The sequence below is a fragment of the Neopelma chrysocephalum genome, unplaced genomic scaffold, assembly GCF_003984885.1.
Source record: "Neopelma chrysocephalum unplaced genomic scaffold, ASM398488v2 Primary Assembly neopelma1_98, whole genome shotgun sequence".
NCBI classification, from domain to species: domain Eukaryota; kingdom Metazoa; phylum Chordata; class Aves; order Passeriformes; family Pipridae; genus Neopelma; species Neopelma chrysocephalum.
Window position 1 is genome coordinate 874620 of NW_020897761.1, and position 283795 is coordinate 1158414.

Here is a 283795-nt window from a genome sequence, read left to right on the forward strand (position 1 = left end):
TGGAACACGTTCAGAAAGCAAATGATTGATTCATCATCATCAGCGGTGGAGAACTGATTCCAGGAATTGCGTGTGCCAAGCTGAAGCCTGTCGAAGCCAGGGAAAAGGCATCCTTGAATTCAGGTCATCAGTCAGCGCTGGGAAATGCACGGAGGCCCTGGTGCAGGAACACTTAACTTCCAGTGCGTGCTCGAGCCCAACTAACCTCCGCTAACGTCAACTGTGATAAAATTAAACATGAGGTCAAGATTTTGGATAAGAGCGGTTTATGGCCTGGAGGCTTACGTGGAGAGAAGGTCAGGCCAATGAGCCAGGGCGTTTGATATTGAGGAATCTAATCAAGGAGCTCCTGCGTAAGCTGCGGCGTGAATCAGGGAATAATTCGGGATAACAGACACCTCTGAGTAATCCGTGACCTATTGGCAGACGATCCAGGCAGACAGGCATCATCCATCAGCGGCATTATTCCTCGCAGAGGTCTTCTTGGAAGGCTTATGATGTCTGTGGGTGGCTCCACCTGAGGGGGGGCTCACCAAGGGAGAAGCTGGGAGCAGCTGGGATTGTGGGGATGCCCCAGCCCCACATTGCTGCCCAGGGGCAGAGCTGGTCCTTCACCCACCAGTGGCCCAAGAGCTGTGGTGCTTTAGGCAAAGACGGACCTTCAGGTTTTTCAGCTTTCCTTGGGAAGAAAGGGATCAATGTCAGGTGTGTGGGGGGTTACTGTAGACCCCATATCCTGTCCTTGCTCTGCCACACCACTCCCATGTAACCTTGTTTAGGTGTGCTTTACAACCTACTTTCCCACCTGAAACGTTGGTGTGTATATATCTGCTTTCAGCTCCCAGCATAGTCTGTGAGATTCATCAACTATATTCTGATGTTCACCAGGAGTCAGAGTGTCAGTCAACATCCCAGATACTGGAAAATACCTAGCTTGGACCTCTAAAACTGGGAGCTAAAGTATAAGACTCAAAACCTGGAGAAAACCTGGCTTTATCATCTCTGTTCATCACAAAACAACTACTCTAAGAGTAAGTACCTGCCTCCAGTGATGTGTCACCAAGTATAGCTGGAACCAGAATCTGTAAAACATCAACAAAAAGAGAGTGTCTCCACTGTTTGAATCATCAGCATCAGGCCTTTAGATGCTAGAATAAGGAAGAGAGAAAGAAATCTTTTTTTTTTCTTGCCATGGAAAGGGAGGCAGCATGTCAGGTTCCTGCTGGAGTTTGGCCAGGGCCTTGCTAGTGCCAGGCTCTTGCAGAAGGTGTGAAAGGACTTGCAGGCTTCCTGCTCGCTTTCTCCTTCTGTGGGATGCACCAGCACAGCCCCCAGTCCAGGGTGATGGCACCAACAGGATGGAGCATTTTGCTTTTCCCTGAAGGGCTCTCACCTTGCCTTGGAGATGGGAAGCAGCTCAGAGCAGTACAGAGCTCTCCACAGTCACCCCAGCATGTGACCATGGACCCAATTTTTGTGCATTGTTTGTGCATCACTGGTGCTTTGAAGGCTCCTTCATGGGGACTGTGCCCTGTCCCTGCTATCTGGCATCTGCCCCCATGCCCCAGCGTGGCAGGTAGCCATTGAGCAGCTTCCACTTAGCTTTGAGAGTGGCTGTAAAAAACAGCCTGACAAGATCAAATGCTAATAGAGAGGTTTTCTGAAGGTTGAAAGTGATCTGCTTGAGGGCATTCGTGACTGGGAGATGCCAGAAGAAACCAAATAACCAGTGCATTGTGGAGTAAATAATTGGATTTTAAATACTCTCCGGGAAAGAATCCTATGGGGGGGCAAACACTCTGCTAAGTGTTTGGAAAGCTGTTGCTCTTTTAAATCTTCACTTTGCTGCAACACATATAGAGCATCATCATCCAAAGCTACAGATGGCAAGTGGGGGACTTTCTTCCCTGAATTTTTCTGTGAAGCTTCAGCACCCACACCATCCAGCCCCATGCTGTCCATGGATGGTGTGGAAAACCACCATGGGGGTGCTGCTTGTAATCCTTTGGTGGCCCCCATTTTTGTGTTTGGAGAGGCAGCAAACAATCCTCTGGACGCTCAGTTCACATCCCTGAGTGTTGTCCCTCCCCACAGTGGGCAGGAAGGCCCTGCCAGCAGAGCTACAGCTGCAGCATGAAGCAGTGCCCATCTCCTGGCATGGGGTAGCTGCGTGTCAGTATTGGCTTCTGAGGGTTAGCTCAGTGCAATTCCACATGAAACATGACCTCTGGGAAGAGGTCTGCAGGTTGGCCTTGCTCTTTCTGAAATGGGGAGGAGAATATCTGTCAGTAATGCTGTACCAGGTCAGGGAGTGAGAGTTGTGACATCAACAGGGCAAGCTGGGAGCATCAAATGGCTGATTCAAACCCTGTCAGCACCCGTGTCCTCACCCTGGGTGAAGATGATTGCCCACATGAACACCACCCATGTCATTGGAGCTACAGGGCTTTACTCCTCGAGAGCATCTGAGCCCAACCGTCCCAATTTTCAGTCCTTGCTGGTGGACAAAGGCTCTATCTCCACTGTTTTCTTTTTGCAGGAGAGATGCTGAGCCAAAAATGGCTTCAGCCCTGCTGGCATCCACTGCAGCTGAGCCAGGCAGCCTGTTTCTCTGTGAGTCTGTCAGTGGGAACATGGACCACACATCTGTGGTTACACAGCTCTTGGACCAGAACTGATTCCAAACCTGCTGAGTCTCAGCACAAGTGTGGGTCTGGCCCTGAAAAAGCCATGCAGACATATCTTTGGGAAGAGCTGTCTCAGATCATCCAGCCAAGCATCACCAGGCAGCTTGGGGACCAGAAATCCCCGGCTGTCCTGTATGTGGTCGCCATCCTTGCCATTCCCATTCTTTCTCCCTCCCCATTTCTCCTCTCCACTAATGCATCCAGCACATAAAAGTGAGGTTTCCGAAAAGGTCTCTGAACCCGAAGAGACATTGGGGAGATGGAGAAAGGGAAAAGGAAAGAGGCTTTTTGAATATTGAATTAAGGCTGTCTCCAGTATTATTGGATTCCCATAAGAAGGCAGCCAGGGAGCCCACTGCTTTAGTGTCCTATGAATATTTCATTGCTTGACTTAAGCTTGGTGAAAATAGTTTTACTGCACAAAAACACCTCTTTGGCCTGTGGGTTTCTCTCCAAGCACGTGGTTATTGTCTCTGCTCTCACACCAGCTACAAAATCAACCTGGCTTGTGGACAGAATCATCCAACACTACAGCAAGCTAAATTTGTCAAATTTGCGTCATCTTTTGGCCAAATCTACCCAGGAATTTCCAGAAGACAACAAGTCATGGCTCAAAACATCTTGGTGGCTTGCTGGGTCAGAGTGTATGAGTGCTGCAGCAGTGATGCTCAGTACCTGTGCCTCCTTCCACCCAGGGCAGTGGTGAGAAGGTGTGGGGCTGGAGAGGGATTTCACCTCACCTTGACCTACCACGTTGGCTGCAGAACTGGGGGCACAAGCTGTGCATCCTGGTAACCAGTTGTGGGCACTTGCGTTGAGGGTCTGGATCTGCTTTGATTCCCCCAGTTTTAGATGCTTGCTTGGAACTTCTCTGGGTAATCCAAACCATGAACTTCTCAGGCTGGAAAACTTTCCAAAATGAATAGTCACAAAACTTTGGTGTGTCCTGATTTCAGACAGGTTATAAACCACATTCACCAATGCTATGGAGAATCCCCATGCAAGAGCATTCCTTGCCCACTCTGCACAGATGGAAACAGCCTCAAATACCATGAAAGAACCTGCTTTTCCCTTTCCAGCACTGTTTTTTGGAAGTGCTGGTACCTGCTCCTACCACTCCCTGCTTTTTCTCTGTGGCCCAGGAGATACCTCTGATATTACTCAACTGTTGAAGGTCCTCAGAGATGGCAGCAGCAGAATCCTTTTTCTTCTTTATTAGATGAGCTTGGAGGTCTCCAAACCACAGCCCTTCACACCTCTCCTTGCTCTGCCAGGTGCCATCACACAGATCTGGAGTGATTGAAGTGTGGAGGGGGTTGCCTAATTCCATTGCTTTCTCCTCTTTTTTTTCTTTCTTTTTTTTTTGGTACTTTTTTTCTCCCAGTCTAGAAATCCTCTTCCAAGGCAAAGAGTGTGAATTAATGAGAATTAATTGTTTTATTGTAGACAGAGTAGATAACACTGCTTGTTACCGAGATTGCCCAATACTTCCCCTTATGGGGCTGTGTTTCCCATTGCTTAGAACAACGCCAAAACACACACACATTTAGGCAGAAATTGTCTCCCAGGGATTTGCCTCAACCTGAATTTCTGTAGAAAATTTCAGCCAAACTGGGTCAGTATTTTTCCAAGAGGAAGGCCATTTGGTTTGCCTGTGGCCACATTCCCTTCCCGAACCTCCTTGGGAAAGTTGTCACAGCCTGTGCTTCACCTGGAAGGTGAAATTTGGCAAGAGAGGACCTTCTTGATGGGGAGCTGCCAAACCCTCCCAGTTTCCTTAGAGGGACATGGTGTCCTTTGCAGCTTATTTAAGCTTGTAGGATTGTTTTTCTAAGTTACAGTTTCAGCAGTGGTCACTCAGCTTGCTGACCAAGAGGTGCTCACTGCATGGTAGGCAGCTCCAGTGCCATCCTCCCTAAGCCAGGTCTTCTGCAGGGTGGAAACCCTCCACATCTCCTGCATGACTGAGCCTCATCACTCTCCCATCTATGGCTGTGGGATTGAACAGTCCCCAGAGAGCCCAGGATGGGGACAAACAGTGGGACAGAGAGTGGGATCCTGCTCTTCCTTGCTGGGCATCTCTCTGCTGCAGACAAGGGGTTTCAGCTTGTCACAACTGCTTGTCCCCTATGAAAGATGAGAAGGTAGGTGGCAACATGTTTTCTGAGCTAATTTCTGGTGGTCATAGATCATAGAATCATGGAATGTTTTGGGCTGGAAGGGACCTTAAAGATCATCTCATTCCAACTACCCTGTCGTGGGCAGGGACACCTTCCACTAGACCAGGTTGTTCAAAGCCCTGTCCAACCTGGCCTTGGACGCTTTCGGGGTTGAAACATCCTCATGGTGCTGCATTTTTGACAAGCTGTGGAACCTTTCATTCCCAGGAGGCAGGAGGGCAGTACCCTGCTATCACCTGTGACACACCCTGAGACCCTCTAACACATCCCAGGCAGGGACAGCAGGGACTCAGGGTGCAGCTGCCACTGCTGGTTACCCACGTGGCACAGGAGTAACATGGTCTTTTCATCACAGATGAGAAGATGATGCCCCAGGACCACACCACTGGTCCCTTTTTGCAACTTACTCAGGGGAATCAAGAATTTCCCTGGATTACCGGTGCCGGTGGCGCAGGGTCCGTGCGTTCCGCGGTGGGCTGGGCGGCAGCTCCAGTCCTGGTTACAACCGCAGATCCCTGCAGTGCCCACCTGGCTCTGCCCATCCTGGGCTTCAGTTTTCTCGGAGGGTGACGACGGGCGGCTCCAGTTGACGTCAATGGAATTGTGTTAGCGCCGTCTGCTCCGGCAGAGCCCTCCCGGAGCACGGCGGTGTGCGTTCGGCAAGATGGATTGCTCGGCTCCTAACCAGGACAGATAGATAAGGATAATGGATGGATGGTCAAAGAGCAACCCTGCTTTAGGCAGATGAATAAATCACTTTGATTGTTCATGTATAAACAGGAGGTGCCAGTGGGACTCAGCTTTCTGAGCGGGGTGTATCCAATTTAAACCCCACGATTGTGTTTAAGGATCTAAAAGCCATTTGAAATGGGCTTCGTTGATTGAGGAAACCCCACTCATAGTGTTCCTGCGACAGAGCTGGGGTTGCTCGAGGCCTCTGGTCCCTTGGGAACCTCCATCCTGAGATACCATGTCCCTGTGACACTTTTCCTGGGGAATAAGAGTTGCCTAGGAAAGGGAGAGTGTTCTCCTACTGAGGGAGGCTGACTGCAAGACCTACCTTCCATCTGCCTACCTGTCTGCACCAACCACAGACCCCTAGTTGTCCTGGCTTGCATCCTGGGAATTGGAAGGGTCTTCAAGGGGTTTTGCAGTGCATGCAGTGCCTTTAATTTCAAAGGATGCTTGGCTCTGGCATCTCCAGCATCTGGGGATGGTATGATGGGGTGATTCAGGGTTGGTATGAGGGACACACTCCAGCATCTGGAGATGGGGTGGTGGAGTGATACAGGGCCACCACTGGGGACACCTCTCCAGCCTGGCCTCCTCCTGCTGCAGAGCGCTGCATTTACAGCAGCCCATGAGCTCAGCAGGATGGCACCCACCAGGCTCTCACCCTTTGATGTGGGAACATCTTTCTCACCCAAAGTGGTGGACAGCACATGCCTGGTTTCAGCATTTTTGGTAAAGGAGTTGTGGTTCTTCCGATGGGTGTCTGATCCTGTTGGGATCCATGCTGAGCACTTGTGGAAATGCCACAGCAGCTGCAGATCAGAGGGAAGGAGACCTCCAGCCTGTGCAGGTGTGGGACAAGCTCTCACCTGCTTTAACTGGAGCATCTGCTGTGTTGTCACTGCGAAGGCTGTGCCCACCCAAAGAAATTGGCCACATTGTCCTCACAGATGTCCCCTCATGACCTGCACTGGGCTGGGGAAAGTTGTTGGTGTCTGTTACCACTCTGTACTCTGTGCCCTCCTTACGTATGCCCAGGTGAGCACTGCTTCATCCGAAACTCCCTCTGAGCCTCCACCCCCAAATAACTCTGCTGGTAGGTCTGGTTCATGGTGCTGGGCTGCCATGGCTGCTCCCTCAGGCCAAACCACAAGGGTCAGCAATTAGCCTCATTTCAATTAGGCTAATTAGTTCACACCACCAGCTTGTCCTCAGCATCCAGCTCCAGAGATGCTCCTCATCTTCCTTTCAGTGCTGAAGCAAGCCCTGGGAGACTTCAGGAGCCAACCAATGGTGTCTGTCTCTTGATCCATCATTCTCACCATCCCTTTAATTTCCCCTCGGCAATGGAGAAAGCCAGGATGAAAGCCATTCCCTCCCAGAGCAGTTGGGGTCCTGGATACAGTCCTACTCCTTTACCAAAAGCTGATCCAACCCCTTCCCACCAGCCACCCGCCTCCTTCTCTGTCTGCTTGTTGCCTTAATAACCCTCTGATCAATCTCAGAAGGAACCAGCAACGTGGGAATGGCAGATGGGGAACAGAGCATGAATATTAATTAACAACGAATTCCAAACAGAGGACTTTAATTACATTAAGAGCGCAGGCTCGGAGGCAGTGACTTACTTCCTGCTGTAAATCTGTTGACAGGTCATTTGCCACAGCGGTGTCGGTGCTCCTTAATGAATGAATATATACATTTCAAGCGCTGGCATATGGAAGAAAGAGGGTCTCGCTTCCAAAAATTGCAACGCAAGCCGGCACGCCAGCGAGAGGGCTTTCACTCGTGGGGAGGATTCGGGGAAATAATGATTAGTGTAATTACCTGGTAATCATACACCCCGCTCTGGGAGCCAGGAGCTCCGCTCGCGGGGCTGGAAACCTCCCGAGCACGAGTCCCAGACCTGCTGCTTTGTTATATGTGGTCTGGTCACTGGGGGGAGACCAAGAACCGCAGCGCCTTGGCCGGGTGCGGTGGGTGCCAGGTCCCGCCGCGCTGGCGCGGGAGGGTGCGGGCGCCGTGCCCGGAGCGCTGCCCGCATCGCACCCACGGTCCCCTCGGCGCAGCGTGTCACCAGCTCCCACGGGGCTCGCCGTGCCCTCGGGGTGGGGTGGGGACGCCTCCAGGTTGCTGGCGGTGCTTTGACAGCCCGGCAGGGGAAATCCGTGCTGCGAGGGCACGGGGTGACCCGAAAAACCCATCCAGCCAGGATCCCCTCTCAGCCCAGGGCAGCAGCAGGTGGTAAAGCACGCTTTCCCCAGCGTGGTTTAACCCCAGGAAAAAGACAGCCAGTGCAGGGGACCTTCTATACCAGCAAAAGGGTCTTTCTGTTTTAATCCCTCAAACTGGCGTGGGACAGCCAATGCTGCCAAATAGCCCCTTATGGAGACAACTCCTTGTATACTCAGGGATTTTGCTGGATGAGTTTGGCCTGAGGTTTTGGGCACAGCTAACCAGCTTGAACTAAGAGGGTTACGTGAGTGCCAGCACGCTGATATTCCAGTAAAATGAAGCTTTAGCTTTATCTTTCTTCATCCCAGCTGCCTTCAGCCTGTGGAGCAGCACTTTCCTCCACAGTCCTGTGGTAATGCTGGAGAGCTGTGCTCCAGCTGGGATCAGCACCCAGCCACAGACCCACTAGGCAATGGGCGATGCTCCAGGGAATCCTGCATCCTTGGACCTCCTGACCAAGGAACAAATCTTAAAACAGTTAATTAGGTCTGACTGAGCTGAGATAAACACTACAAGAGCAGGGTACAAAGCTGCAGTGGGTTTTAGCACCCAGGAAGGCACTGATTTGGAAGGTCCTTTGCCAGCAAGGACTTGTCCAGACCAAGGCTTTCATATCCATGCCTTGCCCTCTTCTTCTCAACAGCCACGATGACTGCTCTGGATTGAGATGGATTTGAGGTGGCACCAGGGTTAGGATCAGGCAGAAAACGCCACAAACATCTCAGAAGCAAAGGTGCCAAACATCCTCAGAAGATGTGTCTGTGCTTTGAGGCGGGCCACAGGGGTGGACCATCATCATGACACCATTGATAGAGACACTGAACGCTAAGGGCTCAGGGGTGTGAAACCAAAGATTCAAGGGCTTCAGTGAACCAGCACAGAAAGCACAATGTGGCAGGACACACCCCAGTGCCACTCCTACAGGAAATGGAGATACCACTCTGGTTGCAAAGCCTGGAGGGAGCCAATGCTCTTGGTGCCTCCAGCTCTTGTTACTCGTGTAAACTCACAGGTATCAGGATGTTACTGGCCTGGGGGGGCACAACTGGGGCTGCCGCCACCTCCTGCAGTGCAGGTGCAAAACCACCCTGGTTACAGAGTCATGTGGGCAATGTCCAACAACCAAACTAAGACGCAACTGGAAACTTGCTGGATAACAGATAGTGCCAGAGTTCATCTCTTGGTCTCCTTCTTGGTCTAGTGAGAACCAGGAAGGGTCTTTTCCCCAGCCTGGGATAAGTGCTTCTTCCTCTTGCATGAGAAGAGCATGTGTGTGCGGGTGCTCTTCCTTTCTTCCACCTTTTCACCAGGGCTCTGACCTGCCCCAAGGTGGGACACGAATGGCCTGGGGGGCACAGGTCCACAGCACAGTTGTGAGCTGGAGGCTGTGAGCTTCATTGGCAGCTGGCATGTGGCTCCTTTGCCCTCTCTCCTCTGGCAAGTCTATTTTTATTTGTCTCTTCTAAAAATGAATAGGGAGGGCAGAGGTGTTTCCTTGTTGAGATGAACTTGTCCAAACCCCAAATACTTAAAACCCTGCTGGCCAGCTTTTAAGAGCTGAGTCTGACTCTTTCACGCTTCTCTTTATTGCTCGCTGCCAAATGACGAAGCAGGTTCTCCCCAGGACAGAGGATGTCCCAATGACAGTGAGTTTTGGACCAGCAATCAGGAGGCTCCTCTAATTCACAGTGCCAGAAATCCTGCTTTACCTTGAGAGCAGGGATAGAGAGCAGGCAAAGCTAGACATAGCCCCTTTGCCTCCCCCCAGCCACCGTGCTCGTTTGCTCCTGCTCCATCTCTTCTTGCTGCAGCTGTTCCTTGGCTGGGGTCAGATGGAGAGATCTTAAAATGGGAATTTTGAGGAGCTGCTCAGCTTTGCACGTGCAAAGCCGCGCGCTGGGGTGGCATGAGCCCTTCCTCCCTCCCCTTGTCCTTCAGATACCTGTGGCAGATTAAATGTTCGCTCCGTGTCTTATCGACTGGCTTTAGTAAATGACTTTTCTGCCCGGGCAACACATGGGAAGTGTCTAAAAACGCAGGAGCAGAGCGAAGGCTATCGGGAGATGGCGAGGGCTGCTTGTACAAGTAATTGCTCTGACTCTCCTGCAAGGGAAGTTGTGCTCGACTAGGGAAGAGATTCTATCGTGTGAGTGGCACAGCCAACCAGGACTAACAAGCAGATCTTGGTGTGGGCACAGGGACAATGAAAATGCAGCAAGGTTGTGTAATTATTCCACCTGGATTTACTGCCGGAGCTGCCGTGAGTGTGGTGCTCTCCTGGAGCTCCTGCCAGCAGACTTGGCTCTGCTGGGGTGGGATTTTGAAGCCTGAGCTGGTTCCTGCTGTGTTTGTACCAATATACCCCTCCTGTGGGTGTCTGCAGAGCTCACATCCCATCTTTGGGATCCTGCCTCTGCTGCTGACACAGGAGCTGTGTGGCATCATGCCTCTCCCTTGGCATACGCTTCCCACCCAGCTGGGATATGGAGCTGCACTTGAACAATCCTCACTTAATGGGGCTGAAACTCCCAAATGACAGTGGCAGAATGGAAGTGAGATGCTGATTCCATTTCCTCTCCTGCTTTTTCATGTGTGCTTTTCCTCCGTGGCTGCTGGAAGAGCTACATTACGTAAAGGCAGATAAGTCCCTGCCTTTTGTCAGCAGTTGGAATAATTTTCAGTATCTGAGGCACCCCGTCTGGCAAAGGTCATGCCCTGTTCTCTAAATGGTCTTAATTTAGCACCTGCAAGTTCTTGGTGAAGTGCAAAACTTTGGGATGCAGGAAGACCCTTGGAGGCTGCTGTGTATGGAATGTCTTCCCTATGCAGAGCGAGCTGATAAGCACCCGCATCATCCTCACCTCCCAGCTGGAAGCCAATGGTTTATACTGGAGGCTTGCAAGAACCATTCAAAGCACAGCTCTGTTCTAGCTCCAGGCTCTAGTGTGACATCCAAGGCTGCTCCGAAATTGCCACATCTGATGGTGATGCACCAAACCGGCTTCAAAGCATCTCAGTTGAAGCCCTGATCAGTGCCTGGCTACTTGGCTTCCTCCATGGGCTCCCTGCATCCCTGCTGCCCTAGGGGTGCCACCTGCTGTCTGCAGGCTGTGTGTCTCAGAGCACAGGCGAGGAGGCAGCTGTGAGGTGTGAGGATGATGGGTCAGACATATCCTTGGCTGGATGTTCTTCACTGTTACTTAAAATTCCTTCCTTGTCTCCACTGCCAGAGGAGTTGAGGTTGTGTACGTGGCTCATTGAATTCTGGAGGCTGGTACAGCTGAATGCAGCAGAGAAACTGTTGTCACCAAACTCGTGAGACTGAGCAGCACAGGGAAACCCTACTGGGTGCTTCAGGGTGGGGGGAGCTCAGCCTTCCTATTAGGCCTTGGAGAATCCAGGGGAGTGCCTCTGGGAGGTCTCCCTGATTATCTCTCACCCCTTACAAGATGTGCTCAACTGCAAGGCACAAACACACAAGGGACAGGGCTTTTGACAGGGGCATGTAGTGATAGGACAAGGGAGGATGGCTTTAAACTGCAAGAGAATAGGTTTAGGTTAGGTATTAGGAAGAAATTCTTCCCTGTGAGGGTGGGGAGGCCTGGCACAGGTTGCCCAGAGAGCTGTGGCTGCCCCATCCCTGGAAGTGTTCAAGGCCAGGTTGGATGGGGCTTGGAACAACCTGGGCTAGTGGAAGGTGTCCCTGCCCATGGCAGGAGGGGTGGAACTAAACGATCTTTAAGGACTCTTCCAACACAAATCATTCTGTGGTTCTGTGATTCCATGGCTCTGGAGCTTTTGCTGCTGCATTTTCGGTGTGCAACTGTGGACTCCTGCTGGCGCTGGCACCGACAGCGGCCGCACACCAGGGCTTATCTCCAGACCTACCAGGAGCAGGAAACTCAGCGAGTTCCCAAGCAAACCTCTGGTGCAGGAGGCCAGCGTCTCTGACCTCCGGGGGTCCTGAGCGTTTGAACAGGCTCCTAATCTGCTTGGGAAAAGCAGGAGGGCTGGGGAGGGAGAGGAGGGAGGGCTGGGGCTGTGCCCTTGAGCGGGGTCGGCTGTCGCTCGTGGCTTTGATTGCTGAGGCTTGCTGTCTCGGGCTTGCGGGATTTGGCTGCCTGGCCACGAACAAAAAAGCTGGATTCTCCCAGAGCCTTTATTCCCATGTCAAGATCGCTGGTGGTTTCCCGAGGAGGAGTGGAGGGAGAGGAAGGCTTTTGTTGATGGCTTTTGACAGGCGTGGGGAAAAGCTCTGCTCCAGCTAAAATCCTGGAATCATAGAATAGTTTGGGTTGGAAGGGACCTTTAAAGGTCATCTTGTCCAACCCCCCTATAGTGCTCCCCAGAGCTGCTCTTCACCTTTGCCCAGTGTGGGCTCACCTGGCACTGGGAACCCCAATTCTGTGCTGGGGTCACCCCAGAGCCCCCACTCAACATCTCACTTCGATGGGGCCACCCCCTTCCCTCTGCCTCCTTCCAGAGGCTCCTGGCCCTCTGCTCCTGTCCAGTACTGGCAACCTGTCTCATTCAATCTCAACCCCAAATAGCCCTGTCTGCAGGGACTGACAGCCCAGAGGGTCCAAATAGCAGGGATGTGCCAGGAAGGACAACACAGGGGGAAGGGATGAAGAATATCCAGCCAAACCTACCCGCTGACACCGCTCTGCCCTCCTCCTTCCTCCGACCCAGCATCCTTTCTCTTGCTCTTGAGCATCAGCAGCAGGTTTGAACTGCAGCTAGACTCTGCCTGAGAGGAGCATCTCCACCCAGATGCTGCATGTAGGGATCCCTGGAAGATGCAGGGCTCTTGCATTCCTCAGCCAAGACAGCCTGGATCTGACCTGGGATCTCTAACAGATGCCCACCCTGCTTTCCTGAGAGACAGAAAACATGCTGAGGGCTCATTGCCATTGCTTTGCCATCCTGGAATCCCTTGCCTTAACCACAGGACTGGTCTTTGCTTCACAGGCAGCAAAATCATCACACAGGGCAAGTTAATTGCCTTTTTTTTTTTTTTGGAAAGCAAAGAAAAACTACCCAAATTACAGGATTTACTCTGTAGTCCCTAGTGGTGCTGGGATTCCCCAGATGCTGAGCCAACCCAGTGAGGTGCCCTCATGGTCCTGCCCTCCTCACCCTCACCACTCTCCTCCAAGTGCCACCTTGGCAGAAGCTGCCAGGGCAACCTGCCTGGGTGGGGATGGAGAGTGTGCTGGAGCCAGCACAGGGTAATGATTCATGATCTCAGCTGCCTGCTCCAGTGGTTCCTAAATCCAGATTCAGGCTTGGGCAGGTAGAGCAGGGGGAGCCAGGGGCTTCGTGTGGCAGGGAGCCTTCTGCTGCTGTCACCCATCTTCACTCCAAAAAGTGGGTTCCTTGGTGGGCTTTGCAGCTCCTGCTGCATCCCAACCCTGCAGACATCAGAGCTACTTGTTTGAGGGTGTCATTTTGTCAAGAGAGTGGCCTAGCCCAGGCCAGAGCCTATATATAGAGTCCTTGCCTGGGTGCATTTTTGGAGGGTTTTATTGCGCTGATGTTGGATTCATCCCAGTCAGGCTGTCCCTGAGGAGGCAGAGCTGCTGAACTGCTCGGGTGGCTGCCTACACTGCTGAGGGTCTTGTGGCCTTGCTTCTCTGGAGTACCTGGGGCAGGGTGTTGTGTGACAAGATGATTAATAACCACTTAATAGGGTCACCACCATTCAAAATTAGCCATCCCATGGGATCCTCTCTTATCAGGCCCTGGTAGACAGGGCTATCAGGAGCTTGGTTCATTCCTGAATGAATACGCACTGTGAGCAGCTCTTGCTGGTGTTGGCCCCAGGACAACCCTTGCTGGGCCACCTTGCCAGTGCCAAGCTGTGAGTCAGGTTGTCTCTATCCCCCCACTGCCCCTGGATGGGCACCGGTGCAGTCGGAGAAGGCAGGAGAGCTGCAGACCTCTTCTCACCACCTCCCCGTGAGCGATAGGTGTTGGTGTTGTGCTTGGATGTGGTTCACGCCCCAAATGTCCTTGGGAGCTGCTTGAACAACTTTGCATGAGCCATCCCTGCTCTGCCTGGCCTTGTTCGCTCCCGGCGTGTCCTCCCTTCCTCTCCACACGCCGCCAGCCCAGCCCAGCCCTGCCATGCCCTCACCTCTCTGGGTGCTCACACCCACCTCCCTCCTTCCTGAGGGGCTGGAGGAGCACTGTGCTCACCCCTCCTAACCCTCAACTTTTTCCAGCACTCTATTTTTCTATCTCCCCCCACTAAGAGCATCAGGCCCCCCCACCTCCTCCCATCACCCTCCCACCTTGAGAAGACAAAAAAAACCCCTGACCCCAACCCCACACAGCCAGCTCCTGCCGTTTGTTCTTAAATCCCTTCCCTCCTGCCTCGCTGGTTTGAAAGCCTGTACCCTGGAAGGGGCCTCCCAGCTTTCGCTGGCAACCCTGCTTCAGACTGACCGCCACAGATAGTGTTTGGGAGAGAAAAAAAATAATATATAAAACAATAATAATTTAAAGAAAGAATAAAAAAAAGTTCTCTTCTCGCTGGATCTCCTTGCTGAAGTTTTCCTAGTCTCCCATGTTGCGAGGGATTCTTGGGAACCAAGAGGAAACAAGAGGGGGCTTGTTTTCTCACCCGAGTACTTTGAGAAGTGTCTCCCCAGCAGCATCGGTGCCATCCCCTCTGACAGGGAGGTGGGAGATGCTTTCTCACACCGCTGCCCACTCCCTTGGTGCATTCATAGAGGGGTTTTTTTGGCTTTTGGATGTGGCTTGCTCAGATAAGGCACCTCCAGCCCACCTTTCTGCACGTGTCAAACAGATGGGATCATTGTTTGGGAAAGAAATAATAAAAGGGAGAAAAAGCAGAAAAATCTCCGCCTGAGGAGGGACCCTGAGCCCAAGACCACCTCTCCCCTCGCCCGGGGGAGGGCTGGGGGAGGGCTGAGGGAGGGCATCCCCTCCTTTCACCTTCCTTTCTTCCCCTCTAGGTGATGGAGATGGAGGATGTAGGCGAGGTGGGAGCTACAACAGGAGAAAACACGGGCAGGGACAGCACAGGTGCTGTCCCAAAACGCCGGCGGGGAGAAGGGGATGCGGAGGGGACCCAACGCCCTCCGGGCATTGAGTCCCCTCCGCATCCCCTCCCCGCCAGCATCCTGGGCAGCGCCCGGGAGGGCGGAGGGAAGGGAGGGCGATGCTCCGCTCGGGGTTTATTAGATTGGACATAATCATCTTTAAATAAGGGCAGCCCCCCCCCTCCACACCCCTCCTTAGGGTGGGGGGGGAGCGGAGCGCCTCGGGGCTTTCTAGATAAGGGCGACAAACGCATCCCCCGCTCCCGCAGGCAGAGCCGGCCGGCGCCGAGAGCCGCGCAGGGTCCGCCGTGCCCCGGGAGCCCCGGCTGCAGGCAGAAGGGGGGTCCCCGCCGCGGTGCTCTCGCCCTCCTTCTCCTCCTCCTCCTCCTCTTCCTCCTCCTCCTCCTCCCGCAGGAGCAGAGGGGAGGAGAGCGGTGCCGGGGAAAAGTTGGGGGCAGCGGCAGCGGCGGGGGCCGGGGGACTATGCCCCGGCGCTGCCGCCCGCCGCCCCCCTGAGCGCCCCCATCTCCCCCGAGGCCACTCGCCCGCCACCTCCCGCCCCCCAAACTTCGTGCCCAAGGAGGATGCTGCGCGGCGGGGCCCCCCTGGCCGCGCTGCTGCTGGCGGCGCTCAGCCTGGCCCGCGGGGACCCCCCGGCGGCCCCGGGGTGCAGGATGGAGGCTCCGAGCCGCCGCGCCGCGCCCCCGCATCACCCCCTGGGGCTGTACCCGCAGGGTCCCGCCGCGCTCGGCGCTGCTCCCCCGCGGGGCCGGAGACCGCGGGGAGCCGGGGCAGGCGGAGACGAGCCGGGGGGCGAGGCGGGCGGCCGGGGCCGGGGGGAGAGGCGGCGCGGGCGGGAGCCGCAGGTGCCGGGCTCCCCCCGGGAGCTGCCCGCGCTGTACTTCTCGGGCGGCCGGGAGCAGCTGGCGGCGCGGGCGGAGGCGCTGCCCGCCGTCCCGCGGGAGGAGTTCACCCTGGAGCTCTGGGTGAAGGCGGAGGGCGGACAGAGCAACCCGGCCATCATCGCAGGTAAACCCCGGCAGGGAGGGATGGGGGACCCGACAATCCCGCGACACCCCCCCTCTTCCTCCAACCTCCCCACGCGGGGCTCCCTGCCTTCCCCGCTCCGGCAGGTGACACCCCGCGCCCACACCCGCGTCCTCAGCACCGCGGGCGTGGAATATTCCTCCTTCCCTTGAGACCAAACCCTAAACCATCCCCTCCCCTCTGTTCCCACCCGCCCCGTCCTCCCAGCCCGCCCCCCCCACCCCCCGCCCCGCCGTCCCAGCTCCCATCTAGTTTCTCCCTCTCGCCTCGACTGGAGTTGGAAGGTCCCTCTGGGTGACACGCTCACCCTGGTCCCCCTTCATTCCCCCGGTGTGCCCTGCCGGGGTTCCGGGCAGGCCGGGGCTGTGCGGGGCTCCGGCGGGTCCCGGGGCGGTGGCCGCACGGTGGCAGCCGCGCCGCACGCACGGACCGGCCCGGTCCCCCCGGGCGGCGGCCCCGAGGGCTCCGCGGGGCGGGGGGCGGCCCCAGGGGCTCGTTCTGCCGGGGATTGCCCCCTCACCCCCACAAGCTAAGAAGCAGGCAAGTGATGAGCGAGCCCTGTGAGGAGCGCCTGAGGGAGCTGTGGGTGTTCAGCCTGGAGAAAACGAGGCTCGGGGGGACCTTATCGCTCTCCACCACTACCTGACAGGAGGTTGTAGAGGTTGGAGCGGTCTCTTCTCCCAAGTAACAAGCTATGGGACAAGAGGAAATTACTTCAAGTTGTGCCAGGGGACGTTTAGATTGGATATTAGGAAAAATTTCTTCACTGAAAGGGTTGTCAGGCACTGGAACAAGCTGCCCAGGGAAGTGGTGGAATTGCCATCCCTGGAAGTGTTCAAAAAATGTATGGATGTGGTGCTTAGGGACATGGTTTAGTTGCAGGCTTGGCAGTGCTGGGCTAACTGTTGGACTTGATCTTAAAGGCCTTTTCCAACCTAAACGATCCTTTGGGGGGCCTGACTGGCACACAGGCACGGAGCGCCTCCTGCACTGGTGCTCCGTGCGGCTGTGCCAGGACGGGTGTTTGTGGCTGGGTACAGGCACGGCAGGGCAGTGCAGGGATGCTGGGAAGGGCTGAGAACAGATGGCAGCACCAAGATGTACCGGTCCCACGGGATGTCTGAGGTCCCCACAGTGGGGGCTGCTGTGTTTCTGTGCTGCCCCAGCCAAGCTGGCTGGTTGGGGAATCCCCCTCTCTATGCTAACTCCACCTTGGCTTGTGATCACTGCACCGAACCTCACTCTGCTTTGCCTGGCCCCTTTCACTGATTTATCTCCCCAGTATTAGGGTGATAATGGCACCTGTGCTGCAGAAGAGGTAGGAGGGATGGGCTGGAGGCTGGTGGCAGAGAGTAAAAGCTGCTGTGTACAAGGAAATGACCAAACTACCTAGCGTGCACATCACTGCCTGCCTTCCCACCTGGGTCCCTGCTGCCTCTCTGCCAGCAGGCAGCAGCTTGTGATGCAGAGAATGCACTTCCCAGCCATCGCATCAGCAGCACAGCTGTTTGCATCTGGAGGTCTGGCCTGCAGGTGTTGGGTTTTATGTTTCCAATTTTTTATGATTATTATTTTTTATTCTTTCTTTTTTTTTTTCTTTTAATTTCCTTGTGGAGGGTGGGACAGTTGTTAGCGTTGAAAGCACCACCCGTGAGCCCTGGCATTCACTTGGGTAATATCCCCCGGCTTCCTCGCTCCAGGGTTTGAGTCAGCCCCAGGCACCTCCGGCTGTCTGAGTCACTCTCTGCTTCCCACCGTCTCCCTGCAGCTGGGACCGGGTGCGGTGGCCAAGGGGGACAGGCCAGCGCTGCTGGCATTTCGTGTGAGCAGGTGATGCAAGCAGCTGCCAGCCCTTCGGCAGGTGTGAGTCTGCTTCTGATCTGCTGCTCCTGCTCTGTCGGGAGAGAGGGGACCGAGTGTGAGGTGGTCCAATGCTGTGGAGGAGCTGGAGATGCTCCAGGTGTCTGTGTGTGAGGGAAGGCGGGAGGAAAGCAGGGCAGAGCTGAGCACATCTCAGCATCAGTGCTTGGGAAGTGAGGCCAGGCTGAGCAGCTCTGACCATGGAAAGCAAGCTGTCCTGTCAGCTGGTGTGGCTGCTGCTTCGATTGAAGGCTCAGGGTTGGCGTTTTTTTTCCTGTAGATGCCACATTTTGCCTCAGAGCCACCCTGGATGGGGCTGTTCATCCCTCATAGCCCCTCCTGCATGGCGGGATTTCTGCTGGGGTATAACACCAGCACCCTGCCACAGACACTGTCAGGGAAGGAGAGTGGTCCTTCTTCCATGTCCTTCTCATTTTGGGCAGCAGAAGAGAGTCCTCTCATGTGATGCCATTTCTTTTCCCACCTTTTTTGTCTTCCCTCCATTCACACCTGCTCTGCTTCTGGTGAACCCCAAGGGATTCCCCTTTGTGCCAGGCTGATGTTTGTCTTTTGCTTCTGGTCTGTGTCAGACCCTCCAGAGCTTTAGCAGATGATTTCCCTCATTATCTGTCTCAAAGCATGGCTGAAAGCTGTTCCTTGTGCCACAAATCTCCTGGCCCCAGTGGGAGAAGCTGCTTGGAGCGTGGTCCTTACAAAGCAGCACACTTGATCTCTTTATAGGCTTTTTCTCCATGGGACATATTCCCTGACAGATATCCTTCTCTTCAACTTTTTTTGTGCTGTTGCAAACAACTCTTGTTTCAAACCCCAAAGTCATCACCCTAAGGCACTGGTGAACAGCACGAACCAGGTTAGAGCTCCCCTTTCCCACCTGAGGGTTAGGAGGCAGAGCTGCATTTACAGGTGCTGAGGAGGTACCTCACACCTCTTCTACAAACAGCTCTTTCCCGTCCTGGTGGTTTGCCCCAGGACAAAATACCAAGCTCCTTGGCAAATTCTGGGGTCTTGAAACTGCTCCCCTGATGATTTCTCACGGAAGCCCTCAGGGGATGTCAGAACCTGCTGCTGGACCTTTTTGCTTCACCATTCTGCTGTGGCTCCCAGCTGTGGGATGTGCTGCTCTGCCTCACGCTCCTTTAACAGCGGAGATGCCATCCCCGGCCATGTCTAGGAAGCACCAGCTGCTGCTTTACTGCCTTTCCACCCTTGTTGTAGAGCTGACTTTGGCCTTACTTACATCACTTGGATGAAGTCCCTTTGAGGACTTTGATGGAGTCCTCATACTTTGTTTTAGGCTCACTGAAATTTCTTTTGGGCAGTGTTGAAATCACCAGGCACTGCCAGGTGTGGCTTGGCTCCAGCACTGGTTTGGGAGGATGATAGCTCATGTTCACCCCAGAGGCTGTTCCACCCCTGACACTGTTTGTCCCATATTTTCCTCAGTGTTTAATCAAATTTGAAGCATTCTGAATCATTTCAAGGTGAAATGCATGAGTTTTCCTAAGAGAAGAGGTACCAACAGGTACCCTGTTTCCCCAACCCCAGTGAGGACCAAAAGTTGGCTTTCGAGCATGCAGGCCTTGGCACCTTTCAACCAGCACCCAGCCCAGAAGTACTCTCCAGCTCTGCCTTCTCACTCCTGCAAGGCTCCTCTACTTGCCTCCCTGTCTCAGCTTCCCCTGGTCTTTCTGCTTCCCTTTCACAATCCACAGGAAAACAAGAGTTGGCCAAAGCCCATCCGCCCACGGAGGCTTTGTGCGTGGCTGCCTTTGTAGTGAGCAGTGGCAGGGATCCGTGCCCGGGGTGGTTACGAGACCGTGGGATGGTTTAGAGGCCACCACCCATCTCGCCCTCAGTGAAAGTGATGGATGGAGGGAGGGGTGCAGCTTCCTGGGGTGCAGCGGGGCTTGACGTGACCTTTGCCGGCCACGTTTATGAGGGCTGGCAGGGGAGACGTGGGGTCATGGTAACCTGGCTTCAGTCACATCACCTGGATGAGAGCCAGGAGCTCCTGCTCCTCCTGGAGCTCCTGCTCCTCTACACCTCTGCCTCTCTCTGCTGGCCTCTTTGTAACCCTGGCAGCAGGTACAGTTTCCCCTCGGTGTCGTGTTGAGCATCCTCTGGGAAAGGTGAGACAGCGGGGCAGGACAGGAGTGCTTTGTTTTGGCCCATGATGCCCTGATGCCACAGAGATGGGCAGGCAGTGCCTGCAATGGGAATGGTACAGTGAGGGACTGGAGAACCCAGGCAGCAAGGAAAAGCAGGATGGAGAATAAGAAATACCACAGTGGGAGTATAAAAAGGGTCTCTGGGCATGGAAGCAGGATTCACCAGCATGGGGACACTTTGTTGGAGTGATGAATGGGAGAGCAGGGGGCTCCCAGAAGATGCTGCTGGTGGGGCTCAAAGAGTGACTTCAAGCTCATTCATCTTAGCCAATGATGTGCATGAACATCCTGGCTGTGGTGGTTTAGGAACCCAGAGGCATTTATTTCAAGCAATGAGTGCTCCATTTGCCCTTGCCAGTATTTAAGTGTCTTACGGCCACCAATCCCCAAGGGCACTCAGTGCCTGCAAGCCTCTGGTTCTTGGCTGAGGTTCTTCAGCAGCCTGAGTTTGGGGGAAAGTCAGCACAGCTCCAGGTCTTGCCCAGCCTAAAAGAGGTTTGCAACACACCTGGGCACACAGCGAGAGGCTGAGCCTGAAGCTGTTTCTGGGGATGGGTTTATATGCTCAGGTGACCTCAGGGGCTGAGGAGTGTACCTGCCAGGCAGTGCATCCCCTTCAGACCCTCTCCCGCCTGCGCTGGATGCATGACTGGGAGGGAAACTGGAGCGTAAAGGAGAGCTGTAAATCTGCCTGGAAGCTGTTGGGGAAGCAGTCCCTGGAGGAGGCTGTTTTGCTTTGGGTTGCTGTGCTCTAATTCTTAAAAGCTTTGGCCCGCAGATAAAAAGCTTAGCCTCTAATCCCATCCTGCCAGAGCACTCCTACAGAGAGCAGCTCAGAAACACCTTGCTCTTCGGCCTCTCGTCCCATCCATGCTCTTCCTCCCCTCTCCATCCCGACTCCCTGGCTCTGCCATCCCTCCTGGCTACTCCACCTACTCATCCAAATGATTTTGAATGGGGGCTGTGGTGTCCCCCTGATGCAGCACCCACTGCTCAGCCTCTGCCCACCTTCATTTACCCACCACCAAGGACTCAGCTCGTGCTCCAGGGAGGAGTGGCGATGCTCTCGGGTCCTCACCAGCTCTCCTCTCTCTCCACCCCTATCCCCGACCCGCTACAGGCGTCTTCGACAACTGCTCGCACACGGCCAGCGACAGGGGCTGGGCACTGGGCATCCGTGCCCTGCAGCTCGGTGGGAAGAAGGACGCCCGCTTCTTCTTCTCCCTCCGCACGGACCGGGCGGCCACCGCCACCGAGGTGACCTCCTACCACCGCTACCGCCCCGAGGCGTGGACACACCTGGCCGCCAGCTATGACGGGCGCTGGATGGCCCTCTACGTGGACGGGGTGCGGGTCGGCCGTGCCAGCGGGCAGGAGGGGCCCCTGCACAGCGCCTTCATGTCCTCCTGCCGCACGCTGCTGCTGGGGGGGGATGCCTGGGGCACCGCACGCACTTTCCGGGGACACCTGGCCGGGCTGGCCCTGTGGCGTGGTGCCCTGCCCCAATCCCACCTCCAGCGTCCCTTCCTAGAGGAGGTGGCCGAGGGGGTGGCAGGGCTGGCTCTGGCCGCGGGCTTCGCCACCCCGGAGGAACGCTGGGTGCCCTTTCGGGAGGGCGCCTTCCCCCAGCAGTGGGTGCTGCTGTCCCCGCCACCGCCCGTCCTGCGGCCGCTGGGCCCCCCCGTGTGCGGGCAGACCGCCTGCGACAACGTGGAGCTGGTCTCCCACTACAACCGGCACTGGCCGCTGCGGAGCTGGAAGGTGGTGCGGTACCGGGTGGTGAACCTGGCGGAGGACGACGGCGGGCGGCCGACGGTCAGCTGGGAGCAGATCAGGCGGCAACACCGGGCACTGAGCGAGGCTTTCCGGCCCTACAACATCTCCTGGCAGCTCAGCTTGCTGGAGGTGCACAACTCCTCCCTGCGCCGCCGCGCCGTCCTCCTGGGCTGCGAGCCCAGCAAGGTGGGCAACGAGCGCTGCGACCCCGAGTGCGAGCACCCCCTCACCGGCTACGACGGCGGGGACTGCCGGCGGCCCGGCCGCTGCTTCTCCTGGAAGCGCCGCGACGGCATCTGCCACATGGAGTGCAACAACGTGCTGGACGACTTCGATGACGGCGACTGCTGCGACCCCTGGGCCACCGACGTGGCCAGGACCTGCTTCGACCCTGACTCGCCCCATCGGTAGGTGTGGGGCTTATGGGGGGTGGCAGGTCAAGGGATGGGGTGAACCCTCTCCCCAGCACCCGCTCTGCACCTGGGTGTCGCTTCTAACCAGTGGCTTCCCAGTGTGGGAAGGCTCAGGGGTGTTTTCCTGTGGGATAGGTGTGCTTGTCATCAAAGGAAGCAAATCCTACAATGTGACGTAGCAGCCCCTCTGTAAAGCCCTGTCATTAAGTGTTTCCCCCTGCCCTAAAATGAATGAGGGGTCATGGGGAAAACCCCTGCAGGGAGATTCCCAGTGCAGGGCTGCCGGCCTCTGGCTACATGCCAGAGGGACTGTGGGCATCCCCGGGGTGGGCAGAGTGGCCCCGAGCAAAGGATACTGCTTACCCTGATCCCACAGACAGGATGCAGCAGGGGGATTGCTGCCCCTTCCCCAGCTTCCCTGGATGTGCCTAAAGCCTGATTTCTTAATTTGTATTCAAAATACCTTTCCCCGAGTGCTGGAGAGGGGAGAAGGAGGTCATGGTATAGATGTGAGGTGCTGTGGGTGGGTGCACATGAGCCTTCCCAAATCCTGCCCCGGGGAGTGATGCCCGTAGGGAGATTCCCTTGGTCGGAGTAGGAAGTAGTGCCTTTACTCTGTGCTGCAGGTGCAAAGTACTTCGTAAAATCCACATGGAACAAAACCCATGGAGCATCAACACATGGTGCTAGGGGACCCTTGCTCTCCTCAGGGCCCTTTGGAGGCAGCAGCTGGGGCGGGATGGAGAGGGGTACCCCCGCCCCTCAAGCTGGGGGACCCCGGGGTGTTGGGGACAGTGTCCTCGGTGCGGTCGGTGACCTGCGCACACCTGCCCTCCTCACCAGAGCCTCTGAAGTGCTGACAGCCCCGCTGATGGCTTCCAGCACTCGGGGCTCTGCCAAGTGTACTTTCTGGCCGGAGACGGGGAAAGGAAAAAAAAGTCATGGCTTTTCCTTTTCGTTGTTTTTTTGTTTTTTCGGTTGTTGTTTAAAGCCGTTTCTGTCTCGGTGTCAGAGAAAATTGCTCATTCCCTGCTGCCGGCTCCCGGTGCCGGGCGGAGGTGCCCACCGGAGCGGGAGCGGTGCGGTGCAGATGGCAGCATCCGTGGAGAAATGCTGCAAGGGAGGGTTTTAGGGACCTTTGATCTTTCTCCTTCAGTTTTTTTTCCCTGTGCTGTGTGAGCAGGTAGGCTGCGGCCATAAATCCTTTTTTTCCAAACCTGCTTCTTCGCTCTGCTTCCTCCCAGGCGGGACATGGAGGGAGGAGGGGAGCAGGTGTCTCTGGGTGGTGGTGATAGAGAGGAGCAGGGCTTCCCCTCCTCCCTTCCTGAGCCTTTTTCACCCATCCTTCAGTTGCCTGAGAAAACATAGGAGGAGGATGGGGATCCTTTCTTCCAATGCATCTCAGCCACAGAGGGAGGCATCACATTGTGTCTCTGCCTGAGTAACACCCCCAGAAGATGTTTTCTCACCTCTGGAATTCTCTGTGGTGACAGCCACCATTGCCACTCTGTGCCTGCCTGTCCTCTTGTTTCCCATTCTGTGAGCCAGCACAGAGCTGCTTTCCTGAGCGTGGAGGAGATGAACAACCCTCCTGGCTGCACAACAACTCTCCCCTCGTGGTGGCCATCAGCACCCAACACCACTTGGCCTTGGCTCTGGCAGGACCAAGGCTCAGTCCTTGCCCTCCGTGTGCATTTAGAGAAATGTTTTCATCCTCAGACAAGAAGGGCTCCACCTTAAATTAAAAAAGGCCAAATTTTTGCTGGTATGAATCAGGGCTTCCATTTGTCAGGATTTTCCCCTGAAAGTTGGGAAAGAAAACAAAACAAAACAAAACAAAAACCTTGCTTCTGTGGGAAAGGAATGGGAAAATGGGAACACTAGGGAAATAACAAATCTTTTGCAATTTTCTTTCCGCAGACCTCATTGGTCTGCTCAGAAGACAAGATTGATTGTTTGTAGGCTAAGCTCTGAAAAAACGAAATCTGAAGTGCCTGGCATTTGGGAAATGTGGGGGCATGAGTAGAATCCTGCTGCCACTGAGCTCTTCTGAGCTGCCTTGGGCCGGCTTCTTCAGAGATCACAGAATAAAGGAGTCATGGAGCGGTTTGGGTGGGAAGGGACCCTAAAGACCATCTTTTTCCACCCCTCCCACCATGGGCAGAGACACCTCCCGCTAGACCAGGTTGCTCAAAGCACCGTCCAAACTGGTGACGCTGGTGGACACCCACCCTCCCTGGGCTCATCTCTGCTGAGGGTACTCTTCTTATTCTCTTCCTGGGGAAGAATACATATGTTTGTGGGAAAACCACTGGGAAACTGGGTTTGGGAAAAACCAAGCTGAAATTGAGCTTGCCCGAGAGCACGGCCAGGTTAGTGGTGTTCCCCCAAAGCTGGAGGATGAATCCCAAGATACAGGAGCAGGAGACCTCAGCCTGAGGGGTTTTGTTCAGGCAGAGCTCCTGCCGAGCGAGTGCAAGGTATTATACTTAAATGAACATTTATGAGGAGCGGGGCAGCTGGCGAAGTTGCAGAAGGATTTTTAGGGTGGAAGCCAAAACGGGAGGAATAACGCGAAATAAAATTTAACAAACTGCGGAAAGGCGGCACAATGGGAGCCAGGTGCTTTGATGGGAACAACAGCTCCGGGTCTGTAACTGGAGGAGAGCAAGCAAGCGAGCGAGCTGGCTGCTGCTCCCCGAGATGTCTCTGCTTTTTCATCCCTGTGCCAGAGCCCAGGAGGGAGCTGAGGCTTCGGGAGAGCTGGGGGAGAGGGAACCCCCGCTGCGGACGGTGCTCTCTGCATCTCCTTTCAGATCAAGGTGGCAAGGCAAAAATCTTAGGATCTTTTTTCATGAACTTAATCATCTCTGCTTTATTTCATTTCAAGGCTCTCACAAAGAGTGGTTTGGATTTGAGTGTTTCTCAGTATGGCCAAAAATAATCAAAATGAGAAAGTCAGAGTGAGACACCGGGCAATTTCTTGCCAGCACTGTAGACAGATTGAGTCCATTTTTGTGAAGGGGCTCAATACCTTGTCTTGACTTGAATGACCTTAAGCACTCATGCAAAAGCTTTTACCATCCTAACACATCCCTCATTTAAAATCCCCTTCCCCTGGGCTGCAGCTTAGACAGAGGCAAACCAGAGGGAAAAGCCTGAGGAACAGTAATGGCTCCAGTGCTTCTTAACTGTTGGACATCTCAGAATACTTCCAGGTCCACACCTGGTGCTGGCATATACCCTCACCCATGCTTAGCAGGGGAGAGAAATGAGTTTTGGAAAGAAGATTATTATTATTATTATTATTTTTTTAATTAAAAGGCCATGTAGTGACAGGACAAGGGGAAATGGGTTTAAGCTGAAGGAGGGCAGGTTTAGATTAGCTATTAAGGAGAAATCCTTCCTTGTGAGGGTGGTGAGGCCCTGGCACAGGTTGCCCAGAGAATCTCTGACTGCCCCATCCCTGGAAGTGTTCAAGGCCAGACTGGATGGGGCTTTGAGTAGTGGAAGGTGTCCCTTCCCATGGCACAGGAGTGGAACAAAATGAATTTTAAGGTCCTTTCCAACCCAAACCATTCTAAGATTCCATAAAAACTCTGGTGGGGATGGAGCCAACTGTGGCTGAGGCAGGAGCTGCCCCCAGCTCTGGGGTAGGGGATGATGGTGAAATGATGGCAGTGGCCATTCAGGCATCTTGTCGGGTCTTTCCTGCACCCCCTCTGGTAGCACATGGGACAAGACAAGTCCTGCTGTGCTCCGAGCCAGCTGGGCCACCACCCACGTGCAAAACCCACCAGTGAGACTGTGCACTTGTGGCTGGAGGGAGACTTGAGCAAGAACTCAGGTGAAGAGCTGTGTGTTGACATCCCTGCAAGGGACCCCAACAGGACCCATGGGAAGCAAGTCAGGGACTTGTCATTCACCCTGACCCACCACATAAGGAACGAGGGGACAGGAAACAGGAGAGCTGCTGACTGTTATCCTTCACCCAGTCTCATCCTGATTGAAAGCATATTCTAGGAGTTTCTGGTGGTGTAAAGTCAGGGCCTGGAGTAGAATTTGCCTCGATTTTCTGCAGACTCCCATCTTCTTGCAGAGCCCGAGTGCTGCTGTAATTTTCTTGGAAGGAAGGCAGCAACAGCTCATTAACAGCAATTAACACTCAGCGAGGGTCCCCCTCGGGCAGTTAGTCAATGAGAGTCTGGTGTGTGACACAGTTAATGTGAAAAGAAAAACCAGAGGGGAGTCTGGAGAGCAGAGTGGGTAAGGGCTGAGCTGCTGGGCCTTTCATCTCGCTGCCCAAAGTAATGGCAGAAATAACCAAAGTGACAAAAGGAGGTGAAAAATGACGAGGTGTCTCCAGCCTTGGTGGCCTCTGCTGGGATGACCACGGCTGTGATGTTAAAGTGTACCTGATTAACAGGACACTTGATGGGTTTTAATGCAAGCTTAGCTGGCCTCCAGTCCTAAGGGAAGGGTGCTTAATTGGGTTAAGGCTGCTTGGGAACCTCCTGCTGTTTAAGCCTTGTCTTCAAAAGCTGATCCAGATTAACCTCACTAAATGTCTCTGGTGGACAACCCCTGAAGATGAAAGAATCACTCCCAGCTATTCCCTGGCACTTGAGCAGCCCGATGTTCAGCTGAAAGTGGATGGAACTGAGGGCATAAACGGTGTCAAATTGAGAGCAGGTGGGGCAATGATGGCATTTATGGGGCTGACCTGCTCAGACCTCAATCCCAACCAGATGGTAAAACAACATTCAAATTAGCTGCTCACTTCCCTTTCTTTTTCCCTTGCGACAGGAAACCTTTCTCACTGTGAAAGAGGGCTGGTATGTGTAATGTTATTTTAAAATTACAAGATTTGGGTACAACCTGAGGTCACTAACAATTTGCAGAGCATAGATTCAACTGGAGGTGGCAGGTGGCTGCTGCTTGTGGTGGTTGGTCACTTGAAGGATGGATGGAGAAGGTGTTTGCAGTGATTTTTACTGCCTGTCAAGTGTGGAGGGGAAGAGACTATGATGTTCCCATGAGGAAAGCAGGGCTGGGAGGTCCCCTGCTCAGGACCTGAGCTCTGGCTGCCTCTGAGCTCCCTCTGGCACCTCTTGGAGTTCTGTTGGCCTGTACCCAAATATTGTCCTGGTGTTCCCAAAGAACCAAGCCTCAAGTGCTGGACTCAGGGCTTGTAAGTGGTGAGGAGATGGGTGCTTTGGGAGCACCAAAGGTGGCAGTGATGGGTTCAGTGGCTTCTGAGCTTGTTGCTTCTCCTCTCTAGCAGATCTGCTGGGTCTGGGGGGATGCAGAAGTAAACAGGATTTTTGCTGGAGCCTGATGGTTTGTTAGTGGATGCTTTAAAATTTCATGAGAGTGAATTTGGGCTCACTGGAAAACTTATTCTTTCCTTGTAGGAAAGTCCTCACTCTCTGAGCTTTCCCATGGATAAATGATTTCAAAAATTGTCGAAGACAGGGGGGAATGTCCTTGGTGGACCTCATAGCAGATAGGAAGGATGTCCATCAAGCTGCTTGCTCATGATGGGACTTGGAGGCTCATGAATGTTCCTCGGGGTGGCTGAGCCAGTGACACAAGCCCAGCAGTGGGATTTTGCTCCCGAGGGAGGATTTGGGATGGTGAGACACTGCGTTGCTATGGCAGAGGAGGTGGTGATGGGGGCTCCAGCATGGAGATTCAGTCTAAGGGCACACGTGGCAAGATTAAAGTCTGACTCAGCCCCTCCCTCAGGCCAGCAGGACTGTGGGAGTGACTTCTTTCTAGGAGTAAAGAACTAAGCACTAAGGTGCTGCTGTCCAAGGGACCATGTCAGGTGTTGGGAACACTGTTCAGAAGCAGAGGGCTCCATTTCACACTGGCTTCTGGTGGGGACAGGGCTCTGTTAGCTCAGGGAGCAGAGCAGTGGGGCTGGAAGAGGAGCACAAGAGTGTAGAGGTGGCCAGGTCCGAGGGGTTCCTCCCAGTCTTTGGCTTCAGCTCTAACCAAAGCAGCTTGTTCATGTGCCCAAATCTTCTTCCCTGCTTTTTTTTTTGGGTGCTAAAATAGGAAATAAAGTCACAGTAACACACTCCCTTTCTTGCCAAGGTAGAAGGCTCAGGAGTTAATTTCCAACAAGCCTCTGCTGGAGGATGTGTCTCTGCTCAGCCCCACAAGCCTTCCTGTGAGCATGGAGCTGTCTGGCAGTGTGTTCCTGGAGGAACCTGCCAGGTCCCCCCAGGGGTGACCACATCTCCACGGGAGAGGGAGAACACGATCTGCGTGTGAGCGAGGGCGCAGGACCCCTGCCCAGTGGCTGTAGGCAGCCTGGGTGCTTTCGGGGAAAACAGCTGTCCCAGATGTGAGCTATTGTTCTAGCAAACACCACTGACTTGGGGGCTCACTTGAGGGGGGCCGATTGTATCGGGACGGCAATTGTGAAGGAACAGCGTGTGTCCGATGGCTGGGAGGGGTCACTCTTTGTCAGCCCTCCCCAGGACTCCTCCTCATCCCACTGTACCCACCCTGTGGGTGGAGGACGCTGGCTGAGCCCCTGGCCAGGCTGGCAAGACCACAGGAACCGAAATGGCAGGAGCTCAGCAGCCACCCTGGCCGGGATGTCTGGTGGGACAGCGTTGGCCGGGCGCTGGTGGGGTCTCTGGGATGATTAAATCCATGTTGGGTTGGCAGGCGGAGCTGCGGCCACCGGAGTCCTTAAGTGAACACAGTGCTTTTAGTTTTCCTTGGCCCAGCCACCACTGTTATTTAGGAAATCAAGTTGCCCCTTTGCAGAGGGTGACGGGGCGAGAGGGAATGAGTCCAGCATCGCCCAAACCCGCCGGGACGGTGTGGGGCAGAGGACTTGTTTTGGAGGTTTTTAGGAAGGATGAGGGTGCTGAATCTTTGTGACTGTCGCCTCCCAAGGGCTGTGCTGGGGACCAGAGGCAGCCTTGGATTTTCTTCGTTTGTTTTGTTTGCCGTCAGTGTATGATCGTTACGTTACAGAATTTCCCCAATAAATTATCTTGTGTCCTTTTTATATCTGCGAGGGAGGCATTTTTAGAATGCTGGCTTGTGCTCTCCGGCTGGGACACCCAATTGCCTGGATCTAAAAATAAGTTGGAGGCTTGAGACTTGGTTTTACCCTTAAAAAAATAAATACATACATATATAAAGCAAGGAGGAGATATTCAGCTTTGATAGATTTATTTTTTTTTTTCTGCGTCTCAGTCCCTTTACTGACAAATATAAAGGCTGCAAGTTTTGCCCTTCAGTGAGCAGTTTAGGGTGAATGTAGCAAAGTTTTGGATCCCTTGGGAAGACTGAACATGGTGAAGAGTGCCTGAGGAGGGGGTTATTGACCACAGGGCTGTGTGGTTCCACTTGCAGAGGAAATAGGAGCTGTTGGCTCAATTCCCTGGGAGCATCATCCCTGCTCAGCAAGTTTATCCACTGCTGTCAGCCCTGTTAAAGGGTCTTTCTTCTCCCACTGGTATGGGAGATGGGTGGGAGAGGAGGAAGCCCCTGGTGAAGAGTTGGACACTTGCTTTCCATTGAACAGCAGTGGCATGTGGGAGCTCAACTTTCCTGAGCTCCTTGGAAAGCCTTGCACAGCAGAGATCACACGTTCTAAGATGTCTGCAAGCTCCTGCTTGTGCTGTGGGCAAGGGAAACTGAGGCACAGAAGCCTTGGATGTCTTCCCCCTGGTTGTGGAGCAGTGAGGTGCTGCCACTGATGTTGCCATGGGGCCTCCTGCCTCCCAGTCCCTGGGTGGGGATGGGAGGCGTTTAGTGAAGGGGGATGGAGCCGCTCTGCCCTGGCTAAATGCAAGGCAAAAAATTACACTGTTTCCCTTTGTCTGGAGTGCTTTGCTGAGCCTCCTGGCCCTGAGAGTCTGCTCGGCCATGAGAAGCCCATGCAGTGCTGTGGGAGACCGGGAGCATCGCACCCACTGGTGTTATCCTCTCCGCCTTCCCTCAGCAGGTTGTGAACTGCTCTGTAAAAACTGGCAGTGAAATTTGGGCTCCTGGGGAACCCTGACTTGTGTTCAGAGACCCTAAGACCTCCCTAAACCTGGAATGTTGCTTCATATTTTTGTTTCAGGCAAAAAGTAAGAGAAAACTTATTTACAGGTCTGTTCTTGTGGGTTAGGTGGGACAGGGCTGGTCTGTGTGCAGCCTAAGACGGGCAAAAAGTGCTGTAAAACTTGGTCCTGGCCTGAGGACCAAGTTTTTATTTTGCTGTGAAACAAACAATCCAGGCAGAAAGGGAACCATACCTGGCTTTGTTTAGCTTGGAACCTGCTCTAGAATAACTTGCCACTGTTGAGTTCTGCCTCCCAAAACCGCAAGGGGCTGCAAACATATTTCTCCATTTCCCCTGGCGCTTCTCACTCGCCCTCTCTCACACATGTTCTGTGTAACGCCAGCCAGCATCAACATTGTCAAAAAAAGGCGAGTGCTTACCCTGGGCTGTGGATAGTGAGCCTTCCTGGAGTGTTTTGGTGGGTGCTGGAGCTGGGATTTCTCCTGGGCTGGGCTTCAGAGGGCAACACTGGGCTCCCTTCCCTCCCCGAGCTGCTGCTTCACTGCCTTTCTGCCTGGCAGGATTCTTTTCCATCTCCTAAATGGTTCCAAACTGGATTTTTAACTCTTTCTTTTGAAATCTTTTGACTAACTCCACACAAATACTGCTCTTTCCCTGTTTTCATGGATGATGTCTCAGAGAAGTTGTGGATGTCCCATCCTTGGAAGTTTTTAGGCCAGGTCGGACAGTGCTTGGAGCAACCTGGTCTAGTGGAAGGTATCCCTGCCCATGGCAGGGGGGTTGGAACGAGATGATCTTTAAGGTCTCTCCCAACCCAAACCAATCCATTATACTTGGGCATGGAAGTGGCAGACCCATTACTGGGGTGGAAGCAGATGGTAACCTGCAATATTCTTCTCCTTTGCTTCTCCTTCTCATGGGTGGAATAAGCAACAGGCTGTGACTCAGAATTCTCTAATTCCTGCTATGTTGGGTTTTTGAAGGGGAAGGTAAGAGAGAGCAGGAGGACTGATATCCCTTTGAAATCTGGGAGTTTTCAAGTCTTTGCTTTTTTTTCTTTTGTCTTATTCTGTGGCCATGACACTCACTCAGCTTTGCTGCCCTGCACACACGTGGTTTGAACCTCCTCTTGGCAGTGGCTTAACCCACTATTTGTTTTCAAACAGGTAAAAATCTTGGGCATCTGTGCCCCTGCAGGTTCCTGAAAAAGGCAGACAGGAGAGGACGGGTGGGAAAAGTGAGGAATAGCTCAGCCTTGTACTGAGCCTTGGTAGGCCTTGGAGAGCTGGTGGGGGGGATAACCCTAAATACCTTCCCTAGTTGGGGCAGGGGGGCTTCAGTCAGGAATAAATATCAGGGCTTAGCCTGTCCATTGCTCCCAGGATTACTGCTCAGTAATTAGCACATTCCTTTGGAGTTCACTCCTATTGATGTTTTTGGTGTGTGTTAACCCCAGACAATCCAAGACTTTTGTCTGAGACGCTTCCCTGTAGGATCATCAGCTGGGAGCCCGCAGGTTGAGTTCAAACCCAGGAGTCCCGAGGCACACGTGTCTTTTCAGCTCCCTGTGAGCAGCGGGGGTTGCATCACCCACGAGAGACGTTCCACGTGTGCCACGCTGGGAGCGTCTGGCTCTGCATCACCGCCCCGACGTCTAATGAGAGACATCCCTGCGCCCTGATGGGGCTCAGATGGGCCGCGTGTGTGTCGGGATGATCTCAGCCCTGGGGAAACGGTGGAGCCTCTCCGAGGAAGAGAGCGGCCGTGATTCACTCGGATAGAAATAGAAAAAGCCGAACGAGCAAATGGAAACTCCTTATTGACCAGGTCCCGGCAGTTTAAATGGGTTTTTACTACCTATTCCAGTATTCATTTGAAAATCAGGCGCATTTACTCACACGCGCTCCAATCGGATGGTTTTTAAGCCATTAAGGCCCATTGGGTCAATAACCACCGTTTTCAAAAATCTATTAAATTCCCATTTCCGTGGAAATAGAGCTTTTACAATTGATCATGGCTACCGACTCCCATTAAAGTAAACCCCAAATGCTATCAACTCCCCCAAGATGTAGAGCACTAAAAGACGGTTTGCCAGGACAGATTTGTCCCAGGGGAAAGTTGATGGCCCATTATGCTTAAGCAGCATGAGGATTGTCACATAAGGCAGGAAGTTTATGGGACTTGCATGGATTTGTCCTCCCTGAGGGGGGTGAAAAGGAAGGCTCATGGGTAGAGTCACCACTGCTATCACAAGCTCAAAGCCAGGCTCCTGCAGGAGCCTTTTGGGAAACATTTGCCTTATTTTGTATTAAATTTCAAGTGTGTACAGGCTTTGGTTGTTTGGCAGAACCAAATGGTGCTTTAGGGCTGAAAGGCTGTAAGAAATGCTGAATTTGTGGGTGGATTCTTGGTGGCACAGGGTTTCCTATGTTGCATAGGTCTCCACAGCAGAGGTGTTCCAGCCCTCTCATCATCTCTGTGGCCTCCTCTAGGTTTGCTCCAAGAGGTCCAGGTTTTTCTTATGCTGGCAGCCCCAGAGCTGGATGCAGCGCTGCAGGTGGGGTCTCATGAGACTGGAGTAGAGGGGAAGAATCCAATTCCTTGTCCTGCTGGTCACATGTCTTTCCACGCATGTCCCAATCCTAAAACTGAAGCAGAGAGAGGCTGTGTGTCCCTGCTGAGCACTGGAGATGGAAAGTTACAGCTCTGGCAGGTCCACGCCAGGAGGTGCCCCAAAGGGCTGGGAGCCATCAGCGTGGCTGTTGTCCCCTCTGAGAGCAGACTCCAGTTTTCAGGACTTGCACCGAGGATGGGAGAAGAGCAGTGCAGAAGAAAGGGGTCCCAGCCCCGGGTCCCACATCTTGGCTTGGCAGAGCAGCACCCAGGGAGCTCTGCAGTCCAGCTGTCCTCCTCGATTAGGGCTTTGCCGTTCCCATCCCTGCCAGACAGCAGCAGCTCTGGGGACACGGGCAGGCTGCCGGCGTCAGCCCAGAGTTGCCGTGCCCCCGCGCAGGAGGGGTCAGGTGGTCCCTGCCGAGCCAGAGGCCACGCTCCCCTTGTTTGTCTGCCTTCATGCCTCCTTCAATCAGCCTCACCGCAGCCCTCTGCTCCCTCCCACAGCCCTGCGTTTCTCTGCTGTGTGTGTCTGATCCCAAACCAGCACTCCTCTTCCTGCTGCCCTCGCCTCTCCGAGCCCTTTCTGCTGCAGGGTCAGGTCTAGGTGCCTCCTCCATAAGGCCACTGTGAAAAGATGCCTCTTCCCCTCCAGAACGTGGTGATGTTGGGTGGTGTTTGTGATGGGAGTGGAGGAGGCACTGTGGTGAATTAGTCCCCTCCTCCTTAAGGGAATTTAACCTGGGGCAGGTGGAGAGGAACAAGTGGGTTCTTGTTCCTTAGGGAGAGGGTAGACGACTGTCCCTAGAACAAGTGTTGTAGGACTTTATCTTGGGATTGTAGGGTAATGGATTCTGTGTTAGGCATCACAACCACTTGACCATTTGGGGTCATTGGTGGTCGGCCTTGGTGCTTCCTGCAGTGCAGGATTGGCTCCTCCAGGAGCTCAGGAGAGACTGTAGGGCTACTGAATACCCACAGCCATCAGGGTTTTGGGTTTTTTTTGAAACTGAAATGCAAATGGTCAAGTGTTTCTGCTGGTGCCTGGGTCCAAATGAGTGTTTCTCAAAACCTCACCTCCTCCTGAGGTGTCCTAGGGCTGGTGGTACCTCAGTTGTAGCCAGGAAGCCTACACAGGCACATGGAGATGTGCTGGGATTCCCAGCAGAGCCATCCCAGGAGGCCCTCAGACAGACTGTGGTGCCCACCACATGCATGGCAGCCAGTAGCTGAGTGAGACAGCGAGCCAGCCGTGTCCTCAGGGTGCAGACATCCCAAACCCAGTGTTTTTCCATGATCCAATCATCTGATGCACATGTGCCCCCCGCTGGCGTGGGTGTCCCGAGGGTGCCCACCGTGCTGTGAGGGCACAGCTGGGGGTAAACCTCTCTTGAGACTTATTCTCATGGATTCAATACAAGTGGGGACCGTCCTCAGTTCAACCCCAAAAACATGAGTACCAGTGTGCCACATGGAGCCAGCCTTAAAATATGCAACCAGCCTTAAAACTGGTCCCTGCCCCCTTGCCCTGCACGTAGGCTGTCAACAGAGCTGTAACAAGATCCAGAGAGGAAAGCAGCATGTGGCAGAAAAGCAAACAGTCTCTGAGCAGGCTGATGGGGAGGAATTAATGTGGCTTTCCTGAAGTCAGGTGCCCTGTCGTAGATCCAGAGGCAAAGACAAGTCCTTGATGCCCAACTGTGGCTTTGCTCCATGTTTAGGAGAACCTGGAATGTAAAGAAGCCAGCTGTGGTGATTGTGGAAGTCCTGTCAAGTGCCTCTGGGTCATGACCAGGGGGGTCAGCTGCAAGGGAGATCTTACAGTAGGGATCTGCTATTGACCTCCAAACTAACATGATAAGGCCAGCAAAGCAATGTTTGAGTCATTTAAGCTCTGCGTCAACAGAGTCTGGTTCTTGAGGGTCACTTCAACCACCCAGACATTGGTTGGAAGAATGATGTAGTGGCTCACAGGTCATCCGTGAAGTTCTTGGAATGTGTAGAGGAGTGCTTCCTCATACAAGTGTGGGATGTGCCAACCAGGAATGAGGCACTGCAGGACTTGCTACTCGCAAGCCAAGCAAGCCTGGTTTATAATATCTTGGCCAGTGGTAGCCTTGATTTGGGATCTTGCTGAGATGCTGGTGGTTGGTTCTAAGACAAGTATTTCGGATTTTAGAAGAGTGAATTTCAGCTTGCTCAGACCTCAGTTGTGAGGGATTTGCTTCCATGGAGGATAAAGGAGCTAGCGAGTGCTGGGAATTTTTCAAGAACGCTCTCCTGGAAGGCCAAAGCCAGTTCTTCCCGTTTAAAGGTAAGGGAACCAAGCAGAGAAAGAGATACCCTTAGCTTAATGTGAGCTTCTGAGTCTGCTCTAAGCCGAAAGAGAAGCATATCAGAGATGGAAAAGTGGACAAATACCTGTTGAGAACTGCAAGGACATTGCCAAGGTGTGCAGAGGTGCATTTAGAAAAGGAAAAGCTCAGCTTGAATTGAAACTGGCCACAGATATAAAAAACTAGAAGAAAGGGTAAAATTTTTTGCAATAACAATCAGCCATTGGAATAATCTCCCCAGGGAAGTGGTGGATTCCCTGACAGTGAACACTTCCAAGATTCAGCTGGACAGGTTGCTGGGCTCTCTTGTCTAGGCTGCTTTTGCCAAAAAAAGTTGGACCAGATGTTCCTTTAGGTCCATTTCAACCCGATACTCTGATTCTATGATTCCCAGGAGAAAGGCCAGCAAGTGCAGCACACCTTTGCCTGCTTTCCCACTGGCAGAATTTGGGATCTCTCAGTGCAGGTGGCTGGTTAAAAATTTGGCATCCTTGGCAGAGTTATTCAGAGCTTGCCCAGAGAGGGCATTGAGTGTCCTTCACTGACTTTCAGGTGATCACATCTGCATCAGTCCCTTTGTTTAAGCATTTCCATTATTTATTTTTTTTGAAAGACGAGGCAGGAAGGTGAAAGTAATAACATGGAGACCTTTATATCTGAAAGTCTGCAGAAATTTTCATATGGATTTAAGGTCTGTCAGAGAGAGAACAACCAGATCAGCCTGTCTTGTTGAGATCTTTGTTCACCCCTTTAGACACCACTGCATGTACCATATCAGCTGTTCTCCAGTCATGTCCTGAGGTCAGTCCTTCTGGATCTGAGGTGGCATTTCCCCTGCCAATGTATTACACCCACTGAGTTTTGTTTATCTACGAGGGTTTCTATTTCTGCACTCTTCCCTCTTGCGGTTTGCCCCCTGTTCTGTATCCCTACGTCCCACACCTTCAGAGTTGGGATGTGCCACCTCCCCAGAGGTTCATCTTCCCTCCCACCCAGTCCAGATGGCACTTCAACCCCCATCCAGCTGCTGCCACCTTTTTATTTCCTTTCCTTTATCTTGAGCTCTGCTTCCCTACCATGTGTTTAATCTCGGATAAAGGTGAAGACCATACTGTAATTGTCCAGGGATGCATCTTAATTATGGTGAGCTTCAGCTTCACCTTCCCTGCTCAGCAGATTTGATTCTTCCTTCTTTTGCCCTTTTTATTTCTGAAAAGGTCTTTTTTTCTTTGTTTTCACTGGAGTCAGCTTGATTTCAGGGAATTCCCGTTTCACCCCATTCTCCCTGTCATTTCGGATGCAGCAGTATCTGCTGATCAGTCCTGGTTCTCAATTCTTCATTCAAAACCTGTGTTCATCCCTCAATTTAAGTTGATCTGAATCAACTCATTATTAGTTCAGGCCAAGTTTTCTTTCTCTCATCTGCCCCTCCATAATTTCTACAACGCTTACCAAAACCAGGTCTAAAATAGCACTGCCTTTGGCTGATTCACTGATGATTTAGTGAATAACTTTTTAGCCAACACTTCCAGGAATATCTGGGCCATGCCATTGTTAGCAGCACTTATTCTTCAGCCTATCTCAGGGCAAAATGCCCTGCAGGCTTTCTAGTCTGACACTAGTCTTATTGTCTTTCTTTCCCAAATCTGACCTCAAGAAGTTGCGTACTACCCTCTGCTGTAACTGGGAGCTTGCCTGCTGTGTGATCCACAGCCTTCTTGCTCCCTTTCCCCAGTAAATCTATATGGAAGGGTCACAGGCTTGAACAACAGTGTGTCTTTTTGATTCCATCTGCAGCTTTGCCAGGGCAGCTCTCTGACCCTGCAGCATCTGCTACTGCTTTGGTCCCCAGGCCGGGTCCTGCTCACACGTGGAGACTGAGGGTTAACTCTGAATCCAACTGGAGTTGCTCATGCATAAGGAAACCTCCTGATCCCGAGGGATCCTGTTTTGCCCTGTTGCCCTCTTTGACACCTTGATACTCAGTCACTCATGCAAAGTTTAAACAGTGCTGCCAGTGAGGGCTGCTTCCTAGGCCGCTGTTCTCCTTGTGCTGCCTGTGCCTCAGAGGTGGGTTTTTCCAGGCATGCCCAAGAGCTGTGATGTCCTCATCCCCTGTGGACTCAAATGCTCTTTGGCCAGAGTCCAACACACAGTGAGGCTGATGAAAGACTCCTGAGCACTACAGAGGGTATTATTCCAGCAGTGTTGTGCTTCCTGTGATCCCAGGGGAATGTCTGGCTGTTTCTCAGCCTTCCCTTCACATCTTGCATGTGTTTTGTATCTGGCTGTGTTACCAAAGCCTGTCCAGATGAGAGTCATTTGGATGTTGCTGCCTTGTCAAGTTGTCATGATGCTGGCAACGATGTTTGTGGCGTACCAGCATAGTGCTGGACTGGAGTCAGAGCTCCTAGACCGTGGTCATGGGGATGCAAGGAGTCTTAGTAAGTGCAGGACTTAAAAATACAGCATTCCCCGGGCTGAATTAACACCAGAAATTCCAGGGCAGGTAAACCTGGTGTGTGAGGCAGCTTCAGTTACAAAGGACCACCATCAGCCTGGCCTGGAGGCAGCCCAAGTTACCCATCTGGGCCTGTGTGCTGTGCCGGGGTGGTGCCGTGTTTACGCTGTGGTGGTGGGCTCTGTCTGCCTGTGCCAGGGGAGAAGGGAGGCAAGGCTGAGATGGGATGGGAACAGGGATGAGGGTTGACAAATTCTAGCAAGGAAGATTCACTTACACAGGTGGAGAGCGCAGGACTGGAGGATTATCTCCTTAGACCTCCCTGCTAAAGAGCCACCATGGAAGGGAGCCCTTTGGTGACGTGAACTGGGAGATAATCACTTCGGCTCCCCATCTGGAGGAGCATCTCCCTTCGTGGAGGATATGGAGAATTCAGAGTCTGTTCTCCAAAAATGTTCGTGCCACTGGAATCAGCCACCTGTCTTCATGGATTGAGCTGTGGCTCTTGGGCTTGTGTCTGCTGCCTCAGGGACGAGGTTGCTGTGTGTTGCATTAACCCTTTGCAGCTTCGGAGAAATGTGTTATCCCCACGCTGAAAGTGTTATTGGCTGACTGGTGCTCATTTCTGGGAAGTCTGAGGGATTCCTCATTTGTCAAGCAGAGGTTTGGGGGAAAAGGGAGCCTCTCTGCTTGCGGGGAGTAGGAAGAGGAATTTCCTTGCGGTGGTTGAAGGACATGAAAGCAGAGCCAGGAATCCCCTGTGACTTCATTAGGCTGTGTGGTTAGCTGGAGCTGGCTGGCTCTCAAGTATTTTCCAGTTGTCCATGGAGGGCACTTGGACAGCTTCCACCCAGCCCCACTCCCACATCCCCTCTGAAATGTCTACAGGGAAAAGACTCCTATTTTTGAGTCGCAGTGGAATTCCTGTGGCATTACACACTGCATCCTTTGCAGTGGCCAGAGAATTCAGTTTAATTTATGGTACTGCACAGGATACACGCTGGCCTTGCTTTTCATTTGGAGGTGCCATCTTTTGCTTCTTGGTGGTCATGGCTCCTTTGTGGCCCTGAGGCTTCCTGGTATGATACGGCTGTCACTAAAAAGTGCCACTCTTGCTCCTCATCTCCCACCTCAAACCACGTCAGGCTTGTGTTACAGCTTGATTGTACATTCTGCTGCCCCACAGATCAGCAGATCCTCTCCTCTCGCCCACCTCTGCACCAGCAGTGGTCCTGTTGTTGCTGCCAGGAATTCCTGCTGGAAAAGCAGCAACAGCTCTGCCTCCCCAGGGTATGTCAAGCCTTCTCCTGTGGCCAAGCCAGCGCAGAGCCTGACTTACAGTCACGATTGGGAAGGTGCTGCTATCCCCCTTATGGGTTAGGATAAAATTGTCCAAGGAAAAGCATGAGAAAAGGATGTGAGGGTTCTCCAGGGAGGTTTGGCATCGTGGATGAGAGTGATGCTTTTACTGCTCAGAAAGGAAGTTTTGGGTCTTTAGACTTTAATAAGGTAAGATCTAGTGCAGTATAAGTTTACCATGCAAAGCTGGAGTCATTTGATGACTTTCCCGTTTGATATGATGGGGTGACATGGAGAAGATGGAGCAGGACTCCAAGAAGACAGAAGACAGAAAGCAATGGGCACAACTGGGAATGTGAGAAATTTGGATTAGGATTTTTTTTTTTACTTGAGGATGGTTAAATACCAGAATAAGTTGCCCAGGGAAGTTGGGAAACCTCTGTTCTTGTAGCTGGACCTGATCTTGAACAACCAGATCTAATTAGACCTGTTTTGAGATCCTCTCCACCTACCAGTTGAGTCTGATTCCACTATTCTATGGTGACACAGTCACTGAAACTACTGGACTTCATCTTCCTTTCCTTTTTTTGACAGCAAGAAGAGCCCCACACTGACAGCTGTCCCACACAAGTAAAGCAGGATGCAGTGTGGTGCTGAAGCCTGCCTTAGAGTCAGGTCATCGACTAGTGTCATTCATCTGATGTCCCTATTCCATCTCTCTTCTATCCTCTGCCCTATTCTTTGGGGTTGGTTTGGGTTTTACTCCTCAGCTGGTATCTGTGCCTTCATGTATCCTTCTCTCCTTCCTTGTGTTTCCATGTTGGCTTGCAGTGCCCACCCTGCTGTAAATGCCATCTAATTTGGAATACTCTGGTCTTGTAGGCATTGGAAAGCTATTTGGGGAGCAGAGGAGAGGGCTGTCACTTAGGCTGTTTGTGGAGACCAAAGGCTGCTCTGCCTTCTCCCCAGGGAAAATCACAGAAGCACTGGACAAGAGGAGAGCTTAACCTTTGGCAGTAAGCAAAAGGCTCAGACGCCATTTGGGTGCTCCTTGTCTAACCTAAGGATGCCAGTGGGAAATGTGGACTGGGGGGAATTGGAGTTGCCCATTCTAGAGTTGTTTTGGTCTTGCTCGTGTCTTTGGGGATGTCAGCGGGATATCTGTGCTTTCTGTGCCATAGTGGGTGAAACTGGGGTCCTTTGCTCTCCTCTCCTCTTCCAACTCCTCTGAGCATCTCCATGCTGGAACTGCTCCCCCTAACCCTGACACATCTCTCAACCATCCAAATCTCTCAATGGAGGAAACTACAGTTATTTATAATTAAGGCTTGACAAAAAATGCTGCTAATGTCAAGGGACCAGCAGGCGACAGCCAGAAAAACATCATGTCTCCAGAAGAGGGGCAGCAGGAATATCCCTCTGAATAGGGCTGACGTCGGCTCCTGGAATTTGGACAGCCTGGAAGAGTTTGGGGCTATTTTTCCGAGATATCATAGGTCAGGAATTGATGTTATTTTTAAGTCTGTGTCCCCCGAGCAGCTCTGATGAGTGAAGGAGACTTTCTCTCCCCCTCCCCGCTCCTTGTGCTCTATTTCTATGAAATTTTTGCTTCTCTTTCTTCCGAGTCATGCCACAAATATGTCCTTCAGGTTTGTTTATTCCTCTCCCTATCTATTCCTCCCGGCCTGCTCCCGTCTTGGTTGGGTTGGAGGGATGGCGTCAGCGTGGCGCGTGTCTGGGATGCTCAGGCGAGACATCACAGGCAAGAGATCATGTTCTCCTAATTTGTCCTTTCCGGTTGGGAGAGTTTTCTCTCCGCAAGCTGATGTGGCTGGGGAAAGTGTTCTGGGAATGCTGCTTTGTGGTGGGAGATCTCGGGGCCTGTTGAAGACAAGCTGGTCATCTCATCTCGCCACATAGTCCAGCCAAGATTTTTCTGAAGTAGCTGAAGTTTCAGAGCTGATGGGAAGGTGGGTGAGATGCCTCCAGCTCGGGATGGTCTTTTGGGGCGGACTGGTAGGGGAGAGGCAGTCAGCAGATCCTGATTATCTGACACCTCCCAAGTCAGCAATGGCTTCTGAAAGTCTCTGCTGTTTCAGGTCCAGGGAAGAGGCCCTTGGGTTTATCCAACTCTGTTCCACATGCCATCCTGCTCTAGTTTATTTCTGGAATCCTCTGTTTTTTCAACTTTTCCTCCTTCTCTTCAATTTGCTGTAGCAACCTCTCTCTCTCTCTAAACAAGCCTGTTGGTGTAATAACCTGACTCGGGATCCTGCCATTTCAAACAGCGTATTTGCACATTTTGTTGGTTTTCTTTCTCAAGTCACATCTCAGATGAGAACACACCTTTTCCCCCTTAGCCCACACTCAGCTTTTTGTCCTTCCTTCCTTCCTTGCCCTGATGGACACCACTTCTACAGAAGCTGCTTGTTCAAATAGAGCTGCTGTGCCTTCATGGCGAGTCCAGTGTGAAGCACTGACCGTGCTCCCTTCATAATCTCTCCATGCAGCTCAAAGATGCCAACTGCTCCTGGAAGCATGGGAATAAGTGAAATGCTTTCCACCACCTTAATGTTGCTGTTGGCCTTATGCTGCAGGTTTAGTCATTCTTATGACATATTTCCACAATGGTGCATTTCCATCATCATTCCACAGTGATGTATTTGAAGCCTTTCCATGAGTTGTTTTTTTTCCCTGTCTAGAATCTCTTAAATTGATGGCTTCACACAAGCCTTGGGGCAGGGTCTTCAGGTTTTGAAGACAGAAACAAGTTGTAGAAATAGAGGGACAATGTCTGCTACCTGTCCTAATCCTATCTCAGCCTGTGAGGTTAGTGGCAGTGATGAAAATGTAGTACTTGATTTATAGAATATAAAATCATAGAATGTCCTGAGATGGAAGGGACACACAAGGATCATTAAAGTCCATTTAAAAGAGTACCTGGCATTTGCAGCACAGCCCAAGGCCCTATAATTCCACTGCTATTATTACTGGAATTATTATTGTTGTTATTAGGTTAGAGTCTCATTGTTTTTCATAGCTGAGGACATGAACTCCCTGAAGACCAACGCTGGGACTGTTGGTGTACTGGTGAATGTGATACAGACTTTTCATCTGCGCAGGAACAGCCACACAGAGGGAAGAATGAATTTCCTGGTGGCTGCAATTAGCAAACTTATTCACAATTGCATGACTGCCTCCCACCCAAAACCCTCACTGGCAGAATTTGCTCCCCACAGAGCAGACTTAGTAGTGCCATGGAATATCCTGTTGAAATGCTGAATTTTGCCACACTTTACCAAACACTGCTTGTTTTGGAGCATTGAGGATGGGGGTCTCCAGGTCTGCTGCACCCTTTGTAGGATATCTGTGGGTGGCTCCCGCTTTTCCTCTTTGCTCTGTTGGAGTCTGTGCTGACTGTCTCCTCTCCCTCGTCCTTGCAGGGCGTACATGAGCGTGAAGGAGCTGAAGGAGGCACTGCAGCTCAACAGCACCCACTTCCTCAACGTTTACTTCGCCAGCTCCGTGAGGGAAGAGTTGGCTGGTGCTGCCACTTGGCCATGGGATAAAGAGGCCCTTAGTCACCTGGGTAAGTAAGTTATCCCACTCATGGGGTCTCAGGATTGTTGGTTGTCCTCTTTCTTTGTTGACTTGGCAGAGAGGTGTGTGTGATGTGGCTCAACATTGAGGATGCTTAATAAGAAGGTCGTAATAAGAGGGTCTGAGTGTACCAATAGCTGCTGCTGTAAGGAAAGGAGCTGCTGTTCCATGTTCATATGGATAAGATGGTGAGATTATACACTGAAAAGGTACTTCCAGGTTATGAGAAACTTCTAACAGTGAAGGCAGTGAGGCAGTGGGACAGAGACAGTAGAACTGCAGGTTCACCATCAGTGCAGGCTCTGCAGAGAGCTTTAAACTCGTATTTGGCTTCTCTGGGACCTTCCAGGTCTATCTTCTAGGATTCTGGAAACAGTGAAGTTGGCTTTTGCAGCATGTAATAACGAACAGATAAACCAGGAGTGTCAGTGTTTTGAAAGCTGAGACTCCAGATTTGAGCTACTCCAGGGCTGACCAGGCAGCCAGCACTGGCCACTTCCAAATCCAGCTGCAAGTGTGAGGATACCTATCAAATTTTACCATGTTTTTATAACTTGGCTGACTACCTGCTGGAGGCAAGGTTCTCCTTGGCTTCAGTGGATTCAAGGCAGACCCTTAAGGTCACCAGTCCTCGTAGGCTACAAAATAGCCAGAATGACATCTGGTTGCCTAGAATGTGGCTGTATTGTGTGTTTTCTGCTGTTTCGTTTTCCTGCCTCTCCCTTCACCTCTTCAGTGTCGGAGTTTTCTGGCAAAGCCCTTTACACTTTGCAGTCAAAACGTCTGAAGTGTTTCTCAATAAGTAACTGGAAATAATTACTCCTGACACCTGCACAGCAGATCTAGACCTTCTGCTTTTACAAGTGCGTGATGTTCAACCCTTAAAAGTTTTACACTGCTGTTAAAGACCTGTTTTAAAGTTCCTTTTTGCCAGTTTCCCTCCCTCAATGAGTTTCAGGGCTGTTTTTTCGATAGTGCATTGCTGCAGCCGCTTGTTGAGGAAGGCAGATCTCCATGAAATTTATTCCTTCGGCTTCCAGAAATCACTTCCAAGGCTCAGCTTGACAATCATCTGACTGCAGCAAGTGCTTCAGCCACACATGTTCTCTTCAGACCCCTCCCAATGGCTCTCAAGAAGTTGTACAGAGGGGTAGCTGGGGTGACTGGTCTCATCAAAAGGTTGCATTCAGCTCCAGTCTCAGAGCTTGTGTCCAGCCAGGGACACGAGAGGTGGTACCATGGTGGAAATGTTGGATCAGGGAGGTTCAGGGGAAAAGGAGTGTTGTCTTGGCTCTGGTGCCAGAGCTGTGAAGTATGAAGCTGGATCTGAACCTCTTTGGGGCTCTGGCACAGACTGAAGACTTTGCTTCGAGGCTGTCCTTGGTTTTAGCTTTAATGAGCTGGGGAGGGTGGGTGGTGGACTCTGTCCTCCGTAAACAGTGAGCTCCACCACATCATCATGTATTTTGTACCATGCACAATGTATATTATTGTCCAACAAAACAAAACTTAGGGCTGAGGAGGCCATGAATGTGTGCCTGCTGACAAAACCTCTCACAAAAGGCTACTGGACAATCTGAGTAGATGTGAAAGCACAGCAGTGAGGAAAAAGCAGGGAAAACTTTGGTAGCAGTGAATGGCAGTTTGAGAAAAATTCCTGAGCTTTAAGGACCTAAGAGTGGCCAGGGGTGGAGACAGATCCATACACAAGAGAGGGCTCTGTCTCCAAAAGGACATACTCCTTCCCTTGCACTGAATCTTGCTAATCTCCTGTCTATCCTGACCTTAAGATATTAAGGTCAGCACACAAGCCCTGCTTCCCCCTTGCCAGTGGCTGCTCCCATGCAGCAGAAATGCCACGCTGATTTTTCCCTCCACACATACAGACTCTTTCATGCTTTGGTTCCCTGCATGAATCAAATTGGTTCCTCGACTTTGACTTGACTTCTCCAAGAAGACAGACTGCCTCTTGACTCCAGAGAGCTTTGGTCAGATTTTGCTCTCTTTGTTTCCCTGAACTGGACTTTCTTAGATGTTTTCAAGAGAAGCTCCATGAGACTTTTTGCTCTCTGATTGCCTTCCCTTCTTCTATTTTAACACTTTGCTTCGGGCCAAAGATCATTAAACTTACTGTTTCCAAACTGTTCTCCATCAGTTCTTCTCAAGAAGTTGTTTAATATGGAATCTGGGCTTTGACCTCCTTAGAAAATATTCTTTCATTACCTTTGAGTGTGTTTTTCAAGAGGGTCCTCCTCACCTTCCTGTTGGTGTCCTCACCTTCAGTGAACTTTGTTTTTCATCCCCTTCTCTTCATGATGCTCATTTGGGGCTACCAGAAGTTATGTGACCATTCCTGTGCTGATGACTTACAGTTCTATTGCTCTCCTCCAGATTTTTTTTCCTGAGTAAATTTGATTTTCAGGCAGCCTTTTTGAAGGCTTAGGGCTGGTTTACCAATAATACAGCCAACAGCAACTACTTTCATTGAAGCATAAAAGATAATTACTGACTTGGAGAGGGTGAAATGGTCTATGAAATTTCTATAGACAGCGTTTCAGCTGCTGTGGAAGAGCTCCTAGACAGAGACAGCTTGCAGCCAGCCAGCAGCAGAGGTAGAAAGTCTCAGGTCTATTTGCACCACTCCCTGTGACCATACTGTCTGTCTCAGTCTTTCCACCATAATCACAGTGAGTTCCTCTCAAATTCAGAGTTCTTGGAGTCTGGAGTGAGTTTTCTGAGAACTTAGAAGTAAATCTTTTTTAACTACAAAACAGAAGAAATCAAAGAACTTCCCTTAAAACACCCCGAGCTTTCCGTGGTGGAAAGCCTTGTTCAGGAGCCCCAGCAACATAATAATGCAGATGCTTTAAACTTCATGTGTAGCTGCATGTGAACTGCATAAACATGGTCGAAGGGCAGGGGAATTGTGAACGGTCGATGTTATAAATACTTTCTGGTGTTATATAAGCTGGGGCCAGCTCATATATCTGGCAGAGGTCGGTGGATCCTGAAGGAGGGCCAGCCCTTCCATCAAAGGTACCTCAGGCAATGGCCATCTTCCTGTCTGACTAACTGTCATGCGCTCCTTCCATCCGTGGCTGTGACTCAGTGTTTGGGGAACACTGGCCCCGCCACACAGGTTCAGCTTTGTGGTTTGCTGTTTAAAGGTCCCGTGGTTGCTTGGGAATGTCCTCTGGGACAGCCCTGACACGGGAACAGGTTGGCTTCTTGGGAGCCAGAGTCCTTCATCATTGCCACTGGTCATGGCTGGAGGCAGAGCCTGCCCTGGCAGTGTGAGCCTCCAGGGGTGTGTGAGGAGAAGTGGGGTCCACACCAGTGCTAATCACTCATTGGACTGGTGGACTGGGCATCTTTTGTTCCTCGATCAGAGTGGGGGCTTGGCCTTGGGGATGTTACCAGCTCTGCAGCTGGTAGGTCTGGTCTGGAGGGACGAGGTGTTGCGAGGTCAGAACTGAGGTTTTCCAGCTGTCTGGACTTGTTTGGGTGAGCAAGTCCAAAGAAATCTCTGGTTCACTTGCCTTGGAGTGCTGGACCCCCTTTATATCACAGGGATATTGAAGATTTTAGCTTTGTTGTGTAAATGCTGACCTTGGGAACCTCCTTGAGCTGGTTCTCAGGCACCTAAAGCCCAGTTTAGCCCATCTCCCGGGGCAGGAGGAGGCAGAGGTGAGAAGGAATGCCTGATCCACAGAGGAGAGAGAGGGGAGGCTTGTCCTGTCAGGATGTTATGAACTCTTCCACATCTTGCCCTCACAGCCAGGATCCTGCAGAGGGGAAATAGAACTTCCTGGTCCAAAGCTGGGAGCTCTCCCAACTCATCAGGAAGCTGTGGGGACAGGGAATGAAGGGATAGGGATGTTCTGGAAGGCAGGCAGGGTTCTCATGCTGTTTCTAATCCTGCCATTTAATTAGCTGTTAAAAAAAGTACTAAAAATATGATCATCCTTGTGGAGCGTGGGGGAGGAATGGAATAGGGGAAGCCAGCAGAGAGGAGGGGAGGGACAGGGTATCCCAGCCTTGGCATCCCTCCCCTGTGAGAGTTTTCTCCCTCCCTGTACCGGAATCCCACTTATTCCACGCCTGGGAAGAGTGTTGGGTTTCTGCTGGGAGGAGGCTGCTTGGTCACAAGGCCCCCCGTGCCCTGGTGCTCAGCCCCTTTCCCTGTGGTTAGAGCTGCAGGATGTGTGCGGGGCTTTCACATCCCATTTACTTGTTTATGAACACTGTTTTCTTTCTGCGTGCACATTCCTCTTTTCAGACCTTTGGGCAGGCAGCCCCCTGCCTTGCTCAGGCTTGGGTTTGGCTGCAGAGATGCCTTTTCTTTCTATTCTCTCTTCTCTCATGCCCTGGTTTAATTCAAATGAGAAGCAGCTTTCTTTTTTTTATGTGCCCACTGGGCTCTCCATCAGTGGGATGCCCTTTGCTATCTATAGCCTTAACCAGGGTGGTGATTGAGAGGGGGATGGCTTCCAAAACCTGATGGTTGACAGGCCAAAACATGAAGGTCCCAAAAGGATTTTTCAATCTCTCTACCTTCTTGTAGCCCATCTCCAGGCAGCTAAAGGGTCAAGGGCTGACCGATGGGATGCAAAGTCCTTTGCTCTGTTGTCTTACAACTAGAGAGAAAGGGAATGCAGCTACTTTGTGACCCATCCTTTGCCTCAAGCCCTGGGCAGAAGATCCTCGCTGTGGGAAGGAAGAGCAATAAACATGAATTTTGAGCTAAGAAGCGGTGCCTCTTGACAGGTCAGTGGTGTCTCTCAGCCCTGCCATGGGCCACACACACAGGATGCTCCATTGAAGATGCCACCCTTATTTCTTCACCCTCTCACGACCCTGCTGCAAGGGCTCGAGAGAATTGCTGATGGGCGTCTCTGAAGGTCCCTTTCCAGCCCCAAATGCAGTGTTCACCCAGCGTGGCTCCCCTAGAGGAGTCACAGACCTGCTGGTGTCCTGCCAGGGACACAGTGCTCCGAAGAAAACCCTCTCTGGGAAGGAATGCCCTGTACTCGAGGACGTGAGGTATTCCGGCAGCGCACGGAGCTGATTTCAGGCAGCCTCTGTGGCTGGAGACAGGATCACGCCGTGGCCCCCTGCCAGCTCTAGCTTTGCTGGCAGGGGCAGTGATCATCAGCAGAGATGCAGTGGCAGAGGCTCTGCCGTGAGGTAGCTGGCACAGTAAATCCCCCAGGGCCCTGCAAAGGAGGGAGCAAGCTGTGCCAGAGCCAACTATTCGCCACGCTGCCATCCAAGCTGTCTGGGTTAAAAGTGGTTGTGTAAAAACAGCCTCCCAAGCCACGGAGGTGTTGCCTGGAGTCAGCCTGGGCACATGCTGGGGTCTGCTCTTAGCCCACTTGTCTTGCTGATGCTCCCCAGCCCTTGCTCCTCCGCTGTAAGGCAGCATGGAAAAGTGGATGGAGCATGAAAATGAGAGGAGAAAAAGGGAGGAAAGGGAGAGCGAAAAGCCTCAAAGCAGGGAGAAAAATGCAGAGATTCCAAAGATATTTTAATCTGGACGAAAGAAAGGAGGCAAATAAAAGGAGGCCAGAGAAGTAAATTTTTTTGTTCTTGAGCATCTTCCGTGGACAGTTTCCCGGCAGATGTGGCACAGAGCTGTCAGTGCAGAGTGTGCATGCCAGATCAGGAGCTGGAGAGGCTGGCAGTGAGCAAAGGGAAGGCTCTGCTCCTAATGGCTTTCATCAGCATCCTTCATCCTTGCTCTTCCCATCAGACAGACCCACAGGAGAGGAAAAGCAACTTGTCCTGCAGCCGCGGGGAGATTTAGGGGAGTCGTCATGGGTCCTGCCCAGCTCTGTGCTGTTGCTGTCAGTATGAGGTGGAAGTGCTGGGCAGTTTCTGGGGGACTTTGTCTATGCCCATGCCCCAATATCTTTGACAGCTGAACCTGCATCAGGCTGGCTTGGAGAAGAACTGCCCCTTTGTGCCCCCTGGAGTCAGGGGCTGGGGTGCCCCAGTGAAGAGGAGTGTGTTTGTGAGGGATGGAGGGATCCTGCCTGCTTCATTTGGTCTGCCTCGCCACACACAGATCCCTCTGAAGGGGATGATGGCATCTTCACAATCTGTGTTTTGGGAAACCCCACTCTGAAACACACTACATTTGTGTCAGGTTTGTGGTAGAGGCTTAGTGGATTGCAACAGAACCTCATGAGAGATTTAGTTTACTCCTCAGGGTCTGGTTTGGAGGTTGAAGCAATAGATCACGGATGATTTCTCAGCCTGGGCCAGAGGCAGTTCATTGGAATCTCCATATGGACTTGTGCTGAGGGTGGCTTCCAGTTGGCGCAGCCAAGTGTGTCAGGACTTCAGCACCTCATTGTTCTCACTTGCCAAGGGGGCTGGCATGCCAAAGCCACCTGTCTAGGCCAGGGAAAAACTTCTGGCCTCTGGTTCAAAAGATGATCCTTTTAAAGCTGCATCATGGCTCGTTTTGGTGCCCTGGCTCCAAACCTCATTTGGAGTTGTGTCATCCAAAGCAGACACTGAATTATAAATATGCAGAAAGACACAGAGGGAAATGGTAGCTGAAATGACGGAAGGTGTGGAGGGGGAAATAATGTGGTCAGAAGGGGAAGAAAAACCACCTACCCCATTCCAAGAGGGCAAATGAGCCTCATCCCATCCTACAAGAGGCTGAATATGTCCATCTTCAGGTCTACATCTGGCACCTTGTCTGTGACCTGGACACATAATGAGAGGAGTTTTGCCTCTCACGGGTGAGTAATGGCAGCTGATGGTCTCTGTACTTGCAATTCCAGGTGGAGTTGTCCTCAACCCTGCCTACTACGGCATGCATGGCCACACCAACACCATGATCCACGAGGTGGGACACGTCCTGGGGCTGTACCACGTCTTTAAGGGAGTGAGCGAGCGGGAATCCTGCGATGATCCCTGCAGGGAGACAACTCCGTCTATGGAGACGGGAGACCTCTGTGCTGACACTGCCCCCACCCCAAAGAGCAAACTCTGCCGGGATCCAGACCCTGCCAACGACACCTGCGGCCAGACACACTTCACAGGGACACCCTTCAACAACTACATGAGTTACACAGGTAACGAGTAATCATCGGGAGGGCTTGTGAGGGGTCACCTTCCTTCAAACTTGGGTTTTCCTCCCTTCCACCTCCATCAGGAGTCCCTTTCCCTATTCCCTAACCTATGTAGCCCCTCCTGGTGCACTGGGATGTGGCAGGCAGTGCTTGCAGTGGCTTCTTAACCCCTTTCTTGCTTCAGGCTATTTCCATCCGTCCCTCGCTGATGCAGCCATGCATCAAGGCTGTTCTTGTCTGCGTGGTGTTGTACCTTTATTCTCCAGTCCTGAAGCTGCCCCTACTATTATTATTATTATTATTATTATTATTATTATTATTATTATCCTTCTGAACCCTTTTGGCTTGGTTCCCAAGGGCACGCTGCAGAGAGCGCTGCTGTTCCTCCCGGCATCCCAGGAGGACCGCAGCCTGAGGAGCAATTCCATGTCCCCTTGCTCCACCCACGGCCAGCCCCGGGCGGGCGGCGGCCCTTCCCAGGTGTCGGAGCCGACCGAGCCGGTGCTGGGCAGGTGCAGGGATGTGGAGCTGCTGAGGCAGTGCCATCTTGTGGCTTTGGGGACACACGACACCGGAGAGCCCCGGCGGGAGAGACACCACGCGCTGGTGCCTCCCAGCTCTCCCTAGAAATCCCCCGAACGGTTTGGCGGTGAAGAAGGTGCCTCTCGCCGCGTCCCACAGGCTGATCCCCACCACCCTCAGCCTGGGCTGTCTTTCCCCCCAGATGATGACTGCACCAACTCCTTCACCCCCAACCAAGTGGCCCGGATGCACTGCTACCTGGACCTGGTGTACCAGCGCTGGGGGCACGGCAAGAAGCCGGCGCCCATCCCGATCCCTCCCATGGTCACGGGGCAGACACAGGACTCCCTCAGCATCTACTGGCTGCCTCCCATCAGTGGTGTCATCCACGAGAGGTGAGGGATCTGCTGTCACAGTGGTCTTGGGATTGCACAGGAGCCTGCTGGAAGGGACAGGGGACCCTCTCTGGTGTGGACCCCCCATCCCTCTCCCCCTCGGCCGTCTCCAGCAGAGCCCTCAGACACAGGAGCCAGGCTGCTGCCGCGGCCCCGCTGGCAGATGGGCTCTCCCGCAAGCTTTCCGCTGTCGGGGTGCCGGGAGGGGAAGCCAAAGAGCATCAGGAGGCAAAGCCAGCTCTTAAACCCCAGAGTGCAATCGGGGAATGAAAAATGAGCTTCATTTAGCACTTATTGTATAAAGTAGCTATTTACCAGGAGGAAATGCAGCCCTGTGGTTAAGGCAGGGAGCTCGAACCGCAAGAGCTGGGTTTGGTTCCCAGCGCTGTCACGGACTCGCAGTGCAGCGAACTGGGGGTAAGGCAGGAAACTTTTCAAACCAGAGAAACGGTGCCAAGGAACTAGAGTTGTTTGGCCGCTGAGCAGTGCGTGGCCACGAGTGTTGGGTGGCTGTCTGTCTTCTCCCCAGTACCTGGGAGCCACCAAGACCTGGATACACCGCCAGTGCCTCTGTTCAGCAGCCCCTCTTACTAAAACATTTTGGTTTTCACCAGGCTTTAGGTGGTGGGACCACTTTTTTTTTTTTCTTATAGGACAATTAGCACATACTAAAAGAGCTCTTGAATTTGTTTTGAAGCTGTTTCACAAAGCTGTCTCTTGTAATTAAGAGGCAAGTGCTGTTTGATGGCAGCTGGGACACTCCTGGGTCAGCGTTTGCTGCCTTTTCAAAGAGCTGATGCTCTCCACAATGGGCCTTTTGCTCACATGCATATCACCCCAGGCATGAGAGGCTCTGAGTCCAGTGATCCAAACAAATTGCTTTGGTGGGGAATTTGGTTTGGAAGCAGGATAACATGGCTCTAGAAGGGAGGCACTGGGTCCTTCCAACTGTCCTGAGTTCTCGTTTATAACTGGTTCAGCAGCTGATCTATGGTGGGGGTTCTGCATCCCCTGAGATGAACTGGTCAAGGAAAGAGGCTGAGGCTGACCCTCATCACAGAAAAATGCCTTTTTCTTTCCTGGAGAGCACAGTGGGACAACCTTTAATTGACATATTTGTGACTGGTTTGTATTACAGTAGTGCTGAAAACCTGACTCTGGGTTTAGCAGAGACAGCCCCAAGAGCACCCACCCAACTCCAGAGGCACTGCCCTGGGAAGTGTGGGGTCTCTTAGTTCTGATTGGTGGGTGGGGGACAGGTTATTCATCCCAGACTACACCGTGAGCACGGAGAAGAGGAGGGATTAAATCCACTATGGCCACTCTTATTTCCCTGTCTTCGAAGAAGCTTCTTGCAAGCCAGGATGACATGCCCAGGGGTTCTCTGAGAGCTTAGCTTTGCTTTTCCAAGTTCCCACCCAGACAAAGGTGGATGGAAAATTGACTGGTCACGGTTAGACATGCCAGTGTGTGTCTCCTGGCAGCAGGGAGCAGGACACGCTCTGTGACAGCTGTGCAGAGGATGGCACCTTCCGGCAGTACGTGCACGAGGCCTCCTCCCCTCGGGTCTGCGACTCCTCCGGCTACTGGACCCCAGAAGAAGCAGAAGGTAATTTTCTCCCCTCTTTTCCTCTCTGTGAATCCCCAGACCTAGGTGAGATCTTGTTGGGACAAGAAAAAGAAATCTCTTTTTGTTTTAGAGAATCAGTTGTCTTCCCTCTGTGGAGGCTCTGTAGTGTGGGAAGGACACCTTGGTGCCCAGGAGATACCTGGAAATGGCCAGCTGGCTTTGGACAAACCAGCTGACACCCCAATATCAACCCAAATCATTGTTTAGACAGGTGTTCTTGAGAGATACTGGCCAAAAAGAGGGGCATTTCACTGAAATAAGTCTTAAAACATAGATCTTGGGACCTCATCCGAAACCTCAGGGGCTTTGGTGCAGCCTTGTCCAGGGAGAGCAAGAGAAGCTTTGTGCTGACCCCACTGAGTCTGTGCTGAGCCCTGAGCAGTCTGGGTTGGATGCCATTCCTCCCTGGCAAGGTGAACAGCAGCAGGGTGTTACAACTTGTGCTGAGATCCAGATATTGGTTTAGAGACCCACCTTGTGGGCATGGTGGTGACTGTCAAGGTCACACAGCTGTCAGAGGAGCTGTTGGGCTTTTCGTGCTGCCTGAACTCCTCCAAGAGCCAGGCAGAGGAGGCAGGAGACCAGGTGAAATGATCCCGTGGGCTGTGTGTGGTGCACGTGCTGCTGTTGATCCTCTGGCTCCCCGTGCTTCTGGTTGTTCTGTGCATCTACAGTAAGCTTGTGTTTGTTCTGGTGAAAAAGAGAGGTTTTATGGTTTCTTAGAAATTTTTAGACTTGTATTAAATGGATGCAGGCTTGGAATTGGTGCTGGGCCCTAAGAAATGCTTCCAATGGTTAATGAAGACCAGGGTATTTTTACTACGGGAGAATATGATGCTTTCTGAGTCTGAAAGCCCAACACTGCATATCTTTTGCTGAGTGCTAATCCACCATCAGAGGAGGCAGGCTGGGGGGTCTGAGATCAGCCTGGGCACTGTCCTGAAGGTTTTGGTGGGAGAAAGCCTTCAAGACCTGCTTCCCTGCTTTGGACCTGGTCTGTCTCTGTCTGTGACTTGTTTCCAGCATGTGCCTGTGGAAAGCTTCAGTCTCTGCTCTGCCTGGAGCATTCAGGTAGCCTTGGCAAGCCATGAGACCACAGGAGGCAAGAAGCCTCATGTCCCCCAGCTGTGTCCAGGCTGTCCCTAGAGCCCGACACTGCATCCAGCTGCAGCTTGGATACCACTGTCCCTGTTTGAGAGGGCTGTGAGACACCAGATGCACCAAGCCTTGTGCTTGTAAGCACATACCCAGGAGCTGGGAGACCAGTGGTGCTTATTGCTTTCCAGGATGTTAGGGCAGATGCCACCAGCTCTGGGACATGACCATAATGGGTGTGAAGAGATGTGTAAGCACCTACACAGAGGATTGTGCCTCTGGGTCCCCTGTGAGGTCAGCTATCCCCTGGTTCTTACCAGCCTCCTTCTTGTTCCTTCTGCCCAGGCCCCCCGGATGTGGATCAGCCCTGCGGGCCCAGCCTGCAGGCCTGGAGTCCGGAGCTCCACCTGTCTGACATGAACATGACGGTGCCGTGCCCCCAGCCCGACGGCTGCATCCTGGAGCTGCGCTTCCTGCACCCCGTCTACCCCGACTCCCTCACCCTCTGGACCACGTACCTCTCCACGGGCTCTCCCAAGGCACTGTCTGACATTGAGATCCTGACAGAGCAGGGGGAGTCCATCCACCTGGGCCCCCTGGACACCTTCTGCGACGTCCCCTTTACCGTGAAGCTCAACATCCCCAAGAAGATGTCCGGAGTCAAAATCTACACCTTTGACGAGAGGATGGAGATTGACACAGCCCTGCTGACCTCCATGCCCCACAGCTCCCTCTGCTCCTCCTGCAGGCTGGTGCAGTACCGGCTCCTGCGGGACCCCCCGTTTGCAGACGGGTCCCCCGCTGCTCCCGTGCAGCTGCATCGCCAGTTCATCGACAGGTGAGTGATGGGGCTGCTCCATCCTGGGCTCAGGGCGTGGCTGGGACGGGTTTGATGGCCTCAGGTCCCACCTCTTTAAATCCCTGGAGGGTTTTGCTTGTGTTTTGGGGTTTTTTTTCCCCTTCTCTGGGAATTACCACATCCAGTGCTATTGAGGAAGCCCTTGCCCATGAGCCCAGGCTAACTAGAAGCAGCTTGTTCAACCCAGAAACATTTTCCCCAACAATACAATCACTAAAATTACATTTTCCCCATCAATACAACCAGTAAAATGACCTTTTCCACAACAATACAACCAATAAAATGATTGCTCGAGATAATGTCACTTCTCCCCAGCTCAGACCCCTGGGAAACAAGCAGCAGACCCCTCTGCATGACCTGGAAGAGACCCTCTTCCCACAGTCTCTGCCTCTGGCAGAGTATGAAGACACGTGTCCTGCTGCGATGCTGCATGGACACACACGTGGTATCTGCAGTTGTGGTGAGCAAATCTGTTGCAGATGCTGCTGTTCCCTCAAGCTGTCTCTGTCCCTGCAGGGAAGTCACACCTGGGCACGTGTACCACTACCAGGTGCAGGTAGTCTCCGGGACAACCTTAGGAGAAGCCTCCCCGCCGCTCGTCCATGTCCACGGAGCACCCTACTGTGGGGACGGGAAGGTGACCACGTAAGTCAAGCTCTCAGTGGAGGTTCTTTAAAGCTGCCAGGTTGTCCTGCCCCGGAGGGAAGCAGCGGGTTGGTCCTCCACCCGTGGGTCCTTGGCTGAAGGTGCTGCAGTGAATCCCTGCAGCAGACTGGGCTGTAGAGCTTGTGTTTCGTAAAATGCTGCGTGCACAGGGGATGGTGTTTTTGAGGGCAGGGTCTGGATGAGGGGTCCAACCTGAACATCCTCTGTGCTTGACTGCAGTGCTTGAATTTTGGCCCAGTGAACTGTCACAGAGGATCTGCCTTTGGAACTGGGCAGTATAACTTTCTACACAGGGCACAGGGTGATGGCCCTGCAGAAGTAGGTTCTGCAACAAGCACAGTCCCATGCAGTGTGGGGTCTTTAGAGAGCTGTCTGCTCACTGCTCAGAGACCCCAAATGATGAGGGATGCACCATTTCTACATTGAGAGACTCCAGTCCTCTGCCTGGGAGTTAATTATGCCAAATTTCCATATTTAGCTTTTTCAGACTTCAACTTCCAGGTTATTCAGAATCACTTTCCTTTGAAAACAGTTTTCTTAGCAGTGTGAGAAAAGGGAGAGGAACCTTCTCTCCTTTCTCCTGCCTCTCCTTCTCCAGCTCCCACTGAAACACCAGTTCTGCCTCAGAACCTCCCACCGTCTCCAACACTTGCTTACTCCAGCAACAAGCCTTCCTGATGCTTGGTTCTCTACTTCTGTTCTCCCATACTTCTTGCCTCAAGTGCTATAGGAAAGTCACAGTATGGTCATGGCTTCTCCCATATGCTGTGATTCAGCCTATCTTTATCACCTGGCAAGACGTTTTCTTTTTTCTACCTTATTCCACATATATACCTTATTCCACATTCCTCTTTTCCCTGCTTCTGCAGAATTGGAACCAATATATGGGATCCTCACTCATGACTGGGCAGAAGCACAGGAGTGTTGAGTGAAAGAGGGTGTTAATACATCTGTTGTCCCCTTAGGAACCTGGGGGAGGAATGTGATGATGGGGACTTGCTGGATGGAGATGGCTGTTCCAGGAAGTGTAAAAAGGAAAAAGGCTTCAACTGTGTTGGTGAGTCCAAGTGGATTGAGACAGAGTTCCAAATGGATTGACTCCTTTTGAGGCAGGAGTCAAACCTGTACATTATTCACACTGCTTCTTAGAGCAGAGGGTGATGCACCTCATCTCAACAAAGCCCGGGTTTGCAGTTGGACTGATCCACGGATCTTGTCAGGTCCTTGTGGTGGGAAAACCCCAGGCTAAACAGCAGCAAAACTCCTGTAACAGGAGGAGGTGTGTGTGCCTGGAGCCTGGTTTGTGAACAGCTCCTCCCTGTTCTTCCTGCAGGGGAACCAAGCCTGTGCTACGTGCATGACGGGGACGGTGTGTGTGAGCCTTTCGAGAGGACAAGCAGCATCCTGGACTGTGGTCCCTACACTCCTGATGGATACGTGGATCTGTGGGCAGTGAGAGCCTATGCCTCCCATCAGGATGTGAAGTCCTGCCCTGCTTCCTTGGTCACTGGAGAGCCTGTTGTGAAGGTGAGTGAAGGCATGGTCAAAAAAAGTGTTTTCTAGCAAAGCCCATGCTGAGGAGGTCACTGCTGCAAGAGCACAAACAAAAACTTCAAAGCGGCTCTGGAAGCTTTAGTTGATTGCAATATTCCCACACAGGGAGCCAGTGGATGACCTGGGCATTTCTCACACCCCTCTTTCATCAGTCCCTAAGCCCAGGAACTGCAATTCGTGGAGGGGTGTTTCATCAAGGCAGGGAGCACCTCCCCTGTAACCACCCCCATCCCACCAGCCAAGTGCACAACGTGGAGCATGTGACTCGTCCCACTGGTGGCTTTAAAAAAAAAATCCTGTAAGTCTGATACCTTATAAGGTCAGGGCCTGAAAGGATGAAATCACGCACACATCAGCATCTGTACCGCTCTCGAGCCCTCTGATCTGAAGCCAAGGAAAAATCAATGGGAGAGTTCCCATCTTTCATATGGGCTTTGGAGCAGAGCCTGGAGGGGATTTCGCCTGATTGGCGTTAACGTGGTGTGTAATGTTCTTTCCTAGCAGGCTGAAGAAGGGCAAGAAATATGTAAAGAGATGGTATTTAGTCCTTTGTACATGTGTTTCTACTGACGTGATGTAAGGAACAGTGATGAGAACCTGCAGTGTGATTAAGTTGCCCAGATGTACACGTCTAATGAGATGCTTTGGGCTCAAATGTCTGCTCCTCTACACTGACACATGTGTCTCCAAGGCTTTGTCTGCCAGGCCTATGGGAATGTCTGGAATACCCTGGTATTCAGGCATATGAATCACAGCATTGTATCTCATGAGCACAGCCCAAATCAGGATGCTCTGGTCCTACCTACCAGTTCACAGCTTGGCTCATTATTTCTTACTCGGTCCCACAGACACCATGAGGTGCTTAAACAGCATGTTTACAGCACTCCAAAATGTCAAGGGCCTCCTGTGCACACGTGTGGGCAGTGAGCTGTCCCTTAGGAAATCACGTCCTAACTCTCTTCGTGCTGGAAACCGCCTTGGGATCCTTCTCAATGGTTGTTGAGTCTTCCTTGGGGTTTTGTTGGTGCTGTTTTTCTCTCTCTTTCTTTGCAACTTTCTGAGTTGAAATAAATCTCTCATTTCAGGTATGTAAATCCCACCTTCACGATGTGCCAAAGGACCTTTTGCAGGCTGCTTGGTTCCCATGTGCTCCCAGCCAAGAGAATGCTCAGGATCCAGATGAGGAGAAGACGGCCTTGGGTGATGAGGGAGTTTGGCTCAAGGTAAGTGAGGATGTGTGATCAGGCACAGAGGATTTGTTTGTCTTTATCCAGCACTTTGGTGACAAACCCCATCCTTTTCTGTCCTGTAGGAGCTACAGCAACCTTAAAAAATACTCAGATAGGCCTCTTTGCAAAAACCAAATGCCTGTGCATGGGTTTTTTGTAGTTGCCTCATTCTCACTGTGAACAGCAGACCCATCCTGGGGCAGATTGCCAGGAGAAGGACAGTGCATGAAACCAAAATCCCACAGAAATGCCTCAAGGCTGAGAAACAACTTGCTCCTGTCTCTCTCCCCTGCATTCAAGCAGTGCTTTAACACCTGCAAAAGGAGGGCACAGGCTGCGTTTCAAGTCCTTGTTGCCTTTGTCCCCCATGTCTATGAAGAGCAGCAGAGGGTATGTGGATATGCTCTGTCATCCTGAGGGGTCCAGCTGTGGCACACAGGTCCTTCTGATAACTCCAGACCAAAGGTGACACTTCTGTGCCCCAAGGTGCTGGTCCTGCAGCCCAACAGGGGCTCAGGGGCTGCCTGGGGAGCTGGGAGCTGCCTCTGGGAGGATCAAACCTCTCTGTCCCAACAAGCAAAGGAGCAGGACAGAGGAGAACGGAAGGTTAGGCCAACAGCACTTTTACAGCATTGGGTTTCTGACCACAGGCACAGCTTAGAGGTTTTGTGGCTGCTGCCTGGTGTTTCTGAAAAGCCAGGCTCTGGCATGGTGCTCCCTCTGCAGTCTGAGACACATCTTGCCCTGCTTTGTTCGAGGTTCTCTAGAGAGGACTCTTCCCAAAACTCTCAGATGACTTGGCGAATCATCAGACCTGAGTCAGTAAACATGGGTATCGCTCTGAGGTCCTCTGTCTCTCCAAAAAAACTTCCTTTAACCTTTCTTTTACTTTTCCCTCTCTTCCTTGTCTGTGTGTTCACAACCCACTTTCTGGCTTCGGTGTCTGGCCATGACAAATGTGCCTCCTTTCTTCCTTTGCTAGTGAGGAAGCAGCAATCCTCCCCCTCTGCCCTACCTAGATGAAAGCTTGCTTTCCACTTCTCACCAGGGGTTAAAGCGTGTTCCAGTTTTATTGGAGCTTGTGGTCAGTTCTCTTCCTCTATGGATGTTTATATTAAAGACTTTCATTACTGGTTCTCCGTGCTCTCTCTAGGAGTGCTATTATTTTCCGCCCATAAAATTATTTATGGACTAGTAATAAATATGCCCTTTTTCTCTTTATTTTTTTTTTTCTTTTTAATGGAGTTGGCCTGATTGGTAACATATTGGGTTAGGAAAGACAGCTTTTTGTTGACAATTTGCCTAGCACAGCTGCCTGCCCGGGCAGGAATGGTGCTGTTGTTGCACATGTGTACCCACGTGCACGTGGTGTTTTGTGGCCACCGACTCCCATGGCCATTTTAAAGCTGTTGCACCTGTGTCACCCAGGTCAGAGCTGCACCACAAAACTCACTGGACGGTAGGAATTGCTTCCTGCAGTGTTCCTCAAGAGGTGGCACCAATGAGCAAGGGAAAGGCTGGGTCCAACAATCATAGAATGGTTCGGGTTGGAAGGGAACTTAAAGGCCCTCTGGTTCAAACCCCACCTTCCGCTGGACTGGGTTGCTCAGAGCCCCATCCAGCCTGACCTTGAATATTTCCAGGGATCCACAACTGCTTTGGGCAACCTGTACCAGTGTTTTACCATGCCCACTACCATGCTGGGAACAAGTGGTGTGTGTGTCTGTGCCACCTAACGAAGCATCTGCCAGGCCCTGTGGGTTTGTCTGCAGGTGGGAATTGTTATGATTCACAGATATCCAGCCATGCTTTGTTCTCAGTTTTTAATACATCTGATGAGGAGATACATCAAAATCACTTGTAAGCAAGTCAGGATGTGTAACATGCAGGAAATGAAACAGAAGGGGGGAGAGGGAGGGAGGAAAATGAAGAAGATAGCCTGCTGTGGCCAAGCACATAATAGGTATTGAAAAGGATTGGGATGATAATCAAGTCAGCTACTGTTGGTCTAACTTGGGGCCAGCGTCCTTCACTCTCATGTAGAAGCACTGTAGGAAGAGAAAGACTAAACTCTCCACCTTAAGGTGTGTAGTCCAGGGAAGGCCTCACCTGACCTCTCCAACCATCTCTCCTCCCCTGAGGAACCACACTTGGAGGAGGAGGTGGTTGGGTTAAAACAGGATGGCTCCTTGGGTCTTTCCAGCTGTGGCTCTGTCCTGGGGCGCTCCTTGGAGCTGGTTGTGAGCACTACTGGCTCTTCCTGCTTTCTTTTCCTCCCTTCTTCCATTCCTGTTTCTTTTCCTTCCTTCCTTTGCTTGTCTCACTGAGGTAGGCAGTGGGGATGTACCAAATAAAAATGTTTGAGCCCTCAGGTCCACTCCGTGCAGCCAGGCCAGGTCTACAGGAGAGCAAGCCCTGGCTCAGGGAGCAAGCAGACAGCAGTGGGGACTCACTCATGGGGCGTTTGCTGCCGAGCACCTCCCTGCAGGGCGGGACCCCTGGGCTGAAGCCCAAGGTTTTCTCCTGTTCCCGTGAGTGAACAATGCCTGACGTGGCACAAAGCCCCCAAGGCTGGGCTGCCACCACAAACGGCGTGGTTGTCCCCTCCGCTCCCACAGCCGGCTCCTTGGGCTGTGCCCGGCCAGCCAGGACTTGTCCTCTTCCCAAATACACCTTTGCCTGGGATTTCTGAGCTCCCTCCATGCCAGTGCTCAACACAAACACTCTATCGGGCGGATCTCGATCGAAACACATCTCTGCACTGGGTGGGGGGGTACCAGGGTGGGGGAGGAAAACATTTCTGTCTTCTTACTCCCAAAGAACGCCTGCCCTGCCATGATTGATGCCATGAGTCTCCCAGCTGCCTCCTGTAGCCTTCGGGGCTGCAGGCAAGTGGCGAGTTGTCGGCTCTCCTCGCAGGCAGGGCTTCTCCCCACAAATCTTTCCGCGTGTTGGCTGGCGGACAGTTTGCAGTCGCTGTGGGTACTGGGGACATTCTTTGGGCTTGTTTTGGGGTTTTTTGTTTTTTTTTTACCGGAAACGTTTTGGAGGCAGGGCTGGTAGCTGTGTGCTCTGGGTGCCTCACTGGCCTGGCCTGCACTGTGTGGGGTGGGAGTTGAAGCCTGGTGAAGAAAGGGCAGAAAAAGGGTCACCCAGGTGTTGCTCAATTTTAAGAGCAGCAAATGTGGGTGTTGTGAAGATGCTATAAATTTATGGCGAGGTGGGACTGATGGATGTGGAGAACACTAGTAAAAGGGAGAAGGGGAATTAGGAGGGAAAGGGCCATGTTCCTGCTCCCTTCCTTCCTTTCTCTCTCTTCCCACCCACTTACAGCCCTGCACCTCTGCCAGTCTCTGACCCCTTGCTCCTGCTCTCTCACCATGTTCCCTCTTTCTCTCTCTCTTGCACATAAGGGATCAGAAAAGCTGTGTTTGTGCCTGCTCTCAGGGTCTCTCCTGCCCTCCTTCCCAGGTTTGCTTTGAGAGACCTGCAGTGCCCACCTCCCTCCTGCTCTTCCTGGCCTCCTCCGGCACTGTCCCGAGCCGGCAGCGCAAGCCGATGGTCACTGTCCAGCTGATGGACACGGACGGATGGAACCGCTCTCTGGGTGAGCAACCTGTGGGCTGTGACACCGAGAGGGACACCTGGAGCCCCCACTACAGCTGTGGTCTCTCACTGAGTTCGGTGCTGCCGTCCCCTGTCCCCACCTGTGGCATTTTCTGCCTCCCACGCCGGTCCGTGGGGATGTGGGGCGGGAGCACATGAGGCAAATCAAAAGCAAAGCCCTGTGACTGAGCCAGTAGCTTCTTTCTTTGCCCCTCTCGCAGGGATGTACGAGCTGTCGTGCCAGCACAACCCCCTCATCGTCAACTTGTCCCGTGGCCAGGAGGACCCGTCCCGCCCGGTGGCTTCGGTGCTTCTCAACTTCTCCTCCCCTCTCGTGGGCGTCACGGGCGTGGCCCTGCGGACCCCAGCTCAGCCTGGCTCCTCTGGCCCCAGCACCTGCCTCCTGCAGCACGAGGAGGGCTGTGGCCAGCAGTGCTACAGGTATGGCCTCCTCAGGGCACATCCCAGTGGGCACCCAGGGTTACCTCTCTCCTCTGGGTATTTGTGCTTGAGTTCTGGGGGTTTTTATCTTCTCATTGACAATTTTGTGACTATTCTCAGGTGGCTTTTGAGGGTTTTTTGGAAGTTCCAATGTAACGAGTCTTGATTTGCTTATCTCTCTGGGGGGAAAGGCACAAAAACAGATTTTGTGCATGGCTTGCGCATCTGCACAAAAGTGTATTAAAGGACTGTTTCCTGGAGGGAACAGCAGGCTCCCTCAGCTAAGAAGTTATCACTGAGGGTTGTTGCTAAAGCTGAAGTGTTGACTTCTTCAGCATGTGTTTTACAAGCTCCATCTCCATCCATCCCAAGCTTCCCCACGCTGTGGAAGGTGGAGATGAAGCTCTCCTCCTCCTCCTCCTCTGTGCTCACTCCCGGCCCATCCCAGGCTCCTCACCAAGTCTCACGCTGTCCCCGTCATAGCTCGGCGATAACACTAACAGTGGCAATCAGCACTTGAATTTATTGATTTATTATTATGTCTGCCTTCATAAGGCAGCAAGTGAGAGTCAGTGTTTGCAGAAGGGGCACCGCTCTCCTAGCGGGTTGTGCTGGTGAAAGGATGGGGAAGGACTGGTGTCCAAAATAGACTAAATAAACAAGGCAGTAGGATCGTGCCGAGCGGAGGCACAGACCCAAGGAGGAGCAAAGGGCTGGTGCTCAGCCTGTGTCCTAGAGGGGTGGCAGGGCTGACGACAGCCAGACCTGCCAAGTCTGGCTTTGCTTTCGGATCCCAGGCTCCCTGAAGTTACACGCGTGTGCTGATCCCGGGCTCCAGCTCAGCCAGTTACTCAACCCGCACCGCTGGGAATACCGATCTTTGAGTCGAGCTTTGCTGGAATCGTGGGGGTGTTAGGCATGGAAGGGGTTTGACCAGGGTCATCACATCACTGCTACTGTTGTATTTCTCCTGCTGATGGCCCTGGATGGACGAACATCCCTGATAACAAATCAGTGTGCGTGTGTTTGTCTAAAAGCCTGTGGGATTGTGGTACAAGTGATTTATGTAGAGTTCTGGAAGCCATGAAGTTGCTTTTTACTTTCTCTGTCTCTTTTTTTTTTTTTTCTATTTTTTCTTTTTTAAGTGCATGTGTGATTTATACAGAAACATAAATCTTAGTGAGTCAGCATGTAAATATTATTCTCAGCTTTACATTAAAGGATCAGCGTCCACCTGAAATGCAGTACGTTTCCTCCTGGTAGCTGTTACAGCTATGTACCCACATGCTTCTAAGACCCCAGCCAACTGATGTGGTTTTTCAATTACATTTTCTCATCCCTTAAAATAATTCTGCATTCTCGTTGCTTGAGAGCCTCCCCCTCCCCCTCAGAAGTGACTGCAAGGAGGAACAAACTGACTGGACCCAGCTGAGCCTTGACTAGGGATGGGGAGATGCCCATATAGGGGCAAATAGAGTGAAAAATAGATGTTTTTCTCTTAAAAGTCTCATTATATCTGAAGCACAAGCCAGTCACCGTATCACCAAGGCACAACAAGTGGTGTGCTGTCCCCTTTGCATGGGCACAGCAGGATCCTCATGTCTCCCCTTCCCTGCAATCCCACGGGCTCCCCATGGCCTTGGCTTAGCAGCAATATGCTGAATTGCAGGATACACATGTGCCCTTAGCAAATACTCAGAGTAAATCAGATTAGTAGAGTTTTCAGAGTAGGAAATGCTATTCATGGTATTGATTTTCTGGACTTAAAGGCTTGAATATTTAGAGATTTTAGGCTTACAGCATCCAGTAGCCACAGTAATAATAAGGGATCTTCCTCTGTTAAGTCAGGAAACATCCAAGTATCCCCCCCTTATTATATTTTTTAAATCTGTTACATCTCCAAAATAGCATAGCAGTATTTTTACTTTTAAGGGCTAACAATTCATTTCATATAAAGCAGAGGGGCTCTGGGAGAGAAGAAAATCCTCTATAAAAATCCAGGGATAGAAAATCTTCAGAGGTTGAGAGACATTCAACTGCAAAAGATCACAGAAGGTCCGTGTTCCTCCTGCACAGAGTCGGACTGGCCGTTTGCACGTGCCCAGCCTCACACACACAGTACGTGCGTGTGAGTGCTTTCCTAAAATAACCCGGGAAAGGGACAGTAACAGAAGCAACAAAGAAATGAGGTTTCCTGACTTCAGCCTAGAGATGCTCTCGTTGCCAAAATAATAAATACACGACAGCTTGGTATTCCTGTAGCATCTCTCATCTTGAAGGATCTCGCAGTGCTTCGCAGGCTGGGGAAAACGTCGAGGTTGTGTTTGTGCTGATGAAACGCAGCCCTCTCCAGGTCAGGGTGCAGCAGGCGCTTGGTGCTGGAAAAGTGCATCCTTGTTTTGAAGCAAGAGTTGCCTTCTGCTTTTGTAGCCACTCAAGATGCTGAAGGTTGGAAGAGAATTTGCAGACCAGAGCAGTGGTGTCCGCCCATCCCACCTCGCTGCTATCACCAGGAAACCCTCTCTGCTGTCTCTGTCAGCAGATCAGGGGTCGTCTTTGCTTTCTGTTCCCAACCTTAAAAAGTCAGGCAGAAATCAGACTTTTAACAAGTTTCCACCCAGAAGACTCAAACTCTCTCAGCTTTCATCTTTTTCTTTGCATTTTCAAACTGAGCCACAGGCCCTCCTGTTTTCCTTGGTACAGGCTATACCCTGAACCAGGGGAACATATTTCGTTTCCTCTATTATGTTTATTTTTAACTTGGTTTTATTTTTAATGTGTTTTATTTTTTGTTAGCATATGTTGGGAAGTGCCTGGGTGAGTTCACAAGGAAGGGTGCTACAGGCAGTGATCTGTGTTTGTATTTCCTGTGTAGTGCCACCCCCCAAAAGTGGCTGTAAGGTGTCAAGAGGAGTCTGATTTGGATTCCTTTTGTACAGAAAGTGGATGTCAGGGAGAGAAAATCAGATGGAGGAGGAGGTTGTTTACTTACTGTCAATTTGTAAACTTTACTCAGCAAAGAGGGCTGTTTCCCAAACAGGTTTTATTTGCTTTGTTTTCTTTCTTCCAGGCACCAAATTATGCTGGGTCAGTTTACAAACTGGGTCTGTGCTGTTGTGAAGATTTATGGGGAACCTGGGTAGAGATGCTGGGATATTATTTTGTAGAACTGTAAAATGGTTTGGGTTGGAAGGGACCTTAAAGGTCACGATTCTTTGCCTCTGGCCTAGAGTGCCCCATGGATGGAGTAACCATCCCTGGAGGGATTTAAAAGACATGTAAATGTGGCACTTGGGGACATAGCTTTGTGGTGGCCTTGGCAGTGCTGGGTTAATGGTTAGACTTGACCTTCGAGGGCTTCTCCAACCTAAATGATTGTGTGATTCTAGGGTCCTGCTGATCTCCTTTCCTGGGGCATGGAATCACCTCAACCTTTGCCTCTGCCACTGGGACCTCTAAAGGTGCTTCTCCTTCAGCATCAAAGCCTGTTGATCTCTGGCACTTCTCTGGTGGGTCCCTGGCTGGCTGATGGGCAGCAGTGCCCTAGGCTCTACTGTAGGACTTGATCATTCACTTCAATTGGTGGCTTCAGTGTCCAGATGGAAGGTGTCAGGGATGACCCTTGGAGGAACAGAGACCGTTTTCATGGAGCTGCTCACTCCATTTGCTCTCTGCAGCCTATTCAGTTAATTGAGTTTAATGCTTTGTATATGGGCTTTTTTTATGATGCTCAAGATATCTTCTGCCCTTCCCTGAGACCAGCCAGTCTCACCTAGGAAAAAATATCTCCCAACACAAGTTTTTCACCAATTTGATCTCGAGTCAAATACAGGACCAGTGAAACAGGGTGCTTGGTGTCACCTCATGGAAAGGGTCACCCAGTCCCATAAACTTGTTCCAAGCAGGACCAACCCCTGATACATCGAGGGAAGGTGGATTACAACACAGAGCATTTGTGTGAGGTGCAGGGCAGCTTTCCTTTCTGGCTTTGGCTCCTGGTGATACCCTGGAGCTTGATCTTGATTCCTTATTGTCTTACCAATATGGATCTTACGTGAATCATGCAAAGCCCTCTGTCCTTCCCGTGTCCCATGAAGAAGGAACAAGAACTGGGAACCCCTGAGGTTTGCCTGCAGAGCCCTTGGTGTACCACTGCAGGGAGCCTCCCCTGTTCTGCCCTGCCTTTCCTAATGTCATACAGGCGCAGGGATTTTTCACAGGAACTGGATTAAACTCATCCTTCAGAAGGTTCTCTTATCTCCTGTCACAAGCTGCAGGAGGTCATGAGTCCACCATTTCCCCTGCTGAGCTGTTCTCACACCCAGTAACCCTCTCTGCTGAGAGGGTGCCTCTGATTTCAAGATGAAAGGTGTTGCTTTTGCTCCATCCTTGTCAGAAAGGTTTCAATGCCTCCTGCCACAGATGACTCTTCTGTGTGTATGTGTCTGTACAGAGCCGTCAGATCCTCTCACTATCTTCTCTCTGTCGTGATAAATATTTTTTCCTCCTTAAATCTTACAGCATAAGTCTTGCAGCTTAGCTATGGCTTCTGCTCGCAGCTCCCCTTTTGAAATCTTTCTGCTGTTTCTATGTCTTTCATGGTGGTGGATGTGGATTAGAAGTGAATTCCTCTGGGCAAGCTGAGAAAATGAGGTGCAGTGTGTTCCTGTGGGGATTGGATATGGATAAAGGTGTTCTTTAGGTACAGTCTGTCCTGGATCACATTGGGAAGCTGACTAGACCAAACCTGACATCTCATTCAACCTCCCTTTCTATTCTTCTATACATCTATTTTGGTGTAGCAAACAACAACAACAAAAAAAGATGGAAACGAACTCTCTGGAAATATATTAAGCTGGTTTACTCTCGCTTCTTTTTCTTCCCCTGTGGCTGCAGGGGGGCCAGCAGGTCATTTGATGTGTCCCTGATGCCTTTTCCCTGTCTCTGAGGCCGATGACAGTGGATGACTCACGGGGATGTTATTTTTTTGCCAAGTTTCTTTGGGAGTCACGTACAGAAGCAAACACCTTTTCTTGGGATGGCAACCTCAGTGCAGATTGTAATCAAGAGGCATCAGCACCGTTGGGTCTGTACACGTAGCCTGCTCCCACAAGGGTGGTTGCCATCAGATTTACTGGAAAAGTGAGACCTTTCACCTCCACGGGAAACACGCCTGAAGGAAGACATTCCCAAGTATTTCCAAAACACCTTTCCTCATTTCCTAGCTATTCTCTTTTGCTAGACCACATTGGGGTAAACATCTTTTATCTCGCTGATGTTGAGTGCTACAATCCAGGCTCCACCAGCGTACGTGCAGTGACGACTTTTAACTTCAGGAGATTTGGCTGGAGCCTTTACCTTTCTGTCAACATCTCCTATAACCCCCTCTACCCAAAAATTCGCACCATGGGAAGAACTTAAAAGTTTCCCCTGTTAGGAGTTGGAGCTTGATGATAAGGGATGTTTTAGCAGCAATCTCTGGGTCGAAAGCTTGGGTAGATGCTACAGCAATGTACAGATGATTTATTATACTTCAGGCAGCTGTACTGCACTTGACTTGGCTTAGCTTGACGTGGGTAAATCTATCAGTATTTTCTGTGTTTTGTGAAATAAGTGCTGTAAAACATGAAATTTCAGCTTTTCAGAGTTTGGGATCTGTCACAACAAAAGCAATGTTTCCCTACCAGCCTTGCCACCACTGGCTCAACGTGCTCCGTGGCTGACAATGGCTTTTGTTCTAGAAGGATGAAGGATTCCGAAGGAAAAATTTTGCTCTAATTTTTAGAATTGTTCCCATTTCAGGACAAGGCTCTTACCATTTTGGAGCAGTTAGGGCCATTGCTAGGCAGAATTTCACAGCCTTCCAGATCTGAAACCTCCTTTGATGTATAAGTTATGGGACTTGGTGAGCCCAGAAAATCGTGCAGGCTTGTGCTGACATGGAATAAGTTAGAAGAAAAATCTTGGTATTTTGTAAAAATGTTGTTGACAAATCATTAGTTTGAGCTTCAAAAGATGCTGGGGTAGAAGTGGAAATTTTTTTTGATGTTTCAGGCAGAAAAAAAATAAAAGAAATATTGGCTCATCCCACATCTTATATGGCCTGAATCAGAAATGGGCAGGAGTCAGGAGTTTGCAGCTGCGATACAGGAATTTCATTTATCATCAAAAGCAGAAAGAGCTCCTTCATGCTGAGATCAGAACTGGGCTAACTGCACCATTTCCTTGTCCAGCCTTCGCTGGGGTGTTCCAGGGGCTGGGAGCTGCGAGTTATTCCATCACTTTACCCAAGTCTGGTGAAGCGTGTGGATCATGATGGGGCCAGGCCACAGGGCTTTTTTTGGTTTTTTTGACCTGCACTTGTACACCACCAGGCTCAAGAGTGCCCTGGCCTGGAGTAAAGCAGTGACAGCAATGATGATGCTGATGATGGCAAAGGAAGTCACAGAATCATGGAGTGTTCTGAGTTGGAAGGGACCCACAAGTAATCAAGTCAAAGTTTGTAGGTAGAATTGATGTATATTTTTTTAAGCTTAGGGATATATTTGAGAAAATCAGACAGCTTTCAGTGACGTGAGCCCCTCTTTAGGTCTGGAATAGCAACACCAGACTTCAAAGCTACGTGTAGGATGAGAACAGCTTCTCGGAACTTGACCTGATTGCTCTCAGATCATTTCCAAAATAAAATCTAGTGGGTATTTGTGGGATTAGGGGTGTAGTTAATCAGAGAGAAAACAGTGATAGATTAGTCATTTTCTGGGACAAAGAAAAAGGTAATTATTTCAACCCAAACCTTTCTCTGATTTCAAAAATATATCTACTTGCACATACAGAACCTGTGCATAAGTATATATGTGATAAATATAAAAAGAAATATTTTGATATTTTGATTTATGACCTGTAATTATCAGTCTCTTATGTATAACTACCCTACATAACACTTTGTATTTATAATACAGTAAGAAAGTTGCTGATCTCTCAATCTACTTTATACCCCATTGCCAGTTATGCTTCTGAGCTGGTGGAAAACCATGATGTGCCCAGCATTGCTGAAAAGGATCAGTTCTTGGTTTATTGTTATTTAATAACAGCATTGTCCCAGCTGCTGAGGCTGCCCCAGATGATGTGCTGTCCCTCCACCAGCACCAGCAGAGCTGCTCCAACCAAGCTCTTGGCCTTGGATGTGTCTGGGGGATGCCACCACCCCCCCCGATCCAGTGCTGCGATGAGCAAATGCTCCATAACTCAACGTTGTGACCATCAACCTTTACTGTGAGGGTGGGGAGGCCCAGGTTGCCCAGAGAAGCTGTGGATGCCCCCTCCCTGGAAGTGTCCAAGGCCAGGTTGGATGGGGCTTGGAGCAACCTGGGCTAGCGGAAAGGTGCATCTTCATGAGTACCCGTGACTGGCGTGGAAGGGGATGGGATGCAGAAGCAAGGCTGGAAAGAGAAGTTCCTCTGCTCCTGCAGAGACATGCACACAAGGAAGTTTAGGAGAGCAGCTCCATCACAGGGAGGTGGAGTTAGGGATGGGAGGATGTGTGTGCCGGGGGCACAGGCAGGGAGCAAAGCAACTGCCCGGAGAAGGTGACTGCAGGAGGGGAGGGAGGGGAGAGGGCTACAATTGGTACCAGATGCCCTCAGAAGCTAATGACCTGACAAACGCTGTTGCTCATAAAACAAATTCTTTAAAAAGGAAGCAAATGGAAATATAAGCTAGTGAAAGAATTTGCAGCAGCTGCCCTGAAACCATTTCTCACTTCATAAACAGGTCTGCATTGAAAAAACAGCCCCTTTCTTCTTGTTCTCCTTTGTGGTCCCCTCCTGTGCCCACCGGCTCTTTCAGGGCTGTGGCCTGCAGGTTTCCACCGTGTCTTTGGCTCGGTGGACTGGTCCAGAGTCAACAGCACATTGTGTTCCCTCAACGTCTGTGTCGGCAACGATTTCTTCTATTTTTTTTTTTTTTGGTGTCATTTGTGGTATTTCTAGCTGTGCATCCTTGGCTGGAGAGGGTGAGTGAAGGCAAGAGGCAGAGGCTTGCCTCTGCCTCGCTGGGAGAAAGGCATCTCATGGCAATGGCCAGGAGCCCTGTGCAAAGCAGGGAGCAGAGGGAAGTGAGGTGTTCGGGTACAACTCCTTCCCTTCTCTCCCCACTTAATGCATGAAGCTGCAGCAGCTTTGCCCCTGATTGAGGAGGACTGAGGTCAGCTTTTGCACCTATACCACTTGGTATCAGATAAAGCCAGGCTGATGGATAACCAGAGCATGTTGTGTCAACCCCATATCTTGTGCCCATTCCATCCCAAGTAATTAACCTACTGGCTGCATTTCACTGATGGAGATCATAACCCTTTGGCCAACGCTACTCTTCACTGTGGGATTGTTTGTGACGCTTAAATAATCAGTACCTAACAACTGGTCCTCAGTGGGAAGCTGCTGCAGTGAGGAGGAGGAGGATGTTTATTTCCAAGGAACTGGTGATGCATTGGAAACTTTCCTGTGACCTCTTGTAGCTTGCAGTGGTGCCCAGGGGAGGTTATTCCTCCTTTTAGCTATGTCTCACCTTAGTGGCCCCAGGTGAGTCTGTAGTGCTGGACCAGGTGCATGCTGGGATGGTCTTAATCCCAAAAAGTCTGACATCAGCACGCACAGGCTTGAAATGCTGTGTGGGCCTGTGGAAAGAGCAGAGGTGCTGAAGACCATCACAGCAGAGTGGAAAGGTGACAAGAGTGGGGTGGAGGGGCCAATTGCATGTCCAGCTTCTCCCTTCCATCACAAGCTGTGGTTGTAGCTGTGTGGACATGAAGGGGGACTGCACATCATATGAAGAGTCTCCCATGGATGGTTCCCTAATATCTGCAAGAGTTTCTTCTCCAGCTAAACTTTTCCTCACAGTTGGAGAATCCTCTGTGGATTCTCTGATGTCTAATACAGAGTTTGACATACCCGACACCCTTCTATTAGCAAAGAGTTTAAAAAGGCCTCTTCATCTTTTTCTTCCTGACCATCCATTTCTGCAAGTTCTGTCTTATCCTGTACTAAGGCTGACTGAAATTGAGGTGTGGATTCAAAACTCATACAAAAATATACCTCCTGCTTCCCCTCTCTTTGTCACCTCCCTCTTTTTGTTCTCTTGGTCCTCCTGCAACGAGGCCCTTTGGTGCCAGGCTGTGTGCAGGCTCTGTCCCATGCAGCCTGCACACCCTGGGGCAGAGGAGCTGGAGTAGCCTCACCAGGCAGCATGGATTTTGGAATGTTTTTGAGCTGTGCCTCTTTTCATCCACTCAAAAGGACACAATGGTTGCTGGAAAGGTGTGAGATGGGGTTGGGATCAGGTCCAGCCAAGGCAGAGCTGGAAAAAAGTACCCTCCTGGCACCATTATAAGGAGCCTTCAAGCCTGGAAGAAGCTGGGGCTGAGGGATAGGTGTGCATCTCCAGGCATCTGCGGCCTGCTGGGTGTTCCATGCAGGGGCCACCTGGAGAGAGCCCTTCCTTGCCGAAGACCCACTCGTTGATTCCTTCTCTCTTCTCCCCCACAGCTGTGCCCACGGTGCCTGTGTGGGGTCAGGAAGCTGCACACAGCCACTGCTGGCTCACGCTGCCACCCTGAACTGCACGTCGGATGGCCCGGGGCACATGGTGTGCGCTGTCACCTGCCAGAGGGGCTTTGTCCCCCGCTCCAGCAACGGGAAGAGCCTGGGCCCCACCCAGGTGAGTGAACCCTCAGGTAGGGGTGCCCCCATGGCCTGTTGGACCTAGTTAAGAAAGATTTAACCACCCTGCAGTGGTAGGAGTGACCCCAGAACACCTTGTTCCTCCAGCTCCAACCTCCTCGCTGCTTTTCCGATAAATCCCAGCCCAGTGTTGCTCCGGTGCTGGACCTCTGGGCTCATGGCTGGTGGTCCTGCTCTGGAGATCCATCTCCTTCCCTTGCAGCGGTCCTACTTCTCCCAGCCCAGTGCTACCTGCAGACCACAGCCCTACCAGGCTGAAAGGCACTGCAGGAGATGTCTCAAGCCAGGGTGATGCACTCCCTGCAGAGGGAGAGGTAGGCACTCCTGTTCTCCATTGGGCATCGCTGGGAGGGTTAAACATCCCTGGGATGTTTTCTCTCTTAAAGCTGAAGTTAATGGCTGAGGAAAAAATGAAGTCATTGCAGAGCAACTATATTTAGCGGCAGCTGAGAGCACGGAGAGCTTTTCTTCCTTTGTGTTGCGTTGCAGGAACGCTGCCCACGCCAGCAGGGCAGCACAGAGGTCACCATGAAAGAGTTTGTCCCACTTTCCAGAGGGCTGGGGGATGCCTTGTAAAAGCCACACGCCCGCACAACTCTTAGCTGTTGACAGAGGAGACCTGGGACTGGTGTGTCCTTGGGAGCTGAGCTGCCTTGGATCCGGGCAGTCACCTTGGCAGGGCTGTAGGCACAGCATGTCCCATCCTTAGGATGTTCCAGGAGGAGAACTCGAGTCTCCAGGCCTGAGGTGGTTCCCATGCCAGACTGAGTGAGAGCGTGAACTCGTGTGGGGTGTGGACAGATGGAGGTGAGTTGGGCCATCTTAGCAGGGAGGACCTTTCCTGTCCGTGGAGATCTGCAAGTGCTTGTGACTCCTGGTAGGCATGTTCCCCATGCTGCAGCCATCGGCGTTGGCCAGAGGAGAGGTGGGCACTGGAAAGTGCAGTAGGGCAGCTGGGGATGCCCTGCTCAGCCCCTGGTCACTGGGAGGTTATTAATTACATGACCACACGGCTCTGTGGGCCGAGGCATGCCCAGGGAAAACAAAATGTTCCCGTTCTCTGAAACGAAACCGCACAAAATAAATCTGCCTCGGGTGACAGTTTTCCTATGTTTGGCAACGAGATGGGAAACTTCTGAACAGAGCTTCACCATGTGGCTGTCACAGCAGATGGCAGCTTGCAAATGCCTTGCCCTGAGCCCTCCGGTGATGTTACTGGTCTGGCTGTAACCTTACTCATCTCGAGGCATTTTGGGAAAATGCACGCAGCTATTCTTCTGAGCATCCTCTTCCACCTCATTCAGCTACACTATTATCCTGCTGCACAATCCAGAGGACCAGACTCAAGTTTGGTGATGTCCTTGAGAGCCACCACATCCAGGTTCAATAAAAACATGCTGAGAGGGAGGACAGGTCACACGTTTGACTGTACGAGCAGCGTGGTTGTGCTCAGCAAGTGAAGGGACATCAGGAACAGCTGAAACACACCTCTTTGATCCTTAGCCCCTGGCTGAGGGCTGGTGGATTGGGGTGAGCAGTCTGGGAGTGGAAATCAATAGGTGTGGTTGGAAGGGACCTAGTCCAACCCTCTCCTCATGGCTAGGGACACCTTCCACTAGACCAGGTTGCTCAAGACAAACCATCATCCACCACCCAGTTTTGACGAAGTTGGTAGCACATTTTGACCATGTTTAGTGGTGAGGCCACGGGGGTTTATGTTCTCATGCAGTCCCCCATCTGTGTAAGGGCTGTTTAATTAGGATTGGTAAATGAGGTTTTACGATTTCAGTGAGGTCTGTGGGCTGAGGCACGAGGGAATTGGTGCATTTAGGGAAAAACAATCAACAGAAGAGCTGCCTGACAACAGCTGAAGTAAGACTTGATCTTTTAGGGGAGAAAATTGCAGCGCACAGAGCTGGGAATAACTTAGCTCAGGAAGTTGGAGTGTATCTTGAAGGGACTTTCTTTTTTCCCTTACTGTGCTCTGGCACTGCTCAGACTGCACAGTGGCTGGAGGGTTACCCCAAAGGCCATTTGCTGCTTTCACACCCCACGTGCCACCCTGTGAACAGGTAAGGGCTTTGTGACTCAGTGTCCAGAGCGGGGAGAAAGGGCACAATGGTGGAGGAAAAATGCTAGAGAGCTCTCTTTGTCCTGAAACCTGTGTTGCACCTTTCTGCTGTGGTGGCACACCAGTAGAATAAAGTTCCCTTGCAGGAGTCTAATGGAGCTTTGCTTTTCCTGCAGCAGGAGGTGGTGCTGGTGTGCAGCTCGGGACGGTGGGACAGATCTGTGACTTGTGACCCCATCGACTGCGGCGTCCCTGACCAGTCCCACGTGTACTATGCCGAGTTCTCCTGCCCCATGGGGACCACCTACCTGCAGAGATGCTCCTTCTCCTGCATCCACCCAGCCAAGCTTCAAGGTACGGTCTGGAGTGCTGAGAGATTTAACCACCCTTTTTGATGCCACCTTTCCATGCCTGTCCCAAGTTGTTCAAACCGTTGGAGTTTCCCATTTATCCTGGCTTCTGCCAGCCAGGTGGGCTCTTACTTCCCGAAATGGTGGGTGTCCATCCCCCTTGAGCAGAGACACCACAGTGTGGGGATAATTCCCTCTGACTCCCATCCCCTGGCTGGCAGCCCTTATCCATCCACCTCAGGGTGTAGCAATGCCTTCTCCTGATAGCTGGTGAGCCCCAAGTATTACTGGGATGAGGGAGACAAGAAACATGCAGGCAGCCAAGTGTGGACAGACAGAGAGGACTTCAGAGAGCCAGAAGTGGCTGGGTGCCTGGTGGCTGTGGGGAAGCCTGTGGTTCAAGGGGCCTGGGGCTGTATAAAGCCATAGAGACTGATGCCCACAGCTGCAGAGCAGTCTGGGAGATGTTCACCGCCCAGACACACAGCAGTGCCCCAGACACACCATGGCCTGGCTTTCATTCTGCCGACTCCATCGATAGCCGCAGGAATGTTTTTAAGCCAGGCTGGAGAAAGAGAGCTACTGTTCCTGTCTGTGCAAGGGCTGAGCTGGATGGGATTTCGGGGGTAATTGCCTTGACAGCTTCAAGCATTGGGACTTTGTGAGTTTCCACCAACGCCTTTGCTCTGAACAATCACATACAACAAATCATTTTAATGGGTGCCCTATTTTATGGAGACATTTATAGCCGAAACGTATGAGAATCATTTACTAAAAAAAAAAAAAAAGTTAAATCTAAGGAGCAAAAACTGCAGGGAATTAAGGTCTCATTTCATGACAGGGAGGATGGTGGCAGATCCCCAGAGTGAGCTGATCAAAGGGTAGCATCAGCATCTAAACAAGCCAAATTCTGCATGAACCGATGCCTGCTGCCTTGGGTGGGTCAGCTGAGGGCAGAGCTTTAATCTGATCTTTCACTCACAGCTGCCTCTTGTTCCCACTGAAGTCACTGGGAGGTTTTCCATGGGCTCCCTCGGTGGGAAGGCATCCCCTCAGTGGAGCACCCTTCCAGCAGGATGGCTGGAGGTGCTTGGCCAAGGCTGCTGAGCCATGTGGGTAAACTCTTAGAGGTCCAACTGATCCAGCTGAGCTGCCCAGGCAGGGACGTGCTCGATGCTTGTTCTCCCCGAAGGCTCATGTCCTTATGGGCTCTCAAGGCTAATAAATGCTAATAATAGGAAAGGAAAGGATGACATGGCTGTGTGGCACTGGGAGGTGGGGGACGACCCTTGGCAGCCCCGACCTGTCAGGAATGAAAGCACTGAGTGGAGATATGGTCTTGCTTCCAGTCCAAAAGCAGTGATCCTGTGAAAAGAAAGTGATGTTTGAAGGGACTATGGAGCAGCCTGGCTGCACCAGGAACTTGCTGATCCAAATCTCTCAGTAGGAAGAGTCCCATTCACTCCAGTCCAGCTTTTCCTCTTGCTCAGCAGTTCCCAGGGAGCCATCCATCATCCACACCACGTGGGTAATGCAGTCCTGGACACTTCCTGCAGGCATCTGTGCATTTTTGGCCACCCATCTAGCCGGATCTACCAGCAACAACAAAGAGTTGGTCTGTAACACTCAACCCAAATCTTTAATAATGGATGGTTTGAATTCCCAGTCACACCAGTGAAGCCTGTGAATGCCTGTTCTCCTGGAACTTTCCATCTTCCTGACTCTCAGGTTGCCGAGACAGGTGGTGGATGCCCCATCCATGGAAGCATTCAAAGTGAGGTTGGATGGGGCTCTGAGCTACCTGATCTAGTAGAGGGTATCCCTGCCCATGGCAGGGGGTGTTGGACTAGATGGCCTTTAAAGGTCCTTTCCAACACAAACTGTTCTGTGACCTTGCACTGCATATGTTACAGCTTGATAAGGAAGGACAAGCTGCAAAAAGCACTTGGGGAGAATGAAGTTGGGGAGAATGAAGTTGGGGAGAATGAAGGTGGGCTGAAGTAAGTATGACAGATAGGTGTCCTGCACAAAAGTCCCTGGCCCACTGAAGGCTACCTAAGGCAGAGAGGGGAAGTTTAAGGGAAAGTTTTCAGGAGGTTTGCAGAACCAAGATCCTTTCTCTGTCCCCTAGACGTTGGCCCTTCCCTACTTCTGTCTGCATTCAAGTATTTTCTGCCACAACCAGACCGAGCAGACAATGAAGTCCGTGGCCTTCATGTTTGTTGCCTCCTTTGGTGCCAGTTTACGCTCTAACGAGGACTTCTGCTGGTTGCTCTGAGCTCTCCTCAGCAGGATCCATCCCTGGCTCAGCTGTAACCTTCTTCTCTTTCGGGGTCAGGAACCAACGAGTGGCTGACCTGCCTGGAGGACGGTCTCTGGTCGCTGCCCGAGGCCTACTGCAAGCTGGAGTGCGACGCGCCGCCCGCCGTGGCCAACGCCAAGCTCCTGGTCCCTCGCTGCCTGCAGGGCAACCACGACGTGGGCTCGGTCTGTCGCTACAAGTGCAAGCCTGGATACCACGTGGCTGAGAACGCGGTGGACAAGCCCAAGAGGTAAGTCTGTGGCAGGTCTGTTACCGCTCTCTCCTTCCTCCTCTTCTCCCAGCGTGAGTGAGGAGCAGAGGTGATGCTGCACTGGCAGTCCTGAAGAGCTGAATTACTCTTCAAACGGAGCATCTTGCTCTGGTCACACAGATTTTTTGAAATACAAGAGGCATTCCTTGGCTTAGGTGAACAAGGTGTAATATTGTTGTGTATGTTAAGTGCTTTAACCCAAAACATGCAAATTTTCCTGTGCACCTCCTACGTATTTGTCACTTGGTGAAAATCAAGCACCAAATTAAGTGTTTGCAGACTCCCAGGTAATTAGATGTAACAAGGTGCGAGAAGATTCCTGGAGCTTCTGTCTTTCCTAAAAGTGATGAAATATAGAACAAGGCACTGTAAGAATGAATGGCTGCCTTTTGTCAGGGTTAACATTTTACCCCCTTGCGCCTCTTGGCTAAATTTAATCTCTAGCACTGGCATTTCAATGGGAGAAGATTCTTCCCGATGCTTTGGGGGAAAATTCCTGGTGGTTCACTAGCCCTGCTCAGCCAATATCACGACACTGGGGGGTAAAGCAGCATTTTGTCTGCAGCGCCTCCAGCCGAAGTCCCCACTGGGTTTGGTCACTAAAGATTCCCTGGCACTGGCTGGGTCCTCCCCAGAGTCTTGATTCTAGCCCAGATCAGGTAATTATGTGCTAATTGTTTAATGCCCCCTTCCAGTTTTAATTGGATGCAGACTTCATCTCTACTTTGCTCTGGGGTAGGGTTGTTGTGCAGTGGGAAGCAATTGCCAAATTTCTTGCCTTGTAATGAAGGAAGTGGTTTCTGTAAACAGCTTTTCACAGTGTTAGGAGCATTTCTCGGGCCAAGGGGAGCTGAGCAAATGATGGTTATGGCTGTGATCACATGGACTGCTTTGCAAACTGCAGAGCAGCTTGCATGCCTGTGGCACTTCAGGCACTGGACGTGCAAACAGATTGACTGAGCTTGCAAAGTTAGGCCACCTCCGTCCTGCTGCAGCAACTGCTGGTAAAAAGGATGTCCTCTGGGAGATCCCGAGGCTCCTCTGATGTGTGACTAAGCTCCCTATGGGTCTGAGCAGCATGTGAGACAAGTCAGGGAAAACCATGTGAAGTGGTTTGCATTTTCATAGCATTGCTTGTTGACATCGCATTTTCACGTTTGCTGTTATTATTATTATTGTTGCTGCTATTTCATCTGACATCTCTGATGGCGGAATACAAAAACCACATAGACAGAAAATGCATTGCTTTCTTATCGTGCAGACTAAGTCCTGTGTGAGTGGCCTGATCCTAAGCAAAAACCTTTTCTTGGAAGTGTAAATGTCGTTGTATGGTCTCATCTGGAGCTCTGCATGTACACTCAGCACGAGTACAAACCCCTTGGCATGGTGTAGTAGCTACTAGCCAGTAACCAGGCCAGTCAGCTGCTGGATTGCTGGAAATCCTTCTGGTGTCTCAGCCCTGGCAGGGAGAGGATGGAAGCTGCCAGAGTGAGAAGTTTCTTTCTTTGATCAGGCCAGTTTTGCAAAACGTGAGGTGACGGAAAGCTCTGCGAGTGACTGCCACTGGTGGGGTGCAGGTTCCCGGTGTGCAACCAGGGGCTGAGCTGATGAGTGGGACATCAGGTTTTAGGGACTTCTGCTGTCCTGCTGGGTTCAGAAAACTGAATTCTTGATCTATTGACTCCCTGTTGTCCATCAACCCAGCAAGCATGAGCCGTGGTAAAGGATTTAGTGCCATACAGGTGTTGATGGGCACAGGGAAGCCAGACTCTGTGTACTGTAAATTGAACAAAAGTCAGGCATGATCCATGACTGATACTGAAGATGCCTCATGCCCACTTTCATGCCCTCAGCCTTGGAAATATAGTCAAACTGCCTTTGAATTATTCTTCTCTCTCTAGCTTTGCTCCTCATGTGGTAGCACTACAGTGCCCACCTTATGCAGGCCTGAATCATGGGTGGGATCCAGCTATCTCTGTCCAAGCCAAGATGATCTTGGACACAGATGTTCATGCAATTCCCTCACTTCTGTTTTGTTAGTTGAATTTTACTGCAGAAGCAGTAGGGATGCTTAGAAGGTGATGAGATCATAGTTGAAATTCACTTCCCATAGCATAAGTGGAAGAGCAAGGGGATGGAGAAATATCCGTTGTCTCAGAGAATATGCTTTTCTCTATTAACCTGGGTGAGGAAAGGCCCCCGGGAAATCACTGCTTGTCAACAAGGGATCCTTGAGGAAATACTGATTGTGTAATGAAGATCCTGCCAGAGATTTGCTGCCTTTCTGCTGGCAGCATCATCTGACTGGCAATGCTGACATGAAGGGTAAAGATTCTTTGACTGAAGGAAATCTGTTTTCAGCCTGGAGAAGCCACATGACAGGCAGGTTTCCAGCTGCCAAGGTATTTCACTTCTAATCCCAAAGTAAGGGTAACAAGGGGAACTTAACGTATGCATTTGTGCTTTGTGATGGGAGCTCTCTGGATTTAGGCAGGATCTGTTCAAAGGCAGCACCAACCCACCTCATGGATCACACAAAGACATGAACTGTCAAGGAGAAATGTTTGGCATCACCCACAGCTGCAGCATTGAAAAGTGTTGACCTGAAAGTCAGGGCTCAGGTACTTTGGGGAAAATGGGCATCACTCCCTCAGTGCTCCTCGCTGTTTCTTCCACCATGAAGTGCCACGAGAAGCAGATCTCTGACAGGAATAGACAAAGCCAGGTTGGATGGGGTTTGGAGTAACCTGGCCCAGTGGAAGGTGTCCCTGTCCATGGCAGGAGGGTTGGAATAAGATGATCTTTAAGGTTCCTTCCATCCCACAAGAATTCCATGATTCTGTGATAATATCTAGGAGATCCTTTAGAGGAGCACTTTAATGCTGAGAGCATAGTCTCGATTTGGGGACCAAAAAGGTCAGACCCTGCAGAGGGCTTATTTCACTTGCCCATTGTGGGATAATTCCCTGCAGAGAAGAGATCTGGGGATCTCAAAGCTGCCTTTGTGAGGGGTTGAGCCTCTTCTTCCAGCTTGAGGGAATGAGGCAAAGAAGAATCTGGCACCCAGGTCTTTTCAGGCAGCTTTTAAAGTCTCAGCCTGCATTTTGACCAGAGATCAATGGAGCACAGCACAGCCCCCTGATGAGCTTTCATGGAGGTGTCAGCCTCTTTGCCTTCTCTCCCTTTTCAAAGACTACAGAGACCAGGAAAGAGGAAGAAGAGGCGGGAGAACGTGGAGGAGAAAATGGGACTGGAAGGAGTTAGCACAAAACAAAGTTCAGAGCAGGCCAAGCAGGACTCTGACCCAAGAGCATCCCAGTTTAGCAGGGCACCAGGCACATCTGTGGGGGGCACAAAGGCACGGGGCGCTCACTGTCTCTGCCCACGTCTGGCCCCTTCCAAATGGAAGGCAAACACCTGCACAGGTGTGGGAGCCAAACAGCCAGGTAAAGAAAACACAGGCTGTCATCTGGGCTCCTCTGTTACTTCCACCTCTAAGGTCTCTGATGAAGATTTACAGTCCAGGTTGCCCAGGCTGTTTGAAGCACAGCACTGGAGGGTCCTACGACCTGGTGTATCTTTCTTTCAATTTACAAACAAATCTCCCTCCGTCCCCTCTATTCTTTTTGAAGATGTCAGTCTCCTGCCATGGGAGAGGAGGTTTTAGGCTCATTTATCACCACTCCTGTACAGAAAATCTAGTCCCCCCAAAGCTGGCTGCCTCAGGAGATGGCTGGATCCCTGCCAGGCTCCTGCATGCTCAGCTCCTGGAGCTGGGTGAGCACTCATGCCTTCACCTCAGATACAGCCCTCACTGGCCTCAGATGCCTCCCCTGCCTCCTCTACCCAGTAGGTGTCTGGTTCAAGGGTGAAGCCTTGACTCCAATTTTCCTGCTTCCTTGTTAATCCTCAAGAAATGCCGCTAACCCAGATCAGAAGAAGCTGGGGGGGGGGGGGGAGAGGCTGGAAATTTCAAGCTCCTATGAAGTTGTGTGTATTTACGTACACACTTTTTTTAAAAGCCTCTGCCTTCCCTCTTTCTGTGAACTGCTCACTTCATAGGTGTGGCAGTGCCCACACGCCGCCGTCTGCCCCGGGGTCAGCCCAGGCCAGCCGTGTTTGAAGTCCCTGCACGGGTGCTGGGGGTGGGGTGAGCCTCCCCAGCAAGGTGGTCTAGGGGGGTGCAGGTCATGGAGAGGTGTGAGAGGCCGTGCTCAGTGCTGGGTCACTCCAGCCCCACATCAAAACGAGGGGCCAGGGTGAGGATGACGGGGCTGCAAACCACGGCCTGCACCTGTGCAAACTGCAGGTCCCACCGCGTGTCCTCCCGTGCTCAGCCCTTCTGCTCAGGTCTGCCCGGGCAAAGAGCCTCTGCCACGATTTGGAGAGCAACAGGGAGATGCAGCGGCTTCATCAGTTATGCCCCAGTGGCCAGTGGGAGAGGGAGAAATAGTGTGTGGCTGGGATGCTCCTGGTTTGTCAAGGAGTTTGCTTAGTGCCCAAGGCATCACTTGTTGCAGTGAGACTTCACACCACCTGTTTGCTCCTATCTCCATAACCCCCCGTGATTTACCCCTTGGAAGTCATACAGCTGGATAACACCCTGAGTGCCAGGAAGTTCAAGAAGGAGAAAATGCTACTTAAAGGCCTGGACATCCCACATGGATTAGTACCTCCTGGCATGTGCTTTTGCTCATGTTTCAAGTTGGGCAGAGCAAAGCATTCAGTCAGGTTTGGGAGGAGGTAAGGTCTGATGGGGACATCTTTGAAAGGCAGTGACTATGATCCCCATGGAAAGGACGAGCAGAGAAGAAAGTTAAATTAGGAATGGAGTAAAACCACAGATGCCTGCACTGGGATCCAGACTCACTCCTCCTCACCAGCCTTCCAAAACACTACGTAGTTGCAGTTTCCTTAGTCAATTCAAGGCTTCTGCTGTCAGGGTGATATTGCAGCACCCCTCCCTGCTCAGATGCTCAAACCACCGCCATCCTTGTTTCTGGCATGGGCTGGTGGGAGGATTTGTGCAGAGCTCTGCCAGTGGACTTGCTGCATCCCATTCCCCACCTTCCCTGCCTCTATGTTACCTGCTGGACCCCACATTCACCTCGGCAGGAACCCACCATCACTTTATATACTCTTCAGGAAAAACAGATCCCTAATTCCTGCAGGGAGAAGGGAGCTGCAAATATTTTAAAACAGGAGAGTGCTTCAAAAAGCTCGAAAATTTCACATCCAGGAATTCCCAGCAGAAGTGTGATGGGGATGGGTACCAGCTCCTGTCCCAGGCCTGGCAGAGGGGTGCAGGTGCTGCTCCAGGCTGTGTGACCCTGCAGCGTGTGTTGGGAGGCACATGGGTGGCCCCACACACTGTCTGCTGCCTCTTGAAACAAGGGGCAATTTAATTCCTCCCCCCAGGTGTTTCTCTAACCCAGTTACCCCGCTCCACATACCTGTGGCACTCTATAAACTCCGTAACAAGGCGCCTGGAGCCCAGCCCGCTGGCACCCAGGGTGAGAGAGGGCAGGGGCAGGCAGCTGGAGCAGGCTGTCTAGTAAAGAAGGACAGGAGTGGGGGAAAAGCCTCGTTAAGGATGGAGCAATGGGCTCTGGCTCAGGTAAAGCCCATCAGGGCTCTGCTGGGAGAGCAGTCCCTGGCCAGCCCAATGCCTCACCGGTTTTGATGCCTCTGTGTAAAAGATGTGGTGTCTCTATGGCTGCCAAGGACAGGAGGCTGGAAAGCGGGTGGGCTCCACTCCTGGACTTTTTCTTTCTTTCTTGTCTTGGCAAGCAGTTCGTGCCTGGGCTGGTTTAGCAGCACGGGATGGTATTGGTCTGCTGCGGCACGGCAGCCCCTCGGTGAGAGCAGGATTGACAGATCTGGCTGGAGTACAAAGAAGAGCCTCAGGAGTAGCTGGGCACAGGCCAGAGGATTTACTGGTGGAGGCAAACTCCATCCAGCAAAGTATGTAGCTACTGGCTGTGGGACAAAGCAGCCCAGGACCCACAGGGGCTGCCAGGCAGAGAGGAATGGTTCAGGGGCACCACGAGAAGCAGGAGCAATGGGGTGGTGAGTGCAAGGGAAAAGCATCCAGTGCTCTTAGATCAGTGCAATCCCCTCAGTAAGGAGAAGAAAAGGTCCTTGTCAAGCGTGGGCTGCCCCTTTGGAAGGACTTGCCTGTGGTGAGGTGTGGTTTGGTGAGGGAAAGCCCCACACGTGGCAGGTCTGATCATTATCCAGGAACAAAGTCTTCAGGCTGCTCCTGACATCTGTGGATGCCTGGTCCAGCCCGGGTGGCGTGTGTTTGTGGTGCTGCAGCCCAGCCTCGTGTTTGTGTTTCCCCAGGAAGTTCCTGAAGGTCCAGTGCCTGGAGAGTGGGCAGTGGGAAGAGGGTCGCTGCGTCCCCGTGGTGTGTGAGCCCCCGCCTCCTGTCTTTGAGGGCATGTACAACTGCACCCAGGGCTTCGAGCTGGACAGCCAGTGTGTGCTCAGCTGTGAGCCACAGGGACAGCAGGTGAGTGTCTGGGGGGGAGGCAGAGATCAGCCACACCTTGTGTTACAGAGCACCTGGAAAACACAGGGCTCCCCGGGCCCTGTGGCTGCTTGACCATCCCAAAGGCCAAATTCCCTTGTACCAGCCATGAGTAGGTGCCCTGTGAGCCCAAAGCTTTTCTTGCTGGCCACCAGCCATGGCACAGGGTGCACCACTTCCTGGGAATGCTCTTCTGCTCCCTGGGGACCTATCTGGAAAGCAGTGGTCCTAAGAAAGTTGGCTTGTCTTGGGTGATAAGGGTCAGAAAGCCTAAGTAGAGGGTCTCTAGTGGGTCTTGGGAGCCGCTGTGAGTGCTTTCAGCTGGGATGGTGGGCAACCTTGCTGCCACAGATGTGCTCACCAAGGAGCTTCCCTGAGGATGGAGGCTGCTGCCTGCCAGCTCTTCCACCCTAGTGCCTCATCCAATGCACAGAAAGAGTCTTGTCAAAAGAAGTGTGGTCGAATCCCTCTGCTGGGATCTGGCAGCAGCTGGAAAACAATTGGCTTTCTGGTCAGTACACACAGGCTGGATCAGATGGCTGCAATCCAGCTGCTCTGGGGAGCTTCCCTCTGGACTGCCCTGGCAGGAGGGGTGTCCTTGCATTGTGCCCCCCTGGAGCTGGGCAGTGCCCAGGCAGGCCGAGCCCAGCCGCTGCGGGCAGTAACCCTGCCTGCTCTCCCTCTGCTTTCCAGGTTCCCATCGTCTGCACCAAGGAAGGCTCGTGGACAGAGGAGTTCAAACTGTGTGAGAGCTTGCGGGGCACCTGCCCACCACCCCCGGAGCTGAACTTTGTGGAGTACAAGTGTGAGCAGGGGCACGGAATAGGTGAGGGCCAAACAGGGCCAAACCAAGCTTTATGTTGACTCAGGGCTCCCAGAGAGCTGAAGGTCATGGTGACTCTTCTTCTTTTACCAATCCCCATTAAATCTGTGACAAATATCCTGTTTTCTCTCCAATCCTCTTTCTAAATGGGGATTGCTTTAGCCTTGTTCATGCCCTGATTGTACTCATGGCCAAGACACAAAGTTAGAGCTCCAGCATAAGCCCTCTCCTTTCAGAAGCAGCAGGGACTTGTCTCTTGGGCAAACCCAGCCCTTTACAGTAATTTTCCTGATCTGTAGCCCTCCATCCCAGCTGAGGTCTCTCCGCTTGCTACTGCTGCTGATGTTTGCAGGGTTAGTGTGACAGGTCCTAGATAAAAGCCACAAACGCTGCAGTGACAATTGTGTGTAACAGGGCACTTTCACCAGATGAGGGACCACATCATCCATTTCTTTCTGCGGGACTCAGTCGCTTTGTGCTTTCAAGGAAAGCTGTAGTGCTCAGGCACAGTTGTTGCATCTTGTCTGGCATCCCCTTGGACAGGGTGCTCGAGCAAAGCCTGCATCACTCTGAACCAAACACAGCAGTCATCCCAGTCTGATCGAACCAGGCTGAGGTGAGTCTATCTCATGGCAGGGACTGCTAAGGTTAAGCTTTGGACAGATCTGATGTCAGGCTGGGGTTAAGGCTGAGATCTACCTGGTTTTCCAAGATGGTTTTTGCAGCTTTTATTCATCATGGGAAGGCAGTGGGAATCCTGCATGGCAGAGAAACTATGAAAGATGCTTCCTAATATGTCAACAAACATCCCATAGCATCCAGGCCAGACTTATTTTCATGCTGGGCCCCATGACCAGCCATCAAGGTGTGAATCTGTCTCTTAGGTTGTGTTCAGTTTTCCTCTCATCTGGGAGAAGGGAATTGAGCACAAGTCCTGCAGTAGTTCAGGATTTGGAGAAGGAATTGCTATTCCAGGCTGGGAGGAAAAGGGTCCCCCCTACATCTGTCAGTACCCTCAGTGAGGAGCCTGAAATTTGGGTTGGTGCCCTCCTGTAAAGCATCACTTCCTGGTTCCTGGTCTGGTCCTCAAGGCTCTCTCCTCCCCTAGGTGCTGTGTGCACACCTTCCTGTGTCATCCCTCCCAGTGACCCCGTCATACTGCCCAAAAATGTCACTGCTGAGACAATGGATCACCGGCTGCAACCCACCAGAGTCCAGGTAAGAGGGGAGATGGATTCTTCTAGCAAGGGGGTTCCTGGCAGTGTAGAGAGCAGCCCCCCTCCTCTCTATCTGGTATTTTAAACCAAAAATATTTTTGCCTTGGGTGAAGAAGGGTAAGACTTGGAAAAACAAGCAGTGGATGCTACTGCACAGCCTCCTGCTCTCCCGTACCAAAGTTCAGCATAAGTTACCAGCTCCCAAGCCAGCTTTCAAGGACTTGTAGGATACCACAATAAATGAATTTTACTGCAAGAATCCCGCTGATTTTTCAGGACGTGCTGTGTGCCTAAACCTGCTAAGCTGCTGTTTATTGTCAGCCAGTGTGCTGGGAGAGCAAAAGCTGCCCCTGGCACGGTGTGAGGAGCCTGGGTCCCCAGTCACCTGGCAGCAGAGATGCAAGCCCAGGCAGGCATCTCCCTGCCAAGGAGGAGGCAGGGCACTGTCAGCTGAAAGGTATCCCTGGCTGCCAGGACCCGCTGGCCAGCCGCTTGCCTCTGCTGCTGGAACGGGGGGAGCCTTTCCCTCCCCATCTCTTACTCACTTTGTAGGCAAAGCAGCTCAAATAGCTCAAATAGTTTGGATCCTCATGGCACGACTTTCCCAAAAAGCTGCTGTGCCGGGGTAATATTTCTTAAAATAAAAACGAGATGCATAAGGAAGGAGGTGGAACAAAGAAAAGCAAACAACCTTCACAGGAGCCAGTGCTCCCATCCAAACGCTCTCCCCTCCTCCTGGGAACCCACAGGAGGCCCAGCATCGTGCCTGTGGATACTACTGAATCAGACCCACGGCGCACGGCTGCCAGGGGGGCGAGGATGCCTGGGCTCTGTGGGATGGTTAAGCACGAGCCTTGGAAGGAGTCCTTGCCTTTGAGGGATCGGATGGCTTGGCCCATGGAGGCAGTGGCGCTCGGCTTCCCTTTCACCACCGCTGTGGGCTTTCGTGCAAGGGAGGCATTTTGCAGAGAGGAGGGGGAGGGAGAGGAGACGTTATTTTAAGAAGCAGTGCTGCCCCTTGCCAGGAGCTCTCTCTCCCTGGACCGTCTTGTTTTCCTCTCTTGCCCTGGCTTCTGTCTCTGCTCCCCACTTTGTCCCCCAAGTATCCAACAGTTTGCTGTCCTGGGAGCTGCAGTGCTCCCGAGGATGATGGAGAAGATGGGGAGAACAACACATGGAACTCCAGAGGCCACTCAGGGAGGGCACAGTCCTGTTTTGCATTCAGGTCTGATTCATTGCATCCCACATCCGAGCAGGTTTGTCCCTCTGCCCTTGTTTCCCAGCCTGGAATATGAGTATACTAGTATGAGTATGCTAAAATGGCATCCAAGTTGCACAACGACCACATACAAACCACCCCAATGAGGTTGGGATGCACAGATCCTCTGGGCTGAGTGGGAATTGGTGAGCTCAGCCAACATCCTCAGCCTCTGCCCCATCAGGGTGGCTCTCTCTGGGTCTGCCCTCCCTGCACTACCTGAGCATGACCAGGATCTCATCCTGCTCCAGCCCCATCATGGTCCTGACCAAAGACACAGCAGAAGACCCTGCAGCAGCTCTGTGTGGGCACAGCTGCCCCATCCCTGGCTGCTGTGCCACCTGGGAATGCTGGAGCTGGTCTGCCTGCCACTGCAGATGTCAAACAGGAGGCTGGGAGAGAACATACCTACCCCTCTGTGTGACTCCCGTGCTGCGAAGGGCATCCTAGGACACTTTCACAGGCCAGACGCTGTTTTATGGGGCCTCAGATTTCAAAGCCTGCCTGAGCTTTACAAGGAGGAAATTGCATGTGCGGTGGGGCTTTTCTTCCCCCTGTGTAATCATGAGTGTTCCCCACAAACCCCAGCTGAACGAGCGGGACGGCGCGTTCCAGGGCCGTGAAACCGAGCCCTTCACATCTCGCTCTTGTGTCCATCTGGCTGCAACAGCTGAGTTCGTGCCTCGTAAATACCAGAGAGAACCTCAGAGTGACCGTGAGTCTGGTGTATCTGCTCCAGGTCAGGTCTGGGGAGATGAGTCCTTCCAGGACGCAGTTTTTGGAGCCTGAGCAGGCATCAATGGGTCAATTGATGCAGGCACCGAGCGATGACTGGCTGAGCCCCCATCCTGTATGGACAAGAAGCTGGTGAATCCAGCATCACACGGGGAGATGCTGGCAGACTCCAGCCTGTCATTGTTTCCGCAGCAGCAGCACCTGGACAAGTCAGACACCGTGTGGTGGCAGTGCCATCTAAACCAACTTCTCTGGTGGTCCCTGCCATCTCCCTTGGTCTTTTTCTAGTTTTGTATCACTACAGAAACATAGAATCATTAAGGTTGGAGAAGACCTCCAAGACCAAGTCAAACCAACATACATCTGCATATCCACACACGTGTGTGTGTGTGGCCTCTGCCTTGAGCAACACACCCTTGTTAGTGGGTGACCCAGCTGCAGGTGCCCCGGGTTTGTTGAGCCTCAAAGGGTGCAGCGACAGTCCTGGGGGGTGTAACTGCTGTTCTGCCCCACAGAACAGTGAACAATGCAGTGTTGTAGGAGACCCTCTCGCTCCAGGAAGCACTGGTGGCTGTTTCCCTCCCTTTGCCAACTCGCCTAACAGCTCTCTTCTCCTTCCCTCCCAGAACATTGTGTGCACGGGCAGGCTGCGGTGGTACCCGGACCCCTCCGTCATCCACTGCATCCAGTCGTGCGAGGTAAGCCCTCCCTGTCCCCAGCATGAGCTGCCTGCTCCTTGCAGGAGAGCTCCTGCCAATGAAGACTTGCTCCAGCACACAGCCAGATGGCTTTGCCCTCGTGTTTGCTCTGAGCTGGGCTAGGGCTTGCTGGATGAGTGGAGATAAAAGAGGAAGTGTCCTTGGGTACGGTCCCCCCACAGCCAAGGGCAATGCTGGGGAGCAAGAGCTGCACAATAACCCATTTCCTTGCCTGCCTGCTTCTTGGCCAGCCTGGGAAGAATATTCTAGCAGAAGGATTTCACTGGCAAGGGGTATCCCCCAAAAGCCCGAGCTGACTCCAAGCTGGAATATTTCCTTAACCAGAACCGCAGTTCTAGAGTAACATGGGTCCAGAAAAGCCCTGTGTGACTCACGCGTCCAACCCAAACAACCAGGATTTCCAGCCTTGTACATGCAAAACAAACTGCTCCTGAAGAATCTGCAGACAAAGAATTCCTTGCAGAAATTGGTTAGCCACTCATTTCGCTTTGAATAATGACCAGGCAGGAGAAAATCATAGGCAGCCTGGAGTCAGTTCGCAAAGGAAATTAAAAATAGGCAGTCTTTGTCAAGCACTAGTTGTTATTATGATTGAGGATAAAAGGAAAAAGTGGGGGAATTTTGGAATGTTGTATGCTGAAAATTTGGGATTTTTACCAGAAAGGAAAATGTAAATGGAGTTTGCACACCAAAAATAGCTTTGGGTTTTGCTGATTATATTTTTTTATGTGCTCATTTTAATGCGAATGATTGCTTTTGCTCCCCGGTTCTGCCTAGCTCAGCTCTTCGTCGACTGAAGTGTGGGAGAAAGGGCGATGCTGCAGGGGGCACGTCCCCAGGAAGGAAACCTCAAGGTCTACAGAAGGTGCAGCAGTTATTTCCCGAACTCATAGCTGTGTTGTGCGTGTCTGCTGCAAGACACAGGCAGAAAGAGCAGGGGAATGAGGTGCTGTGTGCTAGGGAGGTGTTTGGTGATTGAGTACCAGAGGTTAGTGATGGATCCTCCGGCGTTTTGGGAGCTCCAGGTCTTCTAAACCACTTCTTTTAGCTCAGATCTGGGGTAACGTGTTTGAAGTGGGATGGCTTATGTGGAAGAGCAGTCTGGATGGTTGTGGTGATCATCTCTGTGGTGGTTCTGCGAGCAAGGGAGAACTTTGCCTTGTGCTCTCTGGGAGTTGGTCCTTCCAAAAAACAAGCAGGTGGGGTGTGAGGTGCTCCTTCTTCCCTTCCTATGTGTCTCAGGGGACAGAAAGCTGGTGCTCCCTTACGGCCAGGTACACCAGATTGACCCGTGTTTCCTCCTCTGTGGTCCCTGCACCTCACCTTGGGTCTGTGTCTTCAGTGAGAGTTCCTGTAGGGAGTGATGAAAAATGCTGGCTTATTTGTGTGTGTGAGAGAAAGGCACTGACTGCTTGAAGTCCCAACATCTCACCATAACAATTACTGTCTTCTCATCAGCCACCCAAACATGGTCATGGCCAACATGACCTCTTTCTGTTCCTGTTTGCTGGTCACCCCCTATTCTTAGAAAGCAGTTCTAGGCAGCACTCTTGGCATACAGGAGGTTAAGCAAGACAAAATCTGTCCCACCAGAAGATGGAGAGAGTCCATGCTCTCCATCACCCCTGTGGACTTTTTAATGCTTTTTCTGCTTTCAATTAATGTTTCATCAGGAATGACCAAGCAGTCAGTACATGCTCTTCCATCTGAGGTCTCACCAAAGCCCTGTACAAAGCTTCCTTGTGCTGGAAACATCTCTTTTGATGGGACACAGGACTATATCTGTTGTTCCTGCAGTTGCATCAGTCTGGCAGCTCAGATATCCTGAGGTCAGCAAGTACACCCAGATCTTTCTCTACCTCCTTTGTTTCCAACTGATGAGTGCCAAGCTCACAGCAGATGTTTTGCCATCAGTACAAGAGGTTGCCCTTCAGTTTTATATGAGCAAATGTCATCTTGTTTCTCTCTCTAGTCCTTCAGGTCATCTAGCTATTTGTTAGACATCCTGATCCCCCTCTGTGGAACAGTGCCTTCTTCCTTGTTAGCAGTTTCATCAGTGCAGGCCTGTTTTTAAGGTCACAGTCACTCGCTGTAACACTAATGAAGATTCATCCTCAGATAGTTTCTTTCACCCTGATGCTCCCCTTTTTGATGCAGCTTGCAGCCTCCTCCTCATCCCTGTTCTCCTCCTCCTCACCTCTCCCATACGTGTCTTTGATTATTCTTTTCATTGTGTTTCCTCCTACAGTGCTGCAAATTGTTAAGGTTGAACCAATAACACAAATCTTCCTAGACAACTTTTTTTTTTTAACTTGTTTTACAGTAGTCATTGTCTTGCCAAAAAGAATAACTCTTACCAAAAGTGTCTCGTTCGAAGTATTGCTCTGGGAGCTGCTGTTTGGCACTGGGAAGAAAGGAGCTGTTACCAGTCTCCCCATTTGACCACAGAAAATGCCCTGAATGTTGTTTCCACCTCATCTGTGCTGGCTTCCATCCTCATTCCTATTCCTCTCCTGCCCCCATCCTTGTGACCAAAAGCACTGCAGTTCTCAGGGGCCATTTCACTTGGGGGATATGGAGGGGGATATGGAGGCAGACATATATCAGACAGAGGGAGCAGAGTAGAGATGGAACATAACCTGTAATCTGTCCTCACTGCATGGTGCCCCCCCACCTCACATGGTTCAGCTTCACTGGCCATGTCCATGGGACATCTCAGTCCCAAGTCCCTCCTCGTTTCACAGGAATCCCTCAGTGGAGACACCTCCTTTAAGAGCTCAGACTCTGCCATCCACTGGGCAGTGAAAATGCTATTCCAGTGGACTGTCCATGTCACCTCAGGTCTGAGTCACCCCTTGGAGATTCCGTTGTCTCCCCATTGACTGCCAAGCTTTCTCCTCTGGATGCCTCAGCGAGGGGAACAACCCTACATAAGAGAAATCCAGGCCACCTGGCAGCTTGTACCGTCTGTCCCTGGTGGAGTCACTTCAGGCCGGGGCATGGGAGCAGTAGCCAAGGCTCAACCTTCCCAGCCCCAGCTGGAGCTCTGCCTCACATTGGAAAGTCCAGGTCACCATGCAATGGCATTAGAAGGACTCTCACTCATCGTTATCCTACGCTGGCGGTGGATCAGCCTGCCGGCTCATCCCTCTCGCTCCTCTCCCCACCTCCCTTCTCTTTCCATTAATCTGGTCGTCCATCTGCCTCCCTGTCTCTCGCTGTGCCTTGCCAAGTTCCCCAGTGCAGGAGCAGCAAGGCACATATTTTGGCGAGGGAGGGAGGGAGGGATGCAAACCCTTCCAGGAGCCCGTCAGGAATACGAGTTAGTGCCGAGCGCGCTTCGCCTCTCGAGGGCCAGCGGAACATCTCGTCCCCTGCCATCAGTAGAAAAACAGATGGCGGCACCAAGGGAGGGGGCTTGGGGCTGTGGGGAGAGGGGAGTGGAGGAGGAGAGAAACCCCTCCTCCCCGCCATGGGTTGGGAGGAGGTGGTTTTGGTCCTGGTGGTGTGTTCGGCCGCCGTGAGGGAGGGGTTTGTGGTATCTGGGGCACATTCTCCTAAGCCATTCCGAGGCGACCACCTCTGATAAATCCTCTTCCTGTACCCTAAAGCAATTGAGGCCATTGACTTCAGAGGAGAAGTCAACAATCAGTCAGTACAGCAATCCAGGTTGCTCCCTTGGACTATTCCTGCCATGGTCCAAAATAGTCTGCCTGGCCATGGCTGTTATAGAGCACCTCCTACTCCGTGCAACGCCCTATCCCTGCACCCCTCTACCTCCCACCACAGGGACTCCTGTGGTTCACACTGTGGCTGTGGTTTAGGTGCAAAAGTTCACTTACTTTATCATCATCGTGCCTACCCAGTGTTATTCACAGGGTGGGGTAACCACTGCTGTGCTGCTCTAATGCACTCAGAGGAAGGCAGGCTGCTCTTGCAGGGATCGGAGACAATGCTGGGCAGGGGTTTTGGGCAGCCAACAAATTGTGCAACGTGCTAACCTCATCCCCACCTCCAGCTTCGTGTAATCATTACATACACGTAGCAAAGGGTTAATTGGAAGGGACCTTGGCTTGAGCTCTCTGCCTCACACCCTGGGTGAAGATGGGCCATGCCAGAATGCTGGTGGGAGCATGAGCTGCTGGGAATTTCTCAGGTCTTCCCTGCATGAGGACAAGGTCTCACTGCCCTCGTGTGTGCTGCTGGTCATGTTATCATGGTCGTAAAACACTAATCTGTTCCCTGTTTTGTGGTTTTCCTGAGGTATTACAATGGAAATGATGAAATAGGGATTGAAGTGCGTTTGTGGTTGCAAGTTGTTCTGAGTCTGTCGATCCAACAGGTAGTCAAGGACCCCGATGGATCCTTGGCTCTTCCCACCGGCACGTTGGAAACCCTCACTTGGCACGTTTGTAGCTTGTGTCCAGCAATTGTCAGTCAGAATTAAACCCTTTGAAGGCGTATGAAATAGGGACAGTGGGAAACCTGACATAAAATCTCACTGCTGTGCTTTGATGTGATGGGAGACAGGGTGCAACTCACTCCCTGGGCAAAGCACTGCAGCCAGTCCAGCTGCCTCTGCTCCTCGACATCAGTGGGGTTGGAGACCCTTGGTTCATCCCAGACTTGGGGGTCTCTGATTCTGTACCGTGGCAAAGGTCAGCACAAGAAACTGGTTAGAAACTTGATGTTGGTGGAATGCTGTGCTCTGGAAAAGATTCTGTTTTGTGTTTCTGGGGCTTAAGGCAATAAGGACTACAGGCACCCCAGCTTCTCCAAGGAGACTTTCTGGAGCAACCAGGTATTGCAGCATGGCCAGAATTTAGTCACCCTCTCATGATTCTCACATCATCACTCTCTCACCTCTTGGACCAGGCAGTGCTGTATCTTCCACCAGGCTTAATGCAGATGGTGGGGGAGCACGAGGAGCATGTACTGCAGGTAGTGGTCACTTCTGGGTCAGGTCTGGCCCCTGGCTGGTGAAAACAAAACCCTTCATGCTGGGGAGGTGAAAGGCAAGATGGGGAGCTCTCTACATACCTGCTGGGTACATTTTCATGCTGCTCTTGGTATAAGAAGTCATAGAATCATAGAATCAACTGGGTTGGAAAAGACCCCTGAGATCATCAAGTCCAACCCTTGATTCAACCCCACCGTGGTTCCCAGACCATGGCACTGATGCCACATCCAGTCTCATCTTAAAAACCTCCAGGGAGGGTGAATCCACCACCTCCCTGGACAGCCCATTCCAATGTCTGATTACCCTCTCTGTAAAGAATTTCTTCCTAATATCCAACCTAAACCTCCCCTGGCGCAGTTTAAGACCGTGCCCAGTCAGGCTGCTTACTGTAGGATGTAGCTATAAGGTGGGATATAGCCTTCCAGGATGAGCCCAAAGAAATCTATTCCTCTTCCAAAAATCTCAGTTGAGTAATACTTTTCCTAAACAGTGAGAAGATCTCTGTCCCCTGCATACCCATAGAGTGTGATTGTAGAAGCCTCATTTTCTTAAGAGACAAAGCAGAGGGAAATAAAATGATCACACAGCAGCATAGTGTAAGGATGAGGGACAGGCATCCTTCCCCTACCTGCAAGGACAGGGGAAGAAAAGATGGGGGTCTTTTGGCACGGGTAGGACTACAGCATCCAGGCACACCACCAGTGGTGGTGCAGCCCCAGAGAGGTGGGAGCAGCCTCAACTTCCCTGAGCCACGTTGTGCCAGCAGCCCTGCACTTGGGATGCCCTGACCCTGACCTACAGCTGCTTCTCTGCCCTCTCCAGCTCAGGTGCCACCCCTCCATCCCCATCCATGTCCCGCTTTCCCCTCTCCCAGCAGTCACAGTTGTGCAGCCAGTGATACTGAGGGAGTGGAAAACCACTGAAATAAAAATCAATGAGTCGTTTCTGATAATAAACAAACATCCCTGAGCACAGCCCAGCCAACTGCTCTTCCAACACGAATATTCATTCCCCTTCAGCTCCTTCATCCCTCGTACATTGTTTTTCTTTCTGTTTAAGATCTGTAACAAGAACTTGGCAGAAACCAGATACAAGTGGGTCAGGAGGCCCTTGTGGTTTTCAGGGCTTGTTTTCCATAACCCGTTCTATCCTGCAACATATTTTGCACAAATGGCTTGGCAGGAGATCTGATCCATGCAGCAGGCGAGCTGCTGAGGGCAGGATGGCAGGCTGGTGCTCGTGGTCTCTTGTGTGTGCAGCAGTGTCCTTGGGAATGGTGAGTGCTGGGGACTGTCTCTGGGAGCCACCATGCTTGCCAGGAGCACTGTTGACACACGGCGTCTTCCTCTGCTTCCCCATGCCTGTTCTTTCCTGCTTCTGCTTTTTTTCTCCAGTTAGCACTGAGATCAGGGTGTAAAAAAGACAAGGCTGTGAATACCTCATGGACATGGACGGTTTTTTGGAAGCAAAGGCGTGCTCTGATGTGGTGTTTATCTACCCCAGCTTTCCGTCCCCTTCTTCCCTCTTGTCCCCAGGGACTGTGCAAAGCCCTTTCCACGTGGCTGTCTGCTGAGACAGGAGGTCCCTGAGGAACATGGTGCAGAGCAGGACTGGGCTAAAGAAGTGCATCCCCATTCAGTAGCCCAAAGTGTCACATGTTCACTTCTGTAGCAGAAATGTGTCTGAGCCAAATGCTGGCCTGGGACACAGAAGCACTTTCAGACACCATACTGCTCTCCCAGTATGGCCATCTACAGCAGCATTCAGGCTGCAGACCAAGCAGCAGCCTCATCTCTGCTCTCCATCCCTCTTCAGACACCAGTCCTGTCCAACCTCAACTCACACTGATTCAAGCAGGGCCCAGCTGTTGTCAGGAATCCTGAGTGTGAGGGACCCCTGAAGAACACCTAGACCTCCACAGCAGAACTCTTGGGAGCTGGGCACAGCAGTACCAGTGAGGGCACATGGGCTGAAACCAAACAGCAGGATGCTGCCTTCCAGCCCATCAGCCCTTCTTTGAAGTGTTCCTTCAGGTACATGGAGTATGTCCTCAAGCAACAAGCCTCTGTTTCCTTAGTGAGGCTTGGGGGGAAGGATGCTGGAGCTGGAGCAGGTGTTTCTAGAGACCCAAGGTGTGATGAAAGCCACCTGCATGCTAAGCTGGTGAATGGCTCAGGGACACCAGCAAACATAGAAGCAATTGGAATTTCTCCATTTTGCTTTCTGGCTGTGTCTGAGGTGGTGGGGCAGGTTCATGATGTCTCCAACAAACCAACCTACAGGCATGTGCCTCTAAGGGACAGCTGCCACGGTTCAAAAGGAGTGGAGGGACGGCTCAGGGGACAGAAACTGGAAGACACAAAAATGGGGAATGAAGCTCTAGGTCTGTAGGATTTTGGGCCACTTGGTCCCAGGTGTGTCTTCCAAATTTCTAGAGTTCTCCTCCTCTGAGCGATGCTCACTCTGCCTCCCTCTCTGCAATGGGCCAGGTAGAGCTTGCTCACTGCTCAGGGTGGCACAGGGCAGAGAGGTATCCCAGAAAACTTTCTGAGCAGAAGCCAGCCCTGTTCCCTCTCTGTCCCTCCCTGTGTTTTTCAGAGCTGATTTCCTCCTTGCATGCTGGAGAGCCTCAGGAAGGAGAGAGGGAAAGTGAATGTGCTTGGGGTGTCGGGGGGGGGGGAGAAAAAATAAAATAAAAGACACACTGCAACAGAGAGAGGGCCAAGAAAAATATTTAATCCAAACAATGAACATTGTCATTTCCTCCCACAGTCTGCATTCCCAGTCAACTTCCCTGGGCAAGCAGGGGGAGCCAAGAATGGCCGGGCTCTCTGCCTCACCAGCGTGAGTGTGTGTAAGGAAAGGGATGTGTCCTGGGGACACGGTGCTAATGGCATCACTTTAACTGGCTCCTGTCACAGCAGTGGCCTTAGGGACTGACACTAGCCCCAGTTTTCTGTAGAGGAACAGTGGTTGGGAAGGATGTTGGGCCAGGGATGGGAGGGGAGATTTCCAGGGACCCAGGCTGGGGTGGTGGATGTGTTGGTGCTTTAAGCGAACCAGACGTTTAACAAGGCTTTGGGCACTCTTCAAGTCCTCCCAGGGACCTCCCAGAGCTTTTGGAAGTATCTTGGCTAGTGGCTGAGGTGGGGAGGAAGGGAAGGCATCCGGCTGGGAGAAGCTGCCCTCTGTCTCTCCCTGGCCAAGGCTGCAGCCTCTCCATGCTTTCCTTTCCCCACACATCCCTGCCTGCTCCTCCCTGCCACGGGCATCACCCTGCACCTGGGATGTCGCTTCTCTTGCACATCTTAGACCCGTGAAGCTGCAGCCCTCTCCAGCCTTGGGGCAGCTCAGGTTCGTGTCCCATGGTTCTGTGAGCCCTGGTTTGGGCTGACAACCCCTGCCACCAAAGGGTTGGGGTTTCCAATTGATCTTCCCACCACTAATGACTCATCCATCACAAGAGAGGAATTAACAGCAGTGAAGCTGATGCACAAGGCGTGGGTCTGAGGGCAGCAGCAGCTCTTCCAGGGCTGATCCCTGCCTGTTTTCCCTGTGAAATGGTGGTTTCCCTGTTTCTCTGGGGTGGCCTTGACAGGGGCAGCTGAGGAAGATGAAAACACTTGCACCTCCTCAGCTGCAGGGACACACATGGTTGTGTCAGCATGCAAAGGGTCTGAGCTTGATGCCCAAAGTGCCAATTCCCAAAGAGAAAAATGAAAGGACAGCAGAATCCAAGCTGACTTAGAAGCTGCATGAAAGCAAATGGATGGATCAGCACAGTCACAAAGCCCAGGACCAGGCTGGGAGAAAACATTTTGCTTCTTAAGGCTAGACTTGATTCCCTGAAACTAGGATCTAGGATTTCAATGGCTGTGGGCAGATAGAAATGACAAGCACTTTCCATCTCAGTGGCAGAGCAGGAGAGTCTTTCAACTCTTTGGTTACACATTTGGCCAGGTGAATGCTGGTTGGTTGGTTTTTTTCTATTTTCCACCTTCCTCTGAAGCACCTGGAAGGGGTAGTGGCCAAAAGCAAGGTGCTGAGCCTTCAGGTCTGCTCAGCCAGAGCAAAACCTGCATTCCTGGGAAATAGTGTTAATCAAACACCTGTGATGCAGCACTGAAATATGCATGACTCTGATGGAGTCTGTGATTTATTCTTCATCTTTCCCTCACCTGTTGCACCCTTTCATGCTCTTTTACACTGAATCAACCTACTTATAATGTGGGTTTGAAGAAAAGTGCCTGGACCCTGCCTGCCTTGCCAATGGCACTGGGGACTCCCCTCTGGGCAGAATGAAAGCCCTGGGGAGGGAGCCAGCCCAGGCACTCTGCAAGGGCTGTGGAAAAATACTGGGCACAGACACTGCTCCCTGCATGGCATCTCCTAGCAGCCTTCAGAGAAACAGCACCACTGAGCCCTCGGAGATGCTTCTGCCCAGGATGCATCGGGATCTAACCAGTCCTCTCTCACACCCCTCCTTTGCCTGCAATATTTTTCCCTCTTTTATTTTTTTCCCCTTTAATTGTTTCTCTTTTCGTTCGTGCCTGCTCCCGGCTTTGAGAGCCTGTGTTTTTTTAGCCTGTTTAAATTGCCAAGCACTTGATTCGTGGTTACTATTTTTGTGCCGGCAGCGCAGGGCTCGGGGCCCGGCGGTGCCAGAGGCTGCACCTCCACGTGCTGACACTTGCCCCGCTGAAGCTCCTGTCTGAACAAACAAGGAGGATGGATGGTGGGAGCCGGGAGAGTCGCTGACGCAGCCCTGCTGCCTCGGTGGCACTCGGCCTGGCCGAGCAGTCCCATCACTTAATGCGCCGTGGAGCGGTCGCAGCAATTACCTTATTCATTTTTTCCCCATTTATAAGAGATATTTCAACCAGCCCTTTCCCCCCCCCCATCCCCCGTGCTGGATGATGCATATCCACCTCCCTGGATCACATCCACAGCTGGGCATCGGTGTTTTCCTTTTTCCTGCCAGCGTTCCTGCGAGTCGCCAGCCTGGGCAAACCTCCCTTCTCCCACCACTGGCACTGATTTCTGCAGAGCCACATGTCTGAAGCACAGGGTCTGTATGGGTTTTCCTCTCTCGCATCACCTGCTCTTAGTCCATTGCATTGCCCATGTCCTACCTGGCAGTAACTTTTGCAAGCCCAAAATGAGACTGATGTATGTCTCCTGTGCCCTCGAGGGTGACCCACCAGCACCTTACTTTGCTCTGTCTGCTTGCTAAGATGAAACCAGCTGGAGATTCTCAACAAGGCAAAGGCACAGGAGTCACTGTGTTCTCCAAACACAAGGCAAGGAGCAGGGACAGCAGTCCCCAAACCCTGTGCCTGGCTCTCTTGAGCCTCGAGTCCAATTAGTCATTTTCTATTTTCCCCTCATATGTTTTTCCAATGTAATTTGGAGCATGAGTTGTTAAGTTTCCCCAACGAGTGTTGCCATAGGAGCCTGTATTTGTTTAGGGTGGGGTACGGGCTCCAGTGGGTTGAGAGGAGGGGGCAGTTAGCCCTAATAGGTGTAGAGAGAGACTGAGAGCCTCTCCTTCCTCATGCTGTCCCTGTGTCTGTCCTCCCCCCACCTTGCACACAGGATCTGGAAATCATTTCAGACCTGTGCAGCCGGGATGGGCAAACCTTCCCATAATTGTATGGAAACTGCCGAAGCGACGGGTGTTGTTTTGCCAGTGAGTCATGACATATGGAGCAAAGCTCAAGGAAAAACTCCACCGTGTGGAAGGCTGCAAAAGCAAATCACACCCAGAAGAGCTCTCCCCTGCCAGTGGCCCTGGCTGGTCCCCTGACTGCATCCCTGCACCCCCCAGCCCTGGCATCCCTGCCCTGGCCCTCCCGGTGCTCGAAGCTGCTTGGAGGCTCAGAGACCTTCTTTGATCACCATCATTTAAGACCTACCTGATGCTTTTCAGTGAAAGAGGGTTGTTAACACTGTTGCCTTGATGAAATTGCACCCTGGTCTCCTGGACATGATTTGTGACAGCAATGGTGGGAGTAAAACACCTTCTTGTTTCTGAGTGAGCTACCTAATCTGGCTGTGCCTCAATACCCAGCTGCAGGAAGGTGTGTTCCTCCTTCTTCAGAGATCTTCCAGGCAAATGCAATCTCTGTGGATGCCTGGATTTGGCCTGTGGTACCAATAGCAGAGAGCAGGCTCGGTGGTTTGCCGTAATCTCTGCTGCTACTTCCTAAAGTTCAGCCTAGTCTGCATTGAGCCCATTTCTGTTCCTTGTGAGTCATGAGGACAAAAAGCCACATCAGTTCCCTGGTTTTGGCATGGCCTTTTTGTGTGAATTATTGGCATAATCACCAGTCCCACAAGTTGGCTTTGGCACAGTGGATGCAGGGCAATCACGGCGCAGTGACATTTTTCAGCTGTCATTCGGTTTAGGGGTGCTGCAGGTGGGTGTCCATCATCAAAGGCTGAGTCTGGGTATTTTCTGAAGCTTGTTGTTGTTTGGGGCCACCAGATCCAATGAAATGGGTCAGCCCATTGCACCTCATGAACAATGGGGCACCAAGGTTTCCACCAAGAGTTCTCTTCAGTCTAGAGAAGAGAAGACTCTGGGGAAAGCTTAAAGCACCTTCCACTACCTAAAGGGGCTCCAAGAGAGCTGGAGAGGGACTTTTGGCAAGGGCGTAGAATGATAGGACAAGGAGCAATGGCTTTAAACCAGTAGAGGGCAGGTTTAGACTAGAAATTAGGAAGAAATTCTTGGCTATGAGGGTGGTGAGGCCCTGGTACAGGTTGCCCAGAGAAGCTGTGGCTGCCCCATCCTTGGAAGTGTTCAAGTCCAGGGTGGACGGGGCTTTGAGCAACCTGGTCTAGTGGAAGGTGTCCCTTCCCATGGCAGGGGGTGGGAAAGAGATGGTCTTTAAGGTCCCTTCCGACCCAAACCATTCTATGACTCTGATGACAGCAGTCCTCCTGGAGGAGGTTGCTGGGCCAGGAGCTGCCAATCCCAGAGCCTGAAGCAGAAGAAGCATTTCATTACTAATCACCCAGTTACTGAATGGCTTCTCCATTCAGCTACTTAGTTCAACTGTTGCTTGGCAGTGCTGGTGTGTATCTGTGACAAATAAAGCTCAGCTGCTGACCATTCCTGACAGTTCACTGCAAGTGAACAGTTCATTCCCATGCACGTCGCTGTTGCACCCATGGCACAGCGTTGCTCCTCGGCCATCCTTGGCTGCTTCTCAGCCCCAGATGCTTCTTTCTCTTCTCTCATCAGATGACTCATGCAACTAAAGAACAAGTAAAATGGGTTTCTGAATGGCTGCTTGTGCCATTTAACATTTCTGACACAATTCTCTGATCCTCCAGCTGCTGGCCTGGGAACACCCACTGCTCCATCCACAGCAGCCGGGACAACTGGTGCCCTTTGGCTTTGAAGAGGGGGTTGTGTACTGTGGAAGGGGCCTTGCTGAGTACCTGGGATCTCTACTTTTGGGGGCAACCTTCTGCTTTTGCCTAACCCTTTCACAAATCCTCGTTTCCCTGCCTAGCCCTTCCAAGCAGATGGCTGGTGTGACACCATCAACAACCGGGCGTACTGCCAGTATGACGGTGGGGACTGCTGCGCCTCCACACTGTCCTCCAGGAAGGTAAGAGAGCACCCTCTGTAGCGTTGGCCAGGATTTGGGATTGAGAGGTGACTGCTGGCTCTGCTCTTTAGCTTTACTGGCTGTGGAACCGAGCCTGCAGTGCAATTCTCCCATGAACGGAGAACAAACCCATGATTTTAAACCAAAGCCAGCTGAAGCTGATAGACATCATCCCACTGATTAGGAGCGGGGTTTGGACTTGGGCCAGCGTGATTGAAACCTCAGCCCAGCTCCCACTGAGGTTCACGGGATTCCCTCTCGTTTTGGGAAATGAGTCCCAAAGAAATGACTTCCATAGGACATAGTGCTAGACACGGTGAGGCTGAAGTCACCTTGTTGTGCAACTGAGCTGTCTCAGGGGATTTTTGGTATGGTCCACTGGCCTCTGCTGTGGGCTATGTTTCCCTCCCTCTTCTGGGGAAGGAAGGAGGGAGGAATAGTGTAGAGGGAGCAACTTGGCGTTGGGGTTGTACAGACCCTTCTTTGTCTCCCATCACAACCTTCCCTCCCACCTAACTCACTATCCAGCATTCACAGCCCATCCTTCCTAATCATATCCAACAGCAAAACAAATCATAGGGCATGAGATAATTTCTCACTGCGAAAATATGTGAATTTGGATCTTCTCATCTTTGTTGTGGAGCTTGAATCATTTTTCCTTTCATCACGCATACATACACAGAGAAAAGGAAAAATAAAATCCTGGGAAGATCCGCTTGAGATAGGAAAGAAAAGGCTTTACACCCAAGTGATGAGTGAAATCCCCACAACGATATCATGACATCTTGGAGCAAGGCATGGCCAAAATAAAGGATGGGTTCACTGTGGAAGGTGGGGGGATTTGGTCCCATGGCTCTCAGGAGACTCAGACCCAGCTTGCATCCCCCACAGGTCCCAGATCTTCCACTCAACAAGCCTCCAGCACATCTCTGTTAAGGCAGATGCAGGAATACAGAGTTTAATCATCAAAAAAAAAAACCCCACTCCATCTCATGACTGATCCAGGCTGTGAAAAATCAAATGTGTTTCCATATTTGGCTCTGAGCCTGGTGTGTATAAAACCTCTGGAGGAAACTGTTTTCTCAGCTCCCATAGCCCATGACCAGGCAACTGGCAACCAGGAGTCAGATGCCTGGTGGGTGCCCTCCTTCCTCTCTCTGCTGCCACCAGCTAAGGTGACATAGTCTTGCTTTGCCACATACAGTTGTTGCAGAGAAAGCAACGTGCAGTGAGCCTCCCAACCTGCATGGGATGTCTCAAAGCAGCACAGCTGGTGGGTAGCCCTGCATAAACACACTGCCTGCCCCACTGAAGGCTGTTCCTGCTCACAGAGCCTCCATCCTGCCTGGCTTTTCTTAATCCACAATGCACAAGGACTATATGCACCTATCTTGGCTACTGTATTGGGTAGTGTAGAGCTCAGCTTTGCAGATGGGAGCCTGGTTGAGTTCCTCCAAGAGCTGCAGAAGGCAAGGTTATGGTATTTTCATGCTTTGCTGAGCCAGGAAGAGCCAGGAGTAGCTTGAAAGACAGGTCCACGGGTTCAGATATGGACAGAGGGGGCTTTCTAACAGGGACCAAAGTAAAACTTAAATCTGGAGGTGCTTTACCACTGCCTGCCTTAGTCCAAATGTCTTATATCCACCAGGGGAGACTTCTTCCCAAGGTCTGACATTTGGGGCACAAGATTCAAGCTGACCCTTGGCTCCAAATTTTAAACACCAGTGACCAGTGACAGGACTAGAGGAAATGGCATGAACCTGAGACAGGGGGGTTGGTTAGATATCAGGAAAAGGTTTTTCACCCAGAAGGTGGTTGAGCACTGGAACAGGCTCCCCAGGGAAGAGGTCACAGCACCAAGCCTGACAGACTTCAAGAAGTATTTGCACAACCCTCTCAGGCACAGAGTGGGATTGCCGGGGTGTCCTGTGCGGGGTCAGGAGTTGGATTTGACGATCCTGATGGGTTCTTTCCAACTCAGCATATTCTATGATTCTATGAAACACAAGCTAACAAAAAGGAAAAGGCTATGAATAAAACTGAGCTGGGGACAGGTTGTGCCCCTTTCTCAGTGAGCCCGGAGCCTGGCAATGGGGCACAGCCCAAAGTGTCTGTCTGTCCACACATCGTTATTGTCCATACTGGGGTGGAGAGGGCTTGCAGGGGCATAGGGGCACCAGGAGATGGGTGTCTCAGGGCAGAGGCTGAGCTCTCCCTTTGTCCCCCCCAGGTGATCCCGTTTGCTGCTGACTGCGACCAGGACGAGTGCACGTGCCGTGACCCGGCGGCCGAGGAGAACCAGTAGCGGCACCAGGAAGGGCCTCTCTCGGTCAGGCGAGCGCCGGAGGAGCGAAGGGGCAGCACCGGGGGCCACTGGGGAGCGGCGGGATGTGAGGGGGCAGGAGGCCACGGAAGAGCCGGGCGGGGATGTGGCGGCTGCACACGGAGGGGAAGGATCAAGGCCACCGAGGAGCCCAGGAGGGCAGAGCGGTCCCCTCCCCAAAGCTGCTCCCTCCCGAGCCCCCTCGAGGGGCTCAGCCAGGGGTCCGGTGCTGCTTCAGCCACACGCTGGGCTGGGGTCCACACCGAGAGCCCAGGTGCTGCCATGGGTGTTTGTCCTGGTCCAGCACCTGGGTGTCTGTCTTTGCTCTGGATTTTGTCACTATTCACCCCCCTCTGCTGTACAGGCTTCTTTTAGCAAGGTCGAGGTAGTTGTGATCTCTCTGCAAATATTTAAACTTAATTATATCTATATACATATATATAATATATATAAATATATATTATATTTTCTTTGCTCTTGATGAAGCTGAGAAAGGATATCCTTTGTCACACACCCATGCTGCTGTGAAGTACAAACCATTGGGAAAAGCGCAGGTCAGGGCAGGAGGAGCAGGCAATTCCCCCTTCCTTGCTGAGGGGGAGCTGGAAGGAGGACACGGAGAGAAGCCAAACACCCAGGCCATGCCAGGAGAGAGCTCCCCAGGCATGAAGGCTCCCACCTGAAGGTGGTTTGGGCATCTTGCAGGCACCAAGTTTTGCCCTTGGGATTTGCCAGTGCTTTGCCTTGCTCTGCTTAGAGCCCTGGACCAGGATTCTGGGGTTGAGAAAAACACTGCTGTGCCATTGAATCATCCCAGTGAGCACAATGGACTCCAAGGGCACCACAGGCATCCACCACACATTATTTCAGAGCCCTCTGGGAAGGGTTATGTGTCCATGGGGTCACTGCATGGTCAGTAGGAGCAGACTCACCACAGTCTTCTGCCTCGCTGCCCTGGCCACTGTTCACCCAACTAAACAAGGGTTGTAGTGGGCAACCCAGAGTAGCTGTGTGGTGCTCAAATGAAGAATGATGAGGTGGTCCTTCTTCTCTTTCCCCACATCTGAGTTTCAACAGTGTTGTCAGCAGTTCTCAGAGGAGATCAGACCCTGTCATGCAAGGAGAGACAAGACTCAAAAAACCTGTCAGGAGACTTTGAGCATCATCTTTTCCCACTGAGATTTTCCTTAGTAGTATCATTATTACCTCTGTGTCCAAGCCCATCACACTGGACATACAGTCACTGATTGAAACTAGTCTCTTGCTCTTGTAGGCACCAAGAGAAAAATCTTCAGATTCACTTCAAGCCCCAAAGAAGCCCAGCAAGAAACTTTGCCCCCATAATCGATTCCCAGAAGCTCAGCTTGGCAGCTGGGACCCAGCTCTGTAGAGGCAGCAATAGGGAAGGTGCCTGGCTCCTGCTGGGATTATCCCTGATGGTTTTGTGCTGTAAAGAGGCAGAGAAAAGGGACAGAAAGAGGAGAAGACAGCAGAGAAGGGACCACAGAGTAGGAGCACAGACTGTGGTGTCCCCCAGGTTCAGCTGCAGGCTGGGACCAAGAGACTCCAGGCTGCCCTGCTGCCTTCTCCCTGCACAGCCTGTGCTGCTGGAGACAGGCTCCAAGCCAGGGTTTGTCTGGTGAAGGAGTGATGGAGAGAGGGTGACACGGTGTGGAGAGACCGGGGATTTTCAAGGCGTCGTTTGGCTTCTGCTCGATCTCCCCCATCCTTTTTTTGTCAGGCATTTCCTCCAGTTGTGCTTTACTGGAAGACAGGAGTAGGGGGCAGAGGTGCCTGGACATCCCACAGCATCCAGGCTGTCCTTCTCCAAGCCCTTTCCTGATCACACATGTTCCTGATCTCTGGTCTAAGCAGAGACTGGAGGAGAGGTGGGGGACACTCAGTCCCATCTCCTTTTGCAGCAGGGGCACACTGACATTTCTGTTCCCATCATACACGAGTGACCCCAGGGTTTTCACCCAAAATGCACTGTCAATTGGGCGATTTTTTGTCAGACAATCCACTTTTCAATAACCCCCCCCCCCAGATAAGCCAAGGAAATTTAAATAAAAGTTGGCCCAACATCCCCAGGGGGTGCAGCTTGGGCAGCCTGCACTGCTCCACCAGTGCAGGGAAGGGGAGATCCAGGGGTCCTAACAGAGATGGATTGGGGGTCCCAGTGGGGATGGTGGGGACGTGGTATGAGGGTGACACACACAGAGAGAGAATTTCAAGTCCCAGCATCTTGCCATGCCAAACCCTTCCCTGCCTGGCGGCAGCGTTACCTGGATGCCTGTGTGTTTAGATGACAAATTATTACCCTTTTGGCACAAAAATCCTGGTCTTGTCCCTGCTCACCTGTGTGTGCAGGGAAGGGACTGTGACCCATGGACAGGGGAGCCAGGGAGGGTGGGACTGGAGGCACTGGCTTGGCTGGTAGATATTTGTGCTTCTCATGACCGGACAGCTTCTACGTACCGAAATATTGTTCTTCTATAGCGACACTGAGCGGTTTTTGTCCCCTTTAGGGTTTTATTCACAACGGAGGCTGCTGCTATTTTTATTTTTTTGTATTTGATAATTATTTTTTATAAAAATCTATGAAAAATAAATAATCTTCTCATCCTCCATCTCTTCTGTCTCCTTGATTCACCCGAAAGGGGGCCAGGGAGGTGGTTTGGCTGCTCCCAGCACCTTCGGTCCCACATGCTTTTCCTCTGCCCCAAACTATGGACTAACCCAGAGCTGTCCCAGCCCAGTGGAAGATCACCTTTGGGTTTTTGGTTGGAGGGGGACACTCACCTCCAATGTCCCCCACAGTTCAAGGCTGCCACCCAGGCAGCTTTTGCTGTGCCACCAGGTGCAAGAACACTTTTGCAGAAGGTCTTCTGCTGGTTGTGCTACAAACTGGTCCAAGGCTGATCAGCTTTTGTAATTAATCCACTTTAAATGTAGGGAAAAGGGTGTGTGTGTATGTTCACACACCACCTCCCTGGGGATGGGGAGTAGAGGGTGGCTCACACTGGAGCCAGAGGGCCATGCCCTGTGACATCCTGGCAAGAGAGTTAAAACCAAAGATAATCAAAAAAGTTACTTAAAGATTTGGGGATTTTTTTTTTTTGTAAGTAAGCAGATAAACTTTGTACCTATTGACTGGGAAACTCCAAAAAGCCCTTGTCCTGTGTTTTAACCTTGCTCTTCTTCCATCCATCTCTGATGGTCATGTGCGTCCCTTCGCTCCTCACCAGCCTCCCCTTCATGTCTGGTCTTTCCATGGACTTTCTCACCACTCTCAAAGGAGGAAAAGCATCTCCTGGTGACACTGAATGTCCTCTCTAGGGCAAAGCTCCCCAAATCATGCGTTTTGAGGAGCCAGATTTGCTGCCATGAAGGAGAGAGCGCATTAAGGGGTCCCCCACAGCCCCAAGCAACAAGGACCCCACTTGTGTGTCTTGCATATAAACCGTAAAGAGCAGCTGTCTGTGGCAGTAGCCAAGTGAAGAGCTGCTTTCCCATCCTGTCCCTCCTTTCTTTTCCTCCTCCTCCTTCTCCTCCTTATGTCTCATTCCACAGCCACAGGTTGTTGACGAGACGGTGGCAGTCACAGCACTTAACTGCAGGGAAATTAGCAGAAGGAAAGTATTGGGTGTATTTTTAGCTTATTTTCCTGCATTTTAGCAGCAGGAAGAGAAAAAAAATATAAAAATCAAGTTGTTCCATGAGACTTAATGAAGTCTGGTTTCCTATGGGTTTGTGTGCTATAGCCCCTAAATTCCCACTCTCCTGTGTCCTCCCAGGCATCCTGTCTGCCTGCCTGCAGTAATCCCTGGCTCTCCCCAGGTCTCCCACCCATCTGGCAGGGCAGGTGGGAATACACATTGGGCTTGGCCAAGGGACCAGCCCTTTTAAGTCCTGATGGCCTGAGCATTAGACTCAACACTGAGTGGCTTTTAAGGCATCCTTTGCAGCTCTCACCTCTGTTCAGACACTGGTTTTCACATCATTTGAAGGATGTTAATATCCATGATGCTCCTAGTCCTCTGTCAAAAGTCTGCCAGGTGGACCAGGATGTTCTTGAGGGGGTGGTTGACCACCAGACAGCACCATCCCATCCACCTTCTGTACAAAAAAAACAGCTGAAAGAAGCTTCTTTGGACTCTGCTTCCAAATTCCCAGCCCCTGTGGAGGTTTGCAGACTAAGACACCCTTGCCAAGGATGTGTAAATGCATTTTTCCCCCCCAAAACCCAAAGGTGCTGCAGACATCCACACCTTCCCATGCCCGGCAGAGCAGGTGGGCAAGGCGAGGAGCAGGACACGGCTCCATCTGTGTGTGCTGAGTGCTTTGGGACTTGGCTAACCCAGTGGGCAGACAGGCTAATGCTAAACTTGTGTGAAGACTCACCCAAGTTCAAAGGCTGGGAGTGTTTCATCCGTGACCAAAAGATGACATCAACAGGACCAAAACTATAAACAAACACTCCAGTTTGCCAGAGCCAGGGATTACTAATAGCTCCATTTAATAGTCAGTTAAATTATCATCTGGAGTTTTACATAGTGTTACAATGATTTTTATTTTTTTTGTTGCTGTTGTTTAAAATCTTTTTCTTCTTTTCTTTTTTTTTTTTTAAGGTAATCTGGAAGGGTTTTGTGTTTCTTGCCACGTGGCTATCTCACCCTAAAGCACCCTACTTTCAATCTACAGTAGTAAAACGTCACATCAGAGTTTTAATAGAACATCAAGGAACATGAACTGTAGCCATCTTTGTAAAGAAAAGGACCAAACCATCTTTATATGTTAAATAACTCCACGACAAGTAAAAGGTAGTAATGCTATTACAGGGGTACGGACGTAGCAAAGAAAAGGAAACAACCCAGAGGTTCATCTCAGGTGAATGATCGCTCATTAATTCAGAAATAAAACATAAAGGGAGGGCAGGGGGCCAAAGGAGGTTGCAGAAATGGATGGAAAACAGTGTCTTATCCAGTTTTCATGTTGCTGGCAGCATAGGAAGAATCAGGAGTCCAAGAGAGAAAATATAGTGCAGACCCAACCGTAGGACCCTGTGCCAGATGTGGACAGTGTCAGCTCTGCAGGGAATCATAGAATGGTTTGGTTTGGAAGGGACCTTAAAAATCACGTACTTCCAACCCCACTGCAATGGGCAGGGACACCTTCCTCTAGACCAGGGCACACCTGTTTTGGGTGAGCAAGCCCCATACAACTCATCTCACCAAGGCCAGGTCTACAGCCATGGTGCAACCCCCTGCTCTGGTCTGGGCCCCCGTGGCAGGCTGTTGGCATTTGTCTGAGATGGACTGGTGTGTCAGTGGAGAGATTTTGGCAAGAAAATCCAAGTTTGGGCAAAATTCTGACTGGCAAAGCCAGAGTGAGGAAACCAAGAGGGAAGCCTTCCCAAAGCCAGGGTCATGGTGCGAGTGGCCCCACAGATGTGCCACCCTGGCAGGCCCTGCCGGCACAGCGGCTGCGGGGACACCACGGCGGTCCAGGCAGAGCACAGCCCTACCAGCAGACTGTGCTGTCCACAATGGGATGGGGATGCTGAGCCCCGTCCAGCCGTGCCAGGGGTGATGCCAAAGAATCTCAGAGGGGTGGCTTTCCCCTCGCCCTCCATATCCCAGCCCACGGGGAACTGGGGCCGAGGGAGCAGAGTCCAACCCAGCCAGCTGATGATGCTGCAGGGTGTCGGTCGCCCATGCAAGGGCTTTGAAGTGTCAGCACAGGAGCAGAACAGAAATCTCTGCAGAGCCTCGGTGCAAATCTTGGGGCCAGATGAAAAAGTAACCTAGGCAGGTGTGAACACATGGGATGTCCAGGGTTTTCCTGGCAGCGTCGCAGCGAATGGCTGGCACATGGCACTGCTCCCATCCCTGCTGCTGCACCTAGTAAGCAATAAAAGAGAGGAGTCTGCTACCCAAAGGAAAACAGTCTGTGTTTCATATAAAGGCCGTGTGCACGGTATTACTTGGCGAGAAACCAACTGGCACCTGGGCCAGAGCAGCCTTCGTTCAAGCATCCCACCGAGGCCTTGGGTGGAGGTTCCCTTTGCCCAACCCTGGACAGCTGCCTGGCTGGAAGTTAAAAGTTGTCCCAGCATATGCTGGGATAAGCAAAAGGATGAACTGAAGTGTCTGGGCCAAGAGTCTCGGCGGCTGAAAGGAAAAGGAGCGGCGGCTCAGTACGGATCACCTGCCTGTATATATCTGTGCATGGAGGTGGTGCTGGTCTTGCTCTGAGCCCCAAGTCCTTGGCAGCATCAGGCACATCAAAATATAAGGACAAACATGAGAAAAAGCCAAAAGGATCCAGCAGACTTCTTCCTTGCACACAGCAGGTGCTTGTCTGACGACCCCTGCTAGACACACTCATTACAACAACACAGGGATGCCCAGGTAATACTGACTGCTGGTGGCTGCTCCCAGCAGCTCCCCAGTCCAGGCCAGCTGCCCCTGGAGAGAGGTCTGTCCATTAAAAGGGAAGAGAAAAGCACGGTGTGGTCCTGCAGGGAGATTCTGCTGTTGAGAAAGTGCTGTGATACAGCGCTGTGGGCTGTGACCGGCGGCACAGCACAGCCGCCTCCCTCTCAGCACCACGCAAATATTCGAACCATGTCCTTGGCAGGTAGGAGGAGGAATGAGGCAGAAAATTGTATGAGACAGGCTGAAGACTGCTCCTGCCAAGACTGAAAAAAATTAAAAGGAAATTTCTCTCTGAAGAGGTATCGTAAAAATCCCACTGTAGGGCTCCGGGCTTGTCCAGATCAAAGGTGCGCAGCTGGCAAGTCCAGAGACGCCTCCTCTGCAAACCAGGCTGGAAGCTGAAGCTGAAAGGAAGCTGTTTTCTGCCTCCAACACCATCAGCAGTGACAGGGTTTTGGAGAACAGTTTGCTCCGAACCAAGCCCAGTGTCCCAGTACAACCCTAGCTCTCTGGTTTTAAAAAAAAAGCCACTGCGAGCTGCAGATGTGAGCCTGAACACAGGCAAGCAATACCCCCAGAAGCCTGCCCTCCATGCCCTCCAGGACCATCCTGCACCACTGTGTTGGGGTACCCTGCACTCCTCTCCCTTCCCCATGCAGAGCCTGGGCTACACCACAGCTCCATTGGCTGGTGCAGATGGCCACCCCGTCCATACCATCTGGCTGCTGCTCTCCTGGCTGGGCCTCTCCACAGCAGCAGTTTGACATTGCTTTGAAGTCTTTATTATGGTGGGTAAAAAAAGAAAAAAAAATTAACAGAAGGGATTTTAAAGTTCACTTCCTAGGAATGTGGTCCCACAAGAAGAAAGCTCGTGATGTCCAGCTGACCACTGGCCCTGAGGCCAAGCTGCCTTTGTTCTGGAGGACTCTGCATCTTGGAGCACACATGGGCTTTGACCATGGCACAGGACCTGAGGAGATGGGCTCACCAATGCCCCTCTCTCCTCACCCCAGACGGTGACACCGTGCCAACCCTGCCCGCCAATGGCACCATCACTTGGCTGTGCCTCATCCAGACCTCATGCTTCACAGCTGCAAAGAAACACATCCCAGCCCTGTTGGCCATCCAGTGGCTGTTTAGCTCAGCCATAACCATAAGCATCTCCACCTGACCTGCATGCCCTGCTTCCATTTTCCCAACCCTGCATCACCTGCTCTCCCATCCTGGTTGTGTCACCGTGTTTCTCCCGTGACTGGTGTCCCCCACCCTTGGGGACAGTCCCCACAGCCAGGGCAGGGATGGGGCAGGAGGAGAGGGCTGTGCCCTCCCAACCTGCCCTCTCCACCAGTGCTGAGGAACCTCTTGGCAAAATGAATAAAACAAAACCAAGAAAACTGGGTCCCACAAGACTTCTAACTAGAAAGGCTTTTGCCCAAGTCGAAGAAGAAACTAATACTGAGTCAGTCCTGCACAGAGCAGTCGGTTTTGCTCCCCAGTCCAAATTTTTGCCTCCAGAAACATCAGTGACACCCTCCCCCTCCATGGGTCCGCGTATAAAACCCTCACAAACGCCCATGGGAAGGCCAGCGTGAGAGCGGGCGCCCGCAACCCTCAGTAGTCCTTGTCCCCATAGTCATTGTAAAGGACACTCAGCGTCTGCTCCTCGCACGTCTTCTTGAGGTCCCGGCTGAGCTCCGACCAGTCGAGCCCATAGGGCTTGATCTCGCTGTAGCGGCAGGAGAGGTACTTGAGGGACGAGCGCTGGAGGCTGATCTTGGGCTCCTGCAGGAGGCCATTGCACCAGCTGCTGAGGTCCCCCAGCTGAGAGAGGATGAGGCCGGCCTTCCTGCAGCGAGGGCGGGCAAGGGGAGATGCCAGGGGGACGATGGACAGCGAGGGGGTGGCGGGGGGGATGGAGACACCACGGAGGGGGATGGCGGGATGGGCAGCAGGAGTGTGTGAGGAGAGAAAAGTAAAGACAGTTAAGGACACGATGGGAGCTTCTTGAGAGAGAAGAGATAACTCCAGAGCAGGTGAGTGGAGGCTGACGCTGCCAGGATGAGGAGGGGTGGCGGGGCTGGAGGAACACACCATCCCCAAGGCAGCAGTGCAAACTAAATGCATGTGAGAACAGCCTCTACCCAGGGCAGAGATGCCCATGTCACCACGGTGGTGCTGGACCTACTGCACTGGGACTCCCCTCACATTTCTCTGTCCTGTCCCCTCTTCTTGTTTCACCTGCACAACAAGGCCGGGTTTGCTGAGGGTTGAGTGAGGAGACAGTCACAGGTGTGAAACCCCCTCTGGGGTGGACATCACCAATGACTCAAATGGCAACACCTGTCCCTGCTGCAGCTACTGGACCCTAGACACAACAGGATGGAAAACTGGGAGCCAACAGCACTGCAGGCAGTGGGGACAAAGGCTAAAAAGTGTCAGGCATGACACGTGGAGCCAGCCCAGACCAGAGTCACCACGTGTGTCCTCTCCATGAAGTACATGTGTTGCATGTTTGAGAACCATGCTGGTCACTCATGGCTTGGTGTAGCACATAGAATCACAGAAAGGTTTGGGCTGGAAGGAACCTAAAAGATTATCTCATTCCACTCCCCCTGCCATGGGGGCAGGGACACCTTCCACTAGACCAGGTTACTCCAAGCCCCATCCAACCTGGCCTTAAGTATTTCCAGGAGTGGGGCATCTACAACTTCTTCAGTGCCAGAAATGAGCAGTCCCAACTGGACCACTGAGGATGAAGGAGATTTAAGAAATAAAAAAAAACCCAAATCACAATGTCATGCCTGGCTTGTGGGGATCTGTATGGAAGCTGAAAGTGAGATAAAAACTGTGATCCTCGTAAGATGCAATATCACAAGGCATAAGTGCAGTGAACAGCACTCCTAGTACATGACTTGTAAATGTTTAGTAACATTTTGGGAAACATGTCCCACAGGACAGTGTGCAAACTAGAAGGGATATACTGAGGTATACATCAAACACAGGTTTGATCCAAAAAGCTCTGAGAGAGCAGAGGATGTGGCAGAACTCCTCAGTTCTTTGTATATGCGTTTTGCATCTTCCAATTGCAGAGAGCAAATCAAGGAAAGACAAGTCACAGCAGTAGCACTTCCTGAAAAGCTGCAACCCAGCCAGGAGACAAGGTCGGATGACAGAGGGAGAGTAGGTCCAAGATGAATCCATCTTCTGCAGCAGACATACAGCACCCCCAGGGCAACACGGCCTCAGTGCAGGCTTGTTCTGGTGGTGAGAAAGTGCTAAACTACCAACCTCTCGTGTTAGATGAGATATTGGAAGAGCTCAGGGGATCCCGGCCAAATATGACCTAAACTGTGTTCTCTTCAAATTTTTCCTCTTAAAATTGTGCTTCTAATGGTTTTATCAAGAAAATCAGTTTGTACAGATAAAACACATCATGTTCATTTTAAACTTGTCTCGCACTTTGGGTGATCTCCAGGGATTCTGGCAAATGTGGAGGTAATGGATTCAAATGAAGTGTCTTGACGGTGAGTATCTTGTGCCTGGAAACCCAGACAAAAGTTTAAGTGTCTGAAGAGCTGGGATAAGTTTCCTACACAGCTTCAAGGTCAGTTGGTGGGTTGGTACAGTCAGAGAAGGAGGATACATCCCCTTGGTAGCTTTAACTCAGCATATGCTCAGCACAGAACAGGCAGTGGAGGCACAAATCATGATGCTGGAGAAAAGAATCCCTCCTCGTCACATTCTTACTTGGATAAGCAGGGGTGGTGTGTGGAGCACACAGCTGTGTTGTGCCTGGTTTGACAGCTCAAGGGCAGGTTTACCAACCATGAAGGAATATCCACAGCCCCTCCACACCTTCCTCCAGGCAGGATACACTCTGGGAGAGCTGCTTAGAGAGGATTTAATTTACCTCAAGTCCAGCCAGAGCCAACCTCGGCTTTCCTGGAGAGAAAACTCTCAAGAGGTCCCTCACTGATGTGGCTGCAGCTCCAAGGGGCCAGTCTGGAGCCACCGAGAGGTTTTCCAGCTCTGTAGTCACCTGACAGTTGCCACCCCAGGGCTCACAACCAGAGCATGGCAGAGAGGCAGAGGTGCTCAGCATAGTGCTGACTCTGGAGACAGCCACCCAAGCTGGCCAGGTCTTCCAGCCAGGAGAAGGTAGCTGAGGTCTCACTTGCCTTGGTCCCTGCATCTGGACACCCAGGCAAGGTGCCACAACTGCCTCTCTTCCTCCAGCACTGCAGGTACCCTCACAGGAATGCCAAATACGATCCCACAGATTTTGGCTTGAAGCCCATAGACACCAGATTTCACCAGACTTTGCTTCAAATCCAACTTCCACTTATTACTCATTTTTCTCTCCATTTCCTTTCCTTATGCAAAGTCCAGGGCTCTCTGCAGCCCTTCTCAGACCAGGAGGGAGTGACTCGCTTTCATAACCCCAGACGAGTTATCTGCACTCAGACAAGTTATCTTCCTTCAGTCCAGCAGCCAGCACTGCCAGGAGGGGAGGCGAGCGCACCCCAAATGAGCAAAGCAGGAGGTGGCACGGAGGCGCGGAGGAGGGACACGGTAGAGTCAGTCGCGTGGGTCCACATCCAGGACTTCAAAGGAGCATCAGTAACAGTCAAACAAACGCTGTCTGCTGGCTAAATAATGTCATCTGCAAGTGATTTGTCCTGTCACCACCAGTCTGGGTGCTTTGCCTTCGCAGACGATCAAACAGGAGGTCTGCTTTCCAAGATTTGTCATCACCAGAACCCGCTGCAGCTGCCTGAATGTCTCTTTCCAAGTAGTGCGAGCTGCAAACACTTCATCAGCAACTTGCGTCATCCCATCCTCGGCGCTCCAGCATTTCCAGAGGGTGGAATTAACCCTCTTGGCTCGCAGGTTCATGCAGCAAATGGTGTCCCTTGGGTAATTCAGTGGCATTTCTGGCTGCTCCATGCCAATGCAGCTCTGCCTCTCGGGGCTCGAGGAGGTGGCTTCCATGCCATGTTCTGGCTGGTGCTCGCTCTCCTCGCTGGGGCAGGGAGCAGTGACGGCAAAGCTCAGCCCCAGTGATGGCAGTGGCTGTGTGACAACTCCAGTGTGTCACGTAAGGAATGCTATGTACTCCTTTTGCAAATCATCACAACAGATGTCGGATGGTCTGTGCAAACCAGGGCTGGATTTCACATCTGGAAGTGGAGACAGAGCGGCATCACTGCAGCTGGGCTCGAGACAAAGGTGAGACGTAAGTCCAAGCCTGCTGATCCTACTTGGTGTCGTGGGAATGAGGCAACCCTGGGCAGAGGAGCTGGTGGGAGCCTCTGCCTTAACAAGACTCCATGTACTGGGATGTCACTACTGAGCTTTGAGGCTGAGCTCACATTTCTTAGGACATAAACCGGAAGAGGGGAAAGAGAGAGCCCCCAGCTTTGCTCCAGGGCATGGAGAATCTATCAGGAGTCCCCCACCAAAGCTGAACTAGGAGACATGTCGAAGACATTAAGTGCAAGACAGCCACCAGCTATTTGCTGAGTCTTTCTGACTGGTTAGCAGAGGTGTGGAGGACAAAGAAGGCACTTGGAGGATCTCCAATCCTCTGCTAGAAATCCTGAAGTGATCACCTGGAGAAGCAGGGCTGGAAGACATCTAGTGGTGAGACCAGCAAAAGGAGGTGTGGGGCATAGGGCAAGGTGGAGGCCATGGATTTCATACACAGGAGCTGTCGCTGACGTACATCCGAAGTAACTCTGCAGATGAGCTCAAGGCTCTGGTTCTTTGGAGGCCAGATGCTGTGAAACACCCCTGCAGCACACGCAATCTCCCAGTCCAGCTTGCTAAACTGACTGGAAACATCTACGTTACTGGGAAACCGCGCAGACTAAAGCAGATGTTGGAGGATGTGGGGAGAAGGGAACATCTGGCTGCCTCCACAAGCCTGGGACATGAGGTGTCCCATTCCCAGGCAGCTGGAGGGCCTTTAGTGACCTGGAGGAGCCCTAGGAGAAGACATGGTGCTCACTCAGGCACAAAAGGACTGTTCCAGCCAGGAAGAGCTCAGGACAATCTCTTCCAAAACCTGCCGTGGCAGCTCAGCACTGCCTGGGCACCAAAAACACTTGTGGTCACCCTGTACAACCGCAGACAGGAATCAAAAGGGAGGGAACATGTGCAATTCAGACGTAAGGTCAGTCCACTGCCTGCTTTGGACCACAACTGACAGTGAGTTCAGCACACAGAGATGGATGCAACTCAAGCCAAAGCCCAGGAAAAGGGGGAAAGCAGAGTCTCCATCCCTCAAAGGTCCATTATTTTTCCAAGACCCTCTGCCTTTTTGCCTGTGGCATCAGCTACCAAGGAGAAAAGAGAATCCCATCTCCTCCCCACTCTGCATAGCATGAACGTATCAGGAAAAACCCCAGAGGCAGGAAAGGGCTGATGGGATGAACAAGGATGTTGGGTTGACGGTGGTCAACCACTTTGTCCTACGTTTATGGTCCTTCAGGGGAGATGACTGGTCTCTGAACACGCGCACAGCATCCAGCAAAACAGAAACCCCACTGTGAGGCTGTAAGCCCTATCATCTGTCATTAACTCATGAGATTTTTAGAGAGCTGGTCGTGGTGACCATCATCTACAAGGGACAAGCGTGTTGGTGGGCAGACCTGCCTGCCTAGTCAACCCAGCTCCTGAGCCTACCTGGGCCCCAGCTCATCTTCACAGCGCCAGGTGAACTCCCCAAAGCTCTCGTAGTGCTGGTTGTAGTGGTAGAGGACTCGGTGGAGGCTGGGGGAGCCCAGGTCCAGCAGAGTGTTGTAGGCTGTCTGCTGCTCCTTGCCGCTCGTGTAGCCGTTGAACAGGTTGTAGATCTTGTCTGCTATTTCTGGGCAGAAAGACAGGGGCTATTCAGTGGGGTGCCAGGAAAGGTGTGAATAAAGCCCACCAGGCTGAAGCTCAGCTCTAGGGAAACCAAGACCAGAACCAAGATTTGTCCCCTGAATTATGATTTACGTCGTATCAAGGCAAGGTCCCAGCGGAGGAGCAACAGAATAGATGGCATTCCCTGGACTCAGTCCAGGTTAGCTTCCCACAATTTGGGCTAATTAGGAAAAGAAATGGGTGGTGCCATCAGGTACTGTTAGTGAAATATCATTCATCCATGTCTGTTTTCAGAGAGGACATGTGCCTACTGCAGCCCTCCACCCCAACTCTCCACAGCACATGGCAGCTCCTGGGCCACCACGGGTGAAGGAGATGTTACAGCCAAGACACGAGACAAGTGCAGGGATGTACTGGAAGGGGGAAATCCCTGTTGCTGGTCCCAAGGACCACAGTTCAGCAGCTCCCTCCCTCTCACCTTGAGCTTTCACATCATCTACCACAGGGCAGGGGGTCTTGACTGTCACGTCACTGGACCTGGAACGCCTTCCTGTGTTGTCAACTCCCCAGAGTGTGAACCTGTATTGGAAGGAAAAAAATGAAGCTCTGGACTCCCAGGACCTCATGGAAATACAGGCAGCATCAGGCAGGATCACCACAGTGAGGGTGACGGCACTGCCATGGGCATGGCATGGGGGAGGAGACTCACATGTAGGTGGTGTCGGGCTCCAGGCAGCGAATGATGAGGGAGATGGTGGAGGAGAGTCTGTCAGGCACTTGGGCTGGCATGGCACAGGGTGACTTGGCACCAGAGATGATGTCATCCACGAAGCTCAGCACCGTCTCTAGGGAGAGAGGGGAGGATGTGCCACAGGCAATGACACAGGTGTCCCTGGGACTGTGGAGAGCCACTGAGGTCTGTGCCCACTGACACGCTGTCTGGTGCCCAGGGGGACCAAGGCTTATGCCTTGGTTGGTGTAGGGATGGACCCATTGCTTTTCCAGCAAGGCTCATCACCACAGAGACGTGGAGATGCCACTCCTGCAGCAGGGTGGGCAGGAGGGGCTGCTGTCTCTTCCACAGGATACTGGATACGTTGCAGCATCCCCTTGCTAAAAGGGAGACTCCTCCAACATCTCCATCCCACTCTCCCCAGAGGGAGCCAGTGGAGTCCCCACTCACCTGTCTCCACCTTGGAGTGGTCCATTCTGTCGGTGACTTTCTCCTGACGGAGGAGGTAGTCAACAATCTGCACCCCGATGGGGGGCTCTGAGTGCCCCCACTCCAGAACCACCAGTGTGCTGCTGGGCTCGTGAACCATGGAGAGATGCAGGCTGGGGGAAAATTTTTGTGTTACTCTCTCACAACAAAAGGGATTCAAAGCCATTAACACATGGCAGACAGCAACTTCAGGAGGGAAGTGACTGCCCCTGCCCTACCCCTCCTGGCTCTGGGAATGCTGGTCCAAAGGATTCCTTCCCTAGGGTTGCTCTACCAGGATGGATCCACAACCAGTTCGCCAGTCCTCAGCTGAATTTAGAAAAGACACTACAGTTCTGTACTCTCTGCTTGTTTTCCAGGTCAACCACCAGTTTGCAAACCCGTCCCATAAAACCACCCAGCCCCACCACCTCCTGCCACCATGCTGTTGGCCATCACCACCTCCTCACAGACCCACCATACCAAAAGGCCAGGCTGGGCACACGTGGAGACCTACATGGGGTGGGGGAGAGGCGCACAGGTGGGCAGCCCGTCAGCCCCGAAGGCACTGGAGTCACAGCGGCACCAGTCCTCGATGACGTCCCCGCTGCCCGAGCACCACAGCATGCTCATGGTGGCCTCCTGCAGGAGCTGGGATAGAGAGGAGGGGGTTGAGCATTGGGCAGGTGACCTGGTCACCTCCCATCCCACTTGAGCCAGCATTCATCCATCCCCCCCAGTGGGTTCAGCACAGTCCATCCACCCTGAGAGCAGGGCAGGCCAACGGGCAAGAGCTCCCTTGGCTTGACGTGGTGCTATCAGGGCAAGATGCCTTCAAAGACCATCACAATGCTGTCCTGCCACCCCCCATGCCCACCCCAACACCCCCAGCACGTGGCTCCTCACCCGCTGGGTCTGGTTGTTGGTGACCAGCTCGTAGAGGGGGGCCGCCTTGGTGACCTCCAGCAGGATGGGCTCGGCCGGCGCGTCGGGGCTGGCGGCGCCGTGGCAGAGCGGGCAGGACGAGGGGCAGCGCCCGCGGCTCTGGCACTCCATCCGCACGCCGGCTGCCATGCGCTTGGTGCCCGACTCGGAGAGGCTGGCGATGTACTCGGGGAAGGTGAGCACCTTGGGGTCCCGCTCGCGCTCCTCCGACTCGTCCGAGGGCGAGTTGCCTGAGGAAGGGGGAAAAGAGAGGCACCGGTGTGGGATCCGAGCCACTGATAAGGGAATGTGAGGGGGCCAGAGCTCTGCCTTCCACCCTGCAGAGAGGCAGCACTGCCCGCAGGTCCCTGTATCCTTGAGAGCTGTTTGCTCTGTAGGGATGAAATGCTCACTGGTCTTCAGAGGAGGAATCACAGCTGAAAAGCCCACCCCGGCCTCTGCCATCGCAGGTCTTTTGGTCTCCCCGTGCCTCAGTTCCCCCAGCCCCATCCCTCCACCTGGCACTGGGAAGGTGGTGGGAGAGACCACCCTTGCAGCAGGTGCCCACGAGAGGGAGCCTCCTTCATGTGGCTGGAGACTTGTGAAGAACCTGCCTGGGCACCTTCACCCCACGCTGACACCCCGCCAAAGCCCTCTGCCAAACCACTCTCTCTCAAAAGCCCTCCTGGCCCAACAGCTGATTTCTCCGTTGGATCCCAAGGATCCCCACCACAGCTGATGTGACAGGGTGTGTTGGAGGCCAGAGAGGATGAGTGTCAGACCAGGATGCACAGTAACGATGCTGACTTGATTCAACCCCCCCGGCAAAGGCTGGCAGCACCGAAGAGCTCAGAGTGAGGAGGGAAGACATGCCAGTACCTTGTGATGTCCAGAAAGCTCCCAAGGTGGCTACAGACCCACCAAGCCCCTCTCCAGACCCTCCACTTCTCCTACACTTGGTCCCCACACAGGGAAATGGAGATGGGAAGCAGATGCTGCCAACCCTCAGGTTACTGTGAAATGCAACCGGCTCGGAAAAAAAGTTGCAGCAGGAAAGCAGTGCCATGGTTTATGCCTTTCCCAGCTCCACACAGAGATGCCTGACACTGGGTCCCACTGTGTTCCCAACACACAGGGCAGCGAGCCAGACCCTGCACTCAGTGGGCTTTTCTCCAGCATTCTCATGGCAGGAAACGTTTTGGCACAAGGGGAAAATTGTTGGCCCAGAAGTCAAGAAGGCAGGACCCGTCCATCACTGCTGTGTCCTGGGTAGCGTCGCCCTGCCGTGGTGAGCCTTGCTGTGCTAGGAAACGGCGCTTTTCACACAAAATCCCTGCTAAAGGATATCCCTGGCTTTACACAGAAGAAAGATGGTCCTAGAGGGGCCATTGAGGATGGTTGGTGTGGGGGGGGGGGAAGTTGAAGGATGCCGAGGCAAAGCCTCGCCCCTGGAGCAGGCTCGGGCCATCGCTGGTGGTGGTTTGGTACAGGGTGGCTGCTCTGGGGAGCCACCATGGAGCACATCCACGGCTCAGTAGGAAAATCCTCCTATAGCAAGGATTTGTAGATAAATGGGCCAGCACTAGCCCATCTTTGAGACTCTTGCAAAGGAAACAAGGCTTTAAAATAAAACCGGGATACAAAAGTGTTGCTCTGCTCCCCCAGCAAGCTGGGGATGGATCACTTCGGGCTGGCTGTGGATTGCAGCTTAGCAGGCACTGAGGGAAAGCAGAGGAGCCAGGGAATGATTTGTCTCTTGCAATTTCTCAATCGATATCCAGCTCCTGACGTTTGCAAACAAAAAGCAAAGGAGGGAAAGTGGCAGGTGCCAGAGTGAAACTGAAATGTGATATTGTGGGTGGAAAAAGACTGCCAGACCTGAAAAGCCTCCAAGCAGGAAAATCAAAGAGGAGGAAATTGCAGGAGAAAAAAAAGAAAAAGAAGCACTTGCAATCAAAAGATGCTACATCTGGAGACAGCCCACAGCAAAACAGCAATGGGTCTGTACTCTTCCAGGTGGGCTTGGAAAGAAGTCCAGGCTCCAGGAGGTCTGAGCCCGCAGGATCCAGACTCAGGCTTTGAAAGAAGCCCTTCCCACACAAGAGCCCTGGGGAGAAAACAAATGTTTCCGTGGCTGGGGCACAGCAAGGGCAGCACTGTAGGTGCCAATACTGAGAACTAGGAAGCTTCGTGATGGAAACGATGTTTTGGTTACAGTGCCTGTGAGCTCCGAGCTCACGCTGCCCACACCCGACAGCTCCTCTGCAGGGGCAGCAAACAAAGGTCGTCTAAAAAGCAGCAGCTCTGCTCAGAAGCCCCTGTGTCCAGGTTTGGGAGTTGGCTCTTGCTTGCTGCCCAAGCGTGGATGTTGCAACACAATGTCCCCCACACAGGCAGCGTAGCACCTGCAGGCGGCAATGCAAGAGATCATAGAATCCTAGAATGGTTTGAGTTGGAAGGGACCTCACAGACTATTTCATTCCAACCTCCCTACCATGGGCAGGGACACCTTCCACTAGACCAGGCTGCCGTGCTCCTGGGGACAGGTGGCAGCAGGCAGGCCTTAGACTGCCTCAGCTTTTGCAAAGCTGGCATCCAAACCAGCCATCAGCTCTTCCACTGGGGATCCATCACAGCTCACGGCAGCGAGGGGATGCAGCAGTGCCAGATGGCCTCTGCACCACGAGGAATCTCCCAGTTCCTACCTGGTTTCCAGGCATTAAAAGCACAGTGCTGACAGCCCAGGAGAAGGGAACACATTAAATGGAGAAAAGTCAGGCTGTGGGATGCAAGTGGAAGAGAGCAGATATGGATGAGACAAAAGGAAGGAAGGAAGGAACAGGATTAAAGACAAACAACAGTTAAGTCCAGAATCAGGCAGGATGGCTTGGTGGGATTAGTGCACTTGTCTTTCATCTCCCTGGGGATGTGGGTATTGATCTTTCTTTATGGCCCAGATCAGTGCCTGCTGCAATCCACGGGAGTCCTCCACCCAGCTTCCAAGGGTGAGAGAGCAGGGTGTGAATAAGGTGATGAGATGGGACAGGCTGGGCGCTTTCCTTGCTATGCCGAAAGCAAAGTGAGCTTTCAAATCCCATGGGGTGGTTGTAGAAATCCTTCCTGGGGACCAGCAGGGCTCCTACCTTTGCTGATGTCCTCGTACTCCAGCCAGAGCTGCCGCTGGACCTGCCTGTTGGGATACCAGATGGAGCAGGACTCCTCAAAGCCATACACTGCCTCCTGGATGTAGTGGTTGCCAAACTGGTCCAGCAGTGCCACGAAATCTCCACGGGAGGTGGCCCCATCCAGGGAGTGGAGGGCATTGCTGAAGGCTGGGAAGGAGAAGAGGTGGAGGTGATGCTCAGATCCCAGAGTACACCAAGCCCTTTGTCACCTCCCTACACACTTGCGATGGGCAACCGACCCCTGAGCCCATCACCTGCCAGCAGAAAGCTATGTATCCTCTTGCCACTCCTTTTTCCCCCATTCCCCCCATCCCCACGTGCTTACACTGGGAGATGGTCATCTGGTTGAGCCGGACGTGGTACATGACAGACTGCACCTTCCAGTGCTGCAAGAGAGGGTACCCAGACACCTCGCTGAAGTTCACCATCCCTGCCAGAGAAAGGACACGGGGGCTCAGTGCCACTGCCCAGGGATGACTCTCCATGGGAACAGTTGCACCCCTCCATACCTGGGGCAATGCACCCAGCAGGGTGGGAAGAAGCCAGGGAAAAGGGTTGTTCACACAGCACGGTCCCCCCAGGGAAGCATTCAGAGCTGAGGGTCAGCTGCTCCCCAGCAATTAAGATGATGGCTTTGAAGGAAAACACGTAGGCTCGTTTCATCCTGCTGTCTGGGGCTCTGCGGCGGCAGATAACGAGCCTCCTCCTGCATCCCCTCCTGCTCCCTTCCCGGTGCCCGCTCCCAAGGCATGCCCAGGTGTGCTAATTATTTCACTAATGAGAGCTGCGCTTTTTAATGAGCTGTTTGCAGGCCTGGGGACGGTCACCGTCACGCCACGTGTGCCCAAGTGCAAACAGCCAAGGGGCCTTGGGTCCCTTTCGGCTGGGACTGAGCTGAGTGGGCACAGATGTACAGGGGAAATCTGCAAAGTTGATGCTGATGTTCCCCCAGGACATTACAGCAATGCTGGGGCTGAGCAGGACCCAGGGTTTGTCCTTCTCCAGGCAAAGCCACCTCATTCTTCAGCCATTTAACTGTGAGTTACAGAAATTCATGGAGACCAGGGCTGGGCGGCCACTTACTCCTGCCCAAGGCATGTGGCAGTTCAGCTTCCATGAGCAGAGGGACAGAGAGGCCACCGAGCCTGAGACAGAGGCCCAGAAAGGGAACTGAAGGGTGATCATGGCTCTGACTTTGGTGACCTCAGTGTGGCACACGAGGATGCCGGGACACGGCCACCTCCTCCCTCGCAGCTCCGCTGCCGTTCAGCCAACACGTCACGCCTCCGCTTGGCAGCAAAGCACCAACTTTGCTGCTAAACAGGCACCCAGCAGGAGTTCAGGAGGATAACGGCGGGCATCCCCCCCTCTAACAAGAACTGAAGGCAGAGGATAAGCAGGATAAGATCCCTTGCCTTCCGGCGCCTCTCTCTCTTCAGTGCTGGCTGCTCCCCACAGCTTCAAAGCCTTGCTCTTTCCTGCGAAGTGTTTATGCAAAAACAGTCCTTCCTTACTCAGCAGCTCTGCCTCTCGTGTATTCACAGCGATATCCAGATCTGCTTCTGACAAGCAGAGAATATTTTACCTCTTTTCCTTTTTTTTTTTTGCCTTAATCAGCCACAAAGCCAGCAGAGCGGTGGGAAATGAATAGGATAATTTACTGGCTTCTGCCTCCCCAGCGTAATTGCCAGCAAAGTCCTGCTCCCACTGACACTGCTGATGATGCTGGGATTGTGGAGGCAGTGCCTTCCTTACATCCATGTACCCATGTCACAGGCAAGAGAATCCCACGGGGATGCAGGTGTCCTCCAGCACCTCTGAACAGGGATGAGTATCCCCATGGAAGCAGGAGTGACCCACCAACACAGCTCTCTTGGGGTAGCTCGGCACCCAAGACCCAGTGGCGCTCTCCCCTCTGCCTGAATCTGCCTGCACACACACCTACATTTCCATGCACCCTGTCAGGGCAACCAGTGTCCTTTAGACCCTGGGTGCAGCCCATGGGTGCTTCCCAAAATCCTGGAAGCTCTGCCAAACGAAGCAAAAGCACAAGGTCTTGTGTGAGACCAAAACACCTCATTAACCACATCCTTTCCTTAGTGGCTCCTCTACGCCCTGGGCCATTGCAGCCAACAGCAACAAACACCAGGGAAACAAAGGCTATTTTAGGAGTTCTGGCAACTTGCTGGGAGAAAGGTAAATCCTTGAAGGCAGTCTAGGAATCCATGATAACCCTGTTGCTCGTGGCCCACAATGCTCTGGCAGAGCAAACCAAAACACTTCGGTTGGTGGTGGCAGGTTTTGAATGTTTGTTACATGGGCAAAGAAATCAAATTAAAGGTAGCTGGAAAACTTTTTTTGCCTTGGAAAAGAAAAGAAAAAATGCTTTTTGCAAATGCCCCAAATATTCAATGGATGGTGATGAGCTTTTACACCACACAATTAATTTACAGCCTTTGCTTCTCCTTCATTTTTAATGCCTTTGTTTTACCACTGCTGCTGCTGCTGCAGGTGAGCCTGGGATGCTAAAGCCTGACTAGATATATCCTCCAGGAGATGTATCTCCTGGGAAATTTAGGGGCTCAGGCTGGGCATGCTGGCAGCTGGGAGAGGCGTGGGGCTGGACCCACTCACCGGTGAGGAACTCGGGGTCAGGTGTGGGGTCAGAGAGCTCCTCTTGGCACTGGTTCTCCAAAGGCACCGTGGCCACCACCAGCCCATCTGGCAGCTGCTGCTCCAGGCCCCGGGCAAAGTTGTTCTGCCTGGAAGTTAATCACAGAGAGGAGGGCAGGGTTGGAGGACAAGAGAAATGCCTGGGATCATCCTCGCCAGCCAGTGACCCATCCCAAAAAAACACCTGGCACCAAGCCTTTCCTTCAGGGACAGATTACAAAGATGTCTACTCTTGATGGAAAGCCTCAGATGTGCCCTCCCCACCAGCCCTTCCATCTTCTGCAAAGTTTGGCCAGATGTGGATGGACCAGGCTCCTTACCATGCCTTCTACTTGGAGAGGATGGTGAGGTCTGACCCTGCTGGGGTCACCTGAACATCCCCAGCATACCTGAACGTCCCTTTGAGCACCTGCCCTGGTGCCACCTCCTTGGAGTGGTTGTTGTAGCCATAGAAGATCTCCCCAAAGAGCGTCTGGTTCATGGGCAGCTCGCGGGGCTCCCCGCAGTCCCCCGCCTCGGGGCACGACTCCGAGATGAGCTGGCACGACCGCCCGTCCGTGCCCAGCTTGTAGTCCTCAATGCACCTGGGAAGCCAGTACAGGGCCCACCATCAGCTGCAGCCCCCAGCCGTGGCCACCAGCCCACCTCAGCAGAGACACTGGGAACAGAGGAGACCCCCCTCCATGCCAACCTTACGAGCTCAGGGTGGCAGCAGCCAGGTGCAGCAGCACCTTGTGGGTGCTGGGTCACTCACCCACAGAACATGAGGATGTTGTAGAGCAGGGGGTCTTCGGGCAGAGGGACCATCTGCTGCAGGCACAGCTGCTCGCAGCCCCCGTTGAAGCCATCGGAGCAGTCCACGCCGACGTGACGGTCGTAGCAGCCCGTGCCGTCCTTCATGGGGCTCAGTCCTGTCGGGCACTGGCAGGGGTGGGGAAAGCAAGAGGTGAAACCCCCAGGAAAGAAATGTGGCCCTGGGGTTGAGGCAGATGGGAGCACTCCAGTTGCTCTCCATTGGGCACTGCAGTAGGAGCAGTGCTTGGGGGTTGTGGGACAGACAGCAGCAACACCACCCACAGCTGCAGGTATTCCTCCTGCACCTCAGCCTCTTTGCAGCCCTGGGGAGTGTACCCCCGAGGTGGGAGCCCCACAAGCCACCCCCCACCAAGGTAATGTGCTGGCATCAACCCCACACACCAGCACCCAGCTCCAGTGACCACCAAAGCAACGCTGCCCTTTCCAAGCCCACTGTCTGCCCCACACTCACAGCCTCTCCACTCCAATGCCCAGCACTGGTGGCATCACAGCAGGGCACCCCGGCCCCACAAGCCCCTCCACTTTGGGGCAGAGCAGCTGTGGTGGTGACAGGGGACACACATGAGTGATGTGGGACTTCCCAGAGAGCCAACAAGCAGATGGACTCTCTCTCCCTCGTGCGTGCATGCAGCAACAAAGGAGATGCCGACTCAAAAACATCTTCTTGCTACGAAATCAACCCCAAAATATCCATCCCAAAGCAATGGTAAGGGAGGAAGGATTCCCTTTCTGCCCTCCCCCTCCTTGCTCACACCAAAGGAGATTCCAGGTCCCCGGGGGGCCACGCACCACACAGCCCGTCGAGTCCAGCTTGCGGTCCGAGATGCAGCGGAAGTTCTTGCTGCAGCCCCCGTTGTCCCGGGAGCAGTCACGGACAGGGCCAAAGGAGTCAAGGAGAACCTCCAGGCTGTCGAAGGAGGAGGAGGTCATCAGCTCTTCCCTGAGAGGAGGAGAAGGAGGAGATGTGTCACTGCTCCGATGAGACGCTGTGAACACGTGCACGACCGTGGCTGCTGCGTGGGTTTTTCCAGAGCTCAGGTTTCCCTTGGGCTGACAGAGAACTGGATGGCAGCCAGGCTTTTAGAGGGATGCAGGAGCTACTGAGATGATGAGAGGTACCTCCAATGGCTCAACTTTACAGGTACCAAAGGGGGGCAGGTTAATGGATGTACTAATCTCCACCTGCAAAAAGTGGGATGGGGATCCCAGCTCTATTTGCTGAAACTCCTCCTAAACTCCGTCATCCTCCCATTGCACCTACCTGACCTCCACTGCATCCTCCATCACTGTCATGTCCGTCTTACATTTGGCTGAGGGGTTGATGGCCAGCTCAGCTGGTGGGATGACGAAGCTCTTGCTCAGGGGCAGCCACATGCCTTCCCCCAGGGTGTAGGTGAACCTGCCAGGGAGAGCAGCAAAGGCTGGCAAGGAGGGAAATGCTGAGCCTGGAGTGCTGTCTCTGCCCAAAGCCAAGCCCTTGAACCTCCCCACTGCCCTGCAAGGATGCCAGCCTGAACATAGGTGGATGGGCAGGCTGAAGAGGGGTGGCTCCTCCAAATGCACCCAAACGACCACCAAAAATCACATGCAACTTAGGTAATACATAAAAAAATAAAGGCACTTTCATTTTTCCGTAGAAATCCTCCCGCAGAGCCTAAACCTCGCTCTCACTGTGAATAGAGAGGAGGAACTGACTGCTGGGCATCCAGCATCCCACACGACAGCTGTAGGAGGACCTTCCCAGCCATACTCACATGTCCCCAGGAGGTGGCACAGGACAGCTGTGCTCAGCCCTGCCAGCTGGGCTACCTGCACGCCTGTATGCCCTGGGTCATATTTTAAGCCCCAAAATGTGCTGACCGGGTTGCCTTTGCCACTTACCGAAAAATCTTGTCAGATGGCTGCTCGCCCAGCACCAAGTCAAAGCCACGCTGGAAAATGGTGTATGGCCAAGGCCTGGAAAAGAAACCCAGGAGCATCACGCTGGTATTGTGCCCCCACTGCTGCTCAGAGCCCAAAATGCTTTCCCTGCATAGCCCCCAGCACACACGCAGAGGGGTCCTGGAATAAAACAACTCAAGCAAAGCCAGGACAACGGGATAAAACAGCCCCTGATTCAAGATCTTAATCTTGGGGTCCCTACAATATCAGATCCTCATGCCAGCCCCAACCTGCCAATGGTCCAGCAGTGTATCGCATCCATTATTTTGGAGTACAGCGCACTCCAGACATCCCCGCATCCCTATGTGCCTGGTCCAGTTTTAGGGATTTGCATCACAGCTACTGAATTGCTAAAAGAAACCCTCTCTCTGTGAGGCTTTTCCAAGGGAGCACGTCAGGTCCGGGTCCACAATTTCACCACCTGCCTTATTCCCCCTGGGTTTCATTGTTCCAGGAGGGGAGCTGAGGACAACTAACAAAGGGGGTTGGAAGACAGGCTGGAAGCTTGGAGCCAAGGGGGCAGCCTGGAGAGCTGTTGGCCCCAACTACTCCCTCCCTGTTGTTGTAGATACACAGGGTGATGAGCCACCAAGATTTGGTGGCCAGTGCCCTTCAGTGGGACAACCATGGCCATGACACCTCTGGGACATGCACCCCCAGCATCACAGACCCACTTGCAGACCAAGGCTGACAAGAGACCCAACTGTGGTGGACTTTGAATCAGGCAACATGAACCCTAAATCTCCAAATCCCCTTTGCAAGAGCTCAGAGCTGGGGAGAGAAAGAGATTTGCCATCCCATCACATCGCTGCTGGTAAAATTCAGGGTGAGAGTATCAGGTGCCACCGACAAGCCCAGTTTTTTTTTTCCAGAGGCAATTACAGCTTTCCTGCACAAGCACTTTAATTTCTAATCTGAGGTGACTTCAGCAAGGACAAAAATAATAATAACTAAAGAAAAAAAAATCCTGATTGCAGGATTACAGCGTGCCTCGCTGGGATACAATGCCGTTTTCCCGTCCGGTCGGCTGGGAGCGGGGGATTACATTCAGCCCGCAGATCCGATTGCCCTGAATGAGGTCAGCCTCGTCCAGAAAGAGATGTGCTCCTTGTGTCTCAGCAACACCTTGAATGCTTCACGCCCCCGCCTTCCAGCGCTCCCGCAGATGGGTTTTATTCCTGCTTCTGAGGAGCACGTGGGGCCGGGAACAAAAGCCAAGGCGAGGTATTGTTCTGCATCAACTCGGGTGGAAAAGCGGTTGTGAGGAGCTGCTCTTGGCTTGCAGCAAGGGCTCGGCACTGGGGCAGGTGCTGCAGGGACACGGTGGCTGCTGGATCTCTGTCGGGGGCACATCTGGCGGCCCATGGAAGTCAACACATCCAGGACATGCAGCCAGTGTGTCTGGACCCACCTGGGAGATCAAAATCAGCAGCCACGCTGTGTCCGCCCAGGGTGCAACTTCCAACTGTGGCTAAAATTCTTGAGGTCATGGAATCATAGAATGGTTTGGAAGGGATCTTAAAGATCATCTCATTGCAGCCCCCTGCCATGGGCAGGGACACCTTACACTAGACCAGGTTGCTCCAAACCCTATCCAACCTGTACTTGAACTCTTCAAGGGATGGGGCAACCACAGCTTCTCTGGGCAACCTGTGCCAGGGCCTCACCACCTTCACAGCAAAGAATTTCTTCCTGATATATAATCAAATCTGCCCTCTGTCAGTTTGAACCCATTCCCCCTTGTCCTATTCCTACCTACCCTTGCAAAATGCAATGATGGCTTTGAGATGGGGAAAAGGTTTCCATGCTCCAGGAAGGGACTTTGTGGCATCTCCCCAGCCTGCCCCACTCCGCCTTTACTTGGGGTCAACAAAAGCCCATTAAAAATAATGTTCAGCCTTTGGCTACATGTCTGCCTGGCAGGGGAGACCCAGTGTTGCCAGGCACGATTGGATCTGGGAGGACACGATACCTTCTGTGGGTAAGCCCTGAAATGTCCTCCACACAAGAATTCCAGCTCAACAGGAGACACTTATCCATCCTCATCTCTGAGGAAGCTCTCCAGGAGCTCAGTGCTGACATTTCCACCCACACACTCTTGTTGACTGGTACCTTCTGTTGCAGAGGATGGGGTGGCATCTGCTGTCCCAGGCACACCTCATCCCCTCCATTTCTGCCTCTTGCCCCCTGTGCCTCTGCTGCTGTTTCACCTCCTCCTTCCTCTCCCATGCACGTGAGTGTGTCCCCACGTGCCTGTCTCCCTCCCTGCTTTCTGTGGTCACTTGCTTGGTTTTCGTTGTTCTTGGTGGGTATTTTGGTTGTGTGGTCTTCAGAGCTCACAGGGGAAAGTGGGACTGATCAGCAGCCCTGCAGATGATCAGGTGGGATTAAATGGGCCAGAAACAACTGCTCTCGTCCCCCTGCAAGCCTTGGCATTCAAGCAGGCACCTGAAACAACAAAGCCCGGGGCAGCTGAGAACCAGAAACTCCCTATGCTCAGTCAGCAAGTTCCCATGGCCAAAGTGCTGCCAGTGCATCCCCAAGGCAATTTTCAGGTCTCTTGCCTTTTTCCAGATGGACCCTCAGCTATGCTTTGCTCCACATCTGGGCTTGAGTGGAAGCTCAAGAAATTCTGGCTAAGCCTTCCAAACCTGTTGCTGCTGATGATGCTTTGAACCACCTCAACAGGCCCCTGGCCATGCCTAAATTGCAGTCCCAAGGGGCCAAGGCCAGACTGACTTCTATGTGCTCCTGCTTGTCTGTGCTCCCTGAAAAACCCTTCCAAAGAAGATGGGTGGGATGGAGAATCAAAGCCTGGCACTGGCAGGGTGTGACTGCCATGAGCTCACCTGGAGCAGCTGGTTTGAGGGGAGCTATCAGGAGGTCGGAGGGGCTGCAGGAGAGGGTCTTTGCAGAAGGCACAAGTCGCTGCACGTGAGCGTGGCTGAAGTGCCACTGGAGGAGAAGGTGGTTGGCTGTCACACACTGAAATAGGTGACTGCACATTTGGCTCCCTGACCCTCTGTACTCCTGGGGGTTTCCAACCAGGGCCATGCCAAACCCCATCGTGCCACCTAAGCACCAGCACCAAGTGTGTGCTGGGAGCGAGTGCCATGGACAAAATGGTCCCCACATCCCTTCACTGGCAGCTCAGGAGTTCAAGCCCAGGGAGAACAGACCAGAGCATCCCCACAGCTGCTGCACCCCTCCTGCACGCCAGACCCCAAAGGGAGGGACCCATGAAGACCCAACACCACCCTGGTGAGGGAAGAGCAGAGAGCAGATGTGACAAAGCACTGAGCTGCCGACTTCTCCCACCGGTGATGCCCGTTGTGGCTCCTCCCCAACTTCACTTTGCTTTGCAACAGCTTTGCTTGGGCTTCAGCTGCCGATGCTTCTCCCCTTCCCAGCTCCCCACCCCCTGCCATCCCTTGCAAGCAGGGCTTTATTAAAAATGCTAATGCCGGCACTTTCTCCCTGGGCTGCCCATAAATCTGCGAGGAGAATGAGGCGGGAGGAGGAGGCGGATGGGTGGTTTGGTGAAAGGATCTGAAAGAAAGAGGAGCTTTTTATCTGGCTGTCCTTCAAGCTTGCAAAGCCGAGGCACACAGCAGGGAACGGAGAGAGGCAAAAAAAAAAAAAGAGGGAGAGATAGAAAAAGGGGTGGGGGAAAAAAAAGAGAAAAAGAGGAAGACTTTAAGCAGGAAAAGTGCTGTCCTTGCAGTTCAGTGTGCCCCTGGCTCCTCTGTGGGGTGGGGAGTGGGTGATGTGTGGGGATGGGGCAAGAGGAGCAGGTGCATGGCCAGGAAGGGGTATAACTGTGTGCAGAAGAGAAGAGGCATCATGGGGAGGGAAGAGCAGGGGAGGGGAGGTGGGTGAGCAGGGCATGGGCTACAATGCTAATTTGTGTCCTGTGCTGGAAAAAACATCTGCAAGTGGGCAGAAAGAGGTAACTTGTCCTGCATGGGAGCAGGGCTGGTGTAGCCCAGTTTGCCAAGTGCTACAAGAGGATGAGAGCACCCAGCCAGATGCATTTGCCATATAACATTAAACTGGCTTAAAACCTCCCCGTGCCAGGCTGAACTCATTAGGAGTTGAAGGAGCACACTGATAAAGACCCTTTAAATGCAGAGCATCTTAAATCTCATTGAGGGAGTCTGAAAAGGGCACCCAGGCAAGAACTGCAGGTGGAGAAGGGAAATCATCCATGATGGATCTAAGGGCTGAGATACATAAGTACAAATGTGGGCAGGTAACAGTTTATTAACTAAAGGCAGAATGAGCTGATTTGATCTTTGGCCAAGTCATACCACAAAAAGAACCACAGAAAATGAGTTTGATGAGCAAAGATGAGGCAAACCTGGTTGGATTGCTGGAAACTGCATCTACTTGGGAAACATTAGAGTAAGAGCCGAAAAGCAGCTAATTAACAATGCATATCAAAGTAGGGAGACAGACTGTGAACACACAAACAGCACCAGACAGATTTGTTTAAAACAGCTGAAGAGCAGCACAGGAAAAAAAAAAAAAAGAAAGGCAGCTGATCAAATGTATCTGCTACCCATGATCAAAAAGATCTGATTTTTTGAAAAATGGATGAAGATTTAGGGTCTGGATGTGTTGGGTAAGAGAGGCACCGCGGAGGCGTGGAACTCAGTCTGGTACCCAAAATACACACACCACACAAAGCCTCTCCCTGCCATCACCAATAAAGCACAAAGATGAGCTCGCCTTCATGAGCAAAATTAGATGCTGCTGAGTGAACAGACACCGAGTCGACTTGTCACCACTGTAAATAAAAACAAAGCAACGGCAAAACTGTCTGAACCACAGGGTTGAAATGAGTTTTCAGATAAAAAAGCCACCCCTGGGAAAACAGAGGAGGCCATAACCAGAACACGTCGCTCCCAAGCACGCCGAGGGATTCGGCAAAGCCCCCAAGTCCTGCTTTGTTGACCAAGAGCCAACGTGGCTTCTCTGGGGACTGACCTGTGGCAGCAGCATGTCACTCCAACACTGGAGGGTTTAGGAGCACATCTGACAAAACAGAGTCAGAAATTATTCAGGCACCTCGGGATGGGGGGAGAGAGCAGAAGACTTGCAGACATCTCCTTCAGGTGAACCTGCAGGCAACCTTGTTGGGTTAGAGTTGGGAATGAGCTGATGAGTGTGACAAAGACAGCACGGCAGCTCAACCTCCACCCCAAAAAACACAAATATCAGCTTAAAGTTACAAGTTATTCAGTTAAACAGGCTCTGACAAGATGGTTCTGCTGCACTAAAGAGAGTTCATCATGACCCTGTGGAAGCCAAGAGTTCACAGGGGACACCAGGGACAGGTAGAAGGGACCTCCAGCATCACAAGCCCTTGCAGGCAGAGCTGCACCAAGCAGCACCTGGACATCAGAACAGACTGCAGAGAAGGAAAAGAACCCTCATGAAACACCAAGCTACCCCAAGCATCACGATGCTTGGTGTGGACATGCTTTCCACAGCCCCTAAAAATAGTGAAAGCTGCAGGCAGGGATGGTGAAGTGTGGTCTCAGCTGCTACCATTTTCTGAAACAAAAACCTGACAAGTTCAAGGAAGAAACACAAAATAACCCTGGTTTCAAGCAGCTCAAGAGAGGAGCTCTCTAAGGATGGTGTTGAAAAAGCCCCAATGCTGCAGCATCAGAGCCTTCTTGAGAGCTCAGAGAAGGGCAGGAGGACTTTGACAGCCCCACCGTTGTCTGGGGCTGTGTTGCACCTCGGGGAAAAAGAGATCTGCCAGGTTTCTCTGCCCCAAACAGAAAACTATGCTGGAAATACTGCACATAGTCTGTCATAGCCAACTTTGGTATATAAGAAGAGACACAAGACAAGCTGTATCCTGGCCAGGTATGAACACTGTTGCAGGAGAAAAGGCAGAGAGAGGCTCAAGCATAGCATGGAGAAGGCTCCTGTGGGGGCACTGGGTAGGAGCTGGGTCTGAAAAGCAGCCCCAAATTCCCCAGAGGAACAGAGTGGGTCCTGAGCACCTTTTGGTTTGGCATGGCTGAGACCAAAGCTGGGTCTGGAGCTGTGAATGGGTCCAGAGGGCTTCAGGAATGGATGTGCCTTTCCTGCCCTTGGCTTCTCTCCTGCTTGTTACCACCTATATTTTCTAGCAATTCACCTGAAAGCAGCTTTTTCTCCACTTTCCCTTAAGATGGTGAAGCAGCTAAATCAGGAAAAAGCTAGAGAAGAGCAATGTGCATGGGAGGAAAAGTGTGAAGCTGCAGATCCACACCCAGGAGCAAAGGAAAAGTAGAGGGGAAGGAAGCAAATGTTTCTCCACACCGCTTATCCATTTTTATTACCTGCCTCAATGGACAAAGTCATTTGCCACTTTGCTTTTTGCAAGGTGGTGAGTCCAGCACAGATGGAGGCAGAGGCTGGCACCAAAGCCACTGTGGTCATCAGTGGCCATGGGCTCTTTCCAACCCACCGTGAGACACTCCCAAACACAACACATCCCAAAACAGGCAAATTCCTGGCAGAGGGATACCCCCTCCCACACCCCAGACCGCATCACTCAGTGCCTCTTATGAGATGGGCACAGAGGATCTGGGAACATCCCTGTTGGACACCTGTCCTCTGGGGACAAGCAGGACAGGGAGCTGTCTTTCTGCCTGTATTTTCCCAACCCAGTAGTGGTACCTTGAAGAGGTTTGGGGACATTTCACCACAGCACACAGCACATCCCCAGCACGGGACCACCCGTGTCCCGAGCATCGCCCTGGCTCAGGGCACTCACAGCAACAACCGCCCTTGTCTCACACAGCGGGTGCTCCGCACTGGGCTTAATTGCTAAATTGCCTTTAAAATGATAAAAAACAGAGAGTGGGGGTGGAGGCAGAGCAGGGATGCTCTCCCCGGGCCCCAGTTCAAAGGGACAGAGCCGGGGCCAGCTGGCACAGACAGCCCCCCGCCGCTGCCATCCTCCAGCGCAGCCGCACTGCGGGGGTGCCGCCGAGCCCAGCCTTTGATGATTTTTCCCTTCCCACTGTGAAGACTAATAACTTCAGAGAGGGCATCCTGACATGGGCAGGGCCACCGCCGATCCAGCTGCGGCACAGTCAGACAAGGGGGGAAAACAAGGGCTTGGAGGTGCCGGGGCACGTGGGATCTCTGGATTTGGGGGTGTTTTGGGTTTCTGCACACTACCTCCAGCCATCCCCAGGAGGCCCCAGCTGCATGTCAGAGACTCACGAGTGTTAAGGACCACCAAATTGCTGCCAAAGCATCAGAAAAACATCCCTTGGCACTTTCAGGGGTTTAAAGCTGTGGAGCAGACGGCGACTGCTCTGTTCCCTCAGCTGTGGTATCAAAGCATCTAATTTGCCCAATTTTCAGTGAGGACCCCAGCCTGACCTCAGCCCTCCTCTGATGCCTCACACACCCAAACCAAAAGCCCCACAAAGTGCAGGATGCCAAGGAGAGTCTTCACACAATCTCCATCTTCTCCAGGAGGTGTTTACTGTAAAACACGACAGTGGCCTCTTCTACATCATTTCTGATTATTTCAAAGAATAGAAATCCTTGCCTCCTGCAGAACTGCTGCAGAGCCCAGCCGTGCACTGACCTTACAGATCACCAAGACGCCTGTAACTCTTTCATCCAAGAAGTTTACCACAGTCCTCCTACGCTGCTGCTGAAGCCCAGCAGCTCGTGTGAGGGCAGCCCGAGCCCAGGCGTGCTGTGGAAGGCACACTCACCCCTGGTTCGTTCCCCACTCATTCCGGATGCAGAGGTGCTTGTGCACAGGGTCCTTCATGTAGCCTTCATAACAGAGACACTCACCTACAGAGAAAGAGGGGGACATGAGGGACATGGGAGGACAAGGCTTTCCATGTGCTTCCCTGCCAAGGGCGACCTGCAGCCACCCCAGGGCACCTGGCAGCTCCGTTATTGCCCACAGAGCCAGGCAAGGAAGCATCTTCCCATCAGAGCAGGGCTGGGGAGGCAGAGGGGAGCCCCCAAACCCACCCCAACCGCTGGACCACCTACCAGTCTCAGGGTCACACTGGTGCTCGCAGGGGTCGAGGAGGCGCCGGGCGCAGAGGTCCAGGGCCCAGGGCCCGCTGGAGTTTTGCTGGGAGAAGAGGACGACCTGGGCTGGGTTCAGCCAGTCGCTGGCATCCAACTGGCTCCCCTCCAGCAGGATGAACCGGCTCCCTGGCACCGAGACAAAGGCAGTCAGCAGGGCAACCTGCTGCTGTCCCCTCCATGCCATGATCGTCCCCTGCATCCCTTAATGGACCCCTCCATCCCATGATGTTTCTCCCCATCCTGTGATGGATCCCTCCATCTGCTGCCCATTCCCTCCATCCTGACAGAGTACCCTCTGTCCCACAACAGCCCTCTCTGTTCCACAATGGATCCTCTGTCCTGTGCCCATCCTCTCTGCCCCATGACAGTCACCTCCATCCCATATCTGTCTCCTCCATCCCATGACAGTTCCCTTCATCCTGTGCCTGTCCCCTCTGTCTCACAACAGTCACCCCTATCCTATACCCATCCTCTCAGTCCCATGTCTGATTCCTCCATCCCACAATAGTCTGCTTGGTCCCATGCCCATCCTCTCCATTCTGCACCATGCCCTGTGTCCCACAGCAGCCATCTCCATCCTGTGTCTGCCTCTTCTGTCCCGTGCCTATCCCCTCCATCCTGTACCCCTTCATCCCTTGTTCCCACACTGGTATCCTCCATCTCACACCTGTCCCCTTTGTCAGGGACCCATCCCCTCCAGTCCATAACAGCCACCTCTGTCCTCTACCCATCCCCTCTGCCCTGTGCCCATCCCCTCAATCCCATGCCCATCCCCTCTGTCCCACACTGGTGCTCTCCATCCAGCCCGTCCCCTCTGTCCTGCACCCATCCTGCACCCGTCCTCTCCACATTCCCTCCTCTCCTCCATCACACCTCACAGAATGGGGCAGGAAGGGGTGGGTGAGACTGTGGGACGCTCACCATCAGCGATGAGGTGCTCAGGGACATGGAGGGTGATCTTAACAACAAGGGGGCAGTTCATGTGGGAAGAGCACACCAGGCTGATGACACAGCTCGTCACACTGATGAGGGTCAGGGTGGTCTTGTTCACAGGGCTCCGGGGGGACCCCACTGCAAAACATAGAAGCACAGTAAAACCTGACACCTGCAGGACCCAGGAAGACTTTGGGGTGCAGCCAGGGGACCTCAGGGTGCAGAGATCCTGCCCAGCCCCCTGAAAATCCAGCATCAATCCAATCAAATGGAGCCACTTTGGATTTTGAAGAGCATGAAGCAGCCTTTGCAATGGGACCCTCCCTCCCGCCTGCTGCAGCTGGGGTCTTCCTGATCCCCCTCAGCCCGAGCTCTCCCACACTCTGCACTGCAGCAGGCTGAGAACTTTGCGGCAGCAGAGCTTTAAAGCAGAGCTTAGATACTGAGGAAAAGAAAGGTAAATGCAGTATCCTGGCTTTTCCCCCTCCTTCTTGGCACTTCACTCGAGTTAATTTTGTCATGACAACAGTCTCGTGGATGCTTTTGTAAAAGTACTGGAGAGTCCTAACTACTCAGGGCATGCAGGTCTTTGACTTTTAATCTCTCAGCTGAAGAAGCTGAGTGGAAAAAAACTGTATGGAGACAAAGCCTGAACCAGCCTCTCAGCACCAGCTGAAGGAGCTGGATCCCAGTCCCACCGCTCCCAGGAAAACAAGGCATCATCCAGCAAACGAGGCTCGACGGGGGAAAACAGACACTAACTCTCCTCTTGGGAGGAGAAAACCTCCTGAAGGGACAGTGCAGGGCAGTGGGGCAAGACTCCTGCCTAGGGACCGAGGCTGTCCCCATGCTCTGCTGCACACGCCGCTCGTGTGTGCACGGTGCCGGAGCAAACCTGCGGCAGCTCCGTGCTGAGCAGCAGCCTGGGAACGCACGGGCCGGCCTTTGAAGCATGTTACTCATTAATATACACCAGTGCCCGGCAGAAGCCTCCAGCAAAACATCAGAATACATTTCATCCTCTGCTGAGAAGCTCCACCGGAGAGCAGCAGCAGCCCGCTGCGGAGCGGGGACCGGCGCCTGCCTGCGGCAGCTGGGATTGCACCTGGGCTTCCATCCCTTGCCAGTGGAAAGTCTCCAAACGCAGAGAAGCAACAGCAAATATGGCAAGAGGGGTCACGGCTCCCCACCCACCTCGGCTGCGCCTCCGGCTCCGTGAGGGGTCTGTGTAGAAGGTCAGCTGGGGATCGGTGTCCGCCTCTGTCCCTGAGTCCCCCTCGGGGTTGAGAAATGCTGAGCCAGCTGCAGGGGACACTGAGTGTAGTCATGGAGGGGTTGGCACCGTGCCACCCCAAACCTTGGCATCCTACATAACCCTTCAGGGAAAGCCTTACACTGAGGAGCCCCATCTGCCAGGTGCAGCAGGGACAGCATCTTCTCCCCTTCCCACCTCACACACCCGTGCCCCCACCTGCCACACATCCCATTACCTTGCAACTTTTCCCCGTGGCTGTGCCAGTACCCTGAAATATTTATCATGGCAGACACCCTCTGCATCTTTGCAACCAACCAGCCCAACAGGACTTGCATCCTTGCAGGCACCACGTTTGCTGCGTCTCCCCGCCCAGACCCTCCTTTCTGTGCTCTCGCCCAACGTTGGTCCTATTTATCCATCCCAGGAGAGGGTGAGTTGCTGGAATGTGGGTGGGTGGAAGCCCAAAGCACCCCACCCACCCCAGGGGACCCCCCTACCTCGCGCTTTGTTGTTGATGCGCTTGCGCTGGCTGCTGGAGGTGTGGGACAGCAGCGTGGCCTGCTGGTGGTTCGAGTCCACGGGGCTGGTGGCGATGATGTTGTCCTTGTACTTGTTCATCAGGGACAGCTTGGCATTATCACTCCCTGAACAGGAAGAATTGAAGGCAAAATCTCTCAGGGATAAAGATTTTAAAACAGGGAGGGAGGTGAGGGAAGGGTTTCCTTGGGTCCATCTCCAGATCATCCTGAGGTGATCAGGGTGCTGTCACCAATGAGCTGAGCTGCCCCCAATGCACCCTCAGGAGCAACTCAAATACTGAAGGGGACTGGCACCTCCACCAAACTAGCCAAAAGCTGAGCTCTAACACTAAGCCTCTCAGGGCACTTCTTCATACCCACATCTGTGAAGAAAACCCCTGCAGAGCTTTAAGCACCACACTGTGGTCTTCCCAAACCATTTCTCAGCTGAGAAGGCTCCAGATGGATGGCCCAGTAAGTAATATGGCCAAAGAACAAGTGTGTAACAAGCCTCAAAGAATCCCTGCTGGTGCTCAGAAGGTGGCATTAACTCTGAATCATACTGATGGCATGTATAATTTTGCTACTAAAAACCTAAGCTGAAAAAGACAGTGGAAATCCTGGGATACAGAAGGGATTTTTGGGGGTCACTACAGGGAGCTCAGAAGGCACAGTGTTGTGGTTCTGGTTCTTCATCAAGCCACAGGAACCACAGCCCTTTCCCTCAAAGCTCCAGCCACATCCTGCTCAGCAGGGACTGCTCTCAACAGGCTGCAAAGCCTCCCAGCAGTGGAAGTGCCTTCTGAGGGGCACCAACATCTCACACCCAATGAAAACCCAGAGAAACAGGGAAAACGCTCGACGGAAAACACGTGCACGGAACAGCAGAGAGAAGGCGGGTTGGAAGGGACCCAGCTCAGCCCGTGCCCACCTGGCGTGAGGTCCATGCTGGCCTTCTCGTTGCAGCCCTGCAGCGAGTCCAGCGTGCGGGTGACCTGGCTGGCGAAGTCCTCCCCGCCGTTCATGCACTCGCGCTGCAGGTGGTGCCGCAGGTCGGTGATGTCGTACTCGTAGCCGTCCAGGATGGGGGTCTCCCGGATGCTGAGCGTGCCGCTGGAGTTGTGTCCCTGCACGCGGGCGTTGCGCAGGCTCTCCCGCCCGTGGCCCCCGATCAGCACCGATGGGATGTAGTGGATCTCGTTGGCCGCCTCGGCGCTGGCGCTCTTCTGCGGCTGCGGCACCCGGCGCCGCTTGCACCACCGCCGGCGGGTGTAGAGGATCATCACCAGGCAGAGGATGGAGAGCAGCAGCGCGATCATCCCTCCCTGCGGGCGCAAGCACGGGCAGGGCTGAGCCGGGGGCGAGCACCAGCCATCCCTGGGGACACAGACACCCCGGGGTGGCCAAAGCAAAGGCGCTGGCGAGAGGAGCCTGGTCACGCCGATAAGGAAGTGCTGGCACCGGGAGCACCCGGTGCTGGCCAAGCGCTCCCAGCTGAATCCTGCCTCGGGCTGGACCAGCTTTGAAGTCGCCACCGAGGCATGAAAAAGCAGCATTTAAAGCAGAGTGTGTTTTGTTTTGCTCTCCCGCAACACGCCTTTGAAAAGAGAGATCAGATTTATTCCAGGCAAATGCTCCTACGGGCGACTTTTTCTGACCCATTTCCAACTGGTTTCAGTGCTGTCACTCTCAATCTTAGGAGATTTTCCCAGGGCATCCCGAAGAAATTGCAGCACAGATTAAAGGAGATCACGGCTCGAGAGAGACAGATGATTGAAGTGTTGTTTGGGGAATGTCTTGGGAGGAAGAGGCTGAAAAAGCTCCTGCCCCACAGGGACAGACCCCAAAACTGCACCTAGCCCTGCCATCTCACCACTGTCCCCAAGGCCACCCTCCTGTGACACACCGTCACTCTACACAGATGGAGGCAGTGAGATGAAAGCCCAAAACTGGCCCTTTATGCACAATCTACCAAGAATAATAACAATAATAACAATAAAAAGCATGTGGAGCCAGCTAAGAGCTCCATGTCCATCCATGGCTCCAGCCTCCCCCCTCTTTTCTATGCAACAGGTGATCTTGATAAAATAAAATAATAGTAATAATCTGCTCCATTAGGATAAAACATTAAGGGAATTATTGCATGAGAAGCAGGAGAGGCAGCTGGAAAAGGAAGTTTAATGGCCATTACAGCTTAACTCTCTTTCATTTCCAGGATAATGGAGCTGGGATGTACCCTCCGAGCCTCCTTCCAAACTTTCTTTAAAACAAAAAAAAAAAAAGAAAGAACAAACAAACTCCATTGATTAAGGATCTGCAAAGGTGGGGCTGGCTGGCACACTCTGTCTCTGGGTAGGAGTCTGCAGCCAGGAAGTGGGGAAATCTCTTGCTGGGGCTGAAAACTGGCACTGAACCATAGAATCCTAGAATAGTTTTGATTGGAAAGCACCTTAAAGGTCACCTTGTTCCATGCCCTTGCCATGGGCAGGGACGCCTTCCACTATCCCAGGTTGGTCCAAGCCCCATCCAACCTGGTCTTGGACACTTCCAGGGATGGGGCAGCCACAGCTTCTCTGGGCAGCCTGTGCCAGGGCCTCACCACCCTCACTGTAAATAATTTCCAATAATATCCAATCTAAACCTGCTCTTTTTCAGTTTAAATCCATCACTACATGCCCTTGTAAAAAGTGCCTGGCCGTGTTCACACAGAGTCTTTTAGTGGTAAAGTCAGAGACTAATTCCACATCATGTTCAATCCCTATAAGTCCTTCTGATCCATAAATAAGTGGGGGCTATCCCCATCCCTACTGGAGATGGCCTCCTGTGTCATAGCTCTCCATCACCCTGGGAAAAGACCCATCTGCAGATGGGGTGACAAGTTGGTGGGAGGAATACCAGGGCATTCCTGGCTTTTCCTCACTCTCTCTATGCACATTAAATCCCCCACACACCAGAGAGGTCTGCCATACACCTCTGATAAACAGGGGAGACTTGAGTTTGGTGGACACCCATTTGCTTCAGACTGTGACTGTAGGTTCTCAAAAAAGACTTGTTATTTCACTGAAATTTAATGTCTTTTGCCCTGATAGTCTGAGAGCTCAAACTGTCCCTGAGGAAAAGCTGCCTGTGGCCTCTGGAGATTTCAAGAGGCTCTGGGAGGAGGATGAAAGCCAGCGCTGAAGTGTCCTCCACCCACTGCACATTGGAGGGGACCAGGGCACCACCTCAGGCCCCTGGTTCCCCTCCATGGGAGCACAGAGATCCTGTTCTGCCTTCCCCCCAACCCACACGATGGCTGTGAGGAGCCCTGCACCGGATGGCTGTGGGAGTGCTCCTTGCACAGTCCATGTGAGGACCACAGTCACGGTGGATACAGCCCCTTGCTCACACCTCTTCTCTTGGCAACCACACAGAAAAGAAAGAAATCAGCCTTGAACACTCCACGTGATCCCGACTCCTGGTACAAAATCCAACCTCTATTTTTCAGAGTGAAAGGATGCTGCCGGAGCGGAGCTGAGAGTGATGGGGAAAAACGGGCAGAGGGAGGACTCAATCTCTATTTGCACATTTTGGTAGGGGAGCAATGAGTTGCAGATATCCTTTTCATCATCTTGATAATGAGCCTTGTTCCAGTTACTCCTGCCTTGATCTTGGAATCCAGCAGGATGCAGGAAGACCAAGACCACAGCAGCAGAGTGGGGCCAGCCTCTCCAGAGGTGATGCACCCCCTCAGGAGCAGCTGGGAATGGACAATAAAATAGACATAATGGTGTAAGATGTTTTGGGCAGTGGCTTTGGCAGTTATTTTTTTTCCTCGAGACTAATCAAGCACAGATGATGGAGGAGAAACCCGGCCTGGGGCTGCAATCTGGAAGAGCAATTGAAGCTCTCATTAGGGTAGGCACCATTAAACAGCCTGTTTGCAGCCTCAGTAACACATTGTCTCCAGCTAATTATCTTCCAGTGGCACAAAAATTGTAGGATTCTTCAAATTTTTTCCAGCACAACAAAAAAACCCCCAAACAATCAACACACCACAGATCCACCCCCAACACACAGACCTCTCCTTTCTCTGCCATCAAAAGCTTGTCTCCGTGTATCTGGGGGGGGGGAGGAGGAGAGCTGTCCAACCTCGACACGTGGGATGCTCTGGCTGCACGCTGTGACACCACGGCCACGGGGCTGCCACGCTGACAAAAGTGGAGGTGACAGTGGCCGGTGGCACCGTGACACCCGCTGCGTGTTGGAGCCGTGGACAGCAGGCACCATCCACGGGCAAAGGGCTCCTGACAAAGTCAGTGTGAATTAACCCTGGGTCAGGGTGGCTGAGACCTTCAAATCACAGAAACCCCCCCCCGGGGATAAAGGCACCCCATGAACATATTTTCAAAGTGATGCAAACTAAGGGAGAGGTTTAAAGAAGTTCAGTGTTAAAGCATCACTTGGAGAGGCGCCCAAGGCATCTTACTACCCCCAAAGGGGGGCTCAGTTCCCCATCCTAGGGCAGCTGGAGCCAGATGGGGAATATAAATGGCTTTTCAAAAGCCACTACATTTTCTACAGGCTTCTGGACAGCTAAAGAGGGGCTGCCTTCCCACCACGTACCATGACGGAGATGTGGAGGATCCTCAGCTCCTCCTCTGCCGACTCGGTCTGGGGCTCCTCTGTGGGGTCGAAGCCGGGCAGGTTGGGGGCCCCGTCTTGGTGGTGGATGTGGAAGAGCAACGTGCCATTCTCCAGCCACTGCTGCCGCCAGCGCACCAGGGGGATGTCATCCGTGTTGCCTGAGATCTCTGCAAGAGCAAAGCTGGTCAGGGGGGAAGGACGGAGGAGAGGGTTGATGGGGACATTCCCCTCTTCCCAAAAAAACGGGTGGAGGGACCAAGGGTTACATACAGAAGGCTCCCTCTGGTCACCTCCTGCCCGCACCATGGCTGCCCCTACACAAACCACAACCTAAATGGTTAAAGCAGAGTGAAATCATATTTCTAGTTATAATCCAGATGAGGGCCTCTCCAAAAATCCAGATGTGGTGCAGGGAGAGAGCACTCACTGACAGCATCTCGGGGCCAGAGGCGGGGAACCCAGCAGCATCCTTCCAGCTCTAATTTGGGCAGGTTTCACCCACATACCTCATGTTAAACACAGCTCCAGGTGCTGGGAGCAGAGGATACAGGACAACTTCTCAGCAGCACTGATGGGATCACCGGGACCACGTCACAAATTATTGCAGATAAAATATCTCCCATCCTTTGTGAACAGTGAAACATGCACGGAGCTGCAGTCATACCTGAAGCTCTGACTTTGATTGAGGTGATTTCAGAGGTTCTCAGTCTTCAATCATGTTTTACAGCTCCCCACAGGGACTCAGCCCAAAGACCTGCAGAGGTACCTGCAGCTTCTGCCCAAGTACCCTGACTTTCCCTAAGTGCTTTTAACTTCAAGGTTTAGGGGCAATGGGTCAGATCAACAGAGCTGTGCTGATGAGTGATGGCAGCAGAGGATACCCAAGCAGGAGGTGCAGCTGAGGACAGGGACACAACATGTGCTCCAGTACACTAAATGCTAAATCAAACCAAATTCACCTGCCTGACTCCAAAATTTCAAGAACATCCTATGGCTGGGTCCCAGCCAAAGAGAGGGTCACACCACCCCATGCCTACGAGAGATGGGCACCGTTTTAATCATCACCTCCACCTCCAGCCAGATCACCTCCATCACCATCTCACACCACCTTGATCCCAGCCATCAGCTCGAGCCTGCCATTTGCCCGTTAGCTAATTTTCCTGAAAATAGCAGATTTTGTTGGAACAGCAAAAAAAAAAACATGATGAGCTTCCCAGTGAGGCACAACTCCCCCTCCTGTCTCTGCCCTGTGGGGATAGTCCAGCCAGACCCACCTGCTCTATCCCATTTGAGGGTACGGGAAAGAGCCCGGCTCACTTCGCAAATTAACATCTTTATTTTGCTTGTTTCATGCTGCCTTCAAATGAAAACTGGAATTCAATTACAGTGCCGAAAAGCAACGTTTTAAATTTGCTGTTAATTAATTTCATTAGGCTGCCTTAAGTGAGCCGGCTGCTGGGGATGGTGGCGGGGGGGGGCAAAAATCTGCATCAGGAACCAGGTTCATCCTCCCAAACTGATTTGATTAATCAAAGGAAACATTACCCACAGCGAGCGAATTGGCAGATTGTTTGTGCTCAGCACGGGCCGAGTTTCTGGCAGCAATCAGTGCACTTGGAGTGTCCCAAGCAGAGGGATGCCGAGCGCTCCGCGGTGCCACCGGGAAGCAAAACCAAGAGGATTTAAAGTCGCCAGGAAGCCAGAAGCACTTCTGAAACTCCCTCTAACTGCTGAGCTGTGTGTTTAGGGACACATATCCCCTTTGAAAAGCTGGCCCTGGGAGCTGGGAGGGTTTGAAACGGCACATCTCCTCCTCTCCCACCTGGTCTTTATTCATGGACTGGAAGGGGGAAACAAGCTTGCCCGCTTTCCCAACTCCCCATGGCTTCTCAACTTGGAATGAACCAGCTCAAATGGAAGAAAACACTCTCCCTGCACCTGCCTGCTAATGTGAAATTAGGAGTAATTAAGGCAAGAGCTTTTATGCACAACAGGAACTCAACATACTGACATTTGGAAAAAATGTAAATATCAGCATTTGCTCCATTGTAAAGAGTGAAAATAATAGATACTAAGAATGTGACATTGTGACATTTAGAAAGCTAGAGTTAGAGATGTTTTTCCCCTGATCTGACATATCATTGTAAAAGCAGCACCCTCCAGCTCATTAATATTTGAGGAGAAATCCTTGATGGAAGTTATTTAAATGATTAATAGATTATAGTAAATTTAAGCCTTAAAATAGGTTGTCATAATTTCAATTTTATTTAAACAGGCTTATTTTTTAAAAGAAAAATGTATTCCAATAAAAAATGGATTCTTGTTTTAAAAGAGCACAATCCAGGGCCAGAGCCTGAGTACATTATCTTTTCTCACCAGACATCACAACATGATCCTGCAGCCGCATTGCACACAAGTTAGAGACAGAAAAAAACACCCCAAAAATCAACCACCATCACCCCAAACTGGCAGGCTGTGACCTCTTCATCACACTGCAGGGCAAGGCTGCTCCTGCCCTGGGCAAGGGCTCTTGAGGCAGCACCTGGATGAATGGGCTTCACCCTTGGATCTTCTCCTCCTCTCCTCAAGTGCCTTAGCAACACATCAGCTGCCCGAATCCTACTCCATTTGTACTTGACAAAATTACACATATAAATGCTTTCCTGCACCTCTGAACTTCTCATGGAGTTTGGTTCCAGCAAGACCAAGACCAAGACCAGCCCAAGATTCCTCCCTAACATAGCATTTCTCTGTTATCTCTTCTCCCACTCCAACGCATTCCACTTTTATCTTGCTCTCCAAGCAGACATCTCATCACCTGGTGGAAGATGCCATGGTGACCCTTGTAGCCAGCTGGGACCATTTATCTGGATGCCACAGGGAGTCAGCTCTGCCACGGGACTGGCAGGTGCCAACTCTCCTGACCAGGTTGTACCACGGGGCCAGGATGTCCCAGAGGAGGCGGAAAAGCAGGCAGAAAGCCAAAAATTAAAAAAAAAGGCCAGAGGGAAAGGATAATTTCAAGTTCAAAGTTTGAAAGATATTGATGAAAAGCCTGGCCCCTCTGTGGCTTTCATTAAGGCCTTGGATAGGAAGCCATTAGCACGAGTATTAACTTCTTGCACCTCTGTTAAAAAATAGCCTGCCTGAGTCAGAGGTTAATAACAGTAGGAGACCACTAATTAGGCTGTGCTGCGTTCACCTGGAATCAAACGTGGCCCAGGTCCTTCATATCTACAGGAGCAGCAGCCTCCAAAGGCCCCAGCTGATGCTTTCAACATAACAGCTGTGGCTGCTCCCCTCCCAAACCATCTGCGAGGGGAGGGACAGGGAAGGGAAGCTTCTAGAGGAGTGATTTGAGGAGAGGACAAACGACCAGATTGAAGGTGCTGGAGATGCATGGATTTGTACCTGCTTCAGTATTGATTATCCCAAACAACCTCATTTCCTGAGGGACAGCCGTCCCACCCGAAGCAAACCCAGTCCTTCTGGAGGCAACACCACTGCATCCCCCAATTTTGGGAGGCAACAGCTCTGTCACAGCCCAATTCTGTACCTGAGCTGGTGCAACATTAAAAGCATGGCCCAGGAGCCCAGTGCTGGCACGGACCCGTTTCCATGTACTCACCTCCCCACTGAGCCCTGGCATCGTGGCACACAAAGAAAACAGCTCTCCTTAAAACCTCACGTCAGCATTTCAGTGAAAAAAACCACCCAGCAAAACAATTTTCCTCTCCATTTGGAAGTGTTTTGCACTAATAGGTGCCTCCAATAAGTCAAATGAACTCTGCCATAATGCCAGTCTCCACAGACTCATTTCGTACAGCAGAGCACGGATTTTGACTTGGACTTGTATTTCCTTGTTAACATTTAAACCTGGCTTATTTTCTATCTGGAACCTGACTGTGTTTTTATTTAAGTTCCCCATTAGCTAAGGCTTTTGCTCCATGTCTAAACCTCACAAATCCTTTAAAGGGCTCAAATTCAGCTAAAGCAAGTCTTGCACTCCTGTGCAAGGGTCTCCAGTGTCTGAAGAGACTCAGGAGGCTTTGAGTCACCTCAGGCCTTGATTGCTATCAATTCAGATGTCAAAATGCTTATCCTGATATTTAACTCGTTTATACTTCCAAGGTTTTAGTGACACATCACTCATGGTGTAATATTCATGTTTTTATGGGCCTGTTAAAAAAACCCACATTCATCACTGACTATCCATATTTTATTTGCTTTTTTTTTTCCCTGCCTCCCATCTCAGGTAGGAAAACCAGCTCATTCTGTAGGTCATTTTGCCTTTCCAAGACAATCCAGCTTTTCCATAGCAGCAAACATAAACCTCACTTTATACTTTAGGAACCTGCTTCGGCCCTGGGGCAAAATTTCCAAAAGACTCATAGATACGGGATAACATAAAGGCTCAAGGAGAAGGCACTGGTGATCTCCCTGGAGCCACTCTCTGGCTGTGTCAGAGAGATCACCCCACCACGATGTCTGCACGTGGGGCTGGCACACGTGAAGCCGTGAGCTGCCATAGCAAGGCTGACAGATAACCAGGTGTCTCCTCGGAACACGGGGTGCCTTTGCCTTTGGGAAGGTCATCAAGGAGTTACATTTCAAAGCTGTAGCCATGCTTTAGCCCTGCCTGAACTGGGATTTTTGTCCCAAATATGCCACGGCCCTAATTCATCCCTTTCTTTAACAAACCCCTCCGTCACCCTGGGAGCGACGCTGTGCTGCACGACCGCTTCCAGAGAGAAGGACACTGATTCATCACTAATGGGTCTGAGTCGACTGGGTTTGCTCTGCAGCTGCTGATCTTACAGCACAGTGTGCCCCATTGCCCTGCTCTTCCCCATGGACCCAAGGACGTGCCCAACCACACCTGCCCAACATCCCCTCCAAGGTTATTTTTCCATCGCGTTTGTTGATTTTGACCAAAAGCTGGGAAAAACAACGAGCAGACTGGGACATTCGCTGGTGTTTGATTTTCACTCCTGTCTTGTTAGTTTGGTCCCATCTGCCATAACTGTGAACTACAGAGGAGATGTAGGAAGAGAGACAAATCCACCTCCTGGAACAACACTCATGTAAAACAAAAACCCCAAAGCCCCACATGATGAGAGTGAGCAAAAGTAAAATAATGTGTGACAACAGCCTATAGATGTGAGGTTGATATATAAACTCCAGAAAGGACCACATTTGTAGCTGATATCCCACTCTGCAATGCTATCACATCACCTCTTCCAGAGGGGAGCTCAGGTCTCCATGGAAAGAGCCCAAATGATTAAGAAGCTCCTAATCAGCTATGGAAAATTACTGCCCTGGCTAAATGATCCCCCAGCAAACCAATGGGATGGAAGGCACAAACCCCTCGGTTCAGATGGTGTTCACCTACGAGCTGCTGAACTCCACCAGCACAATCACCATCACTCCAAAAGGGTGAGATACTGGAGAAGCAAAACCTGGCAGAGGAGACCCCAACCTCTTAAACAAGCTCTCGTGCATCATGGAAATTAAAGAGCAGTAAATTCCGCTTCTGCCCTGGACACTTTGTTAGAGGAACTGGTAGGTGGGTAAATACGGGTCACCCAACGCTGTAAAGGGTGATGGACTCGTTTCAAAGGGTTCTTGTCAAAATCCACCCTCAAATTTTCCCAAAGCTCCAAAGTGGGGCTGGGATAAGAGGGAAAGCCCTCTTGAAGCCCACCAGGTGGGGGAGGAGTAAGAGGTTATTTTTCTCGATGAAAGGAGGTTACCAAGAAGCCCCACGGAGGAGATCTTTGTCAGGACCTCGGCTGCTCAAGAAATGTTCTGGAAGAGGAGGCGAATGACAAAGTTGGTCACCAAGGCTAAATTTAGTCTCCTCAAAGCTAAAGCTGTGAAGTGCTGGTGGAAAGCGGGCAAGGAAGTGGGCAGGTGAAATTCAACTTTGGTGAAAGAAGCCAATCTCGAATCCTGCAAGTGGTATTCAGGTCAACCATCTCGAAACGGAGGAGGCAAAGCTGGGAAGGTTTGGAGGAGGGGTATGAGGAAGATGAGATGTCGCAAACAGCTTTGTGAAGAGGAGAAGCCAACTGTGTTAGGACTCCTCAGTAAAGGAAGCAAACAACTGAGCAGGGACATGATAAAAGCCTATAAAATCAGCAGGCCTGTGGAGCAGTGGGAAAGGTAATGGTTATTCATCCTGTCTCACTTTGCAGAAATTAGGCATGTGAAAACTAACAATAGGTTCCTTTTCAACCAGCATTAAGTAGGGAAGTGCTGAGAAAGGAATCAAATTCAGGGAAGATAAAGACACCAACAGCTATTGAGCCAGAGAGCCCAGAGGCACCTCCCAGCCTGGGAAATCCCTGCAGCAGGGAAAGGACTGTATACAGGTATGCTGTGGTTTTAACATTTTTTTCCCCAATTATCAGCTGTGGCTGGAGATGCCAAGGGACCACAACCCCCTGTCCCCACACTGCCCAGTCTCTTGGGGTTGAAGGGTGACTGCAAAGCCAGCCAGGTGCTACCCAGGCCACCCTTCTTGAATGCATCCCACATCCACACGTCCCTTCAAGGACAGGCTGAGACCCTCTGCTCCCCCAAGGCACTGCCTCGCTGAGCGAAGGAGACCCCAGGGCAGCTGCCTCACACTGAGAGAGCTTCTCAACACCCAGCCAACAACTCCCCCCGTCCAAACTCCAGCCCTCCGTGCAGCCAGGCCCTACAGACCCAAGGCGCTTGCCAAGATTCCCTTCAGCTTTCCAAGCCAGCCAGCAATTTTCACAGGGGGGGCAGAGGCCTATTTATATCCATCGTGGGCTGGCAGGGAAGGTAATGGCCGGCCACTCCAGCCCATCTGCCAGGCACTTAGCAGGACACTGGAGCATATCGTACAGGAGAGGTCAGGCTGTGGTGGTGGGACTGGCAGGGGAGGTGGGGGGAGGCATTACAGCCGTGACATGGACTTCACTTCAAGGGGAAACTTCAGCTCGCTCCTGCACACTAATTTGTTTAAGTGCTCGTTGCGCCGAGGCCAAGAGGTCAGGCAAATCAGACATTATTTTGGCATTCTTGTGCTCAGCACAGGAAACGGGAACAGCTGCTCGTTCCTCATCTCCTGGGGGGAGAGCCAGCACCTGTCGGTCTTCTGGGACACAGGAGGGATAGGGTGGCCTTCCCAGGGATGTAAACTGGGCCAAAATAACCCTGTCTGCTCACTTATCCACAGCAGGGCCAAGAGCTTTTCCAGGAGGTGATCCTCCCCTTCCTCCCACCTCCCCTGGTGGGACTGATGCTGCTTTTGGGGCAGGAAGAACCCTCACCTCATCCCTACTGGGATGGACAAGGCAGGCAAGGGATGTTGCCATCACAAACTCTTTGGTGCCTTAGAAGCTCTTACCTGATTTCAAGCTCCATTTTCAAGTTTGTGGAAAGGCTTTGAAAGATAGAAAAGTGAGAATGAAAAAAAAAAATAAAAAATACCAAAAAGAAGAAAGAAGGAGGAAGAAAGATGTAGAAGGGGAAAAAGTTAACTGTGCATCTTGAATTTATCACTCTTGAAAGAAGAGATTGTCAAGAGGGCCAGAGACCAGCCAGTGCACGGTGATCAATGGGAGGACTTTTGGGTCTAGTCAAGCTTGTTTCAGATTTACAGGAACTGAATAGAGGTATAAATCTCTCGCTGCCTGACAAAAATGGAAGTAATTAAACCTGCAGGTGTATATAATTGTCATATTGATGATCTATATAAATCAGCAGAGCCAGCAGAGGCACAAAGCACCACGTTGAGCCCAGAGGAGCTGTTTGCCCACGCACCCGGCCAGGGGACAGGGGACAGGGCTCGTGGGCACAGGACACAGCCCTGGGGCTGCAACCACCACCACAACCTTCTCCTCCACGAGAGACCTTCTCCAATTGCCCCCACAGGAAACAAAAGCAGTTGGACCCCCCACCTCCTTCAATTACCTGCAGCCTCTTCCTGGCTACTACAAAATCTCCTGTGACTGCAGGAGGATGAAGATGGGACCACAGGCATTGAGATGCCCGACCATGGACACTGTGGGGGGCTCTTTGCAGCTGCTTTGAAGCTCTGAGCCCAGGTGCAAGTGGGGCACTGACTTGATCTTGTAGCGACCCTTTTTTTTTTAATTTATTTTAACCTTTGTTATTTTGGGAACTTTGAAGCCTAAGCTGCTCTGAGGCAGCTGCCTTTGTAGGAAGGACAGAAAGTGCAGAGGGGGAATTTGAAAGAGGGAGAGAAACAGGGAGGGGAAGAAACGGTGCTTCACAGCCGAGGTCTGCAACAGCTCCTTCACTGTTCCTCCCGCATCCCAACAAACCCACCCTGGGAGGCACTCGGGGCTCTTTGACCAGCAGCTACGGGAAATCTGGATGCAAACTGACCAGGGTGTCACCCATTTCTCTATCACTGCAGCCCAGAGGAACCTCAAAGACGTTTGCAGATCTGCACTCCCTCTCCCACTGCTCAGTGGGACATCCCTTGGTCCCTGTGGCGGGTGCAGAGCATCCTCTCCAGCCCCCAGAGAGCAGCCCCGCTCGGTGCCATGGGGATACTCTTCTTCCCGCCGTGCCATGAGGGACAGGAACACGAGGGAAGGGTTTCCTGTCATCTTTGCCAGCCAAGCCCCCTCGCACGTGCCCAAGGGCCAACTCCACATCCCAAGTCGAGGGCTACGTACGTGCGGCAATTGGATAATTAAAAATTAAGGAAGAGTTTCTGCATTGCAGTCCGAATTATGTAACACTGCTCTTGGGTTTCAGCACCCACCAGCTTTAGTGCCATCACACAGCGGCACAGACCCTGCCTGTATTTACCTGCCTGTCTTTTCAGGTAGGGCTTGCACCCTTGGCAGGGAAGAGGAAATCCCAATGTCATAACCACAGGAAGAAAATTCCGTTATGTTTGCATGGGAAGAGGAAAAGGAGGAAAACCTACTGATTTTCTTAGTCCAGTGCTAAAAGGGGATGGAGTCAGGATGCTCCAACCCTGTCAAGTGCCAAGAGTCACCCTGGCCAGGACAGCACCCCCATGACCATGACCAGGGAACATTTCTGAGCAAGAGGCTGCTGCCTCTTGCTTCTCCTGCACCAGAGAATTTTAGCAAATAAGCAGCATCTCTGAAAGCAAACAAAATCAAATCAAGGTGAGGAGTGAGCTGCATTTTCAGTATCTCAAGAGCGAAGAGCCCTGCTGGACTCTGAGCACCAGTAACTGCAAACTGCTGCATTTTTGGCCAAATCTTTGCCTTAACCCTGCGAGCTCTGGCTGTTGCTGAGTCCAGGGCTCATTTCCTCCCGCCACCTCCTCCCTCCCTTGGCCAGAAACCCACTGAACACACAGCCCTTGCAGTGCTATTCCCAGGACATGGATGCTGCCACCTGGTGTGAAAACAGCCATTAATTCCTGCTGTGATTAGCTCCAAAAGGCACTTTACTGTGCTCTGTGTCCAACAGCCTAAAGAAGGCACCAAGGATGCTGTGGCTCACACCCAGAGCAAGTGGCTCTGCCATCATTGCTCCTAATGCCCCTTGGCTGTTGAGTGGTTCCTGCATTATTTACTACCTCCTGGCATTGTGCCTCTCCTCCCTCCTCATGGTCTGTCTTTTCCTGCCCTCCCTTCATCACCCCAGTATTTCCCTGCTCCTGGCATGCTGGTTTTTCACATCCATGCTGCCTTTCATCCACCAGCATGTGAAATCCCCTATTCCCAGCACTTTAATTACAAGGAGGTTGGATCCAACCCAGGCTGCCCGCACCACCCCCATCCCATGGCGAGAACTGCACCAGGTCCATCCCAGGAATCTCCACATCCCTCACTCAGCCCTCAGCCCCAGTGCCCACAGGACATCCCTTCATCCCAGTTTGTGCTGACAGGCATGAATGGACTGTGGGAGGATGCTGGGGCTGAGTCCTCCAACTGTTAACCAGAGATGTGCCTCGCTCTACAAGCAAGAAAAGGTGGAAACACGATAATAAAAGCTGTGGAAGCCAGCCTGGCTCCACGGCTGACTCCCCTCTCTGGCTCACGGGCATTCCCACCATCCACCACAGGGGCTGAGCTACTTCTCCTGCCCACCAGGAGCACAGCACACCCAGGAGGAGAGCAGATCCTGCTCAAGGAGTAATAAAATTGCTTTCATTTTTCCCTGGAAGGATGTTTCAGGCACTGTCTTGCTTGCAGGTGCTTGGACACACATCCCAGTCCACTAAAGCTGCGCCTTGGCATGAGCTGGGACGAGACCCCTGCAGCTCCTTGGTCACGCACCAGCAGAGACATTCATAATTCACCCCAAATCCCCAGGCCATACGTGTCCTGTCTGCAGAGACCAACTCCCTGGCTTCTGCCCTTGGCCAGCAGGAAAGCCAGCAGCTCCAGTGATGGCTCTGAGTCCCACCCCTGCTCCTCTCCAGAGCTCTCCCAAAGTGGCAAAAGGAAGAGCCCAGCTATTTCTGGCTGAGCAATACAGGAAAGGTTGGGAAAACAGCTCAGCACCAGCACAACCACCCCTGGGAAAGCAGCGCTCAGGGGAGCTCGGGGCCAGCCCAGGGCAGTGGGAGGCATAAAAGGCTCTCCAGTCCAAACCTGATGTTTCCAGGAGATTTCCCAGAGGCTGTGGACACTGGGGACATCATTAGGGCAGCAAACGGGCTGAGAGCACCGCAGCAGTTTAAAGACCCTGCAGCCACTGCTGCGAAGCAGACTCTGGCAAGAAAATTTAGCAGTGGGATGTCTCCTCTCCCAAGCATCTCCCCTTCCCCACCAAAGCTGGCCAGCTTGACTGATCCATGCAGGAGCTCCCCTGCTCTTTCTTGCAGGAGAAAGGGCACTACCTTCTACAGCCACCCATGTAAGGACACCCCCCCCGACCCACGCCGAGCCACCCGTCCCCATGCTGGACCTGTAATCTGTGGTGTTTTCCAACATCCTCACCCCTCCTGTGGTTCCCTGAACCCTTCACTCACACCAATCCCTCCCCAGACCCTCCACTTACAGAGCTAGAAAGGGTTTTTTTAAGCCTTAAGACACCTCTTCTAAAAAACCACCCTGCTTCTTCCTCTGTGTTGGAGCAACCCTGTTACAAGAGGGCATTTGATGGCTGTGGGGCAGCAACACTGGGATGCACCAGGGAACTGGTTCCCAGCACCGTGCCCTCCCTCTCTCACTCCCCTTGGGATGCCAAATTAATTGCCTTGTCTCCCAGAGCTTTTAGCTGGAACAAATAAAAGAAAAAGGGGGGTTGCCAAAACCCGTAATAAGGTCTATAGTTCCTCTGAGCTACAAGGGCTGCTTTAAATTTCGTGGGTTTTTCTTTTTTCCTTTTTTTTTTTTTTTATTTGAAGGAGGTTTCCATGGTAACTGTCTCCCATCACACAAGAGCCTGTCCCGGGGATATTTCGGGGTTGCTAATATCTGCCTTCCCAGGAAGCCGCTGTGTTGTGACGGTGACATCGCAGCTGGGTTTTTCTGGCAAGGGAGGAGGGCAAGGGTTCAGGAGACAGGAAAAGGATGTGCTGCTCCCAGAAACCAAGGTCAAGGGTCCTGCCTGTACCTGGTTTACCCTGCCCAGCAGGCAGATCTCCACCCCAAAGGGCTCAGGCAGCCGGGCTGTGGTTTTGCTTGGACCACTGACCTGATTTGGGAAGCACTCCCAAGGCAATGCAGCCCTTGTCAGGCCAAGCAGAAGTGATATGGCCAAGCAAGATCACAGACACAGTCTCCCTGACATCTACTGCCACCTTCTCCTACCCTTCTTCCAACCCTTGGAAAGAACTTCTCCCCTGTGAGGGTGGGGAGGCCCTGGCACAGGTTGCCCAGAGAAGCTGTGGCTGCCCCATCCCTGGAAGTGTCCAAGACCAGGATGAGGCTTGGAGCAACCTGATCTAGTGGAAGGTATCCCTGCCCAAGGCAGGGAGTGGAACAAGATGATCTTTAGGGTCCCTTCCAACCCAAACCATTCTACAGTTCTATGATTCTCCAATTTCTTTCCTCCACCAGGTTAGTTTTCAGCTGGATCAGCTCCCTGTGGGAGCAAAGCCAGCCCTCTGCATCCCCCATAGTTGCTGCTCTGCTGCGTTCATTAGTCACCCTAATTACTGAAATGCCTCAGAGTCGGCCAGAAAAGGGACTGTGTCACCTCTTCCACCAGGGCTGCAGACCCCAAACTTCTGTGACACATGTGCCACCACCAAGGATCCTTTACTCCCCTTTGATTCAGAATGGTGAAAAAATGCCCATTCCCCAGTGGATCTCAGGCTCTGCAGACATGGAGGGGACAGACTTAGACTCCTGTCTCAGCAGCAAACAAGACCCCACAACAAAGCAAAGCGTGGGGTCAGCCTAACCACACCCTAAAGCAGGCTCCAAAGAGCCCAGCTCCGGCTGAGCCTCCATCCCAAGCACCCCCCAGCTGCAGGGCAGGAAAATGGGATCAGAAATACCAACACAGCCCACGGGAGCAGGGCACGCTCTCCTCTGGGTGATTCCTCAGCGTTAAGCCGTAGTGGGACAGCCAGAACCTGGCAATCAAAAATCTTCCCTGATCTACACAAATCCCCCAGCTGCTGCTTGGGGTGAGCCACCAGCCACTGCTGCAGAGAAGCCAGAGCCCAGCAATTTGGAAGGAAAAGGACAACCAGTCTTTAAGGACAGAGCCGTCATCATCCAGGCGCTGCCTTAATCCCACCAGGCAAAAATTCCTTCATTTGAAGGACTGCTCTGCAGCAAGGATCCAAGAGAGATGATTTCAGAGCCTCTGTTTAGCTGGCTAAGCAACCATGAAAAAAAATAACATGGAACAGAATATAAAATAAACCACAATAAGCCAGAATAGAGTAAAATAAAATAATATAAATAAAATAAAATATAAAATAATATAAAATAAAATAAAATAGAATAAAATAAAATGAAATAAAATGAAATAAATAGTAGGAAAAGGGATGCAGCCCAGGAGCAAATGCTACCAGCATGTGGAGAGAAGAGCAGGGGTGAGACGGTGGCATCAGAGAAGAGTGTGGCTGCCCAAGGGTCCCCTCCAGCACTGGAACCATGGCCAATTCCAGGGGGGTAAAACCTGCCACAAAGCTTCGGGGGTCTTTGAGGAGCACCCAGAGGGGCAGCCCAGCCCCAAAAACTGGGATGGGTCTCAGGGCAGGAACAGGACCAAGCCTGAGCATCCCTGCCTGGAGGTGGGCTGAGAAACTCAGGCTGGGAGTGATTAAAGGGAGCTGAAACTTAAGACCAGGCCCCCCACAGCCCCCTTGGCTGAGCTCCCTGCCTGCCCTGCCAGACCCTGACACCCCCACGAAAGGCCAAGCAGCCCCACATCCCACTCCCCCCACTGCTTTCTGGGTCAGCGAGATCCCCTCCCAGCCCCGCTGCCGCTGGAGCCAGCTGGATGCGCGGTTGCTGTGGCAACGGGTTCCCAGAGACGAAATCCTTATTTCTTACTTTTTTTTCCCCTTGGCTAAGGAAAAAAATATACAAGAGGCCCTGTGCATCCACAGTGCCACTGAAACCTCTGTGCCCAGCAAGAGAGCGATGGGGCACAGCATGGGGACAAGGTGTCCATAGGGATGGGGACGGGCACCCTGTGCTTCCCTCCTGAGACTCCATCACCTCCTGGTTCACCATGGGGGACTCCCTGCTCCTCCCTGGGGTGCTGCCAGCTTTCCTGCAGCGTTTTCCACCCCATTATGGGGTTTTAAGGGCTGCCCCTGCTTGTAGCTGAGGTTGGTGCTGGGCTGCACTGCCTGGAGGAGGGCGTGTGATCAAGCATGGGGGTGCCCTCGGTGCTCCAGTGGCTCACCCCTCTGGCCCCATCCTTCAGCTGGAAGAGGGATGTGGAGAGGTCAGGTTTACATTGCATGGCCAAGAGGAAGGGCTGGAATGGGGTCCCACCAGCAATTTGCACCCAATTATTAGTAAGCTATTAGATATTGCTATTAGACGAGCCTGTCCTGTCCCACCAGGTGCTCCAGGACAGGTCCAGGGCAGGATGCATCCCCTCAACAGATCCCTCTCTGCTTTGCTCTGCAAGCCCCCAAGCCCTGGTGATAAACATCTCCCACAGCAGACTGGACACCTAGCAGCACTCTGGATGCTACAATCGGGCCCCACCACCAGCAGCAACCACTCCAGGAGGATGTAGGAAGAACATAACATTCGTGGATTTTCAGTAGATATAAACCCCAAGCAGGAGGGAATTCAGTGCATCCCACTGCCAAGGCAGGTTTTGCCAAGGGGCAGGAGGGCTACTAGGACAGGGCATTTTTGGAGTCCCTTCCCCACTGCAGCTCCTGGTGGGGTGGGTTGGGACCCCCCAAGGCAAATTCCCTGGCTGCCCTCCAAGCCACCCGGCAGGAAGATGACAGCAGCCTCCCCCCTGGCCAGGCACATAGATCACACCGGCGGGTTTCAGAGCATGCGACAGTGTCCAGGATCAAAGCCAAGTTCAATTAATGGCTCACAATCTTATTAGAGAAATTATTTCAGGATCTTGAGTAAAAGTCCGATATATCCACTCCATTCCATTAGTCAGGCTCATTTAGTAATTCAATCAATCTAAGCAAGGCAATTGAGCTCCCCTGGTATAATTTAACTTGGTTATTCTCTAGGTACTTAAGAATTTCTTAATATTGGCTTCATTATTTCACCATTACACCTATTTCCAGGTGCAGGGTTCGCACTGGAGCGATGCTGTGGGTCCCGTGGTGGGATCAGCCCTGCTGTAGCCCTCTGTCATGTCCTGGTCCCTGTGATGGGGAAGGAGGGTTCTGGTGGTGATGCCAGGGTGCCACTGTCTCCCCTAGGAATTAAGTCAAGCTGGGGACTGGCACTGCAACACCCCAAAAACCATTTTCCTAACGCAGAGAGCTGGGAATGAAGGGCCATCCTGCATGGCAACAGCTTTGGGATCACAACCCGCATCCAGATCCAGGTGAGAGGAACAAAACTCATTGGGATGCTCTTCTCACTTGACGTGGAATTGGAAAAGAAAAAAGAATGGGATAATGCAACCCTGCAGCCCCTCGGCTCCTGCTTCCCTCCTCCAGGGCCTTTTAGGAGCTGGGGGTCGAGGACAGAGCGGGGAGGACACCATGTCCTGCAGTCTGCAGCAGCGGGGAGATGCGTGGGACGAGGATGAGAGCCGACGGGTGTCACATCTGGCCGCGTCCCCGTGCAGCCTGGAAGGAGAGCCGGGGCGGGCAGGCTCTGTGGTGGCCCGTCGTCCCGATTAGCAGCAGCCAACATCCCCACTGTGATCCGTCTCACAGCCTCACAACCCCCTGTGCTACCCTGCTATTAACCCAGGGAAGTCACAGCCAAAAAGCTTAGCTAGGATTTAACAAAAAAAAAAAAATTGATTAGATATTTCGGGGAGATATTCGAGGGCAGTTAAATATGCCCAGCTCATCGGTGCCTTTGAAAAATCTCACCCCTCTAAAAAATTAGAATTGATTTTGTATTTAAAAAGGGATCTATTTAATTTAAAAGTAAGATAATTTGAAATCATGACAGCTTGTATTAATGCTGGAGTTTATGATAATCTATTAAAGTCATTGAAGTTAAGAACTGTCTCCCATCTTCTGCTGCCTCCTGGGAGGGTGATGGGGAGCGGGAAGTTGGGGGTGAGGGGCTGCACTGCCCTATTTCAGGGCACAGCAGCTGGGCTGGAAACTGGAGAGGCAGAAAAATCTCCTTCAGCTCTTCCACACTCAGGGAAGAAAAAAAAAAAACAGGATGCAAAAAACACCCAGTATTTCAAGATCTTGAAATATCCAGAAAGCACGAGTTCAACACATCAGCTGCGCTTTCTCATTCCTCAAGTCAATTTTACACTCGAAAAGGTATTTCAAGACTTCACTTTTCAAACATTCATTGCACTACAGAGAAGGCGAAGGAGTCAAAGGCACCGTCTTTGGCGCGGTTTTTAATTGCATCGCAAATCTCCACCGAGCCCGAGGGAAGCCAGGGTGCTCATAAATACCCCTCTCGCTGCTTTATAAGCTGAGAAGGATGGGGCCCAAAAAAATTAGCAGCCTGCAGGAGTGTGAATCCAGTTAATGACATATCAAATGTGGCTGGATGCTGCCGAGCCAAGCAGTGAGGAAGAAGGGGGTGTGAAGGTGAGCGGACAGGGAATATTGAGCTGCAAATTAGCATTTCTTAATGGGCACCGACCAGCGAAATGCTTCCTCCCTTCAGGAAAAAATACAGCTAATGCAACAAACACAAAATGAGATGAAAGGCAACCATTCCAAATTAAGGTTTCCTTGGTTTAAAGCAGGATGAAACCAGGAGATTTTAAATGCAGGTAGCCCGGTGTGCACCAGCAAGTGGCCCTATCCTGGCTCCCACCTGAAAATTGGTGCTTCCTGAAAATTCATCAAGCCCACAGCAAAACAGGGAAATGCTGTCAGAGTCCCTCTGAGGACAGGTACATAAAACAGGTTTATGGGTGGGAGCACCAAGTTGCTCCTGAGTGAGGCAGCACGTGCACAGGAAGGCAGCCAGTGCAATTAAAACTCTCTTCATTAGCAAAGAGAGCTACAAAGCAGCAGAAAGCTTTGCCCAAGTGTCTCCTCCCCTCCTAAACCAGAGGTAATAGTCCCACAAACTGTCCCTCTGCTTTTGGAAGAATACACGAGTAGATTCAGGGTCCCAGTGTTTAGGAGAGCTGAGTACCAACACACTCAACACACCCACCCCTGGGCACCAGGATGGCCACGACAGGGAGGATGAGGTCTAAATCAGGCACATGGAAAGCAGGCAGCAAGCAATGCCTCACCCTCTAGTGTTAAGATAACTATAAAGTTAGAGCTCATCATTAATTAATGTTACCAGAGCACCTCATCGGGAGTCATCAGGGGTCAGGAGTAAGAGCTGGTTTTGGGATGCCCAGTTCAACACACACACCCCCGGCACTTTATTTTTAACAAGTACCAAAGATCCCATTCTCCAAACAGCCCAGCACATGTCTAGCTGGGGGAAAAGCCTTGACCCATGTGCCCAACAGTGAGATGCCGGGTTTGGCTGCTGGGGCAGGGAGGTGCCACCAAGGCAGGAGAACCACTCACAACAGTGTCCATGAACACTGGCCAAGCTTGAAAGCCCTTGAATTATTTAGGGGGAATTTGAGGGGGACAGACAGCATCAGAGTGGGATGACAGCCTACCACCCTTGGGCTCCCCAGTCCAGACCCTTTTCCAGCTGCTCCCCTCACCCTTTCCCCTGCCATGATCCCAGCCTGCTGCAGCCACCTCCCCACGTGCTCCCACCCTCTGTGTGGGGAAATGGTGGCATGGGGAGACCCCCGGGGGGGTTGATTGAGAGCCCATGTGGCAGAGCCAAGGTGCCACTGCCATGAGCCTCTGTGCAGCACTTCTTGGTGCTCCCAGCCCAAACCCAGGCCCTCCCTGATGTGGGGGCAGCAACTGCGTCTGGTCCAAGACTCTGCCAACTGGGAGGCAGCTCACTTTCCCTTGGGAATCCACTCCCTGTACACAAGCCCTGGATCTGAAAGACACCAGAGGAGAAGGAGCAGCTGCCCAGCTTCCCCCAGTTCAGACACAGAACTAGACCAGCTGCAAAGTGGGTGTGGGGATTGTCTACCCCTCTGACACATTCAAGCTCAACGAGGTGGGCACAAATGGGTCTGGTGTTTGACAGGAATGGTGCAAGCAGCACTGTGTGAAGCCACATTCCTGGAAGGATGTTTAAACACACCCCCAGCCCATGCACAAGGGCTTGTGGAAATACAACTAACCACCCACACCAGTTCCATGTGCTGATCTGACCATGTCCCCACCGAGTGCACAGTGACAGCAGTGATGCTCTTGGGATTTTTGGGCTGGGGGCTCTCCAGCTCCAGAAGTTCAGCCTCTGAGTCACCAAGTCTGGGTCTTGCAAGACCCCTGTGCCTTTCAGAGCTTCTGCCATGCCAGTGTCCAGGCTAGCAGTAGTAGTAATAATGATAATATTAATGATTCTAATAATAACAAAAACAACACCCACTCATGGTAAAGCAGCACAACAACAATAACACCCACACACGGCAAAGGGGCCACACCAGCTTCAAAGCCAGCTCTTCTTTCACAGGAGAGAGGGAGATGTAACATGGCATTTCCCAGAAGTCACCAAGCCAAAACCCTGGCAAACAGGGGGCCTGAAAGGTACAGAGTACCCTGCCAGCTCAGGCCTCAGCCCCAGCATTCCAGGCAGGGAGACTTGTACTGGGATCCCCGCTGTGTCTCCACAGCCCAAACCCCTGCCTGCTGGGGGCTGGCACAGCCCCATGCATCCCCAGGTTCTTGGGGAACCAATGTCCCAGGTGGCAAAGCCCCAGGGAGCCCAGCCACCACCAGGACATCAGGGTGCATTGGCACGGGGCCAGTCATCCTTGCATTTGTCTGGCAGCAGAAAGCAGAAAGAGGCAAAAGCAAAACCCTGCCAAGCACCACCAGTGCAAGCCATGGGTGCAGCAGGGGGCTATCAGGGTAGGTGGGTCCTCTACTGCACAGCTCAGCGAATCCTCGTGGGTTTGAAAAATCCCTGGGGAAATCCCACAGCACCAGCCAGGGTCATTCCCAGGGACCCCCTCCCGATTCCCGCCCGGATGCTCCCCACTGGCAGTACCCCAGGCCCCGGGGCCCATTGGGGTCCAGCTCCTCGGGATCGGGTCTGAGGGGTCCAGAGCACAAGCCTGGGTGGCCTTTAGGGGCACCAAGGTGGCGCAGGGCTGGCGGCCATGCCGGCGTCCCCTGCATCCGCAGCGCTGCTGCCTTGTTGCCACAGCAACGCTCTCCGGCCTCCGCTGCAGCATCCCACAGCACAGGGCTGGACCAGGGGGACAGGGGGGCACCACAGCCCGCGGCCCCCTCCCCACGCGGCCCCCGGCCTCCAGCAAAACATCCCTGGGTGTCCCCACACACCTCCCCCATGGCATCAGCAGCCCCACGCCTCCCTCTGCCTTCCTCCCAGGAGAAGGGGGATGCCCACCCAGCAGCCAGAGCTGCCCCAAGCCCACCCAGCATCCAGGACTGGGGTTTTTTAGCACATGGAAGGGTCCAGAGGCCATGGAGGCAATGAATTGCTGGGGAGAAAACCCAGTTTGGGGTCACCACTACACACAGAGGAGCATCGAGAGGAGCATCACATCAAGCAACACACAGTCCCTCATTTTTGGGCCAACATCCAAACGAGGGTGGCATCTTAAAAACTTGATGGGACACCCAAGGTGCTGCTAGAGGAGCAACAGATGGACAAGGCTTGCAGGAGGTGGCACAGCCACCGTGGGCCTGCTACAAAAGCGTTGGTGGCATTTGCCCAGGGCAGGGGGTTATGTGTGGGCAGGGAACTGGTATTCTGCACCAAAGGCACCCAAAATTAAACATCTCAGTGACTTGTTCCAGGTGGTGAGGAGGGAAGTGGGTCCCTGAGCACAAGGGCTGGAGGCCTCGCTCTGATCCCAGCATAAACAAAGGAGCAAATTGTTGGCTTTTTTTAGTGGAAGGAAGCTGAAGGAGTCCATGAGATAAGGGCAGATGAGCCTCACGCAGTGGGTGAAGAGCAGCTGGGAACCACCCAGGCCATGTGAGCAGGCCAAAGCCCAACACCTAGGGGCAGGAGTGCTGGAGGCAGCACACACACAGGCAGATTGGGATACACTGGGCACCCGAGTATTTTTCCATCAGGCTGCAGGAAAGGTGACTCTGCTCAGGGGCAGACAAAGCAGAAACCCTCACCTCCAGCTGGGCACGCTGGGAGCTGACTGTGGGCCTCCTGCCAGCATAAGCCGCCGGTGGCCATGGATCGAGCTGGGGACGAGCCCCGCGGATGACAACCTGGGAATGCACCAGGCGCCCCAGGCCTGCAGCATCTCCAGCCGCGATGCTGCAGTGGGTGAGCTGGCGCCGGGGCAGAGATGCTGCAGCGGGGCGAACCGGCCCCGCGGCCGGGATGCTGCTGCGGGGTGAAATGACACCGGGGCAGAGATGCTGCAGCGGGACGTACCGGCCCCGGGGCCGAGCAGCCGCAGGGCGCCCGCCGGTGCGGCAGGGAGGAGCCCCGCCGCCGGGGATGCTCGGGGGGCCCCGCCGCGCTCCCGCAGGCTCACCCAGCACGAAGTAGGGCAGCTCCGTGTTCTCCAGGTCATCCACCACCACCATCTCGCCGGGGAAGTCGTTGCGGACCGAGAAGAGCAGCTTGGGCTCGGCGGCCGAGGGGCCGTGCATGATGCTGAGGTCGTTCTCCCGCAGGAAGGGCAGCGCCGACACCGTGATGCTCTTCAGCTTGCACTCCAGCTCCTTGGCCGCCGCCTCCGCCGCCGCCTCGGCGGGGCCGCTGCCCGCGGCCAGGCAGCAGCCGGCCAGCAGCGAGCACAGCCCGGCCAAAGCCATCTTGGAGCCCCGCGCCGCGCTCCCGGCGCCGGGCGGGAGGCGGCGGCGAGGGGCGGGCACCGCGGCCCGGCGCCTCCCCGTGCGGCGCGGCTCGGCACGGATCGGCTTTCCCGGCCCCCCGCCTCCCCCCTCCTCCGCTTCGCCCTTTCCCCCCCCCATCCCTGGAAAAACCGGGAGAGCTGCGGTTTTTAGCGATGCGGTGGCGGGAGGGATGCGGGACTGCCCGGCCCGGCTACCTCTGCCTGCTTCTGCGCTGGGAAGAGCGTGCAGGTACCACCCCCCGTCCCCAGGATAAATTGCAGACCTCCAAAATCACAGACCTTCAAAATCCTAGGAGAAATCCCAGACCTCCAAAATCCCAGGAGAAGTCATGGACCCCAAAGCCCCAGAAGAAGTCACAGACCTCCAAAATCCCAAACCTCAAAAATCTCGGGAGAAGTCATGGACCTCCAAAATCCCAGGAGAAGTTACGGACCCCAAAGCCCCAGAAGAAGTCACAGACCTCCAAAATCCCAAACCTCCAAAATCCCAGGAGAAGTCATGGACCCCAAAGCACCAGAAGAAGTCACAGACCTCCAAAATCCCAAACCTCAAAAATCTCAGGAGAAGTCATGGACCTCCAAAATCCCAGAAGTCATGGACTCCAAAGCTCAGGAGAAGTCACAGACCTCCAAATCCGCCAAGCATATACATACATATATGGAGCATTAGGGCCAATCCCAAACCTGCCAGATCTGGCTCTTTTCTCACTGGATGCTTTTTATTTTCACTTTTTGAGCACAAAGTAGCAGTGACAGCTTGTCCGACAGCCACACCTTCCTGCAAACACCTGTGGTCCTCCCTGCAGCCAAAACGTTCTGATGGAAAACGTTCTCCTTTTCCAGTGTGGGGGAAAGGCCCAATCCCCATCCCAGCAGGAATACACGACCATGCTGGTGTGGTTTTCCTCCCCAGGAGTCTCCTGATGGCAGACATCTCTGGAGCTGGGTATGGAGCCATTGCTGACCTGGAAGCAGAGCTCCCACCCCACAGCTCCACCCTGTCTCCTTGTGTGGAACGTTACTTTAAAAATTCTTGCATTTTTTTGTATTTCTCTTTTGCAGAGCTTTTTCTCATCCCCTTGCAGGGGTTTTCCCAAATTCCTCCTCCCTCATCCGTGCCAGCTGTGAAGCTTAACATGCCCCAGGGTCGGGATCCAGGAGGGATGGCACTGTGCCCCACACACCCCAAGCAGAGGAGCCACAGTGGGTGCTTTTCCCCAGACTGATTTATGACACCTCGTATTTATAACTTCTGTGACATTTTGGGAGGGGAAAACCGTGCTTACCAGAAATTACCTGTATGCAACAGTCAGAGCCAAGCACTGAAGTAAACCAGTGAGAATGTAGCAGGATGTGTATCAGCAGCACTGTCCCCCTTCGGCACCAACCGTCTGCAGCTGCCAGAAAAAACGAGTAAAAATCAGGGAGGGGAAAAAAAACAAACTGAGAAAATCAGGGAAAACTGGGAAAATCAGGGGAAAAAATAAGGAAAAAAGAGTAACAGACATGGCCCTGCTTTTGGGGAGCATAAGATAATCCCTTTGGATGTCCTCTGCCAGGCCCTTTAGATGCTCTTCTTTTTTCGTGGGGGAGGGGGTCACAAACTCATTAAAAGAAGCTATTTTATCAAAAAAAAAAAAAAGCCACACAAAAAAAGGCGCAATTGCATTACTCAGAAGGTGTCTCCAAGAAGGTCTTTTTGGCCACCCCTTTTGGAAATTGGGTGCATCTCCAGGAGTGGTGCCCCTGGAAGAAGAGTTTGGTGGGAGGCATGAGGAACACAGGTGGATAAATAAAATATATATGAAAAAAAACCCCAAAACAGCCATGAGCAGTAAACCTGGCGTCACCAACGCCATCCTCCTGCTGAACACCAACGCATGAGGTTTCCCAGAGAAGCTGTGGCTGCCCCATCCCTGGCAGCGTCCAAGGCCAGGTTGGACAGGGCTTGGAGCAACCTGGGATAGCGGATGGTGCCCCTGCCCGTGGCAGGGGGTGGACTGGGTGACCTTTAAGGTCCCTTCCCACCCAAACCAGCCCATGACCCGACGCCGCCCCGATCCCGGTCGCTCCTTTGGGACCCTGGGGCGGGAGCGGGGACGCGGCGGCTCCGGGACCCCCGCGCGCGCCCGCCGGGCCACGCCCCGCCCCGCCCCGCCCGCCAATGGGGAGGCGCGGGGAGGCCGGCGGCGCCGCTGATTGGCTGCGGCCGCTGCATATATTATCGGCGGTGCGGCGGCGGCGCCCGCGGAGCGCGGCGGGACCCGGCGGGGCCGCGGCACCGGCAGCGCCTGTCGCGACAGTCGCGATCGCGCGATGCTGGCGGCGCCGCCCGGGGCCGCCTGTCCGCCTGGCGATGGGACGGCCGGGAGGCGGCGGCGGGGCAGCGCCCGGGGCCGCTGAGGCGGAGCGGGTCGGAGCGGGACGGCACGGAGAGGCGGCCGGTGCCCCGCCGGCGCTGAGCCGGAGCCTGGGGTGAGTCTGCGGGGTCGCGGGGGGGGCGGGGGGTCGGGCTGGGGCCCGCGGGGGGCCCCGGCGGGGGGTGGGATGGGGAAGGAGCCGTGGCAGCCCCGCACGGCGGAGATGCCGGGTACCGCCGCCGGCTCGCTCGGTGACCTTGGTCAAGTTGTGTCCCTGCTCCGGGATCGCTTCGCAGCCTCTCCAGCGAGGTCTGGAGTCGGGGAAGGCACCGAGCCCTTCCCGGGCGGGAGCCATCGCGGTGCGGGGCGCTGCAGGTGCGGGGAGCTGCGACCGGCCCGGTGGGACCGGGTGCTGGCGGACTGCCGGGATAAACGGGATGCCCGGGATGCTGGGACCTGCTGCTGTACGCAACGGGCGCTGCTCGGTGGGAGATGCCCGTGCGAGACACCCTGCGCCCGCAGGGACCGGAGGAGATGCCTCCTGAAATGTTTAAACACGCGTTTCTCCGGTGGGCACCGCTGTATCAATACCCAGCGGGGGGAATTTCCCCCCATTATCATCCCCGCAGGGCCCCACTTCACCGGAGCACCGGGCCGAGCAGCGGGTGACACGTCGGGAGGTGTTTTCTCGCCGCGGGCGGCTACGGGGCACAGCGTCAGCAGCTCAGGGATCGGGAGGTTCCCGCTGCGAGGCTCCGTTCCCTTCCCTAAACACACATTTTTTCAGCAGGAAACAAAACTCTGGGTCTTTAAAGCACTGGAGAGCGTCAGCTCTGGGCGCAGTAGCGCCCACCCTGCCCTGTCGCTTCCCAGGGGACCCGCGTGTCGCTGTCCTGGAGCGGCGGTGGCGGGTCGCCAGGTGCCCCCGCTGTGGTCCCGGGGCCGGGCAGGGTGAGCCCGGGCGCTGCCGGGCAGCGTGGGACCTGCCGGCAGATGTCAGTGTCCCCTCTCTGTCAGCAGCCAGGAGGGTCCCTGCCAGCCCCGGAGATGTTGCAAGGAGGCCCCTGCACTTTTTCCCGAAGCGGAGCTGTCTTTGGTGGCCGCTCGGTGACAGTTTGGAGACCTGGGGAGCAGCAGGGTGCTGGGAAGGGGAGTGGCCCCGCTCTGACAGCCCAGATCTGCTCCCTCTGTCTGCCCAGCACCAGCCACCCACCACCTTATTTATCCTGTGCCGCTAACGCTGAGCTACTGCTGTGCATCACTGCCCACCCGTGACACTTGTCACCCGTGTGAAGGCAAGGGAGGGATGGGAGGGAATGGTCCTCACCTTGCACTGCCTCCAGCTCCTGCAGGAGGCTGGTACTGGGTCCGTTGAGGGGCAGGAGCCATCCTCCCTGGGGAGGGGGCTGCAGGGGTGCTCTTTTTCCCCCAGCCCCTTGTGTGGGGGGTGCACTTCTCCAGCGATCCATCTGCAGGGATGCTTTGGGCTGAGAGCTCAGCACAAGGTGGGGGAAGCCGGGGCTGCCGCTGCTGTCACCACGCTCGGGGGAGTTGTATTTTGCACACTGCTTTACTTAAGAGGCTTTTTTGCCTGTGGGTGTGAAAATCTCGGGTGTGCAAAGCCAGAGGGCAGAACACATGGCACTGGTGCGACACACTGCACGCAGCTGCCATCTCCCCTGGTGGCAGCCCAGGCTTCATCTCATTTGATGTCTTATGCAAATCCTTGGCTCCCCGAGTCCTGGGATTTTCTGCTATTTTCCTTTACTCTCATCTTCAAGTGTCTTGCTCTCGAGGATATGAAGAAAAGCTAATAAAAAGAACCCAAGTCATCGAGTCTTGCAGGTTTTCTAACCAGTCTCATGAGCCGGGAGGGAGGCGGTGACTTAAAGTCCCTTGTAGCGACTGAACGGGCTGCGGAGGGTGGTTTGCGGGAGCTTAGCGAGAATCACTTCACAGCCACCACCTTGATCTTCAGCATCCCTGCTCCGGCAGGACGGAAGGCTCCGAGGTGGCTGTCCCCACGCTCGCCGCCTGGAGCCGTGTCTCCGGGGCCGGGTGCCAGGCGGCTGACAGCACCCCGCCGTGCCCACTTTGCCAGTGATTACCACGCTGCTGTCGCTCCGGCGGTGCCTGGCTCGCTCTCCTAATTACCCCGGCAGATCAATGAGGCCCTGGCGCTTCCTTGGGAGCGTGCGGATGCGAGCCCGGCGATGCAGCTCGCTGCAAACCACACAGAGCCGGGGAGGGGGCAGCGACGCAGGCAGGGCTGGGTGTGAGGGAGCTGGATGCCACGAAGCCCCAAGCAAGGCTGGTGGCTCCAGAGCAATGGGAGAATCCAGCAAAACTGAGCCCTTTGGGATTCTCTATCCCGGGGGGTGCAAGGGGCAGAGCAAGAGGTGCCCTGGGCGCCTGCATGGATTCATAGACAAGGCTCAGCTGAGTCAATCCACTTCAGAAACTAAACTGCACTTAGCCTTTGCCCAGGCTTTCTTAAGTGGCCCTAATTTGATAAAGCTTTCCCACGTTTAATGAGAAGGTGACTCAGTCGCTAGGTTTGACGTTCATTCCCACTAAAAGGCATCCCCGAGCTCCAGACCCCTCCCCATCACTCCCTCACAGATGCACCTTTGCTCTCCCTGCACCCCAGGGACCAGCCTCTGTGACTGGGCACATCCCACAGCTCCACCACCAAAAGGTATCACGTACCTGGCACAGATGTTGGGTCTTGCTTTTGCTCTGGGCTTCAGCTCAGCATGTACAGGGGGTAGTTCCAGAGTCCATCTGGAATCTTCCCGTGCTTCCTCACGGCACCTGGCAAATACCACTGCTGCCTCTCCCCAGTGCACGCTTCCCAGTTTCTGTATCTCTAGATCTGCTCCTGCAGCATGAAAGGGCAGAAATCAATGCTAATGTCCCTAACAATTAGCTAACGTCTTAATTATCGAACTCAGCCTGATTAGTGGTGGAGCACGTGGCTCTGGAGATGCCATCGGCATGGAAGCAAGCAAGACCTTGGCATAACTCCGGTGTTGTGCTGAGGATGTTGCTGCTGCCACTGCCAGCTCCAAGGGCAGTAGAGAGGCTTTTCCAGCTCACTTGGGCATCCCCATCCACACCTCATACCAGTGCTTTGGTCTCTCTTGAGCCATTTTGGATGAGGACACCCACCACACATTGCCATCTCCAGGGTGGGGGTGCCTCTGGAAATCGCCACAAGTTATTTTTAAGATGCAGCTTGTGACGAGTGACAGTCTGGGTCATGCATCAGCCACCACTGGAGAGGCACCAGGGCGTTCTGCTGCAGGCAACAGGGACACTGAGGGTTGTAACAAGCTCAGGAGGACTTGGCCAGGAAGGAGGTTGTGGTCCTGGGAAAATTTGCCAAGAGTATTTGCGTTGGCACTCTCCTTCCGTCCCTTTGGAGTTTTTATAGAAGGGGGAAAAGGAAGGGGAAAAAAAAATTAGCCAGCTGGAAGTTTTCCAACTTTCATGATGCAAAACCCTAAATCAAAAGGAGGGAAAAAAAAGAGTAGTCAGATGCTTCTCATCAAATCTTCATTCTTTTGGATCAAGGAAAAGTGATTAGAAAGTTATTTCCAGCTCTTATAGTAAGGTCAAGGAGGTTACTCATTTCCAAAGAGCTTTACTCTCCCCAGCATCTCAGGAGAATGCTGGTGTGAGCACGTGGAGGTGCACCCCAAAAAGCATTGCCCCAACCCCACAGAGCAGCAGTGCAGCCCCTCCAGCAAAATCAGAGCCTACTGTGTGGACTAAGGACTATATAGAGCTATGGCAACATCTGCACATACTTATTTTCTATAACCCCTGATCGACAGGAAATAAATCAGCCCAGCTAAGGGTGGTGCAGGAGAGCTGCTCCTTGGGGAAAAGCTGCTGGGTAGCTCAGTGCAGCCCCCACGCAGGCTCTCCTTGGCTGTTCCTGCCTGACCTGGGGCTTCAAGTTCCCGTTGGCAAGGATGCTGGTGTGCGTCAGAGCGTGTCCCCAAGCAGGAGCCACCTCGGAGGTGCCGGCACACACGGCGTAAATAAGAGGGAGGTGTAAATAAAAGCTCACTTAGCACAGCTGCAAACTGTGCTTCCATACCAAAGGGGACCTTCACTGGTTTTGCACCAGTTTGACCCCAGCCAAGTGCTGGAAATGCCCAATCCTGACTGTTTTTATTGCTCTGCAGTACAACATGAAGCCTCCACAAGGACACATCTCATGCTCAGCCTTGAATCTTAGGACAAGCCCCCCAGGGAAGGCATTGGGGTCTAGCTGCTCTAGGGACCACAGCCTAAGGGAAGAGGTGACCCAAACTGGCTCTATCCCTAATATCCATCCCCACAATGCTCACCCAGATGCTTCCTGCCTTAGGTGTGGTGCTTGGGTGGGAGAGGGCGTTTGGAGGGGAAGGAGAGCAAGGGGAGGCCCTTTTGGGGAAGGCATATAGTGGTGTTCCCCAGGGTGGTGGTGGAAAGGGGAAGCTGTTAATACCCAGGATGGTTTGCTGGAAAAGACAGTGCTCTGCCTGGTGTGTCCCCCCACTAGAAAACCCCCTCTGTGCTTTGAATCAAAGGAAGGATACTCCCATGTCCTCATTTACACCAGGAAAGCCTCAGGGAAGGCAGTAGGGTGCCTGGTGTAAGACCATCCATACCAGTCTGTGGTGGTGTGAAGTGGTGATAGATGAGGCCAATGTCCCACGGACCCTGTGGAAAAGACTCCCCTTTGCTGTACAGACCCAGGTGGAGGAAGAGAAGAGAGGGATGAGGAGATCAGCTGTGCCAAGCCTGTTTGTGAGGCAACAGGCAGGCTCCCAGTGCACCAGATATTTAAACAAGGTGTTTTGCTGTCACAGCCATATTTAATGCTACAAGCAGTGTGTTTCCATGGGCAGGGTTTAGAAAGATGCTGTTCAAGGATGCTTTCGCATCAGCTGAGAGCCAGAGTGCTGCTTTCCTCCCTGCAGTGTGGGAAGGGGATGAAATCATGGAGAGTTTAGCCCATGGTCAGCACCTAAAACATCCACAGGGTTTCCTGCCAGACCCTGGCTCCCACCATTGCCTCCAGGGCACAGCAGCTTGTCCCAGATCAGTGCAGCAGCAGGACCCATGACTGTAGGGCAGCAGAGGGTCAGGGGGGTTCAATCCTGATCCTTGAGGGCCCCTTTTGTCCCCAGATCACATCGATTTAAAGACCACCAGCCCTGAGGAGGGGAGCAAGGTGCTTGTCTGCTTCAGACAGACACTGCATCCCGGCTGCCTGCTTCCCCCCTGGGCCAGCTTTGGTTGCAGGCAGGGAGGATTACAGAGCAGCCAAAGTGCCTCAGCTGCTCAGCCATCCCCCACACGTGACAGCGCGCGAGCAGCTCTGTGAGCAGCCGGCATCCGGTCCTGCCACATTTTGGGGGTGGCAGATGCCCCCTCCAACACTTGTGACACAGAGTTAGGAAACCAGCCTGGCATTGCCTGTATCCCACCCCAGCATGGGGTCCTGATTTTTTGGGCCAGGATTTGGCCACCTCGTGGCCATGGGCGACTCCACTTGCCAGGAGCAGGAGGCAACTTGCCAGGGTGTTATGTGGCTGCCTGCCAGGATGGGAAAAACCAGGGTGACATGCAAAAAGATAGTGTGGGGGGACAGAAAAAGCCCTGCCTGCTGCTCCTGCCCGCCCCACTGCCCCGGCACCCCAACCTGGTGATGCAAAAATCTCAGCTTTTGTTTGAAATTCACAGGGCCCCAGCCTTGAGGGCTGAGCGACAAGCTGAGAAAACGTAATCAAAGGGCACCCTTAAGGGTTTAAAAATAGAAAAGAGGGAGGAAAAAAAATTTAAAAACCGTATTATTACATGTTAAAGCACGATGATTCATCCGGCAAAGCCCCGTTTGGGAGAAGGCGGGGTTGGTGCGTGCTCGGCAGGGACAAGAGACTGGGCTCCGGGCCCCCACCAGCCACCTCCTGGAATAAAAATCACCTGCCCTGGAAGCACTGCAGGGACAGGGTCCCTGCCTTTAGGCAAACATCTCTTGCTGCCTGACAGCTCACCTTGCCTCGCCCTGGCTTGGCCAGACCCCATCTCCCACTTCACTTACAAATTCAGGCTCTGGCCATATAGGTGCTGCCTCCAGAAAAACTCTGTCCTTAGTCCTGCAGATACTGCCATGTTGGGCTTTGAAAGTGGAAAGGCCTTGACTCGAGATAAACATCATTTGCACTCGAAACACCACTGCAATAAGCCCAGCCTATCTTGTGGTAGACATCCATCCATCCATCCATCCTTGGGGTGAACATCCACCCATTCATCCACTCACTCACCCTTGGGGTGGACCTCCATCCATCCATCATCTCAGCCACTAGCAGGACACAAAGAACAGACTAACATCAACCACACATGGTTCAATCCATACCTGGAGAAGCTCATTTTCCCAGTTCCCTGTGATTGTTATTTTTTAGCCCCCCCCTGAAATGAGCTGCAAGCGCTCATGACAGGCAGCCCCAAAATGCAGAGCACTGTCCCACCACAGCAGCAAACTTGGCTTGATGGGCTGATGTGTGGCAGAGAAAAACATAAAGAAAAAGCCACAAATTCCTCAAACAGCCATTAGTCAGGACTTCATTTAACTTCAGCAGCAGCCAGCACCCCTAACCCCATAAACCCTTACCTCCTGTGGCACAACCAGTCCATGCCTGACGCGTGGCCCTCCCTGGATCGCAGCTTTCCCTGTGTCAGCATCCCAGCGGGCATTCCAAAGCTTGTGGTTGCTCCTGGTTTATATCCGAGTCCTCATGGGCTTCCCTGCTCCATGTTGCAGGGCAGGGCTGTCCTGGAGGATCTCCGTGGGGTGAGAGAATGAAGAATCCCGCCGGGCAGCAGCAGGATGGGGCGGCAGGACCTCCCACGCGCTGACGGGCCCCCGCCGATGCTCCCGTGGCCGCTGGCCCTGCTGGCCCTGAGCGCGTGCTGTCGCTGGGGGGTGGCCGGCGGGGCGGGCGGCACAGTGCCCCAGCAGCATGCTGCCCCCTCGACCCCTTCCTCTTCATCCTCCTCCCCCTCCGCCCGGGCACCCCTCGACTGGCTCCTCACCGACCGCGGACCCTTCTACCGAGCCCAGGAGTACGTGGACTTCATGGAGCGCTACCGGCAGGGTTTCACCACCAGGTACAGGATCTACAGGTGAGAGAGAGGCCATGGGCACCCCGAGAGGGAGACGTGGGGTGGGGGGCTGCAGGGGGCACGGCAGACCCTCCCTAATCCACATGAGCAGACCCCAGTGTGCGGGAGGAGGCTGCCCATCAGCACAGACAGCGGGGGGGTGATGTAAGATGCTGCTTTCCCAGGGAATATAATAGCAGCCCTCCAGGATGCTCATGGTGTGGCCAGGCTAGGCTCCAGGCAGGATTTGCCCTAAGCCAGGAGGGCTTTGGTGCAGAGGTTGAGTGGAATCAGCCCTTAGGGCAGGAGGCACAGAGCCCACTGGGCTGGATGGGTCTCGTGCATACTCCAGCCCCTTTGGACATCCTCCACCTACTGATCTGCCCTGAACTGGAAACTGGGGAGAGCAGAAGGGCCAGCGTGCACGTGACGTTCATCCTTCAGCCCCTTTGTCCTTTTGCCATGCACAGAGACATCTCTGTGCCAGGTTACTGAGCCTACCTGGACTGGCAGCCATCTGGGGCTGGGGTGCTGCTGGGGCTTGTGAAAAGCCACCCTGACTGACCCTTTGGCATGTCCCCAGTGCCATCACCCCCTGGACTGCTGCAGTGGGACGCTATATGTGTGGGGCCAAAGCTGGAGGAGGTTTCTTGTCAGCAGAGAACCAGATTTGGCAGCACTGGGGTCCACTGACTGCAGCACAGGGTCACCCCACGATAGCTGCCCTGGGAAACCCACTCCACCGCCTCCAGGACCTAACTGGGGCTGTCACCTCCCAACAAGCCCTTTTCCCTTCCTCTCCTCGCCACCGGTGCTGAGCCCTGGGGGTTTCCAGCCTGCCTGCTGCCTCTTGGGAATGCTGACGTGGCTGCTGGGATGGCAGCCTTGTTATGCAGCCTGGCACCCCCAGAGAGCTTCTCTCCCCTTTCCTGTGTGCTGACACTGCCATGCCGAGGGACCTGCATCCTCCGGGGATGCTGCTGGTGACAGTGGTGGGACGGGAAGGAGGACCCGGAGGGACAGCAGCCATCTCACACGTCCTCTGAGGCAGAGAACATGCCGTCAGCCTCCGGGGCTTGCTTTGCCTGTGGGATGGGATGGAGGAAACTGGCACCCCAGTCCCAGTCCTGAGGGAATGTGCCTGCAAGGGGAGAGGCAACATCCCCCCCAGCTCCACTACTGGCACCAAAATCCCACTATCTAGGCCCAGAGATCATGATGGGAGGCAACCTGTCATCCACCAAGCCCACCGGCTGCTTTGCAACCATCCACCTCACCCTCCCTTTCCTCACTAGCCCTAATTAAACTGTCTGAAAGCCACCGCCTGGTTTTAATTAGAACAAAATGCTGAAGATCAGGCTGAAATTTTCCGCCAGTTGTTTACGGGGCCATCAGTTGTTGGAGGCAGTGACAGGCTGGTGCTGCTCCCTGGGGCCAGGCGAGGCCAGGGGGCCCATTCACAGCCTCTGAGGCTACAAGGGGACCCACCACCAACCCCACTGCATCCCAGCACCTCCAGCTTCCAACAAAACACTGCCTATACTTAACACCACGATACCTCCAGATGTTGGATTTTCACCTGGATCTGTAGGCATGGGGCTGGAGGATGGATGAGACCCTTCTGGCCCAGCCCTGCCCTGGGCTGTGATGAATGCCTGCTGGAGGTGCTGGATTAATCAATATCAGGCATCTCCGCTGCTTGTAGCTCGTTATCAGCATCAATGGCTCAGGGAGGGACAGCACTTCTGTCCTGGCTGGATCCATACCTGGCGAGCACGCAGCAGATCCTTCACCTCCGATGGGGAGGTCGGAATGATCCTGAGAGGAGCTTTCCAGCTACTCACCACCTGTCCTGAGGTGGAAACTGGGGACAGAAGAAGGGAGAGCATGCATGTGGCATGGCCAGACCTGCTTCAAGCTGTCTCCCCACTGCTGCTCTCCTCCCGCAGAGAGTTTGCTCGTTGGAAGGTGAATAATTTGGCCTTGGAGAGGAAAGACTTCTTCAGCCTACCACTTCCCCTGGCCCCCGAATTCATCCGCAACATCCGGCTGCTGGGACGCCGGCCCAGCCCCCAGCAGATCACCGACAGCCTCATCAAAAAGTATGGGACCCACTTCCTGCTGGCTGCCACGCTGGGAGGTGAGTGATGGGGGTCCTCACCCCCCTCACTTCCCTTGCACAAGGAGCGTGCAAAGGAGGGAGAGTGGGAAAATAAGCACTGCAGGACGAAATACGGCCAAGAAAGGGAATGTGGGGAGCCCAGCAGCCTCCCAAAAGCATTGTGTGTCCCCCCAGGAGAGGAGTCCCTGACCATTTTTGTGGACAAGCGCAAGCTGAGCCGGAGGGCAGAGCCCGCCGTGGGGGCTGGGAACAGCTCGGGGGTCTCGCTGGAGACCCTGCACCAGCTGGCAGCCTCCTACTTCATCGACAGGGAGAGCACACTCCGGCGGCTCCACCACATCCAGATCGCCACGGCTGCCATCAAGGTGGGCAAGGGTGGGAGGGAGGGAGGGAGGGAGGGGGGGGGGGGGGGCAGGGCGGGGAGGCGGCAGCCCCGGGCCTCACCAGTGACCCCTCAAAGCTGGCTGAGACCCTCAAACAGCATCACCAGATAGGGCAGAGCACGGAAAGTTAACACATTCCAGTTATTTACGGGAAATTGGGCAGGCTAATAAAGGCACATTTTTCAGCGGGCTGCAGGCAGGGGCTGCCGCCTGTCAACAAGCCAATTAGCAGGTAATTAGTTGTCCTCTCCAGGCATTGCCTCACTTGGGCATGGGGTAGCACATGCCCTGGGTCCTTTCCTGTGTCCCTGACCACCTGCACATCCCCCCTTAGGTGACCGAAACACGGACAGGGCCACTCGGCTGCAGCAACTACGACAACCTGGACTCGGTGAGCTCCGTCCTGGTGCAGAGCCCTGAGAACAAAGTGCAGCTCCAAGGTAGGACCGGGCTGGTGGGGACATGGGGACGGACAAGTGCCACCGTGGGATGGTTCTGGGTGCACAGGGGGTTGTAGGGGAGGATGCTGGCACAAGATGCTGCTTTTAATTTAAGGGCTGGGGAGGAGAGGGGATGAAAGTAATGAAAGCCAGGCAGGATGAGGTTGTTGCTTGTCTGCCAAGAGAAGCCAAGATCGATGCAGAGCCCAGACAAGCGGCTCCATAGCAAATTGATATGATAATCGTGCGAGGGTGGGAGCCCGGGGCGGGGGGGAGGCTCATGCCCTCCTCGCCCGGGCAATGTTTGAGGGGCTCTGCGGGTGCCCTGACGCTCCCGGGGCCGCCTCCCACTCGCAGGGCTGCAGACGGTGCTCCCCTCCTACCTGCGGGAGAGGTTCGTGGCGGCCGCCCTGAGCTACATCGCCTGCAGCTCGGCCGGGGAGCTGGTGTGCCGCCGGAGCGACTGCCGCTGCCAGTGCCAGCCCACCTTCCCCCGCTGCAACTGCCCCGAGGCCGACATCCAGGCGCTGGAGAGCAGCCTGGCCCAGCTCTGGAGAGCCTGGGAGAGCCACTACGGCCAGTTTGAGGAGTCAGGTGAGGCTTGGGGAGACCTTACCAAGCATCTCCTTCCCCTTGTGAGCAGACCAGGCTGGGTGGTGGGGCTCCAGGGTGGTTATCTCACCACGAAGACCTCAGAGCTCGGGTGGAGGGAGGTGGCTGTCAGCCCCACCTTCACTCTCCTGATGCCGTCTCCTTCTCCGCACAGAGGAGTTTCAGGCCTTGGTGAAGAGGCTCCCCACGGACCGTTTCCTGAACAGGACGGCCATCTCCCACTTCTGGGCCATGGATCTGGATGTCCAGCATCGCTACCAACAGCTGGGCACCAGCCTGAAGCTGCTCTCCAGGAAAACCTACCGACTCATCCGGCGGCTCTTCAACCTCAGCAAGCGCTGCCACCGGCAGCCGCGCTTCAGGCTGCCGAAGGAGAGGTAGGGTGTCCCAGCATCCCCACCCCGTGCCAGGGATGCTGCTCAACTGCCCGAGGAGGGCTCAGATCCGTGGCCCACCTCCCTGTGGCTGGGACTGGAGGAGCTCCTGCCTTGCTGGGGATGAGCAGACAGCAGGGGCGGCCGTGCCACCTTGGGATGTGGCCCGGAGAGGGGGTCCAAACCTGGAGGTGGAAAATGGGGATCAATTCATAGGGGGCCACCAGCAGAGCAGAAAATGAACACAAACTGGGGAGCTCTTCCATCCCTAGGGAAAGTCAGTTGTGTCCCATGTAAGCACCTCCCCTTCTGTGTCTGCTCTCCATCAGGTCCCTCCCTTACTGGTGGAGCCGTGCACAGTCGCTCCTGTACTGCAGCGAGACCGCCGTGCCTGGGACCTTCCTGGAAGAAAGCCACAGCTGCACCTGCCCCTCGGAGCAGCCCTCCTGCCAGGGCTCCATTCCGTGTGCCTTGGGCGAGGGGCCAGCCTGTGCCAGCTGTGCCGAAGACAACAGCACCCGCTGCGGGACCTGCAACCACGGCTATGTGCTCACCCAGGGCTTCTGCCGCCCCGAGGTGGCCGACTCGCTGGAGCACTACCTGGGGCTGGAGACGGACCTGCAGGACTTGGAGCTCAAGTACCTCCTGCAGAAGCGGGACAGCCGCATCGAGGTGCACTCCATCTTCATCAGCAACGACATGCGCCTGGGCAGCTGGTTCGACCCCTCCTGGAGGAAGCGCATGCTCCTGACCCTGAAGAGCAACAAGTACAAGCCCGGGCTGGTTCACGTCATGTTGGCCCTCTCCCTGCAGATCTGCCTCACCAAGAACAGCACGCTGGAGCCCGTCATGGCCATCTATGTCAACCCCTTTGGGGGAAGCCACTCGGAGAGCTGGTTCATGCCTGTCAACGAGGGCAGCTTCCCAGACTGGGAAAGGACTAACGTAGATGCCTCTGCCCAGTGCCAAAACTGGACGCTCACCTTGGGCAACAAGTGGAAGACCTTCTTTGAAACGGTCCACGTCTACTTGCGGAGCCGCATCAAGTCCCTGGATGACAGCTCCAACGAGACAATCTACTATGAACCCCTGGAGATGTCAGATCCCTCCAAGAACCTGGGGTACATGAAAATCAACAGCTTGCAAGTCTTCGGCTACAGCCTGCCCTTTGAGCCGGATGCTATCCGTGACCTGATCCTCCAGCTGGACTACCCCTACACCCAGGGCTCCCAGGACTCGGCCATGCTCCAGCTGCTGGAGATCAGGGACAGGGTGAACAGGTTGTCACCCCCTGGCAAAACCCGCCTCGACCTCTTCACGTGCTTGCTGCGCCACCGGCTCAAGTTGGCCAACAACGAGGTGGCGAGGATCCAGTCCTCCCTGAGAGCCTTCAACGCCAGGCTGCCCAACGCCCTGGAGCAGGAGACAGGGAAGCTGTGCAGCTAACGGCCTCAGAGCCCGGGGGCTGGGAGAAAGGACTTCCTGGGGAAGGGGGGGAAACAACCACCCTAAAAAAAATTTAAATCAAGGCCTTACCTTAGTGCCAACCGCGTGCTTCCATGGTACACCCAGCGACTGGCCAAAGAGACACGGGGCTCGAGCGGATGGAGGGTGCCAGGGGACTGTGGAGGAGGGATGGCTTGTGCAGCACAGTCTGGCTCCAGGTGCAGGGATGATGCCAGCACAGCCGCCACGTCGGTGGCCGGGGAGATGTGCCGATGGCCCAGGGGGAGGTGGCCTGGCCAGAGGCAGCTGCTGGTCCCGCTGGAGCAGGTGCCCCACCCACCACGAGGATCCCCCGACAGCAGCCTCCTCGTCATCCCAACTTTTGTAGTCTTTTTAAGAGGTTTCTACAGGCGCCTTTGCTCCCACATCCCCCATGATCCATCCTGCAGCCAGACCCTCGCACACGGTGCTGGGGGGGGTCCACAGCACAGGGCCCCGAGATCCCGCAGATCTCCCCTGGGCCCTCTTCAGAAGCATCTCACACCTGCTGGGGCACCAAGGCATCATCCCTGCCTCATGTGGGAAGGACCTGGCACCTGCACCGTGGACGCTGCCAGCACGGACACCGGCGGAGACCTCTGGGCCACAGTTCCCTACAAAAAAAAAACAAACAAAAAACCCTAAAGCAAAAGAAAGAAAAAGGAAAAAAAAAAGTTTTATTTATGTATTTATTTATTTGGTTTGTTTGGGAGGGGTTTTTTTAAGCTTATTTATTTGGGGAGTGTCATTTCTTGTCAGTGGCTCCAGCCAAGAGACATCTTAGTAAAATGTATCTGTTTAATATATTTTTTAAAAAAATGCCTTTTTTGAGCAAAAGAGCAACCAAAACCAACTGAGATTAAAAAAAAAAAAAAAGAAAGAAAAGAACAGAACAGTTACTGTCATCCCTGGCCCTGGCTTTTCCTGTGCTGTGAGGCTCCCTCCCTCTCTCCCTCCTTCCCAGTGCTGCTGCCACTGCCGTGCTTGGTGCCTGACTGGAATATCAAGCAGTGGAGCTTGGTCTGTCAGGTGGGAACGACGGGTACCCAGACAAGTGGAGCTCACTGCTTCACTGGATGCCCTCATTCCTAGGATGAGGATGAGCTAGGGAGAGGAAGGAACCAACCCTCCGACCCACAGCATCCCCAAAGCAGGAGGTGTGGACAGAGGGGATGGTCCAGGGAAAAGGAGAGGAGTGTGAAAAGTGTAGCAGTGTGTGGATCTGAGCCTGCTCCCTAATCCTCCCTGCCTGTCAAGACTTGCCTGCTTGGATGCTGCAAAAGCAGTGGTAACCCAAACTCATCCATCCTGCCTCTGTCACCCGCCTCTCCTCCATCCTCGGGCTGGGCAGATAAAGAGATAAACATGAGTAAAATAACACTAGGAGAGATAAATAGATAGGTGAGAGGAAAATAAAACTGGGATAGATAAACCACACTTGCTATTTATATTCCCTGTCTAATCTATCAATCCATCAGCCTGGCTCTTGTGGCTGTAGCATCCCTCAATCTGTCACCTGGACGTCTCTTCTCCACACATCTGTCTTCCTTTGCCCACCTCTCCTGCCTTGCCTCCCAGTCCTAAAGGAAAAAAGAAAAAAATCAGGCAATTAAACACACCAGGAGGAAATGGGAAGTCAAAGCCATCATCTCTACTCCCCAGGGGAAGCTGGGAGACATCAGCCCAGGGATGAGGAGGGTATAGGTGGGAAGGCTGGCAATGCTCCTGAGCAGGCAGGGCTGCTGGGAGGCTTCCCAGCTAGTAAGGCTATTTTGGCTTCTGCTATACATCTTCCTGGGCCTTCACATCACTTCTTGGTTGCCCAGAGAAGCTGTGGCTGCCTCATCCCTGGAAGTGTTCAAGACCAGGTCGGGTGGGACTCTGATCAACCTGGTCCCTGTCCATGGCAGGAGGTTTGGAACCAGGGGAGCTTTACAGTCTCTTCCAACCCAAACCATGGTATGACTCTTCTCCCCATCATCACATGGGCCATGTGTCAGGCTAACATTTCTCTACTCCACCCTCTGTCTTCTCCAGACAGAGCATTTCCTACCGTGTTCTTCAGTGCCCTGAACCAGTCCCACATCCTAAACCCACTTGAACATGAATGCAAGAGCTGTTGGGATGACTGGCAGCATCTCGAGGAGCCTCTTGAGGCATGGGGGGGCAGCTTGCACCCACTGAGGGACGGACCCCAGGCTTCTCTGCCTTGGTGCTGGATCCAGAGGCAGGTGGGTGTGCAAGGACAGAGGTAGATGAAGGCTGTTTACTTTCAATCTAATGCAAAAAATAAAAAGGGGGAGAGAGGGGGAGGCAGACAGCTGGAGGGATGTGCTGTCAACTCTGCATCCTCAGCAGCTGCCCCCGAGACTGCACTCTCCTCTCTCCACAGCCCCCCTGGCAAGATTTCATTTACTATGGCACAAAAGCAACAAGTTTGGCCCAAAAATTGCCAATTCCCATCAGGAATGAGGCGGTGCATGACATTCCAAGGCTGGCAGCTGGCACAGCACCTTCTCAGCAAAGCACCCCATTGGGAAGCATAGGAGTCTGCAGACAAAGCCATCGGCCCCCAGCACCATGGGGCTGCACCCTCTCTTTAACCCACTGGAGGAAAAGACAGGGCTGCTTCCTTCAATTTTGCTGCCAAATTGCTGCATTTTGGGAGAGAACCACTTCCACCTTTTCGGGGGGCTGGGGGGTGAGTGTGTGAGTTAGAGGAAGAGCAGCAGCAGTGTACGTGCCCCAGGAGGGGACCACCAGGCTGCGTGGGAATCTCAGGTGGAAGCAGCCAGGTCCTCCCATCCCTGTTGGGCAATTAAGGCACTCAATGGAGGTGATTAAGAGGATGAGGTTAATAACTGGAGGTCAGCATTTGATTACCTTGCAGTGTTTTCCCCTGCAAAGAACAACGCCGACGGCAGCAGAGCTGGCGGGAGAGTCTCTGCTGCGCAGCACCAGCAGGGTCTGGCCTCGGGATGTAAACAGCCAGAGTGCCACCCTGAACCAGGAATTCAGCGTCAAACCCGTTAGGTTTTAAAAACTGGGTTTATCCTTACCCGGGCTCTGTGTTCACAGGAAATTCTCTGCAGCATGAAAGCCAGAAAACTACCTTTAAATAACGAGCGGAGCTCCTCACTTGCTTGACTGCAGACACTTTGGTTCCCTCCGGACACATTTATTTAGCAGCTCTGCCAGGGAAAAGGAGGCCGGGGAAAGGCTGGGATGTTTCACCCCCAGGCCCAGCAGCAGGAGGGGGTTATCTGCAGAGCTCTCCCCAGGAAGAGCTCACGGCTCCCAGGTTGGGGCTGGTCCCACCTCCATCTCTCGCCCTGAGACAGCCAGTGATGGGCTACACCTGAACCAAACAGCTCACAGCTCCAGCTGTCTAACTTACACCCTTTTCCCCCTTCCTGATTCCACCCCTTTTCTGCAGCACTAGCTGAGCCTCCAGCCCTGTGTGCCAAGGGCATCACCACATCAGACTGTGCCGAAACAGCCAGGACAGTTTTTCCACGATGAGCCAGGATGGAGAGATGCTGTGGGGCTAAGTCTGCATCCTTGCTCCAGCCTGCCTCAGTTTACCCTCTCATAGCTCCCAGCTGATGCTGTGTCAGCCTGGGAGAACATGGAATTCGCAGGGAATAAAACATTGCAGGAGAGGAGGGAGAGCTGGGGAGGGTAACACTGGTAGATACTCTCTTTCTTTGTGTGCAAACTGCATGTTGGTGCAGATGTTGCTTGAAATCCATCACCACGGTCTCTTGGTTTGGGCTGCAGGATGGGCAAGAAGTGGGAATCACACGTTTGGCTTGGCAGGAGGCTTCCTGCTGAGCATTTTACCCAGGGCTCCTCCGGCTCCGTTAGCTGCACAGAACCACCAGGCAGCTGCCAGCAGATCTGCTCTGCTGTTTGACAGCATTTCTGTGGGAGGCAGGCGATACCAATTCGCCTGCAGACCTCTCCATCCCAGCACGGGGCTGCTCCAGCTTCTTCCTTATAGCGCAGTTTCACCACAGGTACCAGAGATGCCCCTGGGCACGTGTGGGATCGCCACTCACTCTCCCGACTAACCCAGCAGATGGTGGGATGTGATCCCTGGGAAACCAGCATCCCCTGGTCGGGCAGTGTCCTGGTCCGGAGCTGCTCTGCCAACACAAGCCCACAAACCTGTCATTGTTCTCTTCGCACTCCAGGCTCGTGGGTGGTGGGGTTTGCCATCAGCCTCCCTGCTTCCCACTGCCTCTCTGAAGCCCAGTGACATCTGCATAGCCAAGAGATGAGCCAAAACCTCTTTTTTAGCCTCATCTTTTTTTTCCTTCCCTTCTCCTGACAAGCTCAGAAGTGCAGTCAAGGTGGCAAATTAGCACCAGAGCCTCGTTAATTGGCAGGCAGGAGCCTTCTCCTGCTGTTTGGGCTGTCATCAGCTGCTTCAGCACATTTTCAGCTTCTCTCTCTTTGGGTCTATTTTCTCCCTTCACCGACAGTGGGCTGGGTTTTTCCTCTTTCAAATCCATCGAGGCTCTCATCCTCCCATGCCATGCTCCCTGGTGTTTTCTCTCCAGAAAGCATTCACAGGGCCTGTGGTAAATGGCCACTTCTTAGGGAGCATGAGGGGACAATTAACAGGCTCTTGAAATGATGACAACCTCATCTTCTTCCTCCCTCTTCCTCCTCCTCAGCTTCCTGCCACAGTCTCTGAAGGAGGCAGGAGAAGCAGCACAGTGCAGGTAAGAGGGAGGTTTCTGTGAACCCAGGTATGCAGGACATATCCCAGCCACCCTCCTGTGTCCCCACTAGGAGCCCAGTGAGGACCTGGGGTTGCTCAAACTGGTGGGGACCTCCGGAATCCCCAGTCCCAGTTCCTCAGCTCCCTTCTTCCTTCCCCACTGACTCCTCCTTAAGCAAAGATGGAAAAGCACAACCTTACCCACCCAACCCCACTGCCTGCACCACCTCTTGGCCTTCTTGAGTGCCCTCAGCTGCTCCCAGCTCTCAAGGAGAACCTGAGGAGACCTCTTTAGACACCATTAAATAAAGCCTCTTCACAGCATCCTATTCTGCAAGCAGAGAAATTTGCAGGGGACCAGGAATGACGACGGCAAATTGCTGTTTCCTCCCCAGGCTCAGGGCTGGGAGCTGCTGCTGCCAGCAGTGGTACCACCATCCATTAAATACGGGTGCCCTGCCCTGGGCTGGCACCTCAGCCTGCATAAATCAGCCCTGCTGGAGCCAGGGGCATGGCTGATTCACGGCCAGGAGCCTGGCTGGAGGACTTACCTCATCAGGCTGGACCCTGACCCCCCATCCTGGGACAGTGGTCCCAGGAGAGAACCCCCCTGGGACACTGAACCCCCTGGACAATGCTCCCAGGGGACCTCTGGGCTGTGCTCCTGGATCAAAGGTTGAGACGGTCAAATTTTGGTGGGATGACAGGATGCATTTTGGAGGGATCTCGCTGGAGGGCAAAGCTCTGTGGAATAATATCCCAGACAAATCTGCAAGACAGACCTCTTGCTCCTGCTACACGTGCCGGGAGCAGAGACCGACTGGATGGAAAGAAAGAAGGAAGAGAAATCAGTCAAATTATTTTTAAAAGTGCTCTCCCAGCTTACAGGCATCCTCTTCTCCGTACACAAACCCTCCTGGGATACACAAACCCTCCCAGCCCATCTGCCTCAAAATCAGCAGTGGTTGCTACATCAGTTACCACTTTCCAGCTTTTCCCTTAATATGATTGCCTGCCATAGTTCCTCTCCTTTTCCTTGCCCCTGGCGTTATCGATCCACTCAGGGAGATGGGAATTGAGGGAGATAAAGGGTCTCAGGGGCCTATTTCTCCACCTGTAGCCCATTTTATCACTGGGAGAGCCCACTCCACCAAGGATTTATCTCCCACCTTGTTTTCCCAAACTGGTTTCTATGGGTGTTTCACCAACATAACAGTAAAAAAGTATGGCACATAAACCACCCCAAATAGTGTCCAGGGATGGGAAATCCTATAAATCCCAGGAGGCTGCTGGAAGAAGAGAGAAGTTTGGATCATGCCTGCTCCATCCAAGTCATCTTATCATCGGCTGTAAATCGAGGGGGTCCCCCAAAGCCCACGAAACTCCCTTAGGAAGAGATTCCTTCTCTCCTGAGCCTCGGCAGTGGCGATGGGAGCAGTGCTCGCAGAAAGGCTCCTGGGGGAACAGAATCAGTGATTACCCAAATTAGTTTCTAATAGCTTTTATCTCCTAATTTCTACTTTGTCAAGTGCTAAAATCCATTAATAATCAAGAGACCATGTGGAAAAACATTTAACATCCCAGCTGCCAAGAGCTCCTACCCTGTCATGCTCCAGCAAAGTTAAGGGAGAGGAGGAAAAAAATAATACTTTATTTTTGAATCTTAAATCCAGCTCTCCAGTTAAACCATCACCTGCTTTTGCTGATCAGCAGGATGATGGGACAAATCCATGCATGGAACCATAGGTGCTGCCCCTCCATGCAGCCCTTGCTGGAGAATATCAACGTGTTCCTCCATGGGCTGAGGTTGGGGTGGACCTTTTCCACCCTGGAGCTGGTCCCTTCCACTCTCCAACAGCTCTCCCAAAATACTGCAGCCCTTCATTCCCACCCACTTCAGCCTCTCAGCTTTATCCATTCCTTATCTTGCCCTCACAGAGCCGACCTCAGCCCTCCAGCCACGGCTCAGGTGGAAATCCGCCCCTGCCTTGCTCTGATTTGCATCATCACCCCTCTCTTAAATCACCTGTTTGAACAGTTTAATGGACTTCTAATAAAATATTGCATTTCTGAAGCTCCCCACGATGGAATAATTCCCCCCGGCATCCCTGGAGGGATGCACAGAACTGCTGTACGGCATCGCCCGTGGCTCCCCCTCCACGTCTGGGCTGCCGCCCTAGCAGCAGCATCCTGCAAAAAAAGAGGGAAATAGAACCCTCTGTCCAACCCAGAGGTTGTTGCCTGAGCAACAGCAGAGGTGGGTGCAGGATCCGGTCGACACAGCCGGAGGTGAACTTCAGACAGAATTGCCGGAGGGTTACGGGCACCCTGTGGGAAAAAAAGTGGGAGCAAGGAAGGAATAGGGATGTTGCTGCATAAATCAATGGCTGTGGGACTTGTGGGGAGGCAGGGGAAGCATGAGAGGCTGAGCAGGGTCAGTGCCTGCAGCATCCTTCATCCCAGCTGGGTGGCTGTGTGTGGGGGAGGTGAGTGGGGGGAGCACATTTTACCTGTATCAGGGTGAATTTGAGACAATCTCGTTTAAAGAATACTGTTGTCCAACGTGCCCTGGCCTCACCACACATTTCTCCTCCCTCTCTTGCCGAGGTGACCTGAAGAAGGAGACTGAGATGCTTTTCTTTGCACCTCAACCATTGCCCAGAGGCAGGAGTGATTGACCCCGTACAGCAAACCCAGTATGCCCCTAGAAACATTAAGTCCTCATCTCCACCTGACTGGGAGTCTGTCGGCCCATCCAAGGATTGGTGGGCACATGCAGACTCTGTCCTGAGCCCCCGTGCCTCGAACAGCCGTGGCTCAGGTGTTGGTGAGGCAGAGGTGAGCCCATGGCAGTGGCACCGTGACCACCTCAGGGCTGGACCATTGCCAGCCAGGATCCCGTCTTTGTTAGGACATCAATGCCGTAGTGACCCTGCTGGTAAAGGCTGGGACATCACTAGCACCACACACATTTATCCCCCCCTCTCCTCCTGCTCTCAGCAAGGCTCAGAGTCTGGTTATGGATTTATTTGCATTTTGCTGTGGGCTCACACATCATTAAAGAGCTGCTGTGATGTTGGCTCGGGAGCCGCGGGCCCCGGGCACTCGTGAGCCCTCCATTGACCACTGCACTGTGGTCGCATCCATACATGGAGTTAATGGATATCACTTCCACCATGGCACTCTGGGCCCTGGGGATACACAACATCACTCAGGACCAAACCCCTGCACAGGCTTTCTTGCACAGTGGCCGAGTGTCAGGGGCTGCTACAGCATCCACGTCATCCAATCACGGGGTGATGGAATGCCAGGATGGGGTCCATTGCTACACGTGCTTCCCAGGGGTTTGCTCCTAACCAAGAGAGATTTAGTTGCTGGGGGAGAGGGGGGGTTTTACTAAGGTCACACACTGAAATACATCCAGACACATCCACTACATAAAACTACAGTCTGTTTCCCCTCTAATTGGTAATAAATGTAAATGTTTAGTTATGCCTGGCTTGGGAGCTATGAAAAACACATCTGGCTGGCTGGTTTTCCTGCCTGCCATCTGTAGCCAAGAGGAAATGCGAGAGGTGTGTGTGTGTCTGTGTGCACCTGAGGAAGATGGGAGAGAGGGAGTGGGAGCAGGAACAGAGGAGGAGGAGGACTGCTGGAGCAAGGAAGGTTGTTGCTGGAGGGTGGTTTCTGGCCAGAGCTTTTCCCTGCTGATGGGGAACTCCAGGTTCTGTGTCTCTGCTCGGTCCTGTGCTTCTCTCCAGGTAATGCAGCCCTCAAAGGAAGGGCCCATTCCTGTCAGAGCTGCTGACACAATATTCCTGCAGGCACTGGTGGGGGAAACAAAGCCAGCAAGTCTCTGGAAGTCTCCTCCTGGCCATTAATTTCCATTAACCAGAAGCTCTGATCTGCTCCAACCTTGAGCAGTGCCTTATGCATCCCTTCATCCCACAGAAAGACCTTATGGCTGAAACAGTCAGACCCTGCTGGCAAAAAAGGGGTGTTCTGTCCCCCCTGCCCCTGTTCCAGAGCCATCCTCAGATCTGTAACACCCAACCTGCAGCACCATCCCCACCAGTTAAAGACTGAGAGGAAACCACTGACCCAAGGAAGCAAATACAGTCCGTTCTCAGCTCTGAAAACTTTCTCACTCCCAAGGTCCCCCAGGGAAGCTGGGAGAGCCAAAAAAGCTAATGAGCACAGAAAGCCCCGTTTGCCACAGAATTAAGCGCAGGGGCAGACGTAGATTCCCCCTCCCCACCTCCCAAAGGATGGGTTTCTGCCCTCTCCCAGCAGCAGCTCCAGCCCCCACAGCAATGCCACGTGCTGGATTCACACCAGTCCTATCCCAGCTGGGGCTCTGGGCACCCAGCAGCCTTCCTCCTCCTCCTCCTCTGCCTGCCTGATTCACTCTTATTCTGACAGCAACGCCTCTTACTTTGAAGCAGGTTTTTCTTGGAGAATGAGCTTCATTTTCCAGACTGTCCCCAAAGAGCCTGCGAGTACTCGCTCTCTCGTCCCTCCCCCTGCCTTGATCAAGGCTGAAGGCTGAAATCCAAGTACATTGATCAAAGCGGCTTCTTCGGGCGAGATTCACTGGCAAGGAAAAGCAACAGTTGTTGGGGAGCTGGTCCAAGGGGCCCACGGTTCCTCGCCAGGAAGAAGATGGTAGCGGTGGGTAGGAGGTGAGAAGGACTTCACAGTGCCCAGGGCAGCGAAGCAAAGAGATTTTCAGTGACCAGTGGGGTTGTAGGCTGTCACAGGAGAGAGGAATGCTGTGAGATTCGGGATTGAGCAGCAGCCAGACGTCCTACTTCTGAGCTCTCCTAGGGAAAGATGCGACTTTACATACGACTGGGACAGAGATCAATGATGCCTGGGCACAGCGTGGCTGTGTCCAAGGTCTTTTGCCTGGAAACAAAAGCCTCCCATTCCTAGGGGGCAGCTTTAAAGCAGCTCAGACTCCACAAAGCCCAGTGAAGAGTGTTGGGCTGGCAGGCCCAGGCAGCAGCCCCCTGGTTCGGTGCCGAGCAATGGGGCTGGGTGCCAGGTACTCACACCGAGGTGAAAGCAGAGAGACCAGGCAGCCAGATGGTATCTTCCCACAAAAATAACCACCGGGACACAACACAGCTCATCTGCAGCTGGGGGCTAAAGCTGGGCCCCATGTGGCCAATGGCTGCCCTGAGGGGGAATGTCCCAGGTGGGGAGGGGGCAGCAGGAGCAGAGGTCAAGCCAAGTGCAGGGATAGGCAGGCAGGGAGCCAGTGCCATTGCTGGTGCTTCCCAAGAGCACCTGGAGTGTGGCTGGCTTCACGTTTAAGAGTGAGCCATGCCTTTATGCCTGGCTTGTGATTGCCCAGCATGTGCTGTTGAGAAAGGGAGCAACAAAAGGGGGGAAGGTGGGGAAGGGGTGGTGGCAGGAGGGGGAAGCTCTTACTTGGGTGACCAACAAAGGTCATTGTTGGCAGGACAACCTCACGACTCACCACCAAGGGGCAGCCCCTGGGCGAGCCCGCATGCCCTACAAGGTCCTTGAAGCCAAGCTTAAGGAGGAACTCAGCCACATCCAGCTGCAGCCCCCCAGAAGGACACACAGCCTTCAAAATGCTGGGGCAGGCTCTCCTGAGAGGTCACACCAGCCCCCAGTTATTGGGGACATCCACCTTGATCATCTTTTCCAACTCCAGACATCAACCCAGGGGCTACACTACCTTATTCCTGATGGGGTCAATCTCCTCAAACTCCAGCTCTCAGAGTTGGTGAGTCAGATCTCCAAGGTCAGGCCATCAGCAGGTGCAACTCCAGGAGATTTAACACCAGCCACGAGGTCCATCCATCCAATGGAAAGGGTCAGATGCAGCCAGAAAGGCCAGCAGTGACATTTGCACGCTGCTCCTGGCAGCCTCCAAGCTGCTGCAGCAGCTGCCTTTGAGCACTTTTCATCTAGTTCAATGAAAATGAGATGTTCAAGTGAATGAAGATAATTTAATAATGAATAGCTCCAACTTATCAGAGAAGCTCTCCATCCCTGCCTGACAGTCGCTGCCTCTAAGTGCAGTTTAATAAGGGAATCACCATCACTCAACCCTGTGGTAGCAAATCAACATTTTGCTACTCAGGGAAAAGGCTCTGCACTCTCCTAAAGGGTGAAGCTATTTCTCAGGGAGCCTAAACTGTGCTGGGCTTTAAAAGGAAAAAAAAAATAAAAAAGGAAAAGAAGAAAAAAAAAATTGCAGGGGAAAATAATGAACCAGCAAAGCAGCCCATCTTCAGAGGCAAAATGTAATTAAAAATAAAAGCCAGCTTGAAGAAGGCTGTAAGTCATCACAAGCAGCAGCCAACGCTGCGAGCGAAAGCGATGCTGGCAGAGCCTGCGAGTGGGGACACAGGGGGTCCCGAGTCTGCAGTGAGCCAGGACAGCATCTCAGCAGGACATCCAATCCATCAAGGTGCTGCTTTCTGCCAGCGAGGCCTAGGATATCTCCGTGGTGTGCTATCATCCCCAGCTGCCTCCACTGCTGGGACAGGGCATCACCGTTCAGCCACTGCAGCCCAGCCACCCTGTGCCAGCTGCAGGGGATGCTCCCAGCCTCCGACACTGTGGAGAAGTGCTGCAGAGCTGTCTCCACCCGAAGTCACTCTCTGTGCAGCAAAAATGGAAAATGCCCGCAGAACATCCTCGGTGGAGATGGATTGACTTGGGAAGCATCCCTGAAGTGCTCAGTGGGGACTACATACAGTTCTCACCAGCTGGGCGGGCAGCCTTGGGCCCCCATCCCGCTGCCCGACAGCCAGCAGCCTTCATCCATGCTGGGGAAACACCTACAGCGAGTTGTTTCCTCAAGGTGTGGAATTGCCTCCTGCCCAGAATCGATCCAGGCAGCGAGGGGCTGCTTCCCGCCCGGAAGGCGGGGGTGCCAGGCCCTGCGGATTCCTGCTGACACCTGCCAGCGCCGAGTGCTTAATTATTAATCACGTTTCCCGTAGCAATTGTTGCCCGTGCCGATGGAGTTGGACGAGACATCACAAGCAATTAGCAGAACCCTCCGCTGGCGTTCGGTCAGTACCTGCTTAACGCTCCGCTCACGTCCTCCCCGGGCTGCGGCGCAGGGAAGAGGGAACCATTCCCATCCCCTCTGCTCGGAGTCTGTCTGTGCACAGCGGGCAGGGGCAGCGATGTCACCCCCCACGGGCCAGCCCTGCCACGGCGCTGGCGTTGTCCCCTCCCGCGGCCGTGCGGAGCGGGAAATGTGGGACATGGGCTGCCGTGCTTCCACGTGCCACCAGTGACCACCCCTTGGAGCCACCAGGGTCTCTGCCAAGTCTCCTGGACAAGCAAAGCCACCAGCAGGAGCAGTGGGAGCCGCAGTGGAGGACCCAGCCCCGAACCCGGACTGCAGAGCGATCCCAGGGCCAAGCCTCTGCTCTGCCACGGCTCAGGTGTTCCATCAAATTAATTTTTATCATAACCAAAGTGACTGGTCAGTGGATTCCAAGCAGGCTTTTCCTACTCATTGAGACGGTTTCATAGAGAAAGAGCAATTTTGGGAGCTTATTTTCCGCTTCATTGAGTGCCATGTTGGTGCAAATGAATATATTCCTTGGTTGGTGTGATGGAAAATACAGCTGTAAATGCTTTCTGCTTCATTTGGGTAAAGAGCTCCAGATAGGACTAAATATAAAGAGAATTTAAATGCTCTACTTCATTAAAAAAGTTGTTTCCCATTCTCTTTCTTCCCAAAAATACAGGGCTGCCAGCAGAGAGAGCAAAAGAAGGCTTTAAATTTACATCAGTGTCATGCTAACCCAGCTGATCACTCCCCACCCATGGCAAGCCAGCAACTTATGTTCCAGAGGTTCAGAGAGGTGGGAAGGTGAAGGCAGAGGATGGGATGCCCAACATCAGAGCCCAGGGTCAGGGCATGTCCATCTCTTTACCTCTATGATTCCTTTCAGGTAGTTGTAGACAGCAACAAAGTTCCCCCCAAGGTGAGCCTCCTTTTCTCCAGGATAAACACTCCCAGCTCCCTCAGCCACCAGCTCCCTCTGGTGTTCCAGACCATTCCCCAGCTCCATTGCCCTTCTCTGGACACACTCCAGCACCTCAGTGTCTTTCCTGTAGCCAGAGGCCCAAAACTGAACACAGGATTTGAGGTGCCTCAGCCAGCACTGGGTGCAGGAATGAAGTGCTACCTCAGCCCACAGCCATAAGCCTTCCTGGCTTGTTTTCCCTCCTGGATCCCTCTCCAAGCCACCCAGCAGCCTAGCAGGCTCCCTGGTATCTCACTGAGGCCAAGGGAGGAGGAGGATCTAGCAAAGTCACTGAGAGCAATCTCATTTCATGCAAAATCTGAACCAATTTCTTCGCTAGAAGTAAAGGGTCACTGCAGCCCAAGGAGACACCTCAACAAATCTTGGGAGTCTTGAGCCTTACAAATCCCACCGGGGTGTCAGGTTGTGCTCTGCTCTTACTCGATACCGGCAAAGTGAGGGGAAGCTTTCATCTCTGCTAAATCCAATTTTAACCCAGGAGGTTCACAGGGATTACCCAGAACCAGATCATTTCAGTAGGGCTGTGGCAGAGCAGGGTGGAGGTGATAGGCAGTGGGATTACAGCTGACTGCAGGATAAACAGAGTTCACTTAACTCAGAAAATAACCACCTACTGCAATTTTGCTAAATTTTAAACTGCAACTTCTTACCCCCCAGAGATTCAAGTGGAATTGGTGGGAATTAGTTCCATGTAAGATTCATAGAAATAACGGAAGTCAATCCAGCCTTCCATCTGAGTGGAGGAGCCAGGAGCAAAGTGACATCCATGGCTCTGTGTCTTACCTCCAACCCAGGGGTTTGGCCAACCAGCTGCTTCTCATAACCCAGGCAAACCAGAGGGACCTGGATCCCACAACACTATGGATAGTAAGAATGAGCCACAACAGCCTCATGTCAAAGACTTCCCTTCCTTTTCTCCTCCTCTGAGCGTGGAGTTCACCACTCTGTTTGCCAGCAGAGCTTAAGGCATTTTATGAAAGTATTAAATGGCACCATCTCAATGTCCAAGGCATGGGGACAACCCTGATGGGCAAGGGCAGGACAGAGAACTTCTCCCCCATCATCCTACCCCGTGTGGGGTGCTGATTCACATGTAGCCGGGGGGGTCCTTGAGCAGCCTGGCACCAGCACGTTATCCAGCTGGAATCTCACCACCCACTACTCCACAACCTTCCCTTGCACCCACCACCATTTCTAAATAGCTGGCAGCAGGTGTGAACAATTGCCACCCAAAATCTGGATGAAGGACAACGTGATGTAATTATCACCTTAATGGCATTTCGAGACTATCACCACCGGCTGGAAGTAAAAACTTCAGCTGAGTGAGTTTAATAAGCATATCTAATGTAATATTTGCAGGGGAGGGCAGCGTGGCTTTAGGAAGGATTACGGTAGCTTTGCGGCTTTGCGTAGCTTTACATGGGATATTTCACATGCAACAGATAAAGCAGGATGAGCCCGTGATAGCTGAAAAGCCAGATAGCAGCAGCAGCCTGTAATGCCACCTCCCCTCTCTGTTAAGCAGGAGATTACACGCTCACCTCGTGCACAGAGACTGGGAAGCACTGGATCCGTGCCCTGGTTACCTCCACAATGGTGGCAACCAGCAGGGTCCCCACCCTCATGGTCATGGCTCATCGTTTCCCAGATGGACAACTGAGCCCCGCTGAAGGCATCACACCAGTGCATCCTTCTCCACCAGCCCACAGTGAGCTCCAGACCTGCAGATCCAACCTCCTTGGAGATGCTCTCACATCCTCACCTGCTCTCTGGATGGGAACAGGTCCCAGAGGCACCTAGGACTGGGTTAACTGAGCTCAGGAGCCCAGTCCAGCTGCACCACCACCACATGGCACAGCGAGTCCATATTCCTTCTCCACCTGATGCTTTCCCCAGCCCAGGAGCCTTCACTGGCTTTGATTCAATGGCTTGGACCCCCAGAAGCAACCAGGAACCTCCAGGCTTGTGCTTCCCTGCAAAGTGAATTAATGCCAAGGGAGCAGCAGGCAAGGAGCCACCAGGGATTTTCAGCTGGTCCTGCTGGTTAATGCACCCACAGGGATGGAAATCACAAGGAAGGTGAGCAATTGCACCACAGCTCAAGGGATATATTGCACATGTCCAGCCCCTGAAAATCCCTGCCACAAGGCACCAGGAATGTTAAGTGGGGTTTGTTTCGGGTCCAGAGACCTTTCTAAGCCTAAGAGATATCCAAAGTTATTCTTTATGAAGGACCAAAAACCAGACTTTGCAAGTCTCGAATTCCAGTGTGATCACCCAGTGCAGAAGGTGCCTGTCAGCACCTCAGAGCCCAGACTGCCCTGGGGCCAGCCAGGCCTTAGGTAATGTCCTATATAAAGCTCCTACCTCCACGTGCTGCCCTGGTGAGCCCCAAGGAAATACTGCCTGGCTGCCTTGAGATGCATCAGGTTTTGCTCAGCTCTGAACCGCCGGGTCACCTTGTTGTTAATTAATGCACCGCTGAAATTATGTTTGGGGGCTACTAAAGTTTATTGGGTAGAAAATTATTTCAAATACAGAGAGCAGGCAGTAAAGACTGGAAATATGTTTTCAAGTATAAAGCTAATTGCTACAGGGATTCCCTCTGGGACCCATTTGGAGCCCTTGCTTTTTTATTTCCTTCCTCCGTTAACGACCCGGCCAAGGTTTGTAAAACAGCAAATGCACAAGTGGTGCTGGTGGTGTGATGCCCTGCACGGTGACAGCCAGCACAGGGTGGGTTCTGTGGTGTCTCCACGGTGGTGGCAGTGACCACCAGAGTGGTACTCAGCCACGTGCCCTGTCACAGCAGACCAGGGCAGCCTGGCAATCGTGAAATCATGGAACCATTAAGGTTGGAAAAGACCTGTGAGATCATCGAATCCAACCATCAACCCAGCACTGCCGAGCCCACCACTAAACCATGTCCCCAAGCGCCACACCTACATGTTTCTTGAACACTTCCAAGAATGGTGATTCACCATATCTCCGTTCCAGTGCTTAACCACTCTTTCAGTGAACAAATTTTCCCCAATATTCAATCTAAATCTCCCCTGGCACAACTTGAGGATGTCTGTTCTTGTCCTGCCACTTGTTACCACGGTGGTGGCCATTCTGAGTCTCAGCCGTGGGGCTGCTCGTCATCCTTCTGCTCTCTAGATGAGTTCAATGAGACAGAGGAGAAGCTCATCCCACCTGGCATGGGTGTTTCTGGAGAGGAACATCCTAGACACCCCAAAGTACCTGTTTTTCCAAGAAAAGATGCCCTGCCTGAGGGTGACATCCTGCAGGTCTCCAGCCATCCCAGTAGGAAGGAGTCCTCAGTTCCAGGAAGGTTTCAACTTCTCACAGGCAGGGCCACTTAACTGAGGAACAAAAGTAAAAATGCAGAAACTTTGCAGCCCAGCTGCAATCGGATCGGGAGTGGCCAAGGGGGGTTACCTTGCAGAGCGTCTCATGAGGGTGCTGAGAGGCAGGGGCTCCTCTCTGTGATGCCTGGTTCCCAAAATCAACAGCCAAGCCCCCTCTGACCTGCCCCGGGCAGGGATGCCACATGCTGCTGCCCAGGGAGGTGTTCACACACGCTTAAGTGCATTTCTGGACCACAGCCCAAGTGAACTGAGGGGTTTTAGTGACACAGATGGCATTTTCTTTCTTTCCTTTTTTTGTTTGTTTTTTTTTTAGTTTCCCTGGTGGTGCCCTCTGAGATGTAAATAACTGCACAGCAGTGACCTGGACAGGTGCCTGATCAGGACACACAGAGTTTTATTCACAAAACCATCCTTGCTTCCCACTCAATTTGGTGATGGGGGGACACACTGAACTGCCTCACTTCCTATGTCCAGCCACCTCCTTGCTCTATTTAATTTTGCTTCCTAGAGGAAGCATCTCTCCCTGTAATTGCCCCTCCTTCCAGTCCCTCTGAGGCACACAGGGTTCCAACAAAAGCCAGACATCAGAATCCTGCTCCTGGTCTCGTCTAGGAGGCTCTGAATGGCAGCAGGGCCACCAAGGAACCCAGAGCTCTGCTCACCCATCACCTTGGGACTGTCATGGCTCCATGCCAGGCAGGGCAGACTGGAATCACTCAGAAATTGGGATTTGCTGGTGCTCCCTCTTCCCCCAGGGAAGCAGCTGCCCTGGGAGTGTGATGTCAGCCAGCAATGCTGGGAAGAAGACGTTCCATCTCCCACCAAGTTGGCCAGCAGAGAGAAATTCAAATGGTGCTATACTGCTCAAAACCACCCACACTCTAGAATTTCCCCTTCCATAAAATACCAACAGGAAAAACACAATTCACAGCCAAAAATAACCCCATAAAAAAAAAAAGCCGTTTGTAGTGAAGGAGGCCACTGTGTCCAGAGACCATGGCCAAGCTCTGGCTGTGTCCAGTCATTCCTGACTCAATCCCTGCCACAACTGGAAGACAAAACCAAATCATTTCATCACCACTGGATCTTATTTCATTTCTTACTCCCATGGCTGCCCTTCCTGCCTGGACCACAGGCTTTTGAGGCAGGAACTGGCTCTCCCTGAGAGAATCTCCCAGCACTGGCACAACCAGCCTTGACTCGGGCTGTCCTGTGCAGGGCCAGGAGTTGGACTCGATGATCCTTGTGGCTGCCTTCCAACTCAGGATATTCTCTGATTCTGTGACTCAGTGGCAGGGACGCTTCTGTCATTAGCAGCCGAGTGTGAGGGACCGTGAACACTTGAAAGCAAAGCCCAGCTCCAAGACATCTTCATCTGCTGCAGCCCGTGCAAGGCAGAGCTGTGCCCAACAGGCCTCACCTCACCGTGCAATTAGTGCGGGGTCACTCAGCTTTCCTTTAACCGTGCCCTGAGCGTGGAGCTGCTGGTTTACAGGCTCCCAGAGACCGCAGTTCAAACAGCCTGGTCTCTGCCTTGGCAGCAGGAGCGCGGCAGCTCCAGCGCTGCAGAAACAACCCTCTTTGAAATGCAGATCCTGCCCCGCTTTGTTCCCCCGTCTTTGTAGGTGCCGGGTTTACAACGCCCTCGCATCTTGATCACTGGCCTTACACCAAGGCCCCCTGCACCGTCCGTGTGTGATGAGCTCTTGTTAGTGTTCAGGACCACACAAACCCCAGGAGCCTTTTACCTCCTTCAGCTGCTCTTGACTGATGCCCGGGCAGGGGTGCAAAGCCCGGGGTCAGCAGCAGCCGGACGGATCACAGGATGCTTTTCAGGTTCAAGTCCTTGGTTCAGAAAGCTGCTGGAGGAGCAGCTGTTCACATGTCTGTCCTGGTGCCAGTGTGGGGGAGATCACGAGTGAGAGCAAATTACTGCTCACGCACCAGCAGCGGGAGACATCAGTCCCCCTCCGGGCACGGGCAACCCCTGCACAGCGGGAAACCACGGCCAGGGAGCTGGAGCTGGAGCTGGATTTGGGATCCCCGCGATGCTGAGGCTCATCTCCCCCCGACACAGGTATCTGCCCCAGCCTGTCTCCCCCGTCCTCGACCAGCGAGCTCAAGCTGCCAAGGGGAATGTGGCTCACAGTCTGCTGGCAGACGCCCCATCCTTTTCAATTACGTGCAGTCCAATTCCCATCAGGAGGAGGAGAGCCAGGAGGAAATGCCACCGAAGTCAGCGGAGTCGTGCTGCACAGTCTGGAGCGAGCAGGAGGAGCTGCTAAGCCTGGCCTACACACATCATCCGGGACTCTTGCACCTGCCCTGTGCCGGCTCAACCCTCATTTAAATTTATGGCATCCGTTCCCAAACTAGCAGGACGTGTTTATAATTAATAAGAGGGATGTGGGGAGATGAGTCCTTTTTTCTTCTTTAAAGCCAAACATCAGACACTGTTCCAGCCTCTGCTCCCTGTGATGCAAAGCCTGCTCCAAAACCTGGTCCCCAGCTGCCAGCCTACAAGCCAAACCACAGGGCCTTGACCCCAGCAAACATCCCCCATTACCACACACAGCACTAATTTAAGCTTTTCCCAGGCTAAAGCCTTAATGATTCATGGGCTTGGAGCCCTCAGCCTGGCTCAGCCCACTCACAAGAGTGGGCACCAGCACTGACACCCTCTGGGGTGCAGCCAACAGACCCCAGAACTTTGGCAGCCACCAGGGAATGGATACCACAGGGCTGTTCCTGCTGGCCCAGCTCTCAGATGAGAGGGGCAGAAGGGCAGAGCAGGATATCCAGGAGCTGCCCAGAATCTCCATCCCAGTGCTTCTGATAGACCTGGAGACACAGCCATGCCTCAGGCTGCAGGGCCAGCCCAAGGGAAGTCCAAAAGCCACCACTGTAACACAGCATAGGAAGCAAACAAGGAAGATTAGCAGCTCCCTGAATTTTCTAGAGCCTTGTGACTGCAGAGGAATTATTTCACAAAACTGTAGGATCTGAGGAAGCCTCCAGGCACCAGAAGGAAGCCAAATAAAGCTCTGTGCTCCCTGTTGGCTGACTAAGGAAATTGCTCCCTGTCCCCAGATGTGGCCACTCTCCACCACCTCAGAGAGAGACAGGGCCACCACCAAACACAGGAGCCAAATTAGGCACCAAGGGAGAAGAGGATTCCTCCCTGGACCCTGCAGAGGAGAGCAGACACCCTGAAGCGAGGGATTAACATAAGCCAAAGACAGCACAAACAAAGATCAATCCAGTCTCACTTCAACACATCAGATACACAAGGACTCTCCCCTCTGGAAAGCCTCTGAGTGAATAATCCTTCCCATGAATATTGAGAGCTATCTTGAAACAGTGGCTGTCCCTTCCCACCCACCAGCCCTTTTGAGGGCCACTCCAGAAGGATCTCTTTCAAGCCTCAGAAATTGCTTCTAAAACCCCATCTAAATTTATTTATGACCAGCTTACCACACAGGGATACATCTCTCCCAACCAGAGTCCTCACAAAAGCCAGTGCATTAACAACTGGATGTCTTTTAAACCCTACCAGGGGTAACACTTAATCCCATTTACTATAGAAAGTCCAGGTTGGAGCCAAAGGATTTACCCTGACCTGAGGGGGGAACCTTCAATAGGACCCTCAGCCCTTTCCTTCCTCTTGGGAGGAGCAGAGAGAGGGACTGACAACACCTCAAAGCCTACTCCAATGCCCAAGAAGGACATATTTATAGACTTTGTGGCTGAGAAACGGCGTCAATTTTTATTTCACCTCTGCAAAGGCTATTTTGGGTTTGTCTGCCATGGAGACCAAGCCAGTGGAACCTGCCCCTTCCCCTGTGCAGAGGTGGATACCAAGCAAGGAGGAACAAGCCCATTCAGCCACCTGGGGTGGGAGGAGGTCCCTGCTGCCTGCAGGAAGACATGCCTGCCTTTCCAGCCCGTGCTGCAGGAGCTGAGGATGTTCTTCAAACTCCTCCCTGCTCTTTAAGCAATTCCTACCTCCCATTTCACCCCAGAAAGGACCACTAAGCTTCTGAGGCCTTTTGGAAGCCTAAATAAAGAGTCAGACACTATCAAGAGATTTGCAGTGGCGGAGGAAAACACTATTCATCTCCAGGAATAGATGCTGAGGGGATGGAAAACCAATGTCAAGCCTCTGGGACCTCCTGGATATACATGGAGTGTCAGTGTGGCCGGGGACCTGGCCTCCAGAAGAACACTGTAGCACATCTGGACCATCTTTCATAAAGACACAGGAATTCAGAGGGTCCTTCCACCCCAGTAAAAGTTTGGGATTTAGATGCTCAGCGCTACGGTTGAAACAATTTCCTTGATCTTTTATTACCCTGGTAAATAATTTATTGGGACAGGCATTTTAAAAAAATCCCATAAAAGACCCATAAAACATATTTATCACACAAAAAAGAAAGCCTGCTCCTTGGCTGCAACCAACAAGCTGAAAACTTGTTTGTATACTTCGCTGCACATAAACTAACCAATGCCTTGTGACAGCTTTAAGCTTTTTAACAGCTCTCTCCCTGTTGCTTTTTATTTCTATTTTTCTCTCTGTAACTTCAGAAGGTAAAAAAAGAACCCACCACAACAGCAGAGGCTTCTGCATTTGGACAGATATTGACAATCAGGAGCTGCACCCCCCTCTCCCTTGTTTTCCTGATGCCTGGGAACTTTAACAAATGATGCTTCTTTTGGCTGAAAAACACAACTCAGAGCTGTAGTTATTTGTAGCACGTTGGGACATGGGGGTTGGCAGCTGTACAAGCATCAAGTCACCTCTTTGTGCCTCAGTTTCCCTCCTGAGATCAGGAGCATCCACATCGCATTTCTGTCATCTTCTACTGGCAGTGGGCAGGGTCCTTTTCCTTGGTCCAAGCCTTTAATAAATGGAGAGTCCAAAAAAGGGCTGAGGGATGTTTTCTCTCCCAAAACATGCACAAGCCACAGGCACCAAAGCTTTTTGGCATTCCCTTGGACACCAGAGGTTCCAGTCGGATGAAGCCTGGCCAGCAGGATGAGAGCTCAGCCTGCTGCCAAAGTACAAAACCAGAACCCAAACCACATTTAGTGCTGCAGGCAGGATTCCTGGTGCCAGGCAGTCACACAGATCCAAAGGCAGCCCTTCCACATCCCCTGCGCTGTGCCCACAAACCCAGACCTCATCGGGGACAGCTTTGCCCAGCGAAATGCCAACAAACACAGGTGACCTGGCACGGGCCAACTGACCTGGGGATGGGCTGAGGTGGGCTTCTCCTCTTCCCAGGAGCAAGGGGAGGTGTGGGAGCAGCAGTGAGGCTGGATCAGGCTGGATCAAGCCTGGACATCCCCCGCCCACTCTTCCAAGCACTAGGAGGAGGGAGAGCACAGCCCTCCCACGCTGGGTCAGCAGAGCTGGCCATCAGCGCTGCCAGGGCGCACAGACACCCAGGCGTGCACAGAGCCTGCTCCAGATGGCATCTGGCAGAGGGAGCCAGGAGCAGTCTGGGTCACAGCGCTCCCAGGCACCTCCATAAACTCTCATCCCAGTCCTGGTTCCAACGCTGCAGTGATGTAATCCCATTAAATGCCTTTCCAGGACTCAGTCAACGCTCCAGCTGTGCTCCCCCCCTCCCTCAGCTTCCCAAAGCCCACACCAGGCACTTGAGCTACAGCTGCTTTCGTACCTGTGTGAGCCAAAACGCTCCTGTCCACAGTGGCTGGTTCTCCATATGGCTGCTCTCTGCCTCCTTCACATTCTCCTCAGGGAGATCAGAAGTTCAGAGCAAATTTGAGCCACCAGAGTGACCACGTGATGAAGAACAAGCTAGGAGAAGAAGGCCAGTGGTCAAAGTAAGCTGGGGCTGGGCTCTCTGCGTGGTGGGCATCACTTCTGTCCAGTTCCAGTGTAAACCAGTCTCCCAGGCAGGTTAAAGCCCAAGTCTTCTGTGCTTGTGGAGGCTGGGAAGGACAGTGTGGATGCAGGGGGCAGGGAGAGCCTTTTCTATCAGATCCAAGTGTGGTCACTTCTCTCCCACACTTCATCCCCTTTCTGACATCCCCCCCCTCCCTAGTCCTGTAGCCACCTCCCCCTAATGCCAGGGAGGCCACTGGTCTGGACAACCCCTGTGCCCACCCTCCCACACAGCTCAGCACAGGTTCCAGCAGGACACACCACCCTGGGTGGAGGCCAGAAAGGACCCATCACCCACAGCAGCACAGCAAGGCCACCAGGCTTCCCTCCTTCTCCTCGTGGGAGCTTCACCATTACCATCAGTGGAAGGAAGCAAAATGGACACCGTGAGCTGCAGTACAGACTAGACCTCTCCAAGTCTTCCTGGGATGGAGATACTGCTGTGGACCTGAAAGGGTCCTTCTGGCCAGGGAATAGCCCATGGAACAGCCTCTTCTGGGACTCCAGGCTCAACCCTGGGGCCTTTCCCACCTTCACCAAGTCCCACAGCTCCTTTGGCTGCTGCTTCTGAACTGATGAGCACATTAGCAGTAAAGACCATTTGCAGATTTAAAAGTCAAACCCTGCCACAGGAAATTAAAAGATAATGCAAGGAATTATTTAAAAAAATTAATCTTTATTACTCTCCACTCCCAAGCTGCTAATAAAAAAAATGTGTTCCTCATGCAGTCTCTATAAAAACAGGTTATAAAGCAGAGGAAGAGAGGAAGGCAGATGCTTTAAAAAGGCATCTTTCATCCCTCTGCCCTGTGTGCCGTAACCATCCATCTGCACCTGTGTGTCAGCTCACAGCAGTTCCCAACCCAACCAGCCCTGGGTAAAAACCCTGCAAGGTAATTATTCCCCATTTCCATCTGGTTCCCCTTGTCCTCCTTGTTTTACATCTCCAGGAGATCAGCAATCCCAGGTCCAGAGAGCAGCCTAGAAGGTGGTTTAATGGCACACCCTCCTCGCTCCAGGTATCTCCGAGCCCTGTATAAACCAGGATGAATTACAGCTCATTACAGAAAGGGCAGGCACTTGGGAAGTAAACAACACAGCTATTACAGATGCCAGCAATAGCTCCACAACACCGGAGCAGGGCTGATACATGCAGGAAACCATGCCTGAGACAGAGGTCAAGGATGCTCTGCAGCTCTCAGAAGCCAGTGAAGAGGCTGAGAGGGAGGTGGCAATTGCAAGAGTTTCTTCAGAAGATGCTCCTCTCTAGGGCTGTGCTCAAGAAAGAAGCTCAGTCCTTGGTTTTCCAGCTGGTGCTTGAGCCCGTGGAGCCAGAAACAGGGCTGGAAAACCACTTCTGTGTCATGACATTCAGCCAGGTTTTGGTAGGTCTGAGAGCCACCACAGCTGAGAAAGAGCACGAGAGAGATGAAGAAGCAAGAGGCACCGAACCCACCAGCTGTGTCCCTGCTCCAGTAGAAGGAACAGCCACAAGCACAGACCCACATCCCACCAGCCCTCTGGCCAGCCCAGAAGTGTGCCTGGCCTGGGCCTGCCCAGGAGGAGCCCCATCACCAGTGCTCCTGCCAAACTGGTGCCCCTGGGTCTGGCAGAAACACCTGGCCAGGCCAGGAAGGAGCAGAGAGGACTTCACAGAAGGAGAAACGAGGGACCAGAAGCTGCTGCATCGCACCACCAGCCCAGCATGAAAGATGATCCCTTTAAGTGCTCCACGCCCAGAGCTGGGGAGAAGGAGCCAGTCCCAGTACCAGCAATCCCCAGAACATGCCCTGATGGCCTCAGGGAAGCTGCAAAGTCCAACCTCTTTCATCCCAGATGAGCAGTACAGGCACCTCACAGGCAGCACACAGCAGGTTTACCAGGACAGGCATCTCCACACCTTCTCCTCATCGGGGATTAAAGGAGTATTTGGCCTTTCCTGACTCCAGGAGAGGGAGACACATCTGGAAATCAAGCACTGGCGAGGAACACGTGCTGGGGGTGGAGGAAGGAGAAAGGTAGAAACACAAGCAGGCTCAAACATGAGGAGGAAGAACCCCCCTGTGAGGGAACGTGCCGGCAGCGCTGCTGTCTGGGACACCTGCGGTCCCCAGCGGGGACAGGAGCACAGGGGGACCTGCCATACAGAGAGGCAGGAGGTGGCTTTCGAGGGTAGGTTGACTATGATTGATGGTGCTGTGCTGTGTTCTCACTGATGTAGAAAATTAGAGAGAGATGGCTTCAGATCCCAGCCCACCCAAGACACTTGTTGTGTCCATCTCAAGTACACAGCTCCTCTCCTGGGAGCTCTGCCTCTGGCTTGTAGGCTCATTATTCAAAGTGCTGAACTGGGAAAAGCAATGCTATTTTATTCTTACTTTTTTTCCCCCGCAACTACTTTGATTGTATTATTCTTGAGAACACATAATGCGCTGATTTCCTTGCTCAGCTACTTGAGGGAAAGTTTGTTTGAGCCTCCTTGACTAGGAAAAAGTAGCCCTTCACTTTTTTGTTTCTCTCTTCAAACAAGGCAGGGAAGAGTCTCTAGAAAAGGTAGGAGCCATTTTTTTCAGATGGAAATAGCTTCTTAAACAACAGTGAGTCATGCTCCACACCAGGATGGATCTGATAGCTGGTAACCACAGCGAGCCTATTGTCCTCCTGGCAGGAGAGTCCCTTCTTGCCTTACCTGCCCTTTAATATTTAACCAGTTCCTGGTTTATTGTGGCTGCTTTTGTCCTTCCACTGAGTCTCTGCTAGATGACAGAAGAGTTTTAAAATGGTCTTTAAGTGGGTTTAAAAAAAAAATCCTTGTATGCTTCCCTATGAAATGATGAAGCCAGTGGTCTAGATCACCACAGACAGGCTGCTGGGTCTTCAGGAGGTGTGTCACACCACAGATCAGGACACTACTGGGCCCTTGCCTTCAAACAACGCTGCCCCTCAGTAGCAGGCAACCAGTTTCTTCCCAGCCAGGCACAGCTTGCATGCCTTTAGTCCCAAGGTTTCCAAGCTGGTCTAGAAATGGCAGAGAAACCTCTCTGACTGTTGCCCAAACAGTCCCTACAGTCCTACTGTAGCCAATCGCCTTCCTCACACAACCCAGAAGCTCTCAGGCACCTACACCAGTCCAGGGAGCAGCACAGGCTCTTCCTCTTGTCTAGAGGAGACTGATGAAGAGGATGGATGTAGGAATGCTCACCTCTGGAAAGGGCGGGGAAATAGTTCATTTCCCTTCACAACTCCAAACTCAGCCCCTGGTTTCTCCTGACAGATCTCCAGCTTGGGGCAGCTGGGTTTGTTCCCATGGCAAAAGGACAGGTTTTTTTTTTAGCTCTCGGGTATCTCAAAGGTGGATTCCAAACTTCCCTGCTTTGAAGCCTGCCACCAAACAGGGATGTCCAGGCTCCTGAACTGGGAAGCTCCTCCCAAAAAGACAGCAGCTAAACCCAACCCTGCTTGGCTCCTTTGCTGAAAGGACATTGGTGCCACCAGCTGCAGCCCTGCCAGCGCTCTGAGCATCCCTTGGGTCACAACACACGAGGGCTGGCAACAAGCAGCTAACACCAAACTCAAGCCAAAGCCTGAAGCACTCAGGAAATCCCTAAAGGAAGGACAACTTGGAACAAAGCATCCTCTCCCTTCCTGCCACGTCCACCAGAGACTGAACCTAGCTCGTGTTACCAATTTGCCCAGTGGTGGTTAATCATCTGGCCTCTGAAAATCCCTTCTGGGGGTGCAGAACAAATCCGAACACATCTCCCTCTTTCTCCATCTGCTAATGGCTTCCCTCCACCCAGGCTGAGCCTCCCCCAGCCTGAGCTAATGGTAGGAAATTAGCATTAGAATGATAGTTTGCTATTAGCAGTGCCTCAGCTCCCCTCCACGCTCCGGGAACAGCAAATGACAGGCTCCGATTTCCCCGCTGCGATGCTGGGGAGAGAGAACAACGGCAGCCAGAAGCGCTGAAGATACTCAAGGAAAGTTTTAGGCTCATCTTTCCCAGCCCAGCAGCCCTTTCCCTTCGCCATCCCCGTCGTGCTCATCCACCGCACAGGCAATCCTACAAACAGATGGCACCTGGGCAGGAAAGCAGACAAATTGGCTCCCACCTGCAGGAGCACTAAGAGCTTTCAAAGCAGACGAGCACTCGCTCGCCAAGAGCCCCGCGGTGTGGAGATGCCGGAGGAATCTGCCGTCGCTCGCCTCCCTCCCTCCTCGCTGCTCCACGGCTCCGGCTCCATCCTCGCCCGGTTGCAGGCAGGCAGCTGGCTCCTCCCGGGAGCTGGTGGCAGGAGGGGACGGTCGGTGTGTCCCGAATCAGGCGCCTGGAAGAGGCAATTCAAGCTGAGCACCAACGGAGCGATGCTTTGTGTCAGCACAACGCTCTGGTTTGGAGGGCTCACAGATAGCCTGGAGCGAGAGGGTTTTCTTGGGTCCCCACTGAACATCCATCTGCTTGTCAAAAAAACAGCTCAGCTCAAGCTGCCTGCTCTCTCCTCCTGCCAAAGAGGGGGTCTGCCCACCCAGAAGGTTCCCCTACTTGACCAGATAGCTGTGGCAAGAGCATGGAGACACTCATTTCATTTTCTGCCTGCCTGCTCCTCTGAGCCCACCTGGCTGAAAGCTTCTCTGCACATCAAGGCCAGGGAAGCAGCTCGTGTACCTCACTGCAGAAAGCCAAGAGGCAGGAGAAGAGCTCAGCAAATTCATGGCTGTCAGGGCAGGCTGTCATCTCTCTTTGGGTACCTGAGCGACCCTGCAGGGTTCCACAACTCAGAGATGGTGAATTCCTCCTTGCAGAGCCCCAGAGCTCTGGTCACCTGCAGCAGGGGAAGGGGACACAGCGAGGCTGAGACATCCAGGAGCAGTTGGGTGCTTTCAGTGCATCTCACATGGAGTCACACACAACACCTCTGGAAAACTCCAATCAAAATTACATTTTAAGCCCCCTGGGTAAGGTCAAACGGTGACCAGTGATAGGTCTCAAGGGAACAGCATGAAGCTCTGTCAGGGGAGGTTTAGGCTGGATATTAGGAAAAGGTTCCTCACTCAGAGGGTGGTTGTGCACTGAACAGGCCCCCCAGAGCAGTGGTCACAGCTCCAAGCCTGACAGAGTTCAAAAAGTGTTTGGACAACACTCTCAGGGACAGGGTGGAATTGCTGGGGTGTCCTGTGCAGGTCTAAGAGTTGGACTTAATGATCCTCGTGGGTCCCTTCCAACTCAGGATATGCAATGATTATATGAAACCATCCCCTCCCCTCTACCTGGATCAGCAAGAAAAGGCAAGTGTTCTCCAGCCCCAGCCTGCCAATTGCCTTGTAATAGAGGCCTAGGAGGTTGGGATGCAAAAGGGACAGGAAAAAGGATGGTAGTAAAAAGCAGGATAAAACAGTTTCCCCCTTCTCCAGCACTCCCATCAGCAGCTGAGACGTGGGAGCGAGGAGAGGGCTCGTCCGATGATGGATGGCAGAGAACTGATCCTTGGTAAAGGCAGAACAGGAGCAGAAGGAAACGCTGCTCCCAAAGGCGATTCTCACACCTCCTCGGGATAAGAAAAACAACCATCAGAGGCAGCAGGAGCTCTTCTCCCTGCACATTTGGAATTCATCTCCAGCCTGTCAGGGAGGCCACGGTCCAACCGCGCATTTGTATATTCACTGAGCCGTACCCCCGGCTCGGCACACTCCTGACAGATGCAGATGGGAAAGCCATTTTTCATAAGGTGAGGAGAAAAGGGAAAAAAAAATAAAAATAACAAAGAAAGGCTCGGGCACCAGCTGGAAAAGACACAACAGGTTCAGGGCTAAGAGAGAACCAGAGTCAGATTAAACTCTTGGATCTTTAAGTGCAGTAAGAGGCTGGTCCCCTGCCTGTTTTCTAGTGTGGCCTGGCAGCAGCAGCAGCAACAACCTTCATCCTCTCCTCCATAACCAGCTAGAAAATGGAAGCTGGACCCAGAACAACACTAAGCTTTGCTGAACTGACCCTGGGGGACAGAAGCTGGCAGAGGGGCTGCTGGAGCAGGTGGGCACAGGCACACTGCTGCAAGATCAGCTGCTGTTCAGAGGAGGTGAGAGACAGCCTGTGGGGGACATTACCCTTTAACATACGTAAGTCTGCCCCTCAGACCCTGACCTAGCTCAGACCTGGCCCCTGAAGAACACAAATGGTCCCTGAAGGGACATCCCTGGCAAAGCTGACGATGATATAAGTGTGCCAGCATGGCAGAGGAGCACTCTGAGCAGTGCTGCCATGGTGGCAAACACGGCAGCTTCCAACGGCCCCAATTTCTCTCAGACAGTGACAAGGGGTTTCCCTTTGTCCTGGGTCACCACGCAGCCAAGAGGCATCGGTGACCCAGAGCTGCTTACCAAGACAGCAGGAAAAGTGAAGCTCAGCACAGAATGTGTTGCCCCCTGAGCAGCATGTGTGCATGGCCCACTCGGCACCGGGAGCCAGAGGTTCTTGACATAAGCCAAGGGGAAGGGAAAGGAAGAATTACCCTCACGGAGGGAAAGATTTCACCTCTGCCAGTGACATTCTGCTGTTGTCACCGCCAGGCATAACATCACCCTCTTGATGTGAAATCTAAGTTGACAGTGACACAGGAAAGGAGCTGAGAGGGCAGCAAACTCTGCCCAGCCCTCTTTGTAACCCCAAATCTCCCCTGGCTTCCAGCCTCTGCACCGAGCAGAGCCACTACCTCATTATCAGGTTACTAAGAAAGTAGATCTTCCTTTTTCAGAGCCATAGAATAATATTTTCTTGCAGTTATCCATCATTCTTGGCAACTCCAGGGAGGATTTCATTTTGGCCTCTGTTATATCCTCATTGTTTCTGAAATGAGAAACATAAGGGCCGACACCTCCTTTGCAAAACAACACACACAGCTGTAAGTCACCAAAGCTTGAGGAGCTTCTGGTGCCAAAGTCCATGTGTCTTCAAACTGACTGGAGGTGTATGGAGCCTGTGGCATTTCTAGATGATATTCCTTCTCTCTGTCCCAAGAAAAGGCAAGCACAGGGCTGGGCAGCAAGGCTTGGAGAAGGTTACTGCCGAGACCTGGCAGAAATGTCATCCAGCAACACATTTCAAGAAAGATTCATTCCCAAGCAGCCTGGCTCCATAATAAAAGTGTCAGAGCAGCTGACTTGCCTCCCCCCAATCTCATTGCCTCCAGATTTATCCTGTCTCAGGTCTCTCTCCCTCCATAAGCCAGCACGTGCCTTTCCTTTCAATAGGCTGGCACTGAAACTCAGCCAGCTGAGATTGTAGGAGAAAAGGGAATACAAGCCAGGTGAAGGCATTGTGGGGGGAAAAATGCTCAGGAGCCAGGTTTTCCTCTCATTTTGGCTGCACTCAGTTCTGAAAGGGAGGAGGGTGATGTGAGAGGTACCTTAATGTGAGAATGCTCCAAAACCAGAAGCCACATTTGATTTGGCGTTCCAACCCAATTCCCTGGCTGCCAGGCTGCGCCGCCTCCCTCTCAGGAAGCTCAAATCCCATTCCTGATAAAACCCATCCCAGAAGGTGTGAATATCTCTGAGCCTTCACCCTCCCAGCCAGGGAGCCCCTTCTCAGAGGGCTGTGCACATGGTGAGGAGGTGCAGAGAGAGGAGAGATGAGGCTCCTTGGGAGTCTCTCAGAAAACTGAGAACCTGCTTACCTTCACCACAGAGACGTGATGTTATTGCAGCACCACAGGCAGCCCCCTAGAGAGAACGGTCTGCAGGGAGTTTAAAAAAAAAAGCAGAGAAAGAGATATTAATGGTCCTTTGCAAACAGTTAAAAATACCCAGAATAGCCAGAGTTTCTGCTGGATTTTTTTTGTTTGTTCCTTTTCTCCCCCCACCTCCCGCCCAAAGGAATGTGCCACACAAATTAAAACGATTTCCCTCTAACCTGCAAGACAGGACCAGGCAAGGCATCCTTCAGCTGTGAGTGAAAGAGATGGAGCCTGCCTTTGTCAGGAGCACGCCAGCCCCAGGGAGGTGAGGTGGTGGGGGACGGCAGATGTGGCTGCAGGGATCCTGCTGGTTAATTCCCAGTAACCGGGACAGACAGGTCTGTGCCAGCCACCCAGCTGGGGTCCAGGGGGTGTTTCTTCAACATGAAGGAGACATCAATAGCAAAAGTGAACCCTGGGCACCTCAACTGCTCTGGGGGGATGCAAAGTAAGAGCAAATGCCTGCAACAGCAGGCTGTGGAACAGCTTTCCATGGAGCAGAGAAAGCCTCCACTACCACTAAGGCAGTCCTGTTAAAATTGCAAAATGTGTTGCAGGAGGCAGAGGCCATGATATCTCCTGGATCTATGAACCTTATCCCCCAAGGACATCATTTTCTGGCCCAGGGTATCCATTCAGGTATGTGGCCCAGCACCCATTTCTCCCTTTTAACTGAGAGCCACTTTGCTTCCAGCAGCGAGCGCTCACAGGCAGGGAAAAAACCCCAAAACAAACCCACCCCCACCAGGCTCTAAAAGCGCTGCTTTGCTGTGTCACAGCTGTTCCTCACATCTGGATGCAGACAGCACTTAAAGACTTGCAGCTGGCACCAGCTCCTCCATTAGCATCTCCCTGTCCTGTTAACGCCAGGCAGGCGAGAGGTCTGGCAGCTGAGGTGAAGGGCCACTCCATCTCCGTCAGCTTCTCCTCCACTAATGAAAATGTTTCTCCAGCGTGTCCTCGGGAAGGTTTCCTTCAGCTCTGGCCCCCCTGTGATTGAAGGCTAATCTCTGTTACTCTTGGCTGAATGGCAGCCCACAAGGAAGGTGATGTATTGTATTTCCCTTCAACTCGACACTGAGTGGTGCTGGGCAAAAAGAAGAAAAAGCACCACATGTTTTGAAATTGTAAGTGAACTCCTCCCAAAATGCTGAGAGAGAGGTCAGGGCAGGAACAGGGGCCTCACAGACTGGGACTAGAGTGCACCCCTATAAATCCAACCCCATTTTGAAGGGTCACTTGTTGTGCCAGCATCCTCCCTCCCAGAGCCAGTCCAGCTGATGGCAGTGGCCACAGGTGGAAACATGTCCTGCCTCCACCCTATGGGACAAGACTGGCCTCCAGTGAGCTCCCCAACATCAGTCTGGTCGGCACAGGGGCCTGGGAGAGAGGCCAAGGTCTGGAGATGGTTTGGAGGAGAGCGTGAGGGCTCAGCACTCACAGGTTCCTCTGGCTGGCTCTAAACCAATCACTGAAGCCTCAAAATGTAAAGTTTTCCAATCTGTGGTGCTAGCTTCCTTTGAAAATGCTTGGAGATCTCCTGTTAAAAAAATGGAGAGAAAAAATTGGGGTTACAATCCTCTTGCTGGTGTGCTGGTCACTCTCAAGGAGACACCCAACTCCAAGACACACTTTCTCCTCTGCTCCACAGCTTTGCAGACACACTCCAGACCATCCCCACCAACTGCTGCTCCCCTGCTGTTGTTGCCCTCACTGGAACAACCCAATTACCCATCATGGCCCTCTTCATCTGCAAAGCTTTGCAGCTCTTCTTCTCTTTTTTTTACCCCTACAAAACCACTAGTATTTGTTGAGGACACACAAACACAATACAGACTCTCCTGTTTGCTTTCTCTTCTTACCCTGGACCACACAAAACGCATCCTCCAACAGCCAAACCTGGAGGAGGATAAAAAGGAGAAATTACGAAAACAAACAGGAGAAAAAAAGGAAAAAACTTTCAATTACTGGCAATTAGTTCTACTTGATGCTCACCCACTGTGCCCCGTGCTCCAGACACAAATCACTCTGGCAGGTGGGCATGCAGGGTGGCACAGCACGTACCTGCACATGCAGCACACAGGTGAGCACACGAGCTGTTTGGTGAAGGGATTCCAACCTATTTGTTCACCTCCCTGGGCACAAACGGCTCCAGCCCTTTTGAGGGTCTCCTATAGCCCAGCTAAATCCGGGATGGTGCTTTGCTCTGCTCCCGTGAGCTGCAGCCCAAGCCCTGGGGCAGAGCCAAAGGCATTTGCTTGGAGCAGAAGTCCAGATTACCTGAGGGATGTCCATCCTCATTCCCAGACCCACCTGCCCAGGTTTTCTGGCTGGTTTCTCTTCCCAGGAGGGATGCCAGCTACAGAGAGCCCCACGGGCTGCCTGCTGACGCAGCTGCAGACGGCGCAGCTCCGACCAAGAGCCTTCCCCTCCGCGGGAGGACACGCTCTGTTCCCAGCCAGGGGGAAGGCGGAGGCACCCAGCACGCTGCCGCAGTGGAGGAGGCACTCAGCCAGCCACTAATGCTTCCTACTGTCTCGGAGCAAAGGGATGAATTAGCTTTTATTAGCTCTTACCAAGAGCACATCACTCCTGCCCTTTCCTCCTCGCACAAGGCTCACGCACAGGCTCAGCTGTGCTGCAAGTGAAGCAGAACCAACTCACCTCCGTGCCGGCGGCCCCAAACTCCTCCTGGGTCTTGTATAAATCTTATATCTCAGACAAGCTGGGAGTTAGGATCGAGCAATGCTCCTAAGGGTGCTCCAGGCGCTGCCCAGAAGTGCTTTAAAAAAAGACGGATGCTTGGCTTTGACATCCAGATCTCTCAGGTGGCACCAAGCATGGCACGAAGGAGGGCATGGGCTCCACACCGGCAAAGCCACAGCACTGTCCTCACTGCTGACACCCAAATTCAGGGCTGCTATTTGGGGGGGTGGTCTGTGATCTCCTGTGCCCCTGACTCCCAGCACCCAGCCAGCAGACGGCTGAGGGATGGTGCTGCTCCAGAGAACTCTCTCCGGAGGCGCTCTGGGGCTTGTTAGCGGGGTGATAAAGGGGATGAATGGCCTCAGAGAAACGCTCTGTCTCCTGCTGTGGCATTCATTATCCTTTAGCCAGGCAATTCTTCACACCAGCCAGGAGCTCTGGGCTGGCTCGTTTATCCTCCTCGGGGGCTGTTTCCCACAAGAGGCCACGCTCTGCACTCGCTGGTCGCCCCAGGCAGCTCGAATGTGCCTGAGGAACCCACAGCATGGCAGTGGAGGCTGAGCACTCCTCCTCCTGGGTAGTCTCTGAGCTCATCACCTTCCTCCCACACAACCAGCTTGCTTTCCCAAACGCACAATTCCGTGATCCGAGCCACAGCTGCCCCCCGCCCCAGATCTGCAGGAAACAGAGCTGGGCGCGTTTTCAGCCTAGTTTCCTAAGAAGTGCAAAGCATACGCAATCCTGCTGCATCAGTCTGTCCTCTGCCCACTCCCCAGCAACTTCTGACACTGCAAACAGATTTCAACCTGATGTGGCAGAGAAACAGAGGTCTTGGAGACAGTCAGAGTCTATAAATTTCATGGGAATAGACTATCAGAGGAGAGACATTATTAGCACCTTCCAAACTGTAGTGTATCATCCCTTATTAGACATCAGACAATCTGCGTGGGAGAGAGAGAGAGGCTATAAATATCCCAGGAAGGGGAGATGCTCCATTCAGCAAAAACAGCTTACTAGACACCAGAGACTCCAAACCCAAACTGTATATCTGCAGGACATGAGATCTCATGGATCCCACTGCACACAGTACTGGCTGGAGAAGGTTTCAAGCCTTTTCAGGTCATAGGAGAGCCAGCCAGCTAACATGCCATGTTAGCCCTTGAAAAGCCCCTGAAAATGGAATGTGTGCCCTTCCCTTGCCCTTCCTCTACTGACCAAGCCAAGGTCCTGCTGCATTTCCAACTTTAATTGCCATCCCACACTTATGGTTGAGTTCAGCTGCTGCCTAAAATGGAAGGGACACACCCAGCTCCAAGGAGGAGCACTGATGGGCTGACCAGCTCCCTTTTCCCTACAACCCTCCCATTGCCTCTGTGCCACACTGACAGAGATTTCACCTTCCAGCAAGATGTTTCATCCACAGGCTGCTGCCAGCAAATGCCAGGAAGGCAGCCCAGAGTCCGAGCAGCCGCCCCGTGAGCTCTGAGCAGGATCACTTACATGTCAAGCTACCCATTAGCAGGTTGACCGATTAGTGGCACTTGCTGTGAGTGAGAGGGAGCCTGTTCCTCCACACACAAGTCCTTGCTGTCCACCAGACCCACACACCAGCTCCCATACGGATCTGCAAGCTGGAGCCAGCAGCATGGCTATCCTTTCTCAGCAGGACAGAGGCAGCCACAGAGACCCTTCCTCTTCCTCTTAAAGGCTGAAGGGGGACACAACAGCCTCTTGGTTCTCCTTTGAAGCCAATTAAAGTTCACATATCTCAGCGTGTGATACAACCTTTGGAGAACAACACCAAGAAGCCACTGACTAGGCCTGCTGGCTGGCCTTCCTTGCTCAGCCCCTTCCAGTGACCTAATTAGGAGACCCTTGTTAGGCCGTTCCAGGGTGGAATCCAGAGTTGCTTTTGCCAACTCCTGTCCCTCTTCACCGCTCTCTGATATGGGGAAGTTTAAGTACACCTGGCAAGGCAGCAATGGTGACCAGAGCTTGCTGAGGCTGAGCTCAGCATTTCAGGGTTGTCTGACCCTGCTGCAGGAAAGTCAAACCCTATATGCAATCTGCAGACAGAGCAGGGACCTGTGCTCATTTGGGATCTGCACTGACCCAGCCGTTATCTGTTCGCAGTGTCATTTCCAGCCTCAGGCCTTCCAGAGCCCTGGAAGTAACTGGGAAGTGAGAAACAGCCTTTTTCCCTCCAGCTGACACGTGGTGACACTGGCCCAGCTGGCCAGACTCATTTTGGGACTTGAGTGATTCACCCAGCAAAGGTCAAGTCCCAGGAGGTGCCATCAGCCTGGTGGATCACGTATCGCTTGTACCTGCGGGGCCTCAGCTCCACAAAAGGACAATTCAAACATGCACTACAGCACATCCCTTATTCCAAAAAAAAAAAAAAAGGATTTACACTCCAGGGGTGCTTGACTCCCTGTTCTGCCCAACAAAAGGAGTGATGGGGATTGAATCCAAGCTTATGTTCACTAAAATAGAAGGGAAAAAAAAAAGAAAGAAAATCCAGAAATCCAGTCACTCCATCCTAATTGTTCTGATCCAACCTTTCACAGTGTTGTATTGAGCTAAAGGGCCGCACCTGAAAGTGTGCCAAGAGCGGCATGAAATGTTAATGTTGCAATTAAAACAATATGAATATTGCAGCACCGCTCTGCTGCTCCCCATCCACTGAACAATTCTCATTCAATGGAAGTCAAGTTACATTTCAGGAAATAATGAGGTCTACTAATTAAGTCTGGCCTAGGAAGACAGCAGTCTTAAAAGGAGGAAAAAAATATTCAGATCTCCCCAAAATGTGTACATTTGCTGCTTATTACCTGCAAAGGGGAGTCATTAAGGCTGCTCAATGCCAGGATCACAGGTCAGTGCCATTGTCTTATTGCACACAGCTAGAGGAAATTCTCTTTTTAACGCTAAAACTCATAAGTCATGACCTGCCTTGGCCCCAAGAGCTGAGCTGGGAATGCCGGGCTGACACATCCCATACTCTGAATGCAGGAAGCAGGTACCTGACAGTGAATGCCAATCCCAGGCTGGGCTGGAGAGAGGCAGGATGGGGCTCTGAGGGGCTGAAGGCAGCAGATCACATTCAGCTGACACAGGACTGATCCCAGACTGTACACAAGGAAGGGATTTTTCCTCCCCAGCCATCCAGACAACTGAGTGACAGTGACACTGGCTTGAGCTGGTGGAAGCCACAGGGAAAGTGACCACTGGGTCAGTCCTGGAAGGATAAAGACTAGTCAGGATCATCACTGATGTTTTAAAGTTTTAACTTTAAAAAGAGGCAACAGAGAAAGCCCCCCTTCCTGCCCCCTGCATCCATCAGCTGCTGTCTGAGACACAAGCACACGTTGCAATAACGTGAGGGCACAGAACAGCCTGGAAATCAGAAACATCAGGTCCAGGGGTCCCAAAGGAAATTGATATCAACACACTGCACCCACAGCTTCCCTGTCTTCTTGTCTTCCATCACCTTCCCAAATCTCTTTACCTGTGACAGTGGTTGGGGCTGCCCCTGTGTCTCCAGTGTTCTCCCCAGCCCAGACAACTGCAGGGGCAGGGAGGGTCCCTCAGCAGGAGTGTTTCATGGGAAGAGCAGAAGGTTGGGAACAGGCCCACCATGTCATCCTGCTGATTTGGCTGCCTTTTCTATTTCTCAGAGTTTCAGGAACACACAAGAACTACTCATCCTCCTGGCCTGAGCTCTGCCATCAGACCCAATCTTACTCACCAGCGTGAAGTTGTCTAGGGGACACAGAGCAGCTTCCTGTGTGAAGAGGAGGCTATATCAATTCAAAACTCTCCAAACCCTTTCCTAACTTACTTCCCAAAAATCCAGCAGAAAATTCATCCAATGGAGGGGTGAGGGAGGGCACGGGAGTCCTGGTTCATTCCCTGCCCACTGCTGACACTCCGAACTTCAGCCTGTTTTTAATACAGACAACCCTCCTGGTAAGATCCAGGCAGAGACTGAGCCACACTGACCAAACCCGGCAACACAAAGATCCCAACCAGGAGGAGCTCAAACCACCAGGAAAGAAACACTGCATTTTAAAGAGGAGAAAAATCCAGATGAAAAGATCAGAAAGGACCTTCCAGGCCCTGGATTGCCCCAAGGGATTTAGATATCACTTCTATATTTATCTGTTAGAAATAAACCTATCTGGTCACCCAGGCACACCCAGGGGATGCCCCTGCCCTGTGCCCACCAGCAGCAGCTCGCTGTGGGTGGGTAGGTGGTCTCCTCCCTCCAGCCCCCTTCTCACTCCATTGCCAGATGAACCAGCACTTGCAGCCACCAAGTGTCTGTTCTGCAATAAAGAGCAATAAACATGCCAGAGTAATTAATGTCTTAACAACTTATTACAATCCTCAGATAATTAATCACAAAAGCTAAACATGCTGTCTCACCCTCCTAATGTGTTAATGCTCTAATTATTATGCCTCAATTAAGGGAAAGTCAGCGCTCCTCGCTTAGAAGTGCATGTTTAATAAGGGTGCTTGAATGCAGGCAAGTCAGACTGGGAAGCGAGGAAGTGATGGGGGTTAAGGAAGAGGACACCATTTTTAATGAGGTTTCATGGGTGGCTCGAGGCAAGGAATTGACAGCTCCTATCTGGGATCTCACACAAGACTGCACGTGGACCTGGGGCCATCTGCAGCGGCTCTGTGGCTTCCCACTGGACTATTTATAGGAAAAGCAGCACGTGGGACACAGAGGAGGCAGGGACTGGAGATGAGCAGTTACACCGTGGATCTGGCCAGCACTAGACAGCAGAGGTGGCAGCTTGAAGAGCAGTCACTACAGGAGGGGTGTTCTCTTCTCTCCAGCCCCTGTTGTGCTCTCTTCCCAGTCACACCAGCACTTGCCACCACTCCTGTCCCCTGTGAATTATTCCTGCTGCCCAAGCCTCTCCAGCCAGCCCTGTTTCCATGATGGCCCCTTGCCCCCAGTCTTGCTATCTCTGGGACACCCCACAGAGATGATAATAACAGCCCCCAAAAACCAGGATTACTCTTGGGATGTGACATATCAGCTCATCTGATTTCAGCCATTGCCTGGGGGTTTCCCACAACTCCTTGTTGCCTGAGGGAACAGAAAGCTGTGTCTCACAGAGCACACCATTAAACAGGCTTGGTTTAAAAGTGGGGGAACCACCTGTGGTGGTTATTGCCACTGAATCTGCCTTCCTGGTGGCTGGCTCTGAACCTTGCTGGATGCTGGGAAACCTCAGAAAGGGGTTCTTGGTTGTAAGGAGCTTGAGCAGACCCTAACAATGAATGTAGGGCCTGGACCCCTCACCATGTGATAGCAGGAGGTCCCTGCTGCACCCAAGGCAGCTCTGCACCCATGTGACCCTTATTCTTTGGAAAGATTCGTGGTACAAAGAGCAGTCAAGGCAAAGTTGGCATCACCATCATCCCACCCATCCCACCCTGAGGAAGCAGTGACCCTGCAAAGGAGCAGGCACAGGAAGCTGGACCAAGATAACCAGGCTCCAGATCTTGGCACCGTACAAGAAGCAGCAACAAAAGAATGGCTGGAGCCCAGGTCTCCCAGACAAAGCCTATAAAAACTTCTATTTTTTCAACAAAAAGCTTTTGAAAGAACTCCCCCGCTCAAGTGGGTCTTCACACAGAAGAAAACTCTCCCTGAACCAGCCTGGTTTCTGTTCCATCCAAGACAAATGAATCACCAGAAGCATTTCTAGCCTAGGTTTGACTGGAAAACGATTGCATTTCCTTAAGAAATAACACACTGTGTAGGTTTGGATGGTTCCCTCTGAGGAATAAGGGAGAGGGAATAAGAAACAAAACAAAGTAAAGCAACCTGGAGGGGACATGAATTTTAAAACCCATGAACAGTTTTAGTTTTCAAATAATCCAAATGAAAAAAAAAAATGTTTCACATAGTCACAGAAAAATAATTCTGTTACCTTGATTCTTTGGTGAAGTCTCATGAAAAAGAAAAGAAAGTTCCACACCTCTGAGGCACCAACCTGACAGCAGCTTGACTGGTGGAAAGGGGCTGATGCCTCCCCATAGAGGCAGCCTGTAGATTCCCACAGGGATGAGGGCTCAAAAAGAAGAGCTTTTTGAGCTCTTGGCCTCCCTCCATGCTGCTTCCCATTCCAGCATCAGTCTCAACCTGCCCAGACTCTCCTTCATCTCTCTGATGAAGATGACTTCAGACATCCAACTCTAGCTCTCTGCACTGGGCTGGAGGCATCACAGCTCCTCATCTCAGCAGCTTCACTTTGTTCTGTGAGCTGCTGCGTGGAGATCCCACAGAAACCCAACCTACCCTGCAAAACCTGACCATCCAGGACAGAGCCATCAAAATCATTGAAATCTGAGCAAACACAGCCTCATCAGGGAGATTTATAAGGGATATGATGCTTCTTGAGGAATCAAAGGATCTTCCTGCTATTGTTTTCCCTGACTGGTGGACTGGGAAGTTTTCTATGGATATTGTTCATCTGTGCTGAAGATGGCTGTGCTCAGAGATGAGATTGTTGCCTTCTTTCTTTCCAAACATAATATCCAGTTCTCTCAGGCGCTGCAAGGAAATGGCTGACTGCTTTTGAAAATATGGGCCATTGCTTCTGTTCTGGGGCTAGAAATTTTGGCTTGGTTATACTGGATTTGACCTATTCCAAAGTGTCAAGTCAGTTGAACATCCAGTGCCAGGAGTTCTGAAGAAGCTGACTGGCTTTTTTTAGTATGCTGTGGGGTTGGAAAAAGCTGTTTACCTAGAGGACTGCCATGACACACAGCTCCTGTGCCAGGATATTTTCCCTGGGATGCTCTGGGCCCCATTGAGCCTGTACCTACTATGACTATGAGACCAGGCATCAAACCTGAGCCTTCCTCCAGGTACAGTGGACCTAAATCCCCAGTAATCCTCACTCTGCCCAACCTGGGCATGCTCCCATTACCACTGGAGTAGTCAAAACAGAGAGGGGAATTGCTGTGCCCCTTTGCACCTTTCCCATCTGAACTCAGGATCATCTTCCTGGAGCAAGTCACTGCCCCAACAGCCCAAGATCTGCTCCCAAACACGCTCACAAAACCCCTGCTGCCAGCAACCACGTGGGCATGTTCCCAGAGTCCTAGAGCAGGGCTTGAATGCTGAGGGCAGCCTCTGGAGAGCAGCAGATAACCATCACATGAACAGATACCCCATGGAACAACCATCACACAAAACAGCATCACTGCTTCCCAGAAAATTACAGTAGGCCCGAGTGGATTAAAGTGCTGGAGCACAAAGCTGGTGGCACTGAAGCCCAGATGCCCCAGCCCCAACCTCACAGCCCCCTCCAGCAAGAGCTTTTTGAGCTCAGCTTACCCCCTCCCTGTGCCCACTGCCTTTAAGACAGCGTGCAGCACGACAGCTGGGAAACCCAATCTGATCCAAATTTTGTTACAACCCTGCTGGTTTTTATCCTTGTTTACCAGCATTAATTTTAATGGCTTTCCCTACATTAACTTTGTCCTGAATCAGTTGGAGGAAAATTCCTACTCACTTGCCTTCTGGAGAACAGACTGGGTAATTTTCCCTTGTCATTTAACAGCCCGCCTGGGCTGCTCAGGAATGACAACCACACTGTGTTCTTTGTGGAGGGCAATAAACTTCCCAAGGCCGGGGGAGGAGGATACAGATCCCTGAATACACTGTCCCTTCTTGGTTCAGTTTGGGTCTTGGCTTGTGCTGGCACAGCAAATGGAATTTCTTCCTCCTCACCAGATGCTGTGAGTATGGTTCCACTCCTTTTTCCTGCTCACAGAGAGGTGTGATGGCTCAGGCCATGGGAAGGAAGAGAAACACTCAGAACTCTTTCAGCACCTTTACATTCCCACTACAAAAAACAGGGCAACAAGTTCTTTCCACAAAAGATATGCAAGGGTTCAATTCAGGCATGTTTCCAAAGTTTTCTGTCTCTGACAGCATAGAACAGGAATGTGGTGAGAGCAAGGGAAGCTGCTTGATGTATCACATGATGCCCATCCTTTAAAAGTACAGATGTTCCCTCCGTGCTCCAAGGGACGAGTTGGAAGACGGAGGGCTCAAAAACTCCTACTATATCCAACCACAAGCACCTGGGCTGCTGTAGGGAGAGTGTTGCCATGGAAAGATGAGGGAGGCAGCAGTGAGGTGGCTGGAGTATTCCTACCAATTACCATGAAGAATTTTGACTGCTCTGCTGTGTTTCCTGCAAGAGCCTAGCAACCACTTCCTAAGTGTTACACACACATGGAGAAGCATTTGGCAGGGTTACATGCCAAGGAAGCAGGCAGGGATGGATCTTGGGCAGGAACACACGGCCTGTGTGCAGCTTGGACACCTCAATTCCTGCTCCAGGAAGCTCATGCAGAGGTGCAGGCCGTCAGTGGATCACATGGACACCAGAGCAGGGCGAGGGAGGGAGTGACATGCAGGAGACAGAGCCACAGGGAGGAGGAGACCTGAAGAAGGAACCAGATGTCCCACCTTCACGGGGCAGAACAGGGCAGCCTGTCATTGCTCAGTTCCGAGGTCCTGGTTGGAGAATTCCTGTCATCAGCAACCTCTTCTACATACAAGCAAACTTGTCCATGGGTTCACTTCAAATGTGTTGTTTGCAGCAGGACTCCTGCTACTCTGCCCTAATAAAACAGAAGAAACAAGACTTACAAGATACCTTGCACCAAAAGAGTGAGTGACCCAGAGTCAGGGGCCACAGCATCCTACCCTCCTCCACATCCTGAAGTAATGAAAAGGCAGATAGCCCACATGTGCCAGCCTGGCCTCTTCCACAAACAGGGCACTACAAACTGGCAAAGAACAGCTTCTGCCCATTCATTAAGTTCTTGGCATTAACTGATTTCTCTCCAACCAAGCCATAAAACCCAAAGCTGCATGCAAGCAGCATCCTAAAATATCCTTGTAAATCTCAGCCACCACCTTCATTAATTACAACCCAGTGATAGTTCAGGCCATTAGTTCTGGATGGTAACTTCATTTATTCCCACGTTAATGCTCGATGTCAGTGGTTATCTCATTACCACTCTATTACTTACCTACTTAATCCATCATTGCAACCCAGGCCAGAAGGGAGGAGCAGAGTTTGCTCTGTGTCTGTCAAAAGATGATGCATCAAGTGTAGAGCACCTAGAAATCACAAACAAAGCACTTCTAATCTGCAGCTGAGGTTATATCTATTTAAGAGGAGGAAATGACACAGATGAGTGTTGTCAGGACCACAAACACGCTCTAGCACTGAAAAATTGTGGATTGGTACCTATTAAGTCACAGCCAAAAGCTTTGGTAAGAAGCACATATTAGCAATTATACAGAAAAATGACACTAACTCCACCCTCCTCCTCCTCAGACTCTCCTTCCTCCAAACCCCAGGTTAGATTCAAACAGTTACTGCCTGTTAAATGGTTCAGGAAGGCAGGTCAAAGTAAGGGCACTGGGAGCTGCTACCTGCTGAATGCTCCAGAAAACACACAGGGAGCATTGCACAAACCACTAGTCCCGAGTGTCAGTGCAAATACACCTAAAACACGGACAGATACAATAGTTCTTGGCATTTCAACGTGTACCCAGCTGTAGTTCCTCTTGTGTGGTGAGCAGGCACTTCCAAAAACGTGCTTTGTTGCACCTACCACACTCCTGCCTTTCCCAGGATTTACTCCACCCGCTGATTCGGCCCCATGGGTCTGATCAGGGTGTCCCAGCCCAGCAAGACCAGCAACTTTCCCTGTCTCATTCCCTCCTTCTTCCCCCAAATAGTCTTGCTGGAGACATCATTTCAATCTTCCCCTGCTTGATTCAGAGAAAGGAAAGATGTTTTTATGTTGACAGGCTGTGAAACCAAGATGTGAGCCGGGGAAAGGTTCAGAGGGACGTTTCTCTTGCAGCAACACAGGTTCTTAGAGCAAGCAAAGCACCTCTGCTCTGCCTAGATATGACACTCAGACAACAGGCAGGTGACTGTGGTTTTCACTGCTTCCAAGTGACACGATAAGGAAGGACTAAAATCCTCTAATGTGGAAGAAGTTCATGCCACAAAAGCAAGGTAGAGAAAGAAGACACAGCCCCAAGATGATGGCAGGAGTGAAAAATAGCAATGATTTCCTCTGTGATCAGTAAATCCCCAGCTAACATGCCTGTGCTGGCAAAAGCAGGCTCTAAATGGTGCTGTGCCAGAACAACTGACAGGGCAAGTCTGCAAGATGCCACAATCAGATGTAATTAAAACACCTTTGCTGCCCTGCTTTCCATTCTCTCAGCAACAAAATCCATTACACAATGCAGTAAGAAAATGATTTAAAATGTCCCTGAAGCCAAGTTGTTGACACCAGCGTAGACAGATGGATTTTGATACACCCTTGATTAAACAGCTTACTGTAGAAGGCAAAGAGGGCAGGAAAGGAGCTGAGTGATGAGCCAGAGGCCCATCCGAGAAACAGGGGTTATCCTCCAGGGAAAGCAAGTGCTGCTGCAACAGAAAGATGTCCCATCAACTAGCCAGAGGCTAAAATAGCCTCATCCCCCTGGGAAGCAGGCTGCAACCCTCTGCTCCTGTGCCAGGCTCCTGTTCCTGAGCTTCCTCCTCGGAGTCAGGCCGGCAACACCACGCACATCACTGTTTTCATTCTCTGATGAAAGGCTGTGGTGAAAGCAAACAGCAGAAAGCCTCACACAGGGCTCAGCCCATAGCAGGGCCAGCAGTACTGCCATTTACATGGATTTAGACATCTTAGTGGGATTCCCCAGGATGCAGGAGAATACTGTCTCCAAGCACAGTTTTCCCCACAGGCACTCACAACATCTCTCTTCCTCCTTCTCTCACACACAGATGCCCTTGGACTGATAAGGATTGAACTCTTCTTGCACAGAGGGGCAAAGATAAAGTCTTCTCCCTGGTCTTCTATTTATATCAAGCTGGTAGGAACTTGTTATCTTTAAGATCTCTGGCACGAACAGCTGCAATCAGCCATCAGGCTGGAAAGTTATTAGGGGTGGGCAAAAAGGAGCCAAAACCACATTAACCCTGTTTTCTCAGGGGGAAAAAAGGCAAGAAGGAAAGGGTGTCACAACTGAGTGTGGGCAGCTGCCCTATCCAACTCTCAGAGACCTCAGAGAGAAGAAATCCAGGTGGGACAGCGGGTCAAGCACAGCCCAGGAGCTCAGAGAACAACCTGAAGATAACTCAGAGCTGAGGTGAAACATCTTGAGCAAGCACAGAGGTGCTGCAGGCACAGGGGTGGGTCATGGAGCTACACAAACCAGAGACCACTGCTTACCAATCCTGTGTCATTCTGGCCCACTTTGGTGGCCAAGAGCTCTGAAGTTGCTGTGACCTGGTAGCAAAGGCTTCCAGGCATGTCCCACAAGGAAAGGGGGCTTTCCCATCAAATATTCCTCGGGCTTTGTGTACAAAAATATCTGACAGAAGATTCCAGACCAGGAAGGACTTATAAGTCAGAAAGTATAAGATACTCAGTATCACCAGCTCCTGCAGTGGTAAAGCCCCTGTTTATACACAACATTCGTATCTCTCATTACTAACATACATCAGATGGTTCAAATTTCCCCCACTCCCTCACATGGCCTGAAAGAAACTGAAGTAAGCAGCAAGAATCTCTGCCTAGTATCCACTTCATTATTTTTCTGGGACTTGCCTGCGAGTGCCCTGTGCAAACATGGCACTTGGGACCCCTAAAAACCTTGCTTGTTTTTATAGGCACTTTTGAGACCGAGTTGGCTTTTGGTCCCAGCTCTGTTCAACGCAGTGCTGGTTCATACCCACTGATCCTCAGATCTGCAAACAGCTGAGGGGCAGCCAAGCTCCCTTCTGAGTCATCAGAAATTCAGCCTCACGTTAACCAGCGCAGGGCCCAGGCGCCGCAGAGAGCACTGCCTGCAGCTCCACCTTCCCTGCAGCCATTCAGTCTGGCAAGGGATAATCCTGTCTCCAGCAAGAAAGCAGGTGTCTGAAAAACGTGTTCGCCAGTGCATTTCAATTAACGATGTTTTTAAACACTGTTTCACAGCCGGTGAAAACACAGTCACTTCTCCAGAAAGAGAGGGGTGCCCTTCCATGGGGTATCACAGTCGTTTGTAGCCCCCTGGTTTTGCACCTGGGAAAGGTGGGGGGGAATCCACCTTTATTTTAAGGATGCCTCAAGCAAAGCCTCACATCTTTTAAAACAGGGCAAGGTCACATTTTACTGCTTAGCAACTTTCCTCTCCCGAAAGTCATCGTCCAAAGCTTACCCTGGCTGCGTGGGCACCTGCACACGGAGCCAAAGGAGCAGCTGGTCCTTGCCTCGGTCTTGCACCGTCCTTTCAGGTGGCTGACAGCTGAGCATTTTATTCCCCCTGCAAACAAAACACATCGGTTGAGCACTCCCAGGGAAGTAGCAGGACCAGAGTGAATTCCCAGAAAAAGCCTTGGCAGTGTTCCTCCCGCTCCGTGGCTGCGAGTGAGACGGAGTAACGGAGCACGACACATGGAGCAACAGAAGCTGAAGAATGCACGTGTTACCACAAGGAGAATTAACAATATCGAGGGGGAGGGGGGAGAAGGGAAAGCACTTGCTAACAAATATTTATTAGAACACAATCTTATCCTCATCTGACCCTGCTTCTGATTAAAGAAACCCAGACAGACTGGCATCACTGCCGGGGCACTCAGGCGACATCTCTGACCATCCATGGATGTAATTGCCCAGGAGGTCCCACAGCCACCCCCTTGCCTTCCCCTCGGCACTCTGAGATGCCTCAGCTTATGTCACCCCTCCACGGCAGGGGGGTTGGAACGAAATGATCTTTAAGGTCCCTTCCAAGCCAAACCATTCTAGGATTCTAATATTCTATTTTAAGGTCACTCAGCCCCACTCTCCAGGCTCCCAGAGCCCTCTGACGTAGCCAAAGCATCTCCCAGTCTCTGCGGAGAGGTCCTGGACAAGGTAGCTCTCCATGCATCCAACTCACCATGGCCTGTCTTGGATACAAAAGGACACTCAAGCCCTGCAACTTCCACAGATCTCTTTCTAGGTGTCCTCTACAGAGATCAGCAAGGGATGTGCTTCCCATCCCAGCAGGCCAGCATGCTCCATAAAGAGGAGGTAGAAATCTGCTATCCTCAGCGGGGTTTGGGGGCTTCCAAAACCATCTAGTTTAGGACCCAAGTGTGCCAGCCCTACCAATAGCTACAGCAATTCACAGGAGCACAGGGAATCACAGAACCCTAGAATGGGTTGGAAGGGACCTTAAAGATCACTTAGTTCCAACCCCCCTGCCATGAGCAGGGACACTTTTCACTAGACCAGGGTTTAGGGACCATAAACACTGGAAATCTCGGGAAATCCAGACACGTGCCAAGTGGTTTGACAGACTCCTGAAAATGGCCCAGCAAGCAATGGGCTTGGTGCAGTGTCCCCATCAGTCACTGGCCATTGAGCCTGATCCCACAGCATAACAACAGCCCTTAAATACTCTTTACATTTAAAAAAGAATGAAGAGCCAGGGCGAAAAAAATGCTGCAATGGAAGCAGAGAGTTGAAATTCAACCCCTGTAAGAAGCCCTAAAGACAAAAGCACATTTCACATTCTGAAATCTGTAAGAGAGTTGATTTTCTGTTCCTCAGCTTCAATCACCTCTTTGCTAGTGAGATTTGGCACTAGCCCAGGTCTCCTGAGGAAGCAGAGGCAAGGATTTTCCGAAGGATTTGTCACCCACATCTCCTCCTGCAATGTTTCCGCGGGGATTTTTTAATGAGCAAGGCCCTCCTTTGAAAAAAAAAAAAAAATCTGCCTTTAAAAGATGAGGCCATGCCCACGAGAAACCCAGGAGCAATATTTCTACCTCAGCCCCAGCTCCAAACCCACTACTTGCCTGCAAGCCCTGCTGCTCCACCTGCTTAAGGAGGATGTTTTCATTACTGTTCAATTTGCAGTGAGTTGAGCTTCACGTCCTTCATTGGATTATTTTTATATTTAATGTCCTCTCCTCTCCTCCTCTTCTTTTTATAGACTGGTAATCCAAGTCCCTTGGCAAGGCTGAGTAATCTCAATCAGATTTTAATCAAAGTAAGCCAGATCCTCAGCTGCCAGTATTGATGCGTCTGCCTTTAAATATTTGAACGACGCCGATTTACCCCGGCGAGGCCCGGGCCCCATCCGCTCAGGAAATTTAAATTCCTTCCTATGCATCAAGCTAAAACAACAAGGCAGAACAAGCAACCTGCTGCGAAGGGGTTTTAGTTTATAAAACCAATACCCAGGATTTCAAAACTAAATGAAAATCTGAGATAATCCCTCCCCAAATCCAGCCTGGGAAAAGCACTGTGGACAGATAAGTATCAAGTAACTTCTTAAAACACACTTTTTCCTCTTGTAAAAGCTTTCATCAAGTCAGAGCCAAAGGGAAATTACCCACCATGCTTCATTCCTTGACATGACCCAGAGAATTCATGTTTTCTACCCATAGAAAATGCATATTTTACCCATGCAGGCTTCTCCAGGATGGACCTGCTTCTGCTTTGTTCAGCAATGACCTTTGTGTCACTGCCAAACCCCAGCATCTAAAATCAGCATATTAGTCGGAAAATAATGAGATTTCTGGAATACAAAACGTTGGCTCCATTTTCCTTACCTTCAAAGATGATATCTGCCAGCTTCCCTCCACAGATTAGAAAGATAAAAAAAGCACTTAGATGAAAAAGAGTCTCATCTAATCGTCTGACTCCAGGAGACGCGTTTGAGGTGGAGACGGGGGCTGTCCCACGGAACTCGTCAGTATTTGGACTGCAAACAGTGTCCAAGTGACTCCAGAAAGAGATGATTGCCTAAAATACACTGCTAAAGGCAAGGCAAGCCAGTTACACTGATTTACTTACTCATTTGGGGGTGAATCCTGAGAAACACTAAGGATTTTTCAGGGTCTCTGGTCATTTCCACTGAGACAGAGGTTACACAAAGCATCACCTGAGGAGTTACATCAGAGCATCACAGTCAATCTGCATTTCCATCCCTGCTGCTGGAATGTTGTAAGGTCTTCAGGGCTTGTCAGATCCCTGCTCTAGTTTAGGCCCAGTCCTGAACAAGAGGAGAACAACTCAAGGATCTCAGTCCCTCCTTCCCCCCGGAGGTTGAGGGTTCCTACACTCACCTTTACCAGCTGGACCTGCCCTTCCTTCCACCTCCAGCTGGGCTGGCTTACAAGCAGGCAGGCTGGGATCAAATCCTGCCCTGTTTGTGACTCTTATTTGCCATCCTGCTTCACAGCTGGATGCCTCAATTTTGCTCTCCACATCCCAAAGTCAAGATGGAGGAAGAAGTCCAGTGAAAAGCAGCTGAGAGCTGGGGTTGTTTGCTCTGGAGAAAAGGAGGCTCAGGGGGCACCTCATCACTCCCTCCAATCTGCCTGACAGGAGGTTGTAGCCAGGTGGGGGTCGGTCTCTTCTCCCAGGTAACAAAGGATAGGACAAGAGGATATGGCCTCAAGCTTTGCCAGGGGAGGTTTAGATTGGATATTAGGAAAAATTTCTCCACTGAAAGGGTGTTCAAGCACTGGAACAGGCTGACCAGGGAAGGAGTGAAATCACCATCCCTGGAAGTGTCCAAAAAACATGTGGATGTGTCACTTGGGGACATGGTTTAGTCCCCAAGACTCTTGGAGACTTGGCAGTGCTGATTTAATGGCTGGACTCCATGATCTTAGAGGTCTTTTCCAATCTAAATGATTCTGTGAGTCTATAATCACCTCTCTTGCAAGAGCCCAGCCCTTCAGATCCATATCATGTCCTTTATGCAAGTCCAGTAAAACTACTGACCCATTCAACTGAGCAAACACCACAGGATTAGATGCTGCCCTGCAAGGGACAAAGCCACAGGACAGTGTCACTAAGATGTTATTACTCATTAAGGGGACCAAAAACAAGCTGGGCCTTAAAAAAGCATGAGCCAGCTGATGGTTGTGAGGGGAAATGACAAAGGCAGAGCTAGGGATGAGGAAAGAGCAAGGTCCTGGTTTCTTTTCCCATGGCTCCTCCATAGTTCTGTGAGGAGAAGAGTGCTCTAGTGGATACAACATCACTGACTGCTTCCCATAGGGAAGGAACATTAAACAGGCAGCAAAGGGAGCAGTGGCATGGCCAGGGACTGACCTCAAACCATACCTTATACAGGGGTTTAAATCCAAGTCACCAGTGGCTCCTCCAGTCTCTGGACATGCAAGGCAAGCAACCTGCACGGCATCGATCCGGCTGCACACAGACACTTGGGAAAGCCATGGCAAATCATCTAAGGTGGGACTCAGCACAGGATGCACACTAACAGGCACATTAAAACGGTCTCATGAAGGCAAGTACGTGGAGGAACATCTGCAGGGGGGTTAACAAGCTCCAGCTCCTGCGAGCAGCCAGCGTTTTTTGTCCTTTCGTATCAGCTCACCCGAGCATCCCCGATCCGAGACACAGGTTCCTACGACAGATGGCCTGATTAGTGCCCATGTGTGGTGACAAGGAGACCACAACAGGTGGCCCCGACAGTAACTGAAACACTTCACCCCACTTGCCCCAAAACAGGCTCAAGATCATGCCAAGGGCAACCAGGATCGAAGCACAGAGAAGATGTCATGTGTAAGTAAGTCCAAATTACCCTCACGTGCCTTCTGCCCTGTCACGGTCCCAGCTGGAACATGTTGTCCAGTTTGGGATGCTGATCTCCCAGACGGTGTGAACAGTTGGAGACAGTCCAGAGCAGACAGACAACAGTGACTGGAAATCTATAGGAGATAGCTGGCAAAGAAGGATGGAAAGCATTTGTGATGCTGAGCGTAGAGAGGATGGAGACATGGTTACAGTCTTCAGACAAACAAAAAGGAAAGGGAAAAAAACACCCAAAACCAATCCTACCCATGGAAAGGACAAGAAATCCTGAGCTTAATTTAAAACAAGGAACCTTTCAGTCAAACATTAAAAAAAAGCTTTCCAAGTGTACAGACAGCAAAAGCACCATACACTTGTCAGAACTCCATTGCTTTCTTCAAACATCCACTGTTAAATTAAACCCTTTGGGCTACGCTGCAGAAGACCCCATAACTCAGCCACGAGGCTGTCGAGAGAGTTACGAGCTCATTCTGCACTGTGACGTGGGGAATGGATAGTCCAACACCAGTGAAAAAGAAATTAATTTCCAGGCCCATCATAAAAAACACCAAAAAAACAAAAAGCCACACGGCAGCCGCTGCTCAGAGGGACCTTTAAAAACCCTTCCAGTGCGAAAAGGTCAGCGAGGGAGGGAGCGGGCGCCTGCTTCCAGGGCTGGCAGGAGCTGGGGAACGGAGAGGAAAAATCCACAGCAAAGCTGGGCCTGCTGGAGTGGTGGGAAACCAGAGAGCAGAGCAAGAATACCCACCTGTCCTCTGTAAGGTGACTCACCCACTTGGCCCAGCTGTGCCCTTGCAAGACCTCCCATGGAGTTTTGGATGCTCTCTCCTCCCACACACACAAGTCTTGCTCCAAGATCAGGCTGTTTCCACGCTGTAGCTCAGGACTGAGCCCCAAAGGTCGACTCTAACAGCTGATGGGTGCCAACAGGAGGCAGGAGCACGTGGTTGGGTGCTCTCAGCAGCCAGAGGAGGAAGAGTTTTGGGATGTCCTTGTTCTTGTCCACGTCCAGCAAAATAAAACGGTACGTACACTTCTACATACCCAAACAAATCAAGAGTATATTTCTACATATCCAACCAAATAAAACCCAACAGAGGCTTTTCAAGCCTAAGGTCAACCTGGGTGCCCTCAAATTCTCCTGAACTTTACTTGGAAATGCGATTTTTGCCACCCTCCTTGGATTTGGGTCCTGGCTGCCTGCTGACCTCTGATGTGAGTCAAAAATACAGGCATTTTTCTGTCTGCCTCATCTTGGGTGTGCTCTGTTCCAGACAGACTGGCTGGAGCCAATTCTTGTATCATATCTCCAAATTTGTCCAAGCCAAAACTGCTTCTTGTGCTCTGTGGTCCAAATCTCCATGGATTTGAGCTCCTCATGTATTTTTGGCTCGATCTGGAGTCCAGGGAGCTGAGAAATGCTTGGAGGAACCAAACTCTGGCTATTTGCTTTAGTACTCATCAGAAAACACAGCATGATACAGATCCATGATAAAGCGTGGATCTGATGGAGAGTCCCCCAGTGATGCAGACAAGGTTTTTTGCAGCAGCTTTCACTCCAGATCGAGCCATTCCAGCATGCCAGACCTAAATTTTAAGCCCAGAAAAATTCCTCCTGAGTTTCTGCTCACACATTGACTTGTGTTCATGTGAGGCTTGGCTCAGACCACCACACTCTCTGTATTTTGCAAGACTAAATGCAAAGTCAGCTCACATGAGAAGAAACTTCTGGACCTCTTCCACCACTCCTTTTCTCGCGTGTAGCATGGTGAAACTAGGAGACATGTTTGCAGTGAACTATTATCCTCTGCACTCTGCTTCCTGCTTTGTTTATAGAGTCTTCGGGGAGATTTGTGTGCCTGGTGATGAATTATAGGGAGGAAGACAAACATATTTTACTGTTCTGGGCAAGGAGTGCTGGAATCCTGCGGACATCTGGAGGAATTATTTGCAGAAAATTAACATTGTTTGTCATTTGCATGATGAACTTCTGGATCCCAAATGAATGATGGGAAGGAGCCGGTGGGAGATGCTCATTATCCCTGATGGAGTGAAGCCCCTTGACACGATGCTAAGGTCGCCATGATCTATGGACCTGCTGACTGACAACTGCGAGAGCTCTGGAATTGAACACACGACATAACTGGGGGCGTAAGCGATCTGCCACATTAAATGCCGAGGCGTTAATAATTGTTGCTTGCCTCTGATTGCCGGAGTTTTTCGGATGCACTTCTTCTGGCTGCCTCACAGGGCACGTTTTAACTCCTTCCTGGCTCGCTTCAGGGGAACTCAACATTCAAACACACCCGCAGGTATCCAGGCAGCCTCACGGATTAAAACTTCCAGGCTTTTCTCGTTCATCTCTTGATGTGCCTTTCGGGATCGTGCTCCCAGCACAGATTCCCTGACAGAGATTCCCCACCTCTGCCTCTGTAGCAGCTACAAATCCCAGATGGCAGCACATGATGTGCCATTACCAGCCCTGCGCTCCAATTCACAGAGTGGCAGAGAAGCCCTCAAAGTTTCCCCAGCACTCCAGTGCAGCACACCTTGTTCCTCTGCATGTTAAATTTGCCTCTTGGGAGCCAACTTCAGGTTTCTTTTCCTTGCGGCTCTAACAAGTGCCAAAGCCAGGGAGCAGCTCTTGGAGAGCTGGGAGCACCACTAGCTGCAGGGCAGGGTAGCAGGGAACCAGAAGAGTCGAGTCTGAGAAATGTCATCTCACCTAGGACATGGCTCTTGGTCTCTTTGAAAAGCTGAAATATTCTATGATCTGTTTCTGAGTTGTTGCTTTTAAGTCCTCTGAAGTCAGTGTTTCCCAAAGCGGGGGGTATGTTCCACTCTGCTTCCCAAGGAAAGAAGCACAGGTGGGGTGCAGAAGGGGTGGGAAGTCTTTCCAGAGGAGCAGAGCTGGTACGTGGCAGTTTTATTGAAGGGGAGGCAAGAAAAGCCAAGGGCACCTGGGCTCAGATTGAATTCACTCACAGAAGCACTGCCTCAAGTGCTTTCATAAGCTCCTCTAAATTCATTTCCCAGTGCTTTCACCCCCTATCTCTAAGCAGAGAGAGCAGCACTCCCCTTCCTCACAGGGTGTTGGGAAGAGGAATTCACAAACATTTCTGAGGTAAGAAAGCAGAAGAATGTCTGCTTGATGAAAAATGTAATGAAACCCCAATTGCTTTGGTCACCAGGACCATCCCATTGTTGCCATACAATGAGGAAAGCAAGGGAAATCCTCTGCTACAGACCACAGCCTCCCTGGGAGCACAAGGGAGCCGGGACCTGAGGAGGGATGGTTACACTGACAATACTTTCCATGCAAAGGTGCTGCCAAAATATACTGACACCTCTTATGTCAAACGAAGCACCACACTGACTGACACGGGCAGAGAAATTCAGCCCCTGCCTTTCTGGAACATCTCGAGGCCGTGATGGGATGAGCAAGTGGATGGGGTGACGCAGTTTGACTTCGCCTGAGAGACAGGGGATGAGAGCACCCTATGGATTCGGGGCAGGGGTGGGAGAGGCAGCACCATACCCACCTGTGCTTTGTGAACAACTGCAGCTCACGGCATGGCTCCACTCCAAGTTCTTTCCCTCCTTACCGGGGCTGGAGCTGAGACAGGGAAGAAAAATGAGCATCTGGAAGTCCATATGAATAAGCTAATGCCGCAGGGCTGTCAGTCATGTGCTAATACCCTTAGCTAAAGAAACATATTGATCCTGATTGCCTGGAATTGCACTTGAAAAGGGCTGGGTGACATTTCCAAGGAGACACGAGCTACTTTCAAGTCAATTAGCGGCATTGGAGGATTCATGCCGAGGGGACGCGCTCACCTCCGAGGAATGCCAGGAGAGAATGAGAATTGAATTAAGCCTTTTCATACACCGAGAAACAAATCCTTTAATGGCCTGTAACAGCTGACAGGACACCCAGGGTCGCCAAAAGCATGCTGGCAGCAGCTAGGTGAAGAAGCTTCCCCGTGATGAAGCTGGGGACTGCAGAGCAGCTGAATCATTGCGAAGGGCCCAGGAGGGCACGCAGAGCTGCACAGGGTAATCCTCCAGGAAAAGGGAAGGGGAGGAAGCAAAGTTTAAGTTCCCTGTCAACAGTGCGTGTAAGGCTCCTCATTCCTCTCCAGGCACCTGATCTCCCTTGGGGCTCAACAGGAACGTCACAGCCAGCACATCTCACGTACCACTGAGCAGCATGACCCTCGTGGAACAGCATTTAGATGAGGTCTTTTCCTCACTGCCTTCCCCAGAAAATTCCTTCCTCCTATGGATCCTGAAGCCCAGGACCCCAGGCAGGTTTGAAACCAGCACAACAAATCCAAAGGCGGAGAAATTGAGGTAACACTGCAACCCCTCTGATTTTTCTATCTGCGGGTGCTCTGACCCACATTTAGTTTCCATGGTTCCTTTTATGTTCCTATAAACATGAGGCTTGTACCTGAATTCAAGGCTTTCTGGACAGCTTTACAGAGATGATTTCCTGCTCTCTCACAGCAACTGCAGTCATTCTGTCTCACAAGCCAGGGAGCACAACCCTTCGATCCCCGTGCAGGAGGGTGAGGAGCTCCAGTGAAAAGCCTTTCAATCCTCCTGCAAGGTGAAAGTGTCCCCGCCAGCTACAGACTGACTGAGAAGCCTCAGACCTGAACAGGTCCCAGGAGTATTTGAATCTTCCCAAGTATGGCATAGGAAAAAGAAAATGGAAAGAGAAGCCATCCCACATGTTTTCTCCAGCCTCAGTTCTGCAATCTCTCAGACACTGTGGGTTTCCCTGTGGTAGAATCTCTAAGCCATGAGCTCAAAGCCATCTTCAACACACTGGTGATGTTCAGAGGCCCCAGAAATGCCAGTGTTTTCTTCTGGGTGTTGCACCAGCCCAGGGAAAGCTCCCCCTTGTCCCCACCTTCCAAAGCTGAGTAGTTCAGCTAAGCCTAAAAGCCCAGTCAAGTCCTCAGCCCCTTCCTCATCCACCCACCTACACCAGGGATGCTGCAGTAAGAGTTCTAATGGGGCCAATCCTTCTGTGCTGCAGCAGCATAACTTTAATCATGAGATTTTCTACCCATCCTTGCCACAATGCAGGTTTTCCTAGTCCAGCACAAACCAAGACCCTCTCAGTGCCCCCCTGGCTTTCCCACCTCCCCTCTTCTCCCCACTGCTGCACTCCTAAACTGAGTGATAGAAACAGCCAGCGCTGGTCCCAAAGGAAATCAAATGGAAGTTGTTCCTTTCAACTCAGCTGAAGAAAAGAGCCCGTGTTTATAAACCTGCAGGCTTCAGGCAGAATAAATGAATCTCCTAATAGCCCCTGCAGACAGGAGGAGGCTTGGGAAATGGATTCTCCCATGGGCTTTCCATGGAGCGCCCCTCCGAATTTTTAACCGAGCAATTTCTCACCGGAGTTTCTTGCGTGGCCGGTGATTTTCCAGAGAGAAAATGAAAGCAGAATTCTGACACACATCCAACAAGCCCTGCAGAGCCAGGGCCCCTGTTCTTTCGGTGACACCTCGGACCAAAGCACAGCCGAAAAGCTCAATAAACCCATTTTTCCACTAGAACGACAGAGTGCAGGGTGTCAGGCTCATTTTGCAAGGTCTAGTAGGAGCCTGGATCTCAATTAAAGCTAGCAGAGCTCAAAATAGCCTTTTGCAGTATTTGCAGCCTGTAACATAAAGCATGGGTCATATTACTGAAAGCACCTGAGAAACACAAACGGCTGAGGCTCAGCTTCAAAGTGACCTTTGCTTCAACACCTACATATTTTCCTCCGTGGATGGAATATGGTTAAAAGCAACACACAGCGACCATTTAATATACTGAAGAAGTTGGCCAGACCACACTGATGCTTACAGGTAGAGAGCTGATGCACAGCAGTGACTTTTCCAAGGCTATCCAGTAAACCCCAAACACAACCAAGACTTAACCCCAGGTCTTCCAAATCCCCTCTCTTCCCCCCCAGACCATTGCACTTTGCTTTTTGCCAGCTATTAAAAGCCAGCTGAAGTGATACAGTATGGCTGCATGGACATGCTCAGCAACCAGTGCTCTAGTGAGGAGCACAGCCAAGAGAGAGAATCCGTTCCCTCTGTGAGATGGGAAGAAAGCAGAGGGGCACAGCAGGGTGCTCCTGACAAGATGGGAAGGAAAGCAAAGGGTTCTTTTTCCTTTTTTTTTTTTTTCCTTTACTGTGAAGAGATGTCTGCACTTCACTTACTAACAGCAAGGCTCAGCCCTAGCTAGAGAACAGCAGGAGGGACTAAGAAACAGGGTCTTCTCACCGTTTCTCTATAAATATCAAGCGTGAGCTGCTGCCCATGAAAGCAGCCCATTACATTTCTGGGGCGCTCTCACCCAGCCATACAGGAAGCCAAACTGATTTAATGACCCTTTCTGGGTTTCAAACAAAGCAACATCATCTCCCAAAACACCAGCAGCACAGAAGAACCCACCAAGGGACTAAAACATGTAAGAAAGCCAACCCTGATTATCCCAGAGTCTGTGGGGGCAAAGGGAATGGTTCAGCTCACTTCCAGGCTTGAAGGACCCCAATCTCACCTGCATGGAAATGCCACCACGTGTGCTGGCCTATTTTATTGTGTTTTAATAAAAGAGAATTAGTTTCCTCTGCTGCAGAGCACCAGATGCAGGAAGGGCTGGCCCAACCATCCTCAGCTCCAGAAAATAGTCTGCCATGATTCCAGAGGATCACAGATGCTGTAGGAAGGGAATGGGGACAGATAGAGGGACCAGAGGTGGATGTGCTTCACTGGCCAGATGATGAGCCACTGGGTTGATGGGTGGATGGAAGGAGGAATGGGCAGGTGTCTGGGGGAGCTGGAGGGATGGGAGAAGGGGAGGACCTTCACCAAGTCTCAAAGCTGTTTGCTCTGGCCCCAGTTGCCATTATGAATTTCTTCTGCCCTTGGCAAAGATGATTCAAAACCCAACCTAGTATGAAGCTGGAGGAGGATTCAGGTAATTTTTTTTTCACAGCCAGCTTCAATTCTCATCAAATCCCAGTTCACCCCAGCGATCCCTGTTGCAGCAGTCTCAGCGAATCCAACAATCCCAGGAGCCCACATCCCTGCACTGGGAAAGGGCTTAAACACACACAGCCCGGGGGAGATCTTCCCCTACCTTCTCATATCTAGACCTGAGGGTTCAGCTTTGTCTTCTTACATAGATATTTTCGTGGAGGCAGGAGAATTAAGCTTTATTAAAGAAAGGGCTGTGATTCTCTCTGTCACATGCACCCACGACACGGGAGTTCAACGTGACATGTATCACCAGGAGGGCTACCAGCAAAATTGCAAGAACTAGTAACCAAAAGGCCTGGGTTCAGGCCAGAGGCAAGGAAAAGACACAACATGATGAGGGGCTGAACATCTTGCAGTGCTCTCACGTGTGTCCTCGGGTCAGGTGTGGAGCCCAGACAGCGAGGCAAGGCAGCAGTGGAACAATGCTGAGCGTGTTTCCCTCACCCTGTGCCATTCATACTCCAAGGCTGTTACAGCTGCAGCCACGTGCTCCCCACACAGCTACAGACAGAGAGGATTTTATTCTCTCTGGAGCTAAATCTCTAATCCAAAAACCTATGGATAAAAAGCAGAGTTGAGAAAGGAAGCCATGACCAGCTTTCAGCACCCAAGAAAGCCCGCGCAGCCGCCTGGGTGCCAATAGGACAGAGATAACGATACTGAAGTGAAAAAAAATCAATTGTTCTTTAAGAGCTTTCTGGGACCATTAGTTAATTAAGCTGCCAACAGATAAAGGTCTATATAAAATGCTCTGATCACCTTCAGCACCCAAGATTAAACAAGAGGACTGGTGTGCACCCCCTGCCTACCTGCAGATTCCAAAACTGTTCATTCTCTGCATGCTCTCCTACTTTCACAGAGCAGCAAGAGTTAAAAAACAGATCCACACTCCTCCAGCAAAAGCAAAGGCACTGCCAAGCACAGGAACACCAGGGAGAAGGCAGGCACGCGGCTTGCAAGCTGCCCAGCTTTATTATTTCTTGAAACAAAGACATCTCTTAGTGCAAATATTTTTCAAGAGGTGCAAGAGATTAAATAAGTGTGACAAGTCTCTTTCAGACACATCCATTCTCCTTTTGGGATCATCACCTGGGAGATGTTGAGCAATTTATTGCTTTGCCCATCCCAGGTGTTCCTGCCCTTGGTGGTGGGGGTCAGAACTAGATGATCTTTAGGTCTCTTCCAACTTGATCCATTCCAGGATTCTATGATTTTATGATTCCAGGCCCACCAGCAGCCACATCCCAGCTTTCCCCATAGATGTTGACGTGGCCTCATTCTCCCCCAAGGAACAGTGGACCTACCCCATCCCTGCTGTGCTCCAGTGGCCTCAGCAAAGTTAAACTCAAACAGGGTCCTTCTAGAAAGTGCTCCCCTCCACAAGAAAAACTGAAAAGGAAAAAGGGATTTGGAAATCCAAGAATAGACAGCAGCAAAGAGGGACTGTCATCTAAAGACCTTCAATAACAGGGTGTTCTTATGAAAACCACAGAGCACCACGAGGCCTCGGCAAACAGGAAAGTCAAAGACTCCAATTACCTTTTTGAAGACCCTTGAAGAGGCTACAGGGCTAAGCAGTGCTCTCCTCAAACCTTGCCTTTCCAGAATTGATGGCTTCCTGGGGCACCTTACCTTGCTGATGACCCACAGAGTCCTTGCCACCACATTTCCATCCTCCCACTTCCATCTCGCTCAGGACCTGAAGCCAGAAGTGGTGTGGTTTACACACATCTGCTGAGACGAGGAGCATCATTTCCTCCTGGCTCCCCACGTGAATCACAGCCCCCTCTGGGCAGTGCAGAATTGCTTTTGAAGAGCAGCTAGAAACACTTCAGCACTTTCTGAACAGATGAAAGGAGAGCTGTCGAATCCAGCACATTCAGGGGAAGGGAGAGATGTTGCTTCCCGAGGGCTGTTTACAGCACCAGCCCAGGCTGGCTGGGGCAGCACCAACCACTGCGGTGCTCAGGCAAAGTCACCAGCACCACCCCACACCTGTGTTTGCCATGGGAAGGAGCAGAACATTACTCAAAAAGCATCTATTTAACATTCAAATCCCAGGAAACTCATACACCCCCTGCTGCCATCCGGGTTTTCTGAGGCTCTGATTCCCAGCGCGCTCGAGTCAGAGCTGGGAAGCATGGAAAGAGGAGCTCTGGGGGAGGACTTGGGCACATCCCAGTACTTCTCTGAAACAGAGAAGTGGAACAAGCTCCCAGGACATCACAACGGCACAACATGGATGCAGAGCAGTGCACTGGTGGCAGTAGAACCCCAAAACCAGCAACGAAACCTTAAGACAGCACCAGCATTTTACCCTTTGTTTATCCCTACCTACCAAGGCCTTTCAGCAATGCACAGCTTAAGAACATCTTTCATTACTTTGCTTAAACTCTTTCCAAACCCATTTAAACTTCAGCATCCAGAGTATCCCATAGCAATGAGCTCCACAGTTTGTGGCATGGCAAGCAATTTCTCCTCTTGAAACACCCCCAGAGTCATTTCACTGCAGATGCAGAACGAGATGAAAAAGCAGGAGGCAGTCCGGAGGAGAAGAAATTAAACCATCACAGCTTTAGGAAGAGCTGGCAAGGAAAGGTTAAATGAACTAGGTTCATTCAGCCTGGGAAAAAAAAAAAGAAAAAAGGAGAAGACTAAGGCACAGAGGCATAACAATCCTCCAGTAGCTTGCAGGTTATTAAGACAGCAGTCGATTGTTCTCTGTGTTCAGTGGCAGAAGAAGAAACAATTTAACTTGGAGCAAAGAAAGCTTAAGCTTAGACATTAAAAAAAAAAAAAAGACTAAAAACTTTCTCCCTAGAACAGATACAGGGAAGTTGCAGAACTTTTCATCAGAGACTTCTACGTAAAGGTTAAACAAACACCTGTGTGGGGGGAGAGAGGTAATTGATCTTTCCTCAATGCCAACACACGGAGTAGATTATCTGCAGAGGCTCATTTCAGCCCTCTGTGATACCAACAACAAACTTTCTAACTGCCTTCTTCATGCATTTTTAATTGCATTTTAATTTTCATCCTTGTATAGCTTGAGACAAGTGTAAAAAACGAAGCCGTGGCTAATAAATCAGAAATTACATGTTTTCCATTTCTTCAATGTAATAAAAAGATGTAAAAGTGAGAACAGATATATGTTCAGCTATACAGTTATGCCAATAAATATGCATGGGTGTCGCGTCCCCTTTTGCTTTGCCAAAAATAGTACCAAATTATGCCAACCAATGAGAAACCAGGTTTCATTAGGAAATGAACTTTAAAATACAAGATTAAAACGTGGTTTTTAAATCAAGATTTCCTGCTTGCTGATTTAAACATGATTAAAATGGGTGATTTAAATCAACCACCCTGAACAAAACATGCCTCCTTCTCAAGCCTTTCAAGTGGAGAAGACAGTGGTACCCTGAAGATCAGTCAGGTAATTCCACTTTCTACTGCTCTGCTCCTTCTCCAGCTGAGCAGTCCTACCACATCCATCTTCTCTGAAGAAAAAGCAATTTCCATCCCCAAACCTGACAGCCCCAGTCCCTTTCATTACCCTTCTCTGGACCTTGTGCCTGCAAAGTTCTCCTGCCCAAGGAGCATCGCCAAGAAATTTCAGGCTGGCACAGGATCAATCTCAAACAAACTTCCCTGTGACAATTATAATCAGATCCTCCCTGGATGCAAATAGTGCTTCTGAGCGTGGGCTCCAATCACAATAGCTTGTGAATAATTATGACAGGATTTCAAAACCTGCCCTCCAGAACAGGAGGAATGTGGAATCAACATATCTGCTCGAGGGGCTGGAGGCACATGGACAAGAAGGGAACTGCCTGCCAGCAAGACACAGAGAAGGGATCCCCAAAGACCTCATTACAAATGGATATTGGATATTTCATCCCACAGCTTGTCTGGAGCTTTAAGGGTGCTTTATATTTCTGTAGAACGTTCTGGTGCAGGGATGGGCAAGTCACGTCTCCACAGTCCCATCACATGTAGAAGAAGCTTTCCCAGAGCTCTGAAGGGAGCTCCAGATTGCAGAGATCCTTTGATTTTCAGACAACTCTGCCAAGACCATCAGCAGAGGTACAAGACACTGGTGTTTCAGCGTGCTCTTGTCTATCAGAACCAGGCTGAACACCAGTTCATTTCCCCGGGCCTGTGGGCACAGAAGGGACTGAGAGAGAAAGCAAAATCCCTGGGCAAGACACCTCCCAGCTTTCTCTTTCCTCCAAATCAAAGATCTACCTGTGGTTCTGAAGATTCCCCAAATGGATCCCATTAATTTTATTTATTTACTTATTTATTTAACTGATCTGAGCTACAAGGAACAGTAAGCCATCAAGGAAGCAGCTGAACTTCAATTACTGGAAAGCCACAGGAAGGGATCCAGTCCACCTGACCAACCTCCATGGGCCACATGGAATATCCCAGTGCCAGAATCTGCCCTTCCATATATAACAAGTGGAGAGAGGTACCCTGAGCTGAACAATGCAAACTTTCCAGCAACAGTGTGTGAAATGGAAAGCAGCTTGAGACAACAGCTCTGGGAACCACAAAGATCTCAACCCCAACTAGTCCATCCAGGAAGGAAACACCTCATGGGCATTTAAACTGTCTTCTTGTGGCAATTTCAATGTAACAGAGCAGGAGTGGGAAAAGGCATCTGCAAGGATGGTGGTGGAAAGTAGAAACCAGGACAAGTTGAAAGAAATAACCAGAGCGTTTCAGAGGGATTGGACAGCACAGAATTAACTTGACATTTTCTCAGCGCATACTGAGATTTCATCAGGAACAAAACAATTCCACCAGATGACATTGCAGCGCAAATCCACCAAACTGAAAATTCAGGATTTCACCTCCACTAAAAAATTTAGTTTTCCTTGGTTTGGCTTTTAAGAATCCAAACTCAAAGAACTCTCAGGATTTTGAATGTTTTTTCTTCTTTCTTGCTTCTTATTCCTGTCATTAAATGAAAAAGAAAGAATGGCACCCAGGCAGGGTTCACATGCCTTTCCTTTCCTCTACCTCTTATAACTTGCCAAGACTTCCTTCTGCTCTAAACAAAAAATAAAGTGAAAAGAAAAGCTAACTCATGTAACAAGCTGCATTTGCAAAAAAGTCGAGGAAACTTTGAATCAAGGACAGAATAGGAATGAAAGGCAACAAAAACACTACTAAAAATAAATTTTAAGCTCCTCATTAGGAGAAGTCCTTCTCCTGTTTGGTAAAATCGAACCCTTGGCATTTTTTTTTCTTTGAATTGATTGTTGTGCTGTTTTGTGTGGGTTTTTTCCCTGTTTAATACTTCCCTCTGCATTAAGTTGGACCGCACAAAAGGGCACTGGGCAAGTCAGGCTCGAGATTTTCAGCTTTGGCTGAAAATCCAAGATCTGTTGTTGATTGCTTGGGTAGAAGAGTAGAGAGAGAGAGGCCAGAGTGAGCTTTAAAAACAAATTCAACAGCCTGAGAGGCATCTCTTTCCGTCTGCCATCCCAAGCAATTCTCCTTGCAGCATGAGAAGCAGGCCAAGACCTGAGCATATTTTGCAGATCCTCCTGTGATTTTGCAGACTCACCCCGTGATGAGGGGAAGAGCCACTGTCTCATCTGCCTCTCCTTTCTCCCAGCAAGCAAACTGACTGCCTGGCCCCGGATTCTGTCATTAGAGACAGGAGTCGTTAAGAATTCATGCCCGCTGCCAGCACTGCATTTTTTGGAGAGGTCCTGCACTCAGGCAGAACTAATGAGCAGGCAAAGAAAGAGAAGAGCAGCTAAAGCAGAAAACACGCACACAAATACAGCCAAAATCAGAATGCAGACTTATCTGTAGGTCCTCTCTCCTCCGAGGTACTTCGGCAGCACCGCATAATGAAATGTTTACCCGGGGGGAAGGATGATTGTCATACCTGTTATACGGCTGGGGAGGCTGAGGGAGGAAGGATCTAACCGTGCCCAGATGGACTGGAGGGCTGTGTTCGAACTGGGGCCGGGTTTGAAAGGACCGATCCTGACATATTCATTCAGCCGAGGAGATCGCAAGGTGAAGGCAGTGCCTTCAGATGGCTCCGAAGGCTGCGAATTCTCAGCTGTAAAAATAGGCCAGATAATACCTGTCTGAAGGGGCTTTACCCTGCTGTATGTGCAAAATGCTTTGCAGTCATTGGACAAAGGATTTTATCAAAACACAGCCAGAGGCTGCCGAGATATTAACCTCCCCCTCTTCCAGCTACGGCGAAAAAAAAATCCTGCTGGTTTCTGGGAGCAGAAGGCAGCGCTTCTTCCTGCATTTCTGTGTGGAACAGCCAGCCTGTGGAGCATGTGCTTGCCACTAATAACAACCCTAACTGCAATGGAAGAGCAGAGAACTTAATCACATATAGAAATAGGACACGCAGAGACAGGATTCACAGAGGGACGGGCTCCCTTTGCACCCATAGAGCTGTTTACATAATGAAGGATGCTCTGCAGTGTTCACATCTCCATGTACAGCTTTGCTGAATTGATGCTGCTGGAGAATCGTAACGAAAGCATTTCTCACTTCCATCTGTTTCCGTTGTAAGCCATAATGTTACAGCAGCATTTATTCCTTCTTCCCTTTCTCTTCCCCTGCCTGCTTTTTCCCCAAGCATCCAATATTTTTAGGCCTATAACCCTGAAAATGATGAAAGTCTCCCATTGATTTCAATTGGCTTTTGTTTAAGGGCTTGATAGCAGAGAGAAAAATTGAATGATCATTCACTGAACGAGACAGATTTGGCCCAGTTCCCCAGCTGGTGTAAATCAGCACAAGCCCACAGAACTCGGAGGCTCCCTGCCCTGTGCTGATGACTTAGTCCACTTCTGAGCACACGAGGAATTTTAACGATGCTGCCCTGCCTAGATGGCACATGGACCCAGCGTGCAGGTTTTCATGCTGCTCAACAGCTCCAGCTCAGGACTGTGCATGATCCGCCTCACTCACCTTCAGGACAACCTGTGCCATGGGCTGGCTGCCCAGGTCCTTCCCTGCAGAGAGACCCTTCCCCCTGCCATGAGGTATTCCAGCCTACTGGATCATCACTTCTGGCAAAAGGTAGAGCATTCTGCTAATCCCAGTATTCAAACCAGGATGCTCCTAACATGTTACACCAGTACTCCGGACTGTGGCAGAGGAAGGGCAGCACCTACTTATGTGTTTGTTTTGCCTCCTCTCCTCTCCTTGCTCACCAGAGGGAATTAGCCCACCTGGTGTGGGAGCAGGCAGCCTGTGCTGGCAGCAAGGTAAAAGGCACAGGGAGGCTTTGCAGCAGCACATGCCCGAGGCAAGACAAGAGGCATAGCAAGACAACTCTTCCTTAAACTCTTCCATGCTGCTGCTGGAAAACCCCTGGAATTACCTTCCAGGTATGATGCAGATATTTCTTCTCTCCATAGCCCACCTGTAGGCCTGTCCAACCTGAGCAAGGTGCTCCTGAGAAGAGCAGGAGAGGATATGGTACACCACAGCACTGCCATCAGGGTTTGGGGACTCAATAGGAGCGAGGAGGCAGGACACAGGGTCAAAGGTAGCCAAACCTCTGCCAAAACATATTTTGCCATGAGTTTTCACTTACCTAATTAGAGACATACTACAAGAGACAGTCTGGAGGAGCAAGAATCATTTGTCTACAAGCCTCTAGCATTGATCAGCTGGATCTTTCTTTTCTGACAGTGGAGATTGCTACAGTAGTCCAGGAAAGGAAGGGGAAAGCCAAAGCAAAGAAACGTTCACACTAACAAGAGGAAAATCTCCCCTGGCTGGCATGTCTCTTGCTCACCTTGATTAGTCGAGCAGGATATAGACATAAAATTACAACTGCTTCCTCCATTCCCCCTTGCCCCTCCCTTTGTGTGGGGAAGATGTTAAAAACGTCAGGCTTGATTTACCCTGACACACTGACTGACTCACGACAGCTATAAATCCTCCCTACCAAACCAAGCTCTACCTGCCACACAGCTGCAGATGGCAGGGGGAGGAGGGGGGAACACCGTCTCCCCCTCTCTCTGTGCCCATCAAGCCAAATAACCTCTTCTTTCACCCACCTCCAAAGAGGAGACAGGCAGCTTTTGTTCAGGCAGCTGACGCTGCTGCGCGAGTGTGTTTTAAACAAGGCCACGCGATCTCTCCTTCGCTCTGTGCCTGTCTGTGCTCATTTTTGTTGATGCAAAGAATCCGGGGATGTGCTGGAGCACACACGTTCAGCTCAATCTGACCACTGCCAACTGAATTACAGCTCAATTTCACCAGGGTGATTAGCTTCAAAAAGAGTAAGGAGAGCGGGGCGGGGGGGGTGGAAAAAGTAAACGCCAACCTATCCTTGTGCAAACTTCCAAAGCAATAGCTAAAGTGTGTTTTGGATAGGATAGCAATAGAAAGCCGTAGCCAGGAGGGAAGGAAAAGGAGTAGATAAAAGAAGAGAGGGAAAGATCTATTAGAAGTGGATGTGGTGCAGTCTGGGATACAGTTCTAGCGCATCTCCAGAGGCCGAAGCAGTTCCTATAGGATGGAGTTTTTCTTTTAAAAATACTAATAGGCTGATTTGCAGAGCCGTCTGGCTCTCAGGTCTCCCACAGAAACGACTTCTCAAACATCATTAACATGTGCACTGCTGACAAAGCCTTCCAAGTATGACCCTGCAGCCGCACTGCCCGACCACGGCAGCCAACTCAAACAGCGCCCAAACGAGGGGTGAAAAGGATCTGCCTCCCCTGCTCACCACCAGACACCATCCTCACATCTCAGAGCTGGGATGACACTCACACACATGGCTCTTACCTCTCGAGGCCACTGCCTCAGCCCCATGGGCTGGTGGTGTCCTCCACGTCCCCGAGGCTGGATGTTTCTGGTGGGAATCACGATGTGGCATCATCACCCTTCCTGCATCACCTGCCCGGCGCTCCCTCATGTGCTGGAGGAAGACAGTGGGACATCCGTTCCTGAGGAAAGAAAGTGCTGTCAGTCAAACCACATCCTCCAGCTCCCAGCCTCTGAGCCCCTGCATCAAGACAAGAGGACACAGCAGGCACAAAAACATGGCCACGGCCTTGTCGAGGGGAGGAGAGGGAAAAGGAAATGAGAAATGGGATATCCATGGCAAAGCCTTTGGCTATGTCCAGCATCCCCAAGGATCTGCCTTCCATGATGATCTAGTCCTGCTTCACCTCTATTCTCCCCTTTTGGACTCCACAGCAGGACATGGTGATGAAATACATACGTACTTATGCATGTCAGGAAAATGGACTTCCCCTCATGTTCTTTAAACCTTTTGCCTAATGAGTCCACTGGGTAACCCTCAGAATCCAAATCCATCCATGCCCTCTCTTCTACTCCTCTCTGGTCTGTACATGGCTTGATCACCTCCCTCTCCTCTTTACTCATCTCCACCTGCCCCCCCATCTGTCTCAATCTGAATAATCCCCCTCTGCACAGAAGCTCCCCCTTTGACCACAGGTTTCCTATACCCTTCCCAACAAAGGTAGTCACATCTCCAGCAGGGGCAATTTTAGAGGGACAGCTTCATTCTCACCCTCCTGGTACCACAGCTAATTCCTGGGTTTGACCACTCCTGAACATAGGTGAGACATCCAAAACCCACACCAGTGCTGGCAGGGCAGCGGCCACTGTGTGGAGTTATTGATGGAGCCCAGCATCCCTTCCCACAACTATTCCAGATACTGAAGGATCAACAAAATTGTTCCTGTTGTACTTTCAGGAGGTTGCTGGAAGGATACTTTGTCAAATTACTGGAGGGACCGACAAGATGCATTCCGGAGCTTGGGGCTACTTGTATTTACTAGCAGAACCACTACTGAGTTTATATCTTATCTACAAAAACAAACCCAGAAACCTCTCCATCCCAAGAGGGAGAAAACACCGTTTGCACAGTACAACACAACACAACAATTCTCGGTGACATTGGCATGCTGAGCTTCCCTTTGCAACCTCCTGGTTAAGAAAAGTTCCGAAAAAAAATGTGTGTTGTGCGATAAACAAAAGCAGCCCAGCTGGAACTCCTGTGATACAGAATCCTGTTTCTCTGTAGTTATTTATAAACTCTTCTTTCCAATAGTCGGGAGCTTCTTAAACTAGAGCAGATCAATACACCTGAAAAGGTAGAGGCAGATCAGAGGGAATTAGATGACATTGGTGTATGCATCTTCAGAAATTGGAAGAGCTGATCAAAATGGATAAGTCAGAAAAGCCTTTTTTTCCTTTTTTTTTTTCCAATCGAGTATTTTCTCCATTTCCAAACAAAATTTTTTAAGTGTTTGTCTTAAAAGAAAAAAAAAAAAGAAAGAAAAAAAGCCTAATTCCTTTTCTCATTCCCAAGCCCAAGTAATTTCTAATCTTTCCCATTGGTAAATGGCAGAAGTCAAATTTATCATGGCTTTGGGAAGGGTGGTGGGGAGGAATCTGACACGGGTCTTATTTTCACTAATTTTTTTTCACTCAGATCCAGCCACTGCTGTTTTTTTAAGCTGTTCAGAAGGAGAAAAGCAAAAGCCTTCTTTTCCCAGCAGAAGCACTGCAGCTTTTGGACAGATGTGGTTATCCTCCATGCGCAGAAACCTTACGGGCTTCCCGGCTGCTGAGACAGACCGGAGATCACCCCCAGCCATGGGAATGCGAACACAGCGTCAGGGTTTCTCTCCTGCGAGGCCAGAGACGGAGTCCAACTCTCCAAGTTGCCTCCCAGCCGCTTCCCCGGGCTGTCTGCAATCCAAATCAAATCACATCTGACTTCAGGCCAAGTTCGGGAAACTTGATTATCTTTCTCCCCCCTGCACGATGGGAGATGGCAGTTTGAGGGGAAAGAGGAGGAAGGAGTGAAAAATTAACACAAGCACTTAAGATGTTATGAAACTGCAATATGCATCTCTAGCCTGGCCTCCAAGTCCTCCAGCCCATACATTATTTAACAGAAAAGAAAGCACAAATGAGCCAGAACAATAGCCGGAGGGTGGGAGAGGAATGTACATATATATATATATATTTAATTCCTTAAACCATGCCCATTAGTTTTGTTTCTTATTTGGGATACTGCATTAATCATGCTAATATTTTACAGCCAGGCTGTACACTTTAGCCATTACTTTAATCAAAGCCATCAGCGTACCCAAGAACACGCTACCAGGTGGGAATAGCTGCTACCGCTCGCTGTTAATTACTTTGCATTTTACAGCAATCAGCAGCAGGGGCTGAGATCATAATAAATTCATGACTTATGGGTCCATAAAATCATTACCGTAGGAAAATATGTTTTATCAGGCATTCGTCGGGCTGCTGCTCAGAGAGAGATTTCTTGAAGGAAATGACACCCATGAAATTAAACCGATCCTTGCAGTCAGCAGAAATGCTAATGTGGGCACAAACAGAGCCGAGGCTTGTGTGGAGAGGAGGGAGGGGAAGATGGAGAAGGATTTTGCCAGCCTGGAAGGAGGGGAGGTGCTGGGGGAAGCCTGCTCACACCCTGACAGGCGGGACAGAGGGAGGGCTGGAGGGAAAGGGAAGAAATGAGAGCAGGATGCAGGGCTGCTAAGGAGTCTCAGCACCTTCACTGCCACAGCCTGAACCTGCAGGAACGATGCTCCATGGGGCACCTACACACGGGGACAGAGAGGGAAAAGTTACTCATGCCCTTTTAACAGGAGAATCACCAAATCAATCCTGAGTTAGAAGGGACCCATGAGGGCCATCGGGTCCAATGCCTGGCCCTGCACAGAATCCCAGCAAGTGCCTGAGAGCTTTGTCGAAATGCTTCTTGAACTCTGGCACGGAGATAAAGACACACCGATGAACTGATGTGCAGCAGCTTCCTCAGCCCGAGCTACACTCCCTCTCTGATGGCAGTTTTCCAGAAGGGAACACAACCCATTCATGACTAATCACAAAGTCTCTTTGCTTAAATGACCCACCTGTGGCTTTGCACACAGGTAACGGCAGCTTGGCCTGAACTTCCTACTCCCAAACCTGGTCAGCTGAAGGCAGGAGTTTTAATTCAATCACCTAAAAGCCCAGGCAGGTTATGTGGGATGCCAGGGATGTGATCAGGGCAGGACCTGCTCCACATGCAGCACGGCAGTGCCATCGCAGCAACGTCGAGAGCAGCAGCGAAATCAAGCAGTGCCAAATTGACATAAAGCAGCAATAAAAGGAGCCTCAGGATTTGAGAAGCATGAAAGGAGCCTAAATGAACTTGCTGAATATTTTCTAAGTCTTTTCTGCACTCACATAAAATCCCACGGCACCTCCAGAGTCATTAGCCCTGCCAGTTCCTAAAAAACAAACAATAAGTTCACTTCTAATTTTTTTCATTCCTTTTTTTTTTTTTTCAATCTAAGATCAACTGAGTTTTCTCTGGCAAGAAGCCACTGGCTCTTTAGAACTCTCGTGTTTCTTGGCCTGTGAAAATGAAAAAGTGAAATGCCAACTAGAAAACACCCCCAAAGTGTTAAATTGGCCAATGCCTTGTTTTTTACTGTTTGTTTCACTCTGAAAATACTAAGGAAGCTCAGTCATAGCTGGTTTGTTTGGTTTATTCGCCTCTTCCAATTACACTGTGCAAACAGGGAACATTATTTAGTGTTATTTAAGCATGAAATTATAACAGATCATTTTAAATATCAAGGCCCTAAAAATAAATCTTTCTATCAAGGCACAGCAGGTCTAGATCTACCAGCTTGTTAACATCCACCAGGGTGGGCAGAAGGCAGGAAAACCCCAGTAGAGAGCTCAATGTTTAAGAGATTTGTTCCTTTCCTTTCTGAGATCATGAAAACCTGAGCAGCTCAGCTCTAGGACTGCACTGGGATCAGAAGGGACACAGAAGCAGAGCCAACAGTGCAAACCTGATGTCCCCCAGATCATAATCCTGCACAGTGTCCTGGGCTCTCCCACTTCTGCACAGCCCAGAGGAGCAACATCAGCCTGTGATCTCCAGGGAAGATCCCTCTGGGTCTCACCTCCATGAGACATGGTCTGTGAGAGGGGTTTTGTTATTCCTTCACCCCAAGCGGTTTTCCTACAAGAAAAGGGTGCCTGCAGCACCTCACACAGTTCTTTGTGGCACCTACACCCCCATTCCATGGAGAATGGGTCCCCACACCCTTCTTGGCCAGACCAGATCATGGTTCCCTTTTTGAGCACTGCACCTGCATTCCTTTCCCTTAAAATCTAGGGAGACATGGGAAAACACAGAAAAAGATCAGCCCATACTGGCCAAAAAGAGAAGTGAGGGACCTACACCATGGGAGATGTTCCCAGGTCTAGTTTAAGCTCGTCAGAGATTTCCACAATACAGTCCAATGAGCCAACACCACACAGAAATAACAGCCCGACACCAACCCTCATCCAGCTTCCAGCTACCTTGTGCTACATCAAAATGCCCTCAGTGTCCTACCTGCGGCCTCAGAGCAAGCCCCAGGGCTTGGGTTGCAGAAATGCTTGTGCCAAAACCTCCTGTGCAGCCCCATCAGCCACAAAAAAACAACCCCAACCCCACCCCCCAGCCCCACATGGAGAGCTCCCATCCTTCTGGACCGGTGGCTGGATCAGAGGTGACGTGCCAACAAAAACTCTTTGTGTAGAACAAGCTGCAGTTAAGAGCAGGTTGCAGAGGAGCTCTGCTGTCCCCAGACACGCTGCTTTTTCTTTGCACGCTGTCTTTACCTTAAGAAACCCCAATCACTCTAATCCCTGGGAGAAAACTGCTCCAAACACAGCTCAGACAGCTGCTCACTGCTTGGCGCCGCTGGCCCGGCTTCAGCTCTGGCTGAGAGCGAGCAAGGAGGAACCAGGACCTGCAGCCAGGTGCTCCATCAGCCCCTCAGGAACTCCTAACCAGCCAGGGCAAGGAAGCCACAGACTCTCTGTGGGATAAACTGGTTTTCTTTGGGCTTGGCATCTCTAGTGAACCCCTTCCCTTCCTCTCCAAGTCACAGGAATGGTCCACACTTCAAGGTCTCTCTGTATCAACACTCCCCAAGATTCAGAAGGGCACAAAACACAGTGAGCCATAAGGAAAACATTTGCCTAGAAAATACCACACTCCAGCCAAGCCTACCTTCACCCTCAAGGAATTAGCCCAAATTACTTGGGCTAGAACCCTCCTGTGGGGCCAAGGGCTGGACCATCTCCTTCTTGCTTCCCTGTAGTGGTTTCCAGGTTGGCTGTTGCTATTGGGGCCATAAGTAACCTCCTCTGACAGGTGCTGCAGCCTGGAGATTTCCCCTTTATGGTCCTACCCGGCTATAAATATCCTTTTCTTCTTCAGGGAAAGAGCGTCTGACCAGAAGTGTATGAAGCTTCCTGACAGGCTGGGAAAAGAGAAGAGGTTTAAATGTCAGCTAAAACAATCTTCATTTTCTTTTCTAAATTTGCAAAGCTCCCCGAGTCACTGGAGTGAGGCATTTGCCTGTTTGAAGTTCAGCCTGAAAATCCTTTTGCAAAATATTTGCTGAAACACAATAATGTTGGAATTGGAGGGGATTAAAACGGCTTCAGTCCTTGCCCCATCACCCTGAAGCCCCTCTTTAAGAGGGTTTCTGTAAAGGCAGAGACTTAGGTCCCCATGTCTTGAAGGCACAACACAAAGGAGAGAGGGACAGAAATAAAAACGTAAAGCTCCTAAACATCACTATTATTGAAATGCCTCATTTGACATTTTGACTGTTTCAATTAGCTAACAAGGAACGCTCCACTTAATCCACCCTCAGATACTCAAAGAAACCAAGTCTTTCCCTTCCCCCATACCAGATCTGGCCTGGCAGCTACTTCCCAGCCTCGGGAGAAATCCCAGCCTGGGCGATGGCTCCTGCCCCGGGGGAGCCAGCGAGGCAGAGCGTACCCAGCCCAGTGCTGGCTGACACTGGGGAACATCCTTCCCCCAAACCCCACCTGCCTTCGGGCACAGCCTCAGACACTCCAGGGAGGAAGCAAAAAGACACCCCAAAAAACCACTGCTAGGGCCTTTTCTCGCCATTTTGGGAAACACAAGAGGAATGTGGCACTGTCAGATCATCAAAGAGGGGCCTCTCTCCCTCATTGGGATAAACCACCAAGGAGCCCCGGCTGGTTCGACGTGTGCCTAGATGAAAAATCACCCACAGTGATTCAGTACCCACAGGAGAGGAGGAAACACCGTGAAAACACTTCCCACCTCCTGCACAAGGTTCTGGGCTAATTCCACTGGTTTTATTTCTCCAGGATTTACTCCCCGCCGCGATTTTATGCCAAGGAAGCTGGAGTGCTGGGAGCTCTCCCGTCGGCACGTGGAACGGCCGGAGCTTTCCTCCTCGGAGCGTTTTACGACCTTTAAACACACACATGGACGCTCCCCATCCCACGGGTGAGCTGCTGCCTGGAAGGGGGACTCGTGGCTATTGCAGGGGAGATGCTCCACACTCCATAAAGTCAGGGCGGTCGCCTCAGGCTGGGGGAGCTCTCGGGGAGATTGATTATCCTACCAGGAGCACTTCGATTGCCTCGGGCAGAAAAGCAATCCACCAGCTCTTCCGTGGCTGGACTCTCACAGACAGCTCTGCAGGCACCAAAAAGAGGATTTTCTCCCACGTTTGGAGGTGGAGGAGGGGGCAAGGAAGGAATGACACACGCAAAGCCACACAGATGTTTGGTGCCCACAGGACAACACCTCACCCAAAACACTGGAGTCCTGGAGGCAGTGGACTCTTACTGACCTCGCTCAGGCAATGCTGTCCCTCCTTTCTTCCTGTTTGAGGGGATCAAGAGACTGAGAACAAGAAGTTGAAGTGCTGGGCTAATGGTTGGACTTGATATGAAAAGTCTTTCCCAGTCTTAATTATTTTAAGTGGATTTAGGTGTGGAGAACTACCACTGACACCCCCTTGCTCTAACTACAGGGACTTCCAGGTCCAAACTGGAATCTGGCCACAGAGCAAGGTAGAGGCAACATATCAAAAGTCAGTAAAAGCCTCTTTTTTGGCCTAAGACCCAGGTTTCTCCCCTCCTGCCCATAAAGAATGCCTGGCACAAGTGATGGGGCAAATCCTGCCCACTTTATGCAAACCACAACCTCAACGTGTTTGTTCTGTCCCAGCTAAGGGCAATACTCTCCATGGGAGAACAGTAAAAGTGGGTCCATTTGGAATTGCCTGTTCCACTGCTACTTTAATAACTCCCAAACCTGTGGCAAGCAGACTCTATGTTAGCAAGAGATGGAATTTCCTCTACTTGTGAGAAAAAAAATCAAAACAAACACGAGTGTTTCCAGGATCACCTTGCCCAGTTCAACCTGCCTTCCCTCTGCATGGAAACAAGCTGGTTTTGAGAGTTGTGTCAGATGTCCCCAGCTCCTGAATACCAAGTGAACTTTCATCATGTGGGTCTCCACAGCAAAAGGCTTCTGCTGTAGTTCAGGAAAACATGTGTGTGCCAGGCAGCACTCACTTAAGTGAGTGTGAGACTGTGCCAGGAGAACAAATGGCTTACAGAGGTGCAAGAAGGCTTTGTGGAAAACTGACCCTAATCCTCTCCTGAAATACCTTGGCTATCTTTGAGCTCCGAGCCCCAACAAAAGGCACACAGGCTATGGTAAATAAGACTAGTGAGAAACCCCACATCCCTGCATCCAGCCTCTGAGCAGGGCTGCAGTTATATCAAATAGTCACTCCTGCTCAACTTCACTTTAAATCAGTCCCAGTGCTTCCCTGTTCTATGACTGCTGGAAGGGATCTGTACCTTTTGGCTTGTCACCAATCTCCCAAGCTCATGGACAGCCTATAAATAGCTGTCCTGGTGCCAGCATCTCTAAATAGTTCTTCTCCTGAAGTGCATCACCTCTCAGCCTTGATTTTGTGAAGCCAAACTCTGTGTGATGGGATGTTCATGCCTCCAAATTTCTGAGCAAGGCTCTTTATACCCTGTTCCCATTTGACTTCATTGGTCTTCAGAAAGATGGGCCAGAGTACCCCCATTATTCCTGAGGTGGTCTCACCAAACCAGCAGGATTAACAGCAGGACTAACACTTCCCCTCTGCCAAGCTTGGTGCTCTGATCACTTCCATGTGGAGCCTGTTCCAGTACCCAACCACCCTCTGGGTGAAGAACCTTTTCCTAATGCCCAGCCTAGACCTCCCCTGGCACAGGTTCATGCCATTCCCTCATATCTTATCACTACCTCATTTAAGATTTGCTCCTCTGCTTTCCCACCACAAAAAGGCAGTATGGAGAGATAGAAGAGTCCTTAATTCCTGGGAAAGGCAGCTGAAATCCCACCAGCTCAGCCCATTGCCCAAGAGCTCCCTTACCCACAAATAGAGCTGTGCCTTCATGAAAAAAAGCATCACTGGGCCTGCAGAAGTGACCTGGCAACAACTTCTCCCTCCCAACCTCCCAGACAATCCTCAGGCACCAAATACCTGGTGCATCCCAAGCAGAGGCACCCCTATTAATCACAGCCCTGTGCAGTTAAAGTTATTTAATTCAGAGATGTGAGAAGCTGCTCAGCTGTTTATGTCCAAGGGTTAAACTTGCCCCAGCCGCACACTAAACACATTTTTTACAATCTGGCAGTGATCCTTGCCTATTAAGCATCTCTGGCTTCAGAGAAGAGATATTGATTTATTTCACTTTTATGGCTGGAGGTATTTATTCCTATTTGCTTTCTCGCTTCTTCACCCCAGCTGGGATGGGGGAATGAGGAGGAGAAAAAAAAACAAAAAACATTACAAAGCTGGTGGAGCCAAGAGGTGATGACTCACAGTTTTCTGATGGAGGGCACGAAGGCTGGGACAAGGGAGGTGGGGACCAGCTCCAGGGCTCGGCCAGATTTTCTCACAGCTTTTATTTTTGCGATGAAAAGAGGAAAATATGTGGCTGGAAGAAAAGGAAATCACATCAAACTTCAGAGGGAAGGTTCCTATCGAAGTTGCGTCCCCATAGGGTGCTTTGTGAGTTAGAGCTTGATTGATTTGTACCAGCTAAGGACCTCAGCAAATCTCTCCTGTGGGAAGGATCTCAACACTTTCCTACATCTCAAAGCCAATCTAGAAAGGAAGATAAAACCATACAGCTGGAAGTGAGAGCATGGACTAACATCCCTGATCTTAGCCCATCCCCATACTGCTGCGGACACTTATTTCCAGGCAAGGCTCCTGGGCACTCTGGTGTCTAACATTCTCTTTCCATCTCCTCCTGCTGTAACTGATGCTGGCTTTGTTCTGCAGGGCAAGTAAAAACACAGACTGGCATTTGCACCCTTCCAGATGTTCCTCTGCAGGCAGGTGAGGTGCCATGAGGCGCCTGGGGACGTGATGAAAGCAACAAGAGGACAGTTCAGAGCCTCCGAGGCAGCAGATGCTCTGGCTCATTGCATTACCCCCATTTCACATGCCCAGCTTGTTCTGCCTCCTAGTTGGGAGTTTGCTTCTCAAAAATGCCAAAAAGTCACTCGCTATAAAAATAATTTTAAAAAAAATCACATCCCTTTTCAGCAGCATCTAATATCAGTGCATCAGCCTTAAGCTCTGCCACGGAAACTTCTCACAACACAGGACCAGACAAAAAGCATCCTGCTCTCCTGTGGCTGCCTGGACTACTCTGGGGACATGATTTAGTGGTGAACACGGCAGTACCGGGATAACAGTTGGACTCAATGATCTTAGAGCTTTTTTCCAACATTATCAATTCTGTGATTTTGGTAGCTGGTGAGTTTTGGGAGAGGAGGCTTTCTATTCCCAAGTGCACGTAATGTGGATTCAACACAAGCCTGTGGCCTGTAGGCACCACCTTGGGATTTTTGGGCACACAGATCATAACTCAGTGTCTAAAATCCCACAGCACAGGGTATGGGGACAGAAAGTGAGCAAAGGCCTGACTGAAACAGGGAAAGCTGAGGAAAAAAAGGGAGGTGAGTGCCAGGGGCTGTGGGGAAGAAGAGCAGGGACCTGGACAGGAGAGATGGAGCAGGTCCTGCTGCAGCAGGGAGAGCTGAAAGGGGTTTGAGGGAGGTTCATTTTAGAAGCTCTTGGAGGAGAAGGGTTGGGAGCTTCAGACCCCATACAGAGGAGCAGCAGCCCTCAAAGTCAGGACTAAAAAAACAAAACCAAACAAAACAAAAAAAAAAAAAAACAAACTAAACCAAAATAAAATAAAAAAAAAAAAACCAAACCAAACAACAACAACCAAACAAAAAAATACAAACATAGAAAAAATTTCTGGGCAGAGCACGGAGCCATTCAAAGACCCCATCTTTGCACCCCCTTGAACCTGCAAAACCCAGGGTTTCCCATCAGTCCCAAAGGCTGCAAATCTCTCCCAGAAGCCTTGTGCATCCTCTGACAATTCAGCCCAGCCCTGGGAAAGCGGAGTTTGAGCTCCCATCCTATCTGTTTATTTGTCATCCCTCCCGCTTCAAAGCGAAGCCCACATTTCCATTCGTCAAACACAACATGCAAATTCCGAAGGAATGAAAGGAAGAGGTGGGCTGGTGGCAGATACACGGAGCTGCCACTGAGCGCAGCCGGTTCACGCTTCATTAGCATCCTCTCTCACCAAGCTGCGAGCACAGCCCTGCAGTCTGGCTACGCACAGACAGGGAGGGAGGGAGGGAAGGAGGAAAGGAGGCATATTTTCCATTTGGAGCCCATCTCCCCCCTTCCCGAACCCGGCTAACCCCCGCTGAGGCTTCCTTGGGCTCAAAGGTGCACACTTCTGCTCCAGCATCTCCCGCACTAGTTAAATATACCTTCAGGCAAACGTCAGGAGAGAGCCCAGTTTGAAACTTACTGCGTTGTCAGGATGACAAGTGCTCTGCCAGGCTGTTAAGTCTCTGCTGCCCTTCCTGTGTCTGTTCCCCCTCCCCTTCTGCTCATTAGAAGTTCCCTTGATAAACCAAGACTGGGTATTTTTTTTCTTTTTAAATCATTTAAATGTTTTCTTAACTTCAAAACATCAACAGCTGCAGGACTGAAGGAAGAAGAATGATGTTTTTACACTGATCCAGACAGAGATTCAGCGCTCTGTGACACAGCACGGGGGGTTCATGGACAGAGAAGAGCCCCAGGGTGTTGTGCTGGTGTGGCCACAAGCAGGAGCCCAGCCTGGAGGTCTCAGTCCCCAGCATGGGCTGGCTGCTGAAGGAGTTGGAGAAGCTCAGCTTTCTCCATTCTCACCTCCAGTGTGATCTTCAAAGCCTCCGGTTTCTGTCCTCTACACAATAACCTTCATAACCCCAACCCGTGTCTACACAAAGCTGGAGTCCAGGATGGATCCAGAGTCTGGATGACACTCGTGAGCATCAACAGCACAAAGCCAAAAGTCCTGATGAAGGAGCCCACAAGCCAGGCAGGAACTCAGGCTGAAAGACAGGCACCTGGAAGCCCAAAACACAGGGCAGGGACAGAGCCCAGCAGCCAACAGCTCGGTGACAACTGATCCCAGGATGGGACTGCTGTGACCTGCAGGAAAATCTGTCTCTCTGTCCTCAATGCTTCCCCTTTACCCTCAGTAAATTCTGCTCGTGGCAGCTCCCCCCACAGGGCCCCACCAAACCTCAGGGCAAGGGGGGCCAGACCCTTACCCCTTCCTCCAGCGATGGCACGGAGTCTTCCTCACAGGGAGAGGCACTGAGGGTCAGCTCTGTTCTTGGCTCTCTGCAGGACAGACAGCAGGGGAAGATCACCAGCTTGGCTTTTTCCTTCCTGGCCTGCTTCTCATCCTTTCATGCCTCCAGGTCCTTGGATTTCTGCTCTTGATTGCCAGATCTTTTAAGCTTATCAGTTAAGGATGGAATTAAATGGTTTTGAGAAGCAGAAACCAAACTCCCCTTGAAAACAAGCTGATGCACTGAACCTTCCTACAGGCCTTTTCTATTGCATCCTTCTGCCTAGGTTCCTCAAGGCAATAACATAACTCCTTTTCCCTCTCAGATGTGCTGGAAAGCACCTTGACAAGCAGCCCATCCCCTGGAAGAGCCTGCTTTAAGTCTTGGATGAGCCATGGAATCAAAACAGCTTGAGAGGGGAGATGAATTCTCCTCTTGCCTTCTTTGACTTCAGTAGCTTTCACAGCATCTCCAAGCAGCAGCAAGTCCTGCAGCTGCAGCTAAATGGCCATGGGAGTCTCCCTACTTCATCTGGGCTTTTCCCACCTGGTAATCCCTTCTCCAGGGCTGGCTCCCACTCCTTCCATGAGCACACACAGCATCTGGCACTGGGTCTTTAGCCTGCACAGGGGCTTCTTGGTACCACTGACAAATAAATAACCATGATTAGCTCCTCTAAACGAGCATTCCCATCTTCTAATAAACATCGTAAAAAAGGAGAAATGAGCCTTAATTCACTTTTATTGTCACAACTGACATGTTGCAAGATCTTAATTGGACTGAAAAGAGTTTCCAGTAAGGAGATGCTGTTTAACTAACTCATTAGCAGCAGCCTGACAGAGAAGGATGCTCCAGTTTTAGGAGGTGAAAAATAAAAACTGATCCCACTGATTCCCCACCTGCTCATGCCCCCAGACAGCCTCAGGAAGGGATACACTGAAGAGTCTCTTCTTTCTCAGACACACAGCAGTGTGTAGCACACACCCAAACATCTGCCCTGTGTTCCTTTCCACCCATCAATAATGACCCCAAAACGGCAGCTACCCTCAAATTGAAAATATTTTTGTAGGCTGTGCTTCACCTCTTCTCCAGCAGCATTTCCACCCTGGGGTCCTGGCAAGGTCTTGGGAAGGAAGGCAAGGATTGTAGCTCCTCACTTGTCTCCTCAAAAAGCAGAGGGACTGCTTTGCCTCACATACAAAAAAATTAACCCAGAGACTGATAAAATGCCACCCCAACGAGGCAAACTTTCCAGCAAATTCTGAAAGCCCGGGGCTGGAATGGAAAATGCTGTGTAGATGTCACAGCCCAGGATCAGCAGCACCCGAGCATCTCTGCCTCGGACAGACAGACAGCTCTGTGCCAGTTGTTCCACCCAGCAGATCTGGAGCAGCGCCTGGCTGGTTTACTCCAGCTCTCTCTGTCCCAATGCAGATAAATTTAGTTTTCTGCTCTCGCTGCCTGGGGAAGAGCAGGGAGGGGGAGCTGACATCTTTCAAATGAGACCTTAAAAATAAGCTGTCTGCACGTCTGGACGTTGAAGAATCCCAGGCAGAGCTTCGTCTGGATAAAAGAGCTCATTCCAGCCCCCTAACCAGGAGGTACCCTAACCAGACTGGCACCCACCCACAAACAGCTGCAGTCATGACTGGCATTTCTTGCTGTGCCCAGGGCGCTCTGGGGGTGCCACCACACCGTGTGTCGCATACACATGTGGTGACAGCCCCTGCTCCTCGCTTCTTAAGCTCTTCACAGAGATCTGGAGGACAGGAGCCAGAGCAGAATCAGGAATAAAACTCCAGATTGCCCATTTTCCACAACTGTCACCCACTCCAGTCACTAGCCCGGCTTCCCTTCCAACAAGACATTTGCTTTCCCTGGGGCTCAAAGCTGCTCTGTAAAGGCAAGTAAGCACTTGATAAAGAAAATAACAGGATGAATAAAACCATGTGTTTGTACAAGAAAGCTTTTGCTCTGATCTTTAGTGCTGCAGTATGTTTTGACCTACTATTGCAAGACTCAGCTACATCTTCCCTCCTTCCAAACGTGACAGAAGGCAAAGAGGAAGCCGCGGCTGATGCCGCAGAGCCCTGTGCTGGGATTCCAGCTGACAAACAGCCTCAGCAGGGGCTGCCCACACCACACACACGGATTAAAACCCACACCCTCCACTCTCCTGTCACCTGCAGGAGGAAGTGCATGGGTACATGCACATACACACACATATGGGCCTGATTCTCCGCCCAGACACTCCGTGAGGCACCAGGAGCCTCCAACAGGTTTGTACGCCAGGAGAAACACACCCACGAGATGGTATACTTTGAAATGAGGGCTGACATTTACCAGCTACCACAAAAATCCTGCATTACCAAGAACAAAACTTACAGGCAGAACCACCTGTGCTTGGTCAGGGCAGTTTTACAGCCGGGGGATGTGGACACAGGCTGCAAATGGTCCCAGTAGTGATGGACTTCCCAGTCATCTAACACATATGAGGAGCTGAGGCTTGGTTTGCAAGTGGCATCTGCTCTTGTGTGGCATCCAAGGGGCGGATCAATGATTCTAAGTGGCCTTCATTGTACAACCTCTCCAGGCTGTCTGGCTGCTACACAACCCCCTTGGCATATCAGCTCTTTGTTGATACAGAGGGAAAAGGGGCACTTAGCACCACTATCAGAGGCTTGCAGAGTGATGAAGACTCTAGAAAGCACTAACAAACTCCTGGGATCTCACCCAGGACAGGATTTCAACTCAGAGGTTTGTTCCAGAGAGCTTTAGCACCAGCTCCTCTTCAGCACGGGCAAGCTCTGAACCACACACAGACTGAGTGCATTTTGCAGTGGACTCCAAACTCTTGCTGGACATGCCTCATCTGATTTACTGTTGCTGCCAAGGAGAGTGGATTTATTCCCAAATTTAGCAGCTGCCAAATCAATGTGAGAGTGTTCACAGGGGGATTTGCCACAAGCTTTTGTTAAGCCAGGGCAGGACTTGCACACCTTCCCTTGGGAGGCACCAAGCCCACAGCAAGCAGTGGCCTTGCTCCATCACAGCATTGGTTGCTCATTAGGTATCTCAGTCCTGCCTAAATCCAGTGGTGATCCTCTTCAGAGCTGGTCCCTCACCCTTCACAGATGACACAGTGACAGGAGACAAGGAGCTGACATGGAAAAGAGGACTTCTAAACTTCAACCCCAGCTTGGCATGCAGGGCGCATGGCAGTGGGTTTATTTGTCAGCAAACAAGTCTCCTTTCTTCCAATCAACTCTGAGGCAATAAGAAGTGGGTTTCAACATGGCATAAATCTGCCAGCAGCATATCAAGGCTTCAGAACAGCAAGGGCACAGACAATTGTCCAGTGGAAAAGAAAAAAAAGAAAAAAGGTCAGAGCAGTAACTCTTGCAGTGTTTGTTCCACAAACAGAGAAGGTTTACACAGCTTTTCTGGGCAATTATTGGGCAGGAAATAAATCTCTGCAGAAACTCATCATCTTCCCTCGATTTTTGCAGCGGACTGTCTCTGCCTCACGCCCCTAAGCAATGTCCCCAAAATGCTTTGCAACAAGATGTCAGTTACACAACCCAAGGCTGAGCCCCAAGAGCCGGTGCAGAAGTGTATTAAATTTAATAGCATTGCTCCAGGTAATCTATGACCGCTTATAATCAATTGTCCATGCCCGCTGCAGCATGACTGGAGCCATTTTCCCAGGCTGCAGGTGCAGGACTGGCAGAGAAATCTTCTGCATAGGCTGGAGCAGGGAGTGAGCTCTCACGTGGCCTTGAGTGCATCGAGAGGCTGAGACAGGCAGCTCACCTCTGCTGCCACGCTCCTGGAAAGCCAGGGTCTAAAGCCTCCTGGACTGGAGAGCCCTGGCACAGGCACGCCAACTCCAAAGAGACTATTATCCATGCTGGGGAAAAAGCAAGGAGGAGCCAGCCTCTCTCCTTTGGCATCAGTTCAAGGAGGCAAGAAAAGGATCACTGTCTGGTTTATACTGAGGGAAATGATGCACAGGGAGATAGGAATGATTTCTCCTGTGCTGTGGCAGAGCTGGGAAATTATCAGCATCTCCTGCAGCCCCTGAATCCCATATCCATTCCATACTCTGCAGCACCAGAATCATTCCACTGCTCAGGACCAGCTCCAGGCTCCTCCACAGCACTGGCAAAGAGGAGCATGAGCAGCCCTGGGTGAGGGGCCAGGCTGGGAGAGCCAGGCCAGGCAGGCACAGGGGAGAGGGAAGGGATAGGGAGCAAGAGGAGAGCTTCAGGAGCAGGGCTTGCTACTCCCACCCTTGCCATGCAGGTAGGAAACACCGTGACACGCATCTCAACACTTCCCTTGGCTGAAGCAGTAGGAATTACCTCAAACCACCACCAAAAGCTGAAGAGGAGACAGCCTCAGATCCCAGGTCAGCTGTTATCACCACACCAGTTCAAGCAAGATCTGGGTCTATTTCTGGTCCACAAACCAAACCTAGTCCTCACAAGGTGAGGGCATACATGGATTCATAAAACTCCAGGGAGCCACAACATGTACAAACAGGTGGCCTGATCCCTTGCTCAGACCTTTGCTGAGTACGGTTCTTGCCTTCCACCCTGCTTGGCTCTCCAGGGAACCTTGGCAAGGGGCTGGATTCTGTTGCCAGCTCCCAGGAAGGGGTGTAAGAGGGGAGAGTTACAAGATTCCAGGCTACACGTGCTGCATTTCACAGTGCCCAGAGGCAGGAAGACATCTCTGGCTCTCCAGGTCTTCCTTTCCTCTTCTTGAAAACAAATTGGGTTGAGTCCATGATAAAATGTGGTCAGGAGAAGCCAAGTGAGCTCAGTCCCAAGCTTGAAGCAAGGCTGTCAGTGCAGCCAGTGAGGGACAGCAGCCTTCTGGCTCTCTCCATCCTTTCTCCCTTGACGCTGATGGACAAGGAAAGTACCTGTCACATTGGCATCCTGGAGAGAAGATAAATGCAGGCCCTGAGGCATGGTCTCCATCCAGCATCACGGCAGAAGCCCTGGGAAAGGAGGGTCCAGCATCCCCCTCACTCAGGCACTCAGCAGTGCTCGTTGCAGGGAGGAAGGAGGTAGCAAGTGACAGCTCCGAGTGTGCAGGAGCAATTACAGTCCCTTCTCCAGCAACATTTTCCTTCCCTAAGCTCCCAGCTCTCCTCCAGCCAAAGACAAGGCCCTGCTTCCACACACTGGGAGGAGCAGACTTTTCTGTCAACATCCTCAAGCACACATGAGAAACAAGCTGAGCATCAACAACACTAAGCCCTTTACCAGCAGCTTCCAGTCACAGCAAGGGACTCCCATCACCTCCAAAATCCCTGGTACCTCCTCGACCAACAGGCAGTTTTCCAAGAGATCAAGCCCAAGCCAATTTCATCACGTGGAGGGGAAGGACAGCCAGAAAACTACTGTCCAGCCTGCTCAAACTGCTGGACCCCTGGGGTCACAAAATCCCAGCCACTTTCACTGAAGAAGCGATAAGAGGCAGCGGGGTGCTAAGCTGTCCACTTCAGCTTGGAGTTAATCTCGGAGCTTCTCCAAAGCCTGGCACGAAAGGGAACGGTAGAGCTCGCCTGAGAAGCAGCTGCTGGCCTCCTGAACAGAAACATTGCCATCTAGAGGCCCCTTGCCTTGCCTGTGGACGGGCTTGGGAGAACCTGGGAGGAATTTCCATGTTCCCCAGGCACCTGTGCAGAAGAAGAGAGCTGCTAGCAGGGACAGGAAACCTGAGGTTTGGGAGTGCAGCATGGGCCTGACTCCATGAGATTTCAATCATCATTGCTCAGAGAGCTTTAAGGGATGTTGAAACACTCGGGTCTTTCTTTTCTCCTTAGGAGAACTTGGCCAGAGCTTAGGTAACAGTTATTCCTCCTGCTTTGGGGTGTTTGAAGGCTTGTCTTGCCCCTGGCAACCCACCTGGAGAGATGCGAGCTGGGGAATCTTCTCTACATCCACAGGCAGACCATCCTGAGGTGACCAAGGTGTCCTGTGGGGAGACACCACTGGAGAGCCTGTGAAATGGAGATGGGTGTGAAAGCACCTGGCTCAGCACTTTGAATCAGGCCCATACTCCACAGAAAGACATTCTCCAGAACATTTTTCGGCCCACACTCCTCTCCAAGTTAACAGCCTCTCACACGCTGGCTCTATCAGACAAGACCAGAGTGGCACATCAACCAGTACCTCCTCATCAGCAGAGAAAGGCAGGTTCTCCAGAGAGGAACACTGTTCAGGCAGCAAACAGCTGGGATACTTGCAGGGCTGCCCCCAGTGTCCTCCACAGGTGTGTTCAGTGCTGCAGAAACCACACCTACCCCAATGCAGGAGGAAGGGGGAAAGCACAGCAGCCTCAGTCCTTTCCAATGACACATTAACCAGCAGCCAAGGCCCAGCATTGCTCCCGTGGCTGAGATGGTGGCCTCAACAGCAGGGGCAAGCTGGACAAGAAGGTGTGTCGACCACAGGTGAGAGAATGCACCAGGGAATTCCGCTGAGGTCAAAGGCAACATCCTCATTTCAGGTAAACCGAGGCTGGCCCACTGAATCCATCAGCTGCAGACTGGATTGTACCAGCAAAGAACAAGAACTGGAGCATGCAGCCTCCAAGCTGGAGAAACCTCTCAGCTCTACAGAGCAGCCTGAAAGCAAGATGCAGATCTCTGGCACTTCACCTGCTGGTCTCACCCTCCAAAATCCCCAGCAATAGCAAGGGCTGTGCCACTATGCAGTTGCTGTCACACCCAGAGAGTACCTGGACCCCTCTAACTCTGCCCCATGGTGACTAGGATCCACCACTGCAGTGGTGTGACACATTCCAGTGCTCCCCTCCACCTTTGCAAGCTCACCTGGGAGCATCAAGCACATCCTCAAATCCAGACCAGCGCTTAGTTTGGAAGCTTTTGTCAGCAAAGATTAATTTCTGTGGTTTGCAGGTTTCTACCTGAGCTACCTCGGAGCTTGAGCTCTCTGGGGAGGAAAAGAAAAGATAATAAAATCCCCTGAATGCATTGATCAGAAAGAAAGTCTCATCGGGTATCCTGCAGTCCTCTCACGTTTTTAAACTGGTGAATCACTGGAACTACTGAAGAAGAGAAAAATCGCCCAGCCTGAGCCCTGGAAATCTCATCTGGGGAGGTGAGAAACCAGAAAAACACACTTGAGCACGGGTTTTGAAAAGAAACCACTCTTCAGCCTTAATTAGGGCTGGTCCAGGCCAGGCAGCCATTAAGGTGCTTGTGCAGGGAGCCGTGGTTAGTAACGGGTGAGTAAGAAGACACACCGGGATTTAAGCAACCAGCGCCTTCGAGGACTGACGGAGGGGAGGCTTCTTGGCAGCTTTCTCTTCCTCTCCTCCACGGTCAGCAGGCTGGTGATGGATGTCTGAGTCCCAGCCCTCCCCTCCCACAGCACATCATTTGATTTGCCGCAGACGCGGGGCTGGAGGTCCCCGGCAGCGCTCTGCGTGCCAGGAGAGGTCACCGTCTCTTTGAATAACGTCTTTGTGGAGTGCCAAGAAGTGACATCAAGCTTTGCCCCTTGCCACCCCCCTGGCATCCCAGGGATGCTAGTGAGAGTAGGGGTTAGAGGAGGCGCGTTCCCCGCCGTCTCCGGCTGCCCATCCTTGATTTATACCTGCTGTGTCAGACGGACATTTACAGACCTTGGCGTGGCTGCACTCGCTGCCTCCCGGCACTGGCAGCACGGCTGGCGGAGAGGGACGGGGAGATTGGTCTGCTCCATGCCAGCCCAAGACCTCTTCCACGTCCCCTCCACAGAGGAGAGCTAATCCCCTTTACCTTCCCCTGCCAGCACTACTGGGCTTGGCCCAGGGTAGATTATCTGCATTATTTTATCATTTGTTTGCATGCTGGTGTTTAACAGGAGAGCGTCTCCTGGAGTGAGACCATGCAAGAGACCATGTTAGACAACCCAAAACACTCAAAAGATTCACTGCTGAGGTCCTGAGACAACATGTGAGCCAGCAACACGCTGGCACAAGAGACACAGATCATATGAAAGGTACTTGCATTCCTGTATTCCTTTCCCAAAACTTCCCTCTCCATCCCAGCACAGACTTGCAACCCTGTCTTCTGCTCTCTGACCCCGCTTTGACAGGCACAGCTGGTCTACAGATCAGCAGATCAGACAAACAAGTGATGGCATGTGGCTCACGGAGCCAGGGAGGAACAGCCGAAAGACAAAAGAGAGACCCAGCACAGGGAGAGCACAGAGGGAGCCAGCACTGTGAGCAAGGAGCCCTGACCCCGGGTCGAGGGTGGGAAGCATTTGCACTTTCAAGTTACTAAATGGCCTTACTTTAAAACAACCCTGAATATCTCATAACGGGACAGAGTCTACAGCTGTGTTTTCTCCCTCTTCCCCTCCAAATCCCACTTTTGCCGTTGCTCACCAGCCCAGACATGAACATATGTTGAGCAGCCACCTACAAACACCACGGAACCTCTCTGGAGCCAGTCAATATTTATGGTGGCATCTCTGCTGTCCTCTCCAAGTGGCAGGACTCAGGGATGATGGGGGGGGTTGAGGGCATCAATACAAGGCTCTCAACCTGAAATTACAAACGCTGTCCCACCGCTGGGTCACTCACCACAAGATCTTCCATCACCGCAGCCAGCTGGGACCCTCAGCAGCTTTCTGCTGCAAAGTCAGCACTCAGACAGGGCTGGCGCTGCTCTCCCAGCCACGAGCTGTACACTTAAAAACCAAACTGTAGGTAGAGGAGCTCCAGGGTGGGTGGAAAGAGGGGGGGGAGGAAATGCTCACTTGTCCCTGGCAAAACAGCACAGCAGCCCCAGCGAACACTCGGCTTTGAGGGCAGAGGAAAGCACTGGCAGCTACAAATTACTAATCAATGTCGGGTAACAACAACAGCAGCTAATAACGAAGGGCTGATCAGCTTACTATGGCAGTAATTATCCCTGACACCAGCCCTCAGAAGGAGCATCCAGGCTTAGCACACTGTCTACCATGATGATAACCCAAGATAACTGGAGAAATTTTGTGCTGGAGAAAGGGAGGGGGAAGAGAAAAAACCCTCAGCAATTAGCAAGACTTGTGGCGCTAATTACACTGTGAATGGTGTGCATTGTGCATTAGCTTTGTCAGAGCTAACTGAGCCTTCTCTGTGACACCAAGGAGGGATGAAGTGCCAGCACACCTTTCACAAAGCAGTAGTGAAAAACGGTTCTGGCACCTGGTTATTTTTGAGAATAACACAACTTGCTGCTCCTTACGAATCCTTTGCCATCACGATTGCCTGGGGAAAAGCCTCTCACCTCCACAGTGTAGGAGCAGTTCAGCCTCTCTTCACATCACTGGGCGGTACCAAGCCCACCTAACCTGGGTACAGAACCAGTTCAGGATGAGATATAGCCAGCACAAGACTAGAAATCTTAATTTAGCATCATCTCTAAGGTGTGTATCTTGAAAACATGCCACGTTCACCCACAGCCGCTCAGGATCCTGCGGCGATGACGCTCTGCAGCAGCCCAGGCACAAAGATCCCCGTCACTCACAGCACAACTAATGAAGAGAAGTTTCCATCAGCATCCCTCCACCAGCACAGGAAGAACTATTGCACCCGGCAGGGGTAGCAGAGTGAACGTGTGAACACGTGTGTGCTTCCCCCATGCGCTTCTCCCTGCTCGAACAGGTGACAAAAGAACCTCACAGCCCCCGAGGCTTGTGATCACACGTGTTTCTCACCCACCTCTCTCCAGGCAGGTGTAATTAAGTGCACCGTTTTCTCTCGCACCCTTCATTCAAGGGGGCTGACAAATTGCTCTCTCAGCAACGATCTGTGTTTTACAGACGTGAGATTCTCGGCGAGGCAGCTGCTCCAGGGTGTGGGTCACTGCGGTCACTGGCACACGGAATTGTGAGTTCTGTGAGCCCAGAGGTGAGTGAAGAGGCTGCAGCATTGCTCCACACAGATAATGCAGTCACAGCAGCAGCAAGGGAGGCTACAGCCAGTTTAGACCTTGTCCTCCCAGGAGCTTCCCTCTCCTCCAAGGCTCGCAGGCTTTGGCACCTTAGAGGGAATGGGAACTTCACCTTGGCCATGGGGTCTCTGCAGAGGGCCTGCACCCTTGTCAGGAATACAAACCAGACTGGCAAGATCCAGCACTTTGAGAGCTGCTCATCAGCACTGAGTTTTGTGGCCTGCAAACTTCCTAATACATCCCAAAGGTGAGTCCTACTCCTCTCCCTCCCTGCAAGGCTGTGCCAGCCCACCCTTCCTAACCAACTCACAAAACTGTGACACATCCCAGGATCCTAACACAGGGCAGCGTCAGGGGGACACAGCTACCAACCCTTGCACAAACAAAATCCTATTACAGCAGGGATCCTGATTCCACCCTTTATTTACAGAAATTATTATTACAAAGGACCCTGAGGGAAATCACAGTGCTGGGCTGTATACGCTGAATTCATCATCACTAGGTAAGAAGCCTCACAGTGTTTTGAGACACACTGAGATGCAAATAACATCTGAGTTGTATGTCATGGAGTGGGGAGAAGAAGGGGAAAAAAACAACCACAGCCTAAGATGTCGCAGGAGGAGAGAAAGGGAATGGCATGTGTATTTCTTTTGTCCAGCCCAAGGCAATTTCTATCTGCAAGGTGCACTAAATCCTTTGCACCGCTCGATTAAATTTACAGCTGACCTAAGCACAGATTGTTGTTCTGCCAAAAAAGAGCAGCCCAGCCTCAGCATTCTCCCAGGGCCAACGGCCGTGGCCCCGTCCGGGCACGTGGGCAGCCCAAGGAGGGCGAGGAAGGGAAGGAGGAGGAAGATGCTGCAGGACTGGAACAGTTCAGAGCCACTACCATGTGTGATATCACGAGCAGTGCCAGCACCGACACTGAATGCTGTGCTGGAGCATCTGCTTTCAGGTGAGGGAATACAGATGAGGAAGGGGAACAGAATACCACTGCATCCTCCTGAGATGCCACATGTGGATGTGCAGGGAAAACCAAGGCATCAAGCATTCTGGGGGACCTTCCTGCCTGCAACTCATGCATATCCCAGCGATGCTCGAGCACCAGCACGGTCCAGCAGTCAGAGCGTTCCCCTGTCACATACCTTGACTGGCTGATAGAAGCAAAGAGGGAAAAGGATTGTGATGTCCAACTGGGAACAGACAGGTCTTCTTGGGGCAGAGCAACCTGTCAGATTCATGCTGTTCAGGCATACTGAGAGTGAGGAGGAGGAAGAGTAAGAAGAAGCATCTGACCTTACACAAACCTCCTAAAATTTGCCAGTGAAAGCAAGCGAGGCATCAAGGAAGGGGAGGTGGTCTGCACAGTGAGGTCTCATGACAACACTGCAGTCTGGGTACCATAACAGCATCAGCGTTATAAATCTGAGAGCTGACACCAGACTGATTTTGTGGATCACACCAGGCACCATCTGAGTGACACACACCCACTACAGGGAGACCTTCCACAGGAGAAAGGTCTTCACCCTGCAGATGCTTGGAATAAACAACCCATCATCACTTTGCTGGTACAGAGCCAGAAACGTTGACCTTAATGTCATTTACACAGGCCAAGGATATCCTCACAGCCCCTGACCTGCACACATTTCCAAATTATGTTTTTTTCAGCCGTTCCCATCCACCTAGAAATTAGACACTCCAAAGAGGCTCCTCATGGTGAAGGTTCCGTGTCACATCATCATCAGAGGAAGGCAAATCCTGACAGACAACAGGAAGGTCCCACCAGCTGGCACTAATCTCTCTAGCAGAGAACCAGGAGAAATGGTGTTGCTCAGGGACAGCCCAGGTGGGACTGGCACATCACAGAAGGTGCAAGCTCAAATGCTAAACCAGACTTCCAGAAACCGTGGCTAGAACCAAACCATTCCTTCTTTGTGTCCTCAGCCAACTTGTCTCTCCCGCTGCTTTCTCCACCAGGAGGAGAGGCCATGGTCTTCCTCACATCTATGGACTGCAGCCAAGGCAGCAGCCTGGACAATGCAGAGTAACACAAGTGTTGGCCCCTGCAAAGCTGTACATCAGTATTTCAAGGTGAATCTGACAACACAGCTGGTTTCCTAAGTGTTAAGAACATGCTTCATTCCAGCCTTTCATCTCAAGCAACACGCAGCGCCAAAGGGCAGCTTGCCAAAAGCAAAAATCACATGCAGGACGAAAAGCATCACCCCTGGGAAATCTGCATCCAAGGAAGGCTGGAAAGCTCCCCCCCAAACCTGACAGAATTCGAATCCCTCCCCTGCTGAGCCAGTCTCTTTCAATTTCTTCAGTAGATGCATTTCACGCCTCACCTGCAGGGCGACTGTTTCCCGGGGAAGGAGGAACCATGGAGAAGTTTGAGCACGGCATACAGCCAAACCTGGATTGTGCCTCTTGGTTTTTACCGCTTCCCCCCCCACTGAGGCGTGTTAGGAGTGAGATTTCAGAGAGCCCAGTCCCTGCCTGAGCCCCCAGCCAGCAGCCCTGAGCTGGCAGGAACAATACAGCCTCTTCAGGAACCCGTCCTGCTTATTGTCTCCTCATAGCACAGTCAGAGGCTAAACTCACCCTCCAACAACAGAGCTGTGGATGAGTCATCCTGGCTGCTGGCAGCTGGAATGATAAGGATGAAATGGCATCGCTTATCAACAACGAGGTGGCTGCAGGACCCCTGAGACAGCCCAAAACTGGTACTAGAAAACAGCCCAGAACAGGGACATCCTCAAAAGCACCAACCTTTTGTCCAACTCCTACACAAGCTCAGCACTGCTTCAAAGCCTAAAACCAACTTACACTTATCTGCTTGCAGAGACAGCAACTGCCTCTTGCAACTGCCTAAGGAGGATTAAATATTGTGGGGCTCAGTGATAATTTTAGCACCAAATTGCAGCAGTTTTTTAATGTTTCCAAGTTGGGAATCCTGCAGGGTCAACAGAGGTGGACTCACAGACCACAATGGCTCTGACTCATCACAGCCAGGCTGGCTGCCTGGTTAAAGACCTGGATTACTCCAATGGGAAGCTGACCCTAATTTAAACTTAAGCCCGTGTTTTACAGTTTCACATGGCAGCTGCCAGGCTCTACCTTAAGTACCTTCTTTGTGACATAGCTCTTTCCTCACACTTCTGGTGAGCCACTAAGAATCAGGATCATTAGCAAGGTCTCATAATTGACAGGTATAAGACAGACAGTGAACCAGTGTGATACACTAAATAGCTGAGCAACTAAACCTACTGGTTAAAATTACCTGCAGCAGAACATCAGTCCTTTGGGGAGGTCTCCCTAAGCCAGCCCACGTTAGTATTTATTAATAATAATACCTAATAATGCTAATACCTTTCCACTCACACACTTTTCCCTCAAGATGCAAGAACAGGAAGCCCATTGCAGAGAAAGAGCCACACAATGTACTGGATATTTCAAGAGCACCTTCCCAGTTCCAAAAGCAGCCCCTGATGTAGCCCTTGGCCTGAAAGACAGGTGCCTGTATTCCCATTGCCTGTGGAACCCTGAAAAGTCATGACTCACCAGCATTTTCCCCCCTGGAATTAGAAGCATAACAACCTAGATGGTCATTAAGGCCCCCTGAAGTCCAGACCATTCCAAGATTCACAGTGGAGTGGGTATGTGAGAGATCACCTCTTACCCAAATATATATAATTTTGGTTGACAGCTGTAATGGACATCAGAGCCTTGCTCTCAGTGGGATATTCATCTGGAGATCACCTCCGCTGGATCAGCTGTCTGACCGGAATATAAAGGCAGGCTTGGCACTGACACTGGTGCTTCAGGGACTGAGAGCTGATGCCTTCCCAAATGGCCAAGTGAAGCAGATAAAGGAGCTGCAGGTTGATTTGATGATTTAATCAATAAGATAATTATATTAATTCAATAGTTTGATACCGAGCCACTTCCTTTCTGTTTGATTTAACTGCATTTCAGAATTTTCATGGCTGAGTTGATCAAATAAATAAAATGGCAAATTTGTACTAATTAATTAATATCAGATGTATTTTCCTTAATTATGGATTGTGAGAGACCCAGAGGCAGGGTGTGCTATCACCCAGCAACCACATTATGACAGCCATAGATTCGTATCTACAGTCCCCACACAACCAACTACCAGTGCCAAATTCATCCAAAATGCAGGACAACTGTACCACGAGGGGACCTGGCAGAGAACAGAGATGCTGGTGCATCCACATCCTCTGAGTGTGGGCATCTACTCGTAATACAGAAGGGTCCAACCACTTCTGGTAATGGAGTAAAGACAGCTTAGCATCTATTTACAGGGAAGAAGAGTAAAGTGTCTTCCTTCAGGAGGGTGGAAGAGTTTAGGGGTTCATTTTTTAGCCTTGTACCCTAAGGGAACACCAGCTAGAGAAGCCAGTCAGCACCACTCCTGCCCAAAGGCACAGTTACATGGTGAACCCCATCCCTACTATTAGTGACACAGAGAAACACTGTAAGAGGCTGAAAAACCATGGTAGGAACCTCTACCTTGTTAGACTGCAGGGAATCCCTCCCCGAAGCAGGGAGGAGACACCAGCAGCCACTCTCCCTCTCACAAAGGTACTCCTCCTGTGGCTGGGCAGCCACCTTTGAGAAAGCAGACTGAAGATGCTGGGGAGGCTGGTGCTGTCTGCAACGATCCTTGTTTTTTCTGCCTTTCTCTAGGAAAGACAAAACCCCCACACTCCCACACCCCTGCCTGCAACTGTATCTATACAGTAATTCCCAGTGTTACCACAACCTGCTTTCAGGCTTGATTTCTTTCTCCTCCCCCTTTCTCCACTTGAAAATCCGCCAACCCCTGACACTGCCAGGAGAGTTGCAGTAAAGGCGATCGTGGGTCAGCCTTCTTCAAACAATTCCAGGGTCTTCTTGCCAGGTTCCTCTCTGGGTAATACCATCCCTCCAGCAAGGAAGAAAAGCCTCTAATTAAAAAGACCTGGACAGCAACCCACCAAGCTCCCACTCCTGCCCTGATCAATGAAGCTTGCTAATTAAAAGCAGTTGACCTGAGCAAAGAATGGCTTGGAGGAGATTAGCCCAAGGGAGACAAGATTTAAGAATTAAATTACCTGACTAGTCTGTTTCATTTTATTTTACAACCCCGGTTTTTCCTCCTCCCCCATGCAGGTAAATAGTGGCTTTGAGGACTCAGTCCCAATTTGTAAGAGCAAAGGAGCAGAAAACATGGTCCTGCTGCTTAATTCACTGTCAAACACCACAGGCTGAGTTCTTGGGGCTGTCGGAGCAGCTGCTCTGTCTGATCACCAGGTGACAACTGAAAAACGGGCCTGGTGGCACCTAATTTCTCCAGCTTGATTAACTAGTCCTTTGCACCCTGTCACATCAACAGGACTGGGAACAAACACGCAGGCAGTGCCTCAGACACTTGCTCCGACTCCACAGCCGGGGTCTCGCTGAGGTATTTATCTCCTCCTGAAATCCCTGGGACATTTATGCCCAGCAATCAAAGGGAGATGACTACGACCCAAAAGTAATAGTGCTCAGGTCAGTTCCCCATTATCTGGTTTGATCAGTGACTCACTGGCTTGAGGATCCCACCACACAGGGATATAAAGCAGGCAGGAATTCCTAAGGCAAGCAGCAAACACTCCAAGTCTCTTGTCTGGGGTTTTGCAGGATGCACTGGAATAGCAAGGAAGCTCTTTGGAGAGCTCTCACATCTTATTTTCAGGGTTTCTTTGCCCTGCTCACGTCAGTAGGCCACACAGGAGCTCAGCACCCTGTTAATAGGAGGCAAAGGAGAAGAATGTAAAGCTTTCTTGCTTCAGGAGAATTGGCTGGAAACACGAGTTTTTTCCCCACACAATCAGAAATTCCAGTGCAAACATGAAATATGTTCTCCTTCTAACACCAGTATTCAAGGGCCTTCACCACAGGATAACTTTAGGGGATTCTCCCAGAGCATATACATTTGCACAGAGAGAAAGAATATTCTTGAGAGAAACGAGAAGCTTCCTCAGCAAACGCTTGGGATTTTGTGTACGTTCCACATACAATTTCAGCATTCATTTTATGTTTAATATCACTGTCTCGGAGCTGAGGGGAATAAGACCAAGAGCAGGAGTCATGGCAATCCGATTTGTATAACTTATTAATCCACTACCCTTTTTTCTCTGGCATCCCATTTATTTCCTCTTCAGCTCTGGTGTGGCTGCAGAGCCCAAAGTGTCTCCCCATAGTCCTGAGTGCTGACACCAGACCTGCAGAGCCCTCTTAGCTTTCACTCCCCCAAGGATTATTCTCTCTCCTTTTCACCTTCATGCAGACTGCAGCAACTTGCTCACCATTTTCCAGCCAGCACAGCTGGACACTTCTGACACTGGACTGATCATCAGAGCAAGGCACTTTCTATTTCAGCTGCAATTCCCACCATAAAATAATACTCTATCGCTTCTTCCAATCCCCTGGAAAAAAACCAACACTGAGTGTAGGGTGAGGAAGAAGTGACTCGCACAGCATCCAGCAAAAGGAGCTGGTCCAGAATTAGGACCCTAAGGCACTACCTCCAGAAAAAAACACAATGCCAGGCAAAGAAAAAACAATTCAGACCCAGAAATCTAAACAGAGCCAAACTGCATCTCAGCAAGGCAGTAATTCCCATTTTTCTCCACCAAGGAAAGCAGCACAGAGGCATGTAATAACAGACATGGAGTCAAACCCAGACCTGCTGCAAAACCAGAGCTCTGTCTCCGAGGTGCCCTAGATGCCCATACAGCTGGTAGGGTTCACCAAACTCATGGGGATGTCATGGCCCAGGCATTTTTTAAGCTGCATAAACAAAGATTTCTGAGATGTTAGAACGTACTGTCACTCAGCCCTAATTCCCCAGCCTCTGCCCCTGAAGTAATCCCACCATTTTTATGACCAGGAGGGAGCCAACTGCAAACCCAATCACTTTTCCTTATGAAGGGAAGAAATTTTATCAGAGATGCAGCAAAAAAATCCTCATCTGACCTGTGAAACAAGAGATTTCTCTAAAGCAAGTTGGTTTCTCCAGCAACACCTCCTTCCTGCCCAAAGGCAAGAGAAGTACAGGGAGGCATGAAGAGAAGCAATGCTGGATAGTCCATCAGAGGAGGGTGCTGAGGACGTGCAGCCCCTTCCAGCTACCTGGCTGAAATCCAAATGCTGGATTAGTGTCTCTGGCACACTGCTACCAGGAGGCAAAGGAGAGAAACTTAATGCTTCTTTCTGGCCTTTTGGATCTACAGACCTCTCCCAGGTATCAGACAGCCCAGTCCAAAGGGAGGCTAGAATCAGAAATGAGACCCACTTGTCATATAGAATTTCCAGGTATGAGGAACAAAGCTGAATTTCTACCAGGCAGAGATGCTGTAGTAACACAGCAGCAGCTGGGAACTCCAGTCAGGTGAAGGTCAGGGCTGCTTGGCATCCGTTACAGTCAGGGGCCTCTCAGAAAACCAGAAAGAGCAGAGGACGAACACTTCCCCTTGGCAGGCTCGCTCCTGTCCAGCTGGATATGATGGGCTTTGAAGGTTGGAAACTCAGCAGGGTTGGCTGCAGTGAAACAGGGAGAAAAATGGAAATATGGAAGAAGAAAAAAGTTTATCTTCAAAAACAAAGTGGTTTTTGTTCATCTTCTCTTTGGTCACCAAGTTAACTCCAGCTGTGGCTTGGGTCTGGGGCTGAAAGGAGAATGGTAGCTGGAACCCCTGGGAATTGGAGTCACTTATGTGTCTTCTTTGTGCAGAGTTACAGCTCACATAAAAATGAGGGTGGCAAGCCCTGAAGGTGCCCTTTAGCCACATAAAGGGAAAAGTGCTGCAGAAGACAGACCTTGATAAAACACAATCCAAATGGGGACACATTTGGCATCCCTCAGGGTACATGACAGCTGTGCAGGCAATCATCCTGACAGCACCAGGCAGGGCTTGGGCTCTGGCTTCAGCCCACATCCATTCCATGGGTAAGAACAAGCACAGGGACTGGTGTTACACTCAGATTTGGCTCCGTCCTATTTCTCCCATCAAATCTCCGCAAAAGCAGCGGTTTTCCACCTCCCCCCTTGAACACCCAACAAGGATCAGCAGCTGGAAGCCCCTTACCACTGCCAAACCCAGCACCCAAGGACCTGCCATCTGTGTTGCAGCCTGCCTTTTGTACTGATTTGTTAAGTTTTTGCCCTGATTGCACGCCTCGGGCAGGCGACAGTTGCTTTGTGCAGGACTTGGAGGAGGGAAGTTTTACAGCTTGGCTGCTGCCAACGCACAGATGTTACAGGCTGGGTCACGGCAAGGTGCTAAAGGCCTTCAGAAATGTTGCAAAGCATTAATTATGTTCCTGCAGCTGTTCTTTAACCCTCGTCCACGTCTCCTTTCTTCCAGGGGCTGCCAGAAAGACAACTGTGAACGGGAAATCAAAGCAGGAGGCTTTGAAAAGAAGTAAGGCAGAGTCTTTAAAGGTTAAAAGAAACAGCACCCTGCAAACACAGAGCTTTTTTAAAGCTGTTTGTCCCTGCCGCTTGCTGGACACCTCCTCCCACTTTGGTGCAGTCCTGAACTCCAACAGTATCCAAGGTGAAATGGAAGAGGTCACCCAAATTCTGACATTTCAGAGCATGTCTCAGCTGGGAGGTTGATCTGTAGGCTTGGGAATGCTTTGTCTCGCAAGACTGGAGGGAATGGTTTGTGGCATGGGGTTAACCAACTGTGCAGATGCAGAGATGAGATCTGGGAGGGGTTTCCCTGGTCTTCCACAGGTTTATGTGAACCTGTCAGAGCAGGTCTGGAGGAAGCCACAGGGGTGCTCAGAGGGATGGAACACCTCTGCTATGGACACAGGCTGGGGTTGTTCAGCTGGGAGAAGAAAGGGCTCCAGAGATACTTTAGAGCCCCTTCCAGTGCCTAAAGAGGCTACAAGAGAGCTGGAGAGGGGCTTTGGAAAAGGGCCTGGAGTGACAGGACAGGAGGGAATGGCTCCAAACTGAAAGAGAATAGGTTAGATTAGATATCGGGAAGAAATTCTTCCCTGTGAGGGTGGTGGGGCCCTGGCACAGGCTACCCAGAAAAGCTGTGGCTGTCCCATCCCTAGAAGTGTTCCAGACTGGGTTCAATCTCCTGAACTCACCTTAGGTTTTTCAGCCCCCTTGACAGCCACCACGGGGTCCCTGCAGAGGCACCTCTCCAGGTAAGGGGAGCATTGGAAAACCTGAAGCTACTGCTGAGAAAGCAGATCTGTCCCTACATCACGGTGCTATTGAGAGCTGCCACTGCAGGAAAGCAGAACTAGTTCATTAAGGTCTGCACCCAGATTTCTGAGCCCTGCTGAAAACCAGGACCAATAGGTATCCACACACCACCAGGGCAGCCACTCCTGTGCTAAAATTGCAGCCTGCCTGGGGAGGCACCTCCACACCCCACAAACCAGGGGTTCCCAAGGGGAAGGTCTGCCTCTTGCTAATCTACAGACCAGCTGCAAATTAAAGCCCCAGCTCAAACATGGGCATTCATGGACATAACATATCTGCATGGGCCGGACTGCAGCTGTGCCACAGGACCATGAGTGGGCTGATAAAACCCACCAGGCTCCTGAAAGGCCTCTCCCTCCCCTATTCCCCGTGCTTTAAGCTGCAGTCAAACAGAGCACAGCTCCTTTTAAGACTTGCAGATGTGTTTCTGAGTCTGGCTGGGCAGCCTGTGGTGACGAGAGGGAACGAGATTGCCTCTGGAATCCTTTGTGCTGCAGCTCTCCATGCACAATAGGCTCCCACACACTCGGGGGCTAAATAACTTTTGTATGCTAGAAATGAAGCAAGGGGGGGGAGAGAGAAAAAAAATAACACAGGCACAACAGCAAACAAACGAGCTGAGAGCGAGGTGATGGAAAAAGCAGGCGGGAATAGCTCGGCTGTTGTGCCCAGACATACATTCCAAACAGCATCTTCTACGTTCAAAAGGGCATAAACTAATAAAGAATAAGTTTTTGCCTGACAGCTCCTGGCCACGCCTTCAGTCGGGGGTCCTTAGGACACAGCACGCTGGCCAGGACTTGAACCTCTGCATAATGGCCCCAGACAGCTGTAGACACCCTCAGCTGCTGCTGGCACAAATGTTCACTCCTCTGCATCACTTCAGAGTGATGATAACTAAAAAGAAAAAAAAAATAGTGTACAGGCCTTGAAAGGGAATGCAGGATGGAGTTAAGCACTCTCAGCCCCGGGGCCATGTAACACCAGACCGAGCTATGCTGACAAGCAGAGATTCCTCCAGGACCCTCAGCCCAGATGCCCAAACAGGATGAGAGCCTTCCCACACCAAAGCAGTGAGCAATGGCTTTTTCCCCTGCATTAACACCCCTGGGGAAGCCAGACCCTGAGCACACATCCATTTCAAGCAGGAATTGGGGATCAGCAGTGCCACTCTAACAGTCCCTGGGTTTGGGCTTGCCTTCCTTGAGCAGCTGCCCCAGGGCAGCCAGAGGTGGGCCAACTCCAGATTCCCACTGAGATAGACTAACAGCCAAACAAAATCAGATTAAAGGCTTTGCAAGAGCAGTTTTTGTGTTAAGACATTTCTTGACACCCCTTATGACATTTAAGATAAGGCTCCTTAAGGTATTTAAGACATTCTGCTTAAATATCCAGGAGACAATGTCTTTATCTGCCTAATCGAGCTCTGGAAACCATGTGGCCCAGGCTGGCTATTTTAAAAACAACATTCAGCTGAGGCTTTTGTTTCCGACAGAATAATTTAGCACCCTGCTCTCGCTGAGTACTCTCACCCCCAGATACCAGAGCGATCAGAAAATCATACAAGTACAGATTCATTAAGGGTGGAAAAGACCTCTAAGATCATAGAGCCCAACCAATAACACAGCAACATAACTCACATCACCTGTGATCCAGGAGCAGGAACTCCTGCCTGCCCAAAACAGCCCCCCAGCAGGGACAGCCAGAGAGGCAGCTTCTCCAGCACCCTCCTCCAAACACCAGCTTTTCTCTTTCAGCTTCTTTTTTCCAGCATTCTTTATTTATTTTTCACCTGGGGTTGTTTCCTCCCCCCCCCCGACTCCAAGTTCAAGTTATTTAAATTTCACAGAGGGGCTGACATCTTCTGATGAAGATGATCCCATTGGTGTTATTGTCTGGCTGCAGCTTCTGGGAAACAGGCAAAGGCACGAGGGCGGTTGCTGTTTTTAACCGGAGGCCGCGTCTGACTCGAGCGTTTGGGGAGTTAATGAGCACTGTGCAGAGGGAGGGAGGGCTGGCAGAAAGCAAACAGGGAAAGCTTTAGTTTTACATTTCATTATTTTTATAAGAAAAATAAGCCAGGAATCTTAAGGGAGGCATAGAGGGGATTTTTTTAATTTTTTTTTTAATAGCAGAATTTGCAGCTGGAAGAACCTGCCGAGATGTCCCGTGCCCAGAGGTGAATAGCAGGAGCTCCATGCAGGACATCACAGGTTACCTTGCTCTTCTAGTCAAGGTGTTGAAGGGAGACACCCCTCATCCTATATTAGTGGGTCCTGTTGAGGATGCAGCTGCAGTCATGGTCAGACAGGGAAAGCTCAGACCTCACCTTCTAGGAATCAAGACCTGCACCAATTTGCAGGGTACAAGGAGTAAACCATACCTGCTAACATGAACCCCAAGGTATTCACACACACACACAGAGTACAGCTCTAGAAGACAGTCCTCCATAGCTGACCCCATCCACCCAACACCATCTCAGACACAGGACAGACCTGCACAATGGATCCTCTCTTGGGGGTCGCAGTCTCCAGGCTGCCCCAAGGACTCCAGGCACCCTGGGAGCTCCCTCTCCAGCTCTGAAGGGGGGTCAGGTCGCTCAGTGGGTGCTCAGCACCAGGCAAGTCGAAACCAAATCCAGTAGTCTCTAGAAAAGATGGCTGGGGCCAGCAGGCCTGACACTATTCCCCTTAAAGCAGCAGGGAAGAGGTTAAAAGAGAAGATTTATGGGCATATATCTCTGCCAGAACCACCAGGTGATCATGTGTACACATTTCTCTACTCTAAGACCTAATTTTCCACCATTTCCCTTGATTTGCTGTTCCTATTCTCCCATTTCCTTGATTTAGGGCCCAATTATTTCTTGTCCTCTTGCCAGTGAAACAAAATATTTCATAAGCACTCCTGCTGCCTCTCCCCACTCCCTCCCTCCTTTGGATGCTGGTTTCAATGCCTGACTCATGCTTCGTGTTCTGTAAAATTTAGAGTATTTTAGTGAACACCTAACAATGATTTTACCATTTTTCTCAGTGATACAAATGGGATTTGGCACCAAAGAGCTTGCTGTTGGAACTTAAGTGACTCTGTGGCTGCCGCAGCTCTGGCAAATCTTTGCAAACCAGTCCCTGGGGATTGTCACCTGGACATGACTTCCTTCCAGGGAGCTGTGTCCTTTGATAGGGATGAGCCACACACCCTGGGCTGAGCTGGTGGTGACTCTGTGCTAGGACAGGGAGAAGGGCAGACAAAATCTATAGTTCACCCAGGACAGCCCCAGCCCTCCAGGGAAGAGCTGGGAACTGCCATCCATACACAAGGGAATCCAGGGTCTGGTCCTTAAGGATATAGAAAAGCTCTGCCCTCATTAAAAGAAAAATAAAGAATAATGTCTCTGGTGGGTCCCCAGTCTAAACTTCTAAGCATAATCAGATCTTTCAAGTGGTTCATCCCAGTTGGATCCCTGGGACCCACCCCAAAACCACAGTAATGGACAGACTGGCTTCTGTCAGCCCACAGAGCACCAGTCCTTCAAAACATTCCCAGGGAAACACCCTCTCCTTCCTGTGGAACAATGGTTTTACAATAGATTTCCATCCTTCTTCCTCCCACTTGCCCAGGCTTGCACAATCACAGCACATAACATTTCTATAGCATCCTCCTACTAGTTCCCATAACCACATCCAAACCTGTCACAACACAACACAACCATTGTTAAAAGTTCTATTTCAATATCGCCAACGTTTTTTCAAGGAGATGTATCCAAAATGTTAGGTGAGACGGAGCACAGATCAAATCAGAGGTTCCTTAGACCACAAGCAGGGAGAAAAAGCTCAAGATTGCTCCAAATCATGTGCAACAAGGACTAAAAATTGGGTCTCCTGTATTCTCAACTCATGCAGACCCTCAGGAACTCAAAATTCCATGACCATGAGCTGCTTACCTCTAGCTGCACAACATAATTCATTCAGCCTTCCTTTTTTCCTGAAAAAAAAAAAAAATAAGGAAACCACTCACTGGACATGGAGCCTTTCCATCCAAGCACCATCTGAAAAGTTTCAGATTTGAAAGTTGTAGCTCACCAGCTGGCTCTAGCTCTGTTCACTCTCCAGAAGGGATGTCTCCAGTGATCCCAGTCCTTCCAGTGGTTGGCAGTAACAACGAGGAAACGTCTTGAGAAGAGGATGAGGAAGAGGGGATAGGGGGAGGTACCCTCTTCCTAGTTATTTTGAGCTATGCCTGTTGTCTTCCCTCACACAGATGATAACAGCACGTGGAGAAGTGTCCAAACCTGATTTCATGCTCGGATTTGGGGTCAAGCAGGCAAGAGAGTTGGACACAAGCTGGGAGAGGCAGAGCCCTGTCAGAAACCAGGCCTTGAAACGCTGCAATGAGAAGCCCTAAGAAGGTCAAAGCAACTGTTCACACATCCCAAAGCAGGCATGGGATTTGGTCTTCACACCCACCGTGGCTGTTGGCAGCTTGTTCACACATCTCACAGAGCCTGGAGGACAAGCTGAGGCCTGTGATGCTGTTTAGCCACTGCAGACCTGCTGCTCTGTTATGGGGCTGGGCAGCTTCACTCCAAAAAGCTTCACAAAATAATTGACCACCAAATGCCACCAGAGTGAGGATGCTTCGGTCCTTGGTAACCCAAAAAAGGGGTGAGGTTCACTGGGGGGGCTCTTTATCTGAATTTAAGAAGCAGAAAACTAGCCCTAGCTAGAGACAGCAAGTAAGAAGGGAAAAGAGGTGAGGAAGAAACCTGAGAAATGGCTCAGCAGATTGTTTTGTGCAAGGCCACAGTCTCTTCACAGCTGGGGCTATGTAAGGCAAGACCCCCTCTATTTTGAGCATGCCCTGGGAAAAGCTTCAGGGACCCCCTCTGCTATTCTGTGGGGCATCAAACCTGCTCTGCACTCCCTCTAAGGATCAGCCCAGCTGAGGGCCACTGAAAGCCACTTTCAGCCTGGGGAGGTTTGGGCATCAGTACCCCCCCAGATGTATAAAACCCAGAGCCTTTGGAGGACACCAACCAGGGTAACTTCATCCCTCTTCATAACTTGGTATGATCAGCTCTCTTACTGCGCTGGCCTGGGAGGTTGGTAGATTAATGTCACTTTTCATTTATCACGTGGCTGTGGCTGGCTGGAAGCATCACCTCTAGGGGAGGCTGACTCACCCCAAGCACACTGTTTTCCATAGGGCCAGTCCTGTCCAGTAGACCAGCTTCCCTTCAAGCTACCTGTCAACCTAGCACAGGCTGGACAGCCCCTAAAGCTCACATACCACAGCTCATATTCCTGGCAAGTACCATCACAGGGCTTAAATCCCCTGAAAAGGATTGGAAACAGTAAAACCTGGCCATTAGGGCAGTTTTATATGGGATAGATGTTCTATGTTGTAAATAGTGTTCGGAAGGACCATTACACCCCCTCCGCTGCCCTTCCTCAGAGGAAGGAAGATAAATGTCTAGATGGATGTTCATAGCCCAGGGCAAGGGAAATACATCCTCTGGAGCAGCTGAGAGAAGTCTTGGAGAACAGAGACACACAGAGACTCTGCTCAGAGGCGGCACCACCAGCTTGCCCAGCACCAACACACTGTCAGACCCAAACCACCTGCAGCAAACCCACACCACAGCCTTTGTACCACTCTCCCAGCAGCTCAGGTGCCAAGATGTCAGGGAGTGAGATGCTCATTACAGAGTCCAGCCCTGACCCTGGACGAAACAGCAGTGTCTGAACTGGCTCAAGATAACAAGACTACCCTGCTGACAAAAGAAAGCTCTCCCATTTGATTTGACCCCTCCAGAAGCACAGGAGGAACTGTGTGGTCCCCAGGGAGCTCACTAAGCCAGCATTGCTGTGGGAAGCGGGTGCCTGTGCACCAGAGTCTAAATATAGCTTTAAAAAAAAATAAAATCAGCCTCTACTCTATCAGATCAAGAGAAAAGTGTTTGCAGGGTAAACCAAGACAGGAGTGCTTGCTTAGATTTATGGGGAGGTGGAATAACAAGTTGGAGAGGTCTGAACCCAATCCATCCCCTTGAGTGGAAGTGTAACTACATAACCCTGAAGTCCAGCTACAATTTCCTTTGCAGCCTGGCAAAATCCCAGAGGTCCCTCCAACATCAGCTACTCTGTGATTCTGTTGGATGCAGGATTCATGGTACCCTCTTCTGATGCTGGGAATAGGAGGGATATAGTTAGGGCCATAGCAGATCCTCTATCACTTGTCCCACCTCATCTGATTGAATCCAAACCTTTGTTAGAAAGGAGCTCCAGCACTTTCCCCAAAAGGAGCTGTTAAAAGACATTTACAGCCTTGGAAGAGTAGATGTCCACCAGAGAGCAGTTTTTCCATTCATTTATGGGATGGATCAGATGAAAAGGAACAGGGGCAACACAAACCTGAAAACACGCAGGTCCTCAAATGCTGAAACATTTCCCAGCCTTTTCATTGCTAGATTGGGGAAAAAAAGAGACAGTGGGGAAGAAAGATGTAACTTGGTTTACTGGACGCTCCTAATCGAGCTCCAGTGCCTAGGATCAAAGATTAGTTGATTAAAATCCAATTTCAAAGCTTATTAACTTTTGAATGAGAAATGCTGCTATGGTGAGCTTACTCGGGCAGGCTATTTCTGGCTTGGCAGAAGCGGCTGGCAGGGAAAAACAGCTCTTTGCTTATCAGCACCCAGCTTAGACCCAGATGAGGCAGGAGGATTTCACCTCCTCAGAACACTTTAAATCAAGACTAAATGAACAAAGGGACTTCCCTTAAGCTAGATATTAAAACCAGCTGGGCATTTCCCCTTCACGCCATCACAGCTCGTTTGAAAACCATGCAGAGCCTTTGTGTTGCTTTGCTAAGTTGCCCAAAATTCACTTCCCTGCAAGGTATTCTGGGCAGGCTGGCAAGTGACAGCTCTGACACGAAGTCTCTGTGTATCTTCAGCCCATGTCCTCCTTGCCCAAGCAGCTCCTTCTCCTCACCACCACAACCAGCTCCATCCCAAAGCACAAGGCGCAAGAAAACCTTGGCTCTGCCAGCTGAGGGAGATGACAAGCCAAGCTGAGATCTGCTTGCCACAGGGTTTTATCCTGAGGGACATAATCCCAACTCCTACCCTAAGAACCCTCCAGGACACCAAAGTATGTTTTAAATAATGCAAGATATGGCATCATTTAGTTTAGAAGAGATCTCTAAGATACAGGGTGAAGCTGCGTCCTGGTGCTTCGGGGTTGAACATATTCCTTGTCCTAAGGACAAATGGGGGTTAAACACTGCCCTTTGGGGAGCCAGTTCATCCCCCCCTGTGTGAGCTACACCTCACAGTACTGCTTGCAGAGAGATTCCCCAGCCTCTCTGCTCTTTCCTGGACACAACTACTTCCATAGCAAACTTTTTCAGGTGCCTGTTTTTCCTCTCAGGTACACAGTTCTGCAGAACATCTCTCATCCAGGGAAACAGAATTTAAGGCCACCTGTGCCCAAACAATGGGCTTCACCTCCTGTGCTGAAGGGACTGAGCTTATCAGCTGAATACAGCCACTGCCTAGATCAGCTGTTGATGGGGACTCAGACCTGAATGGCAAAGGTGGCAGCTGTGAAGCATCAAGGTCTGGGTTTAACTCTTGTCCTGCTCACACTGAGACACGTGATGGATCCTCAAAAAGCAGCAGAACAAGCAGAGGTTAACACCAAAGTGTGGGGGGCTGAAGGCAATTTGTACTGTTGGACATCAAGGAGGGAAGGCACCAGGCAGTCTGGGTGACCAAGTTTGCTTTGAAGAGCGGTTGGTGACAGCTCTGTGACAAATACCTTGTCTCTCTGGGAGGCTCAGTAGCTTTTTTCCCCATCTCCTGCTCCGCTCCAGCAGACACTGCCCAGCACAGCGTGGCTGAAGGAGCTCCACTGCACCACAGGCCTCTCACACCCAACTCCAAACAGCCACCAGACCAGTAAATGACACAGCAAACAGCGACGTGGCCCTGGTTCAATTAAATCTTATCTTTAACCAAGGAGAAAGGAGAACAGCCTTACAACCTGCCACCGGTACACATGTATGTAGGAGCTCTTCAAAAGGATTCCTGCTCCTGCAGATCAGGCACAGGCTTTCAGAAGAGGAAAATCAGTTATTTCCACACATCTTTTTGCAACACTCAACCAGGTTCCTGTCCTGCAACACATAATGCCTCTGGGGAAGGGAGCAGTGTGGACAGCACAAACCAAAGGCCTTCCCTCTGCCTGCCAAACCCTGAGCATAATAGGGAGAGAAAAGGGTATGGCAGCAAATTCCACCTGTACATGTGCACAGCAGGGATCCAGTCTCTGAAACTGAGCCCACAGAAAACTCTGAATAGAGAGAAAAATGTTGGTAGAAAATGTAGTAGCATCAGACCTCCCCGCTGGTGGTCAGGCAGCCACTGCCTTGGGGAAAGAGCGTGTGTTCCTCCCCTAAACTGTGCAGAGGTTGGAAAGGCACAAAGTTTTTTATAGAAAAAACAGCTTTTCACTTAAACTACCTCTACCAGCAGAGTCTGACTCTCCTGTTGTGCAACCTATGCCACCACACCAGCCAAAAGGGCCAAGGGTCCCCACACAGCCTGGGAAAGGGCCAGGAAGTCAGCAGAGGTTTGGAAGTGCCATCCTTGAGCTGCACTGCACGCTCCCAAGACCAGTGACCCTGCTCCCTCCTGCCAGCTCACCCCAAGTATTCCAGCAGCAAACCACAACCAAGCTGTGAAACAGCACTTGGAAGCAAAGACAACACCAGATCAGCCAGGCAAACACTGAGGAGAGGTGACAGTAACAAGGAAGGTTATGTTTAGCCTCACATCTGTGCTGTTTGGAGGCTGGCTTCGCAGGGAGGGAAAAAAAATAGCTTAAGAATAAATCTTTTACTTGGAAAACATCCAGCCTGGGAATAAAAAACAAGAGTCTAAGAGAATGAGTAATTGAATGGAGAGAGATTGTTGAACAGGAGAGGTCAGGAGATGCAGGGAGCACACGCAGGACCACCAGCACAGGGAACATTTGCAGAAAACAGCCATCCTTGGGGCAGACAGACATGCTCCTGCACCCCTTGCCTGGCTTTCTCACCAGGGTCATCTTCTGAAGGGGAAGAAATTAAGCCCTGTGCTGTCTCCACTTCTCACAGACACCTTCCCCCCCACACAACAGAGGGAAACAACTTCATTCTTCCCCGAATTCTTCCACCCCAAAGCCCAGCAGAAAGCCAGATGCCAGGCAGGAACTAGGAGCTCCTGGTGAAGGTAGCTCAGTGTGGAAGACATGCAAAGTCACTGAAACCAAGTCTCAGCCTGGAACAAGCCACTTCCCACAGCAGCCTAACATCACAGAGCCCACCTGCACCTCCTCTGAAATGCCCCAGTACTTCCCTCTCTCTCCTCATTCAGCCCCATCACACCAGGATGGATCACATCCTATTGCAACAGCAAGTGTCAGCAGAGCAGTAGAAAGGCACCAGCTCAAGCACATGACTGCAAGCACATTCCCACCTAGTCTTCCAGCGTTCCAGCATCCACCAGGAGTCAACACATCATGGCAGCAATAGAATCTCTCCCTGCCCACTGCACTCCAGTCCCAAGAAAGCAACACCATGCTCAGTTAAAATTCCACACAACCAACCACCTGGGCCACATAATCCACCTCCAGACAGGCTTGCCAGGGATATTTCCCTATTACTGCTTCAGTGCCAAGTGACAGATCTGAGCCCCACTGCTTTACAGGTGGCTGCAAATCCAATTTCCTCCCCAAAAAACCAGGCATGTTTGCACCTGCCTCTACCCCGTGTAAGGATGGAGCGACTGGCCGAGAGACGAGCTCAAACACCACTTAGCATTAACCCTCCACGTTCAAATCAGAAACCCAAATCTCTAATTTACTTCATCCTGAAGTCACTTAAATGTAAGCATCACTTCAGGTCCTACTTGTGTATTTATTTTTTCTGGTTGCAGATATAATTGTTGTACTAAGGGCAGCGGAGCTGTGATTATAAATACCCAAACTCCCATGCCTATGTATGTGCAGGCACGCGTCCACACACGCTCCTTCTCCTACCTCTTGAGAAATGGGTCTGTTCCGCTTTCTTCTGCTACTGATAAAATATTGATTAGGGAATTTGAAAATTTGAAATGATTTAGGAGTCCCTGGATGGGAAACGTAATGTACTGTGCCGGTCGCATTATGAGCCATCCATCACCTGTCAGCAAGCAGCAAGAATGTGACAGAATCAATACAAACGTGTCTGAAGATGGGTTTAATTCATTTCCCTTCCCCCTCGGGCCATGGCTGGAGCATCCCAGCTGGAGGAGGAGGA

The 283795-nt window shown here is 51.9% G+C and overlaps 3 protein-coding genes and 1 long non-coding RNA gene across 8 annotated transcripts; 2 read left to right on the top strand and 2 right to left on the bottom strand.

The window, feature by feature from the left end:
* The first annotated feature begins 14817 nt into the window (after positions 1 to 14817).
* PAPPA2 (pappalysin 2) lies at positions 14818 to 103497 on the top strand. Its single transcript, XM_027694535.1, has 24 exons — positions 14818 to 14884; positions 15316 to 15930; positions 21118 to 22180; positions 42380 to 42525; positions 49334 to 49627; positions 50349 to 50541; positions 52029 to 52150; positions 53612 to 54104; positions 54642 to 54770; positions 55757 to 55848; positions 56125 to 56318; positions 57431 to 57568; positions 61046 to 61181; positions 61402 to 61621; positions 71161 to 71332; positions 73606 to 73780; positions 76115 to 76328; positions 82695 to 82863; positions 83575 to 83707; positions 84813 to 84922; positions 87541 to 87612; positions 97575 to 97661; positions 100117 to 100215; positions 102446 to 103497. Exons 1-24 carry the CDS (start codon positions 14818 to 14820, stop codon positions 102518 to 102520), a joined length of 5208 nt encoding a protein of 1735 aa, XP_027550336.1. The 3' UTR covers positions 102521 to 103497.
* A 54-nt stretch (positions 103498 to 103551) lies between these two features.
* Positions 103552 to 162401, bottom strand: ASTN1 (astrotactin 1). Of its 4 annotated transcripts, none has more exons than XM_027694754.1 (23): positions 162109 to 162401; positions 141970 to 142157; positions 138296 to 138689; positions 137344 to 137490; positions 136786 to 136905; positions 135580 to 135729; positions 134617 to 134784; positions 134325 to 134409; positions 126526 to 126600; positions 125906 to 126043; positions 125434 to 125584; positions 124583 to 124749; positions 124218 to 124412; positions 123790 to 123917; positions 121481 to 121585; positions 121114 to 121302; positions 117953 to 118221; positions 117564 to 117697; positions 117029 to 117180; positions 116555 to 116690; positions 116324 to 116424; positions 115666 to 115849; positions 103552 to 103647 (listed from the first exon to the last, which is right to left on the bottom strand). In XM_027694754.1, exons 1-23 carry the CDS (start codon positions 162389 to 162391, stop codon positions 103641 to 103643), a joined length of 3666 nt encoding a protein of 1221 aa, XP_027550555.1. In that variant the 5' UTR covers positions 162392 to 162401; the 3' UTR covers positions 103552 to 103640. The 4 variants fall into 4 exon arrangements, with proteins under 4 accessions (XP_027550555.1, XP_027550554.1, XP_027550553.1 ...); XM_027694753.1 differs by lacking the exon at positions 103552 to 103647 and adding an exon at positions 107035 to 108441; XM_027694752.1 differs by lacking the exon at positions 103552 to 103647 and adding an exon at positions 108859 to 110824 and having other exon boundaries at positions 136786 to 136893.
* Positions 162402 to 164701: 2300 nt separating this feature from the next.
* Positions 164702 to 178175, top strand: BRINP2 (BMP/retinoic acid inducible neural specific 2). 2 transcript variants are annotated; one of them, XM_027694824.1, is made up of 8 exons: positions 164702 to 164907; positions 171613 to 171974; positions 173903 to 174093; positions 174250 to 174440; positions 174793 to 174898; positions 175256 to 175492; positions 175665 to 175887; positions 176214 to 178175. In XM_027694824.1, the coding sequence occupies exons 2-8, from the start codon at positions 171679 to 171681 to the stop codon at positions 177328 to 177330; spliced, it is 2361 nt and encodes a 786-aa protein (XP_027550625.1). In that variant the 5' UTR covers positions 164702 to 164907; positions 171613 to 171678; the 3' UTR covers positions 177331 to 178175. The 2 variants fall into 2 exon arrangements, with proteins under 2 accessions (XP_027550625.1, XP_027550624.1); XM_027694823.1 differs by lacking the exons at positions 164702 to 164907; positions 171613 to 171974 and having other exon boundaries at positions 172176 to 174093.
* A 23912-nt stretch (positions 178176 to 202087) lies between these two features.
* Positions 202088 to 209237, bottom strand: LOC113973115. Its single transcript, XR_003536136.1, has 3 exons — positions 207952 to 209237; positions 207102 to 207161; positions 202088 to 206272 (listed from the first exon to the last, which is right to left on the bottom strand). It is a non-coding gene; the product is annotated as an uncharacterized LOC113973115 (long non-coding RNA).
* Between the last annotated feature and the right edge of the window lie 74558 nt (positions 209238 to 283795).

Excerpts from the sequence above, each read along its gene's own strand:
- BRINP2 (XM_027694823.1), top strand. The coding sequence starts at position 173,601 with ATGAATGCCTGCTGGAGGTGCTGGATTAATCAATATCAGGCATCTCCG. Across the intron at positions 174,094-174,249 it reads GCTGGCTGCCACGCTGGGAG|GAGAGGAGTCCCTGACCATT; the intron begins GTGAGTGATGGG and ends GTGTCCCCCCAG. Across the intron at positions 174,899-175,255 it reads GAACAAAGTGCAGCTCCAAG|GGCTGCAGACGGTGCTCCCC; the intron begins GTAGGACCGGGC and ends TCCCACTCGCAG.
- ASTN1 (XM_027694750.1), bottom strand. The coding sequence starts at position 162,391 with ATGGCTTTGGCCGGGCTGTGCTCGCTGCTGGCCGGCTGCTGCCTGGCC. Across the intron at positions 135,730-136,785 it reads GAGCCGGAGGCGCAGCCGAG|TGGGGTCCCCCCGGAGCCCT; the intron begins GTGGGTGGGGAG and ends TATGTTTTGCAG. Across the intron at positions 124,750-125,433 it reads TGGACTCGACGGGCTGTGTG|TGCCCGACAGGACTGAGCCC; the intron begins GTGCGTGGCCCC and ends CACCCCTGCCAG.
- PAPPA2 (XM_027694535.1), top strand. The coding sequence starts at position 14,818 with ATGGAGATGGAGGATGTAGGCGAGGTGGGAGCTACAACAGGAGAAAAC. Across the intron at positions 50,542-52,028 it reads AGTGGTGTCATCCACGAGAG|GGAGCAGGACACGCTCTGTG; the intron begins GTGAGGGATCTG and ends TCCTGGCAGCAG. Across the intron at positions 71,333-73,605 it reads AGAGCCTGGGCCCCACCCAG|GAGGTGGTGCTGGTGTGCAG; the intron begins GTGAGTGAACCC and ends TTCCTGCAGCAG.